The 288,358-nt window shown below is 41.2% G+C and overlaps 1 protein-coding gene across 5 annotated transcripts; it reads left to right on the top strand.

Moving 5' to 3' along the window:
* The first annotated feature begins 55,826 nt into the window (after positions 1-55,826).
* On the top strand, positions 55,827-221,883 carry PPP3CA (protein phosphatase 3 catalytic subunit alpha). Of its 5 annotated transcripts, none has more exons than XM_075285715.1 (15): positions 55,827-56,522; positions 138,552-138,752; positions 162,230-162,354; positions 172,344-172,455; positions 174,838-174,983; positions 181,908-182,047; positions 197,261-197,338; positions 198,861-198,955; positions 199,974-200,099; positions 201,969-202,040; positions 204,784-204,810; positions 209,113-209,197; positions 211,925-212,022; positions 216,623-216,652; positions 219,983-221,883. In XM_075285715.1, exons 1-15 carry the CDS (start codon positions 56,465-56,467, stop codon positions 220,177-220,179), a joined length of 1,590 nt encoding a protein of 529 aa, XP_075141816.1. In that variant the 5' UTR covers positions 55,827-56,464; the 3' UTR covers positions 220,180-221,883. The 5 variants fall into 5 exon arrangements, with proteins under 5 accessions (XP_075141816.1, XP_075141809.1, XP_075141833.1 ...); XM_075285708.1 differs by having other exon boundaries at positions 204,781-204,810; XM_075285732.1 differs by lacking the exon at positions 216,623-216,652 and having other exon boundaries at positions 55,828-56,522; positions 204,781-204,810.
* Positions 221,884-288,358: the final 66,475 nt, after the last annotated feature.

The raw sequence follows: 288,358 nt of genomic DNA, 5'->3' as shown, positions 1-288,358 counted from the left end.
GAATTGTTGTTCAAATTTTGTAGTATACGTGGTCACATGTACTCGTTGTGACAAGGACTATGTCGGCAGTACCACCAGGCCGGTTAAAATCAGGATAGGTGAACACATACATAGTATTACACATAACACTTCTACAAAATCAACTGGTGTCTCACAACATTTTTTACAGGAGCATGGAGGGGATCTATCTCATTTTTCGTTTAAAACTATAGAACAGATTAAGAGACCAATACGGGGAGGTGATAGGGAACATTTACTCAGGATTGCAGAAGCTAAATGGATCTTTAAACTACGCACAAGAAGACCATTGGGCCTCAATAAGAGGAATGATCTTGCTTACATCTTTTAGGTCGTAAGCATAAATAGTTTCCGTATGTTACAGTTAGAGTAATATCAAATTATGATTCCTTTTGAAACTTTGTAATATAGTAACTCACCTGGTCTTCGTAGGGTCACAACCCCGATCCATTGTTGGCGTATGCGGAGTCCCAATTGTCCTGCTTGGTGTAGCTATCTGTATTGCGGACATTGGGGATCCTTTTGTTTCTACACATGCGCAATTTAGTTCAGTTTTTTCGTAGAACAATGGTTGCTTCGCTTTTCACGAATGAGCAGTTTCATTTTTCTGTTCGGTTCGGCCATCTTTGTTGTGGGCATTGCGGATGTTTCATCTCTGTAGATGACGGGATATTTGCTCATGCGCAATATAGCCATCCTAAGAGGAGTGTGCGGCCATCTCTATTTAGGGTAATATAATTCTTAGTGAGACACAATACTGACTAAACTGGTAAAGATGTATTTCTGTGCGGCACTATACATCGGGATCCATGCTGTGTATTTACATGGTGGGATCTTTTCTATCTTACGGATCCACTATGTTTACACATCATGTGATCATATTCATTTGAGTTTATAAGGATTACATTTACATCTTGGTGATAGGTTTAGCTTCAGATGAATTTCCAAAGATAGAATCTTTTATAAGTTACGGCCAATGATATATTGTGAGTTGCGCTTTACTATGGATTGTGTAAGTATAATTCATTTGTATTTTTTGCAACAGTAAGTTATGAATAATAACCACATGAAAGTTAGGTTCTCTTTTATTAGTCTTTATTTACGCATTCTTTATAATGTATTATAATTTATCCGCTTGGTACTTTATATTTTACATGTGTGAATTGTATAAGGATACGTCTGTTTTAATTGTCATCATGTTGTTTTAAACAAAGTTTTGTATATTCAACATAATTAAGTAGGCACACGTGTGGTGGTGCTTTATAAGGGTAGACTCGCAATATGGTAGTCAGGCTATGACTAAGGAACACTAAATTCCGAAACGCGTCAGCCAGTACTGCTTATCCTTATATTGCTGGGGTATGGTTTGTTGTTTTGTTGGACACGAATAATTTTTAATTGGGAATTTTTGACGCCACTCTTGGCACTCTCCTGGAAGTGTATGGGGCTGCCAGCCCCACCAGATTTATGATCATTTACCCCAGTTTAGATTATAGTGCAGACACACAACCAATGCGGGGGGCACCTGATTTATCAGGAGGCATGCCCTCAGTCTTTATAAATCTCCCTCAGTGAGTGTAAAGCATATGATGCCTATGGCACAAGTTATACAGTAATTGCCAATAAATAAACTTGATGGAATAAGCACAATGAGACAGCCAATATCCTGCAAAATTGGAAGATTAGCGAAGACAACTGTGGTCACTGTCACATAAATTGATGTGCCCTTATATTTTAATGTGCAGAATGGCATCTTATATTGTACAATATTATAACACAATGACACGTATATTTTAACACATAACAGTAACATGTAATGATGTAATACAATAAAACATGAATACATTAACAACCCTGGAGACTTATTAATTGTTGAGGTAACACTAGGCTAATGGTATGTATATAACAAAGATAAATATAGATAGCACCAATAGGCAGAATGTATATTTTAGCATGCATCAAATGTTACCAACACTAGGGATGATAATGCTCAAAATCCAAAAAGGCTGTGAACTAAAGATATAAAGCAAATACCAAAAGCAGAAAGCCACAGCAAAAATATTGAAAATATAATACATCTTTATTAGATAAATACAAAAATTATGAATGGGAACAATATGCAATGGGAACATGAAGATCCAAATAAAAAACAATCCCCGATGGCTGTATAGGGTAAGTAATACACTTCATAAGTAAGAGGCTATAACCCTCCGACACACAAATGCATCCAATAAAAATGCAGCACCATTTGCTTGTCCACAATATATACTGCATAATTAAAACAAGTGTGAGTCCAGGAGCTAAATGCCTGTGTATGGCTGGAAATATTTTACTACAGCCAATATATGTTGTGATGTGGGATAATACGCAGTCAAGGACATTCGATTTCTGCAGGAATTATTAGGCATTTGTACATAGAGACTGTATATTACACACCTCCGGGAAATCCCAAGTGGGGACAATAGGACATATTGTACACATTCAATAATATGATCATATAGATGTAGTAGAGAATCCAAAAACTCAATAATGGAACAGTAAATCACATTTGTAATTAAGGCCCAGGGGATATCTAGTAGGAAACTACCTATACTAACTCTAACTGCAGTATCCAGTATGCTTCTCTATGTAATAAGTGTCTGTGTCAGCCCCCACCTGGGGATGCTATGGGTTTGTATATATATCTATCTTTGTTACATACCAGCCATTGACCTAGTGTTACCTCTGTGTGTGTATGCTGCCTTGCCAGCTCATGATATTGTGTGGCTTTGTTTCTTTTTGTTTATTCTATTACATTGTATTTCATTACCGCATGTTGCTGTTTTGTGCTTAAAGATACATGCTGCACAGTGACATATATTTTTACAATAGTTTTTATCGAAATTTTAAGCAAGTTTACAGTCACAGTGATCTTTATTTAGGAGAAAATTAGTAATAATAATATACATTTAACAAGTTAGAAAAAGAAAATTAGAGAATCTGAAAACATAAGGTTTGTACTATAGTTACACTCTAAAACATTAAAAATGCAATACTTAGGCCTGATTCACATCTGCGTTCGGTATTCCGTTCGGGGAGTCTGCTTGGGGACCCCATGAACGGAATACTGAACGCATTGACAAACAGTGAGCACTGAAAGCACATGGACACCATAGACTATAATGGGGTCCGTGTGTTTTCCATGCGGCATCCTCATGAGTCATGCAGAGAGGAAAGTAGTTCTTGAAGTACTTTTCCCTCAACATGACTTATGCGGACTCCGCGTTGAAAACACATGGACCCCATTATAGTCTAAGGTAGCCCAGGTTCTTTCATAAACTCACCGCTTGTTATTGCGTTCAGTATTCCCTTCGGGGGTTCCCCAAGCAGACTCCCTGAACGGAATACTGAACACAGATGTGAACCAGGCCTTAGAAGGGTGAGCCATAAGATTATGCAGATCAAGGAAATAGCAGTTGTTGCTGAAATTGATCACATTTTTAAGCACTGAGTTTCAGTCTGTGGCATCTGGGAGGAGCTTAAAAGCTAGATCGACAACAGTTTTTTAGCCACAAACAGATTGAGTGGTATAGGATAATGCATCTTCCTATTGATGCGCCAGTTATTACCATTTCGTGTAAATTGAGGGGGACAGAATCCTCAAAGTGAGAGACCTTGGTTTATCATTCTGTCACATGTGAAGTGTATATTACATTATAATCTATTCAATACAACTTTTTATTAGACTAAGAAGATATAAAAATAGTAATAGGATAATAAAAATGGTCCAAAGCATTAGACATAAATAACTAGGTGCTACATATTGCACAATAAAAGATGCCATTAAGTATACTTAGGACACATCAATTTATGTGCACAGCAGCTACAGATTCATTTACTCATCTTACTATGTTGCAGGAAATTGGTTATCTCACCATGCTTATTTCATGAAGTTTAATTAATGGCATCCTGTACTCCGGTTGTTGTTTTACACTTTTTGGGTGGAATTTATTAATATTGGTGTTTCTTTCCATCTGGTGTGATCTGTGCCTGAATCATCAAGATGTGCCACTTATGCACCAGTATAGAAATCTACACCAGTTAGGATCTGACCTGGATTTCCTATATAACTTGTGCCAGTTTTCTGACAAGTTATAATAAATATGTTGTGCCGAGGCGTACCCGGCCCACCCCACTCCACCCACATTAGCAGAAAGTAGCAAGCAAAGCACAGAATAGGGGATGATACTGGCATGGATGTGTCAATAAATTTCCTCCCTTGTTCCTATTATGCTCTTCCTGGTACATAATGTTGTTATTAATGAGAATTTATTCCCTACAGTATGAGGCCTGAACTGCTTTTGAATGATTTTAACATCTGTTTGTATTCAGTTTTGATTTAGAGCATTTATTGCTGGAGACTAGTCAGCTGCCAAACTACTGAACAGGAATATGCAAATAAGACCTCCTTGGTGGAAGAGAGGAACTTGCTGTAGCCCCACATTTTGAAAGCTAGCTCCCTATAGATCAATGCATGGTTTTTCATAAAACCTAATGGCATGATCTGGGAATATAGCCAAACCACATTAACTCCTCCATAAGGAGATGGATTTATCTGCAGATAGCTTTGTTGAGGTTGCTTCCTCTCAATGCAGAGTGGGGTAATGGCAGCGTCTGTGTGAGACGCTGGGTCAGAAGGGGCATTCTGTTACATTAAGGAGAGCAAGACATGCAGTTTCTAGAATAAGGAAATAAAGTGGATTTTAACAAACAGTTCTGGACTTTCAACTTGACATCTTTCTAAAATGAGACATCAGGTTTAGAAAACTAGGCATAAAGTCACAAAGCCCTAAACTGACTGTGACAACAAGTGATTAAGACTATTCTTCACATACCGTATATACTCGAGTATAAGCCGACTCGAATATAGGCCAACCCTCCTAATTTTACCACAAAAAACTGGGAAAACTTATTGACTCGAGTATAAGCCTAGGGGGGAAATGCAGCAGCTACTGGAAAATTTCAAAAATTAAAATGGCCGAGTTCTTGGGTGCAGTAAGTGCTGGGAAAGGGGATGTGATGTTTTGGTTGTCTATCTGCCCCTTCCCTGAGCCTGAGGACTAGGGTTTTTTACCCCCACTTGGAATTCAGCCTGGCTGAATATAGAGTATCTGCAGTGCTCCTATTAACCCCTTCCCGACGGAATAGAAGCACTGCAGGTACCCTATATTCAGTAGACCGGGCACTTTCAGACACAGGGATAACTAATGTGTATGTGTTTCACAGTAATTTTCACACCAGCGCCCAATCTCCGTTATGCAGGTTTCCGTTTCCTGCCCGAGAAACATTCATGGGTTTGAAAAGTGTCCGCCGGTGAGCGTCTTCTGCTCTCTGCAGCGAAACCGTTTAGTTTTTTTTTTAGCCGGACAAGCAGGACTTTGTGTCCAGTAAAAGAAAAAAACGGTTTCGCCATGGGCAGCAGAAGACGCTCACCAACAGACACTGGATGTCGGTTTCTGTCTTCTGCCGACAGAAAATGGAAACCTGCATAACTGAGCGGGTCCTGTGAACCCGCCTTTATATGTATTCTAGGGAAAGGAGTGATTTAGAACTTTTATTTATTATTATATTTTTTAAAACTTTTTTTTATTTTATTTTTTTTTTTACTATTTTATTAGCCCCCCGGGGGACTTGAACCTGCAGTTATTTGATTGCAAGTCCCATAGACGGCAATACAGCGATGACAGGCCTGGGAGCCTTCATTAGGCTCCCGGCTGTCGTCGGAACAGGTTGGCTCCTGCGAGCTCGCTGCGCAGGAAGGGGGGCTGAAGGGGGGGAGGACATCTCCGGAGGGCACCTCGGCTGTAACGCTTACAGTGGAGATGTCGAAGCTTATGCCTGCAATAAGAGATCGCAGGCATAAGCTTCAGCATCTCTGCTGTAAGCATTACAGCGGAGGTGCTGGTTTCTATGGCGACCGCTCTTCAGAGCGGTGCCATTACATTTAAAGACCCGGCATTCGGACCCGGCATCCAGACACTGGGGCGGGTGCCGGGGCCCACAGCATCGCCATGCTCTTGCCAGGAGCATGGCGATGCTGTACATTAAAATCTGCAGAAGTACTTACGGTACTTCTGCTAGCAGGCCAGGAAGCAGACACACGCAGGGTGCGGGCCTGAGTTTACGTGGCCCCGTCACCCGGCGTGTGATGGAGCGGTGTGTGTGTGTGGGGGGGGGGGGCAGTGTCTGCTATCCTGGCCTGCTACAAGAAAATTACCGTAATGACCCGAATATAAGCCGAGGAGCACTTTTTCAGCACAAAAACTGTGCTGAAAAACTCGGCTTATGCTCGAGTATATTACGGTAAATGGATCTGTATCCAGCTATAACTATCTACCAGTCTGCACAGTTAATGGACCCTGTCTCTGTTATCGCAACCAGATCCAAGATATCTCTGCATACGATGGCAATAAGCCCACTGAGCTTAATACATAATCTCTGAGAATCAAAACATTGTTTTTTTAATTTTTAACCCCTTCCCTTTATTTTTGACTTTACACCTTCCAAACCCTATAACTTTATTTTTCTGTTCACAGAGTCATGCAAGGGCTTAAAGGGATTCTGTCATTAGAAAATGACCTTTTGAAGTAATGGCACATTGGAATAGCCTTTAAAAACTCCTACTTCTCATTCTCATGTGCTCCCCGCCATTTCTGTAAAAAAGCGCTTTAATATTTGCGGGAAAAATTGGACTTGGTAATGGTACCATTTAATATTCCATACGACGTACTTGGAAGCTGTAAAAAAATGAGGTAGAATTGGAGAAAAACTTAATTTCTCTTATGGCTCTTGTTTTTGCTGTTTACCGGGCAGCCAAAACTACATGACACCTGTATTCTGTGGGCCGATACAACTCAGAGAATACCAGATTTATTTAAGTTTTTACATTTTAACCCCTTAAAAAAAAAATCCCAACATTTGCAAAAAAAAATTTCTTGGAGTCACAATATTCTGACACACACAACTTTTTTGTATTTCTGTGTCTTTTTTTGTGGGACAAGATATACTTTACAATTATACCATTTTAGGGAATGTCTGATGTTTTGATCATTTTTTATTAAAATTTTAATTGGAGGCAAAACAGCTAAAACACAACAGTTTGGCTTTTTTTTTTTTTTTTTTTTTCCTGGTACGGCTAATGCTGTATGGGAAAAATGTTTTATATTTGACAGTTTGACAGTTTAACATATTGAAGACTGTTTTTGGACACGGGGAAATATAATTTGTTTGTTTGTTTGTTTTCATTTATTTATTTTTTATTTCAAATCTATGGAAAGGGGAGGGGAGTAAATTTAAAAAAGTTTTTAACTATTTTATTAGCTCCCCTTGAGGGCTTGAACCTGCAAACTTTTGATTTATTGTCCCATAGACTGCAGTACAACTGCAGTTTGTGGGACTTTTGCTACAATAGACATATTCCTATGACAGGCCTGAGAGCCTTCAGAATGCCCCTGTTTGCAATAGGAACAGGATGGCTCTCACAATGTAAAAGGCACAGGGCCAGTGGAGACCAGTCTCGGGAGTAGAAATTTTACTTGGGGAGGGGGACTCACAAAAAACAAGGCAGATCACAATGAGTGGAAAGTGGAGGGGCTGGTCTCTTCACATAATGATTGCAGATGGGAGGGGATGATTCTCCTCACTCACAGCCTGCACACATAGGTCTCCAAACTGCTCTGTGCAAAGGACTGAAGATCCAGCACATCTCACAGCTTGCAATGTAAGAAAAGTTTTCTATGTACTTGTATCTACAGATGGGATATTCACACAGTAAACAGCTTTACTGGCTGTGCTCATAGATTTTTCTTTACCTGTGTCATGTCTACATGACAGATTCTAGAATGGAGTGGGTAACTGCATGCATCTGCTCTATATTTGCAGTTCAGTATTCCTGAATCGCCTATATGATGGTCATTTTGTCTTTTCTCAGCTATTTGTTTGTTCTTGTAAAGTTACTCCTGGCAGTATCACATGTAAAGAAACCAAACTACACAGTCCAGTCATATTAATGTGACCACTGCCTACTTTTGACGTAAACGTTAAATAATCAATCTCAGAAGGCATGTGTCGTCAGCCATCTGGGTGCACTCATCATTGTGGAAGGCACGATGGATCAACACAAGTATGCATCTATCCTTGCAGACCATGTTCACCCCTACAGGTGAATTGTTTTTCCTCAGGATGATGGCATCTATCAGCAGGACAATGTGACGTTTCATAAAGCTCGCAGTGTACGTGCGTGGTTCGAGGAGCACCAGGATCAGTTTACCATATTCCCTTGGCCAGCAAATTCCCCAGACTTGAACCCAATCGAGAATCTGTGGGACCACCTCGATCGGGTTGTTCACGCCATGGATGCTCAACCGCGTAACCTAGCGCAGCTGGACACGGCACTGTGAACATCATCACAACAATCCCTCTCTTCTCGCAGTGGTCCATTCTGCGAAAGGTGTTTATTCTGGATTTTGATAGGTGGTCACATTAATGTGACTGGACTGTGTAGTTATATTGGATAAGGCAGGGGGCTTTTTGTTCCTAGGTATATACCCACAACCTCAAAGACAAAGGCAAAATGTGCTGCTACCATAATGTGATTATTAGCATCAGAAAAACCTGATAGGACGTCATGTATGCAGGGTTATACAGTCACAGTACAAATTGCCCAGAAAGAGACTGCACATATTTCAACTTTTGATGAAAACTCAGGTTCCCTTTAAAGTCCAGTGTTTGACAAGACTTGATAAATCATGTTCAAAATGTGTCTTATATTTGTCTCTGTGCAGTGAACTTCACAGCTTAGAACTGCCATACTTCCTGTACTAGAGATATAGAACTGAATTCCTTCATTGTTACATTTTAGGTTTTCCTGAGAAACCAGCCTAAAAGTCTGCTGCAAGGTTGACAAATATTTAACTGCATACATTTCTATTTCGGAAGTTTGAAATGTAATGAATAAAGTAACTTGCTGCCTCACCTCTGTGTTATTAGTCTTTGATATAAAAGACAACGGGAATTACTGAAATAAATGAATTAAACTTAAGAGGTCGTCTACACAAACTCATCTTAACTGTGCCACAGCATGGCCGAGCAGCTCCGAAGCTACCACCCATTTAAGGAATATCTTCACCTACGCAGAGTGCTCTTAAATTGTTTAATTATACGGGGAACTCTGCAGCCATACAACAACAGCTGCACAGTGCTCTTTCTTCTTCTTGCACTCATCTTTCAGATAACGCTAAACACAAAATCTCTGGAGCTTGGTGAGATGATGCCCTAAATCACCTGGAATCCTTACATAAACCCCTTTACTGACGGTTACCTTTATGTCCATAGACCACCAAGGGTGATGTTAAAGCCCTTATTTCTGGGGACCCTTAGGATTGTGGAAAATAACCATCACTGTCTCAGATCTTAATACGTTTTCCTTGGTTGCTATATGACACTGTATATCTGGCTGCTTTATAGATAATAATTAGGACATTGTACATTTATTTCATGAGGTTCTGTATTGCCTTGCTTAGAGAACATAGTGGCTACCATCCTAGCTACCAAGGATTAGAGGGTATAATAATGGCCTATAATCTGCATGCTCTATTTGTTCTTTGAGAACTTGACTTATCCCTGTTGTACTAAGACAACATATTAATTTCAGTAAGTACAGATGTTAGCAGCATGATACACTTATTGTGTAGGGGCATTTTAAAGCCTATGTAGGACAAGCACACCGACACCATTAAAATACAGATAATTTATCGCAATCAGACCAGTGGCTGGATAAAGTCATACAATATCAGTGTGAAAATAGCCACTTGGTGTTTTTGTTTTGTTACAAAACAGTTCTTCAGGGGAATTGTGCATCTGCAAAAGTGTTATCTGTGTCTTTAAAATTGACAATGAAAAGACCATCAATTATAAATTCCTGGATAACCAATTTAAAAGTTTTATATCTTATAATGCATAAATTCAAATAAAAGCATCACCGACAAATTGGAAGAAACATATGTCATACAATGTAAATAAAGTCAAAACTGTGTCAACAATTCATCAGCAGCCTAATGCATGTCCAAAGTTAATAAATGTAAATCTATAACCATGCATGAAGCATATATCATAGAAGCATACATGTAACAATATAAAAAACCATCACACGGTCAGGTTTTCATCTCTCTTCAACACATGGGTACTTTATGCTAACTGTTATCCTTTACTTTCTTTCCAATTGAGGCCTTACTTCTCCTTCAGCAGAGACCTCTTAGTCTGCCTACTATATGGTTGTTCTATCTTTATACATATATACATTGATTTTCTGTGTGCATAATTACCACTAGTTCACACCTTATAGACTAGACGGCTTATTACCTTATCTTTGATGTTATACAGTGTATTTTGATTGGGCTAGCCTGCTATGCTATATGTGAATTTTATATGTACACTTTGGCTGTTCTAGTATCACACACCAGACGGGATTACTTATCATTAGAGATGAACGAACACTAAAATGTCCGAGGCTCGAAATCCGATTCGAACAGCCGCACACTATTCGACTGTTCGAACGGATTTCGAACCCCATTATAGTCTGTGGGGGGAAATGCTCGTTTCAGGGGTAGGCAAAATTCGATTAAATTATACTTACCAAGTCCACGAGTGACGATCGTGCTGGATTCTCCTTGAAGTCTTCTCCCGGCGCAGCGTCCCCTCATCTTCTTCCGGCTGGAATTCACTCTGCCTAGGCATTGGGGCCTATGCAGCGCCAACTGCGCATGCGTGGTCGGCTCTGCCCGCGCACCCGCCCACCTCCCCCTTTAACCTGTGCAATCGGCCTCCCTCCTACTCACCCTCAGCCCTCTGGTCCCAAACCCCCACCAAAAAACCCCTCCAGGCCCCCTCTCTAACTCCCAGCACCTCCCCTAAACCACCAACCCCACCCCCCCTTTCTCCTACCCAGCGCCTCTTCCCCCCCCTTCCCAGCCCCCTACACACCAACTCTTGTAAACCCCCCACCACCACCACTAAGGAAACTGGCGATCACAGAACCTCCAGCACTCACCTTGCATATGCTGGGGATGTCTGTGTGTAGTGACCGTGACATGAGAGTGAGTGCTGACTGTGCTGTCTGTTCCCGGCCACACAGTACGCGGGTACGGGCGGCTGTGGGCTTGAGGCCTGGTCGTGCTGCTGTATGTAATGTCAGCATTAGGCGATATGTGGCTGGCTGGCATGCGAGTGGCGTTGGGAACATGCAGGCAGCCGCCATGTTCAGGCAAGTGTCCTCGCGCAGATGTGGACAGAAAAGAAAAATTGACAAGAAATTTCAACGCAAGATTGTGTGGATGGTGGATAAAGAACCTCGACTAACATCCAAACAAGTTCAAGGTGCCCTGCAGTCCAAGGGTACAACAGTGTCAACCTGTACTATCCGTCAGCGTCTGAATGAAAAGGGACTGTATGGTAGGATACCCAGGAAGACCCCACTTCTTACCCAGAGACATAAAAAAGCCAGGCTGGAGTTTGCCAAAACTTACCTGAGAAAGCCAAAAATGTTTTGGAAGAATGTTCTCTGGGCAGATGAGACAAAAGTAGAGCTTTTTGGGAAAAGGCATCAACATAGAGTTTACAGGGAAAAAAAAAGAGGCCTTCAAAGAAAAGAACACACTCCCTACAGTCAAACATGGCGGAGGTTCCCTGATGTTTTGGGGTTGCTTTGCTGCCTCTGGCACTGGACTGCTTGACCGTGTGCATGGCATTATGAAGTCTGAAGACTACCAACAAATTTTGCAGCATAATGTAGGGCCCAGTGTGAGAAAGCTGGGTCTCCCTCAGAGGTCATGGGTCTTCCAGCAGGACAGTGACCCAAAACACACTTCAAAAAGCACTAGAAAATGGTTTGAGAGAAAGCACTGGAGACTTCTAAAGTGGCCAGCAATGAGTCCAGACCTGAATCCCATAGAACACCTGTGGAGAGATCTCAAAATGGCAGTTAAGAGAAGGCACCCTTCAGATCTCAGGGACCTGGAGCAATTTGCCAAAGAAGAATGGTCTAAAATTCCAGCAGAGCATTGTAAGAAACTCATTGATGGTTACCGGAAGCGGTTGTTCGCAGTTATTTTGTCTATAGGGTGTGCTACCAAAAATTAGGCTGAGGGTGCAAATACTTTTGTCCGGCCCATTTTTGGAGTTTTGTGTAAAATGATCAATGATTTGACTTTTTTTTCATTCTCTTTTGTGTTTTTTCATTGCAAGCAAAATAAATGAAGATATTAATACCAAAGAGTTTGTGCTTGCAATCATTTTCTGGAAGAAAATGAGTATTATCTGACAGAATTGCAGGGGTGCCAATACTTTTGGCCAACACTGTATGTGTGGTCCAGTGCGGGTCCTGAGTAGGCCTCAGCTCCAGGTGTGAGTCTGAGGCTCATTACTGGGCCAGAAAAAAGATGCAGATCCTGCACTTGAGTGCAGATCCAGAAGATGAGAGGAGGAGTCTGGGTCTGACTGTAACCCTGAGTCCGGTGAGACAACGTTGTGCTTGTTTTGTTTGTGTGGCTGGTAGTAAGCCAAACGTATAGTTAGGTTATCATTTTTGTTTAGTTAGTCACTCAGACGAGCAGGATTTTGTTTTGTTTTTGCCTGACGTTAAGGCTGTATTTAATTTTGCTCATTTTGTGCCTGAAGTCAAGGTTTATTTATATTCCTGTTTTTTTTTTTGTTTTTTTTTCTAAAGAAACCTATTTGCTGCATATAATGTGTCCCTGTCTTGACTGTTTGGGTCTATACCTATGCTGCTACTGAGCTACCTCCACCACAGGGGGTACACAGGGAAGTTATTAACCCCTTAGCGACCCTTGCTCACACGCTGAGCTCGCTCCATACACGGCAGATGCCGGCTGTATAATACAGCCAGGACCTGCCACTAACAGCAGCGGTCGGTGCCCGAGCCGATCGCTGCTGTTAACCCTTTACACACTGCGGTCAAACGTGACCGCAGTGTGTAAACGGCGCCGGCGGCATGGGCGCCGCCATGTTTCGCCGATCGCCGCCCTCCTGAACGTCACAAGAGGGCGGTGATCGGTTGCTATGACAGCCGGAAGCCTATTGAAGGCTTCCAGGCTTGTCTCTGCACTAGATCTATTAGACGAGGCCAGAGGCATCGTCTAATAGAAGTGCTGCGATTTTCCTATTCACTGCAGTACTGTAGTATTGCAGTGAATAGTATGAGCGATCAGACTCCCTAGGTTTCAAGGTACCTAAGGGGTCTGATCATAAATGTAACAGAAGAAAAAAAAAAGTTTTTAAAAGTATTAAAAAAATAAAAAAAATATAAAAGTTCAAATCACCCCCCTTTCCCTAGATCAGCTATAAAAGTAATTAAAGAACATTAAACATAAACATATTAGGTATCCCTGCGCTCCAAAATGCCTGAACTATTAGAATATTAAAACATTTATCCCGTACTGCGAACGGCGTAGCAGCAAAAAAAATAAAAACAGCCAAAAAGCGTTTTTTTTTCAACACTTTGCCTCCTATAAAAAATTGAATAAAAAGTGATCAAACCATCGGATCTTTCCCCAAATGGTATCAATAGAAACGTCATCTTGTCCCGCATAAAAAGACACCACAACCAGCTCCATACATGGAAATATGAAAAAGTTACAGGTGTTAGAACATGATGACACAAATTTTTTTTTCTATTTTGCAAAGTTTATCATTTTTTTTAAAAGTATCAAAAAATTTCAAATACTATATAAATTTGGTATCACCGCATTTGTACTGACACGTAGAACACAGGTAACATGTCATTTGTACCAAACAGTGAATGCTGTAAAAATTAAACCCATAAGAAAATGGTGCAAATGCATTTTTTCTCCAATTGCGCCTCATTCTGAATTTTTTTCCAGCTTCCCAGTACATTGCACAGCATATTGAATGGTGCCATTACAAAGTACAATTTGTCCCGCAAACAATAAGCTATCATGTGACTCTGTGAACTGAAAAATGAAAAAGTTATGGCTCTTGAAATGTGAGGAGGGAAAAACGAAAATGCGAAACCAAAAAATGGCCTGGTCCTTAAGGGGTTAATATAAAGATTCACTTGGAGGTATTATTCATAATGGGGTGTTATATTATATATTTTATAATTGGGGGTAAAAGCAGGATAGATGTGCAGGTAAGGGCAATGTGGGTTGGATGCCTCGAAAAGTGAGGAGCCAAAAGATATTTGTGCTGCAAACTACACAGACATTGAAAGAAGCGTCATGGTGGTCCAGATGGAAGAGATAGTTAATGTGAACAATTAGAGGCATCACCTGTAAGTCAGTAAATATTACTGCACTGTATTCACCTAAATGCTCTGCAAAGCACTGTATAGCGTAGATATATACCACTATACAGTCACTGTATAATGATAATATTGGTACACCTAAGTTGGGGGCCATTTGGACATGTTTGACCCCCCCTGTGCTGAACTCCTAGCTACACTTCTGGGGAGATGATGTTAAACAGTCATAGTAAGGCACAGTACATTCTGCATTATAAGGCTTGACAACATCTAAGATCTAATATTTAGTCTGATTCCTATAAAAAAAATAATATATATATATATATATATATATATATATATATATATATATATATATATATCATTTAAAGCTGTATATGTCCAATCTACAGTATGAGAGAAAAGATATAGCCTGGTATATATAGTTGTTACTATTTATATATGGCCATAGCCAGAGCCTGCATGAGGGGGGACAAACTTAGCAATTGCCCAGGGCCCCCGTGCCCAAAGGGGCCCCTGGGATCCATAGTCTTATGACTCCAGAGCCTGAAGTCAGCCCCGGCCAGATCAAAAACAGAAAGAGATCCAGCGCCATGTGCTGCAGGGCCCCTTCCCAAGGTGAGTAAAAATAAAAAACATTTTTACTCAACTGTCCTAGGCATCATCTTCTGGTAGCCTGCCCATTCACCGCTTGTGATTGGGCCTCAGCGATGACATCCAGAATGTGTTACGTCAGCCGCAGAAATGAAGTCGGTGGTGATGGGGACAGCTGAGCAGAACAAGGAGGCCCAGGAGAGGTGTGACGTCATCACATCGCGCCTACACATCCACTGGCCAGAGCGAAGCGGCTAGTGGATGTAGTCAACTCCAGTATGTAATCAACTCAGATCTGAATCCTCCAGACGCAAATCTGAATTGAAACCAGGACATACCTCCCGCCGACTGGGACTGTGGGACAGGATACCGAATCCGTGAATGTCCCGCGGAATCCGGGACGGTTGGGAGGTATGTATTACGAGGTGCCACTGTGGAGTATGATTCGGGGGTGGGGCACTAAGGAGCATTATACTAGGAGGTTCTCTGGGGAGCATAATATATAAAATTGCGTTGGGCCCCAGTGGAGAAATATACTGGGGGGAGCACTATGGAGAATTATACTAGGGGAACCCTTTTGGTGAGCATATTATACTATTGGCCACTGTGGAGCTTTATACTGGGGGAAAGGGGCAGTGTAGAAAGCTTGTTATACTGTGTGGGGCCATTGAAGACCATTATATTGGGGTGGCACTGTGGGGAGACTTCAGTGAAACAGCCGTGGTGGAGGTTATTAACAGGAAGCTGTTGAGTGGGCTCAGTGGTTAGCACTGCAGCTTTGCAGCACTGGAGTCCTGGGTTAGAATCCTGCCAAGAGCAAAAAAAACATCTGCAAGGTGTTTGTATGTTCTCCCTGTGCTTGGGTGGATTTCCATCCCACACTCAAAAGACATACTGATAGGTAAAAATGTACATTGTACATTTACATAAAAAAAGATTCTAAGGACAGAGTCTCAATAGCCAGAATGGCTGTGTGGGCTAATGGCTTGTATATAGGAAGCCAAAGACCCGCCCTAGGCTTGAATTGACAGGCTGTCAATCACACCGGCAAGACTAGAATTAACCATTTGATGATCATAGAGGAACAAAGTTCTGGAGATGGGTGTGGTGGAAATTCAATTACAGAGGAGAGGTAATAGAGCAGTATTCACACAGTGAAATGAAAAACTCTAAGCAAAGAATCAAAATGAGTCCACCTCCTGCGCCGGAGGGCAGCGCAGAGACCCGAACAAGCAGAGACATAACACACAAACTGCGCTGCCACTCACATTACTAATTTTATCATTTAAAATGCTCCAAAAATTATCCTTTTATTGGGGGAAAGTGCTTACCTTTCAAATGGCTTACAGATAGCAGTTATATTGATGACATGTGCTACAGATTTGTTGGAAATTGGGGGAGAAATTTGTAACGGTGAGCTTATTTGAAAATTAATAAAGAATTGGCAAAACACCAATAAATGATACCTTCATGATGGCAGTTATGAAATAAAAATGTTTGAAAATAACAAAAAAATGGGATTTGAAAAAATAAATAAAAATTATTAAATAAAAAAATATAAAATAAATAAAATTTTGCCAGGATGACAGATGTTAAATCAAAATGTTTTAATTTTTAATTTTTTTTTTTTAAAAAAACCCAACATCGTGACATAGTGGAATGTCATGGACCGACCAGGTTGCAGGACACATCTGACTGTGTGGTGGTAGCTGTGGCAATACGGCATGGAATGAAATGATGGATTAGACCAAAAGACATGTCAGGCTGAGGGGTAGCAGTTGTGATAGCTGTTTAAAAGTGCAAGCAACCTCAGCATTGCAATAAAAGGAACATTATACAGAGAGATGGTGGCATCAGCTGGAGGTGTGTGAAAATCCTCATTGCCTAATTCATTTTGACAAAATAACTCCATACTAACGGTTGGCACTTTCATCCTTCTAGGTGTTACAATGCAATGGCGGCACTGTACACACTCTTGACAATTAAGCTTGAGGCCAAACAAGATAAATCTCCCTTGGCAAACAGCTCACTAATCTTTTATACCAAAGTTCCCATGGAAGGTGTAATCAGGTTTTATTGAGATTTTTGCAATAAGGAATGAAACAAATACAAAACAACGGAATCAAGAAAAAAAAAAAAGGGGAGGGGGGGAAACAGAACTTATAAACTAATAAAGCGGCCACGCAGGGCCGAGCAATAAGGCAAGAGAAAACATGGGGAATACCCCATCACGATAAGCATGAACCAGAAAAGAAAGGACAGAGAAAGAAAAAAGAAAAAAAAAAAAAAAAACCTTTAGTCACAATATCGGAAACAAGAGAGACCAGGGGGGAGGGAAGGACAGGACGAGGACACCAGACACAGAAGGAAAATGGGACAGACAAACAGCACTACAGAAACATAAAGGGGGGTTGACCAAGAGGGATGGCAAGAATCGTGGCAAAAGTCTTCAAAAAAGGCTAGGACATCACGCGAAGTGAGCAGAGAAATCTGAGGACTCCTGAAACGCCACCCACGGCTGCCAGAGGGCGATAAATTTGGAAGTGACAGGTACATCTTCCACCACCAAGAACTCCATTCTGCGGATGAGGAGGAACTCCTGCAGCCACTCCAGAAGAGAAGGAGGGGTAGAGGTGCGCCAATGGTGGGGGATGACCGTCTTGGCAGCCGTGAGGAAGTGACGTAGAAGATCACCCTTAACTCTAGAGATCTTGCCAGGGATAAGGGAAAGGAGGGCCAGCTGCGGAGAAGGAGTAGGAGAACAGCCAGTAACCTTTTCATACAATGAGAACACAGCAGACCAAAAAGGCTTGATCTCCTCACATTCCCACCATATGTGCAGAAGAGAACCCTCCGCGGAACCACATCGCCAACATCGGTCAGAAACCGAGGGATAAAACTTATGGAGGAGGGTAGGGCAGCGATACCATCGGGACAGCAATTTAAAGTTCTTTTCCTGGGCACTACAAGGTAGAGGCAGCTTATGCGAGAAGAGAAAACAACGGTCCCAATCAGCAGCAGACAGGCTAGACCCCAGATCAGACTCCCATGAACTAACGAAGGGGGGGGCCCGGGGCAGCAGCTCTCAGAAGTACATCGTACAGAAGGGAGAGGGCGTGCGAGGGGGAGCTGGACCCATGCAACAAGGTCTCAACCTCCGAGAGGGGAGGAGAGAGGAAAGACTGTACAGAGTATTTGCGCCAAAAGGCGGACAATTGATGGTACTCCAACCAGGAGAGCGTGGCATCTGGGTGAGCAGATTGGAGGTGGGCAAAGGAGGGTAGGGAGGCGGAAGATTCGGAAACAGCGCCCAGTCTAGTGTCCCAGGGTGCATGCCAAACTAGGAAACGACGAGCAGCAACGCCCGGTGGGAACATAGGGTTCCTAAACAATGGAGTTAGGGGGCCAGGAACCCTAGCAAGAGCAGCAGATTTACACAAGCTGTCCCACATTGAGAGGAAGTGAGAGGCTAGCGGGGAAGAACGAACCGAAGCAGGGCGAAAGTGCGAAGGAACACAGGGGAGAGAAGGGAGGAAGGACAAAGTCAGTGCCGCCTCCAGGGAGACCCACTGTTTGTCACGGGACCTAAAGCGCCAATCAAGCAAGCGGAGGAGGACTGCCGCGTGATAGTAGAGAAGGGGATCCAGCAAACCAGCACCCCCGGCAGTTTTGCACCTAGTAAGGGTCCTAAAACGAAGTCTACTGCGGGAGGGGCACCAAACAAAGCAACCAAAGAGAGATTTGAGTGCAGAGAAAAAACGCCCAGGGACGGGTCAAAGTTCCCATGGAAAACTGGGCCAGCTACTTTCACTGCTCTGGCCTATTGGGCCAAAATACCATAAGTTCAAAGTTATCTGCTGAAATATAAGTGCAATTTAGGTAAAATATACCTGCTGTTGCAGCCCATGGGTGTCAGTTTCCTCTTGTGACTCCAATTGTTGTTGCAAGGTGAAAAACTGGTTCATCATGTTCCAGATAGTGTACTGGCTGCTGATGTTGCTGCTTTTACTCCTTCTTCTTGGAGCTGTGGAACTGGCAGAAGGGGTGAAGCACTGGAGTGAGGTGAAGCAGGCAGAGGCCACCTGGGTATGAGTGCCACTGGCAATTGCAGTGCTCTCACTAACTGCTGCAAAAAAAGCCTTAACAATTTTTTTTTTTCTAGTAGGTCAGTAAAAATTATGTGGAAACACAGTGCATACAGATGAAACTGCTCTATTGCACAAAAGACAGACACAATTAGTATATTGGCAACAAAAGGGTTAACTGTCCTGACAATTTGGTATTAGAGAAAGAATGAAGCAGACAGGCTCAAACAGTAAAGATAGACACCCTCACGCCATACTATGATTTCTATCACTATCTGTCTCTAATTGCTTAAATCTGACCAAATTCTACTAACTAGCATGATTCTCTAGCTCTATTACTTGCAGATTGGTAAACTTTTTATAACTGTGCCATGTATGATACAGTGAGACCAATGTGTAAAGGGTAAACGATTTTTATGATTTGTCTACTTCAGACTTAGCATACGGGGGCAAATTTAGAAACATTATAATGTCATGTTATTAGGCATGGTGGCAGTTTAAGAGAAACAATAGAGATGACAGGTTCTCTTTAAGACTCTTTTCAAATATTAATATTATTGTAGATAAATTTGTGCTATGAAAAACATTCAGTTGTAAAAGTGTTTCCCTTTAAGTTATTTACTAAACACTTTGGGTATACTTGTCTTATGTATCAATATCTTAGAGTAAAAGACATTTTAGGTAGTGATATCCACCAAGTGAAAAGTGATATCAAATCACTACTTAATGGTTGTTCCCAGGGCGCACTGAATCGGATTCTGAAAGCTTTTTAAAACCTTTTAAGTTTTTAATTTTTTTTTTAATTATAAGACTAGAAGATTTATGTTTGTTCTTACTGTTTCATATTGTTCTTTCAAAACTATATACAAATATATAAGGGAAGGCATACTCTTATCATTCTGTCTATATATTATTTTTTGTCATTAGCCAGATGGTACAATACAAGAGTAAAGAGATAAAACAATTAAATCTGTATTTCTGGTTTATTTTACAATAGACACAAGAATCGGCTACATTTGTGTCATTTAGTCTCAAAAAAGCATTAAAAATGACAAAATGAAATATAAGCACATACTCCATGTCCTGTCTTCCATAATACAGTACATACATATATTTATCAGTTCAACACTTTTTGAAATTTGATACACTTTTTAATTTAATAAAAAAAAATCTTCTTTTGATCAGCAAATAATCAATGCATAGAGGCTGACATTTCTGTTCTAGCCATTTTAAGTAGATTTGTGTGTGTAATGTAACTTGACTGAGAAGACAATGATAAGTGGTTAATTTTTGTCCTATCCCCGGTCTTTGGAGCCTCAGGGAGTTATGGGAGGGTAAGCAGGCAGTGTATAATAATCAATCACTGTTAAAGCAGATCTGGCTTTTATAAAGACTTGATGATATTACTGTACTAAGTACTCCTTTAACACCACTCAACTTACACTATATTATCACCACTAAATCGAATGTCTTTTTTTGAGCCATTGTATATGATGGATTACAATTATTGACTTACATAACAAGCAGTATCTCTAACACAATAGTGAATCAGAACTGAACAGTAGTTAATCTTGTTCAATGAAATAACTGAGCTCAAGTTAAAAGAAAAAAAAAAAAAAAAAAAAAGGGAATACTTTGCTCCATTGAGGACTCTTGAGTACACCGTAATGCATGGGATAGGTTGGGGAGTTTACTGTTGATAGCCAGTTGTTCATTGCAGTTCTAGAGTATAAATTATAAAGTGGAGTAGCTGTTTATTACCGACTACCTGACTTTTATTAAGTATTTGTTATATATACGCGTTTTCTTCAGCAGTGCTCTAGCTGTGCGGAATGTCTGTGGAGAGAATCACGTTCACCTGCAGATTTCCTCCACTTCAAATTTATGCTTAAAACCTATAGTTCTGCCCTTCACCTTGCCAAACAAGCCTATTTCACTGCTCTCATCTCTTCTCTTTCCTGTAACCCTAAAAGGCTCTTTGAAATTTTTCACTCTTTATTCGCACCCAAGGTGCAGCGCCATTCACAGACCTTAATGCAGATGACAAACAAAATTGATAACATCAGTAACTCAGCTACTTTCTTCGTCTTGCCCTACAACCTGCAGTAGTGGACCTGTATATGAGGGGGACCTGGGAGTTGTGCAGTGCTTTTAATTGTGACTGGTCAGTCACAGCGGGGTCAATTCTATGGAGAAAGTCAGGTCACCGGTACCACTGAGACAGAATCTTTCGATGTCTTCTCCACGCCGCCGTTCGCTTGAAATCCCGTTTTTTTTTGTTGGTATGCAAATGAGTTCTCTTGCAGCACTGGGGGCGGGCCCCAGCTCTCAAACAGCACTGGGGGCGTCCCCCATGCTGCGAAAGAACTCTCGCCAGCACTGCCTCCATCTTCTTCAGCAATGTCTTCTTCACGCGTCTTCTTCCGGCGCAGGCTTCAGACTTTTAGGGCTTGGGTTTAGGGAAAAGCCGACTGCGCATGCCCGCTGGTCACAAGAAAATGGCTGCTTACACTGTATTGTGTAAGCGGCCATTGTAGCCTGCACCAAAAGAAGAGGCGTGAAGAGGACATTCCTGAAGAAGATGGAGGTGGCGCTGGAGAGTTCTCTCGCAGCATTGGGGACTCATTTGCATACCGACAAAAACCAGGATTCCAAGCGAACGGCGGCGTGGAGAAGACAATGAAAGGTAGTAGAAGAATAGCCTTTCTTAGGGATATTCTGGCGTGTTAATGAGAAAAAAATGAGTTTGAATGATAGGATCCCTTTAAGCTTACACTGTATAACTATCATACAGGATATATAAACCCTTGTCGTATGTAATGATCTTCCCCTTTTAACCCTTTTGACACATGGCAGTTGGAGCTTTATCATGCTTGAATTTTCCATCCTCTCCAAAAACTACCTGCTATTTATTCAGAAATCCTGAATCAGTGATGTCTCATACCTGGTTAGCTCTGCTTACTTTTTTCCATCTAGTCTTGAGAAATTTCATGCTATATTGTAATTCCGTGTTGGAAACAAGTGTGGGATTAAAAGTTTTTTTGGATTTTGAAAAGGAAAGGATTGTACTGTACTACCTTTTTGTCTAGCAACGAGTGTGTTTTGTTCCACCTCCCCAGATGCATTGTATCATTATTCTCAAATGATTCACCACTAAAAGCACATTGCAAACACCCACAATTACAGCTTTAATGGATATTAGCAGATAGTTACAGTAGAATAATAACATGGTCTCGCCTATGTTATTGATAAATTTGTCACATTCCATAGGACTTTAACATAAGAATTTACAATGCTGCATGTAATTCATTCCCCAAGGGCAAAGTCATCAACACAGATGGAGAAATATTAACGTCAATGGCAATCTACCAATATCAGGCTGTGCCACCAGCTTAAACCAAAGCAAAGAAAAACACGCTTTGAAGTCCAACAGTGCTAGGTCAATGTCAGAATATTGAAGGTCTTTGTCACATTGGTGTGTTTAAAAGGAGGGTGGGGCTGGTAACTTGTATATTATGGGCACACAGACATTGTAAAGAAAAATAAAAGAAGAATTTGGTCTACAGTATTAACCCCTTCAGTCATGTTTCTAAACAAATTTTTCATCTTGACATTATGGGACAAATATTTTATTTATTTTTGCATTTTTTTTTTTTTTACACATAATGTGTATGTATAAGTTAATGGCAATCATATATAAAAGGCCTCCTTCCCCTATATAATACCACAGATGTCTTTGATTGTTTGAATTGGTACATGAGAAATTATACATTTGCCCCATTTTGCTAAACATGTTCAATCGGTTCCTCTTTCTTCAGCAACCTCATGCTTGGCTCACTTCATATATGAAAAATAATACATGCCCTTAGTAAATTTGATGCATTCAGTCATGTCTTATGTTCCAGACAGTTTTAAAACATGGTGAAGGTGAAAGGAAGTCTGTTAAACATGGAATATGTTTGCTGCATGCAATGAACTCTAATCTGAACTATCTGTGGACGTCACCAATATCTATGAACGGACAGTTAGCTCTGCTTATGGTTGGGGCAGTGCTGCCGATGCCCTGGGCAGCTCTTCTCAACAAACAGGAAAATGAATATTAATGCACATAAGACTCTTCTCAGAGCATAAATATGACTACACAAGCATCAGTACCACTTGTACAGGTGTTATTGTGACTTCTGCCCACATCAATAAAGCAATTAAGACGTATATTAAAGAAGGACATAAAACGGATGCATCACCCATAGGCGCTATACATATGTAGTCTATAATTTTTTTTACTGGATGCCACTGCATGGAATAGTGCAGTTGGTTACGCTATTCCATGCAGGGAAAAGAGCTGCCACTTTTGAACAGAAGCTCTTTTAAACCTATATCGGGTGTGACAATTAGGGGTAAATTAGCATCAAAGGTAGCGGTTTTCCTCGACTAAACAGAGGTGTTGGTGGCGCTGGGCGCCAAATAAACAGATCAGGTGGTACAATCCAAAATAAGTGGCTTTATTCAGCTTTAAACAGGAACAAAAACAACAAACAACCTATCCCCCACACGAGGCACTACCTCACTTCTTGAACCCTGACTAAGCTACTAAGGCAAAATACTTTTCTGAGGTTTCAGCTCACCAGTTCAGCTCACACTGAGCTTAACCAAGTCCTTTATGGAATCCAGTCCTCTTGGGACAGACCTCCTGTCTGTCTCTAACTGGTCCAAGATCCACCTGCTCCTGCAGGTCACAAGCAGCACTCTCCTGCTGTGTGCACTCCCTCCGGAGTTGAGCCCCTTTTTCAGGTATGAATGTGGTCCAGGTCCTTTTTAACCCTGTTTTGGGTCGCTCTAGAGCGCCCTCTAGCTTCACACCCTCACACGGGGGAAAGGGAATCTATGGGTTAGTTTAATGAAGGCACATACATTAATTAAGCATGAAAGGTAATATGAAACTAGACTTACATTTTTCCTTGACCAAATGTGGGGGTTTGATTATCAAACACAATTTCTCAGAATCCACGTAGCATTTACCCAGAAAACAGCCGTAAGAAATGTTACCTTTACATTAGGGTAAGTGACTGGAATGTAGCTAGCGAAACAGTAAACAAATCTCAGTTGTAATATAATATAATATATTTTATCTGCTCCTAGTATCAAGGATCTCCAAGTATTTTTAAGGTCGGAATGTGAATGTGGGTTTATTTGGAGGAGTTGGAAATCATTGCTTTATCAACTACAGTAGAAGGAAGATCCCAATTTTCTAATGACCCAGAACATAGAACCCATGTTTTCTCATTCAGGAAACAATGTCCATTTGAGCTTTAGCAACTTAACTTCCCTTATATTATCTTGTAGCATTTTAGCACATAGGGTAGAAAGAGTGACTACACAAGTGCACACAGGAAGTGGAGGTCAGCTAAAAACTGTGCAGCCACAATAGAAAGCAGGATGCTCTCGATAGTGTAGTGTGATTTCAGGCAGGATAGAAATGTCCATACCTGCTTTCATTATGTTTAGGCAGAGAATTGCTAAAGAATAATATCCACAGCATATGCACACATAAATTCCCAAGCAAAGAATAAAAGTCTGATCTGCTGTCCTAAAAGAGTGATAGAAGCTCAAAGGGAAGAAGTCATGGAACCCAAACATACAGGCATCCAACTAAATACCTAATTAGAATCACAGACCAAGGTCAAAGGCATTTTAATATAATAAAAATGGCAAAAAAAATCAGAACTAGGAGGATCACACCCAAGAAACAGCAAGTTGGCATCTGTAGCTGGGCAAGTCCCCAGGCAAACAATGATTCACTGAAAAAAACAGGTAGAAAGCATCTATTCATTCATCCAGAAAACAGTATGTAACATTCTTCTTAATCCTTTAATTCAGATAAAACCCTTGAATGAATCACTGACTTGTGCAATACTCTTATTTAGTGAATTGGTGTTCACTGTTTATTTGTGTAGCCCTTTACAAGGATTTGCTTCAGTGCTAGGACCCTCAAACTGTATTCTTGATCAGTGAAAACCCCAGTGGTCCAATGCAGTATAACTGCAGGATCAGACTATATAGGGTGTGTTGTCTGTTATCATGAAGACACACAAGTATAAATAGAAGTTGTATGCAACCAATATACAGTCATGGCCAAAAGTTTTGAGAATGATACAAATATTAATTTTTACAAAGTCTACTGCTTCATTTTTTCTAATGGAAATTTGCATATACTCCAGAATGTTATAAAGAGTGATCAGCTTAACAGCAATTACTTGCAAAGTCAATATTTGCCTAGAAAATGAACTTTATCCCCCAAAACACATTTCAACATCATTGCAGCCCTGCCTTAAAAGGACCAGTTAACATCGTTTCAGTGATTGCTCCATTAACACAGGTGTGGGTGTTGATGAGGACAGGGCTGGAGATCAATCTGTCATGATTAAGTAAGAATGACACCACTTGACACTTTAAAAGGAGGCTGGTGCTTGGCATCATTGTTTCTCTTCTGTTAACCATGGTTATCTCTAAAGAAACACGTGCAGTCATCATTGCACTGCACAAAAATGGCCTAACAGGGAAGAGTATCGCAGCTAGAAAGATTGCACCTCAGTCAACAATCTATCGCATCATCAAGAACTTCAAGGAGAGAGGTTCCATTGTTGGCAAAAAGGCTCCAGGGCGCCCAAGAAAGACCAGCAAGCGGCAGGACCGTCTCTTAAAAGTGTTTCAGCTGCGGGATCGGGCTACCAGCAGAGCAGAGCTTGCTCAGGAATGGCAGCAGGCAGGTGTGACTGCATCTGCACGCACTGTGAGGCGGAGAATCTTGGAGCAAGGCCTGGTCTCAAGGAGGGCAGCAAAGAAGCCACTTCTCTCCAGAAAAAACATCAGGGACAGACTGATATTCTACAAAAGGTACAGGGAGTGGACTGCTGAGGACTGGGGTAAAGTCATTTTCTCTGATGAATCCCCTTTTCGATTGTTTGGGACATCTGGAAAACAGCTTATTCGGAGAAGACGAGGTGAGCACTACCACCAGTCTTGTCTCATGCCAACTGTAAAGCATCCTGAAACCATTCATGTGTGGGGTTGCCAAGGGAATCGGCTCTCTCACAGTCTTGCCTAAAAACACAGCCATGAATAAAGAATGGTACCAGAATGTCCTTCAAGATCAACTTCTCCCAACCGTCCAAGAGCAGTTTGGCGATCAACAATGCCTTTTCCAGCATGATGGAGCACCTTGCCATAAAGCAAAGGTGATAACTAAATGGCTCAGGGAACAAAACAGAGATTTTGGGTCCATGGCCTGGAAACTCCCCAGATCTTAATCCCATTGAGAACTTGTGGTCAATCATCAAGAGACGGGTGGACAAACAAAAACCAACAAATTCTGACAAAATGCAAGCATTGATTGTGCAAGAATGGACTGCTATCAGTCAGGATTTGGTCCAGAAGTTAATTGAGAGCATGCCAGGGAGAATTGCAGAGGTCCTGAAGAAAAAGGGTCAACACTGCAAATATTGACTTGCTGCATTAACTCATTCTAACTGTCAATATAAGCTTTTGTTACTCATAATATGATTGCAATTATATTTCTGTATGTATTTCGATATAGGTATATGTAGAATGTTCCGATATAGATATATGTAGAATGTTCTTCAGTTAGGATCATTTGCAAAGTTTCCTCCTTTTGAATTGCTCTGGGGGGTTTTTTCTCTCACAAATAACTTTTATTGCCTATTCACAGCTATGAATGCTGGAGTCTCACTGTGGGGCCTATCATTACAATAGAGGACCCAAGTCCCCAGTTTCCCGGTACTACAAGATCACAATGAGGAGTTTGAATAGAGTGACAAACAAGTGTGGAGGATTGAGGAGTATATGGGGCTGTACTGGGCTGTGAAATTCCTCCTCTGTGTAGTTCTGGTGGTAAGTGGGGGTTCCAATGATGGAGCTTCCAGAAGTTCTTTAAAACCTATCCTGGTTTTGGGAAACCCCATAGCTACTGTGTACCAATCACAGTGTATTTATTCTTGATTGAAAAAGAAAATAGCAAAAATATAGGGTCCTTTCATACATAGTGGGATAGATTTACTATTATCCCTATGACTAGACACAGAGGAAATTGTGGTACAGCTTTGGCAAATCTGACACGTCAAAATTTCTTTGCCTTGTTACACATGTAGTTATGGCTTATCAGAAAAGGCACTTGGCTTACAATGAGCCAAAATTGGCATAAAATTCTGGCTTAAAGTAAGCCTACTGAACATTAGCATTGGGCTGTGTGTTGTTCTCATCTGTCAGAGGACCAAAACAATGGTCAGATGGACCAGCAATACAGTAGACAAATACGTTACCTGTCCTATTCAATTCACTATAACAGGAGTCGGCAACCCCTGGCACGCGTGCCGAGGCATATTTTGCTGGCACGGCAGCTGGCCTGCAACTTTCATACTCTAAATTGAGAGAGAGAGCGTCCTTTCAGTGCTCTGCTAGAGCTGATATGTAGGACACGCCCCCTTCTCTCACTGCCCACCAATCAGAGGTGAGCCTCTCACTGCACAGGATAAGGGCTCCCTGGACCAGCTGTTACACGTGAGGAGGAGATCCTGCCGTCTGCAGCCCTGAGGAGGAGAGGAAGCTCCGGGGAGCAAAGTGAAAGCAAACAACACCAGGTACGTGTGTGTTACTAACTATTCTTATTAATGTCAGGCATTTGGGGTTATTAATTTAGTATTTTTTAGTAATTTTTAGTAACTCCATGTGCCTCACATTAATAACAGTTAACCCCATCATGTCCCTCACATTAACCCCTGTGTGGCTCACATAAGGGTTACTGATATGTGAGACATATGGAGGTACTAATAAAAAATTTTAATTTTAATTTCTCTTTTGTGGTTTATGTATATGTTCATTTAATCAATGTTATTATGTTCATGTAATGTTGCACTATTTAAGGAGGGTTGGGCACTAGTGTACGTTCAGGCTATGACTAAGACACGTATGTGTTGAAACGCGTCAGCCGACGTCACTTGTTTCTTGGTGTGCAGGGGTAGGGAGCACCTCTAGTCGTATGGACTTATTTTTTTAAATTGAAAAATAAAGATTTTCTATTTTATTTAACGTGGATGCTGGATTCAAACATTTTGTACTAATAAAGGACCTATATAATGAAGATATTCACTTATTACCTCCTATGTCTCACATATCAGTGTCCCTTATGTAAAGCACACAGGGGGTTAATGTGAGGGACATGATGGGGTTAACTGCTATTAATTGGAGGCACATTGAGTTGTAACCTGCAATGCACATGACCAGACTCTTTATCTACAACTGTGGATAAAAGTACAGACCTATATATTTCAATTGACCCATATATACAGACATTCTTTTTGTGGCTGTGTATCTGGGCCAAATTGAAGAGCTGAAAACTATGGAGCAGGTCCTATACATGTCCTATACATCCCCTATATCTGTCTGCATTTGCAGCCCTGTCAATTCATTTTAACATATAGGTCAGTGAAAACCACATGCGTGCCACTTGTATGCAGGAGGCGTAAGGCTGAGGCCCCACGTTGCAGAAATGCAGCGTTTTTGTTGCAGATTTTCATGCGGTTTATTTCAACCAAAGCTAAAAAATGGCTACAGAAGGAATGGGAAATATATAGGAAGCTTCTTATACGTCTCCCTTCTGCTCAATCCACTCCTGTCTTAGGCTCAGAAAAACACAGCAAAATATGTAACAAAAAAAAGCTGTGTTCCCTGTGCCTCAGCCTTAAGCTAAAGCCCCACGTTGCAGAAACAGCTTTTTTTCGTTGCAGATTTTGCTGGGGTTTTTTTAGCCGAAGCCAGGAGTAGATTGAGCAGGAGGGAGACATATAAGAAGCTTCCTATATATTTCCCGTTCCTTTTCTAGCCATTCTTGGCTTTGACGGAAAAAAAAAAACGCAGCTAAATCTGCAATAAAAAAGCTGCATTTTTATAATGTGGGGCCTCAGCCTTAGTGTGATTCTATTGGGTGGTGACACTGTAACTAGATGCAATTATAGCCAAATCCAGTTCCTGGGCACCAGTGCGGCCACTTTGTTGTAAGTGTGACACCGATTAATTTCTGGCTGGGGTTTTGCTGTTACTTCACCGCCAGGAACTAAAAGTGACTGAAATTAATCTGCGTTTCACTTAGGTAGCATTCACACTACCGTCTGTGTCCAACAGCTAGTGTCCGCTGCTAATGTCTGTTCAAAATCTTGTGCGGACATTAGCAGCGGACACTAGCTGTCGGACACTGACGGTAGTGTGAACGCTCCCTTACAGAATACTGAAGTTACTAACAGCCGAGGACTGGATGGAGCATACAGGTACATTGTGTGTCAGCTCTTTACAGGTATGACCTCACTCTGCTCCCAGTCACATACATTACCACTAATTGTGAGTTACGCATGTACTTACATTGCTTCTAAAGGAAAAGAACATGTGTATTGAGGCAAATAGTGGTAAGCGCATGTGGCTTGGATCACAGTATGACAGCACCCCTGTGCTATATGACTTTAGTGTAGGTGTCGTCGGCTTTACAATTATTGCCCGGCACTCCGAGGACCTCATCTTTGATTTTTTTAATTTAAATCGGCACGCCGAACAAAAAAGGTTGCCTACCCCTGCACTATAATGTGGTTTGCTGCTTTCAGGCAGACACTGAGATAGAATCTCTTAATAGAACATGGCCTTAAAAATTGTATAAAAGACTAAACTGTGTAAAGATCTACCTGGTCTATCATCCAACATCAGCCGCTGCAATAAATCCTACAAAGTTTCAGACTACCTATCTAAGGGTGCCTTCACACGGAGTTACGCTCCGTGCATTTTGTCCATTTTACACGTGTAAAAATACATGTGTAAAATGTAGTAAGATTCGTCCGCAAGATTACACGCGCAAAAATACGCATGTAAGCCAATGACTTGAACTGAATTGAACTCAATGGCTTACTACATTTTTACATGTATAACAAACAGATAGTGTTAAGGACACATAAGCAGAGTCGGACAATAGTGGCCCCATGGACTACAAGGCAAGAGAGAGGACGTGGCTCTCTCAATTGGACGTCATGTTTAAAGATAATTGTATAGTGCAGGGTTTTACAGGCCAGAATAGTGTTCAGGAGATACAGGACAAAATCAAGGGTCTACTACATAAACGCACCAAAATATGGTGGAATAGAGCTTTTCTCCAAAATTACATCAAAAGAAAATTGATCCCTAGGGGGTTGAGGGTGCAAGTTTTCCCATCCTTCCCAATAACTAATGATGAGTTTATTAAGAAATGGGAATCAACATGTACAACATGTTCCCTTTCTTTTATGCATTTGCTGACAGAATACAATACTCTTTCCTTAGAATCACTGGATAAAGAAATCGAAGATTTCCAAAGCCAACTTAAAGCTATATCTACTAGTGAGACCCTATCAGTATTTAATCAACATCTAGATGAGGTATTTGTGGGATGGGAAAAATCTATTTGTGACATAAAAACAAAAAAATTTAATCGGGATAGCAATGATTTCCAGACCAATAAGGTATATAGAAGGCATCATACTAAATCTATTGCCATCAGGAAATCTGCATCCCAATTCTCCCTTTCCTCGCTTAGTGAATCCAATAGTTCAATGAACACAGAAATGCACTCCAGAACAAATGGCGGCAACAAATGTAAAAAGAATCAAGCAAAATGGCCATCTAAAAGACGCCCGGATACTAAGAGTGCACAGAGGCAAGATCAACTACAGGTGATTAATCTTTCACAACATCCACTTACCTCCTCTGAGATTTCGGTATTATCTAAGGGGCTTAACTTTGCACCATGTGCTGGTTTTGATAGGTTTATAGCAACAAAAGACTTGCATTTGTTTGGTCGGTCATTGGTGTTCAAAAAATTATTTCATAGATCTGAAGCAGCTGTGGAACATGCCTCCGGTAACTCTACATTGAGTCCGGAGGAACAAGTGGCTTTACATATTCTGGAAGACCTCTATGAGGAATCTAATCCAGTCCCTACATCTTCCACATCTGCTGCAGTGGCATCTGTACCAGCCTGTATCATCAAAAAAATTTCCATCTCTCTCGATTTGCCCAACTGTAGCTCTTTGTTAAATTGGTTTCACAAGAATTCCAAAAAATACCAGGGTATATTAAGAAGGACAACCTTTCCAGGGAGGAAAGGGATGGTCTTAAGTCACTTAGTCAGAAAAATGATATAGTTATAAAGGCGGAAATGTAGTGGTGTGGCCTATCTTTATGAATGAGGCTGAAGCCTTTAGGCAATTACGAGACACAAAATACTATAGGAAATTAACATTTAATCCTATGTCTACTTTCTGTAGGGAACTTGAAAATATTCTCCAATCGGCCCTGGAGAGAAACATCATCTCCAGAGAAGTTTTTAATAGTCTGAAGGTTGAAGAACCGTCAGTACCGACATTTTATCTTTTACCAAAAGTACATAAGAATCCAACTACACCTCCCAGTAGACCAATAATTTCCGGGATAAATGGTCCGTTTGAGCATGTATGTCGGTTCATCGACTTCTATTTGAAACGCTACCCTCGTTTCTGCGTGACACCAGTGACCTCCTTAAACAGATTGACGGCTTACCACTGGACGAAAATACATTATTAACAACTTGCGATGTAGAAGCTTTATACACAAACATCCGCCACGAAGACGGCCTACGGGCAACCAGATTTTTTCTTGATACAAGCAATTTTCCACCGGAGTTATGCGAGTTACTAATCACTTTATTGGAATACATCCTTACACATAATTTTTTCACTTTTAAAGGGTCCTTCTACCTGCAGCTCCAGGGAACAGCGATGGAGGCGGCATGTGCCCCCTCATATGCTAACTTGTTCCTGGGGCTGTGGGAGAGGGACCTTCTCCCAGATGATCGGGACTTGTCAATGTGCCGTGTCCAATCTTGGATGCGGTACATTGACGATATCCTGATCATCTGGGAGGGAACGGAACAAGAATTTGGTGACTTTATCGCCAAATTAAATAGCAATAATTTGAACATTTATTTAACTCATCACTATGACAAATCCAGAATTGAATTTCTGGATGTTTGGCTTTTCAGAGATACTGCACACAACTTACAAACTGAAATTTACCATAAAGAAACTGCTGTAAACTCTTTCTTATTGGCCTCCTCATCTCATCCCCCGCAGGTCATTAAAGCCATACCGATAGGACAGTTTCTTCGGATGCGACGGGTCTGCTCTACAGATCTAGGTTTTGAGAAATTTTCCCAGGACCTCAAACAACATTTTACTGACCGGGGTTACAGCCAGCGTTCTATAAAAAAGGCGTACAGTAGAGCTAAAAAATCTCCACGGTCGGATTTAATTCATTCTTCCAAACGAGAACAACATAATTCACAAACGGTACGTTTCATTACGCAGTATCACTCTCATTGGGATGAGATGTTTCGGATACTAAAAAAATTTTGGCCCATCTTACACGGTGATCCGGTTATAACTAAATATATTTCCCCTGTTCCGAATGTGGTTTCTCGTAGAGCACGGAATTTAAAAGACATGTTGGTACGGAGCCACTACGAGCCTGAAGAACCCAGGATTTTTGGGGTAGGTCCTCCAAAAAGTGGTTGTTTTCCCTGTGGCCGGTGTGTGGCTTGCACGAATATTGAAAAAGCCACAGAGTTTTGCAATAGCAAAGGTGACAAAATTTATCAGATTAGACATAGGATCAGTTGTGGCACGAAATGCGTAATATATTATGCTACGTGTCCATGTAAGAAAATATATATTGGCTTAACAACTCACGAATTGAAAGTACGAGTGCGCGAACACGTACGAGATATTACAGCCAGTGCAGACGGAGTGACAGATAGATCTAAACCAATCGCTAGATATTTCTCTTTATGTCATGACAGTGATCCTACATCGCTACGTGTCCGCGGCATTGACTGTGTAATAAACAACATTTGGGGTGGTAACCTCAAAAAAAGACTAGCACAAATGGAATCTAAATGGATATGGAGACTTGGCACCCTTACCCCCGATGGCCTCAAGGAGACCCTTGGTTTTGGTTCCTTTTTATAAACAACGCCTGAAAACTATCTGGTATTTCTTTTAAATAAATTTTGTATTAGGGTTTTTTCTTTTTGTTTTTGGGTTGGGTTTTTGTCTTTTGATATATGTTCTAATACTATTCTTTGTTAGTTTGTTATAGGTATACTTGAAAGTGCCGTTATTATGAGCGGTATGGGCTATGGACGTGGTCGCTGTTATCGTCAATGCCGCTGTTTTGCTTTATTCTATCACAGTGGATCGTTTTTTGTAATTTTTGATTTATTAGGGATGTATACACACCCGGTTCAGTTGTGGGGCATCCTTTTATAATATTTCTTACGCATTATTCTTTGTATATATTATGTGCACAGCACGGCATTCGTCGTGTTGTGAGTATTATATTATATCCTTTTATGTTCACCATAGTGCACTTTTATGATTGTGTATATTATTATTCACAATATTATATAGATAATGTAATATTTCTCTAATTTCGATACACTCCTTTAAGATGCGGTCTTATTTTTGATCGCTATCACAATCACAATAACCCTAATGCTATAATTGCACTTTAGGTATATATTACCTCTAATTCAGGATCTTATATAACACTTCAACTCTTGATTCTTTGTGGGTATTTATTATATTTGAACACATTCTATATGCACTTTCACTGCACTTCTCCTTTAAACGCCTCCTAGCCCAACCCTCCGTTCATTAGTAATCCGATGGATCCAATGTTGTGGGTTTTTCTATCATGGAACGCCGTATACTTAGTGCGCATGCCCTTCCCGACGTCATGAGTCACGTGACGCGGTCGATCGACAACGAGGTTTGGTATAGCTATGCGTGTCACTCCAGCCTCGTTTTCGGCCGTATGGTCACGTGACACTCTGGACGGAGGTTGGACTACATGCGCCATTACAAGCATCCGCCATTATAGTTCCTGCTTCATTAATTGATATCCCCACACGTTGGCTCTGATTGGCTCACCACTCCATATGCCGGCATATATACCAGCCCTTCATACCTCTTCCATACACACTCCCCTGACGAAGGCTGCGTGCCGAAACGCGTATCAGGCCATTGGAGAGTAGGGACTGGTCCCCTGGTTGTTTACACTACACTACCCACATGGGTAAGTTCTGAGTTCTTCTTATTCTGTGCTACTCGTGGTACTTTACTGAAACTGTTTTTTACGGCTACCTGTGGCTCAGGACATATTTCCCTGTTGCATTAGGGGTATTTTACTATCTATGTACTGACATACTATTGTGATTTATGTTGTGACCGCCCCATTGTTTGTGGGAAACGGTCTTAGATTACTATTAACTTGCCACTACATATCATCTTATATACCTCTCATTGGTGTTATGTAGCAATATATGGGGATCTTATTCCATCTTGGTACCCTATTTCTCCAATTTCATCTCCCTGTATTTGCATTTGTGTTTTGCATGTATGTCCAAATTTTTTGATATTTAATAAAATTTTGATATGTTATTATAACAGTCGCTTTATTGCTACTTATATATGATGGTGTCATACTTACCTTTTTGTTGGTTTTGAATTGTACATTTTACATGTAGTAAGATCATTTTCATGTAGCAAATAAAACATCTGCATCTCTGGCTGCTATGGTCATAAAAGAGGACAAACTTATGGTGTGGCCCCCATGCTCCCCTGACCTCAACCACATTGAGAACCTCTGGAGCATCATCAAAAGGAGTGTCTATGATGGCGGGAGGTAGTTCACATCTAAGCAACAGCTCTGGGAGGGTATTCAGTCCTCATGCAAAACAATTGAAGCAGAAAGCATCCAAAACCTGACAAAGAGAGTTCAGAAGCTCCTTTCCAACAAGGGGTCCTATGTGCAAATGTAACATCACCTAGAATAAAGTTTTGACTTGAAAACTGTTTGATTTCAGTTTGTAATAGTCTGCTAATGCTTATAATTTCACAAATAACCATTAATTTGTTCTTTATAAAAATAAAAAGGTTGAAAACTCTGCTGTGCATAATAATTTAGAACATGCATTTTGAGTGCATTTTGTGTTTTTATTAAAATATACTGTTATCATAGGCAGTTTGTTCAAAAACCTTTCAATTGTACTCTAATAGTTGAAGACTGGAAAATTACAATGACTGCAATTCATATATGTAATTTTTGAAAATATGAGAAAATATTATTTGCATAATAATTTGGAACAGTTGTACCGAGCCAATGGGCATTTGAGAGTGTGACCTATGCCCCATGAAGCCATGGATCCTATATGCCAACAGGGATGTGTGCAGGCGGAAGGTGGCTCTGTCATGGGCCATGTTCACATGGTTGCAATTGGACGCCATTGTCTGGATTCAGGGATCAGTGACTGGTGCTCGATACATGCAACTTATGGTAGACCATCTGCACTCCTTTCTGATGTTGGAGTTCCCTGATGGGGATGCTGTGTACCAACAGGACAATGCAACATGTCATCACTTGTTGGTGGCACGGGACTGGCTTAATGAACACACCAGTGACCTCACGACCCTCGATTGGCTTGCCCGCTCGCCCGAACTCAACCCCATTGAGCATTTATGGGATGCTGTGGATACCAGTGTCCACTCCATGGACCCATTGCCAACTACACAGGACCAATTGTGGGCTGCAGTGCAGACTGCCGTTACAGTTCTGTGTATTTTATTAAAAATAATATTTTTAAATGACAGAACCTAGTCTGCAAGGCACTGCAGCGAGGTCCACAAGCCCAATGATGGGCGGCTGAGTGTCTGAATACTGCCCTACCAGTTAACTGCACTGACAGACAAGTGACGCAATACTCAGTGTAAACAGGCTGCAGAAAAGCCCTGCCAGTTAACTTCACTGGACAGGTGCTCAGTACAGCTGAAACAGCAAACAAGGCTGCCAAGGGTTAACTCACCCCAGGTCAGCAACCACAGCAGCTCCTGCAACAGCTAGGAGGAACACAGGAAGTTTAGACAGTAAAGAGGCTAACTAAGAGACCAGGCCTGCTGCCAGTCCAGTCCGGCTGGTACAGAGTCCACTGCACCGAACCATAGTGTGGAGCTGCCAGTTCAGGAATTACTGGTTCTAAACTATAGAGCAGATAGAGGCAGAGGAAACCCCAACCAGAGGCCTAGTCTGAACACCTGCCTGGAAACTGGAGCCTTTCCCTGTACTACTGTCATGCACAACCTTCAGTAATTTGATTCAAAGTGTGAGCATCGGGCAGGCGTCGGCTCACACTTTTTAAAGGAAAGTCCCCGCCCAAGAGGGCGGTGGCCATGACCTCACTGCTCATGCTCAATAGGCAAGAAGTGGCACTTAGCCTGTGAGCGACTCCAATAGGTCTGAGCATGCTCAGTAGGCCGAAATCTGGACTTACACTCCAGACACCTCACTACATGAGGCCGTGGGCGAGGGTTAGATTGACCCGCAGGTGGCGCTATGCGCTGAGAGTGGACCCTGCGGGACCCAATCCTAACAACTGCGTGGATCAATATCCCTCCAGAACTCTTCCAACACCTTGTGGAGTCCATGCCTCGTCGTCTTGCTGCAGTTATCAGGGCTCGCGGAGGAGCAACTTGCTATTAACGGTGCATCCGGTACCTTCCCATGACTTTTAGCCACTCAGTGTACAATAATAGAATCATAGAATAATAAATAAAATAGGGATTAGATGATAGTAGGTGATTAGATGATAGTAGGTAAATTCCATTGCATAAAGCAACATAGAGGATAACTTTTGCATTTTTGGAGAATTATATGTATGCATATGCTGGAGGTTTCCATATAGGTATACAGTGTTGGCCAAAAGTATTGGCACCCCTGCAATTCTGTCAGATAATACTCATTTTCTTCCAGAAAATGATTGCAAGCACAAACTCTTTGATATTAATATCTTCATTTATTTTGCTTGCTATGAAAAAACACAAATGAGAATTAAAAAAAATCAAATCATTGACCATTTTACACAGAACTCCAAAAATGGGCCGGACAAAAGTATTGGCACCCTCAGCCTAATATTTGGTAGCACAACCTTTAGACAAAATAACTGCGAACAACCGCTTCCGGTAACCATCAATGAGTTTCTTACAATGCTCTGCTGGAATTTTAGACCATTCTTCTTTGGCAAACTGCTCCAGGTCCCTGAGATCTGAAGGGTGCCTTCTCTTAACTGCCATTTTGAGATCTCTCCACAGGTGTTCTATGGGATTCAGGTCTGGACTCATTGCTGGCCACTTTAGAAGTCTCCAGTGCTTTCTCTCAAACCATTTTCTAGTGCTTTTTGAAGTGTGTTTTGGGTCACTGTCCTGCTGGAAGACCCATGACCTCTGAGGGAGACCCAGCTTTCTCACACTGGGCCCTACATTATGCTGCAAAATTTGTTGGTAGTCTTCAGACTTCATAATGCCATGCACACGGTCAAGCAGTCCAGTGCCAGAGGCAGCAAAGCAACCCCAAAACATCAGGGAACCTCCGCCATGTTTGACTGTAGGGACCGTGTTCTTTTTTTGAAGGCCTCTTTTTTTTTCCCTGTAAACTGTATGTTGATGCCTTTTCCCAAAAAGCTCTACTTTTGTCTCATCTGACCAGAGAACATTCTTCCAAAACGTTTTTGGCTTTCTCAGGTAAGTTTTGGCAAACTCCAGCCTGGCTTTTTTATGTCTCTGGGTAAGAAGTGGGGTCTTCCTGGGTATCCTACCATACAGTCCCTTTTCATTCAGATGCCGACGGATAGTACGGGTTGACACTGTTGTACCCTCGGACTGCAGGGCAGCTTGAACTTTTTTGGATGTTAGTCGAGGTTCTTTATCCACCATCCGCACAATCTTGCGTTGAAATCTCTCGTCGATTTTTCTTTTCCGTCCACATCTAGGGAGGTTAGCCACAGTGTCATGGGCTTTAAACTTCTTGATGACACTGCGCACGGTAGACACAAGAACATTCAGGTCTTTGGCGATGCGCTTGTAGCCTTGAGATTGCTCATGCTTCCTCACAATTTTGCTTCTCAAGTCCTCAGACAGTTCTTTGGTCTTCTTTCTTTTCTCCATGCTCAATGTGGTACACGCAAGAACACAGGACAGAGGTTGAGTCAACTTTAATCCATTTCAACTGGCTGCAAGTGTGATTTAGTTATTGCCACCACCTGTTAGGTGCCTCAGGTAAGTAACAGGTGCTGTTAATTACACAAATTAGAGAAGCATCACATGATTTTTCAAACAGTGCCAATACTTTTGTACACCCCCTTTTTCATGTTTGGTGTGGAATTATATCTAATTTGGCTTTTTGACAATTCTTTTTGTGGTTTTCCATTGAAGACAAATTAAATGAAGATAATAATACCAAAGAATTTGTGATTGCAATCATTTTCTGGAAGAAAATGAGTATTATCTGACAGAATTGCAGCGGTACCAATACTTTTGGCCAACACTGTAACTGAAGCTGAAAATCTGCAGAGGAAAACAAAATGTTTCCGCAGCACTGCCTGGCTGCGGCCCACTATGTGGGGCCTTAGGGGGCATTCACACTTGCGATGAATGAATGGGTTTTAAAGCTGACCAACGGGAAGCAGTCCTCTGTCCAGTTTCTCAGGGATGAGGATGGAAACCCAGTAGAATGGTACAGGGTGGACACCGGGCACAGGTGTAAACATCCCCTTAGATGTTTTTTCTAAAAGTTTTTCTTTCTAGAAACTCAGACAATTTTAGCAATTGCTTGGAGGTGGCCATTTGGAGTTTTTCAGAACCCCCACTCATCAGTTATTTGAAGTGGTTGTAGTGCTTACCAATTTATTGATTTATCTGCTTGAATGCTGCCCACTTTGTAGCAATAGTACAAGGTATTGAAAATGTAGTAAGTGTTTCTCACAAAAAAGTAGAGTGTAGAGCTACACAGCCGAGCTAAGCAAACCTAATTTACTAATAAAAGTGATAGAAAACAAAATCTGGCATTATCCCTCTATACCAGATATATCAGAAGGGGTGCAGAAACTGGCACACCCTCTATACAGTGTGTCAGTAACAATAAATGCAGCCCTATGGATCTACCCAATTATTCAATTCATTTAAATCTTGGCTAGAAAATAGAGTTTAAAGATGAATATATTTTATCAATGAGAATAGCTGGCAGAAAGCTCAAATAATATTGTTCTTACTTGACATCTACATATTATACGTATCTTACAAAAATTCTCCATATTGCAGTCTCCTCTTAGTAAAGGACATTTGGAAAGACATCAAACTGAGTACTCAAGAGTGAAATATGGGGAGGATATCAGGGAACATAAGGTGAAGATAAAGGGCAAACAGAAGAAGAAGACCTGAATAAAATAAAAGCAATCTTTACGCTACAATAAATGCTGTACCAGGAGGAACATCTGAATGACAATATAGCTAAAAACCAAATCAATACAGCACAGCAAGTGGGACAGTAACACTCATGGTGGCTGTGCCTATGTAAAGAGTCATTAAATATTAATTATGTTGATAACAAAACAACTTAGAGGTGAGAGGTTAATTATCTATTTGCTTACACAGTCACCTTGTATACAGAATAATATGTTATTACACAGCATGTACATTTACAGATTTAGGCTGGGGCCCTACTTGACAGAAACGTAGTGAAAAAAAACCCAGCGCTTTAGAGTCACAGCAAAATGAATGGAATTCTAGTGAAACCTATCCCCACTTTGCGGAAAATAAGCGCAGCAGAAGGGGGGCGTGGCTAGCCGGCAAGGAGAGAGGACGCATCTGCTGGAGCTCCCGGCATCTGCGGCCTTCTCCTTTCCGCATCTCCTTTCTACTTACCTGCTCCTGGTCGGTGACGCCCAGCGGTGAGTCCCTTGATCCCGGCGGTGCCTTCTGGACCTTCATTTTCGGCCTCCATCCCGGTTCTGCTGGCCTCGGAGGCTTTGCGGCCTACCCGCCGGCCTGTCCTGCTGCGCCATCTCCACATCCGGTTCCCTCCTGTGGATCGCGGCGGCCGGCTCCAGTCTTCCATCCCTGCGCTGTGGCAGCGGCTGCTGTACGGAGATGAGCGGTACTTCTTCTGACCCCGTGTGCCACCTCCAGAGTCCGGTGTCTGCCCCTGGCCTGTGTGGAACCTGCTGTGCGGCCTTCATATTGCTTTATTGGGACTGGTAGTGGCGGCGGCCATCTTGTGAAGCGCCTGTGCTCTGCGGTTTCAGGGGGGTTGGGAGAGTGTTGAGCCCCTACACTACCATCAGGGGGGCTCCTCTCCTTCCCCCTGGACTTTTTTTGGTCATTGCCTCCTGCTCCCCTGCCTGAGTGATATTACTTTCAGTGAAGTGTTGAGCCCCTACACCACCATCAGGGGGGGCTCCTCACCTGCCACCTGGACTGGACTTTACATGTTATTTGGCCTGCTCCCTGCCTCACCTAGTTGAGCCCTTTGTGAGTGCAGAGCCCCTACTCCACCACCAGGGGGGGCTCCTCACACTGGGCTCCCGTGGATTTATAATTGCCTGTGTGTCCCCACCGCTGGCTCCTTATCTCACCATGTTGGATTAAATCGCTAACAGTGTCACCTCTGGCGGCTCTCAGCTGATTGTTAGGTTTCTTGTTATATGGCCCCTACCGCCCTGTTGGAATTTGCTGCTGTCTGACCTCCTGCACTGCTCCGCGAACTTTGTCCCTGTCGCATAAGTTTGCCCTCCGGCCTCACCGACTTCGGTTGCATCCCTGACCTTTCCTGCTGGCTTTACTATGCCTCGGAAGAAACCATCCTCCTCCAAAACCCCTAGGAAGCTATCTGACTACTTCTCGAGCACCATGTCGCGTTCGATGCCTTCTTCACCTTCAGGTTCCCGCTCTCCAGCGAAGTCGCCTCCACGGTCTGAATTAGCGGACTCTCTGCCTGAAGTGGGCTCTCTCTCAGCCGATCGTCTCCCCCTGTTGGCTGATGGTGGTAAGAGAAGTTTTGTTGTGTCTCCTCAGGGTTCTCCATCTGGCAAGGATCCGGTGTGTAAACGGGTCACTGATGTCCTGCCTGCTTCTGTTGCTACCTCTGATTTTGTTCATTCGGACATCTCTGATTTTCCGGCCTCCTCAGACCCTGTAACGTGTGATACCCTGAAAGGGATGCTTGTTCTTCTACAGGCGGGGATTAACAAGACTGTCTCCTCTGCGGTGGGCAAATTGCGACAGGATATTGATGCTTTGGGAGAGCGGACTGACCACCTTGAAAACAAAATGGAGGAATTTTCGACTGCTCATAATGACTTGGTTGATGCTCACAACACCCTGGAAGCGGAGGTCAGATGGCTGAAAATTAAAGCTGCTGACGCTGAGGATCGGTCTAGACGCAACAATATTAAGATCCGTGGTGTCCCCGAGGATGTGGCATCGGAGGACTTGGCGGCCTATGTTCAACGCCTCTTCAAGAAAATTCTCCCGCGACTTACTGAGCTGGAGCTCACCCTGGATCGAACCCATCGTATTCCAAAAGCGAACTCTGCTCCTGTGGATGTCCCGAGAGATGTGTTAACGAGGGTTCATTTCTACCAAGTCAAGAACTCGATTCTTGCAGAAGCCAGGAAATGTGGCACCTTCCCAGCTCCGTTTGCATCCATTTCCCTGTTTCCCGATTTATCCGCAGCTACTATGCAGGCCAGACGTGAGCTGGCTCCCATCACCAAGATCCTCAGAGACCGGGGCGTACGGTATCGTTGGGGCTTCCCTACCAAGCTGCTGATTCCCCGCAACGGGATTTTCCATTCTGTCCCTGATGTGGAGGCGGGCATGTCCCTCCTCCGTAAATGGAAGCTTGCCCCTGCTGACTCTCATTCATCTGTGCCTGAATCCTCGGTGCGGCCTTCTCATCTTGCTAAGGAATGGACTGTGGTGGGCGGTCGTAAGTGAATCCGTTAGCCGCCTCGGCGGACTGACTTGCCCTGCCTAATGTTATAATTTTATTCTTTGATTTAGGTGACCTGTGTGCCTTTCTAATACTCACTCTCGCTGAGTGTTACTGACCTGTTTTTCTCTCCCCCCCAGCTGATTACTTTTGGTTATTCGGTGTTTTTTGACACTATGTTATTTTGTTCGCATTCTTTGTTCTTGTTTCATACCTGGAATGTTGTATGCCTATTATGCCTGTTCATACATATTTTATGCATCCTTGTTTTTCTGTGTAGCCACCTGGGTCTTCCGCCATTGTTCTTTAGATTATCGCTATGGTACTCCGTATCTCTTCACTTAATGTTAGGGGTTTGAATAGCCCCTGTAAACGGAGTTCTGTCTGGAGGGAGGCCCGTCGCCTTCGCTGCGATGTACTCTTCCTCCAGGAGACTCATTTTTGTGTTGGCAAATGCCCTAAGTTCTCTAACCCCTCTTTCCCTCATATATATCAGGCTTCATGCAATGCTAAGCGTAAGGGGGTTCTTATTGCTGTGCGGGATTCAGTAGCCTTTTCCCTTGAATCCACTTTAGTTGATCCCGGGGGTCGGTTTTTGGGGCTTAATTGCCTTATTAACAATGTTAAGTATACTTTAGTCACTGTTTATCTCCAAGATCAAAGAAGGACCTAGCTTTTAAGCGTTTTCAATGTCAGGCCTATGTGCATAATAGTAGGGCTAGCGCCTTTTTAGCTAGAAAAATCAAACAGTCGCGTCCCAAAACCCGTATTGCTCACCTTGTGGATGACTCGGGTACTAAAGTAATTGACCCCCGCCTTATTGCAGAGCAGTTTCGCTTATATTACAAGTCGTTATACAATCTTAGGGATGACCCCCAGACGTACCAACCATCTAGGGAAGAAATCGATCGATTTTTAGATTCTGTGGCCCTGCCCCGCCTCTCCCCTGCGCAGTCTGCCTCCCTAGCCTCGCCCATCACTTTGTTTGAAGTTACGGAAGCTATAGCCTCACTGAAACCACTGAAATCCCCTGGCCCTGACGGCTTCTCAGGGATCTACTATAAGAAATATGCAGATATTTTGTCCCCTTATCTTCTAGCTGTGTTCAGGAAGGCAGCGGAGGAGCAATGCTTCCCGGAGGAAATGTTGTCGGCCACTATAGTGACCATCCCTAAACCCGGCAAATCTCCCACTGTCCCGGCTAATTTTAGACCTATTTCCCTCCTGAATACGGATATCAAACTGTACGCTAAAATCCTTGCTGAGCGGTTGCTCCTCCTTCTCCCCCAGTTGGTCAGTCCTGACCAGGTGGGTTTTGTATTCGGTAGACAGGCGCCAGACGGCACACGGAGGTTTATGGATCTTATTCAGAAAGCCGAAAAAGATGGTACGCCTTCTCTGCTTCTGGCTTTAGATGCTGAGAAGGCTTTTGATAGGGTCCACTGGGGTTACTTAGACAGCCTTTTGGATAAGTTTGGTATGGGGTCGGTCTTTAAATCTGCTATTCTGGCTCTGTACTCCCACCCGTCGGCTCGTGTACTCTCATCGGGCTTCCTGTCTGAGCCCTTTCGGATCTCGAATGGTACTCGCCAGGGCTGCCCTCTTTCCCCTATTATCTTTGCGCTTGTGATGGAGCCTCTGGCGGAGTCCATTCGGTCGGCGGGAAATATCGAGGGTATTACTGTGGGTCGCCAGCAACATAAAATCGGCTTATATGCTGATGATGTCATACTGGCCCTGACTTCTCCTGGTTCCTCCTTGAGTGCTGCTACGGAGGTCTTGGAGGGATTTGGTAAAGTCTCTTATTATAAGGTAAATTCCTCCAAATCACAGATATTGCCTGTTCTCATTTCTCCCTCACTGAGACGGGATCTCTGCTCTCAATTCCCCTACCAATGGAATGACTCCCGTATAGCTTACCTTGGCATCTCCCTGACGGTCCCTAGTTCTGATCTGTTTTCTGTCAATTACATCCCCCTTCTGACCAAAGTTACGTCTCTTCTTGCCTCTTTCTCACAGCCAATGTTGTCTTGGGCGAGCAGAATTGCTATTGTCAAGATGATGGTGTTACCCTTAATCTTGTATATGTTCCGTACAGTTGCTATCCCCCTCCCTGACTCCTATTTTACCAAACTTCAGTCCATTCTTTCCAACTACATTTGGGAGGGTAAGAGATCCAGGGTTCGACTTAAGGTGATGACACGTCCTTGGTCCCATGGGGGTGCGGGTGTCCCAGATGTTAAAAAATATTATATGGCGTCTGTCCTAGATCATCTTAGGGTCAGGTGGGATGAGACTTCTAAATGGCGCTGGGCTGAAATTGAGGAATGCCTTCTGGATGCCCCGCTTGTGAGTATTTTACGCCCTAAGGATTCAAGTCTGCCCGTCACTTCCCCTCCCTTACTGAGTATTAGGGCCACGGTGTCTGCTTGGCGTTATTTTTTGTCATATACTTCCAGAGAAGACCTGGTCCCTTTATCAAAGCTACCCATACTATATTTAACCTCCTTTCTTCCCCAGCTGCGACTCCGTGGTTGGGTCTCTAGGGGTCTCTATAGAGTGACACAGCTGTTTACGGACGACGGGTTTAAATCGTTCTCCATGTTACAGGAAGAGTTCCAGCTCCCTAAGACGGATTTTTTTAAATTTTTGCAGTTGCGTCATTTTTTTCAATCCTACGAACCCTCTAGATTGACCTTTCCCAGGCTAGCTTTAAAGCTGTGGAATAGGTCCACGCCTGTTAGAGGTGGGTTATCTGTGTTTTATGGCTTTTTCTCTGTCCCTCCGGGGCGGGTCAAGCCTCTTCACCTGCTCCGTTGGGAGGCGGATCTTGCCAGAACCATCCCTCTGTCTGACTGGTATACGGCAGCTGGGTTTGTTAAACGTGTATCTAAGGGGGCTGCACATTGGGAAACGGCTTTGAAAATTATGCTGAGGTGGTATAGGACTCCGACCCAGTTGGCGCATATTGATCCTTCTTGTTCTAGACTCTGCTGGAGGGGATGCGGTCAAGTAGGTTCCTTCTTGCATCTGTGGTGGGACTGCCCTCCGGTACGAACCTTCTGGATAGCGGTATTTCATTTCATGTCCGCCATAGCTGGTTTTGATATTTGTCCCTCTCCTGGTCTCGCCCTTTGTTTCCTAGATATTGGTAGTTTCCCCTCGGAGATGCAGGTCGTCCTGGGTCAGATCGTGCTCGCAGCTCGGGCCATGATCGCTCGCCAGTGGAAGTCCGCTCTGTGTTTGACCTTAGCTGACCTTGGCATGTACCTTGGAACGTTTGTTGTCTAACAAAAACCATACTTATGCCAAGTTTCGATCCCAGTGGTCTCTCTGGATTTCATATGTGGAGTCTAATAAGGATATTCTATCTCCTCGGCCTCAGGCCGTCCCCAGGGGTTCCCCTTGATTACTATTTACCTACTATGTTATTACCCCAGGTGGCTTTATTTTACTTTATTTTATTTTATCGTGTTCAATTTTTCGGATGTATTTTGTGTTTTTCTGGTATTGTATTCAGGTATGTGGTTATGTTGTTTATGTCATTGTTTGGTTTTCTTGTTCTTTTCTGTTCCTATTCCGTCTCCCTTGTTTCTCTTTTTCTTGTTTCTTTTCTGTTCCCTTCTGGTTGTGTTCCCCTTTTCATTCCTTTCTTGTCTTCTTGTAGAATTGGTGTCTTTGTAGCGTCTGTGTATCTGGTCCTTTGGTCTTTGTATGTTCGGTCATGTTTGTGTCATTCATGTATTTTACCTACAGTCCGGAGTTCCAGCTTGCGATTCCTATTCTACTGCTTGGACGTATGCCGATTCTTCTTATGTTTGTTATTGCTTTTTTTTATTGTATTGTAAAAGCTTTCTTCTTTTCAATAAAAATCATATTTAAAATAAAATAAGCGCAGCAGAAACACAGCAATTACTAAAACTGTTGAAGCAGAAAATTTTTGCAGACTTTCTGTGAAAAGCATTGCAGGAAAAATCGTGATGCATTGCCGCCAGGGTTTTTCATGCAGCACTTTTTTGCAGAGGGACATTAGCCTTAAAAGGTGAATGTTGAGCGATATGCTCAATATACCGTATTTTTCGGACTATAAGACGCACTTTTTTTCCCCAAAATTTTTGGGGAAAAGAAGGGTGCGTCTTATAGTCCGAATGTGGCGCCTGGCACCCGCCGTAATAGAGAGGCGGGTGCCGGCAAGGGATAGACGCCGGGGCCTGAGACATCGCTGCGCTCCTCTGCCCTGCATGAAGCCAGCAGCGGCGATGCTATTCCGCTCCTCCGTCCCCCCGCTGCGGGCTTCATGCAGGGCAGAGGAGCGCAGCGATGTCTCAGGCCCCGGCACCTGTGCCAGCGTCTATCCCTCGCCAGCATCCGCCTCTCTAGTACAGCGGATGCCGGGTCAGTATCGGTGGCCCCTTCTCCCCCGGGGCCGGTCCTCACCGGCCCCATACCTGTGAAGTTGCAGGCCGGCTCCTGCGCGGCGATATCGCAGGAGCCGACCTGTTCGGGTGACAGCCGGGAGCCTAATGAGGCTCCCAGGCCTGTCACTGCTATATATTATTATTGCGGCTGGGTCTATGACCAGCCGTAATACTAATATACAGAATGTCCCATAGACGGCAATACAGTATTGCCGTCTATGGGACTTGCAATCAAGTGACCGCAGGTTCAAGCCCCCGGGGGGGAATAAAATAGTAAAAAAAAAAAAAAAAAAGCTTTAAAAATATATAATAAAAATATGAAATAAATAAAAGTTCTAAATCACCTCCTGTCCCTAGAATATATATATAAAAGTAGAAAATCATATATCATAAACCACCGGGTTTTTTTTCAATACAAGGTGATCTAAGCAATAGATAGTCCCCAAAATGGTATAACTAAAAAGTACTTCTGGCCCCGCAAAAAAAAACACTCTATGCGTCCCCGTACAGCTGCAGGGTCATCTGTCAATGTGGCCTTGCAGCTGTTGCAAAACTACAACTCCCATATATTAAATATTTTACCATTTTTTGCTTCCAAATTTTTTTTCCCTATTTTCCTCCTCTAAAACCTAGGTGCGTCTTATAGTCCGAAAAATACGGTATATCCCTGGCTTTATGTATACATGGCATAGTACCCAAATAAACTTGAATATAAGAAAGGATCTGCTGGAACGTCCTTTTAATAAGTGCATGAGGGTGGGGCACCATGCAGAAAAATGCAGCTTAAAAACACTGAAAAAATAGTGGTAGCGGATTGCATTTTTTCTGCAGCGTTTTGCAGAGAATTTGTGCTGCTTTTTTTTTTTTTTTTTTTTTCCCCTGATAAATTTCTAAGGAAACATTTCAGAAATACATGTTTTTGTAAAAGCAGCTTTTCTGCAGGTCTTTTTTCCACAATGTATAAATGAGATTATCCAAAATCTCCTTCCTTTGCTGGTACTGTAAAGCGCCTTTTTTTTCACTATATTTCTGCTGCAGCCAAAAAAAGCTGCAGTTTCACACGGTGGGGGTTTTGGCTTGAAGTCGGGGCCTCATGTAGCATAAAACAAAGCAACTTTAATTCCTACAATTCTCAGTTGCACAACCTTCCCTCCCCAAGGTCTTTGGGCGCTTCTGATGGGCTCTCTCTTCTGTCTGATTATTTAGCCGATTGCCACCTTCTGCGTCTTCCCTCCGACACTTTGGCCTCCCTGAACTCCCCTATCACTGCTAAAGAACTAGAGGGTCCCCTGAAGGATCTCCATAATGGTAAGGCCCTGGGCCCAGACGGCTTTACTTATTATTATTATAAGTTTTCCAAGGGGAGTTGTCAAGTCATCTTTTAGGTCTCTTCAACTCCTTCCTCACTGGTTCTTCAATTTCCCTGTCCATGCTGCAATGCTTACACTGGTCCCTAAGCTGGGTAAAGATCTTCAGGACTGTGCTAACTATCATCCGATAAATTTGCTGAATGTGGACCTGAAGTTGTTTACAAAAATTTTGGCTAATAGGCTGAATGCTTGGCTCCTCCTCCTGGTTCAAAGGACCAAGTAGGCTTCTTTCCCTGTTGTCAGGGCTACAATAATACTAGGACTGTGGACTTGGTAGAGGTAGCCAACCATTACTCTATCCCAACTCTTCTTTTGAGCCTGAATGCTGAGAAGGACTTTGACTATCTGGACTGGTCATTTATGCAGGCTACTCTGGCGGCTTTTGGGTTCTCTGGACCCTTCCTTACAATGATTCGGGCTCTTTACCCCTAGCCCTCGGTGGTAGTTCATCTTCCACATTCCTCTTCGCCTTCATTTCCCATCCGTAATGGTACTTGATAGGGTTGCCCCCTTTCCCTTCTTATCTTCACTCTTTGTATTGAGCCCTCGGCGGCTAAGATTCGATGAGACCCTGATGTTAAGGGCATTAGAGTTAGGGACAGGGAATTTAAGGTTTCCCTTTTTGCCGATGACATCCTCCATACCCTCACCTCTCCCTACACCACTCTTCCTAATCTTCTGTGCTTGGTGGAGATTTATAGCAACTTCTCTGGATATAAGGTGAACCCCTCTAAAACTGAGGCGCTCCCCCTTAACATCCTGCATAATTTCCTCTCTATTCTTTGTAGCAATTATAATTTCCAATGGCGAACTAACTCTATTCTCTATTTGGGGATCCAGTTGTCCTTTTCTTATTCGTCCCTCTACTCTGGTGAATTACCCCCAGCTGTTCTGCGACTTGAGAGCCCTCTTGGACAAGTGGCAGCTCCTTCCCATCTCTTTGCTGGGGAGGATTGCTGTGATCAAGATATCTCTCCTGCCTAAATGGTTATATTTCTTCGAGACTCTCCCAGTTTCAGTCCCCCAGGCAGACCTGCGTAACCTACAGAAGGCACTCTTTTGCTTTATATGGTGGGCCAAGTATCACCATATTCCCCGTTCTGTCATGTTAGCGGGGAGTGGGTCGGGAGACTTGGTGGTCCCGTATCTTTTGCATTATTATTGGGCAACTCATCTACATTATATCCCGTTTTGGGTGGCTATCCCGGCTTATACCAAGTGGGTGGAGATTGAGAAGCTTTGGTCAGTTCCCATGCACCCTAATGGACTATCGATTCCCCCCATTCCCCCTCCCTCTTATTTGCTTGGCCCCATTCGTTTTACCAGGTCCATCTGGTCTGCTTGTGCATCTAAGTTCTCCTTGGAGTCTCTGCGGTCCTCATTGGTCTCCATATTATATAACCCCCTCCTTTGTGAGAGTTTGTTTTCTGCTATGGTCAAGGTGTGGTCTGCTGCGGGCCTCTTTCGAATTGCTGATATGGTTGATCCAGTGACGTTGGAGCTTAGGCCCTTCGGTTATCTTACTGCAACTTTAAATCTCCCGGCCACTGAGTGGCTCCACTACTCTCAGGTGGCTCATTTTGTTTGCTCCCTCTATGGTTTCCCTTCCCACCACCTTTAAGAAGGTTTGCTGCAGAGGAACGTCTACTAGAGGCCTTATTTCACAGCTTCTTTCCTCCCACAATGTGGGTTTCTCCCCTCTCACGTCCAGATGGGAGGAGGCGGTGGGTGGTACTATATCCCCAGGGCAGTGTCAAATTGTGTGGTCTCGTGCTCATAATTCATCCCAGTATATTACCTTCTGGAAGACCCAGTATAAATTATTGATGCACTGGTATCATACTCCCACTTTACTACACGGGCTTAATCCAGCAATCCCCTTGGGGTGTTGGCACTGTGGTGTGGCAGTAAGTACCTTGCATCACGTTTTTTTTTACATGTCCCCCTATGTTGGGCTTTTGGAGGTAGGTTGAGGCTTTGATGAATGCTCTCTTTTTGCAGGGGGTCCCTTTAGATCCTCTTATTTACCTCCTCAACCTCCACCCTAGGCATATGGGTAAAAAGACGTCCAGGTTATTTTTATATCTTTGCATTGCGGCAAAGACTCCGGTTGCTAAGCACTGGAAAAGTGTGGCTCCTCCGTCTGCCTCTAACATTTTGGCCAGGATGAAGGATGTACAGAGCCTGGAGTTCCTGACTACCAGCCTTAATAATACCCAGGAGGCTTTCCATTCTGTTTGGGCCCCCTGGGATGCAACTAGAATGTGGTATCTCTGTGGCAACAAAACCTATGTGCACATTGAGACACTTTCATGTTGGCCACCGGATTTATACCGCAACCTTTTAATCTAAAATGGTTGTAATAAGATTATGATCTGATACCCATTTGTTTGTATTGTTGTATGTATACATTTGTTTTCTTGGCATGCCCCTTTTAGCGCATTGTTTTAGTGCATATCTATTAAATGTTATATTTTAAAGGGATTCCACCATTAAAACATTTTTTTTTTTTTTGTGGATAAGACGTCGGAATAGCCTTTAGAAAGGCTATTCGTCTCTTACCTTTAGATGTGGTCTCTGCAGTGCCATTCCTTAGAAATACCGTTTTTTACAGGTATTCAAATGAGTTCTCTCGCAGCGATGGGGGCGAGCCCCAGCGTTCAAACAGCGATGAGGGCGTCCCCACCGCTGCCAGAGAATTGTTTCCAGCGCCGCCTCCTTCTTCGTCCACAGCGTCATCTTCAATGTCTTCTTCCGGCACAGGCTCGTACCTTCTAGGCGTCGGGCCTTGAGCAGAGCAGGCGTACAGGCCATGGGAAAATGGCCGCTTGCACTGTATTATTAGCGGCGATTTTCCCATGGCCTGTGCCCCTGCGCAGTCTGCTCTGCTCAAGGCCCGATGCCTAGAAGTTACTAGGACGAAGAAGGAGGCGGCGCTGGAGACAATTCTCTGGCAGCGGTGGGGATGCCCTCATCGCTGCGAGAAAACTCATTTGCATATCGGTAAAAAACGGTATTTCTAAGGAACAGCGCAGCGGAGACCACGTCTAAAGGTAAGAGACGAATAGCCTTTCTAAAGGCTATTCTGACGCCTTATCCACAAAAAAAAGGTTTTAATGGTAGAATTCCTTTAAATTTGCTCTCTTTATATGTCAGTGGGCATAGACATACCTATTTACAGTCGGAATGGTAAAACCCAAGTGTCATTTTATTCAAACATTTCCATGAGGAAAAACTGAAAATGGAGATTAAAAGTAAATGGATCATCAGACTTGCAAGAGCACTATTCACTCTATTCATAAGGAGGCTTTGGAAGACTCTTTTCCTTATCACTAGGGTACACATTGGTCGAACCCCCAGCGATTGGACACTTGTTCCCTATCCTGTAGATAGGGGTCAAGTGTCCTTAACAGAACAACCTCTTTAAGTCTGCTCTAAAAGCAGCAGAGGCCAACTCTATTATACAAAGTTTACCCAAGTGCAACTGTGATCTTCAACTGTGACCTCAAATATTGAAGAAAAAAAATCAATGCTGTTAGAAGACAAGAAAAAAAAAAAAGAATTAAAATTGTTTGCAGCAAGGTGTTAAGAATAGATGCTTCAGACCTAGTATTTCATGAGGAATAGAGGTACTATAAAACAGATAGGCCCTCTTAGGCAATTTTCCAACATGCACTATATGGAGAAAAGTATTGGGACAGTCTTATTACTGAATTCAGGTGTTTCCTAGTCATATAGACTGTCTTTACAAAAAGTTGTGAAACAACTGGTCACTGAATTCCAGCATGGTACTGGATTAGGATGCTCTACAACCCATCATATCTGCTGCTCAACATCAAATGATCCAGTATTGTCAAATAACAGATCCTTCTCTTCAGTTAATTAAGGCTTGGAAACAATTATCAGTTTATGATCCGGCACCAAGCTTCTACTACAACTCACTCTTCCATTTAATAAATTATACATTCTATTTATATAGTGAACAAAATGTGACATTACAGTCTAATAAATCAATTCACACAATAGGACGGAGGACCCGTGCTGTAGTAAAAAGCTGCAAAATATGGAGCACATCCTATAGCTCAGTTTATTCATGTATGTAATGGTTAGTGGAAAGCACGAATACCAATCTGTGTATCACCCTTATAGTTTTCATTGACCCGTATACTACACATAGTCGTGTGCAGTGTATGGGTCAGTAAAAATAACACAAATGACCCATGGATTGGTATCTGTGCTTTTCACTGATCCATACATTGAAAATTAATCGATTGGGCCTTAAGTACAGACAGGAATAGGACCTGCTCCATATTTTGCAGCTTTTCAATTTGCCATAGATACACAGCTGCAAAAAGTATGGCTGTCTGTATGGGCCTAGTTAAATGTAAGGGTCCATATTTTTATCTGCAATTGAGGATAACAAGTACAATTGTGTGAATGAGGCCTTAAGGCGGGCGGAGTGGAAGAACATGTCTGACTAGGTTCACACCTGCGCTTGGGTTTTCGTACCTGGGGTCTGCATGGGTTAATCAAAAAATGTTGTCGCACACACAGGTTTTGTTGCCAAAAAGGGAAATAAATTTATTTACAACACCATGTACATCATTTGTTGTGCCTTTGGACATAGGGGTCGCAGTAATATGAAAAAGACTAATAGATCACAATAGTTGACGTTTTGGTCGTGTAGACCTTCATCTGAACTGATCTATAGTGTGAATACAAGGCATGTAGGATGCGTCCCATGAAACTAGTCTTTTTCATATTACTGCGACCCCTATGTCCAAAGGCACAACAAATGATGTACATGGTGTTGTAAATAAATTTATTTCCCTTTTTGGCAACAAAACCTGTGTGTGCGACAACATTTTTTGATTAATCTGATTGTGGGGTCGAAGGACCCTTTGACGTCTGCACCACACTTTCTAAATTTGTGAGTGTGCGGCACCATTGCCTTTTTTTCATTTAGGGTCTGCATGGGGACCCGAAATACAGAAATCCGGTCTGATTAATGTAACACCCCTTCGGACCTCACTCTATAGGAAGGGTGTATGTATCTTTAAATTCGCTATGGCGCAGTGCCTCCACCCGAATCTTTCTCAGAGCTCTGTAGGAAGGCAGGAGGGTTGTCCTCTTCTGCCAGGGGTTGACTCGGGAAACCCCTGCCTAAGCCCAGTACACACTCACAGAAGTAGGGGTAAAACAACTGGGGAATATTTATTGGGATAGAATTAAATAGGAATGTGCTCAGGAGAGCAAATTGCAAAAGTAGAAAGGTAAGATAGCATATAACATATAAACAATCCAGTGGTTGCTACTTTGTAACCATGAGCTATAAATGCATGCCAGGCCTGGTAGATATAGTAGTATAAATGGATCCCCTAATACTCTAAACTCTGGGGAACACAGGATTAATGTACAATGACCCACACATAGTACATAATTCTCTCACACAGATACGTTGGCACACACACTCCACATAACTAGCTGCGTGTACCAAATCTCCCCTAATAAAGCTGCAGCAACATAAATAACTCCATCAGTTGGAGCCCTGTTGCCGCGGGCGTTGGTGCGCTTGCTGGAACCGTTGGTGCACTTAGGATTACTGTCCTCAGAAATAGTTCCCACAACAAGTCTATAACACAGTTCAGTAGTGGTTACTCACAACTCCCAGACACATAGGTGCATCCACTTCCAGAATTCTGCTTGGCTCTACAGCAATCAAGTCCTGGTGGAGTGGGGCAGGGTCCGCCTGTGTGATGAGACAAGGGGTCTTTCCAGAGCCAATTTGTAGAGCTGTCTAGCTGCAGGGTGACCTCCTCTGCTGGTCTTAGCTGCTGTGCTGGCAGGACTGTCCTTAGTGCTCTACCCTGTGTCTGCAGGTGCTGGACTCTCTGCTCTCCCGACCATGCGGTCCCCTCATCTCTTTCCTGTTTTCCCTTGACCCACAATCCTCTTCTCCCCCAATCCTCTGCAGCTCCTCCCCTAGGTGGCAGGGGCACAGAGAAGCAGGTGGGGCTGGGATAGGTAATCCAGGGTGCACATACAGTGTTGTCTATTGCTGTTACTTTACCCCTAGCAGGGGTTACATTAAAAAGTGGATACCCACGAGCCCCACAGACTATAATGGGGTCCACTGGGTTTCTGACCAAAAATGCAGAGAGAAAAGTCCTACTGACAGAACCAAGCACAGGTATGAACCCAGACTGACTGGCACAGAACCCTGAGCTGATCTTTGGGATGAGTTACAAAAGAGATTACCATCCAGGCCTTATGAACTACTTCAAGGACGCTATCTGGTTCGCCAGAAACAGGCTTGTTCTCAGGAGGGAACAGGTCACCTTTCAGGACTGCTACAGACTCATCCAGAGTCTTCTCCGGGACTCATACCTCCCAACCGTCCCGATTTCCGCGGGACATTCACGATTCAGGTGACGTGTCCCGTGCTCTCGGTTGGAGGGAGGTATGTCCCGATTTCAACTCAGATCTGCATCCAGAGGACGCAGATCTGAGTTGAACACATACGCGGCTAAAGCAAGGATCTGAACACAGTTCAGCTCCTTGCTTCGCCGCTGGCTACTGGCTTTGTAGACGCGATGTGATGACGTCTCATCGCATCTACAACTGTGTGCCAGTGAGAGAAAGAGGCGCGCAGAGAGCGCGGGAACTAGGAGAATGTAAGTGTAATGTTTACACTCAGGTGGAACGTGAAACTGGGGGCAGATGAAGGAGAGGACGGCATGACACTGGGGGCAGAGATGTGGAGACATGAATCTGGGGGCAGAGATGTAGAGACATGAATCTGGGGGCAGAGATGTAGAGACATGAATCTGGGGGCAGAGATGTGGAGACATGAATCTGGGGGCAGAGATGGAGGGACATGAATCTGGGGGCAGAGATGGAGGGGACATGAATCTGGGGGCAGAGATGTGGAGACATGAATCTGGGGACAGAGATGTGGAGACATGAATCTGGGGGCAGAGATGGAGGGACATGAATCTGGGGGCAGAGATGGAGGGGACATGAATCTGGGGGCAGAGATAGAGGGGACATGAATCTGGGGGCAGAGATGGAGGGGACATGAATCTGGGGGCAGAGATGTGGAGACATGAATCTGGGGGCAGAGATGTGGAGACATGAATCTGGGGGAAGAGATGTGGAGACATGAATCTGGGGACAGAGATGGAGGGGGGACATGAATCTGGGAGCAGAGATGGAGGTGCCATGAATCTGGGGACAGAGATGGAGGGGACATGAAACTGGGGGCAGAGATGGAGGGGGACATAAAACTGGGGGCAGATGAAAGGTGTATATGAAACTGGGGGAGAGCTAGAGGAGGGACATATAATTTACGGGTGACTGTAGGAGGATTATACTGTGTGCGGGCACATGCAAAATTAATGAGAATGGGCGGAGTCAACACAAAAGTGGGTGGAGCTACGCACGCCACACATTTTGTCCCTCTTTCGGTTCTTCAAAAGTTGGGAGGTATTCCGGGACTACTCCATCTTGGACAGCCTGAGAGGCGAAGAGGACTAAGGACTTTTTCTTCCACCTGTTTTCTCATGGACTCTATTTTACCTTAGTATCTAGCATGTTTTTGCTGCTGTCTTGGACAAAGCCCTAGGCCAGTGTCTCTTTCCCCCTTCCCTCCTCCACGCTGGCCCGGGTGCATTGTCTTTGACTTGTTTAGTTAGCTAATGGAATTTGCTTGCTTCCCTTGTGTGTGTGTGTATTTCAATAAAGCTTTGGGCACTGTGTACTCTCCCTCCCCCCTCCCACACATGTCAGGTAGCTAGGATTGATTGTATGCATATAGGGGAGGCTGGAAATGCTGGTATGGGGTAGGGAGAAGTGAGGTCTTGGGGGGGATTTCTCCTCTGACCCTCACTTAGCCCTGCTCCACGAAGTATGGGAAATGTAGATAACTTATTTATTTGTGAGTATTGTGAGTGGTGTATCTTATGCGCTGCGACGCAGTACTCTGTAATACTTTTGGGTTGATGACTGATTGTGAATAAAGCTATTTTCAATCAAAAAATGTGTGGTGAGAGCAGACTCGAATCCAGCCAATCAGTCGTTTCCACACATCGTCCAATCAGCGCGGCGCACCCTCATACACTCCAGCATCCTCCCTCACTCGACGTTTGCTGCACAGGAATCATTAGCGGGGCTTCTCCCTGCCAAGCTGCTCTCCGTGCTGTGGTTTCCTCCTCCCACTCTGCCTCCACTTCCTCGTCTGCAGCCAAAGTGACAGCAGAGAGAGCCATAGTAACACCAGTGAGCTTTAGGGAAGGGAAATACCTGGAAGGGTTCCTAGCCCTGATTGACGGCACGGCTGAGCCAATAGGAGCTGCGAGACAGGGAGCAGGGGGCGGGACTAGTGCTGTAACCCAAGCTGGGCTGAGGATAGGTTGAGCGCTGATGGTGTAGAGAGTGCTAGTGCCTTGGCTGTGTGTATGTGTGGTGTGTGTGTGAGAGTGAGTGTCAGGGAATACAGTGGAGCAGTGTCTCTGGCTGGAGACAGGCTGTTGCATTTCAGTGCTCACTGCAGCAATCTGTGGTATTTTGTTATGTTTGGGGGGGAGGGCTGCTGACAGACACATCTTCTTCTTGATGCTGGTGAATCATATCTGACAACCGCAGAAGGAAAGGGGAGAACACACTCAAGTTATCTCCGGGATATAAAGACATTGATCCATTGACAGCCTCCAAGTGCAGCTGGAAATGTCTGAGCACAGGGCCATTGATCCCAAGTTATCTACATTGGACAGGGCGGTGAAAGGTAAGAAATGTTCTCTGCTTCCATCCAGCATATGTTACCCTGCCAGCCCTGGCTCTGGGCTTACCATTTGCATTGCAGTATTTGGGGGTGGGGGACTGCACAGACCTGGCGCAGCCTTTACTTCCTCCTCCTCATACACCTCTCACATATCAAGTGATGACACAGGAGGGATTCCATGTCTGGATCTGCCCTGGGGCATCAAAGCAGCACAAGCTCAGGGGCTATTCTTCATTAGCCTGGCATTGGGTGGGGTAGTGTTAGGTTGTAAAGGGAGGGCTCTTAGGTGCTCAATCCTTAATCTACAAAATGGAAATGATCATTCTTCTATGTGGTGATAACCCCCTCCCCAGCTCCCATCACCGCATAGTATGCCATGCTGAAGGAATTGTGTGTGGGTGGCAGGCTGGATGGTGAATTATGCTGATTTGCCCCCTATGGTGTGGCCTTAATGAGTCGTTTTATCATTGCCACATTTGCCATCTCGATTATGATTCATGTTTTGGATATTTAGAAATATTATGTATCCAGATTTGTGTGTTGAGGATGCTGGTCCTTGTCGCTACAAGGTAGCAGTCTCTATCACATCATGGTAACATTCCACAGCTCGGGGATAGGATGGCAATATTAATCTGTTACCATGAAGCCCCCGCGCCTTCCTACTGTGTATTATTATCTATACCTTGGCTGTGGTGTCATAGGGATGATTACTTATTGCACTGTAGCGTTGAATGTTGCACCAGGGGATTGCCCGATGCCCTCGAGGAAGCTGTATTACTGGAGAAAAGCCTGCAGTCAATATGTCCTCACATTGGTGTCTCCTCCAGAGACAGGTTTCAGTATTACACTTACTGTACTCTTACCACATTTGCTTCAGTTTACTTATTAACCCCTTCAAACCAAATGATGGTTGCGGCCTGCAGCATAATATTGCATTTGCGTGTTATGGAAATGATGATAACTTCCATTATTGACACCATAGTCTTGTATATTATATAGGAGTTAGGAAATCCAGCCAGCAATTCTGAGATGGTAAATTCCAGAGTGTAGTACTAGGAGTGCTGCAAGTAGGAGCAGTGCCACATTCCAAGCACAGGTTAGGAAATTAACCCTTACCGTATGAGTTTGTATAGTTAGATTTGGGAATTGGCCTCTTAGGCTTGCAGTTTATGAACACCGATTAAAGGACGTTTTAACAAAGTTTCTTTATATGTGTAGTCACAAATGATCACTGTCGATCAAAGCATTGTACATGAATGCACCCTACTGCGGTAGAAGACTTTAGAAGGTTGCAGCTTGCTGAGCTTGAAACAAATCATTTTACGATATATAGATTATCATTTCCCGTTTTTTGGAGGTGGAAATGTAGATTTATTAACCTGTAGAAAAATCAGCACTGTGTGTGCATAACATAACTGAAGATTCTTGGCGATTGAGTAACATTGGTCTAAGATCAATAACCTATGCGCAAAGATTGATTTATGGATTTCCTTCAAGTTAGAAGCAGCTGAAGCATCCATATATAACCAATGCTTTATGCTGCTATCTCCTATATTATAAAGGACTATATAGGGTAAGCAACATGTATATTGGCATATGACTGGGATTCAGATTTTAGGTATCACTGCAGAAGCTAATTTGTCAAGACATCCAAATATTTATGCACCTGGCTCAGGATGTATGGTTTATATATGGTTTATGCCGTTCACCTTAATGCTTATTTCCTCCAACTCTAAGATCCTTTCTCCAAATCCATGGTGCATCTTCTACAGGTGGCTGAGTCTGCATTTTATGACCGTCTAGTTTTGCATTGTAACTACATCATAGGCATTTCTTGGCTGGTGTTGAAAAGAATCAGAGATTATGTAAGGACGCTGATGTCTTCTTGAAAGGGGAATGATACAGGTTTATCATAAGTGGAGGAGGTGAATGGTTAGAGTTGCTACATAACATATAATATATCACCTACATCTCAAGCAGAGTATAGGTTTATTCAACAGAGGATTGTTCTTTTACCTCTATGATATTGTCTGCATTGTGCTGCTGTATCTACCAGGGAGGCCACTGGTCAGTGGTCCACAAATCAAGCTGCATATAGGTCTTCTATTTTTGATGCTTTCACCCCACAGTCAGAAGCTGCTTTGTAGGTAATGTTTTGTCTGTCAGGCTGGATTCACACTAGCATTGGAATCTCCATAGGAGACTCTACTGCAGAATCCACTTAAAATTGGCAGAGAAAGTCTTACAAGGAGGAATTTTCCCTCTGCCGATTTCAGCGTAAAATCTTCAAAACCTGGCAGACAGCATTATAGCCTATGGGGTCAATCGGGTTTCCGTTTTTTACAGGATAGGGTTTCTGTCTTTGGGGTCCCCATGTGGACCTGAAAAACGGAAATCTGAACGCTAGTGTCAGCCAGTATACAGAAAAATATATTTGATGTTTCATTAGTACTTAAAGGGATTCTACCATTAAAAAAACTTTTTTTTCTAGGTAACACGTCAGAATAGCCTTTAGAAAGGCTATTCGTCTCCTACCTTTGGAAGTGATCCGCGCCGTTCGTTCGAAATCAGCTAATTAGTTCTCTCGCAGCGATGGGGGCAGGAAATGCGATGGGGGTGTCCCCATTACTGCTCGAAAACCGACTCCAGCGCCGCCTCTGTCTTCTTCTGTATCCTCCCCTTCCTTCTTCGGCTTGACGTCGAACGCCTGCGCAGTACGCTCTGTTCGGCGAACTTCATCGAACGTACTGCGCATGCCCACGGCCATAGTGCCGACACCGCAAGTTCGCCGAACAGAGCGTACTGCGCAGGTGTCCGACGTCAAGCCGAAGAACGAAGGGGAGGATGCAGAAGAAGACAGAGGCGGCGCTGGAGTCAGTTTTCGAGCAGCAATGGGGACGCCCCCATCGCATTTCCTGCGCTGGGGCCCGCCCCCATCGCTGCAAGAGAACTAATTAGCATACCGGTACAAACAGGTATTTTGAATGAACGGCGCAGCGGAGATCACTTCCAAAGGTAGGAGATGAATAGCCTTTCTAAAGGCTATTCCGATGTGTTACCTAGAAAAAAAAGTTTTTTTAATGGTAGAATCCCTTTAATTGAAATGGCTTTATAATCCAGTATGTTTTGCAGATGTGGATATGTAATGGGGATAAACATACACTACTATGCATCCCCATCTGGAGTTGCAGGTTTACCTGACAGTGGATCCCAAATATGTGCTAGATGTAAGCAATACTTTTCCAGGTGTCACAATACTTGTTTAGTTATAGTAGAACAATACTACTTACTCAGAGGATGCCTTTAGAAGGGGATGTTTTATTTAGGAAACCTATTTCCATATACCATATTAGGGTACCATATTATGAATTAATAGGATAGGATGATTCTCATTTCTTGGCCAGAGTGGAGAGCAAGTATAAAGAACATTTTAGTATTCATTCACACAACAGGATTCAATGGGCAGCCTACGGCCTCATATATACTAATGGATCAACTCGCACAACTCTTGATTTTACCAGATTCTGTGACTGGTCCGATAAAAAATCGAACATGCCATTTTCTGGGCCGATTTTTAAAATTTAAGTCTGTGAAGTATCAGTATCATTAGACAGACAACTAATTGATGTGCATAATATCGGTGTCATGATTAAATCCTCATGTGGTGGCACTGCAGGGAACAAGAATACTTTCTGTCAGGATCCCCCACAGATTATAACTGGGGTCAGGGATTTAGCAGGCGTTACTTGACTCCTGTGTCTTAAGTATCTTCTAAATCAATAGTCGCTAATATGTTATTCCAATTTCAGTATTTATAGCTATGTCCATAGAATATGTTATAAATACCTGACCGATGCAGACACCACCTATGGGAATTAAAAACTACGCTGAAAATTGCAAACTCAAGTAAATTGCAGAGGGGGCGTGCATGTGCATGTCTCTCCATTGACTTATACAGGAGTTGCAGACCTGGCCAAGGCTGTCTACTGCGCTATTTCCATAAACCCCATACAATTGAATGGAGAGGGCCATAAATGTACCTTGTTATGGAATTCTGAGTTAATGTGGGGGGACTCTCTGTTCTGAATCCTCATTACTTTGCTTTTCGCCCCATTGTCATTCATTCGGGCTAATCCTCTGCTATTCTGTGTAAAATTTTCCCAATAGAAGTAGAACTTTTTTTTTTTTTTTCATGGTAGCGCTGGCACGTAACTTTTCTGCTGCATATAAATGAGATCAGAATTTATTCCTAGGAATAGTATGCAGATATGTTCTGACTCCATGCCAAGTCTGACATGTGAGTGTGTCTTATTGTAGAAGAAATCTTCTAAAAAGTGAACCATTTGAATGAAACCATTGCTAACGCCCTCTCATCTTTTTTTTTTTTTTTTTTGTCTTCTTCAATGGTAACCTAGTGATATGTTCACATGAATATGGCATCCCTTTTAATGTTTTTGTTCCACACAACTGGCTTTCCTGTGAAATAGCATTTCCTGGCATGAATCCTACACTATGTTTACCAAGGTTTACAATATGACCACTTTTACTACTACATCTATACCTAATGAATGTGCGATCTAGTTCTATTATGCTGCCCTTAATATTGGTAATTGTTTGATTTCTCTTTTTTTGTGATATTCTTTTTGTTTGCTAACTTGTTCCTTCTCTAAACATTTCCTGATACCTCTAATGGCAGCAGATGGCTGTCTAAGGGCTCTTGATTGAAATGGAAAAAGTAATCTTCTCTTGCTGTATTCTGGCAAATGAAATCAATAACCTATCCATGCAGTATGTATGTGCTCACGACCTGCCCTCTGTATGACCTGTCCCACCCGCCACCCTACACAGCACCAAGCATGGTTACAGAACCTCACCTAACAATGCTTTAGGTTATTGATAAATCATATCATCACATGAGGTATATTGCTTCACTTCGGAGCCTGTTTGGAGCAGTGCTCGCAGTATGTCAAACACCCAAGCCCTTGGGGAATAAGGCAGTGTAATGATGGTTTACTTCTCAGCAGTTGCTTCAGGCTGTTTATCATGGTTCCTAAGAGAGGTCAACAAAACTTGTTTTCATGGTTTATTTAACTTTTGTTTTTATTAAATTTTTCTTGGCACCAGCAAAGTTTTCCCATTGTTGATAGGCGTAACTAACAGTAGCAGAATGACAAGGTGGTACATGAAATGATCACTTGCTGTAAATCCAAATGCTTGGTCTCAATTCCTAATACAAGGCTGTCTTCTTGTTCTTATACATTGGGTGTGAAGGACACCCCTGTTAGTCTAGTTTATGTTGAACTTGTGAAAATTCTTCTCAAATTTAGGCAGTTTATAAGGATGTCTTAGGGTCTGTTCACGTGATGTAACGCGCCGTTGATTCTGACACGTAAACTCGTGTCAGAGCTGCAAAACAGAATCCCATTGACTTCGATGGGTTCCATTTAGCGTGCGTAACACATTGAAATCAATAGGTTAAAAAGCCTTCCATTGATTTTAATGTGTTACGCGCGCTAAACGGAACCCATTGAAGTCAATGGGATTCTGTTTTTCGGAGCTGACCGACGAGTTTACGTGTCAGAATTAATGGCACATTACATCGTGTGAACGGACCCTTATATGGGGAGTGGTCTCTATAGGCATGGCTTATTTACTTCTAAGTATAGTTATTTCTATTGAGACCTATTTTTGTATAACAGACCATGCCAAGAGCACAGGTTGGTGGATACATAGGCCCATATTTACTAAGGCTAGCTTATCTTAGCATGTCTAACTAAAGAAGAAACTTAGAGATATTTGCACCACATTTATTAATAAATTTGGTGCTTGCTTTGAACTGTACTTTAAGAGGTAACACTTCAAGCTTTTGTCAGTGTGCTAGCTGTATTTTTCACAGCTAGCACACTGATCCGTTATTGTCTATGACTTCATACACATACCTGTATATTATCACAGGTCCGTGTATGGCGTCATGAGCCCAGGGCAAAACTCAGGATAGGTTCTGAACCGATCCATTTTGCAGCCTGGACTCACTGAACGAAATCAACGGGTCTATGGAAACATGGGTAGCTCTTTGCAGCCGCTGTAAATTGGACAACATCATCTTTTTCCTGCTTCATCCAGTTTATAGTTCCAGTTTTGGTGACTGCTTAGAAAAGCTGATCGATGGGCTTGACAGGTATCTGACCCTATCAATTTAATATTGATGACATATCCTAAGGTTGGGTCATCTATATAAAAAACTGGAAAAGGCATCTAAGAAGCCAGAATGCATGCATATCTGTTGACACAAATACTAATGAGGGTCACAGTCATTGTAAGCATACATATGCCAATTCAGGCTGGTGTAATGGGCCAGTATACACGAAATGTTCATTGCCACCTCTATATAGACTCCTGATGGCTATCCTTCTAGTATGCAATGAGTGTTGTTTTGGTATATATTTGGATAGAGCACTTTAGTATTGTAATCAACTACATGCTGTAAGAAGAGTGTAACACAGCTGACAGTTTAGGCAGATAGATGCAAATGTCTAGTTAAATCTTGGGGATAACGTCCATCCTTAGGGAGAGACCACCTTCTCAGGTGTGTGGAGACTTATACAGCCATAGTTGCTCCACTGCAAAGGAACATGGGAAGAATATGCAAATCTGTCTCCCAAGATGTAAACAGGGAGACAGTGCCTCTGTTATGCCGCCCTCTATTGGAAGCACCATGTTAAATCTTGTGCTCCAAATGTGATGTGAGCAGTGTCTAATGACTTTTTTTGGTTTACTGTTTATTGGTGGCTGTTTTGCCTGTTTTCCTTTAAAGAGGTTCATAAAGCCAAAGCTTGTAAAATTGTGTGAAGTGTTTATTTGATGTAAGATAAGAGAGAGTGATCAAAGACAACCTTCACTGTAGTCTGACAGGTTTTCCCACCCAAAACACCTGAAACCTCATGCAGTGATCAAAATTCTTCCAGGAGTGTGTATGGGTTGTTTTTTTTTATAGATTTTTTTATTTTTATTTAAGTGCATGCCTGTTTATCTTTTTCCGTGAGGTCTGGGTTTCTTTGGAAGGCATATTTGAATAAGCTGAGGCTTGTTCACTGGTAGTTTCAGGTTGAAGCAGGCATGGGGAAGTGCAGCATTGGTCCACGTGTGAAATTGTGTGTACAGTTTACACTCTACAGCCTTGAGTTCTGCTTTTTGTGTACAGTGTTTCTATAATTGTCTTAACATCCGGCCTTTAGGTTTTGTTTTTTTTTGTTCGTTTTTTTTTTTCTTTTTACAGTAGCGTCCTTCGAATTATTTTCTTTTTCTCATGTGTTTATGCTATGAATTGTACAAGCTTTTATTAGCGCACATGTTGAGACAATACCAGGAATAAGTCCATTCCAGTTTATTCTTATTAGCATGGCAGGCTTGGGTGTATCTGGCAAGGATATGCCGTTATGTCTTTTTAGTTTGGAGAATGGGGCTGTCATATGCATTATAATCACTAGTGCGAGCATATTTGTCCATAGATTTATATATAGATGTAATCTGCATTCTTCTATAAACACAGCATAGTGAAGGGAATTTATAGGATCTTTTCTCCTTAAAGTATATATGGGAAGGAAAGCAAGGTAAAGAACAAAAACGCACATATATAGGTTTAGTTTTTATTCTATTAATATCAATGAAACAATTTTACTGTGTGGTTCTGACATAATTCAAATGTAGCAAGTACTATACTTCCTTTTCCCATTTTTCAAGTGGAATGGCGAACGGAATCCATTTTTTTTTGTGTGTATTGTTGGAGGGTCTGACCCTCCATGTGAATGACCAGACTGGGCCACAGGTCATGCTACAGAGATATCTGCCAATGAAACTTATGATTATATTGTCTAAAAAAAACAAAAAAAACAACCTGTACAGATTAATACAAGTCATTCACCAAATGTATGACCGCAATTTCATATATGGCTAAATAGGGCCTCATTTATCAAGTCTGTTGGGAAAATTGGCCTTGTTGCCTATAGCAACCAATCAATGTACATGCTTCATTATATGACATCAGGTTTAATTAAAGCTAAGGTCTGTGTAGTTGGGCAAGGGTGACAGCCATTCCTTACATCACTCCTTGCACCCAGTATGCACACATACATACTTGGCGTGGACAAGTGTGCATGCTTTCTTAATAGGGAAAGAGGACTATAACCTGATAGAGGTGGTAGAGGTCCTAAAGGCTTAATAAGTCTCCACACACCTATATGGTGGTCTCTCCCTAAGGAGTGACAATATCCCCTTAATAGGGAGAAGGAGAAAACTACCACTGACTGGATTACACTTTTTTTTTTTTTTTTTTTTTTTTTTTTTTTTTTCCCCCCCTGTGCGACTGGGTGGGGTATGTTAAAATCCAACATGTCTGTCCTTCTCTAATTTAACCTCCTCTTTTGGGACATAACCCTGAGGCTCCCATACACATTAAATGGTTGGTTGTTCTCACATAAATTGATGTGTCCAGCTGATACATATTTGTATGGCCAAATTAAGAGGCTTTACATATTTGTATTTATTAATATCTGTTACTGTAGTTTTCCTATTTAATTTAGCTATTCTCCAACCCAATTATTGTACTTAATATATTAAATAATTCCTTGCACTTATCAGCTGATGTACAAGGTAGCTGGATGCCCTTTTGATCTTACTTTTTCTATAGAAAGTGGCCACTTGTTGTTCTGCACCACACCTTAAATAGTACAGAGTCATTCTTCTAGTGATAATGAGCCATCCCTGACAGGACACTATATAAACACACTATATAATACTGAAAACCTCAGTAGTCTAAGTAATAAAGGGTACATGCATGCTCATCTATTTGCCCAGAGCTAAATATTATTATAACAAGTCATCTTTATTACTCATCATAACATCTTAATAAATTGTCGGGGATGTTGGATGCCTATTAATGTCTAAGAATGCAGGCATGCCCTGAAGAACACAGCGGGGTATGGTATGGCCTATGATCTGGTCTGTGGAGGTTCTCTCAACTGGATTTGTATGACTAAAAGTGAACAAATTGTAACACACACTGTTTGGAATTTATCTTGAAACACAAAAGCTGGCCTTGTCTGAACAGGTATTTCCATAAATCTGCATTAGACATGCGTGCAGACATCTGGCATCTTGTCTAACAAGCTAGGGTTAAGACTCGGAAACTAAAGGGGGTTATCCAATTTTTTTTAAAATTGCTGGTTTGTTTTTAAGTTAGGCCATTGATAATCGAGTGAGTTCAAGCCCCCCCTTTCAGCTGTTTTGGAGGGGTCATGTCACTCTGGCACGGTTTGATATATTTAGTAGTGGCCTGGTAGTTTACTATAGCTTCATCCTATTGAGACAAATGGGGCAAGCCTATAAAACTAGGAACAGCCACTACAAAAAGAAATACCAAGGGTCCCTCGTAGAAGGGACGGAGCTAACTGGCAGAGGTGCTGAAAACCAGAGCTTCAATCTAATACTTCATGGGCTTTAATGCTTTTATCTATGTAATACATGTACTCTCCTTGGGTAAACAGATGTATTCTGCTGCTTCTATTGTATTGGCCTAGTCTCACTTCCACTACTGATCATGAAACTTTGGGACAGCAAGTGGCCATTTATGCAGTATCTATGGGAATGTGAACATGGTGGTATCACCTACCATTGGTTCCTCAGTAGGAGAGTCTAGTTAACCAGCGGTTCTGCTTTAGTGTTTCTGAGTATTCCTGTATGATGGATCTTATTATGTGCACCCTTCTCAGCACTTATCTGACTTGTTGAGGGTTATGCAGCATGTGGTGACTGATTCAGCCCTTTAGGGTCATCCATAAATATTCTTATTAAAATTGCCATTAAAATGTGATGACTGGATTTCATGCACATGTAGACATCTTTGGTGTCCCCAGTCGCATGTTGACTCTAATGTGCAGGTCATATTGATTTGTAGACAGTCACTGTGATAGCTTCTGTGTACAAAATGTGCAGGCCTTTATGCTGCTGACACCATCCGCAAAACAGTGGCGGGAATTTGGCTGCTTTGCTTCTGAAGGGTTGTTTCCTTCATTGTTTCAGCCCTTACATACAAGGATTATCCTAAGTGATATTTAGCGTATACAATATATTGAAGAGTGTTGCTAATAATACTTCTCTAATATGAAGAGATTTTTCATAAAATACCAGATATGAGCCTCTTCTATTTTGTATGTTTTTAAAATGTCTCCTGAACTTCTTTGTCCGCTTGCCCTTTCATCAGTAAGTCTCTAGCTCCAGTTACATGACTTATCAACCCATCAGTCACTGTATTACGTTACCTGAGCAGGCCAGTGATGCAATTTCTATCCTCAGCTTGCAAATGTGCAGTGGTTATTGTAGGAAAATAGTGTGTACCCCAGATGTAACACCATAGAAAAGGCTTATGCAGTTAAACAGATTATAGTCTTTTCCCGTACTTTATATATTATTTTTTTTTTTATACATTGCCCATTACACAAGGACAATCTATTATTATAGGTGTTTGTTTTATGTTGTCTTATATTGTACAGTGAAAGGCTGGGGCCACATGTGGCGTAAATGAATCCCATACACATATTGCAGAAAAATATGCACAGCGGAAATGCTGCAATTTTTAAAACCGTTGTGGTTTTGTAAATTGTAGCAGATCAATTATGAAATCTCGGACAATTTAATGGAAGCAGAAAGTCAGTAGAGGAAATCACTGTGGACTTTCTGTGAAAATTCCTGCAGGAAAAACAGTGATGTGCTTCCACTGCAGTTTTTCCCACAGTGCTTTTTGGCTGCAGCCCGCTATGTGGGGTCTTAGCCTAAAGGGGTTTTCCCATCTCCCTGTTTCAGCAGCTTTTTCTGCTGTCTCTTCTTCTCACTACCTGTTTTCTTCAGCAAGCTGGGAGGAGACAGCTTTGACTGTTTGATAGACAGGACACTATGAGGTATCACAATATAGACTTTTTCTTTACCGTGAAAGATTATTTATTATGATTATTAGAAATCTAATATAAATGCAAATCAATTATGCACAATAAATGTATATTACATTGCATGTGGTTTGTATATAACTTATGCTTCTAGAGAACGGACTCAGTGTTATCCCTGTAAAAGTCAACTGCACACAAAATATGATTCAAACTTCAATATAATTAGAAGAGTGTTAGTAGAAGTGGTTATAATAATAATTAGTAGAGTGTTTCAAATTTTTGCGCCCTGCGGGGCTTAAAATGTCAAACCCCAGTTACTCACTTCTCCATTGAGCCAGGGATCCCGCATAGAGACTCTGTTCAGGTCCACAGTGTTCCGGGTCTATGGCCCGCACATAAATGATGCAGTCCACTGGTTGTCGTGTGGGCAGACAATCCATGAAAACCAAGGCCCCAATGCTGGATCTGTGGCCATGTGAGAGGTGAGCATGTATATCTTGGCTCTACAAGCAATTATCATAGATTACTAATCTTTTTAGATGTGCCAATGCATTTTGCCTTTGGTGGCTACACTAATACTACTTTTTAGCTAAACTTGACCTCTGCTCTGCCTTTATACTTTGAATATAAGGTTTGTGCCATATGCAAAACATATGATATTCTTTGTAGCTTCATCTAAGTGTCTTGGCATTTCTGCTTACGCTCAGTAGTCTAGTCTGCCTATAATGTATTCTGCAGGCCATTGAGCAGTGTATCAGCGGTATGTAAGGTACGTATAGAATAGAACGTAGGAAAGCAATATCACTGAATATATAAATCCGCTGTTTATAATGTACTGTACACAATCATGCTAACAACATAGAAGTGTTTCCTTGTTGCTCACTGGCATGGAAGCCATTGGCAGCGGGTTTGCACTGCTTTTGTTTCCTGTGTGAATTGTGTGCCAGAAATGATTTATGCGTGAGTAATTTGAGTGTATTTTCATGTGCTAAGCTTCATTTTAGTTGGAGGTGGTAGTTTATAGCTGTATAGCTTTGTTTATTATTATTCAGTTTTTAATTGTTATCTATATCCATTTTATCCTATAACATTCTGAGTTTTGTTGTGTAAGCATACATTTCATGCCTATGAGAGAGTACTGTAAGAGTATATAGGTTGGCTTTAGCTAAACAAGATTATTTGCAGAGATTACTTGTAGGTAACATGTATTGTTTGGAGTTGCTTTGGATAAAAGTTTCAACCAGTAAATAATCCCTTAGGTGTAAAGTATCTTAATCATTCCCTAGAGCAGCTTTACCTCCTTACGGAGATAAATACTTGTAATGCATAATGTTAGAAAGATGAGATTTCCATGAAAATGTTCATAAAGTTTTATTTATTTTTTGTTTATCCTTAGGATAGCTGTTCAATTAAAGATCAGCAGGGGGTCGACATCCAGGCTCCTGGCTGATCAGCTGTTTGAAGAGGTTACAGCATTCAAGTGAGCTCTGCAACCTCTTCAATAATTGCCAAGCACAGCACCGTACATTTGTCAAAACATAATGTACGTATGACAAATGTTACTTCATGTGGTATGTGAGGCAGAAGCTGTGCTTGTGCGCCGCCACCGCTTGAAACAGCTGATTCGTTGGGTCCAAGGTATCAGATCCCCTTATGGCTTTTTAATTGTTGACCTATACTAGAGTCCAAGAAAACCCATTTAATGGACTGGTCTTTTACTGGGCTGGGGTTGCAAATCCTTTTGCAGCTTTTTATGAAGTTGCATTTCATAAGTCTCTTGTTCATCAGCACAACAGCCTTATACCCAGTTTTCCGCCCATTTTCCAAAAGTAGAGTGAAAGGCATATTAGACGTTCAATTACAGCTATTAAAGAGACCCTTTCACCGATTTGGGCACAGGCAGTTCTATATACTGCTGGAAAGCTGACAGTGCGCTGAATTCTGCTTTCCCAATCTGTGCCCCGGGTAAACAGCTTTCGGTCTCGGTACTGTAGCTCTTTACAGTCAGAAGGGCATTCCTGACAGTCTGTCAGGTACGTCCTTATTCACAGCAGCGCCTATCGCGCTGTACAGTGTGAGTGGAGAGGAACGCCCCCTCCCCTTCGGATAGTACTCATCTATGGACAAGCACTGTGAGCAGAGGGAGGGGGCGTTCCTCCCCGCTAACACAGTACAGCGCGATAGGCGCTGCTGTGGAGAAGGATGTATCTGACTGACTGTCAGGAATGCCCTTCTTACTGTAAAGAGCTACGGTACCGGGACTGATAGCTCTTTACCTGGGGCACAGATCGGGAAAGCTGAATTCAGCGCACTGTCAGCTTTCCAGCAGTATATAGAACTGCCTGTGCCCAAATCGATGAAAGGTCCTGTTTAAGTTGTGAAAACCTATTTTGAAGCTTTTTGATGCAACTATTCTGCTATGTAGGGTTTGATAAATTTGCCCCCAATGATTTTCAAGTGATATTTTATAAAGTACAGGGACCTGTCCACCATCTCAATGGATTTTAAAGGGCTTTTCAATGATTAGCAAAACATTTCTGTTTTCGGCCAAAAACTGTGCCAAATCTTTCCACAGTTTGTATGTGGCATTACAGCTCCACTCTATTCTAAAATTGGGCAAAGCCCTTGGCAGATCTGGCACAGTTTGTGGAAGAAGCCGTATGTTTCTAATGTTTAAAAATAATTTTGTATTGATGGCCTGTCCTTTGTATATGGCCCCAATACCCAGCACCTTCACCAATCAGCAGAGTTTGTTGCTGTGTACAGAGCTGTTAAATATACATTGAGGAGGCCACAGCACTCGCCCTTCAGCCAGATGCGGGGAACATCCCTTAATTTTAGTGTATTTAAAGAGGTTTTCCTAACCAGATATGCTATAAATGTCTTTAAAGAAATCTGCCCCACATCTCGATAACAGGGATGAAGAACTCCTATACGGAAGTCGTTGTATATGAGGAGGTGGTTGTGTCTGCCATTATCTCCTTTGTGTGGGATTTGCTTTCAGATTTCCCATAACTTACCTGTTTTGGAACAAAAATGCACAAAGAGCTTTGTATGCTCTGACACCAGGACAGGTAAGAAGGCCTTGACCCTGGTTATTGTACTAGTAGACATTTATGGCATATCCTGTGTATAACGATCTAAAAGCCTTAGATGGGAAAAAGTATTGTTTTAAAGAAGTGTTAGCTCTATGATCCATTATGTATATATTGTTGCTTCATTTACTGTGAATTGCATATAGGACACATTATTTGAGAAAGCATTGACAGCTGCTCACCGTCTGCTCTTTGCTTTACATCTTTCTTCCTTCTTGGACGGCTTGTTGCTTTCAGTATTAAGAGATTCCTTCTAAAGAGAGCGTTTTCTACATCCTGCATCACTTCCCCCAGTTCTGTTATGCTTCCATTGAGCTTGCATAAAACACTGCTGGAAAATGCGGCTGTCAAATGTGTGGGCTAACTCTAAAGCTGTACAGGCTAGGTGATCTTAGTTAATGGGCATCAGCTCGTGACAACACCCACAAACCTCCCTGGCACAAAGCTACCGTGAATCGCTTTCTTTTTCCGCTGGGCCAATAATAGCTGCGTGCGCTTGCTGATTACAATTTGGAAATGACATATTATTTTTTCTTTTTTGAGCTGTCACATTATGTCATTCAGCATGTACATGTAGTGTCACTTCTATGACAATTTGTACTATTTTTATTTGTCGTTTTTAATGCTTGTTTCTGTGATGTATTATAGAAAGGACAGCAAATTAAAACGATTTGGTTCTAGTTCTTCGGTGGAGTTGGGGGGTGGGGGTCATGTAAAACAATACAGCGAGATGGTAATAAGCAGCGCTCACACAGTAATCTTGGTAATTGTAATGTTCCCTGCTAATGCTGTGTGCAGGCTGCCGCTAACATGAGAAAACTGTAATTGTAAGATTACATAGCTGGAGATAAATCGTACCTAATGAAAGATCGGGGCATGATAGGAGGGGATGCGCTCCCTTTCACATGTCTCCATCAGCACACAGAGGTTGTCTACTTTGGTAATTGGAAGCTAAATTTTCAGAGCAAATTGGGCCTATTGTTATTTCCACTTGTTTATTGGCTTTCAAGTCTTAGTCTAGCCAATCTTCTTCTTATCAAGAAGTCTCGATCTATTTTTTACCAATGTATTAAAAATACTAGTCATTTTTTTTCTGATGAAAAAGATTGGTCTTCAGTTTTCTTCCCGTGTCCATGGAAACCAGCAGCATTGCATAAAATGAGAAAATCCCCTCAACCTTTCACCTTGTCTTGCCTCCTACACACATACAATATAGCTTAGAATTCATGAATATCAAATTGAATGAGAAAAATGTACAGATAGCACGGACTGCTACAAGTATCCCCCAAAATGTAGGAAAAGGGGAGAGTTCCTCATCCAACAGGTGGGTGGGATTTAATTTGCAAAACTGGGCAGCCAAAAAATTTGCCAAAATTCTGGACAATGTGACAAAATTTAGTTGGAAAGTAAGCCGAATAATAAGCGTTGTAAAGTTAGAGTAGACAGTCTAAGGGGCCATTCAGCAGTTAATGTATGGTACCGCACGGTTACGGTTATGTGATGCTAATGGTCTGGTTGTTAGCCAATTTCAATATAGAGCAGTAGCACAGCACTCTAGTAGGAGGAGATGCTTTTTACTAATTTATTGAGTCATCAAATTTCTGTACGCAATGTTGGAGGTAGAAGCGAATGGTTATTTTGAAAGTTTTGGCCTCCTAATGGCCTTTATCAAAGTCCTACAGAATGTTACTATTTACATCACAGTACTGTATATAGACACCCCTATGAGAAATACATATATGTAAATGTCCCACTAACGTACAGAATAATCGTTCTAGTAAAAGTAATCAAATTAAGAAACGCAAGATCATCCAAATGAAGTATACATGTATCATGTCAGAAGGGTCAGCATAAGCATGTGGGCAAAATATAATATCAAGTATAGTACCAATGGCTTCTCACGGCCATACATAACTCATGTCCTACTGGAATATAGAATGGGACTTAGCATAAAGCCTGGAAATGAAGAGAAATTTGCAAGGATCTGTTTCAATTCCTCTTCATTTTCAGGTCCCCTGGCTCCATAAAGCAGAGCTTCGGCTTTCCACCGCCGATAAAAGGCCCCGATATTTGGTAGAATCAAAATAGAAGTTACCGCTAATTTTGGCACAGAGTCTGCCATAAAGTCAGCACCAGATTTTGCTGTGTGAACATACACTAAAAGTACGCCAGTTTTTTCCAACAGTATTAAAAACTCTACAAAATCTGGTACAGTTTAAGACTGTCTAGCCTATGTGCCATATTGGCTGATAAAATCTACACCGTTTCTCAAGATTGACCTGATGACGGTTGTGGCTAGCCCCTGAAATGCATAGTCAGTACAAGTTCCCTTGAATTCATGTGGTACCCTTTCCTGGCTGTGCAATAAACTTCTCTTTGTGTTTTTTTTTTAAAATTTTTTTATTTTGATATATCCGTCTCCATTCTGGGTATTGGAGGACTCCTTAGTTGGCACAGTTTCTAAGATTCCTTTACAGCACTCTGCAGCATTGTGTTTCCTCAGATACAACCCCTATAGGGGAAGCAGAAGTGCCTGGCTATGGTGTAAGGTGGTTGTGAATATTTATTTATATAGATGTGGATTGATAGCTGAGCAACCCTTGAATAAATGATTATTTGCATCAGCAAAATGACTTCACAGGTGAGGCCGTACACATTGTAGTCCATATTGAGTGTTACAGTTGGTCAAGCTTGGCCATACATATTGTGACACTGGGCCGAACGATGAACGATCTTTGTAGCCATGTAATTTCACAGAAATGGCATTTGTGGCCGAAATAGCTTTCACAAGACTATCTGCTAAAACAGTCACACACTTCCATCTTCTTTTCATATAATAACTGTGTTACCAGTCAGCTGGAGAGAGTATTCATGGTTAATGTGTATGGGCTCCTTTTATACCTTGGCTTACAGCTTTTTTTTCTGTTTTTAGTTATGTGGGTGAAGTTTTATCTTCATTTACATACATTTTGCCAAATAATACGCAGTGGTTTTTTTTTTTTTATATACAGTATAACCTCTCTGAGGTGACAACTCGAATTATATACGAGGGCCAGCTATAGATTCACTTGCTATCATAATATAAGATATATGTACAAAATCACTTACGTGTTTCTATAATTTCATTTGAAGTGAAAACATTTTTTTCTTGGCTTCTGGTTGGACTGTGGAGTATGATGCACATCTCTTCAGAAGTCTGAAAGATTGACATTTTAGCCAGTCAAGCATGTCGTGCTGCTCAGGGAAGGAATTGTGTTCACTTTAGTAATATTTGTTTTTGACCAGATTGAAATGCTTCATGATGTTCGGATTTTCTCCAAATGAAAGACAATTCTACAGTTTCTGTCTCTACAGCGTGTTCTTGTAAGCAGTCAAAGGAAGTTCATAAAATATGGCGACTATTTTGGGGTTAAATAAGAGGAAAGATAGGTAGAGGTTCCTCCTAAACTGTAAGTTAAGTAACTGAGCTTAGTTTGTGGCTTTGTGATGAAATGAGTTGAATAATCCAAAAGTTTTAACATAATGGGTTAGTAGAGGAAAAAAAAAAAATTTCACATAAAATTGCTATAAAGGGCAATGGAAGTATGCAATGCTGTGAAGTAAATGTTACAGCGTGTATACAGGTATATATGAACATTTCCGTCTCACAGTAATACGTTGGCATTGTGACATTTCAAATACTATACCAATGTGTGACATTTCTTTTTTGGAAAACCCCCTTCTACCATGTACTGCAATCCTGGCTCATCCTAAGCTGGTGGACGATATTTCATCTAGTAAATATCAAAGGTGCCAGCCTCCGTCATTTTCAGACACACTTGAGCAGAGAAATGTTGACGAAGAGAATGAAAGTTGGATAAATCAGCATTACAATTCTTTTCTATATCTAGTGCACATTGTTTTTGTATTTTACTCTATTTTAGTAATTATTGGCTGTGGCATTTTATTGAAATAATGAGCGATGGTTATAGGACTCTCCGGTCCAGTTCCAGGGAATTCTATGGTAATATACAGTATATGGTATGGTAATGACTTTACTGGGCTGTTTAAGGGCATGTGCATAACGATTAGGATGGTTATTTGAGCCGATTATGGATTGTATGATGTCTTATTGGCACATTAATACCAACAATCCAAATATCAAAAGGTTAGTTGGGTGTAAATGGGTTTTTCCCCCTCTTTTTTGTGTATTACACATAACTCAGATCTAATTGATAAAACAAGGTTAATGCTGGCAGTTGCTTTAGGGAAAGAAGCTATATTCACAGGAAATCTAGGGAGAGACTGTTCCGTCTAGAAGTACTGAAGACATTAATAATGCAGGTCTATATCTTGAGAACTCTTAATACTGCACTTATAAACAATATAGGTACCTCCATTTAAAGGCACTATACCTACTATGTTACTGTCACCACCTTGATACAAATCTGTTGTCTGGTTTATTGTCTCTGACGTTAACTTTTGCTTCTACATCTTATTTCCCCTACCTCCTTCCTATGTATCTCTTCCTCAGTTTACTTTCTCATTATACGCATTTCATCCTGTTGTGCTTTCGCTTGCTTACTTTCTTATTTCTTAAAGGGGTGATCTGGTTTATTAAAATATTGTTCTTATAACAGGATTCCTCAATACAAAACTTACTAAAATACATCATGTTAAAAATCGGTGCAGTTTACCTGATTACATTCATGTCATATGACCTCATCTGTGACGTTTTGTTTACATGCTCAGTACTCCTCTAACGAAGCATCACAGCACCACATGACCTGTTGGAAGCCATCCACTCCCAGTCTCCAGTTACTGCCCCTGCCCTGTTTCAACTCATTGGGACCGTGGTTGGAGAGACAGTGTACCCCTACTGCTTCTAGCTCCAAACCCCATGCCTATCGTTGCAGCCACACGTACTGACATCATAGAGGCAGAGGCCTCTTACTCTCCATTGCTACAGCTCCAAAAAAGAAAGTAAAGAGTAATTTCTGAAAGACTTTGGAGGATATTGCAGAGCGGTACAGTGGGGATCAAAGTATGTGACACACTACTGCTCCTGCCAGTGTCATGCAGTCTGCAGTAGGAGAGAGTCCCAATGAACTCTGTCCCAATGCACTGAAATGGGGGACAAGGGAGTAGAGACAGAGGTCTGGTACCTTTCAACAGGTCACATAGTGCTGTGATGTTTTGTTCACATGACTCACTGCTTTCAGGGAGGGTTACTGAGATTGCAAATGAAATGTCACAGATGTAGTCACATGACCTGAATGGTAAATGGCACCAAATTTTCACATTATGTATATTTAATAAGTGTGTGTTAGTTTTTTTTATATATATATTGAGGAAACCCGTTATAGGAACAATGTTTGAATAAACTGGATAACTCCTTTAATCTGAAACACAAGACCTGCTAGAGGAATAGCTCTTGTTTGTTTGACTTGCACTTGAACTATATTGATAAGGTTTCTTTCTTTACTAATGCATACGGTGTTTGCCGAGAATACTTCTGACCTATTGCAGAATAAAGAGTCTGAAAAAGCTGCTGCTTCTCTAATTTATAAACATATTTATTACAAAGTGTATTTTTGTTGTTTTCTCTTATACGTGGTATACTGTAAAATGGTAGATAACTGGTATGCCCTATGCTTGCCATATGTTTTTATTGTTAGAAACCGGTTGGGCTAATTCTACAATAGAACAAAACTTTGACTTGAGGTTAAATATTGGTTTTTGTTTTACATGGGTGTTATCACCGAGATATTTACATGCCTGCTATTTGTAAAGTACAAGTGCAGAGCAGCTGGACATTTATTATAAGCTTGTAAGCAGCATTGAGAAGCCAAGACTGAATAGTGAGCCAGTGTTCGGGTTTGATAAAAGAAGCTGCTAAGCTCAAATTACCTTTGTGAGCATCATTATGGACAATCCGACTGTGTAGGCCGAAAATAAACTTCACATCTAAACGACTGTTTTTATTATGTTTAGATTCCATTATTCAGGAAACCAGAAACAATTTCCAGATTTACCTGATTTATGAAGCATGTATATTAGATAGGACACCCTATCTTTCTTTGTGTTGTGCCAGCGATAACAGTCTAAGCTTATTACCCAATTTTAAACACAAGCTCAACTGAATCCATCTTGTATAAATTGTTACATACTTCTTGTAGACTCTGTGGATATTCTCGTAACTAGCCATTATTGTATTATTCTAGTTGTTGTTTGACTTTTTGTTTGCGCTTATTTTAAAGGGAATCTGTCAGCAGTAAGTAACCTTGTAGATGTGATTCTACAGTTTCCAAATATACCTCTGTTGTTCAGCTTTGGAACATCATTTTTATACAAATTATCATATTTGTGGTAAAGAGCTTTGGGGCTGTGCCTTGGCTTGCCTGGGCTTTGGTCTTCATTCCATATGAAAGGTTTTTCTCCTTATTTTGAATTAAATGGCTACTTATGTGATGAAGGAGCTCCGAAACTGAATAACAAAGGCACATTTGGAAACTGTAGAGTCTCTTCTGAGGTGCCTGTACCAAGGACCTTTACACTTGTGTGCCAGGAAGTATGGCACAGAAAATAATATAGCAAAATAAGTGATGTCTACAAAAGGCACAGAGGTTATCAAAACCAGTAGTGAAGATATCAGTAAAAATCACGTCCTCCTATCGCCTGCTCTCAGTACAGTATATGGAGCAAAAAGAAGACTTCTCTGTGCACTGGGTAGTGACCATGAGTGTGTTATTGCAGCTCAACGCCCATTCACTTGACTGAAAGGTTATGCATGTAGTTGATAGCCCTGTGAACAAATGTCTTTTACAGAGGACCTTTCACCTATTTGGGCACAGGCAGTTCTATATACTGCTGGAAAGTTGACTGCGCTGAATTCAGCGCACTGTCGGCTTTCCCGAACTGAGCCCCGGGTTAAGAGCTATCGGTCCTGGTACTGTAGCTCTTTACAATCAGAACGGCGTTCCAGTCAGTCAGGTACGTCCTTCTTCACAGCAGCGCCTATCGCGCTGTACAGTGTGAGCGGAGAGGAACGCCCCCTCCCTCTGCTCACAGTGCTCGTCCATAGACGAGTATTATCAGGAGGGGAGGGGGTGTTCCTCCACGCTCCCCAGTACAGCGCGATAGGCGCTGCTGTGGAGAAGGATGTACCTGACTGACTGTCAGAAACGCCCTTCTGACTGTAAAGAGTCAAGAGTCTGATGAGTCCAGTTATAAGAAGTATTATGAAACCTACACGTTGCACCTACTGAAACTTTTATGACATTCCTTCATTCAGAAGAGCATTTGTGAGGTCACACACTTGGATTTTAGATGAGAGGGCTTGGCAGCAGTCTGGCCTCAGCATTCACACGAGTAGCAGTCTAGTTTCCGGTTTGGTGTAAGGGCATTTTCTTATTCTTTTATCAATATTTTAAAGTCTGACAAATTACGAGTGGCATAATTTGGTCTGGAAAAAAAATGCCTCCTAATTAGGCAGCATTTATTTAGAGCGTTTTCTGGAGCAGTTTTTTCGTAAAAACCGCTTCAGAAAACACCAGGCGGTTTTCCCCTCCCCTAAAGTGAATGGACTGTTAAAAAAAAAAAAAAAAAAAAAAAAAAAAAAAAAAAAATCATGTTTTTCGCCTCCCGTTCACTTCTAGTGCTTTCCTCAGGCGGAATCCCCCTGAAGAAAGGTCATGTCGCTTCTTTTTTCTGCTAGCAGCAAAAAACTGCTAGCGGAAAAACAAACACTAACGGTCTCCATAGACCACCATTGTCTGGAGGCTGATTTTGAGGCGAAATCCGCTGTCAAAATCTGCCTCATTGCCCCCGTGTGAACGAGCCCTTAGGCTGAAGCCCCACCTTGTGAAAAATTTTTGTTTTACAGTACCTGCAAAGTGGATGGACTTCTTCACTAATCTCTTTGCGCCTCTCCTTGCTTCTGGTGAATACGCCACTGCCTGGAACCGTTTTATTCATATTAGCTAGGAAATGTGTGACATGAGATTAATACATCTTTGGTTTGGTCTTAATTCTGCAGATTGCCACATCCTAGTGAATCATAAAGAATAGAGTTTAGTCACAGATGTTTCACATAAAGCTGAACATTTTCCTTGGTCCACAATATTCCCGCTATTTCTAAAATTTCTGTCTTAATTTTTTTTTTTCCTGCTGCTCACACTTGACACCTGTGGCCCAAAATACTGAAATTGGAAAGCAGTGATTCACACTTATGTGGAGAACACTTCTATCCCCCGAGGGAGCAGGTTTTCTTCTTTTCGAGCTCTTTACTTTCTTGCCTTGAGTCTGGCTTACAAGCTCCTGCTGATGGAATGGCTGGTGATTATCCCTGTGGATAGATGACAGGTTATCCTGTGGAAACTCGGGGTTTCTAAGTGACACAGATGTCTTCTCAGATCTCTGCTCATCACACACTGTGCAATGTCTGGATGGAATTACTAGCTAAATTGCACACAAATTAATTCATTACTTTTGCATACTAGAAGATTGTCTATTTGCTGTAAAACATTGCTCTCTGTGGAGAAGATTGTAGTGGGGTACATTTTATTGGAAGAAGTCTCGGTACATGATCTTTCTTCCTTCAATTCTGCATTCTGAAAAGTCAATAAAAATGTTTGTATCCATTCAGTCTGCTGCTTTAGGGCTAGTTCACATGTGAATACGGGGGTGGCGGAATTTGGTCCTGAAAAAAATAATAATTAGGAAACGGTTTTTGGACCTGAGGCGGTTTTTGGCGTGTTTTTTTTTTTTGCAAAAACCACCTCAAAAAACCGCCAGGCGTTTTTTTTTTTTTTCCCTCCAGCACAGTTAATGGACCTTGATAAAACGCCTGGCAGTTTTTGCCAAAAACCTCGTCGCTGTTTTAGCAAAAAAACCTCTAGTGGTTTTCCGCCTCCCATTCACTTGCCTTGATTTCCTGAGACGGAATCCGCCTCAAGAAAGGTCATGTCGCTTCTTTTTCCCACTAGCGGCAAAAAAACTCTTGTGGAAAAACAAACGCTAGCGGTCTACATAGATCATTATTGTATGGAGACGGATTTGGAGGTGGATTCCGCGTCCAAATTCCGCCCCACTGGCCCCGTGTGAACGAGCCCTTATACTTTACGTTATTAATCTGTTTAGGCTCTGGCTACTTGGCAATGCCTAAGGGCTCATTCACAAGGGGCAAGAGGGGGCGGATTTTGGTGCTGATTCCACATCAGAATCCGCCCCCTCACAATAGAAGTCTATGCAGACCGCTAGCTTCCTTTTTTCTGTGAGCGGTATGTTGTCGCTCATGGAAAAAAGAAGCGAGCTGCCCTTTCATCAGGCGGATTCCGCGCCTGCCTCACTCCAGCACCCTCCGGACTAGGCCCATTCATTTGGGCCTGCTGCTATGGTATTCTGTCATGATACAGACTCCACTTCTGCTGCAGGCATAGAGTACAGGTTAGTCAGTCCTGTGACAGTCAGGAGGAGAGGCAGGTCAGTGATATTTTAGGCCTCCTTTGCTGCAACTCTGCAAATCTAACCATGAGGGCTTTAGAGGAATAAATATTAGTAAGAAGGCTTATCTAGTACAAGGAATGCACTGTAAGCGTTATTTTTTTCCTTCATATTCCCTTTAAAGGGGTATTCCCAGGTCGCATACTCACCAGTCTTCGCTGCTGTAAAAACTTCTGTCTTCCTGCATTGTTGCGTCATTGGTGGGTGGGGCCCTGCGTGCGAGCTCATAGATGGGGAGACCAGTCAGTTCTCCAGCCTTCACAATGCCAATACAGACCCGGCATCCACTGTAATAGAGAGGCGGATGCCGGGGAGGGTTAGACGCCGGCACAGGTGCCTGCGACATCGCTATGCTCCTGCCCTGTATGAAGCCAGCAGCGGCAGGAGCGATGCTGCTATTACAGCGGATGCCGGGTCTGTATTGGCGGCCCCTTCCCCCGAAGTGTAAACTACCCCCCACCCCCACCCTCCAGGCTCGCTCCCGTGCACTTAGCCCCTCCTACCTCCCCCCTGGCAGCAGGTAGATACATCACTTGACTTTTGACCAGATAAGTCAAGGGATGTGTCAACAAAGAAATGGATAAAGTAAGATAGTGGACAGACAAAGCAGTTTTGCTGAAGCAGTGTATTTAGGAAAAGTCTTACATTCACATTAACAAGCAGTATAGATAGGATCCTTGTGATGGGACAACCCCTTTAAAGCCATCCACTGCACTGTTGCACTTTTACTGTAGGTTAGCCACCATCATCTTCAGTTTTAAAGTGATTGTCGTAGACCCCAAAGGTCTTCATCATGCAAAACAAATTGTGAGCATTTGATTGCTGGAGGGTTTGACACCTGGACCTTGCACCAATCATCTTATCCAGTTGTCAGAAGCTGTACATGGCTAAAAGGGCTTTACTATTCAAGTGAATTGGGTCAGAGCTACAGATCTCAGGCAACACCAATTGGGGAACTGCATCTCTGCACTTGTATACTATGTATACAGCTTCTGGCAGCTGGATCATCTGATCAGTGCAGGTTCTGGGTGTCAGACCCCCATCAATCCTGTGTGTAGGTCATTAGCAGCCAAAATAAATGGGGTCTTTGTCAACCCCTTTTAAAGTTAATGTAATCCTCTACAACTTGCTGGTATCTGGCAAGTTTAGAAGCCATGGTGCAAGTCTGAATCTGTGATCACTTTGCTGTGTACCTCACAAAAATAATTTCCACTTTTGTGCTTTTTAACAAAAAACACAACTGTGTGCCACTAATGTAATGTTCTGCCAATAGTTCTCATTAGCCTATAGTGCGGTGCATAGGACATTGATCCAGGTACTAGGAATCTTTAAGGAGTGTTTCCCCTACTGCCGTACACCTTAGATTTTTTTTTTTGTTGTCTTCCCTCGGATCAACGTATTAGGATTATAGGTTGGACTTCGTAAACCTGTGTTTTTGTTATCTCAACTCTATGAATTAGCTTAATATGTAATATACAGCTTTGTCATGTGTAGTGTGTGTGTATGTGTGTGTATATATATATATATATATATATTATATATATTAGTATCCATATATTTGGTATGCAGTTTATAATAAAGTATTGAGTACATAAGTTGAGTTTTTCTCTACCAGCCGCATAATATACCGCCTGTTTTCCAAGAAATAGATTGTGCAGTTGATGGATTTTTTATTTTTTTTCCAAGGGATTTGCACAATGACAACTCATGTGCTCTGTGCTATGTTGAAGCCTTAGACTATTGCAGGTACCCCACTCAAGTCTTTATACAATCTTCCATGTCTTGTAATGATCAGTAGTTAAAATGCTTTCCTGGCTGGTTGCCTAGCAACACGCTACAGAAGAGGGCAAAAACAATGGGAAATGAGGAATATGCTGGCTTTTGGAATATTAATGTCATGGTGTTTGAAGCTTGAAATCAGTCACAGTTCAGTAGTAAAGTAGAATCATTACCATTTAGATGAGGGGCTGCTTCTTCCATTGCCTCTTCAATCTGTTGGCTAAATATTGGATCTTTTCCTAAGGTATTTAACTAGAAATGTTTTGATGTGTTAACTAGCCAAATATACGGTATACGCTGGATTTCATTTGCGAATGAAGAGGAACACTAATGAATAAGCCAGCAGACTTGTATATCCCAATGCACTTTCCCCATTCATTATTGATTCCAAGGATTTATGGCCTTTCACCACCAAGCAGCCAAACATGCAATGAATGTGACAAATGTTATTCATTATATAATTATTTGCAAGTTAACTATTTATTTGTTAATTAACCCGTGCATATTTCAGAATGGAAGGTTTCTGTATATATTTAATTTACTCAACAAAGATGCATTAGTGTTGTGTCTGCAGATCCCTTGCTATACAGTATATGCTTCACATATAGGGCAGTGATTTCGGACTTGTGCATTGTCAGTGTGCTATCCATGTATTTCATGTCTAGCACATTGAAACATTAATTTCTGCACAACCATGTATATTTACCGTCCCGTGTATATGGCTGTAAGCAAAACTCAGGACAGGTCCTATTCCTGTCCGTTTTGTGGACTGTGCTCACCGACCTCAGTGAATGGGGCTGTGGAGGTAAGGGCGGCACGTGAATGTCATCGGCACGTGAATGTCATAGGCACATGCCGTCTAATCACTGCCCAGAGACACGCTGTGTGTATGTTGCCTAATATATCTTAAAGGGGTTGTCTTTTTACAACAAAATATCTCTACCTCTAGCTGTGGTCCCATTGAAATGAATAGCATGGCAGCGCACATTTCAGACCAGCCAATACATTCAAACTAGGGCGTGAAATACCCCCATTCTTATGATTGGTGATTTCAAAGACCAAAGTTCAAGGTATTCATCTAAGCACTGGTTTGTGGAACCTTACAGTGAAGAATTTCTGATTTAGAAGTATTGAGTTTGAGGCTGGACATTTGGGTGAAACGGGAAAGAATGGCAATCGGGTTTGGTAAGGAGACTAGAGGGTTTGTGATGGCTAATAGCATGTCATCTGCAAAGAGGCTACGTTTATATTCATGGTCTCCAGGCATCACACCTTCTATATCTGTGTGAGAGTGAATAGCAATCACTAAGGGCAAACAGGACAGGTGACCGAGGGCAGCCTTGCTGAGTTCCATGGTGGATGTGGATAGGGGTTGTGGGAATCTGTAAGGAGTTTGATATGTTATAGGGTCAAAGTAGAGTGCATGATGTACAGAAACTTTTGAAACCACATATGATCATCTTATCTTTCATAAGAGCTCTGTGTGAGCCTGTTTTTCTGCTCTAACTGTCCCTAGATGCAGTAATGGACCACTTTACAACCATGCATGCTTGAGTTGTCCGAGTGTGCATGTATTTTTGTTCCCCTCTCTTCCCCCTCCCCCTACCTTTTTACAGTGCTGGTCCATGACCTCTCTGTAAATAGCTACATTGAATATTGATATGGATTGAGTATGTCACACTATATTTTGTTACCAAACGGTATGCCTGCTGGTACATAGTTTGGAGAAAGACTGTCTTCTGTGGGGAAAGTTAGATACATTTGGGCCTTTGAAATCCCACCATCATGAGGCAATGATGCTGGAAATAAGTGTATCTAGAAGAGTTCCCTATGCCAGTATGGATCTCCAGCTCAGCCTGGCATTGGACAGAATACGCCCTGTACTTTGTACAGATACTCATTGTACAGCATAGCAACCAGGCTATGCATCTGTATAACATACTGGGATTACTTAAGAATCCACTTAAACTTTTTGTGTAGTCAGGCCAACCAGTACCTTTTCTTAATCTTCTCATTCGCACTGCATGGACCCCCCCCCCCCCCCCCCAAAGTGTAAAAGTAAAATAAAGTGTCTGAAATAAATGAATAAAGCCCCCAAATTCCCTTTTTCTATATTAAATGAGTTATATAATATTAAACCCTAAAACCCTAAAAATTAATAGAAACTATGCATGTTTGGTATCACCGCATCTGTAACAACCTGTACAATAAAATTAAAACATTATTTCACCTATACAGTAAACGTCGGAAAAAGAAACCTGCCAGAAATGATTTTTTTTTGCCATCTCATCTTACAAAATATGCTATAAAAAGTGATCAAAAAGTCATATGTACCCCAAAATAGTACCAATATAAAACACAGGTTGTCCCGGAAAAAACAAGCCCTCAACCAACTGTCAAACAAAAAATAAAAATGTTACGCATCTCAGAACAAGGCAATGCACAAATCATTGATTTATGTCCCCAAATGGGTTTTTGTTCTGCAAAATTACTAATGCATAAAAAAAATAATATAAATGAGGTATCGCCGTAATCGTACCAACCCGCAGAATAAAGGTAACATGTTACTTCTACTGTACGCCATGCGGAAAAACATTAAAAATGTAAATGCAATGCCATAATGTTTTTTTTTTTTTTTTTTTTTTTTTTTTTTTTATCCACCAACAAGAGTTAATAAAAAAATAGGCAATAAGTTATAGGCACCCAAAAATGGTGTCATTACAAAATGCAGCATATCCCGGAAAGAATATAAGCACTCATATGGCTACGTCAAAACAAGAATAAAAAAAATATAGCTTGAATAATGTGAAGACAAAAAAAAAAAAGAAAAATCGCCAAATCACTAGAACAAATCTGGTTGCGTCAGGAGGGGAATATATAAGCGGCGCGAGCGGGATATTTCTACAAACTGCAGAAACAGAGTAATAAATATTATGGCGTGTTTTGCTGTTAACACCTTCTTTGTTACAGAAAAATATGGTTTAAAATGGAAAATGTGCATAAAAAAGTGACATTTGGAAATTTCATCTTCATTTTTCATTAATTCCTGTGGAACACCTAAAGGGTTAATAAAGTTCCTATATACAATTTTGAATAGTTTGAAGACTACCGTTTGTAAAATTTTCTTGAAAATCGGTGACAATTTGCTACTAAAGTTATAAGCTGCCTAACTTCCTAGAAAAGTAAAAGGACATCGAAGAAACAATGCCAATATAAAGTAGACATATGGGAAATGTTAATCTTGGAATCACCTGGATAGATAAATGCATTATGAAGCTATCCTCACATAAAGTAAGACGTCATATTTTAAAAAAAAAAAAAAAAAAGTCAGCCTTAAGGCCCAAACTACCCTGCGTCCTCAAGGGGTTAAGTATATGTTTTATAGAAAAAAAAAAAAAAAACTGATAAAAGTGTAACTGCACCCATAGATGTCTGTCATTTTTCTGTCATGTGCGTGAGGTCTAACCATCTACGTCTACAACATAGCACTATGCCACTATGGCTGCCAGGCCATCCTCCAGCACTTGATCAGACTTGATGATGCAATGTGGATCAAAAGGTTGTACTTTTCCTATTGGTTTACCTTGTAAGTGTCTATCAGTTTTTCTGTATTTGAACATACTCTGCTCGACTCCCTGTACTGGTTGTGCTGGGCTTTTTTTTTTTTTTTCAATAGTGTCTGTCTGTGTTGGGGGCATTCTGTAAGTATGGGTGATATATTTTTAGGGGTTGGGCGTATGTCTGTGAAGCATTGAATTATGGCCGCAGCTTAGAGTGCCACCACATTCTTTTGAGTGAGATGACTTGTTTTTCAGGTCTGTATAGTGATTGTCAGCACTTTTCCTTCTTCTTGAGCTATTTCATTTCTGTGTGGCATTGTTCAGTACTTGTTGGAGCAGAGTCGGGTGGAAGATGATCTTCTTGTGATTTTGACACCTGTTCTCAGTTAACTTGAGAAAAGGGCACTGAGTACTCATCTGTCTGCTGCTAGCCCTGCTGTCCACAAGGAGTCTGGTTACTCTTCTATTAAAAGTTACGCTCACATAGTGCTTTCCAAGCAGATGCCTTCCTGTTTCCTCTATATATTTTATTTATTTTTTTAATATTTTACTTTAAGGGAAAGTTGTTGGGTTGTTGTTTTATACGATGTAACTTGTTTTTAGCATTTTAGGGTCTTTATTTTATTAAACACCCTGGATTTAGGCGGAGATACTGGACATTGACAAGAGTGTGATTAAAAAAAGAAAAAAAAATCAAGGCTTTTTTTAAATGTCAGAATAGCTCAACTTTATGTTTTACAAATGTATTGAGGCCTACCCATTTTTTTCTGGTTCTTCTATCTGCACCTAGGTCTCAGAAATATTTTTCATTCATGCCTTTGACTTGATTTATATATTTTCATAAGAAGGCAAGTAGTCACTGAAATTTAAAAAAAAGCCTTCCGCTGTATGTATACCCTTATATTGAAATACTATTTTTAGTCTGCATTCATATGGGCCTACAGTGCATTGTAGCACAGGGCTTATTATACTGTGCCTCAATTTTTTTTGTGTATGTTCACTTTCAAGCTATATTGTGCCATAGAGAGTTTTAGAGGAAGCCTGCTTATCTGTATTATGGAATCTATAGGGACTTGGCACAACTCCTTACAGCATCTAAGCATGACATTTTGCAGTATGCATTATTGTAAATCTGTGTATTGTCAGGCTTTGGGGGGAAAAACTGGCTCATAATGACTTAAAGTAAAATAAATGATATTACTGCTTACCAATTCACCACTGAGGCTGCATGGGTTTCTTTCTGGTGTGTATATATTGTAAGGAAGTTAGCTCAGTAGAAGCAGTGGTGTGGACCCAAACAGTCAAGACAGGGACACAAAATGCAGCAAACTGGTTTATTTAGAAAAAACACAGGAAATTAAATAAGCCTTGACTTCAGGCACAAAATAAACAAAACAAAATACAGCCTTAACTTCAGGCAAAAACAAAATTAAAACCTGCTTGTCTGAGCAACTAACTAAACAGAACTGATAACCTAACTATACGTGTGGCTTACTTCCAGCCACACGAACATAACAGGAGCAATATTGTCTCAGTGGACTCTGGGTTATAGGACAGAACCAGACGCCTCCTCTCACCTCATAGAACTGCACTGTAATGCAGGAACTGCAGCCTTTTCTGGCCCAGTAATGAGCCAAGGATCTACACCTGGGCTGAGGCCTACTCCAGATCTGCCCTGGACCACACATACTGTATGTCAGAAACCTGGAGCTAATATATCTGGACTCCAGCACCCTGCCCGTCACCTTCTCACAATATGTGTATGTATAGATAGATATGACCTGATGTATATACTAGCCTCACTGGTGTCCTATCTCAGGCATTGATTGAGAAGCTGCTTCCTCATGATACACAGGAAGTGGCAGGGGATTGGATAATACTGTTTCTTTTGCTTTTTAACCCATTAAGAACCTGTTGTCACAGTGATTTCCTGAATTGATATGTTGTACACAATGCTTTTCAAAATGTGGTCCTTCTGTGCACTGCTCAGGAAATGCTGTCTGTGTAACATCGGATGTGACACTTACACATTAGCTATAATTCTCATATGTTTTCATTAAATATCTTCGTAGTAGAAAGTACTGTATAGTTTAACTGTAAAATATCAAAGCAGTGACCAGGCTGAGATGGTAAATGGCATTTTCTAAGTGTAGTATACTATGTATCCATTGTAGGCTTCACACCGACTACCAAGTACCCAGAATCTTCTGAAGACGATGATTAGAGAATCTGATGAAAAGTTAGATTTTACTGAGAGAGTCACTTCTTTCATTATCCTCCATGTATTGTAGAGAATCTAACACTCTCTGACATAGCTCTGCAAGGGACAAAAGCAAATTAATAGTTTTATGAATGTCCCACAATGTTATCATGGATGAGAAATTACGGTGGTAATAACTGATATCAATGCAGAACTCCGTGCCAAGAGTAATGATTTCCTTTATTTGTAACAATGTCATTTTATACAGCTGAATGAAACAATGTCTGCTGATTTCTAATTGTGCGCTATTGTGTTGGAGATCAAGCATATGCATTGATCAGAAAATAACAGAAAAGTGAACATATAGGTGAATAGAAACTTGCCTTTTAGGGATTTTTTTTCTTGTCACTTACTATAATATACAGATATAAAAATATGCGCGTCTACTGTCCTGACATGTTTTTATGATAAAATGTTCTATTTTCTATACTCTAACATTTTTGGGGCCTCTTTTGATATTCCTCTCATTCTTCTTGAATATTTATGAATAAATAGGCGCTTCCCCCTCATCCCCTACACATTGTGACAATGTTGGCATCAGAGTATGCAAGGACCCATTACCAAGTGGTAACACTATAGTTTGCTCTTAATTCTCTAGGAAGAATAACAGAGGAACTGCACAACGCTCATCAAAAATTATGCTCCCGAATGATTGAGCCAGGAATACACAGATTTACTATAGACAGCTCTCTGATGGTACAACCACCCTATCTTTAGCCTTATAAAAAAAATTTTTTATATTATTCTCAGTATGAAGATTGACGAGGATCAGTTGTTTCTGGTACCATTCTTTATTCATGGCTGTGTTTTTAGGCAAGACTGTGAGAGAGCCGATTCCCTTGGCTGAGAAGCAACCCCACACATGAATGGTTTCAGGATGCTTTACAGTTGGCATGAGACAAGACTGTTGGTAGCGCTCACCTCGTCTTCTCTGAATAAGCTGTTTTCCAGATGTCCCAAACAATCGAAAAGGGGATTCATCAGAGAAAATGACTTTACCCCAGTCCTCAGCAGTCCACTCCCTGTACCTTTTGCAGAATATCAGTTTGTTCCTGATGTTTTTTCTGAAGAGAAGTGGATTCTTTGCTGCCCTCCTTGAGACCAGGCCTTGCTCAAAGAGTCTCCGCCTCACAGTCCGTGCAGATGCGCTCACACCTGCCTGCTACCATTCCTGAGCAAGCTCTGCACCGCTGGTAGAGACGGTCCTGGCACTTGCTGGTCTTTCTTGGGCACCCTGGAGCCTTTTTGCCAACAATGGAACCTTTCTCCTTGAAGTTCTTGATGATGCAATAGATTGTTGACTGAGGTGCAATCTTTCTAGCTGTGATACTCTTCCCTGTTAGACCATTTTTGTGCAGTGCAATGATGACTGCACGTGTTTCTTTAGAGACAACCATGGTTAACAGAAGAGAAACAATGATGCCAAGCATCAGCCTCCTTTTAAAGTGTCCAGTGGTGTCATTCTTACTAAATCATGACAGATTGATCTCCAGCCCTGTCCTCATCAACACCCACACCTGTGTTAATGGAGCAATCACTGAAACGATGTTAGCTTATCCTTTTAAGGCAGGGCTGCAATGATGTTGAAATGTGTTTTCAACACATTTCATCAGTATGTCTTTGGAGTATGGGAGGAAATCCACAAAAACACGGGGAGAACATACAAACTCCTTGCAGATGTTGTCCTTGGCAGGATTCAAACCCATTACTCCAGCGCTGCAAGGCTGCAGTGCTAACTACTGAGTCACCATGTATTTATCAATAACCCTGAGACGGTCCAGGGATATCTTCTGATTATCCGTTGACTATCTGTTTCTGCCCGCATGTGTGCAAAAGAGCTGGAGTCCCGACTTTGCGCTGAAGCTGACAATCCATCTCTGTTGTGTAAGCATGGAAGCCTGAAGTAGCTGCCCATGACTGCACAGTAGAGATGAAGTGAAGGCTACAGACTATTGCTGAGACTACTGTATGCTACTAGAGTCACAAAAGAGGAGAAGCCATTCTCCGCAGAAGGAAGCCTGGACAGGAAGAAGACAGGTGACTGTAATGGGGTAGGGGGGTGGTACGAGTTAGTTGGGAAGTGTTAGTAGTAGGCGGGATAGCTAGGGAGATGGGGGGGGGGGGGGGAGTGAGAGGCAGATAGTGTGGGAGCCTACAACTACCAGAATGCAATGCTTTAGGTAACACAGCAGGAAGCTACACCAGGTAAACAAATGCCGAAGCTGCTAGACACTCCCAGAGAAACCTAGAAATCACTCAAAACACTGCTAAAGGTATTTGGGTGCACTTATTAACTCATTAATAGGACTAACATACCTTTTTTTTTTTTATAAAGATTTTTTTTTTTTTTTTTTTTTAAAAATAAATTACTTTCACTCTGAAAATCACTGCTCTGTCTGTCTTAAGACAGACTACAGTTTACATGACTCAGACTACTTATCTTTGGAGGGGGAGTGAGCAGGAAATCCAGGAGATAGCACAAGAAAGGTTTGGATTGATGCTTCCTATCATAACAGAAGTGCTTTATTCGCATTAGTACAGGCCAGTACTACTTTGTATATGTATTTACTGTTGCGTATGTCTAGTCTATACCCACCCACCAATTCAGAGAGGAATGAAAATTCCAGATACAGCATGAAGAAAGAGAAGCACCTAAAAAATGCAGAATGCAATGGCCAAAAATAATGTTACTCCTCACGTACATGGTGAAATGACAGGTATATTTTAAGTGCTGCGCTATTAGTTGGTGGATAATGCAGAATATTCTGTATAAAATGTTGTTCAATCCTGTTTTCCAACTTATATATATTTAGTGTGTGTGTGGGGGTGTATATATATATATATATATATATATATATATATATATATATATATATATATATATATATATATATATATATATATATATATATATATTTTTTTTATTTTTTTTTTATTTTTTACATTGTTATAGCTAAAGTTGAGATTAGTTCCAAGAACATTTTTTATGTGGTATAGGGAGCCTGTAATCTTGTAGTCCGATGATGTTACTTTGTAAGATTTTCTCATGTAAGGTAAACTACCTGGATTGCTTACTATGCAGCTTTGCGATTTCAGATGCTGCACCTTGAAGTACTATCAAGATGATACCTTAGTGTTATGATGTTATGTTACTGGTTCTTCTATTCCCAGGATGCTCTGTAAGATGATTTCACAAGCCCTTATGGGGATAAGTAGCTTACTGGAACAATCAATAACAGTTTGTTGTGCTCCGTGTCTGGGCAATCTGTTTTTGCTACTTGCTACACTAATGGAGTTCACGGGGTTATACACTTATGGACATGTGTTATTCAGATATACAGTGATGAAACAATGAGTTTTCATTTTAGTACTGTGTGGGTATGTTTTTCTTTATCCCTATTCTTACTCCAGTATTGTAGCAGTTATGTATTTCATGCTTATGGAGGACCGTTCATGTCGTCAGGCACATGCAGGTTTATATACCACTAAAAAACCAACTGCGCTGAATTCAGTACATGTGCCCCATCTGACAGTACAAGGCTATGTTAGAGTACAGTCGGGGTAGAGGGTGTTTCTCCCAAACCAGCGATGATGCTAAGCTATGAGGAACGTTCTTTTGACAGTGGGCAAGTATTGGTGCCTAAATTAATGGCACCGATATCTCCACCACCGGGGCACATACTAGGAAATCCAAAAGTGCACAGAATTCAGCGCACACATCGCATCGGCTTTCTAGCGGTATATAAAACCACACGTTCACGAGGACATGAAAGGTCCTCTTTAAATTCTTGGTGTCCTAAGAATGATCGACATTCCAACATCTGCTCAATCCTGATGTTATTACAGACTGTTGAGGTCCCCACCATTCAACGTGAAGCACTATGACTACAACACAGTCATATTGACTTGAATGCAATAGTGTTGCTGTTGTTTGCACAGAAGATAGCTTTCATTACCTTTGTGGTGGGGAAAAAGCTGGATGCTACTGGGGTTATATCATAAATAGTAGTGTATGCATGTATATATATAAATACCAGTCAAAAGTTTGGACACACCTTTTCATTCCATGGCTTGTTAGTTTGTTTTATTGATTTTCAGTGCATGAAAATAATGAAGGAGCACATATGGGATTGAGCAGCAAAAAACCTGAATGTTTTATATCTTAGATTCTTCAAGGAAGTCCCATTTTGCTTTGATGACAAGTTTTGCACATTCCTTGCACCTAGTCACCTAAAATGGTTTTCCAACAGTTTTGAAGGAGTTCCCAGAGATGCTATATACCTGTTGGTTGGTTGGCTGGTTGGCTTTACTGTTCAGTCCAGCTCATCCCAAATCTAGGTCAGGTGATTGTGTAGGACGTGTCATTTGGTGACGCATTCCAGCACTCAGATAGTCCTTACATAGGCTGGAGTTGTTTGGTGTCCCAAATGTTGGCCCCACTAAGTGCAAGCCAGATGGGTTGGCATGTTGCTGTACAATGCTATGGTAGCAACGCTGGTTATGTATGGTTGAATTTTGAATGAATCCCCAACAGTCTCACAGAAGAGGACCACTGTAACACATAACCTTTAATGATAAGAATTTAAAAATCCTACTCAGATCCTACTAAGTTTCCATTTCTACTAGGCAAGTAAGTATATAAACCACAATATGAACTCTATATGACACTGGGAAACAGTAAAAAAACAAAAAAAAAAAAGTTTTGGATGGAGTGGTACCAACTTCCATCTGAGGGGATCCCCAGGACACAAATATGAAATCTCACAAAACAAATATAAAAAAGGTAGTGAAATAAATACTAACACACAACCACAAACCACATAAGTTTACAAAATATGTCCCAATGCGTTTCCCCAAACATATACTGTTCATCAGGGGACAATCATCCAAACTTGTGTGCCAAATTACATGAAAAGAGCTAACCACGCCAGATCACCAGACCAGTAACTAGTTCATAAAAAAATATGACAGGCCTACTAGTAGAACTCTTAGCTCCTGAAGGTTACCGTGGATAGTAAGCACATAGATATTGATGATGCTTGATAGTCCGAGAAGGTGCCAATACAGATATATTGTTGTATATCCATGCTGATGGCAATATATTCTTATGGTGTCTCATATGGTGAGTGCGCCCATCAGCAACTGTGTCACCATCAAAACATCACCTCTCCTCCATGCTTAACGGCAGGAACCACTAATGTAGTAGCCAACCACTAACCTTTTCAGCATCTCGCAAAGATGTGGTGGTTGGAACAGAAATCTGAAATTTTGATTAATCAGAAGAAAGTAGAGATTTCCAGTGGTTTAATGACCAATCCTTGTGTTTCTTAACCCAAGCTATTTTTCTTCTTTTTGTTCCTCCAGTAGTGGCTTCTTTGCTGTAATTTGACCATAAAGGCCTGATTCTCAAAGTCGTCTCTTTATGTTGAGATGTATCTGGCACTCTGTGAAGCATTTATATGGATTATAATCTGAGGTGCTGCTAGTTTGCAAGGTGGATAGGGCTAAACACTGCATAGAACTGTGTATCAATCCTGCCTCTGCATCATACAACTGATGGTTTTAGCAAAGCATACTTCTTATTCTACAAAGTAGATTAAAGGGATTCTACCATTAAAACCTTTTTTTTTGTGGATAAAACGTCAGAATAGCCTATAGAAAGGCTATTCGTCTCTTACCTTTAGACATGGTCTCCGCTGCGCCGTTCCTTTAGAAATACCGATTTTTACCGGTATGCAAATAAGTTCTCTCGCTGCGATGGGGTCTGAGCCCTAGCACTTAAACAGAGATAGGTGCGTCCCCACCACTGCCAGAGAATTGTCTCCAGCGCTGCCTCCTTCTTCGTCCGCTGCGTCATCTTCAATGTCTCTTTCCGGCGCAGGCTCGTAACTTCTAGCAGAGCAAAGTGGACTGCGCAGGCACAAAGGCCACGGTAAAATGGCCGCTAACAATACTGTGCAAGCGGCCATTTTCCCGTGACTTGTTCGCCTGCGCAGTATGCTCTGCCCGAGGTCTAGAAGTTACGAGCCTGCGCCAGACGAAGAAGAAGGCGGCACTTGGAGACACTTCTCTGGCAGCGGTGGGGACGCCCCCATCGCTGTTTGAGCACTGGAGCCCACCCCCATCGCTGCGAGAGAACTCATTTGCATACCGATAAAAACTGCTATTTCTAAGGAACGGCGCAGCGAAGACCACGTCTAAAGGTAAGAGACAAATAGCCTTTCTAAAGGCTATTCCGACGTCTTATCCACAAAACAAATGGTTTTAATGGTAGAATCCCTTTAAGTGCCCAAGCAGTTGATTGGTTCTGTATATATGTAGGTAGGTGGAGGAATAAAAGTAAACTGGATTTTATAGAATAGCATGTGCATGAAGATGGATGACCTAAGACTATTATTATTATTATTATTATTATTATTATTATTATTATTATTATTATTATTATTATATTTATTTATTTTTATTTATTTTTTTTATGTAGATTGTGAGCCCCACATAGAGCTCACATTGTACTTTTTTTTTCCCCCCCTATCAGTATGTCTTTTTTTTGGAATATGGGATGGAAATCCATGCAAACACAGGGCGAACATACAAACTCCTTGCAGATGTTTTTATGCCCTTGGCGAGATTTGAACACCAGGACTCCAGTGCTGCAAGGCTGCAGTGCTAACTACTGAGCCACCGTGTGGCCCCAACCTTAGACATTTTTATGAATTCCTACACATTTTCTCTCCCTGGGTTATATTCCTGTCTTGTCTTCTGACTATGTGCTTTCACAACGCACACACATTAAATTGTGTGAATGATATTGATACTGATATTACAAATATTGGCCCGTTCTCTGTATTTTTGATTCTGCCTGGCTAGCATTAGGGTGACTTGCATTCTACACAGGATTTAATGATTATTTTAGTGATGTAATTAAAACAAGGAAACCCTGGGTTGACAAATGTATCTGAGTGATGTTTGGTTGGGATCGACCCATGTAGATGAACAGATGGCACAAGAAATGATTGGGCTGTTAGAATTCCCGAGGGTGGCTTTGGCCTGGCAGCTGTTCATTTGAATTGATGTATGTAGATACTGCAGCTTCATTGCAGTGATTTCATGTGACAGTAAAGAATGGGAACTTTATAGCATTATTAATACTCAGGCAGAATGGACATTGAGAATTTTGCTGGTTCTAATGAATCACACAGAAGACAGCTGACAACTTTGCAATCTTCAGTGGGTGTGGGCTATTCAGCAATAGTATATCATAATTGTCAGCCGCCTTCTGTGAAATCACGTAGATTTACCTTTAGTGCTAAACAGAAAACGTGCATGTAAAGGCCTACCTCCAAGTCAGTGATTTGTATGCTACTTACTACAGGATACCTGTTTGGAGATTTAGCACCTTCAAATAAAAGCTAATCTAGAGACTTGCACAGCGTGGTAAAATGGATATGAATTGAGGATGATATATAGATAGTTTTTTTTGCTGTGCCCACGTTTTTATAGATGTCATGTAATTAAAAAAGTGTACATATTTGTTACTGGTCATTTTCAGTGGCAAAGGTACATTTTTAACTACCTGCAGTAAACTGTGTAGAGGCAAAGGACACCTGTAATATATTGTCAAAGAAAGTCCCGGAAGCAGCAACATAGACAATACATACTGTATAGTTAAAGAGGTCATGCTGTCTGGGTTATATGGATATCATGGAAAGGGTACAGCATTCAGGTGAGCACTGCCGCCTCTTCACTGCTTACCAAGAAGTGAAATGTGTAGTGGTTGTACTTGATATTGCAGTCTGATTTTGATGACTTATCTTAGACCCTATTCACATTTGTTTTTGGGTTTCCGTTCGGAGAGGCCGCTTGGGAACCCACAGAATGGAAACCTATACGGTTAATTAACGAAACCCTTGGACCCCATAGACTATAAATGGGTCCGTGTGGTTTCTGCTCGAAACATGAGCAAAGAAAAGTGCTGCTTGCGGGAGAATTTTAAAGTGGTTATCCAAGGCCAGGGGAGGTGAAAAAAAAAAATAAATAAAAAAAACTTACTCGCCTGTCCCTGTGCTCCAGTGTCGTCCTGCACAGACCGCTCCTTCTGCTTGGTTTTGTTCCCCGGCTTTAACGTCCCAGGTCTCTTACACTGATTGGTCTCAGCAGTCACGTGCAGTGGAGACTTCTGCTGGAAGAAAGCAACGGAGCTACAGGACCAGACTGCGTTTAAATTTTTTTTTTTTTTTTTTTAAAAGAGGACCCTTCACCACTTGGGGCACCTGTGGTTTTATATACCGGTAGAAAGACAGTTTTCATGCTCTGTGCCCCCGGTAAAGAGCTATCTGTGTTGGTACCGTAGCTCTTCACCGTCAGAAGGGCGTTTCTGACAGTCAGTCAGGAACACCTATCCTCACAGCAGCGCCTATAGCGCTGTACTATGAGAATGCCCCACTCTGTCGACTTTCTAGTGTTATATACATAAAACCGCATGTGCCCTAAGTGGTGAAAGGTCCTCTTTAATTTAAAAAAAAAATGAAACTTTAGCCTGGACAACCCCTTCAAGGCCATGTTTACCATTGATGGTGGTGATGATAGTAGTAGTATAAAAACCTAGCAGAATGTCTGAAATGTTTTTCGTCAATGTAGTAAGAATTTGCAGAAAACAAACAATAGAAGAACCATAGGACACTGTTGGCCTAATACAAGGAGTATGAGAAATACATGGACTGTCTCTCTTGCTATGTGCTGTGAAATTGTAGGCATGCCTATAAACTAATAGATAATTAGTTTTGCTGTGGTTGTATTTTATGCATTGCCTTAAAAATAATGTAATAGTGTAATAGCGTGTTGGTCAATAATGCTTCATAAAGACACAGTGACTTTCACAATTTTATCTTGCTGTAACACAAGCCATTGGTGCTATGTAATCTTTAAGGGAGTGTTCCTTTTTACTTAGAACATTTCCTCTTTTTACAAAAAATGTTAAGGCAATACATTTATATTATAGGAGAAAACTTCTTTTAAGTAAATAGTACTGTGGAGAAAATGTAATATATCAATGTGAAAAAAAAAATATATATATATATTGTATGGGGCTGCCATCTTGCCTCAGGTTCTTTTCTGCTCTGTTAACAACAATCTTTCCCTTTAACTCTACAATCTTGTGAGTTCCTCTTGCTATATAATATGCCGCCCGCGCAGAGAGCGGCATGTTCAATGTGACAGATTCCCTTTAAAATGAGATGGTTGAGGATTTATTTTTGTATGGTATGTGGTAATGATATACCATTTACTTGTGATTTTATATATGGATTTCTTGTCCTTCAATTTCACTGCATTGTAAGTCCATGTTTTAAGTTTTTATGGTAAAGTTGTGATGTGTAGGTCCCAGCAGTAGCAGATATGGATTCCCCCATCTTCTATATTGGAGCATTTAAAGTGGGTTTTGTAGACACGTACGTGCACATACTGCTCCTTACAGTGTTAATAGTGCCACTAAGGGCTAGTTCACACGTGAGTAGAAGGGGAGGTTTTTGACAGCGGATTTCGCGTCCAAAACCTCCCCTTATAATGGTGGTCTATGGAGACCGCCGGGCTTCTTTTCTCCGCTAGCGGTGGGCTGCTGCTAGCAGAGAAAAGAAGCGACATGCTCTTCTGCCCCCGGCAGCTCCCTCCTATGTCGGCTCATTCATTTGAGCCGACAGCGGAGGTGAAAGCCGCGACCGCGATGGTCGCGGCGGGCGGGTTTTGACAAGAGAGAGACGCGTCTCGCCGCGTCTCTCTCTGTGTCAAAACCCGCGCGGGCAGTTCACGTGTGAACTAGCCCTAAGGCTCCATTCAGATCATATTTTACTTTGCCGATCTGTTTAACAAATAGAAAAAATTGAATGTAAACAAATGGGTGTGAGCAAGAGGCCTTAGACTACGAGTAGAATACTAGATATACTAGAATATTTGTATATTCACCTGCATCCAGTTTATCTTCCTGTCTCCACTGCTGCTGTTTCTATTCACTGCTCCGATCGTGTGTGTGTGCGAAGCAGGAGCGGGCTTCTCCGGTGATCAGGGCTAGCCCCCTACTTCTCCTGGCTCTTTGGCAGTCAATAAAGTTGAAGCAAATGCTTCTGTAATTGGTAATGGCGGCATTTTCATGGTAGGTGTGGCTAACCATGTACACAATGGATGCCACATGGTCAGGATTAGCGAAGAGGTGATTGATTGTGTTGCTCAGCAATTCTGCAATATTAGAAAAAAATTATTTCAGCACCTAATTATTATTATTATTATTATTATTATTATTATTATTATTATTATTATTATTATTATTATTATTATAATTATATTATTTATTTATTTTTTAAATCAAAACGTCTTGGAAAACCCCTTTAAGACTTGTATAAGTAATATTGGCTATTTTGAACGTTTTTGCTTCCTTTTGAAATACAGTACATTTACAGTGCTCACTTTGTTCCTGGTGTTTTGAAGCATGAATTTGCTTTACAACAGTTTACTCTTGACACGTATAGAAGTAGGTCAGAAGTATCCACGTGGACAGTTGTGTTTTTTTTTTTTTTATTGGGCATAATCTTGCTCCTACAAAAGCTCCATGTGTAAAAAGGGAAACGTACCCAAGTAACTTGTCTTAGTGGGAAAATGCTCAGTTTGTAAGAAGGTGTAATTTAAATATATGGTTTTTAGATGCGCTAATGTGAATATCTATGATTTTTTTCTTTTTTAATTTTTTTTTTAAAGTGTATCTTTTTTTTTTTTTTTTTAAAGGGTATGATCACACAGTAGAAAATGAATAGAAATTTAATTTTCTGCTGCCTCATTCGGCCACAGGACTGTTGAAATGGAATGCAGATACCCATTCCCACGAAAATATTTTCCTTATTACACAAACAGATGAACAGGTTTATGCGGCAGGGGATAACATACCTGACCTTAAAGCATTATTACTACACCCTCAAATAAATTTCCCCTCCCCAACTTTTATTCCCCCATCAGTTAAAGCCTCACTGGAAGCTTGGAAAGCAGGATGCCTAGTCGCTGCACAAGACTTCACAATTCCTAAAATAAACTTAAACTTTCTATACAGACCTTATCACTTCATTATCCCAGTAATCCGATATCTGAATGGCCATCTTACGGAATCCAACACGTATTGGATATATTTTACAATCAATCTGTTCTAACGTTTGAACAAATCCAATCGAAATACAACCTTCCTTCTCAGGAATTACCTAGTTATCGTCAAACAAAACATTTCCTAGAAACATCTAAATTCCCGACTACTTCTTCCATCCCGACAATCCTAAACGACTTCCTACAAGCCTCATTGACTTCTAAAACTAAAGGAGTACAACCCCTATATCTTTTTTAAACTAAAGACCTTTTCTTTACAAAGACTCCCACCATTTTAAAGTGGGAATCTGACCTGGGACGTGAGTTTGATATAACAGAATGAAACAAGGCATTAACATGGACCCACAAAGCAACCTCATGCACTTCCCATTGGGAGCAATATCATAAAATCCTACTAAGATGGTACTACACTCCTCTAAAACTTTCCAAATTCTATCCAAACACCTGACCTCTCTGCTGGAGAGGATGTGGTCAAACTGGCTCATTATATCACATATTTTGGGGATGCCCGAAGATTGCTCCACTATGGCATGCCGCCTTTAGTTCACTTAGCTTTTATACTCAAAATACAATACCTTCTTCTGCCCCTCTGGCTTTACTCCTGTTGGGAATCCACAAATATCCCCCGCAATGCAGGACCCTCATATGCCACTTCCTTCACGCCACACGTCTATTAATCGCTAGTCATTGGAAATCCTCTCATATACCCTCACTAACCGAAATAATATCCATTACGACACATAATTGCATACAAGAACACGTTAGCCTGCCGTGAACGTAAAATTGGAACATTCTCTTCTCAATGGTCAATTTGGTTGGCACACCATCCCCTTCCTCATAACTAACCATTAACATTGTAATTTCTTCACTCAACATTATCTAATGTCTTTATACAATATTTGTGAGCATCGGATATCTCTAACATCAATATTCTTTTGTATTCAGCTGGTATGGACCTTCCTTATCCCCTTGTTTTTTCTTGTTCCCCACTTAACCCTCTCTCTACAGGTTCCCATATTCTTTCAACGACCGCGAAACACCACCACTTGATGATTAATGGACTTTAATTGTTCTTCCTTGTAAATTAACTAATATTATACTTCGATAGTATAATTTCTCCAAATGCGGTCTTATTTGCATGCTCCCGTTTTTGTAACCTATGTTATCCTTGTTTTGTCTGTTATTATGAAAATTAATAAAAATCATTAAAAAGAAATGGAATGCAGATGCAGGGCTGCGTAGGCCTAGATGAATAGACCTGATCAGCAGGGAGTCTCAAGCCAAGGAATCCGCAGCTAGTTAGCCGTGCGGCAAGATAGTTCAGGATACTGATTTTTCGGCATCCTGCTGTGATCTCTGACTCCCATTCAAAACAATGAGAGGTAGATTCGGGACGGAATCTCCCATGGATTCGGGGGCAGAATCTGCTCCCAAATCCGTGGCAGAGTCTTCTGTGTGAACCTGCCCTAACAGTATCACTTCAGTGACATCTGTTGCGTTTTGCTCTGCTATAGGTATAAAACCAAAAGAGAAGATATACAGGATGGCACTGCTGGGTATGTGAATATGAGTCCTGGTGGACTGGAGGTGACTGTGAGGATTACAACCTTATATATAAAGAGCCATGGGGGTGCTCAACGACCAGAGAGAAGCACTATGAAAGTAGAACAATTGTAGAAAAATTGGAAGGGCACTCACCCACACCGAGGCTCATCTTCGTAAAAGACTTCTTTTATTAAGGTAGTACATCTTTAAAAACAATTCGTGCAGGGAGGGAAAAACAGCATAGAATGGCAAGAAGGCTTCTTGCCATTCTATGCTGTTTTTCCCTCCCTGCACGAATTGTTTTTAAAGATGTACTACCTTAATAAAAGAAGTTTTTTACGAAGATGAGCCTCGGTGTGGGTGAGTGCCCTTCCAATTTTTCTACAATTGTTCTTCTATAGGTATGTTGCATATGTTCCATTGTGTTACAATGTATCTTTGAATTCAGGCTTTTTGTTCTTGTTAAAATATTAAATATGGTGTGTCCCACAGAAAACATTAATTTATACCAGCAGCCCTTCTAGATCTGACTGACATCAGTTTTAGGCAGCTCAGTCAGATGAAGGCAGCATGAGATGAGATGGGAGGGGAGGACTTTGAGCTCATGAATATACTGTATATAGTTTCTATGAGTTGATTTAGTATTTACATTTACAGATCTAGAAAGTAGTTTGATGCTCAGAGAAAACCAGTGAGTCCTGCTTTTCTTTTATACATAATGTAATATTGGGAGCTTTCTCTGTTTGACAGCTCTCCCTGCCTGCAACTCAATCACTCCATATTGGCGGACTTTTCTCTGTGTCCTGGCCGCATTTAGACACATAACCCCAAGCTCAGTTTCTCCCCTTCTATCCTTTGTAGCATGTGACAGATCCACTTTGGGCTACTTGACAACAACTTTAAAGATTATTATCAGATGATAAAATGCCACTTCCTATGAATAAAAAAAATGAGTCATGAAAAATGGCCAAAGTAGTCCCATGACCAAACTGAGTGCCAGTCACATGACTTGAAGTGAATTGTGAAGAGCAAGTTTTCAAGGAAGCCTTGGTCTTCCAAAGTCCTTAAACAATTGCTTTCTATGTTAATCACTTAGAACATGAATTTTTCATTATTACCAGTTATAATGGGAAAAAATGACAATAAATAATGCTTTAATGCGTGCACAAGGGTAAAAACCAACACAGTTTAAATGTGTACTGATGTGTATTTTTTTTCTTTATTTGTTGCCTTTCCTCGCAATAGTCATGGTGGAAAGTCTAAAATGAAAAACATGAATGTAAAAATATACAATAAAATTTTAAATGTAATTTAATGTATGGTAGTATTTACATTTTTCTATGCATTGTCATAAATATAAATATATATTTGTATTTTTTATAAGCATAGGTACATGATCTGCATTAATTCAAAGCATTGACATGTTTTCCCTTGAGCATTACTGTAGGAGGTGGAACTATGGCAGTAACATAGGGAAGGAGGGAAGAAATAAGTAAGAATCTGTGTAGAAATATATGCAGGCTGTAATATAAAAGGAATAAGGGTTTCTGAGCTTTTCAAAGTGCAGCTGTGGGACCAGGTACTTCTTATTTCATTCTGCTCTCCTGATGTTCCAACTCATGTGACTGGTCCTGCTCTACTCTGAATACAAGCAGCAGGAGTAGGGCAGGGTCGGTCATTTGAACAGTAAGGATAAGTTCACACTGGGTTTTTAGGTCTGGAACATGAGGCGAAGGCAGTGCACCAGCATCTAAGCACGCACTCCGCTTCGGATTAGGCCCCAATGAATGGACCTAGTGAGGAGGGAGTGTCTTCAGGCGAATGTCGCGAGGAAAATCCGCCTGAAAGGATGAGCATGCCACTTCTTTTTTTCCGGGAGCCAGAACAAACAGTTCCCGGAAAAAAGAACTGACCGGCTTGCATTGATTTCAATTGGAGCCATCTTTTTGGTCAGGATTTGGTCAGGCGGATACGGCCTCAAAATCCTGACCAAAATACCCAGCGTGAACTTAACCTAAGAGCAGAAGGAGAACAGTTTCAAATAGAATAGTCACCTTGGTAATGGAAAGGTTTGCAGTATGTTTTGTATGGCCCCTGGCCACATCTGCAAATTAAATTGGTGGCATATTAAAACATGTGAAATAAAGGAGACCTTTTTACTGTGTACTATGCCAATTGAATGCACCCATATACACTCACCGGCCACTTTATTAGGTACATCTGTCCAACTGCTCGTTAACACTTAATTTCTAATCAGCCAATCACATGGCGGCAACTCAGTGCATTTAAGCATGTAGACATGGTCAAGACAATCTCCTGCAGTTCAAACCGAGCATCAGTATGGGGAAGAAAGGTGATTTGAGTGCCTTTGAACGTGGCATGGTTGTTGGTGCCAGAAGGGCTGGTCTGAGTATTTCAGAAACTGCTGTTCTACTGGGATTTTCACGCACAACCATCTCTAGGGTTTACAGAGAATGGTCCGAAAAAGAAAAAACATCCAGTGAGCGGCAGTTCTGTGGGCGGAAATGCGTTGTTGATGCCAGAGGTCAGAGGAGAATGGCCAGACTGGTTTGAGCTGATAGAAAGGCAACAGTGACTCAAATAGCCACCCGTTACAACCAAGGTAGCCAGAAGAGCATCTCTGAACGCACAGTACGTCGAACTTTGAGGCAGATGGGCTACAGCAGCAGAAGACCACACCGGGTGCCACTCCTTTCAGCTAAGAACAGGAAACTGAGGCTACAATTTGCACAAGCTCATCGAAATTGGACAATTGAAGATTGGAAAAACGTTGCCTGGTCTGATGAGTCTCGATTTCTGCTGCGACATTCGGATGGTAGGGTCAGAATTTGGCGTCAACAACATGAAAGCATGGATCCATCCTGCCTTGTATCAACGGTTCAGGCTGGTGGTGGTGGTGTCATGGTGTGGGGAATATTTTCTTGGCACTCTTTGGGCCCCTTGGTACCAATTGAGCATCGTTGCAACGCCAAAGCCTACCTGAGTATTGTTGCTGACCATGTCCATCCCTTTATGACCACAATGTACCCAACATCTGATGGCTACTTTCAGCAGGATAATGCGCCATGTCATAAAGCTGGAATCATCTCAGACTGGTTTCTTGAACATGACAATGAGTTCACTGTACTCCAATGGCCTCCACAGTCACCAGATCTCAATCCAATAGAGCATCTTTGGGATGTGGTGGAACGGGAGATTCGCATCATGGATGTGCAGCCGACAAATCTGCGGCAACTGTGTGATGCCATCATGTCAATATGGACCAAAATCTCTGAGGAATGCTTCCAGCACCTTGTTGTATCTATGCCACGAAGAATTCAGGCAGTTCTGAAGGCAAAAGGGGGTCCAACCCGTTACTAGCATGGTGTACCTAATAAAGTGGCCGGTGAGTGTATATATGTATCCCAATGGCAGGTTATATGTGATTTGTTGGGCCAGTGGTCAGGGTTTTTACCATAGAGGACATGCCTACATGTAAGCTTTTAGGATATGGCCAGGCTCCTGTTTAGTAAAACATCACACAGATTTCACCTTCAGATGCTTTTTTAGAAAAATCTGTGTTCAGAGCATGGAAATATGTAACTATGGTAACGGTGGGTTTGCAGTATTTAATCATTGTATTTTGATACTGAGGTTTTTAAAAGCTCAAGGCTTCAACACATAAGTAACAGATCTCCAATTAAACCATTCTGTGCTTAAAACCTAGCGAACAATGACGGGGCGTAAATGTCTATTGCTAACATATAGAGTTTAAATGGTAAAATTAGTATGATAATAGTAATATTCTGGCAAGTAGACAAGTCTTCCCCTGAGAATTGGTGATCGATAAAATATCACTTCAAACCTGGTGGTGGAGGTGGTCCTCATAAGGCTGTCAGGTGCCAATTTGTGTTGGAATGTGATTGCCAATAATGGACCTGCCATGGCATGTTCTTCATGTAAGGGGGCATTCACACTACGTATACTGAAGCTTATTCTGAACGTAAAACACGTTCAGAATAAGCGGCGTATAAAGCAGCTCCATTCATTTCTATGGGAGCGGGGATACAAGCGCTCCCCATAGAAATGAATGGGCTGCTTCTTTCACTCCGTGCAGTCCCATTGAAGTGAATGGGGAGTGCCGGCGTGTACAGCAAGCTCTGCTCATTCCGAGCCATACACGCCGGCACTTCCCGTTCACTTCAATGGGACTGCTTTTAGTGAAAAAAGCAGCCCATTCATTTCTATGGGGAGCGCTCGTATGCCGGCTCCCATAGAAATGAATGGAGCTGTTTTATACGCCGCTTATTCTGAACGTGTTTTACGTTCAGAATAAGCTTCAGTATACGTAGTGTGAATGCCCCCTTAAAGATCATGGCTGCCCGCTCTGGTTGGAGAAGGCAAATATCTCTAATTAGAATAGTTGGAAGCATCTATAGTAATAACCATTGTAGGTATTAACTCTTATAGGAGTTTACATGGTATGGTAATGGGAAAACTAAAGCTTACTTTACTTTATGTCCTATAATATGACTAACAGCGGTTCAAGCTTCTTGGTATGCACATTTCTAGGATCTACAATTGTCTTCATATTCCTAGGATATTAGCAGACCTGAGGAAGACATATGGGTAACTGCCTATCCCCAGAGGCTACCACTGTGTGGGTTTATCATAAATACAAGTCCATAATGGAAAAAAAAACCTGCTAGCTTATGTAAATTCAATAGTTTTCCTAAATACATTGCTTATTACATCTTCGTTTGCCTGCTATGTGAGATTATTCCCCCCATTGTTTACACATTGTTTCCTTGGTACCCCACCTGTATCTCTACTTATGTAGAATTAAAGAACAGATGACGTGACTCTATGCTCTCATCCATAATGATGGGTGTCCTTGATCTTCTATAACGGAGTATCAATAGTTGCATCTAGTTACTCTATTCAGTGCCACGATTCTGTTCTGTCCTGGGATATTATGTATATGGCTTAATTTGTATATATGTCAATATTCTTGCAACAAAACACTTTAAAGGGACTTTTATGATCTTGACACCCAGGACCCCCATTGTTCAGTTGTTTGAAATGAAAGCGGTGCTCCTTCAGCACTGCTTACGATTCACAGGCCATGCAATGTCACGTTCATTCCTCACATGGTTCAGCCCCATTCAAGTGTACAGGGCTGAGCTACAACACCAGGTACATCTGCTATACAATTTATAGCACTGAGATTAGTTTTCAAGGAAAAGGCCGCTGCACACACCCGAGTGTTTCAGTATCAACAAACCACTTAATAACAGGCCAACTCAAAAGTTCAACCATTTATCAATGATATGAAGTGTTCTTCTCTCTTGTTGCTGTTATTGAATGAAATCTCATTGCATTCTGTAGCTTCCAGTTAAAGGGATTTTCCAGGCTTACAGATTGATAACATATACATAGAATGAGTTTTCCATCAAAGAATTAGGATTAATTCACTTGAATTAGGCCGAGATCCGGGCCATGCGTTCACAATGCCAATGGGGAAAGACCTTTGCAAACTATCTGGGATGGTCTATAAACAATTTTACAGTGAGAAGGTTTTTTTCACAAAAAGAAAGATTTCAAGACAACCGTTCTTCTCCTCTAGAGTGGATGTCTCAGCAGATTCACCCCAAATTAGAACCGTGTCATATATAGAGAAATAACCCAAGGACTTTGTCTCCAGTACAATTGGAAAACAACAGAACATGTGTGATTTGCTGGAAGAACATTTCCTCTTTCTGAAAAGAATATGGCCACACTGCTTAAGAAGAGGTTGTGCGGTTCCTATTTTTATTATTGAATACTGCCACTGCAAGGGATATAAACCTAATAAACCAGTACTCGCCTCTCTGTACCTCCATTTCCACCGCCAGCAGCTCTGTTTCTTTTTTTTACATGTCACTTACTGTTTGCGAAGAGGCAACCGTTGCCACCTGTAGTGGTCGTCTCACACAAACCGCACTGGACCAGTATACAAAAGTTTCTTACGTGTATATTCCTTGTAGCAGCATTATTCAATAATAAAAATAACTACTTCTGGAACATTCTCCTTTGCACCGAAAATACAGTTCCAAAAACCAAACACAACATGTCTTCACCAACGCCTCATACTAACTACTAAGCAGAGTAGTAGAAGAGTGATGACTCTGGCTTGTATTTGCAGATATGGGGCCTGTGAAACTTTTCAGTCATTGAGTTGACCATGAAATCTTCTGTTTCCAATGTGGGGCCATCTAGCCAACAGCTAAAGCTTTGCCAAACTTAAGTCATGCAACAGGACAATGAGCCAACACACCCCAACAAATCTACAACAGAATGGCTGAAAAAGAAAAGCCTCGAGGTGCTGCAATGGCACACTCAAAGTTCTGAACTCAACCCAAATGAAATACTGTGGCTGGACTTTTATGAAGATCTGTCACCAAGTCCGAAAACTCAGGGACATTCCTCATCTGATCCTGACACCCTGAGCATTTTGATCCTGTTACCCTGAGCATTTTGGCATTTTGTTTGTCCACATCCATTTAGCCATACCAAAGATATATAGCATTGCTGCACATTAGGATATACTAGACAAGCTGGCATTAACACATTGGATTCTCTAATAAAGTCATAGAAAACCAATATTTCAAGCTAGTGCTGTAACGTTTAAGAACATGCCATGAATCATGCAATGACTCAGTTTTTCAGACATGGTATATCCATTTTGGGTTAATGGTTGTCAACTAAATAATGATACAGTGAAATCTGTTGTGTTCTGTTTACCTAATTTTAAGATCTTCTTCTAAGGACTACGTTTTTTTTTTTTTCTTTGTCCTGGTATGTGAAACCATTGAAGTCAAAAGAGGGTGTACTTAGTTTTGTCTCAGAGTTGATCACAGAGTGGAGACTACTGTACTCTTGCGAAGTAAAGAAACTTCTTGCCTAATATAAAGTTAGGAATACCTGCCTGATGAATCACCTTCGGTAACCTTCTGTGAATTGAAGTATTGGCTCATTATTGCTCCTCATTCTGTCCACTGAGCATCATATGGTAACCCTGTAACCCCTATTGTGGAGCTGGCCTGTATTCAATCACCCTGTGCCAGCTTCGTTCATTCAGGGTAGAATTGCTCTCTGAATATTATAAGCCTTGGTAATTGGAAAATGTGTGCAATTCTCCCTTCAGAATTCCACACTTGTTACATTGTAAGCCTTAGACAGAGATTATGCTGCTTTCAGTTAACTGATAATGGGTTTTTGATTTATAGGATGTAAATCCCAATATAAATATAATCAAAAATAAATTGTAAATCTCTCATGTACAAATCTAGTTCTTCATTTTTGGTGTATATCCCGGCACTTTCCGTCAATTAGCAGTGACAATAACATGCATTACTTTGTCCCGGAACATCACAGTGTAACAAGCTTACTATGACAGATGGTTTTCCTCATTTAGGAGTTTTTTTGTGCAGGTGGAATTGAACTGTCCATCTGGCTGAATAAATATGTATTCCAGCCAATCGTTTCCTCAGCCTGTGGGCAGGCATGGGTGCCTTGTGAATTTCCTCCTTCGCCTTCTGTGCCATCTATTGTAGGTAGGCACGACTATGGATTTTACATGTAATCATAAAAAAAGCAAATGGCATTTATAAACATGTGCAAGGCTGCGGCCCCACGTGGAAGAAAAGCAGTTGTTTTTTTTTTTTGTTTTGTTTTTTTTTTGCAGATTTTACTTTGGTTTGTTTTTTGAGCCAAAGTCAGGAGTGGATTGAGCAGAAAGGAGAAGTATAAGAACTTCCTATATAGTTCGCATTCCTTCCGTAGCCATTCTTGGCTTTGGCTCAAAAAACGCAGCAAAATCTGCAACAAAACAAGCAGCTTTTCCGAAATATGGATGGCCTCAGCCTTAGTCACCGCTCTTACCTATTGTCTTCTTCTTTTTTAAGCTGGTAAAATATTAGCAAATGTTGCAAATAAAATCCTTAAAATTCAGCAGTACCAAGAAACTATAGAATAACAGTTCAAGTTAGCATGAAAGATATAGCAATGACTCACTGTATATATTAAAGTTTGCCTCCAGTTAGAAATAAAAAAAATAAAAAAAATCAAAGGCTAGCATACTTACTCTAAGCTTCAGCTGTGTAACTATGCAATGTACACAGTAATGCTAGGTTCACATCAGCACTTGGATTCCGTTCAGGGATTCCGTCCCCCGAATCCATATGAAAAAGCGGGTAACCACTTTTTAAATGGATTGAGTCTTCGTTTTTTTGGGAGTCCCCAAGCGGACCCAAAAAACAGAAACCCAAACGCAGGTGTGAACCTTGAGTAAAGTAGTCCTACTTTTATTTAGCTCCAGTCCTATATGCTGCACTCTCCTGTAGCAGACAGTATCCTGTCTTGTAACCAACAGGAAATCTCTGCTGTAAATTTCTTTTGGTGACAGTGGATGCAGCAGAGGGAGCCATCCTGCTGAATATGAACACCCAGAGGACAGGGCACAGGGTGCTGCATAGGTGTCTGTGCTGCTGGAGCTCAAGAAAAAAATACCAGTATCCTGCCCAAGGCACCCATTGTCAAATATATGTCCTCTTTCCCAGAAAGAAGACTGTATAGTCAGAAATATCCTTTTACCTAAAGCTAGTTACTAGCATGTTCTAATTTACCAGATTCTTGACTGGTCAGTCAGAATATACCTATTTTCTATGTATAGTGCCTTGGGATCTGGTAGGCTTTGCAAATTATGGGTTGAAGAAAAAAAGTACTAAGATAAAACTAATGTGCCATTGCAATAAACAGTGTTGCCAAATACATTTTGATAAAACAGCTGTAAACTATGCAGTTCTTCGGATGTGCTTTAGCTTTGGTTGTATTAAAGAGAGTCTGTCACCAGACCCTAGCATATCAACCCAGTCCTGCAGATGGATTACTTAGGGGCACCTGAATCAAATGGTATTTTCACTTGTGGATTGGTTACTGAGATATCAGCTTTTTGAGCAGAATTTTTGTTGGGTCCTCCTCTTGCACACCGAAGCTTCATACAGACTGTGTACAGGAGAAGATCCCACCCTCTGCATCTCTGTACTGTAAGTATAATGGAATTATATACTGGATATTATGTAGGTGAGGGGGACTATTAGGCCACTATTACTTTAATAGTGTCCCCCCTTACATGTAATAGCATTACGTGTGTGTGTTTGTGAACTATTTTCTGTGGGGTGGGGGGCGGCATCTATCTGCAATAATAGTGTCTCCCTGCAGGTAATAACATTACTTATGGGGGATGCACTATAAAGGTTGCCTTCAGTCTTATGGTTTCCTGCAATGGCTATAATTGTATCTACACCAACTACTACTACACCAACTGGCATAGCTACATTTATTCAGAATTACTACCGGCCTTTTGAAGACAATCCTAAGGCTGATCTAGCCTACGGTGAGAATGATTGACACCCTTGTTTCACGTGTTTCAGACATGCATGCCTTATGGCATGCAAGTGACCTCAAAGGAATGACTTAAAACAAGTGTCTGAACCAGTAATACAAATCACAGTCACATGGCATATTAACCAATATGGAAACTGTAAAGAAAACGTCCACATTGTTTTACAGCACGGTCATCTCCCAGCATGATCAATGCCTTGTACCTGAAGGGAAGATGTTTTAGGATTGGGGACCTGTGTGAACTATAAAGAGACGGCTGACAGATTTCTGAACCTATTTTTACCAACTTCTGATAGATGTCTTTCAACATATTGCAGTTCACAGCTGATACAGGTGACCAAATATAAGCCTTCTCTAAAAGAATACTTCCTTAAGATGACCACCATCGTATCTAGAACAGATTTTCCAATGACAGGTTTTCAGTTTCTCAGCATATTATGCATACCAGCCACCTTCCTCAGGTTTCATTGTATACAGCATGTGTTACAGCTGATGTGATGTTTGATATGATCAATATTACATTTTGTGCCAGATTGAACTTCCATGAAACCAGCAGGACATTGCCATGAGCATATTACTTATGGCATTTTGTACATGCCAGTGTGATGTAACCAGGGGCTCGTATTCTATGGTCAGTCTGTAAACAAACTATGTCCTGTAGACGTATTTAGATCGCTTTCCCATTACCCAGATCCTGAATCAGAATAGTAGATACTTGTGGATAATTCTGCGTAGAGATGCGTATTCCAAGCTATAGGGTGCTGACAGTATTATAAGATTCTTTTACCTCTGTTTTTCCCACTTTTTTTATATCGATACTATAAACGTGATTAAACATAATGTAACTGGTATAATAGCTTATTTTTAAGCAATGATTTGAGGTTGGCGTACGACTTCACATTTTGTTTTCATGTCATCCTCAATATTTGTCATTTTCAAGGATGAACTAATCTGTATTAGACTACAGCCTCTTAGTATTTCATGAGGTCCATGTGCTGATCTTGAGGAGGAAACTGTAGGATAGCACAGGGTCAGGGACATGCGCTGGGTCTTGATGCAGTTTTGCTTTTTATTAAACGTGTGCTGAATTTGGTTGCGTGTGAAGTAACATTCAACATGTTTGTCAAGGTTAGGTGGTTTATTCCATATTATCTGGATTCTACGTTGCAGCGTAAAAGAACAAGCACTGACAACCAGAAGGCTTCAGACATCTTTAATGTGTAAAAACAAGCAAAAAGAAAAGCAATCCTTCTATTTAATTCGTCCATCATTATGTAAATATGTAAATATATGAAAGGCAAATGTGACTGTTTTTTTTTTTGTTTTTTTTTAAAGCCTTTAGTCAAATTTCCTTTTGCGAAACCTGAATTATGTCATTACTTCAGTGCTCAATGTTTGATACTTTAAAGAACAAAAGGAGCCCCACTATAGAATCACTAGAAGTGTTATCAGCGCTCGCTTCTGAAAGGTTCTTGTATTAATAATCCTGATGGCTTTTTAACTTTCCGCTTCTCTTATAATTAAGCTTTTTTTTCTCAAAAGTACATCCATTATCTGGAGCAATCTCGTATTACTCATTCTGTCAGTTTGCCTTTTCTCTTGCGCTGTCCGGTAGCATGAGACGTCTTCATTTTATGTGACAAAGTCAAAACAATTCAAGATCTGCCAAATGTGATCATTCAGAAGGGAACACAACTGGACCCAAGAGTGGTTTCCTGTGCTTTGGAAACCTATACGCAAGCTTGTAATAATAAATTTGATGTATACTAACTGGATCCAGGATTGTTTTATGGTTGGTAAAAATGCTGCTCCAATTGCTATTTTCCAAGGCCCACAGTCAATGAGCGTCCTGGGATTCTTTATTATCCTTGTTGGCTAGTTAAAAAGAACAAATAAAACTACTTGGTACATGCACTGAGGCACCCTCACCACATTTAGTGATGTCCTTAACTGGATACACAGCCAGAGGCAGCAATAGTCTGGAGATGATTGATTGAGGTCTATGGGAGAGTTTTCTAGGAATGTTCTGTGCAGGAAGGGGATGTATATAAACTGTATTATTATGTATCTTCAGTAATGGATGCTATAACATATGCATATATATCCTCCCCGACCACAAGAACAGGGTACCCAACTTCCACTAGTTCAATAGAGTGGTCCATTCACTTCTTCTTTTCTTTGGCAGTTCTATAGAGGGAAATTGAGCAGCAGTGTACATACACTATGTGATCAAAAGTATCCGGACACCTGGCTGAAAATGGCTTACAAGTTCGTGGCGCCCTCCATCGGTAATGCTGGAATTCAATATGGTGTTGGCCCACCCTTAGTCTTGATGACAGCTTTCACTCTCGCAGGCATATGTTTAATCAGGTGCTGGAAGGTTTCTTGGGGAATGGCAGCCCATTCTTCATGGAGTGCTGCACTGAGGAGAGGTATCAATATAGGTCTGAGAGGCCTGGCACGAAGTCGGCGTTCCAAAACATCCCAAATGTGTTCTATAGGATTCAAGTCAGGACTCTATGCAGGCCAGTCCATTACAGAGATGTTATTGTCATGTAACCACTCCGCCACAGGCCGTGCAGTATGAACAGGTGCTCGATCGTGTTGAAAGATGCAATCGCCATCCCTGAATTGCTCTTCAACAGTGGGAAGCAAAAAGATGTTTAAAACATCAATGTAGGCCTGTGCTGTGATAGTGCCACGCAAAACAACAAGGGGTGCAAGCCCCCTCCATGAAAAACACCACCACACCATAACACCACCGCCTCCGAATTTTACTGTTGGCACTACACACGCTGGCAGATGACGCTCACCGGGAATTTGCCATACCTTCACCCTGCCATTGGTTCGCCACATTGTGTACCGTGATTCGTCACTCCACACAACGTTATTCCACTGTTCAATCGTCCAATGTTTACGCTCCTTACACCAAGCGAGGCGTCATTTGGCATTGACCTGTGTGATGTGTGGCACCCAATCACCTGACCACGTTCGAAGTCCGTGAGTTCCTCGGAGCACCCCATTCTGCTCTCTCACGATGTCTAATGTCTACTGAGGTCGCTGATATGGAGTACCTGGCAGTAGGTGGCAGCACAATGCACCTAATATGAAAAATGTATGTTTTTTGGGGGTGTCTGGATACGTTTGATCACATAGTGTACATCAAATGGGAAGGGGGACTCATGATCCCTGTTCTTGCGAGTGTGGGGATCTTAGCAGTTGGGCACTTATCCTTTGTTCACAGAATCCAGAATAAGTCTTCTTTGTGATACAACCCCTTTAACTTCAGGGACCTGCACCCAGAATAATGAACTGGTTTTTGTTGTCACCTGTTAATATACCTTTGAAGAAAGAGACCAAGCTTTACGTCTTCCTTCATTTCTAGATATTTTTTTGATGTTTTTTGTGTAATGCTGAAAAAGAAAGTGTCCCAAAAAAACCATATTGAGGAATAAAAGTGCAGCTATTTTAGCGTTATGCCTGTACTGTATAAATGTAATGGCTCCTTACAAGCTTAGATGTTTATGTGGAAGGGTCCCCTTAAACGAAATGTGCTGTAAGAAGTGTCTCCGTTCTGCTGTTTGACCTATTTTCATAGCGCACAACTTTTAAATAATGTAAGAATGTTCTTTTATTGTGGCTGAGACTACATGATCACATGTAAGCGAAAGAGAGTGGGATACAGAAAGACGAAGAAAGTTGGCAAGCATGAGGAAGGTCAAAATGGTGGATTTATATCACAAGCCAGATAAAATTAGTGTGAACTTGTTAGACATCCGGGAGGCTGTATGGTGGTTCTTTATAGGGAAGACACTTCCTATGCTACAGATAAACTCTGCCCCTTCAGTGGCTATGTACATTGGGTATTCAGGATATTAGAGAGATTCTTTTGAAATTGCTGAATTCAGTGATCCAGTATATACAGTTTCCAGATATAAAGTTACCGATACACCAGACCTTTGTGAAGTCAGTGAAGCGTTGTTCTTTTGCCTTTCATGGACTTTGTACTACTGCAGTATTTTCGAGTTTGTTCTTATTCTGGTCAGTGGTAAAAGACCTAGATCTAGATACTAACAGATTTGTGCACATCTATAATGTCTTGCAATGCATTTTAACATTCACATTACAGCAGCAGCACCAAAACCTAAATTTGGATCACCCTAAAGTTTTTTTTTGTTTTTTTTTAATACAGGTTCGTTTTATTTTAAAAGCATTGTCCTAGATTCATGTGCAATTGTTTCTTGGTGACGTATCCACAGAATGGGTAATCTGCATCAGATCGTGGAGTAGTGACGCCCAGACCCCATACTGATCAGCTATTTTTGTATACTGCTGAAAGCAGTATACACAATATATGGCCAGATGCAGCTCTGCTCCTATTGATGTGAATGTGAGCAGAGCTGCATGTCGCTGGTGCCAATGCTACACTGCTAGTCTTCATACACTTTATATAACGTCCAGCTCCATACATTGTAGTGGTGACACTAGCGAACTGCTGTATGGCCACCTTTATATGGCATCTGGCAGCTAGATCAGTTGATAGATGTGGGACTGGCACCCGACCCTGCATCATATATTGATGACTTCCCTTTGTGGATAGGTCACCAGTATCCATTTCCCAAGGGTCTTGGACAATCCTTTAAAGGATAAGTATTTTACCACTATGAACCTCTATCAATCACAACCACTTTGTGAATATTGCTGTAGCAACACTGCTACATTTATTTCTATGGAATTGTTCTCACATGCATACCTCTTCATTCACATAGGGCACTCTAGGAGTCCCAGCGACTGACTTTTCCTACCCCCCTCCCCTTCCCCAGTGATCATGCATTGGAGATAGTGGAAGTGATGAAAGGTCCTCTCTTAAGTGGACCTGTGATTTGACATTTTAGAAGGTTTTTAATGTGTAATGCCAGAGATTCTTTGTGTTTTACACCTGGGAACAACCATTGATTTGTTGCTTTTTTGAAGCCATGCTATTTGTTAGAGTGGTGTTGAGAAAAAAAAAATCGAAATTTCATTATAAAACCGGCTTGATTAATGAATTTTATTTCAGTTGTGGATGCTTTATGTCTCTCCTGTACCCACGGTAAGAAATGAATGCCACTGTTCTCTAGCTTGCTTTTGGCAGACTACTTTCAATCATCTTTCTTGGTATTTGGAAGTACCAATCTGATAGATTAATATTATGGCAGGGCTCATTTAGGACCAGTGGGATTCCACTCATAGAGGTGCTGAAAATAATGTTATTTAGCCCTTGCTATCTAGCGTGTAGTCTGATAATATTTAACATTGCTAGATGATGAAACAAAATGCTTTTTATCCGTTCTGAATGAAGAGCTGAGAATGAAAGGAAAACCTTAGGGGGGAATATTTTCATCTGGTCTGCTGGCAGCTTGAGGGCTGATGAACCCTTAATGAAAGATTCACCAAGGACAAACACTCCAACAACATAGACACTTTTCATTACCCTTAACGGTAATATAGTGTCAAATGTGATAAAACCCAGTAGGATACTCCCTTCCATCTTACTATAAATTGTTGTAAATATAAAAAAAACAAAAAAACTTGATAGTCTTCAGTAGTTGGTACCTTTTTAATGGCTAACTAATAATGATGATGACAGATTACAACGTTTCGGAACTCTCTGCTCCTTTCTCAAGTAAATTTAAAAAACATTTCTGAAGGATGCATATTTATGTACAAAAGGACACATAGGGATAGAATTCCAGGAGGAATGGGGGTAGAGGGTTATTAGTCATTGGTAGAAACAATGTAGACAATTCTGGGTTCTTATCAGTTCTCAGGGTCTCAGGTCAGTGATTTCTGTAAGATGTCCTAAACCCATGTGACAGATTTAACCCCTTCTCCAGTGTTTGAAGCAGGGTCATAAGTTCATACTCTTAAATCCATCGCTCTTTCCTTGATTTAGAATTACCTCTTAAAACCAAAATTTTCATGTGATCAGTGATATTATGATCCTCATTGCAGAAATGTTTTGGTACGGGAAGGTCCATTCTTCGTTCTCTAATTGTATGGCGATGAGCGACGATTTAGGAGTGTAAACTTATGACCCTGCTTCAAACACTGGAGAAGGGGTTAAATCTGTCACATGGGTTTATGGCATCTTACAGAAATCACTGACCTGAGAACTGATAAGAACCTGGAATTGTTTACATTGTTTCTACCAATTACTAATAACCCTCTAGAATTATTAATTCTCCTAGAATTCTATCCCTGTGTGTCCTTTTGTACATAAATATGCATCCTTCAGAAATGGTTTTTAAATTTACTTAAGAAAGGAGCCTAGAGTTCCGAAACATTGTAGTCTGTCATCATTATTAGTTAGCTATTAAAAAGGTATCAACTACAGAAGACTATCAAGTTTTTTTTTTTGTTTTTTTTTTAAATATTTCCTACCCACTGGCTAACACGGTATGAGAACAAACATTTTCCTTATATAAATTGTTGGAAATTCTAATGTGATTATTGAGATTCAACCTTTTATATCATTTCCATTATAAGTAAGCTCAACAACAATATCGCAGCTGACGTATATACATGTTTCTCATGACTGGCATGCATGTATATTGTAACAATGGGTAGACAATATGGCGCTGTCATATTGAAAGTGATCAGCTGTTATGACAGCTGAGAGCCCATCAAAGATTCTCAGGCTTGTTGTCATAGATCTTCTGTTACATCCTGTCGCAAATCAAAATGTGCAATTCAATTTTCTGTTGTCACTCAACCCCTATTGTCAGATGGTCCAAATTGGTACCATGATGGTACAATAGCGGCATCAGCTTGTCTCGCAAAATAAAAGCTTTTATGCAGCTTTGTAGACAGAAATTAAAGAAAAAAAAAGTTATGGGAGCTCAGAATATGATTTTGTTCTTGAAATTTTTTTTTTTAGCAATCAAAATATAACAAAAATTATATAAATGTGGTATCCCCATGATCATGCATATTTACATAATAGAGGTAACACACAGTGAACACTTATAGAAATAAGTGGAACAATTTCTTCTACAGGATAAAAAAAAGTAAAATAATTGCCATGCGATTGCGGTTAATAAATACCATTTTAGAAAGCTACTCAATTTTACATTCAGGCAGAAGTAAATGAACCAAAAAAAAAAGAAGAAAAAAAATAAATAGTGCAAAGGTATACAGATCCATTAAGTGAACATTTGTCAAATTCTTTTAATCCAATCCCCAAATCCAAGTACATGCTTAACTTAGACCAGGACTGGTAGCATCTTTTGCATCATCGAATCACCAAAAATAGCCCTCAACCATCAATACAACCATGAGTTTAGAGTATGAATATAAAGGCTGAACGGAGAGATACTCCAGACTGATATGGAGCTTAGAGTCAATCCAAAAATAGTAAAATATCCAGCATGTCAAAAAATTGAAATATAACTTTTGCTTCATTGATGATAAAACAATCTTATATGATGAATCCAGGATAGAAAAGAAAGACCGGAAAAGCTTACGCGTTTCGGGAATACACGGTTGATCCTGCATTCATTGTGTGAGATTGTTTTATCATCAATGAAGTAAAAATTATATTTTAATTTTTTGGCATGCTGAATATTTTACTATTTTTTGGATCTTTTGCATCAGGCGTGGGAGTCACAAGAATATGACTACAATAATGTTGTTTGATATTTTGATATGTTGTATCTAAGGCCTGGTTCACATTTGCGTTCGGTATTCCATTCAAGAAGTCCGCATGGGGACCCAACCGAACGGAACACTGAACGCATTGACTATTGATGAGCTTATGAAAGCACGCGGACCCCATAGACCAGGGGTCAGGAACCTTCTGTACTCTAGCTGCTGTGAAACTACAACTCCCAACAGTTCCAAGAACAGCAGAGCAAGTATGCATGCTGGGAGTTGTAGTTTTACAACAGCTGGAGTGTTGAAGGTTGCCTACCCCTGCCATAGCGTGGTGTCGACATGGAACGTGTGGAAAGAAAAGTACTTCATGAACTACTTTCCTCTCCTCATGACTCGTGCGAAAAACAGACGGACCCCGTTATAGTCTATGGGATCCGTGTGCTTTCATTGCTCACCACACGTCAGTGCATTTGATATTCCGTTCGGGGGGGGGGGGGTCCCCATTCAGACTCCCCGAACGGAATACTGAAGGCAGATGTGAACCAGGCCTAAATCACATGTTTTTATAACTTACTATGTTTCCAGAAATACAATGCAACTGGATTAGTGTACACTGTCTTTGCTAAGGGCTTATTTACTAGCCTGCTTCATTCTATTTGTGTTGGATACAGTCTAGTGGGGAGGTGGTCAGCCCTACACAGAACCTGCACCCATCCACCATCATCGCGTGTGCTGCCCAACCTGTACTATTATTTACAAAGGACCTGATGGGCTGTCAAGTCTGTTATTGCTTTCTCTTCATTTGTTTCAACACTGTTACAGTTGCTTGCAAGCAGACTTATTTTTTTAACTCTTTTCTGGCTGCTATTACACATCTGCGTTTTCGCACAGGTGTTTTTGATCAGGATTAGTCATGTTCATAGGGGCAGAGTGCTTGTTGTAACACAGGTAAAGAGCTGCAATGCCTCACCGTAGTTTATGCCGCTGTTTGTAGATCATCTTATCAGCAACAAGACGACTCCAGGGAAAACAAAGAAACATGAGTGTCCCTCCCCTTTCATTTCTAGAAAGTCATATTGGAACATGTTTGTTTTTTTGTTTTTACCCTGCATTGAAATCCCTGCAGGAGAGATAATTTTCTCAGGGATTAGAATGGAAAAGCATTGACCTCCAATCTGAGATTAGTCAGGGCCATTTCACCAAAATAAAGCACCTTTGTTATCTTGGCGTGCACTTATCCAATGTGTACAGTATAAATGTATTTCTAATATTTCACAGGATCATAGCCCAGCATGAAATTCATATTCCTATTATACCTTCATCAAATTACTTCATTTAGGAAAAGAAATGAAAAGCTTTATTAAAAAAAAAAATAAAAAAAATCTATGTGTAGAATAGTACAGTATTGGAGACGAAATGTTAAATGAAACTTTTATTTGAAGCATTTTCTTGCCATTTTGTCTGGTCTGACCAGTGATTAATAAATTCAGATGATAGCTCGACATGTGGATAAAAAAAAAGATCTAGTTGAAAATGTGATCTTTTCATTATACTGCTATGTGATTGAAGAGGGTATGGTACAACTCATGAGTTTCCTAGAGTGAGTTATATTTAATCTGCCGGTCTGGGGCAACTCTGCTGTGGCCCACCCAGATTCGCACCCGGCTCCAGCCACTGTCTAAAAAAAGTGGCAAGCAGAGATGAAATGCAACAGTGTGCCAAAGATGCGCTAACACATGTTACAAGAATTCTGGTGTAAACACAATAGTAAATGAGGGCCTATAACATGGATGCAGTAGACCAAGACTCATAAGCGACTGCCATTGGCATGGGAATACCTTTTTTTAAAATCTTAAAACCTGTTTTAATAATATCTTAGCTATATACAAAAGCTCTTAAATATTGATCAGAATAATTTATTTTACATTTGCATGTCAGAACAAGACTAGCATTGCTTCACGTCTATCTCAGTGACTTTCCCACACACTCCACAGATTAGCATTTTACAGCTGTAAGAATTTGGAAAGTGAATGTGCCAGATGTTCATGTCAGACATATTTTTGTAAAGCCTATTAATGTTTGGGCACTGGAAGAGCCTGGTGAGATTCTGTTATACTGTACTTTATTCTTCATAGACATATGGTTCTACTGCATTGAAGTATGTTCTCATATTTGTGGTGTGTTGGGCGTTGAGATGAATGACAGAAACGTAGAAATCACTAGTTACAAACAAATTGGAAATGTAATTTCTCACAGACAATAAAGTTCCGCCCATATGGTAACTAAGAGCTAATTTACATATAATCTTCCAGGGGCCATATCTTTTGAACCAGTGGAAATAAAAATGCTAAATTGATCAGGAGCACAGCGAGAGTCAAATGTAATATTTTATGTCCGATCCTCCCACAGTTCTGGTACAGGGATGTTAGTAAATATGGACAACTGTGTATCTTGCTTTTATTCACATGATTATACAAATCTCATCTTCACCATGGGTGACTCTCAGCAATCCCTTTTAGAGTATATCAGCCATGGGGGCCCCTGTAAATTATATCTTTTATATATATATTTTTTATCTTATTGTGTGGATCCCTTTAAATGTACACACAATTGTTGTGTGCCCCCCAGTGTAGCAGAGCTTCTACATGAGCTCTGCTAGTGACTCTTGTGACCAATGGAGACCCTTTTCACCTCCAAGTAGGGTCTTTATTGTGTGTTACAACTATCCTTAATAAACTAAAAAAAAAAAAAGGGCTGTTAAAACTTCACATGCACTAAGACTCTTAAAGTCTGATCTTTAAGGCCTTATCATTAAGGGTTAATAAATGTATCTTTTTGGCACACAAAGAAAAGGTAACGGTACATTCTCATTGTAACAGTCTTTTTAATTTTAAAGGAAACGATATACTTGCAATGTTTTCACCAGTAAAATAAAAAATATGCATCTAAGCCACATCAAAACTGAGAATGCACCCTAAATCCACCACTTTTCATTGAAAACCAAGTGATTTTTTTTTTTTTTTTTTTTCTGACCATTTTCAATCCATGCACTTTGTGAATATGCACTGCTTTCAGATGACGGACGATAACTTGATTTTTTTATGCTGCCCGAAAATCATTGTTGGTAGTTCATTCCCTGATGTAAAACCCTATCTGCCTGTCCTTTTGTGGTGCAACTGGTGTTAGAGAAGGAAACTCAAGCCATCTCAGTAATGGAAAAACACAACTTTTTAGAATGTGCAAGCCTAACTTGCCAAAAAGCCGATTGGCCCTTGTTTTTGGCACTGCTCTGCCCATGTAAGAACTTCTCATAATATGTAATAGAAGGACACAGTCTGCACGGAAGAGCAGGTTCTGGAAGAATAAACTTTGTTACAATGTAGTCGTTTTTTTCAAAGGAGCCAAGTGATTTGTCACATAGTGATATTTCTAGTGGTAGACTTGGTATATAGTCAAGCATAGTGGGGTACGATCATTTTTAGTGTTGCAGTGCCCCTCTCCAGCTCTCATATTTATTTCAAAGCTGTGATTTCCCAGAGGATAGAACAGAGACATTTCTCTTCTTCTCAATAGCTGCATACAATGGTCTGAGTTGTCACTTGTTTCCCTCATTAACATGGACGGTTTTTCATCTGTCATATACTTGTCAAAACTGGATTTAGTGGTTGATTTATTGATGTGTTTTGACAGTAAATAGCAAGTCTGATAAATCCGCTGGTAGAGCATTGCTGCTATGGGAAGACCTAGCATTGTAAATGGCCGAATACTAACCTCTGCTCAGTGTCATCCATTCTAGAGGTTGCTGAATATATACAATGGATTATGTGCTTGTGCCAGGTATTTCAGAGCACTTTGCTCTGTTCCATCTGATCATTTTCCAAAGGCCTTTTCTCCTCAGTAGCTTCAACCTATGGAATAACTCTTAAGGGGTATTTTATATGTAGCAGGCTGGAGGAAATTGGTATTGTGTAGTTCTGTTCTGCAGTGCGGATCTTGTGTTGGACATTTGATCTTAAAGGGAACTGTATCTCTTTAGCCTTGTTCTACTCTGATACTAAAGATAACATTTTACTCTTGGCACAAATGCACAGTATAAATTTACATGAATTACTTTCATATACCTTTTTACTTTGGCTTTGCTGTCGTAGATGACCAACTTGCTTGACTATAAACATATAAAAGTTATCTAGGCTCCCACAATGCACTGCACTTTATTAACTAAAAGCTGCTGATTTCTAAAGTGTAGCTTTTAGGTTTGCAAGTTCCAACTCTGTTGCCAACCTGGAACTATAAATTGCTCTGTTTATGATGGGGTTGGTGATTTAAAAAAAAAAAAAAAAAAAGTCTCGCTGGTCGAGTTCTGGTACCATTGAGCCAGCTCCTTGAAGAATTGTTCTGTTTAACTTGTCACGCTAAGTTCACACTAGCGTTCAGGTTTACGTTCTTCGGGTATGCTTTGGGACCTCAATAGCAGAAACCCTATCCACGTAGAAAGTGGTTTCCCGCGAAGTGAACCCCACAGACTATTATGGGATCTCGGGATTTCCGCCCAAATTTTAAGTGGAATGGGAGATGTAACCTTACAGTGCAGCGTACTGACACTAAAATGAGATATTAGGCCAAAAAATACAAACAAAACCCCCCAAAAAACAGGATACCTGCCTTGATACCTACCTGCATCCTTTTAGTGTGATTCAGAAGCTCACTTACTATACAGGTATGACTGTGAAAAAAATGGCTGCCGCTGCTATGCTCTGTGAAAAACCCATCCTGGACAGGTTCTCTGCTGTAGGAATGGAGAAGTCTGAGTCTGGGGCAGCACTTGGTGGAGTCAGAGCAGAGCTTAACGTCATTGTTTCTGTTCAGACTGTGTGTCAACCTGACCAGATCTGTGAGGTAGAGACCATGTCTCCACTAATAATCCCATAAAATTGTGGCGCAGCATGGCCTCACGGCTCTTCCGTCATCTGGCTTTAGTGCAGCCATTGTCACTGCCTCACAAATCTTGTGAGGCTGGTATAAAGAAACCGCAGACCCCACTCCACCACCCACTCCTAAAGTATCAGGGAACCATTATTTTATTTATTTTTTACACACTCCATACCTCTTGAGACAGAACAAACTCCTGTATCATACTAAGGGGCTGCAGGTAGATATCAGGACAGATATGCTGTTACTTTTAGGCCTATTCCTAGAGAACACCTTTAAGTCGTATCAGTTCTTTAAATGGAGTGTATGCCTTGTTATGACTGGAGGTGGAAGTCCTTGGGTAAGCTGCCATTTTCCTTCCCCTTTGTTCTATTCTATTGCTTGCTAATATACGTAGTATTTTGACAGAACTCTTTTTTTTTTTTTTTGCATTTTTCCACAAATAATTATGGGGCATGGATTAGATTTAATCTTATTGCTAATGTATTAATGTCATGCTGAGCCATCTGGTGGCTGTATAAATAAGGGTTGAGTTTCCCTGCCCCCTGTGGGGAACACATATCATCAAATTGTTACGTCCATTGTTTTCTTTAGTTCGGCTTTGTAGAGGAACAAGAAAATGACAGTAATAGCAGATTCAATCTGAAGTGTTTTCCTTTCCATTTGCATCCTGTGTAGAAACATGTATAGGATACCACATGGTGGTTAATGTTAGACGGCAAATATCACGGTTAGTACCAAACTAAGCAAGACTCCAGTCACAGAAAAGTCTCATATGTGGGGAAATCTCCAATTTTAGAAACTGCATGGGAGGCTGCTGGGCTCTGTATATTCATTCCTGAAGGGGTTGTCCCATCAATAATATTGATTTACACTTTGGATCATGAAAAGCATGTCAACATTTTTTTTTAATCTTCCGATATCTAGATATTGCTGTTAAGTGCTTGTTATAGAAGTCCCTGCTATTTCTTTTTTTGTCTTAGAATGTTCTTATATGTTTATACAAGTGCATCTCAATAAATTATAATATCATCAAAAAATTTTTTTTTTTTTTTAGTAATTCAATTGAAAAAGTGAAGCACATATATTATATAGAGTAATTAACCCAAAACGGCTGTAAAGGCCTCCTAAGCGTTTAAAAAGGTCCCTTAGCCTGGTTCAGTAGGTGACACAATCATGGAGAAGACTGCTGACTTGACAGATATCCAGAAGGCAGTCATTGACACACTCCACAAGGAGGGTAAGCCACAAAAGGTCATTGCTAAAGAAGCTGGCTGTACACACAGTGCTGTATCAAAGCATATTAATGGAAAGTTGAGTGGAAGGAAAAAATGTGGTAGAAAAAGGTGCACAAGCAAGAAAAGGCATGAGAGACACCAAACCCAAAAATGGCTGCTATCAAAACAACCTGGGCTTCCATAACACCTCTGCAGTGCCACAGGCTGATCACCACCATGCCACTTTGCCGCATTGATGCCGTCATTCATGCTAAAGGAGCCCTGACCAAGTTTTGAGGGCATTTACTGGACAGACTTTTCATTTGGCCAACATTTCTGTGTTAAATATATATATATATATATATATATATATATATATATATATATATATATATATAATTTTTTATTTTTTTTTTACAGGTGGTCTTATATAATATTCTAATTTTCTGAGACAATGACTTTTGGGTTTTCCTTGGTGTAAGCCATAATCATCAACATTAGCAGAAGTAAACACTTGAAAAAGTTCACTCTGTTTATAATGACTCAATATAATATATGGGTTTCACGTTTCAATAGAATTGCTAAAAAAAATCACTTTTTGATGATATTCTAATTTATTGAGACACATATGCCCAGTAGCTTATTCCCACAGTCCAGATGCTCTTGTACAGTGACCATGGAATAAATCCTGTTATTCTTCAGTCCGATTCAACCCACAAGATGAGACCTTTTCTCATCAGCCCTGGACACTTTTGGGGGGTTGTTATGGATATCAATGTTATGGAGTGTGAAGGAGTGGTAATATCTAGATAAAGATGCTTTTTTAAAATGATATTCCAGGAGTATATTGTTGATGACCTATCTTTTTGGACAGATCATGAATATCAGATAAGCAGAAGTCTGACTCGTGGCAGCCACCTGATCATCTGCATTCAGTGCAGTTCACCAGGAGTAGCGCAAGACTCATGCTGTGTAGTGTCTATTAGACCTTAGTGGGTCCAATCTTGTAGTAACCTCCCTGTCTGCTACACTGTGTTCAGGGCTGTATTTGTTCTGGTACACTGCGGCTGTTGCAAACAACTAATCATTGCGAGTTGCTGTCTCTGGATCATCATCGATCTGATATTGATGACCTGTCTTAAGGATTGATCTCTGTAATATACTCTGTGAATACCACTTTTGTGATTCCAATTGTGTTACTGAATTGAGAAATGTAATACTTAATTATAGATAACACTTTTAGGCCAAAATCACACCTTGCAGAAAAGCAGCAAATTTGGTTGTTGTGAAAAATATGCTGCATTTTAGTTCATTTTAGCAATGAATATGCTCTTTCCCTATTCTTTCCCCCTCAGTGGTTGCATGCATTTAGCTACGTATAGCCTAAACCTTGAAAAGTCTGTCCCAGAACCAAACATTTCAACCAAGCCCCTGAATTACAGTATTTACCCATTACAGCAGTGATACCTTGGCAATAGAGCTTTTGTCAATATGCAATATGTCAATATGCAAATTAGTTCTTTGGAGCAACGAGGGAATTGCTGTTGCCTCAAAGAGGTAAGCACCATTCCTCTCTTTGCTCATAAGAGCTCATTTGCATATTGATAAAATTGTCCAGCAATGGAGGATTCTCAAAGGGAAAATCCTTTTTATTCAGGTGACCCCAAGCTCTTTATCTGCAGGGCTGGGTTGATATGCTGAGTTGTGGTGACAGACTCCCTTCCCCTAGGTGAACCGGTCAGGGTTGGTTTTTACTTTGTGGACAATTCTGGATCTTACTTGAGCTTGTAATAAGAAATAGTAATGATGGATAACTTGCAATAACCAATAAAAGTTGTGGTGCTTGCTACTACCTTCTTAGCGCTTCATACCCCAGCTCCCTGCTGCTTTGAAATAAATTTCTTCCATTTGGCATTTGAGACCTGCTCAGTACAGCCTTGTTCCCTGAACAGGTGAGATTTCCTTCAGAGCAGGGGGGAACCATGAGAGAGGGGGCAGCGCTCTAGACAGCCAATACACGTACTTCGTGGTCCAAATGCCTCGCTTCAGCATTTTGAGACTGCAACCATCACTGTTGAAACTAAAGTTATTCCTCTGCTGCTTTAAATCTACTCTAAATGGCCATGTTTCAGGAGATGGCAGATTCCCCTTACTGAGAAGTACAAGCTGTATGAACACTATTTGGTTATACTATGGGGTTACTTTGCGGTGTCTAGGAAGCTCATTTTCCCTGAAGTCAACTCTCCGGAGAAGCCAGGCTCATGTTTCCATTAACACACAGTAAAGTTATAAACTATAAATCCTTGTAGGCTTTCAGGAACTGCCTTGCATTTTGCTCCATCTGTTGGCATGCCTCAGATTAGATGCCATATTGGTGAGTATTGCATATGTAAGCTGGTACCTTTTGTTGAGTCCTCTTAAGACAATGCTGGATTTGGTCATAAATTGCTGGTTTTGTTCATTGGCAGTACATACTTTATTTTGTCAGCTTTATCCATTGCTGCACACAGTAACTACCTTACAATAACAAAACCTTCTCTCTGGAAAATTTCATTAATAATGTAGGTGTATTTGTTTGCACTATGAACATATTCTTCCTCCGCTTTCAGAATGTGAAGTACCTGAGGCAGTCACATGTTTCACTGTCTGAACACATTCTTAGGCCAAAGAACATTGTGACGTTCTCTGGTAGAGCCAATCCAATGCACAAGACGACCGTCCTATACAGTAAAATATAGCAGTCATTATCAAGCAATATAAACTAGCTATAGGCATACTCTTCAGTGCGCTTACATACATTTTTACTATTCACAATCCTAAAAGTACAGTAGTCCCTCAAGTTACAATAGTAATTGGTTCCGGGACAGCCTTAATAAGGTTATGTTCACATCTCCGTTGGAGTCTTTGTACTGTATATAATCCTTGTTTTAGTAGTCTGCCTGTCCTTTGTTCGGGTCCTTCATGAACCTAACATTAGCTGAAGCCATTGTAACTTAACACCATGACTCTATGGAAAACTAGAAATTGGTTCAAAAGACCCCCAAAATGTGAAAAGTAAAGACTTATAGAAAAAACTGATCAGACAGTGATTAGATGACCATAAATGTGTAGGGGGTCATGACCCTGCCCCATGCACGAGCAAAACTTCAGAACTTTTTTTTTATTTGTCCTCTTAAATTTAGATTTAAGGTGAAGTGATGGAATTTCTTTTCAAGATTCCGCCAATGTATAGTGATATGTAAGGTATAGGTATGGGGTAGAGTGTATGACTGGGATGGCTTTACTATGAGCTAGCACTGCGTCTACAAATGTGGCAATGTTTTATTTGTTGACATTGGCAGATTTGCTACATGTGTACATGATCCTGGCAGTTTTCCTTTTTCACATGACTAACATTATTGTAGGACAGTTCTGCCTTTCTCTTTAAGACTGGTCTTACACGGCCGTAACGTAAGTCCGCAATTAAGGGTTTTCATTTGCGGACACATTATTTTCAATGCGGCCTCTTACACCACCGGATATTTTATCCGTGGTGTGGCCAGGCCGCAACCGTGGTTCAAAATTTATAGAACATGTCCGTAATGGCTGTGAATTGTGGCACTGCACAGACTCGCCCATAGAACTCTATCGGTGAGTGCGGCAGTTTACGGGAATCTGCTGTGTCTATATTGCTGATCAGCAACTTGCGGACCGTAAATTCATTACGGCAGTGTAAGACCAGCCTAAACATAAATAACTGGTGAACTTATGACATTACGTTGGTTTGTTGTGATATATACAGTGTTGTGTCAGCCAAGCACATCCTGCTTCAGACCCAGACCCAGACAAAGGCCACATTGCAGTCCATTTTAGTTCTGGCTTTGTATGAGACCGAGCTGCAAGTGAATTTTATTATTATGCAGCTACAAGGAGCCTACCACTCCTAAAGTTTCTTCTAAACCACTTGCATGGTTGTACGGGAGGTTAGTGACTTAGTGAAAATAGTGCAGTGCTTCTGTAGGTGTAACTGACATGCTGCGACTTGCATAAACGCGAGTGGTTTTGAAATCGCAGCATATCCATGGCAGATTTTTTTTTTTCTACAATGTTTGGAAGGGATTAGCCAGAATCCCATCTGCTTTGCAGAAGGATTGCACTTGTCGCACATGAAAGGTATAGTGATTATGTCATTAACAGCCCCTTTATAGTAATTACGTCATTAACAACCTCTATATAATGATTATCATTAACAACCTGTTTATAGTGATTATGTCACTAGCAGCCCCTTTTTCTGGCAGGAGATAAGTTACCCCCAGAAGTGTCACAGAGGCTAATCTTATTTATACTTAGGTTGGCTTTACAAGTGTTCAGCCATCAGCTATCAGCTATGTCATGTGTATTTTAGTGTACCCACTATGGGGGTTATTTTTCCAGACCTGCCAGCCTTGATAACCCCGGAACTGGCTAAGAATGTGGCCTATTTATGAGAATGCAGACCTAGTTATAAATTAGGTACATCCTCTGGAAGTCCATGTGTTAATACTGAAATATACGCAGACATGTAAGCGGCATAGATTTGCCATACTTCTGGCACATCATGCAACAAAAGTGTACAATTATAACCTGGTTATAATCCTTCCAGTCATTATGCCTTGGGTTGCTGGCTGAAAGTAATGGTAGTGAATGCTAAACAGCAGAAGACAAATAATGGTTTGGTGCTGTATTGTCTGGCTATTGTAAGCTGCTGAGTGTTTCAGAGTGATAAGATATTCGGGTTCTTTAGTGGGCCACTAATACAAAGCTTATAAAAGAGCAGCCTATAACAAGAGCTGCTGATACCCCACATGTGCCTGTAAAACAGTTCAGATTGTGCAGATCTATCAACTAAATATCCTTTACCATATGAGTAGCACAGATACAGCTGCACGTTATTTCAAGCTAAAGTGGTGCAATAATAAAAAAAGAAAAAAAAAAAAAACCCTATTCCATTTTGGCTTATAATAGCAATAACATTACTGAACTTGCTTCTCATCCATAAGCAGTAAACTCAGCAAAAATTGGCACAGCAATCCCCATACAAATAACATTGGCGTAGTATCATCTGTCAAGACCAAAGGGAGGTATCAGGGAATATTTACAAGCTAAACCCAGATCACTTTGGGATCACTTATTAGGACTGCCCTTGGACTTGTCAACCGAATAGTAGAAGGGATTAAATTATATTTATTTTTTTCTACATTAATAAATGTCTGAACAGCCATAAATGGAAACTGGAAGGTCAGAGAAACAGATACACTGCTGGTCAAGTGAGTTTACCCTTATACATTTGACTGATTTTGTATTTGGGTCTGGTTGTATGGCAATTGAATAGGTTACATTTTGATATACTGTGCTGAGTAAAAGTTGTAGGCTGGTTGGGGGAAACTGTTAAAGGGACTCTATCATTTGAAAATTGTGTTTTTATCCTTGATCCCAGCTCTTTTAAATCTCGGGCATGCGTAGTAACGCTCCCTTCTGACCGCTACTGCACATGTCTGGACGCTATTTTCTTGTGGACATTTGCAGAAAGCGCACAAAAAAATGGCACCCGGGTATGTGCAGTAGTGCTCACAAGGGAGCATTACTGCACATGCCTGAGATTTCAAAGCACAGGGATCTAGGCTACAGAGATTGGAGGAGGTTACACCTATGAAGGTGGAAGGCATCTTGGAGCACAAGCAAAAAAGAGGACGTTACCAAGGTATGACGCAGAGGGGGTGCACAATGGCTTGTGGAAAATCTATGGGCTTTTTAAAATCTACTAGCAGCACCTGAATAGCTTTTTTTAAAGGCTATTTAGGCATATCTGTATGTAAAAACAGGATTTCCAAATGATAGAGCCCCTTTAAAGAGGTTGTCCCATCTCAAGGATCCTATCTACACTGGTAGCTTATGTAAATTGAAGACTTTTCCTAAATGTATTGCTTTAGAAATTCTGCTTTCTTCTCTGCTATGTGAACTTATTCCTTCCATTGTTTACAATGTATTGCTATAACCACGGACCTGGGAGATAGAACAAGTGACGCCACTTAGTGTCAGCTGGACATCCCATTCAGCTAATTACAGTTTGCTGATAAAGCGGAGTATTATCCCTCTATGTAAACTCACAAATAACACGGAGTCAGTTCTGTACAAGCATCTGCATATTATCTGATCTGCAGAAGTGTTCTGTGTCCTGTTCAGAGTGGGGGGAGAGGGAGGAGAAATACAGGAAGTGAGATGCAGACATTGCAGGTAGCCTGGCTGAAAGACTGAGATGGGAGAACCCCTTTAAGGGTGCATGCACACTGAGTAACGCCGGGCGTGTATCACAGCCGTACACGCCGGCATTACAACAGACTGCCCAACACTTCCCATTCACTTCAATGGGAGCGCTCGTAACAGCGGCGTTTACGAGCGCTCCCATTGAAGTGAATGGGAAGTGTTCGGCAGCCCTGCTGTAACGCCGGCGTGTACGGCTCTCATACACGCCCGGCGTTACGTAGTGTGCATGCACCCTAATAGTGTATTTTTTGTAACTTAACAAAGGAGAAATTTAAATATTACAGATATTTTTATGACCATCCTTTGCCTTCAAAACAGCATTAATACTAGGTACACTTGCACAATGTGTTTGAAGGAACGCTGCAGGAAGCTTGTTTCAGACATCTTGGAGAACTAACCACAGATGTGGATGTAGTCTTCCTCCAGTCCTTCTGTGTTTTCATGTAGTCCCAGACAGACTCAGTGGTCAGGGCTTTGCGAGAGCAATATCATAACTCCAGGGCTCCTCCAAAGGATGGTCACACCAAATATTGATGTGATTTTAGATTTTTCTTTAATTTTGTTAATTGATAAAAATAAACTATTAACACTTCCAGTTTTTCTTACTTTGCAGCATTTTTTCCACACCTACTTAGGACATTTCCACAGTACTGTACATTTCATTTCAGATGTGAACCAGTTTTATTACTTTTTTTTTTTCTATACATGACAGTGTGTGTGTATAGGCATTGGGTCAGTAGTATGGGTTGATTTATTGATGTACAATATATACATGTGATATGTGGACTTATATGGAACAATAGCAATCGAGAATCCAGCCTCTGGCTCATGAGATGTGTGATGAAAAGTGCAATGAATTTTAATGGAGAAGCTTTGTATTCTGAATAATGCATTCAGTCCATTGAAGATGGGATATGAGCGAACATGGTTTGAAAGTGAAGAATGTAGCTTGTAGTTCTAGATGGTTGCAGCAGAATCCTACTTTTATAAAAATAAATAATAAGGAATACGCTTCTTAAACCTTAGCATTTATACTTAATAGAATTTTGGATACTTAGAGAATGGGAAATATTGTAGAAATCAGTCATTTTATTATTTATTTTTATAATTCATGAACACCTTTCTCTGTTGTTACATTTTGTATTGTAATCCTGCCAAAATAATTTTGTGGTGCCATTCCCACATGGCACTGGCTGATACCGAGACTGATAACAAGCACAGTATGAGTTGGAGATCACTCCTTACATGGCATTGAAATTGAAAAATGAACAATGCCAGGTAATATTAATGCTAAGGGCTATATGTATTATAAGAGAGAAGTGCCACACTGATAAATGGGTTTTATTGTTAATTAAATTAAGTGTCCAAATGTGACTGGTACAGAAACTATGTACAAAACTTTAGTTACAGTCAACACCAACTATGGTCAGTCTGAAGAGTTGTTTGCTATGAACTCCTTTTGCTTTTTAAGAGGTATTCCAAGTAGTTTTGTCTGCTGCAGAGGCCTAGAATAATACAATATGTATAAATGTCTCTATTCTGCGAGGGATCCAATGATTGACCGATGTACTCATGTTTGGACGACCCAAATGGAGACTTTCTGTTGGATCCCCAGCCGATTCAAATTAGAATGATTGTATAAAATGATCAATCATCAATAATGTAGGATTATTAGAAACATGGATTGGGGCATATTTGCTTTCAGAGGAATTCAATCACAGCTTTTTATTTTGTGAATTAGAAGAGCTTTCCTGCTTTTGCCTGATCATTACTGTCAGCCATTTATAAAGGGGTTGGACTAATGATGTGCAAAAATTGAGGAGTCCAAGTCTGTGATTTGAACTCCCATCTCCACAGTCTTGGAATGCAAGATAGTAATATGCAGATCAGAGGAGTGGTAATGGGGGCCGCAAAATAAACCAGACAAAATTTGTGTGAAATTGTTTTTAGGAGCTTTGCTACCCTTTGGTGTGCTGAGTTACTGAAGGTCAGGTCATTGTGTATGTGTGCATGTATACAATATATATATATATATATATATATATATATATATCCTGACCAGGCCAGCTTTAAGTTATGATGCCTCATTCTAGTTTACCCAACCTCTTAAACATGTCTGGATTGTTCACAATATAAAGATATGACCATAATATCGTAGGGAATTATGATAAGGTTGTGGTGGAGGTAAAATACTATAGGTTAAGTCTTTATATTTTTCAATTAAAATTGAATACTAAGAAAAAAAATAAAAGGACTTTTTATTATATATATATTTTGCAATACAGTTGCATGCATCATCAGTTTGTCTGCATTTGAGAAATTATTTAAAAAAAAAAATTCTACTCCTAAATTCATATTCTATAATACCGTCTGCATACACTTTACTACTATGTAGATTAATGCACTTCATGCATACTTCGAGATGGTGCATCCTTCAGATGATCAGAAGGATATAGATTACAAATGTATAAAATTATACTTTTGTTTTTTTTGTCTATGATTCTTAGCAGGTTAATGCAGTTGTTTTGCTTTTGCAGTAAGGTTATACTGTTTCTAGAGTCTTGCAGTAAAGTCCAGCTAAACAACATCTTATAAAGTGTGAATCTTTGAAGCAAGCAATGTATACTGTGGTTAGGAGTGATGCCAGGACTGCTACTTTTTAATTGTACGGCAAATGCTGACAGAGGATTCCCCAGTACAGCCTGCTGCACGTGTAATGAATAATGTATGAGTAGTAGCAGATTCATGCTGGTAAAACATGGAATTCAAGCAGCCATCACGACCAGAGCATCTAAATCAGGGATGCCGCAGTGCCTTTCAGTACAGTCTTCAGTGAAAACAGACAAGCGCCGATCTGCTTCCCAGTGTTCCCTTTTTAGATCATGACTACAGTATATCTTTTCAAGCTGCTACACTAGGAAATTTAGGGGCTAAGCAACCAAATTCAGCTAGATTAAAATTCGGGCCAGCAAATTAATCACAAAATAACTATAATTGAGAGTCAGTTCAATAAATTGAGGTGAACTTGCTGACATTGATTGTATTAGTTTGCATCCATGCCGTTCTGTCTCACACCAGTGTTGGTTAAAGGATATGTCACTAACTAGACACTGCCTAGTCACGGGGGCAGATATGTGAATAACCAAAACCAATAATTCAGTGGCATCGTATATGAATAGTGAGTGGGCTTGGTATGTCCTAAAATAATTCATTAATTGTACACCCAGCCCTAATTAAAATCTGACCTGCATTAGAAAATCTGATCTGATAATCTCTGGGGATTTTAGCAGTCCAATCTACAATCTGACTAATTGCCCTTTAAATTGGGGGTTTTTGGACTGTAAACTAATAGGTACTGTACTTGTTCCAGCACAAATTGAATTATTTTTCTCCCGCCCCCCATGAGCAATCCATGCAGTTACTTTCAGCAAATAATGTGTTAACTTTAGGTGGGTTGACTGAAAGAGACAGCCAAGTACCATCCACCTGACCCTAGGAAGCCTAAGTAGCATATTTAATTACTTCATCGCAGTGTCCCTCGGAAATTGCTGGATGGAAAATTCCTGTAAATTCAACTTTTTTTTTTTTTTTTTTATCAAGTGGACTCATTTTAAGAAGGGGGGTGGGACAAAACCCCTCACGGACCCCATTCTAGTGGATGGGGTACGTCGAGCTGGGTTTGTGCTAGTCATGTAAGGCGGGATTCACACCACTGTTAAGGGGTCTGTTTAAAAAAAATAAAATAAAAATAAACCTGAGCTAAGAGTCCTGGACTCCTGCACCAAAATGATGGACCTGTGATGGATAAGATGAAATTCGTAGTTAAGTTGTAGAAAAAAATCATATTAAAAACATGTATGAAAGACCATCATAGAGAAGACTCGTGAGCCCTAGAGACAGGGTTCTTAGTCGTAGCAGTCCTTACTGTGCCAGCTATTAATGCACATCAGTAATATGAGGCTGTTTTCTTATGAGTTAATGAATAATAGAGATGTAAGTCCAGAATAACTTTTCTGGCTTTATTTGCTCTGAGCAGAAATGTTTGCTCATGGCTTTTGAACAGTATACATTTGGGCACAATAGCTCCCAAGGATTTCATCTCATCATGGCCTGCGTACTGCTAGAGAGTTAGGATGTAAAATGGTAAGAAACGGCAGCTAGAACAAAGACAAGCAAACGGGAGTTTTTGTGAGCGTAGTAGTTATGAGTTGTCATTGTGAGCTCAATGGGTCACTTTTATCAATCCTGTCATATTCAGCGTGTCCCTAACACTTTCTTGGAGAAATGCAAAATGCCATAAGAAATGGTTTTAAAGTCCCATAGAGTGGCAGGAAGCTACACCATTTACATCCTGGAGTAGTATATCAAGTATTTTGGCCATAGGACTATTTGGAGCCGTGTAGAAATAACAATGACTATATGTAAAAGGCCTGTCATCTCCTGCCTTGTCTTCTATTATAATAAATAATTGTGATCCCCATAATACAAACAACACCTGGGTGTAAGGAATTGGGGTGTGTATACCTACACTTGCATATGCTGTCCTATCAGCCTGTATAGGGGCACACCCTTTTGCCATGGGCAGAAGTAACACCCAATGATCAATTTAGTCAGAAACTTCCATGAGGCCTAACACGAGTTGTATAACACAGAATTCTAATAAAGTTGATGCAGAATTGGCAAATTAGAATCGAATATGTGGAAAAAACATACAGCTGACCCGCTGCAGCCATTCACTGGTATGTTCAGTAGATGACCTCTGAGGCTGATGGTCATCTTCAGCAGTCATGTACGTTTACAGCACTTCGCCATTGTTCATGATAGAACAGTGAGTATAGGTTCTCTACTATTAGCCTAGTTTTTAATAACTGGAATTGCTAATAATTCTCTCAATGTGAGATCTGTCTTGTGGTGGTCTAAAGCATGATAACCAACAGGGGAAAAGAATGAGTCAACATGTAAAAGAAAGCTTGGGTGTGACAGCATGTGAGTCAAAAGGACTGGAAGGAAATCTGTTTTACACTAGTAGGGATAATGTATTGGAAATTTGTCAGACTTGTACTTTTCCAGAGCTGTTTTTCCTTTTGTTGCTTCACTTGCCAACACTTACCTTGCTTCCTTTCTGTAAAAATAGAGTACATTGCGGCTATATTTAAAGCAAAGGGCTTACCCAGGAAATGATCTGTAGGCGCTTCACTTAATGTTACTCGAAGACCTGAGGTCTGTATACAAAATTGGCAACATCTACTGAAAACCTCTGAATTTATGAGTGCACAAGATATATGTAACTAATGCTAGGTTTTACAACCGGTCTCTCTTTTTGTGATGTCCTGTTCTTTACAGTCAAAATAATGTATGCAGATTGCAGCCTGGCGGATATATCGGATATAGATACTTTTTGAATATGTCTGCCAATAGAACTCTATGGATACAGTATACACTTTTTTTTTATTTCGAATGTTTATTTTCTACTATATGTGAAATTCAGTCTTCCAATCAAGCCATAAGTGTTAGGTTATAAACAAATAATGTCTAAGGCAGTGGTTAGATCAAACCCTAGGCCCTATGCACAGTTCATTTTGTGTACCAGAAAAAAAACATATACCTATGTCTTGAATTTGGAAATAAATCATATTTGATTTATCACTAAAGAAGAGTTTGGTGAATGCGCATATGAAACTGGTGGGTTCGGTACCTCAAACAAGGTTAAGAACCACTGGTCTAAGGTAATTGGTTTTCCAAAAAATGATTTTCTAATAATTTGATACACTATAATAATTTTGATTACACTATAATAAACATACCACTACGATTTGTCATGGGTTTAACATAAAGTATTTTACAATGTAGTACAGCTACCCAGGGAAAGCCACCCAACTTTCTCAAACTGTATGGCGAATATATGTAATAAAACCAAATCATGTACCCAAAATAACACACATATGTCTCAAAAACCAATATATGAACCAAACTAAAAAGAAACTAAGAGACCAAATTATAATAAGAATAAAAAGTATCTTTAATTATTACCAAATCATTAAAAATATAAACACAGCACATAGAGAGACAAACAAAGGAAGGTCCACCGCATAGTAGCGGACAAATACCGCAAACCCTCCCACTTACAGATGAGCTGAGTGCCCCCCTCACAATCTCCATATAAAAAAACATAGAGTACCAAGAGGAAGTAGGATAGTAATAACAATGCATATATAGTCAATAATAATCTATGGGTAGCCCACTACAAATAATCAAAATAAACCAATAACAGGCATAAAGACACACATAAAATAACCTACATACCCACAGACATCTTTCAGAATCTCTATAGATCACCATAGAGGAGAGAAAAGGAAGTCTGTGCATCACCAGTAGGAATGAAAGGTCACATTCCCGACGCGCATGTAGAGATGGTAGAGATTTTTTTCTACAGTCCCTAATTTCTAAGCCACATTTTTCTTTCTTTTTTTTTTGTTTTTTGACACTTTAAACCTAAATCTTGTATGAAGCACATGAAAGTAGAGACCTACCTAATCCATGGTTGAGTAGGTTAGGTAACCTAGCGTTAAACAACAGTGTACCATTTTTTTTCTTCCTCCTATAAGATGTATATATTGTGATTTTCATGCATTGTGGGTAAACAGATCATTGTGACTATCATTTGGGGAATACATACTGAAATCCGTGTGGTGGAGTATGAGTAGTGTGTAGTATGTTGGAAATGGTTACCTGGAGGATAGAGAAATGACTAAAGGTGACATGATCTTTGACAGTCCAATTAAAGTGAAGGTCAGTTCTAAGCTCAGGTCTTATATTGATATGACATCAGCAACCACAAGTCAGTATTGTTTGGCCAGGCATTTAAAGTGGGAATTAGAAGGATTATCTTGTTGACCCATACTGTGATGTGTCCTCCGCTTCCTAGATCATTATTCCTCCTGTCCACTAACTCTGGAACCTTATTGACTGGGCTTTCCCTGAACACACATCCTCAATGAAGTGTTTACAGCAAAAATATTATGTAGATTAATTGGGCTTTACCATGATTTTCCCAGGCCATGTGGTCTTCTGTCGATTTTTACTGGTATATGTTTTACTCTGAATTACTAGGCCCTAGCACTTTCCACCTTACGTGGTTTATTTTTTATAGTAATAATCCTTGCCTTTTTCATGTATCTGTCAAGCTGTTTCCAAACAAGTTTCCAAACAACCATTGTTTCTCAACAAGGATCGTGTTTAAGTCATAGACCAGAGATCTGCTGTGTGACACTAGACCCACACCACTAGCCAAACATATTCAGTCATTGGTTACTGCTAGAAAACCTCATGAATCTATGTGCATAAACCATTTTCTGACAAGTATGTCACAATTTTAGATTAACTAGAAATGTATGTAATGTGGCTTGTATTTATCACAAACTAGCAGTACCCGCGACTTCGTTCGCAGCAGCGTTCCCGTTTTGCGTGACCCACCTGCAGCGTGGGCCTGGGCCCCCCCTTTCCAACCCCTTCCCAACCCCCTATCCACCACCCCCACAACCCGGACCCCCTTGCCACCACCCCCACAACCCGGACCCCTTTCCACCCCCCCATAACCTGACCCCCTTTCCCCCCCTCCCCTCGTGACCCCCTTTACAGGAAACCCCGCACGCCTGCGACCACGGACACCCCTCCCCACCCCCCAGCCTCAACCTCCTTCCCAAACCCCCCCCCCCCCCCCCCGCGCCTCGTGTCCTGGTGTGCTTAGGGTCTGCAGTCTGCAGGCCATGCATGGCGTGCTGGAGGAAGACGGTGGTTTGGGGACGTGTGTCCCAGTCACTCCTTCCTTTTCCCACCCCCGGGGCCCCAGCGGACTTATCTCTCCAGGCCGGGCGTCGGGCTCAACTGATAGCTGCCTGCTGTGTACTCCGCATATGCGATTCCGTGTTCTCCCTGTCGCTCGGAGGCCGGCTTGAGCCTCTATAGCTCCGCCCCCTCTCTAGCGCACATTGTCCGTCGCCCCGCCACGCACGTGATGCAAACCTATCGGAAGCCATCCAAAAGAGTCGGGCTGACGTAATCTCAGGTCCTGCAGCGGGCCCGGAGCAGACCTTCGCCGGTAACATTTGGTATTTCGGGGGCTGGAGCGGTATACAACATAGCCTATCTTTCTTTCCCGGTGGCCATCTAGGTATGTGTGAAATCTCACGCTAATCCGTTCTGCGGAAACACACAAACCCACAAACATCCAAACACAAATTTTCACATTTATAATATTAGTAGGATATTTCAGATGTGATAGAAGTTCATGGGAAATGGCTGAAGTCTAGTTGAATCTTTCTTCCTATTGGCTTTGGTGTATGCTTTGACATGTTCACAGCACGTTTTAGTCCACCTTTTGGGTTCTTTTTTTCAGGATCTCCCTGTTCTTGGAAGTTTTTCTCTTGCCAATATAGTTGATAAAACAAATATTCATATTTATAACACCTGAACATACGACCAAAGGGATTTTTAGTGTGCCTTTAAGTAGCTTACGAGATTTTTCCAGTGCATACTCAGTCTACAGGTGATATTTCGTAATTCTCCATTATTCGCTCGCAGGCTCTTGGCATTGATCTTTTCTTATTGACCAATAGTTGGTAGTCTGTATGCCTAAAATGGTTGTATATGTAAAAGAAACAAAAACTCTTTCTGATGATTACATTGTACAAGTTAGATTAACAACTTGTTATTCCTGTTTTTGCCTTCTAGCTGTACCGTTTCCGCCAAGTCATAGGCTTACAGCAAAAGAAGTATTTGATAATGATGGCAAGCCTCGGGTAGACATATTAAAAGCTCATTTAATGAAAGAAGGAAGACTTGAGGAAAGTGTTGCCCTTCGAATAATAACAGAAGGAGCTTCCATTCTTCGCTTGGAAAAAAATTTACTGGACATCGATGCACCAGTCACAGGTGAGTGACAACAAGTGTGTGGACATGAGTTTTGGGTTGTTTTTTTTGGGGGGGTTGGTATTGGTTGACAGTGACCTTAAGCCATTTTAATTTTCACATTTTTTATAACCTATGTTCTTCATATCACATTTCTTCATATTCTTCATAAAAATTATTGGGTTTTGTGTATATGCCATACTGTGAGGTGTATGTGCAACCCAGCTCCCATTTGTGACATAACATTACAGCAGCTTGCCTGTGTTATTACATGACACAGTCCCTTTAACCCCTTCCTGGTATCCACTACACAGCTCAGGCTGTATTGTACAGTGGAGACACAGCGGAAATAACCCCATCAGCGCTTTCTATTGCTAGCCAGCCTTCTATAAGAAGCCTTAGTATTTTCCAATACACTTAATTAGCATTGCAGTGTATTAAATTAGTGATCAGGCCTCCCTGGGGGTCCGGGTTCAAGACCCCAGGCGGGTCTAAAAATAAAATAGAAAAGAAAAAAAAAAAAGTTCCCTTGAACACTTATAAAAGTAAATAAAGTAAAGCTTAAACACATTCAGTATCCCTGTGCCCAAATATGTCCAGTCTGCAAGCCTATAAAAATATTATTATAAGTTTGTTTTTTTTGTTTTTTTTTCACTGTTTTGAATAATTTTAATAAAAGTGATCAAAACAGGAGACATTCCTCAAAATAGTATAAATAAAAAGTACATCTGGCCCTGGAAAAAAAAAAAAAAAAGTTGCCTTATGGATCCCTGTTTGCAGAAATATAAAAAAGTTACAGGTGATGACTTTTTTTTAATAAATTAGATATTGTCGTAATCGTACCAACCCACAGAATGCAACGTCATTTGAACATAATAGCTTAGTGAACACTGTAAAAACAAAGTCACCCAAATACAGGGATCACAATGTGCATTATTTTTTTCCCTATTAGTATGTCTTTGTAGAATGGGAGGAAATCCACGCAAACACGGGGAGAACATACAAAATCCTTGCAGATTGCAGATGTTGTTCCTGGCAGGATTTGAACCCTGAACTCCTGCACTGCAAGGCTGCAGTGCTAACCACTGAGCCACCGTGTTACACCCCCCCCCCATGCGTTTTTTTTTTTTGTTTGTTTTTTAATTCCACTCTATTCTGAATTTGTTTCCAACTTCCCAGTACAGCATATGGAATATTAAATGGTACCGTTATAAAGTACCATTTGTCCGGCAAAAATTAGGCTTCACATGGCTGTGCGAATGGAGAAATAAAAAATGTTGGCTTTTGGAAGGCGGAAAATAGAAAACGAAGATAAAAAAAAAAAAAAATCGCTGTGGTGGGAAGGGGCTAATAGACAAGTAGGGTTAAAATATGTATATGGATTGAGTTTTGCTGATCGGACTGCAAAATTTTAGAATTATGTTTGATCGGGGATGTTAACCCCTTAGATGCCTCAGAAAAATAAGACTGACATCTTAGGGGTTTCTGTGGTCATTTTGCCCCCTCGCTGATTAGTAACCCTGGGCTGCCAGAGCCACACACCTGGTTGATCCTGCCCATAAGTGAGGAAGTCCCTTTGGCAGACTTCCTGTATACAACTGCAATGCATGTATATTGCAGTGGATAGTACAGAATCAGCGATCATAACAATAAGCCCCAAAAATACCACTTTCCTACATAAAATAAGTTATGTAAAAAATAAATTTAATACAATTTAATAAAAATAATACATATTTGGTATCACTGTATCTATACCAACTCCTACAATAAAACTGAAACTTTATTTAATATGCATAGTGACACGCGTGAAAAAAAAAGGAAGTAATAATTTTTTTGCCATCTCCCCTCACAAAATATGGAGTGATCAAAAAGTCACACGTACCCCAAAACAGTGTTAATTAAAAGTGCAGCTTGTCCTGTAAAAAAATAAGCCCTCAAGCATCTCTGTCATCCGAACAATAAAAAGGTTATGCATCTCAGAAGATAATGTTGCAAAAACAATTGATTTCTCTCCAAATGAGTTTTTATTCAGCAAAATTCATAATAAATGTAATGTTGTAATGTTACTTATGCTGTACACTGCATGGCAAAAAAATGAAAAGGGTAAGGAGCAATGCTAGAATTTAAAATTTAGTCAAATTATTGGCACCCCAAAATGGGTACACCCCAGATTAGAGCTTATGAAGCAACCAGACACCAGAAGTGCCCACCGCCTTCCTCCCAACCATAGAGGCTAATGATTAAATAATAAGGAATCTTGGTATACCCAGTGTACTGCAGAGCTTACATATTCTCTTTTTACAGTTCCCTGTGCATTCACATCTGAGAAAACTAATGCTCACTACACCACTTTATAAATTCTTTGAGGGATACAGTTTTCTAAATACTCACTCTTTAGACAATTCCACTTTACTGGCACCATGGGTTCTCTGCATCCATGACATGACCAGATACCAAACATCTAAATCTGCTTTCCAAAAGCCACGTAGTGCTCCTTCACATCTGTGCCCTGCTGTGTGCCCATGTATGTTCACTGCTTTGTGCTCACATGTATGACACTGTTGTACCCAGAATAACGTACATAATATCATATATGTGGGTATAAAATGCTGTTTGGGCACATAAGGCAAGGATCGCTACTTGTTTGGAGCACAGATTTAGACAGTTTGGTTTTTGGACATCATGACACTTTTGCAGAGCCCCTGAGTTGTGAGTAAAGTGGAATCCACAGATACATGTCCCCATTTTGGAAACTAAACCAAAAACCAAACAGTGCTTCAACCCCCCTCCCCCCAACATAGTGCTTCTTCTCTTCTGTGTCTGGCTGTGTACCCAAACATCAGTTTATACCCACATATATGACCTTAAAATATTATCCTGGGTACAAGGAGCGCTATGTGGCTTTTAGAACACAGATTTAAATTGTTAGATTTTGGACACCATGTCACATTTTTAGAGTCCCTAAAATTGCCACAACAAAATAAGGTTGCTGCTTGGGGAATTCTTATTTACTAGCACCTTTGGCCCTCTGCAAAAACATGGCATTCACAAACTAGTCCCTCTGAATCTGTATTCTAAAAAGTGCAATGCTCTTTCCCTTCTGAGCTTTACTGTGTACTCCAGGGCTTCCCTACCTACGTACGGCTCTCCAGCTGTTGTAAAACAACTCCCAGCATGCATACTGGCTCTGCTGTTCTGGGATCAGTTAAAAAAAAAACGGACACATTAGTATCAGTTAGCATCAGTTAGTGTCCGTTTTTTCTTTTTTGCTGTTTATGCTTTCTGAGCATGTGCAGAAAATAAACGGACAGAAAATAACGGACTGTAACTGATGGCTATCAGTTACTGTCCGTTATATGTCCGTTGCCCATAGACCTCAATGTTAAAAAAAAAAAAAAAAAAAAAAAAAAAAAAAAAAAAAAAAACCCGGACACTTTCTGTCCGTTTTTTTCAAACGGACAAAAAAATCCTGCATGTGTGATTTCTCTGTCCGCTTGAAAAAACGGACATGGTTGTTAACGGGCCCTTAAGGACACAAACGGACAACAGAAGAAATTCCATTGAAATGAATGGAAATTGTAGCTAGTGTCCGTTGCTAAAATCTTGAACGGACAGTAGCAACGGACACTGCAATCGGACACCAACGGTAGTGTGAACGCCCCCTATACTTAAAAGCAAAGCCAAGCAGACCAACCATCTTATGTGTATGGACAATGCTAACCATTCACATGTAATAGATTTGGGAGAAAAGAAGAATTGGCATACTTGATTTCAGCATGGAATTATGGAAAACCGTAATATTGTGTTGTAGACACTTACATTGTGTTGTTTATATTGCACAAATGGCATGTCATCTCTTACCAAAGGTCATGTGTATGCCTGGTATCTTCTGCAACATTTCTTTTGTGGTTTTCCTATGGAAACCTGAAGAAGTCATTATGTGTCTCTGCTTTAAGTGGACTTTTTTTCTTTATGTTCTCCATTCAATATCCGCATGTCAGTGGATTATGATTTCATAGCCGTTAACCAAGAGCCTGAAAGAGAATACATGAAACTTTGATCTGTGGAGAAATCCTAGTATAAAGAGTTGCTATTTCATTGACTTTTAACAACTAATGCACATTTATAAATGTTATGCTTGTGATGTTTTTCCTGGTATTGTTGTAATTTAGTTCAAGTAGACCTATCAAAGAAAATTGATAAAAGACTTATATACATGTCTTCACTTTTCACTTTTAAAGGGATATTCCTATCAAAGCCCTTCATGGGTAAGGTGGTTGGAATTACTGTAATAGCTGAAATGGCTTTGCTATGCTATTTTCATAACTCTGCAGCTACAGGAACAAAACAAGTTGCTGTGCGGTTTCTGGAACTTCCATTCGCTTACACACTTGGACAAAATTGTTGGTACCCCTAATTTAATGAAAGAAAAACCCACAATGGTCTCAGAAATAACTTGAATCTGACAAACTGGAATTTGCCAAACTACATGTTGACATGCCACAAAGCTTCTGGGAGAATGTCCTATGGACAGACGAGACAAAAATCAAACTTTTTTGGCAAAGCACATCAGTGCTATGTGCACAGACTGAAAAATGAAGCATATCTTGAAAAGAACACTGTCCCTACTGTGAAACATGGAGGAGGCCCTGTTATGTTCTGGGGCTGCTTTACTGCATCTGGCACAGGGTGTCTTGAATCTGTGCAGGGTACAATGAAATCTCAAGCTATCAAGGGATTCTAGAGAGAAATGTGCTGCCCAGTGACAGAAAGGTTGGTCTCAGTCGCAGGTCATGGGTCTAGCAACAGGATAATGACCCAAAACACACAGCTAAAAATACCCAAGAATGGCTAAGAGGAAATCATTGGACTGTTCTGAAGTGGCCTTTTATGAGCCCTGACCTAAATCTTATTGAGCATCTTTGGAAGGAGCTGAAACATACAGTGTGGAAAAGGCCACCTTCATACCAGAGACAACTGGAGCAGTTTGCTCATGAGGAGTGGCTCAAAATACCTGATGAGAGGAGCAGAAGTCTCAGTGACACTTACAGGAATCGTTTGATTGCCTCAGAAGGCTGTGCAACAAAATATTAAGTTAAGGGAACCATCATTTCTGTCCAGGCCTATTTCATGAGGTTTATTAAGTGGAAAGCAATGTCTGACTTTCATTTGTTCATTTTCAAAGAATTTTTATCTATCATTACTTTTGTCAGATTCAAGTTATTTCTGTGGCCTTTGTGGGTTTTTCATTCATTAAATGAGGGGTACTAACAATTTTGTCCACGTGTGTATATGGGAAATAAGGGAACCAGCTAAGCATATGGCTAGGTATCTCTTAAAGAGGACCTTTCATCAGATTGCCCACAGGCAGTTCCATATACTGCTGGAAAGCTGACAGTGCGCTGAATTCAGCGCACTATCGGCTTTCCCGATCTGTGCCCTGGGTAAAGCGGTATCGGTCCCGGTACCGTAGCTCTTTAAAGTCAGAAGGGCGTTCCTGACAGTTAGCCAGGGACGCCCTTCTGCCCAGCAGGGCCTATAGCGCTGTACAGTGTGAGCAGGGAGGAACGCCCCCTCCCCTCCTGATAATACTCATCTATGGACGAGCACTGTGAGCAGAGGTAGGGGGCGTTCCTCCCCGCTCACACTGTACAGCGAGATGGGCGCTGCTTTGAAGAAGGATGTATCTGACTGACTGTCAGTAACGCCCTTCTGACTGTAAAGCGCTACGGTACCGGGACCGATAGCACTTTACCCAGGGCACCGAACGGGAAAGCGCACTGTCGGCGCACTGTCGGCTTTCCAGCAGTATATGGAACTGCCTGTGCCCAATCTGATGAAATTGTCCTCTTTAAGTGCAGAGGGCTGAGATGAAAATAATCTTTTAGGTGTCCCACATTTGAAATTGCCATGTGAAATTAAAAAAAAAAAAAAAAAAAAAGCCATTTTTCAGTGCTTTTGCCATGCCACTCCTTGCCTGTGCTACAGTAACAGAATGTAAAACTTTTCCAATTTAGAAATTTTTCATTTACATTTACAGACGTTGTTACGTTATGTTAAATCCCACAATCGTCTATCACACTGCAGTGAACTGAGTTTTATAATTAGTAACTAAATCTTCTGGATAATAAGTACTTAGTTATTACATTGAATACTGCGGGAAATACAGACTTTCACGACCGTTCTGAACACTACAGAATGATGGCTACTGATACCCATCTCAAGCTGACATGTAAGCCTGTATCTGACTGTGTACAAGACAGCGGTTGTCGATTTAGCTAGATAAGCAGTCAAAAAAAAGTCATATTTTTACAGTTTGTTGTTTTTACAGTTTATTTTTTGTGTGTTTTCAGCTTTATCTTCTTCTGTTTTGTGCTGTACACTCTGTATAATGGGAAGAGATCACTGCCTACTGAAAAAGTACAAAATAATGAGATGTGTTATTCTGATTTATTTATTGTGAGCACTTGAATTGCCGAAGGCAGATGATATGTTTTTGGGAAACAACAGGAACAAATGTATGATATATCTTTAAAGGGGAAAACCAGTGAAATTTTGTTGTGATATAGCATACGAAGAACTAGCCATTACACCTATAGGAGCTTATATGACATGTGCCATTCATAGGCATTATATGTCCTTGGCACCCCTTTTGCAGCTAAAACAGCTTACACTCTTCTAGGGTATGGGGGCACTCGTCCACATTTAGCAATTAAATCCACATTATGATTAAAAGACTTTATAACTGAGTCGTTCATGATGTTAAGGATGCTGCCCTCTATAGGGTGGTGTACAGAGTGCACCCTGTTCTCCTAATTCCATCCAGGAGACTAGATTTGCATATATTTTTTACACTCTTCTAAGAAGGGTTTCTACAGGATTTTGGAATGTGTCTGTTGGAATATATGTTCATACATAGAGAGGAACATTTGTGAAGTCAAGCAATGATGTTGGATGAGAGGGCCTGGTTCACAATTTGCATTCTAGTAGTTCATCCCAAATCTTTTTTATTTTTATTTTTTTTATTGATTTTCTTAGTTGTAGAACAGTATTTAAAGATATCAATACATTAATTGGTAAAACCATACAAATAAATCATGGCATATTCCAGTAAAACAACATCAATATTTACATTGTTCCATCAACTTTGAACATTGGTTACGGCAGGCTGGGGTCATTGTGGTATACATTTATTAACAGTGGAATGTATATACTATCCTCCTACTGAGGAAGGTTATCTGTCCAAACTTCAGTCTAGGTAAGCCTATAACTCTAAAAGAAAAAAAAAAAAAAAAAGTTACATATTGGGGTAACAAACATGCATTAAAAACTATCCATCAGGATGATTAGATAATTCCTAGGAATTGAGGGATGGAGTTGCAAGGAGAATGTTTGGTCGTCATGAAAATGTTCTCAATTCCTAATGTGTTTTATGGTACTATGTGTGTGACTATCAAGTTCAACAATAAACTCGCTCAACCATGCCTTTATGGACCTTGCTTTGCCACAGTTATGATGGAACAGAAAACTCCCTTAACTGTTCCCACAAAGATGGAAGTATACAATTGTCCAAAATGTCTTGGTATGCTAAAGCATGAAAGGGGTTGTCTGGCTCCCAATCGGATATGTTGGACCCTGACATCACATACTGTTGACCTATCTTGTGGATAAGTCATAGTATGAAAATTCAGTTTGGGGCTGGACAACAGTTTTAAGCTTTCCTTTCACCAGAACTAAGGGTAAGTTCATACGGAGGTTTTTGATCAGGATTATGAGGCCATATCCGCCTCAAAATCCTGACCAAAAAGACGGCTCCTATTGAAATCAATGGGAGCCGCTCAGGAGTTTTTTCTGGGAGCCGTTTCTTCCGTTTCCCGGAAAAAAGAAGCGAGGTGCTCATTCTTCAGGCTGAGTCGCCTTCTGATTCAGCCTGAAGACACTCCCTCCTCCCGACTAGGCCCATTCATTGGGCCTAATCCGGAGCGGGGTGCACAGCTGGTGTCGGTGCAGTGCACTGGCTGTCAGTCGCAGCTACCCAGCTTTTTGTGCAGAACCTGAGGCGGACGCTCCTCAGGTTCCAGACCTAAAATCGCCGTGTGAACTTACCCTAAGGGGCCTAGGCCAACACTTTTAAAACAAACCCATATCGTTGTCCTTCCTCCACCAATTCTAACACTTGGTATACTTGTCAGGCTGGTAATTTTGTCCAAACTCAGACTCTTCCATCAGACTATCACATAGAGATCAGTGGTGCACTGCTTTGCACTGACCAATCTGATATTTGGCATTGTTTTTGCTAATGAAAGACTTGCATGCCATGAAGCACCTGGTACAAAGGTTTTGTGCTGATGTGAATTCCAGAGATTATTGAGCCATTAGGTATTGGTGACGTATATGCTCTATGCACTGGGTATCTTAACACTTCATGACCTCTTTCTGTCACTTTGCAAGTTGCTGTGGTTTGTAAACTCTTCCACTTTTCAGCAATACAACTTATTTCACAAACTTCAATAGTGGCATCCTATTGCAGTACCATTTTGGAATTCAGTGAGCTGTACAGAATGTGCCATATTTTCACCATATGTTTATAAAGGCAGACTACATGGCTAGGTGCTATACATTTGTGGTGTGGGGATGAATGCAGCATCTGAATTCAGTAATACTAACAGATCTATCCAATTACAAGAAGTAGTACTCTTCCATTGTCCCATTCTCAGGAAATGGGACTGCTGCTGTGCAAGTTCCATATACTTGAAAAGAAAGATTCTAATACATACATAGCCAGCTTTTCGTGTTTCTACTCCTTTTGTGGCCACAGTTGGTCACCATGGACTGCAGCATCCATTTTTTAGACTCCCCAGCTAACAGATGTTGATGGCTTATCCTGCGAATTTGCCATAAATGTCTTTGGTCAAAACACCATTTTAAGCTCCAGCACATTTGCAAAATAAGACTCTGGTTCCATCTATGTTAGAGCCTCTCTTGCAGTCTATCAAAAATTCTTGGACATGAGTGCACCATATTACACGGTTTTGTCTGCTAAAACGCCTTACTACTTGGTGGAAACCTGACAGATCACTTTTGCAGGAAAAAGAGCCATTGAGTCTGTTTCCTTTATGAAATAGATCTCACAATTCCAATATTTTGATTGTTCTGCTGTTCTAACAGAACAAAGCAAATACTAGCACAACTGTGAACCCAACCGAACTAATGTTTTTTAGCTTTATTGTTGCCCGTAATATCATAAACCTGAATTGAATAACAATACAAATAAAAGGTTGTGTGGTTTCAGCTAATGCTTTCTTCTAGTTTGCTCTTTAGTCACAATGAATACTTGATAATTGTTTTTCTATAATCTGCATCTCCAGGTTTTCAGCTGTGCTAGCGGTATGGAGTTACTTGACCTAAACAACAAGTCATATCCCTTAAATGCACATAAATGCTGCTTTAACGGGATTCTCTCATTAGAATCCCTTTTTTAACTAACTACACGTCGGAATAGCCTTAAGAAAGGCTATTCTTCTCTTAACTTTCTTTTTCTGATCTGCGCCGCCGTTCCTGAGATTTTTTATTTCTTCCATATGTAAATGAGTTTTCAGATAGCACAGGGGATGTTCCCCTTTGCTCAAACAGCACTGTTCCCCTTTGCTGTCCGAAAACTCTCCATCAATACCTCTGTCTTCTCCCAACCGCCTCTTCACCGGCTGTGCATGTCCATCGACCATTTTCCTGTGGCAGAACGGGCACTTGTGTCTATATTATTGGCAAAGGGTCAATAATATAGGAATACTTCACAAACTTTGAACAATTTTTGCATCATACTTTGCTAAATAAGTCTGTATCTTTAAGTATTTCCTGTGTCTTTACTTCCTATTTGATTGACCTCAGTCCCTATTCTATGCACAGTTTCAGCTTAGGTGAGCTCTATGGAAGGGGAGAAAAAATAGGAGAGACAGAGACATGAGGCCATCTACAGCATTAAATGAGTCTTTTTTTCAAGAGACGTATGGATAAGAATTCTTGCTAACCCAGCTATGTTGTGAAATAAGAACGGTCTATATATATTGCTGATGGCTTTCTGTGTCCTTCATACATGGTGTTGTAATTTTTTTTTTCTGCTACTAATCGCCCCATTGTGACTACACACATTTTACATTTCTCTGAGAGAAAGGGGACGTGCATAATATAAGGCTATATATAATATATAAGGAGCAATCTGATCCCCTCCTTTATACATTACTAGTACTATTGACTTCCTAGCATGTAATTCTTCCACAAGTAACTAGAGATGAGCGAGTACTGTTCGGATCAGCCGATCCGAACAGCACGCACGCATTGAAATGAATGGACGTAGCCGGCGCGCGGGGGGTTAAGCGGCCGGCCGGCGTCAAAGCGGAAGTACCAGGTGTTTCCATTCATTTCAATGCGTGCGTGCTGTTCGGATCGGGTGATCCGAACAGTACTCTCTCATCTCTACAAGTAACTGTAAAAATGGAAATCTATGATCTATCAAATGAGAATTAAGTTCTCCGAAAAGTTAGTGACCTTTTAAGAAGAATGGCTTATCTCCTTCACAAATAAAACTTTTTATACATTTCTTCATTCTTAATCGCAAACAATAATATGATGTTTTTGGTATATCTTATTCTTGGGATATTTTAGTTCATTTTGGTAATTTACATGATGGAAATTCTACAGGCAAAATATATTGTGTGAAAATAAAAATATACACTCACCGGCCACTTTATTAGGTACACCTGTCCAACTGCTCGTTAACACTTAATTTCTAATCAGCCAATCACATGGCGGCAACTCAGTGCATTTAGGCATGTAGACATGGTCAAGACAATCTCCTGCAGTTCAAACCGAGCATCAGTATGGGGAAGAAAGGTGATTTGAGTGCCTTTGAACGTGGCATGGTTGTTGGCGCCAGAAGGGCTGGTCTGAGTATTTCAGAAACTGCTGATCTACTGGGATTTTCACGCACAACCATCTCTAGGGTTTACAGAGAATGGTCCGAAAAAGAAAAAACATCCAGTGAGCGGCAGTTCTGTGGGCGGAAATGTTGTTGATGCCAGAGGTCAGAGGAGAATGGCCAGACTGGTTCGAGCTGATAGAAAGGCAACAGTGACTCAAATAGCCACCCGTTACAACCAAGGTAGCCAGAAGAGCATCTCTGAACGCACAGTACGTCGAACTTTGAGGCAGATGGGCTACAGCAGCAGAAGACCACACCGGGTGCCACTACTTTCAGCTAAGAACAGGAAACTGAGGCTACAATTTGCACAAGCTCATCGAAATTGGACAATTGAAGATTGGAAAAACGTTGCCTGGTCTGATGAGTCTCGATTTCTGCTGCGACATTTGGATGGTAGGGTCAGAATTTGGCGTCAACAACATGAAAGCATGGATCCATCCTGCCTTGTATCAACGGTTCAGGCTGGTGGTGGTGGTGTCATGGTGTGGGGAATATTTTCTTGGCACTCTTTGGGCCCCTTGGTACCAATTGAGCATCGTTGCAATGCCAAAGCCTACCTGAGTATTGTTGCTGACCATGTCCATCCCTTTATGACCACAATGTACCCAACATCTGATGGCTACTTTCAGCAGGATAATGCAATGCCATGTCATAAAGCTGGAATCATCTCAGACTGGTTTCTTGAACATGACAATGAGTTCACTGTACTCCAGTGGCCTCCACAGTCACCAGATCTCAATCCAATCTTTGGGATGTGGTGGAACGGGAGATTCGCATCATGGATGTACAGCCGACAAATCTGCGGCAACTGTGTGATGCCATCATGTCAATATGGACCAAAATCTCTGAGGAATTCTTCCAGCACCTTGTTGAATCTATGCCACGAAGAATTGAGGCAGTTCTGAAGGCAAAAGGGGGTCCAACCCATTACTAGCATGGTGTACCTAATAAAGTGACCGGTGAGTGTATATAATCCATTTTTAGTGTAGTTTACACAAGTTACACTACCACATATACTATATTTGCTTTATACCAGTGACTGTAACTTTTTTAGATTGTGTACAGATTGGAGAGAGAATAGGTGCCTTGCTCCATCGGATCCTGTATGTACAGTAGCTTTGCTCCATTGTCAGTATCAAGGCTGTGGAGTCAGTAGGACAAATCACTACCTCCGACACTGACTCCTGTGTTTTCCAACCACCTGACTGACTACAGCCATGGTCAGTCAGTCAGGCAATGAGGCACACAACGTGACTAATAACACTGTATGGATATTATATCCTCTGGAGAAAGCCTATATGCCGTTGCAGCGCTGTTAATGGAGTTAAAGATCCTGGAGTTAAAGTTGTTTTTCTCAGCAGCAAGATTGCACTGTGGCACAACAAAGGTGTTTTCACTATTCCTCTAACCAGTCCTACAACTGAATATAATTGATTTAGTGACCGTTTTGTTGATGTAGACTCTCTTTAAGCGTAGGTGATATTGGCTTCTATATGCTTAAAGGGGTTTCCTGGGCAAACAAATTATTTTTTTTACAAATAGGTTAGGTAGTGCCATTAATAAGTTAATTAGTGCAACCAAATACCTCTTTAGCAGTGTCTTGAGTGCTTTCTAGGTTTCACAAGGAACTCCTGGCATACTCTGCATTTGTTTACATGGGTAGCTTTCTGTTCTTTTCTCCTACAATTACTATGATACATTTCACTTCAATCAGAGCTGACTCACACTAGCTCCCCTTCTCACTCACTCCCTTTCCTTCTCTCACTCACTCACACCCCTCCCTGTTTCCCTAGCTAGCCTGCCCACTACTAGTCCTTCCCAACTAATGACTCAACCCACCCCCTCACCTCATCATACTTGCCTGTCTTCCTGTCTGGATCTTCTGGGCACGGGAGATTACTTCCTTCTGTGGGGCCGGCTCATATGACCACCCTGGCAATCTAGGTAAATATACATATTTTGCATTTTTCCAGGGATACAGACTTTGTCCCAGTGTAGAAGCTAGGGTCCCACCCCGTATCAATAGGCAAAAGAAGAGCTTCACACAGATGTATGTGCCAACCAATTAAATGTATTTATTGGTAGAGCTTAGTGGAGCTCCACTAAGCTCTACCAATAAATACATTTAATTGGTTGGCACATACATCTGTGTGAAGCTCTTCTTTTGCCTATACATATTTTGCAAGTACGTTAGAAGTTAGGCGCGGGGAGGGATTCTTAGCTTGGTCTAGAAATTGAATTTTATCCCAGACAACCGCTTGAAACACTACATAGCTTTGCTATGTACAAAAGAGCTTCTGCTTGGTTCACAATTGCTCAGAATAGACACATTTTTAATGCTATTTATTTGAGCCGCTAGACCTGTGGCTAGGTTGCAGTAGTAATTCTCAAAAATGCTTCTATATAGCGCTACTGTGAAACTGGCCTCAATCTGTAAGCTTTCTTGTAGACATATGGAAACCCACACATAGTGACTGATGTGAATCTGCTATATCTATCTGTGTGCTATTCTCTCATCTCTGTTCAATGATAACACTCAGAAGACAGCAGGGAGAAGCCTCAATATCTCAACATAGTAGTATTTTGTGAAAAAGCAGATCCTTTCTGCAGGCAGAAACTGAATTCCGTTTTGCACATGATTTTGTCTATTCTGTGTGTCTATGGGAATCTGTTAATTGGATTGTAGGATCTCTGGAGGATTTATATGAATGTCGTTGAAACCTTTTCAATATAGGCAAAGCACAATAAAATCATTATAGATGTACTGTGCCATAGCAAGCTTGTCGCACAGTTCACTGCAATTTAACTGTAGGATTTTACATCTAGCGCTACTGAACTGCAGCTATGTCCTCATTTGACTCCACAATGCATCTGCAGAAAGCTAAACCATCCCTTTCCTTGTCCTGGTTTCCACCGTATAAGCTAGCATATGAAATAAGAATTTGGTTACAAGAAAAGAAATAAAGCAGAGATTGAACAGAGCTGGGAGAATAGAAGCTGAGAAAGCACACAGTGGAAATGAAATCGTATAATGTCTGGTGTGGTAAGGAGGTAGTATAAATGGCTTTCTTTTGTTAACAGCATGAGACATGAGTCTTCTGAATTCTCTGTAAAGGATAAGCATCCACCGATAATCATGCATGTCAATATGGCAAGCTGAAAACACATTTATTTGGCCAAGTCTTTATGTTCTCGAAAATCCAGTGTCAGCCATGTCCAGTTTTTCTCCTGCAGTTTCATCCTTTGCAGTCTGTTTCTTCATCAAAATCGAGGAAATAACTTGACCTCATCTGTATTTGCAATTATAAACACACCTATCGTGATGTATGAGATTGGTGACATAAATTAGGAGATACCTCTGAATAAATATCATAGTAGTTAAGAAATGTGGATGCAATGTCTTCTACGCATACAACACTGCATCTGCTGTATTCACCAAAGTTATTTTATATGTACTAGAACTATAGAAAATTCCATACCAGAGCCAAATTTTAGGCTCTAGGTTAAAAGGCTTTGGTATATGTACTACAGGGGGTCTTCATGTTGTGCTTATCATAAACAGCACAGTGTATGATCATATTTATGAGGAAGACACCAATTTATTTAGAAATTGTGACATTGTCATATGTAAGAGGGCTTTTGATCCCAACCACGAGTCAAGTACGTATGTATATGAGAGGATTTTAAGTAATGGCTTAGGGATTAGTCAACACCTATATAATGTGTATGGCCAGCCTTAGGAATATTTTGGTCCTGTCTGGACACCATCTGGTCTTCTTCACTCTAGTATAAACTCTGAAAGTCCGTTACCATTAGTTGATAGTTACTCTGTGTATGTCCACACTAGAGAATAAGTGGACTTGCGTAGAGCGGTTTGTATAGACTCTACTTTTCTGTTCAGCAATTTAGTTTCAACAATTCAGTATTAGTTTGAACATCTAAGCCATTCCAATAATATCTTTCTTCCAGGGGTATAACCGCTCTGGATAGGTGGTCAATGATAGATCTGTGGTGGTCAAGAAGGAGTATTTGTATGGCCTATGTCATTAACAATGCAGTAGAAATTATATAAAGTTTTTTGTGTTCATATGTTTGCATTTTTAGATCTTTAGAATAGAAAAAAATAACTTGCAGTACCTTTAACAGTTAACAACTATAGTAGATTGTCACACCCTCACATCTGCAGTAATTCTCAAGAATCCTTGAAGTCATTTGTGAGCTGGTAATATTATTATATGTACAGCTATGTGAACTTGTCAGGTTGGTTAAATATATTACCTGACAATATATAAAGATAAATATATATATATATATATATATATATATATATATATATATATATATATATACATACAGTGGGGCAAAAAAGTATTTAGTCAGTCACCAATAGTGCAAGTTCTACCACTTAAAAAGATGAGAGACGTCTGTAATTTACATCATAGGTAGACCTCAACTATGAGAGACAAAATGAGAAAACAAATCCTGAAAATCACATTGTCTGATTTTGTAAGAATTTATTTGCAAATTATGGTGGAAAATAAGTATTTGGTCAGTAACAAAATTTCATCTCAATACTTTGTTATATATCCTTTGTTGGCAATGACAGAGGTCAAACGTTTTCTGTAAGTCTTCACAAGGTTGGCACACACTGTTGTTGGTATGTTGGCCCATTCCTCCATGCAGATCTCCTCTAGAGCAGTGATGTTTTGGGGCTGTCGCTTGGCAATACGGACTTTCAACTCCCTCCAAAGGTTTTCTATAGGGTTGAGATCTGGAGACTGGCTAGGCCACTCCAGGACCTTGAAATGCTTCTTACAAATATATATATCACCACTATTAATCGCTCCACCCTGCTTAGGAGAGACTGTGAATCCTTGCCTTAGACATAATCTGCTCAGTAACATTTTTAGATTTTTTATTCTTTTTCTTTTCTATTTGCCCTATGGTATTCCCTACATCCAGTGTTAGTAAAGTCATCTTGACTACAGCTTGCTGGAAAATCCTGCTTCTCATCAGCAGTGGATTTATTAAAATGTGTGTTCATATTGGTTATCTTTCAGCTGGCTTCAGAAAGCCCTCAACTACTTTGTGAAATGCTTTTTGTGATGAGTCTGCAAGTATTCCAGCGAACGCAGTCCATCACATTAGTTCTCAGAGCGTTTTAAAATGTCATTATCCTCTCCTAATGATGATGTTCAGACACAAAAACTTCTTTCCCATTAAGGTTCGATGTGCATTTTCCATTAGAGCATTTCTCCTCTGCACCTAATAAACATCTCATTGCTGGTCATTAGAAGCTTTTCTCTTTGTTGTGATATCATTGCTGAATGCTTCATTGTTGTAAATGGTCCCACTTATGTGTTGTATCAAAATACAGTAAAGAGCAGAGAGAAATACCATCTTCGTGCCACTGTAAGACGATCGTGAAATCTTATACCAAATCAGCAGTAATAAATTTATGTCCTTAAAAGATTTCCTAACGCTTTTTCCAGAATAAATTGGGTATCTATCAGATATATTCTTTTGCGTTCTCAGGATTTTCATGCGTTTTTTTATTCATCTTTTTATATAGTGTTTTTAGTGAGCCGATAGATAGATAGATAGATAGATAGATAGATAATCTTTAGCCAAGACAATCAAATTCTGAAAGGAAAAAAAGCATATTGTCTTTGCAACAACAATAAATAAAAATCCTCTCCACTTAATTTTTTTTTTAATTTCAGAGTGGTCAAGCTGTTATTTTGGCCACATTTTTTATTTACTTGTATACATAGTTGAAGTTGGTCCCTGCGTTTGTTTTTTGTTAAAAGGCTCCAAATCCCCCTACGGAGAGTTAAGATTGTAAGTTGACTACTTGGCGCCACCACTAGAGGGAGCTATTGCAGTAAGTTCCTAAGCTCCCTCTAGTGGAAGCTGTAGGTAATCAACATATAGTATCTTTTAAAACTGTGCCTTATAAGGACATTTTTGAGATTTGTATGAAAAAGTGATATCCGACTGCTTGTATGTTGCACATTTTGAAAGGGTAATGTATTTCATTAGGGCGATGCATGCCCTGCTAAGAATTCTGGGTAAATAATATGCAAATAAGATGTCATTGGTGAGAAAGAGGAACTTGCTACCACTTCTTATACACAGCAAGACCTCTCACATAGCCAGCCAGCACCCTGCTTCGTACTGATGAGAGGTAACAATCTCAATGTGGATGGGACTGTCTTCCTTTTGGAGGAGTTATTCTGGCATGGCTATTATTTCTAGATTATACCCTTATGTTTCTTTAACACCATAAATTAATCTATAGGGAGCTACCTTCCAAAAGGTAGCACTTATGAGCAAGTTTTCACCTTTTCACTAATGAAGTCTTGTTTGCATATTCCTTACATACAGTTTTCATTACTCTAAATACAGCATGACTTTTTCTATTTAGTACCTTTGTAACAAAACGGTGATTATGAACACAAAAGTTAGGGGGCAGCATTATTTGCTAAACTGATTGCTGAATATGAACCAATTTGTGTCAGTGTTTGATATGTTAAATAATGACATGCTATGGAGAAGTTGTCTATTAACCATATGGCGCTTATATACTACAAGTACAGTAAGGCTCGTTCACACGGGGAAAGAGGGGGCAGATTTTGATGCTGAATCCACCTTAGAATCCACCCCCTCACAATAGAGTTCTTACATTTTTCAGCCGCTCACGGAAAAAAGAAGCGAGCTGTCGTTTCTTCAGGTGGATTCCGTGGCTGATTCAGCCCTGGTGTCCGCCTCGCAGGTCCTGTTAAGCCTCAACATCTGCCATAATGTCACAGGAAGGGTTAAATGTGGTAAAAAAAAACAAACAAACAAACAACAAAACAACTTTTCTATTGTTTCCAATTACAAAATCGACTTTTGATGTAATCCGATATGGCTCATTTTGTGCTGGTATTTACTATAGCTAGAATAAACCATATTGGGGTAAATATGACACTGGATCTAATAGATGGAATTTGGCCTCTACCAAGCAAGTTACTTGAAGCTGTATCCTGTGAGTATAACAGATATAAGAGTAGGTACTGTCTGCAAAAAACACCATAAAATCAAGTGCTAAATATAAAAGCATGTACAATAGCAGAAGCGCAATTTGCCTTTTAGAGCTTCTGTCTCCCTGTGCGAAGGCTTGTCTGCCATCTGCTGCTATGCTGAGCCCAGGACTTTGTGCTATGACAGTAGTTTATATGGTAATGTTGCATTAGAATGAAGCAGTCTGTTCATCATTTGCTCTAGTCTGATTAGCTGGAATTGCATTGTGTAAGATCTCCAGGTGTTTAGTGACGTACAAGAAACATACCTTGACTCTATCTTTTTAATTGTGCGTAGTTTTGCAGAGTTAGAAAGTCAAGCTCAATCGTGAGTTATAGTAATATGCAGCTGATAAAATACATTCATTTTGACTATATTGTAAACCATTCATAGGCACCCAAGACACTTTTACAGTATGTCAGCTCCACATTGAACTCTATTTGCATATGCATAGTTTTATAATGTCTTGCCTCATCACATGTAAAGGGGGTTATCTCACAGTCGTCATTTAGAACAAAAACCAATGGCTGGCTAAGATGGTCACTATGATCCAGCAGATTTATTATGAATTGTGTGCCAGTTTCTAGTGTACAAGCCATTAAAAATTGCAAATTTTAGTCTCTATTCTGTGCCACCCAGAAAAGGGGACATGGCAATGGAGCATAGAGCGCAGGGTAATCTGATCCAGCCCAAAACTCTGAACTTACATAGATGTTCATTGTAGGCACACATAACAGTGGAGCATGCCACATTTGTGAAGAGTCATGCAATTTGTCATAGATGAGGTGCATCCTCTTCCAGTTCAGGGGTTAGTAAGACTACAAGAGTGAAAGCTGTTCGTTGGGATATTACACCGTTTAATGTAATGACTTGAGTGTGACTTTTGACCATTGCTTAAGTTAAATGTGGCACACAAGGTACATTACAAAAAGTGTGGGGCAAAGTTGTTGTTAATAGGGCAAAGTTATCTCCTAGAGGTAACTTACTTACATAACTTATTGTTTGTTGGATTCAGAAATAAGTATGTCTCTTTTAAACCTAACTAGACATTTGGGTGACTTTACACGATAAGCTGTCTTGTGCGTTTAGAATAAGTCGTTTCTGTCCATTAGTTGACTTGTATCTGGCATTTATTTTAGCAATTTTTGCTCTTTTGTCAGCTGAGTTTAAGAGGGAGTAGAGACTAACTGATAGGATGTCTTCCATACCTTGCACACATAAGAAGAGATCCTGCTGTTCTAGACCATTCATACAGCAGCAGTTTAGAGGCCATTATACAGTTGTGCTGGACAGTGTAATTGTAAAGTCAGCACTTCAGTAAGGTAAAACACTTACTAGATGCTGCAGCCATTCCATGCATCTCCCTCCAGCAACTCTGTAAATTGAGAATGAGTGATTAGTGCAGGAGGTAAGAAGGAAGCAAAAAAAGGCACTAGAAAGTGAAAAGGAGCATTTTTCTGTAATAAAATATATTAACATATTTCTTGTTTTTGTCCTTAGCTCCCTCTGGTGGCTGTGGGTCATTTATTAAAATGCTGATTTTCAAATTGATGACCTATCCTAAGATCAAAATGTTCATAGATTTAAATGAGCAAAATTCAATTTGCCTTGAACATTTTCACATATAAAACGATTATATCGCCGTGTTCAGCTCCTCCTACAATGTGTCAAGTTGTTCCTATACTTTTCTTTACTGTGTGTATGTTTGTTATTGTAGATTAAGCTGCTGGTTTGTAGCTGCAGCCAAAGCAAGATAAGTAACATTCCACCTGCAGAAATCCTTGCACATAGTGGGGTGGTACATAGCACCTTTTAACCACATAACTTCCCACACTGAACAGGAACAACCTTGTATGACAGCGACTCATCTGGAAGTTTGAGGAGTTATGCCTTCATCATGCCTTTCTGTTTCTTGGTAGCTGTTCTATATCAAACAAGAGAGTCTGGACACGTTCTTAAAGCTCTTCTTGGGAAATACTTGCTTCCACATATACAGGCTGATGGAAGTTGATCATTTGAAGAACCTAAGCTGCTTATCACAAGGTTCATCAGTTATTTTGATTGTCAGCAAAAAACATGTTTAATCTCTCTTGACAAGCAGCGATAACCTGGTGCACTAGCTTTGGCATTTACTTTACTTGCAGTTGAGAGTCCACCTTAAAAGTTTTTCATGGTATGTTGTACATTTAAACTAGGCAGATGTACTGAAGAATGGGATATTGTATGTACGTTTGTAAGCACGCAAAGGGAATATATGTGTAATTATAACCTTAGAACTGCGGTCTGCAACTTGTGACTCTTAATATATACCCACACTGACCTTAGGAGATGTTTGAGATCACGTCCATACGGGCTTTATGTACTAGGGTTGAGCGATTATGACCTAAATTACAATCACATTTTACTGAGCAATTTTTTTTTTTTTTAATACGACACCATTGAACTTTGGCTTTGGTTATTCACAAATCAGCAATCGTGACTGTATGGTATACGGTTACATATCCTTTAGTCAATGTCCGTGTGAGACAGATTGGGATGTATACAAAATAATTTAAATTGACAGTGAGCAAGTTCATATCCATTAATTGAGCGGATTGCAATTAAGTGTCCAACCTCAATATACACACTTATTTTATCTCAGGTATGCCTAGGTAGGTTTTTCTGTATAGCTCCTAAGATATCATGCTAAAAACCGTACAATATCTTGATTTCATGACATTATTAAACTACAGCCCAAGAGATGCAGAGTAAGCCCTGTCTAAGAGGGAGAATAGGTCATGACAGTTCTCACCAGAATGCAGTTGTGTATTAAACATGAGATGGCTATGTTGAAAGCCCAGTAAATGTGCACATTTCTGCTGCTGTTCTGCCTAATATTCCCTGTGGCCTTTTAAGGGCTTTCAACTCACATAAGGCGGTTTATTGCAGTGTGCTTAGATTTTTGTCTGCATGCACTAATTGTTTTCAGGAGTCACTTGGGGTAGCTGTTATCAAAACACTGAAAGCTTCTTTCACTTACCTTCCGTTGTTGATGACCTAATCTGGTTAATGCGGCAGAGTAAGAAGACTGGTTAAAAAGAGGAAATTCTCTATTAGAATGCTGGAAATATTTGCTTGTGGTGTCTCAGATAGATAGCAATTCTTAGATATTAGACAAAAAGATAAATCATGATTGTCAATTTCTCCTAAACTTTCTGAAGGTGGGACCTACTTTTGGATGAGAATTTGCTGGGGAACCCCCTCCACCATAAGCTGCATTTGAAAAATAAATTCTGACTTCTATTCTATTGTAATCTTCCTCTTATTCTGTGTTTTAGCACCGTATTCTGCTTTTTATTCTATTCAGTGAACAGGAATTTTGTGGCCCCATGCTGACAAAATTTGTGGGCCACCCTCCCCAACATATCTTATCTTGTCTCTACACGGTATAATGCTCCACAGTGTCTCCACACTTTATAATGCTCCAGTGTGTATCCACATGATATAATGCTCTACAGTGTCTCCACACGATATAATGCTCCACAGTGTCTCCACACAATATAATGCTCCAGTGTGTATCCACATGATATAATGCTCTACAGTGTCTCCACACGATATAATGCTCCACAGTGTCTCCACACAATATAATGTTCCACAGTGTCTCCACACTTTATAATGCTCCACAGTGTCTCCACATGATATAATGCTCCACAGTGTTTCCACACGATTTAATGCTCCACAGTGTCTTCACACAATATAATGCTCCACAGTGTCTCCACACTTTATAATGCTGCAGTGTCTCTACACTTTATAATGTTCCACAGTATCTCCACACTTTATAATGCTCCACAGTATCTCCACACGATATAATGCTCCACAGTGTCTCCACACTTTATAATGCTCCACAGTGTCTCCACACTTTATAATGCTCCACAGTGTCTCCACACGATATAATGTTCCACAGTGTCTCCACACGATATAATGTTCCACAGTGTCTCCACACGATATAATGCTCCACAGTGTCTCCACACGATATAATGCTCCACAGTGTCTCCACACGATATAATGCTCCACAGTGTCTCCACAGGATATAATGCTCCACAGTGTCTCCACATGATATAATGCTCCACAGTGTCTCCACAGGATATAATGCTCCACAGTGTCTCCACACGATATAATGCTCCACAGTGTCTCCACACGATATAATGCTCCACAGTGTCTCCACACTTTATAATGCTTCATTGTCTCTACACAGTATAATGCTCCACAGTGTCTCCACACTTTATAATGCTCCACATTGTACCTACTCGGAATAATGCCCCACAGTGTCTCTACACTGTATAATGTTCCACACTGTCTCTACACAGTACAATGCTCCCCATTGTCTCTACACCGTATAATCCTCCACAGTGTCTCTACATGGTATAATGCTCCACAGAAACTTCTTTATCCCTCCTTCCCTACTCATAAACTAATATAGAATGTTAATAATAATAAAGACAGTAGCTCTGCCTGAAAAATGGAGAGAACCTATTTCTTTAGAGGGATTCTACCATTAAAAAAAAATTTTTTTCTAGATAACACGTCGAAATAGACTTTAGAAAGGCTATTCGTCTCCTACCTTTAGAAGTGATTGCCGCCGCGCCGTTCCTTAGAAATACCGTCTTTTACCGGTATGCTAATTAGTTCTCTGGCAGCGATGGGGGCGTCCCCCAGCGCTGGAAATGCGATGAGGGCGTCCCCACTGCTGCTCGAAAACCGGCTCCAGCAACTCCTCCATCTTCTGCTGGATCCTCCCCTTCCTTCTTCGTCTTTTTTCGGCATCACTTCGGACGCCTACGCAGTTGGCTCCTGCCAGTGGGACACTAGTAGAGCCGACTGCGCATGCGCAGCCATAGTTCCGAGGCCGCAATTGCTTGCATGCGCAGTTGGCTCTACTAGTTTCAGAGCCGACAGAAAGAAGGGGAGGATCCAGCAGAAGATAGAGGCGGCGCAGGATCCTGTTCTCGGGCAGCGGTGGGGACGCCCTATCGCATTTTCAGCGCTGAGGCCCGCCCCCATCGCTGCCAGAGAACTAATTTACATACCGGTAAAAACCGGTATTTCTAAGGAACGGCACGGCGGAGATCACATCTAAAGGTAAGAGACGAATAGCCTTTCTAAAGGCTATTCCGACATGTTATCCACAGAAAAAAAGGTTTTTAATGATAGAATCCCTTTAATAATATATATTACAAACATTTTTGTATTAATGTATACTTTTCATTTATACAAAGTTGTTTATAACTGGAAGTATGCATTAATAAAAAGTAATTAACAACGTTTTTTTTGTTTCTTTTTTATTCCTTATATACTATCTTTCCAGCATTCCACCAGTGTCACTGTTGTACATATGTTAGCCTCTTTGTTTTTATTGACTTCAATTGCAATTATACAGTAGCGTGTGCAATAATCAATATATTTTTCTTTTTTTTTCTAGTTTGTGGGGATATCCATGGACAGTTCTTCGACCTGATGAAGTTGTTTGAAGTGGGTGGATCACCTGCCAACACACGTTACCTCTTCTTGGGAGACTACGTTGACAGAGGATACTTTAGCATTGAAGTAATTACGTTATAGTAATAATTTAATATGTTTTGAACCACTTAAAACGAAAAAAACAAGCCAAATAATGCATGTATTTCAATACCTGCCTCTTATTATATGTAACCACAACCAGGTCTCAGAGAGTCACCTACACTCATGAGGAAAAACAAAAAGCTCCTTCTTCTAATTCTATGGTTTTTCGTATCAGGACATATTTAAAAGGATATCAACAGCCAATCAAAAAATGTATGGCAAAGAAAAATTATTATAAAAATATTTAACTTTATTAGTACAGAATAGCAATAAGTCTAATCACAATAAATGGTACACATAAGGTGAAAATACAGCCTAAGGTCACAGAAAACCTGACCAAACTACTTAAACCACACCCCAATGAGAAACTCTGCATGAACAGATGATGGAAAGATACAAATATATAGCACTAGCAGGAGGACCCGGCTTCGCACGGGTATAAAACATTTTATGTTTGTGTAGTGGCCTCTAATCCTACGGCGTGTGGAACTGTGTGTAGACACGCGTATCTAATCCTAAGGCATGTGGTACTGTGTGAAGACACGCGTATCTAATCCTATGGCGTGTACAACTGTGTGCAGACGCGCGTATCTAATCCTCTGGCATGTGGAACTGTAAGCAGATGCATGTATCTAATCCTACGGCATGTGGTACTGTGTGCAGTTGTGCTTATCTAATCCTCTGGTGTGTGGAACTGTGTGCAGATGTGCGTATCCAATCCTCTGGCATGTGATTCTGTGTGCAGACGCATGTATCCAATCCCCCGGCGTATGGTACTGTGTGCAGACGCGCATATCTAATCCTCCAGTATGTGATACTGTGTGAAGATGCGCGTATCTAATACTATGGCATGTGGCACTGTGTGCAGATGTGCGTTTCTAATCCTCTGGCGTGTGGAATCGTGTGCAGATGTACTTATCCAATCCTTTGGCATGTGGTACTGTGTGCAGATGTGTTTATCTAATCCTATGGTGTGTACAACTGTGTGCATACGCACATATTTAATCCTCTGGAGTGTGGAACTGTGTGTACACGCGTGTATCTAATCCTAGGGCATGTGGTACTGTGTGCAGACATGCTTATCTAATCCTCTGGTGTGTGGAACTGTGTACAGATGTGCGTATCCAATTCTTTGGCATGTGGTACTGTGTGCAGACACATGTATCCAATCCCCCGGCATATGGTACTGTGTGCAGACATGCATATCTAATCCTCCGGCGTGTGAAACTGTGCAGACGCGCGTATCTAATACTACGGCATGTGGTACTGTGTGCAGATGTGCGTTTCTAATCCTCTGGCGGTGGTACTGTGTGAAGACATGCGTATCTAATCCTCTGGCGTGTTGAACTGTGTGCAGATGTGTGTAGCTAATCCTCCCCTGTGTGGTATTTTGTGAAGAGGTGTGTATCTAATCCTCCCCCGTGTGGTACTTTGTGCAGACACACGTATCTAATCCTTCAGCGTGTGGAACTGTGTGCAGACGTGCATATCTAACCCTCGGTCATTTGGTACTGTGTGCAGACGCACATATCTAACCCTCGGTCGTGTGGTACTGTGTGCAGACGCACGTATCTAATCCTCCCCTGTATGGTATTGTGTGAAGAGGCACGTATCTAATCCTACGGCGTGTGGAACGATGAGTAGACACACATATCTAATCCTACGGCATGTGGTAATGTGTGCAGACGTGCGTATCTAATCCTCTGGCGTGTGATACTGTCTGCAGATGTGCGTATCTAATCCTCTCCTGTGTGGTACTGTGTGCTGAGACATGTATTTAATTCTCTGGCTTGTGGTACTATGTGCAGAGACATGTATCTAATCCTCCAAAGTGTGATACTGTGTGCAGACATGCGTATCTAATCCTCCCCTGTGTGGTATTGTGTGAAGAGGCACGTATCTAATCCTACAGCGTATGGAACTGTGTGTAGATGCGCGTATCTAATCCTATGGCATGTGGTACTGTGTGCAGACATGTGTATCTAATCCTATGGTGTGGACAACTGTGTGCAGACGCACGTATTTAATCCTCTGGATTGTGGAACTGTGTGTAGACGCGCGTATCTAATCCTACGGCATGTGGTACTGTGTGCAGACGTGCTTATCTTATGCTCTGGTGTGTGGAACTGTGTGCAGATGCGCGTATCCAATCCTTTGGCATGTGGAACCGTGCGCAGGCGCACGTATCTATTCCTTCAGTGTGTGGAACTGTGTGCAGAAGAGCGTATTTAATCCTCTGGTGTGTGGGACTGTGTGCAGACATGTGTATCTAATCCTCTGGCGTGTGATACTGTGTGCTGACGTGTGTATTTAATCCTTCGGCATGTGGAACCGTGCTCAGGCACACGTATTTAATCCTTCAGTGTGTGGAACTGTGTGCAGAAGCGCGTATTTAATCCTCTGGTGAAGGGATAGGGAACCTTCGGCTCTCCAGCTGCTGTAAAACTACAACTCCCAACATGCTCCATTTACTTTGATGGGAGTTCCAAGAACAGCAGAGCAAGTATGCATGCTGGGAGTTGTAGTTTTGCAACAGCTGGAGAGCCGTACGTTCCCTACCCCTGCTCTGGTGTGTGGGACTGTGTGCAGACGCGTGTATCTAATCCTCTGGCATGTGATACTGTGTGCTGATCTGTGTATCTAATGCTCTGATGCGTGTATCTCAGTTTGGATGTTAGTGTTGTATTGTGCTTGTGACCATGTGTATTGCAGTTGGAATATGAGTGAAAGACTTGCAGGTTTGTAATGTCTAGGGGGGGGGCATTGTGTTTGGAATGCTGTATCTCAGCAACGGTACGTCCGAGCGAGTTGGAGTCTTGTCTTAACCCTTCCTGGATACCTGAAGTATCTCTGTACCAAATTTGGTAAAGATTGGTAAAGTCGTTTGGTTTGCAATAGAGAACAGACAGACAGAAATTCATTTTTATAATATTTTTATAATCTAGAGAGATAAAGACATAAATAGGCCACATATAAAGGTAATGTCATAGTGATCCTGTAAATAAGTATATAAAGGCCTAGTAAATGTAATCAACTACAATAGAACAGTCTATGCATGAAGTGAATACCTGAATTCATGTTGTTCAATGAACCAAAGTAAAGCAAACATGCATAGAAGTCGCAAGAAATGGGGTGTAAAAAACGCAACCCCGACGTGCGTTTCACCACACACTGGATTTGTCAGGAAGCCATATTTAAAAGGATATCTGGCCTTTAGAAGGTCTTATAATTAATAAAACACAGCATCAGATGAACAACACATGACAAACTACACCAGATCATTAATTATTTAATAAAAACTATGCCTAAGCAGTGAATGAAAAAAATAGTACAGCCTTTCTGCTTCCAAAGGAAATAAGAGTCAGAATACTAACCAGCTGCCTTTGAGTAATTGATCATCAAAAAATGTGTCCTATAAAAAAAAGCAGAAGTTTTGGCAGTTTCCTGGTCTGAAACATTTAGGTGTATGCTAACACAGCGCCAATAAGGAAAAACATTAGCAATGATCTTAGAGAAACACTTATTTGTGCCCATCAATCTGGAAAGTATTATAAGTAGAGATGAGCGAACAGTGTTCTATCGAACACATGTTCGATCGGATATCAGGGTGTTCGCCATGTTCGAATCGAATCGAACACCGCGTGGTAAAGTGCGCCAAAATTCGATTCCCCTCCCACCTTCCCTGGCCCCTTTTTTGCACCAATAATAGCGCAGGGGAGGTGGGACAGGAACTACGACACTGGGGGCATTGAAAAAAATTGGAAAAAGTCATTGGCTGCCGAAATCAGGTGACCTCCATTTTAGACGAATAGTGGATTTCAAATCCGGGTCATATGAGAATGTGAACTTTGTGACTATGAGACAGGGATAGCTGTACAGTCAGGGATAGCTAGGGATAACCTTTATTTAGGGGGGAATGTTATTAAAAATAACTTTTTGGGGCTCTATCGGGTGTGTAATTGTGATTTTTGTGAGATAAACTTTTTCCCATAGGGATGCATTGGCCAGCGCTGATTGGCCGAATTCCGTACTCTGGCCAATCAGTGCTGGCCAATGCATTCTATTAGCTTGATGAAGCAGAGTGTGCACAAGGGTTCAAGCGCACCCTCGGCTCTGATGTAGCAGAGCTGAGGCTGCACAAGGGTTCAAGCGCACCCTCGGCTCTGATGTAGGAGAGCCGAGGGTGCACTTGAACCCTTGTGCACCCTCGGCTCTGCTACATCAGAGCCGAGGGTGCGCTTGAACCCTTGTGCACACTCTGCTTCATCAAGCTAATAGAATGCATTGGCCAGCGCTGATTGGCCAGAGTACGGAATTCGGCCAATCAGCGCTGGCTCTGCTGGAGGAGGCGGAGTCTAAGATCGCTCCACACCAGTCTCCATTCAGGTCCGACCTTAGACTCCGCCTCCTCCAGCAGAGCCAGCGCTGATTGGCCGAATTCCGTACTCTGGCCAATCAGCACTGGCTAATGCATTGTATTGGCGTGATGAAGCAGTGCTGAATGTGTGTGCTTAGCACACACATTCAGCTCTACTTCATCGGGCTAATAGAATGCATTGGCCAATCAGCGCTGGCCAATGCATTCTATTAGCGTGAACTGAGTTTGCACAGGGGTTCTAGTGCACCCTCGGCTCTGCTACATCAGATTGCTACATCTGATGTAGCAGTGCCGAGTGTGCATCAGATGTGTAGTTGAGCAAAACTGACTCAGCACTGCTAAGTCTCTGCATTCGCATAGGAATGCATTGGCCAGCCTTCGGCCAATCAGCGCTGGCTCTGCCGGAGGAGGCGGAGTCTAAGGTCGGACCTGAATGGAGACTGGTGTGGAGCGATCTTAGACTCCGCCTCCTCCAGCAGAGCCAGCGCTGATTGGTCGAGTTCCGTACTCTGGCCAATCAGCACTGGCCAATGCATTTCTATGGGGAAAAGTTAGCTTGCGAAAATCGCAAACTGACAGGGATTTCCATGAAATAAAGTGACTTTTATGCCCCCAGACATGCTTCCCCTGCTGTCCCAGTGTCATTCCAGGGTGTTGGTATCATTTCCTGGGGTGTCATAGTGGACTTGGTGACCCTCCAGACACGAATTTGGGTTTCCCCCTTAACGAGTTTATGTTCCCCATAGACTATAATGGGGTTCGAAACCCATTCGAACACTCGAACAGTGAGCGGCTGTTCGAATCGAATTTCGAACCTCGAACATTTTAGTGTTCGCTCATCTCTAATTATAAGGCCTTTTCTGTTGCTTTACAGTACAAAAGATTATTCACAAGTGTACAATATTCAAGACAGCTGACTTTTTATCTTTTTTTTATACTGAACCCGACAGGGTTTGGGGTTTCTGTACCCGAATCTGCTTGAAAAATGCAAAGTGAAAAGTCCTTCAAGCAGAGATTTTATCTCCAAATTTTCCACATTTTTTTGGGTGTAAACCCTGTTGACTCCATTATTGGTAACTGCTTTTTAAGCGGATTGAGTTTTCTGTTTTTCGAGTCCCCAAGCAGACCCAAGGAACGTAAACCAGAATGTTTTGGAGACCACAACTTAGATGTGAACCTAGCCTTTATACTTGTTTCCCTTTTTTATATATATATATTTTTTAATCAATTTATTGTATTTTTATCCAGTTTTTGAAAATTGTTCACCTATCAGTGTATACACTTTTGCATATATATATATATATATATATATATATATATATATATATACACACACACACACACACACACTCCTTCTCAGTGAATGTATGTGCAGCATGAATGTGCATTGTTCTTGCCATTGTATGATGAACATAAATGTACATTTTTGTACACACCTTCTATTATGCACTTGAACAAATAAAGATGATATTAAGATAAATAAGTAATGCTAGTGTTAATTAATAGAGATGAGCGAACAGTGTTCTATCGAACACATGTTCGATCGGATATCAGGGTGTTCGCCATGTTCGAATCGAATCGAACACCACGTGGTAAAGTGCGCCAAAATTCGATTCCCCTCCCACCTTCCCTGGCGCCTTTTTTGCACCAATAACAGCGCAGGGGAGGTGGGACAGGAACTACGACACTGGGGGCATTGAAAAAAATTGGAAAAAGTCATTGGCTGCCGAAATCAGGTGACCTCCATTTTAGACGAATAGTGGATTTCAAATCCGGGTCATATGAGAATGTGAACTTTGTGACTATGAGACAGGGATAGCTGTACAGGCAGGGATAGCTAGGGATAACCTTTATTTAGGGGGGAATGTTATTAAAAATAACTTTTTGGGGCTCTATCGGGTGTGTAATTATGATTTTTGTGAGATAAACTTTTTCCCATAGGGATGCATTGGCCAGCGCTGATTGGCCAGAGTACGGAATTCGGCCAATCAGCGCTGGCCAATGCACTCTATTAGCTTGATGAAGCAGAGTGTGCACAAGGGTTCAAGCGCACCCTCGGCTCTGATGTAGCAGAGCCGAGGCTGCACAAGGGTTCAAGCGCACCCTCGGCTCTGATGTAGGAGAGCCGAGGGTGCACTTGAACCCTTGTGCACCCTCAGCTCTGCTACATCAGAGCCGAGGGTGCGCTTGAACCCTTGTGCACACTCTGCTTCATCAAGCTAATAGAATGCATTGGCCAGCGCTGATTGGCCAATGTATTCTATTAGCCTGATGAAGTAGAGCTGAATGTGTGTGCTAAGCACACACATTCAGCTCTACTTCATCGGGCTAATAGAATGCATTGGCCAGCGCTGATTGGCCAGAGTACGGAACTCGACCAATCAGCGCTGGCTCTGCTGGAGGAGGCGGAGTCTAAGATCGCTCCACACCAGTCTCCATTCAGGTCCGACCTTAGACTCCGCCTCCTCCGGCAGAGCCAGCGCTGATTGGCCGAAGGCTGGCCAATGCATTCCTATGCGAATGCAGACTTAGCAGTGCTGAGTCAGTTTTGCTCAACTACACATCTGATGCACACTCGGCACTGCTACATCAGATGTAGCAATCTGATGTAGCAGAGCCGAGGGTGCACTAGAACCCCTGTGCAAACTCAGTTCACGCTAATAGAATGCATTGGCCAGCGCTGATTGACCAATGCATTCTATTAGACCGATGAAGTAGAGCTGAATGTGTGTGCTAAGCACACACATTCAGCACTGCTTCATCACGCCAATACAATGCATTAGCCAGTGCTGATTGGCCAGAGTACGGAATTCGGCCAATCAGCGCTGGCTCTGCTGGAGGAGGCGGAGTCTAAGGTCGGACCTGAATGGAGACTGGTGTGGAGCGATCTTAGACTCCGCCTCCTCCAGCAGAGCCAGCGCTGATTGGTCGAGTTCCGTACTCTGGCCAATCAGCGCTGGCCAATGCATTCTATTAGCCCGATGAAGTAGAGCTGAATGTGTGTGCTTAGCACACACATTCAGCTCTACTTCATCAGGCTAATAGAATACATTGGCCAATCAGCGCTGGCCAATGCATTCTATTAGCTTGATGAAGCATCAGAGCCGAGGGTGCGCTTGAACCCTTGTGCAGCCTCGGCTCTGCTACATCAGAGCCGAGGGTGCGCTTGAACCCTTGTGCACACTCTGCTTCATCAAGCTAATAGAATGCATTGGCCAGCACTGATTGGCCAGAGTACGGAATTCGGCCAATCAGCGCTGGCCAATGCATTCTATTAGCCCGATGAAGTAGAGCTGAATGTGTGTGCTAAGCACACACATTCAGCACTGCTTCATCACGCCAATACAATGCATTAGCCAGTGCTGATTGGCCAGAGTACGGAATTCGGCCAATCAGCGCTGGCTCTGCTGGAGGAGGCGGAGTCTAAGATCGCTCCACACCAGTCTCCATTCAGGTCCGACCTTAGACTCCGCCTCCTCCAGCAGAGCCAGCGCTGATTGGCCGAATTCCGTACTCTGGCCAATCAGCACTGGCTAATGCATTGTATTGGCGTGATGAAGCAGTGCTGAATGTGTGTGCGCTTAGCACACACATTCAGCTCTACTTCATCGGGCTAATAGAATGCATTGGCCAATCAGCGCTGGCCAATGCATTCTATTAGCGTGAACTGAGTTTGCACAGGGGTTCTAGTGCACCCTCGGCTCCGCTACATCAGATTGCTACATCTGATGTAGCAGTGCCGAGTGTGCATCAGATGTGTAGTTGAGCAAAACTGACTCAGCACTGCTAAGTCTGCATTCGCATAGGAATGCATTGGCCAGCCTTCGGCCAATCAGCGCTGGCTCTGCCGGAGGAGGCGGAGTCTAAGGTCGGACCTGAATGGAGACTGGTGTGGAGCGATCTTAGACTCCGCCTCCTCCAGCAGAGCCAGCGCTGATTGGCCGAATTCCGTACTCTGGCCAATCAGCACTGGCTAATGCATTGTATTGGCATGATGAAGCAGTGCTGAATGTGTGTGCTTAGCACACACATTCAGCTCTACTTCATCGGGCTAATAGAATGCATTGGCCAATCAGCGCTGGCCAATGCATTCTATTAGCGTGAACTGAGTTTGCACAGGGGTTCTAGTGCACCCTCGGCTCCGCTACATCAGATTGCTACATCTGATGTAGCAGTGCCGAGTGTGCATCAGATGTGTAGTTGAGCAAAACTGACTCAGCACTGCTAAGTCTGCATTCGCATAGGAATGCATTGGCCAGCCTTCGGCCAATCAGCGCTGGCTCTGCCAGAGGAGGCGGAGTCTAAGGTCGGACCTGAATGGAGACTGGTGTGGAGCGATCTTAGACTCCGCCTCCTCCAGCAGAGCCAGCGCTGATTGGCCGAATTCCGTACTCTGGCCAATCAGCACTGGCTAATGCATTGTATTGGCGTGATGAAGCAGTGCTGAATGTGTGTGCTTAGCACACACATTCAGCTCTACTTCATCGGGCTAATAGAATGCATTGGCCAGCGCTGATTGGCCGAATTCCGTACTCTGGCCAATCAGCACTGGCTAATGCATTGTATTGGCGTGATGAAGCAGTGCTGAATGTGTGTGCTTAGCACACACATTCAGCTCTACTTCATCGGGCTAATAGAATGCATTGGCCAATCAGCGCTGGCCAATGCATTCTATTAGCGTGAACTGAGTTTGCACAGGGGTTCTAGTGCACCCTCGGCTCTGCTACATCAGATTGCTACATCTGATGTAGCAGTGCCGAGTGTGCATCAGATGTGTAGTTGAGCAAAACTGACTCAGCACTGCTAAGTCTGCATTCGCATAGGAATGCATTGGCCAGCCTTCGGCCAATCAGCGCTGGCTCTGCCGGAGGAGGCGGAGTCTAAGGTCGGACCTGAATGGAGACTGGTGTGGAGCGATCTTAGACTCCGCCTCCTCCAGCAGAGCCAGCGCTGATTGGTCGAGTTCCGTACTCTGGCCAATCAGCACTGGCCAATGCATTTCTATGGGGAAAAGTTAGCTTGCGAAAATCGCAAACTGACAGGGATTTCCATGAAATAAAGTGACTTTTATGCCCCCAGACATGCTTCCCCTGCTGTCCCAGTGTCATTCCAGGGTGTTGGTATCATTTCCTGGGGTGTCATAGTGGACTTGGTGACCCTCCAGACACGAATTTGGGTTTCCCCCTTAACGAGTTTATGTTCCCCATAGACTATAATGGGGTTCGAAACCCATTCGAACACTCGAACAGTGAGCGGCTGTTCGAATCGAATTTCGAACCTCGAACATTTTAGTGTTCGCTCATCTCTATTAATTAACCTAGTGTACAAGTCTGAGTTGTGTGGGTTTTTTTTTTTTTTTTTTTTTTTTTTTTTAAAGCATTACTGATTTGTAGTAATTCTAAATACTGCATAAATAAAGTTTTTCCACTATGCACTATTTTATATATTTTGCTGGCTGCTCTCAGAAACAAACAGCAGTTTACCTCCACTTCTTTGTCAGATAAGTCACTTTATAGTGTAGCTGTAACTGAGCTGTCCACAGTTGCTTCTTCAGCTATTATTCACTGAATTTTTTATTTTTTTGTTTTTCTTTCAGTGTGTGTTGTACTTGTGGGCCTTGAAAATTCTATATCCCAAAACTCTGTTTTTACTCCGTGGGAATCATGAATGTAGACATCTAACAGAGTATTTTACCTTCAAGCAAGAATGTAAGTATACCGCATAGTAATAAGTTATCACTTGTTGACCCATTTCAATATTGGATAAAGGAGGAGTTACATTGCACATTGGAGTTATGTTTTCTTACTTTGTTGCTTGTCTGTTGAAGGCTATGTTCACATCACACACAGTCAGTATGGTGAACTTTCTGCCACAGTTAACTTCCATGTGTGTAATATGATCAGTTTAACAAATATTTATTTTTATTATTATGACATGGTATATCAGATATGACTTTTGCCCATAGGAAACTATTTTAGACACTTCTGCGATGTCATAGGTACATGTGAAAAGATCACATGTACCTGGTTTTTGTCCACATTCTGCTTCTAGGACCATTGAGCTCTGTAGAACACTTAAAGGGGCTCTATCATTGGGAAAAGCACATACCTGCATAGGCTTTAGAAAGGCTATTCCACGCCTACCTTTAGTATGTAAATTGCCTCAATGACTTTTGAATGAGCCTGTTTTTATTCATATGCTAATTAGCTTCCAGCCAGCACAGGAAGTTCCCAGCAGCACTCGTCTCTGCTATTATCTCTTATGTGTGTGCAAACAGTAAGCTGAGTTATCAGCAGCAGCACAGGCTACATAGGAAAGAATAGGCAGAGGGTGCATGATGAGACTTCCGGGGTGCACCGAGAGCCTAATTGACCTAAGCACATGAATAAAAACTGGCTTATTCAAAATCCACTGAGGTGATTTACATACAAAAGGTATGTGTGGAATAGCCTTTCTAAGGCTATGCAGGGATGTGCTTAGTTAAAAATGACTTTTCCCCCTCTGATTTCCTTCCGTTTAGCTCGTATTAAAGATGTTAGATGCTTGGAATTCCTCACGGCTTCTCTAAACAATACAGTTGAGAAGTTTTGAGCGGTTTGGGCACCCTGGGACTTGTATTGTGCTACCCGTGGTCTCTGATTCCCTTCCTTCCTCCTCCTTGTGTCTCCCTGTCTTTGTCTCTTGTCAATTTTTCCTTTTTGCATCGGTTCTTATTGCAACTTTGGTTTGGTTTTGTTGATCTAATATGTGTTTTATCCTCCATTTCCGGCTCTGGCAGTAATCTTTACCCTGGTTTGTTTGTTTACTGTTAATTTGAAAATTTCATTAAAAATCAGGGTTTTTAATGATAGAGCCCCCTTTAAACCACATTGACTAAGGGAGTCAGACTGTCCATCTGTACTTGACTTGAAAAGGTTGAGAATCCCTAATCTAGAGTATATGTCCTGGGTGTCTTTTTTGTTTAATCATATTTTATTGAGTTTTTACAATTTCAAATATACGAGAGATGAGCAACTAGAGGAGTTCACTGGAACACGAAAACAAGAACAGTATATGCAAGATACAGCAAGGATGTTGAATAGTGTATTTTGCTTGTTATAGGCATGGGCTAAGCAACGGATGACTTAACTAAGTTACGTATAGGACCGTCCAAACTATGTAGACACTTTGAAAACCAGCTGTCGAGTCCAATCTACATATAGAACCTAGATCAGCTTATATCAAGTCCTGGGTGTCTGATAGTTGTTGACTTTGATTCCAGGACACCCAGCTATCAGGAGAACGGTGTTCCCCTTCTCTCTCATTAATACTCCACCTTGTAGTTTGTGAGTTTCTGACCTTTTATGTAGTCTGTTTTGGAATAATTCACATAGGTCAAGTGACCACCATTCTGGTGATATGTCCTGATCCTAGTGATAATGTGCCTTGCCTTTTGTACTCATCTGCCCTGCTATCAGAAAATCCATAAACCTTAACAACTTAATCTATGAGCAGATGCTTGCGAGCGGCATAGACTGCCATTGCCTGGTTGTGCACCCCTGATCTATATGAAGTGATCATCCATGTTTGTCTCTTGGTGAATAGACTTGTCTTTCTTGAGCATTACATTTCTCTGTTGGACTTTGTATAGGACAGGCATGTAAAATGTGTTTAATATCAGATTGTTTTAGATAATATATTAGTGTGTTTTTTCTCCACTTAAAAACCAAAAAAAACTTACTGATTTTTGCAGTGGAGTTATTTTTGACACAAATGTATGACGTGTGATTTGATTGGTTGTCATAGGAGTCCAAATTTCTGTGGGATTGAACAGGCAAACACGATATATCTACCTAGATAGATTTTGCTTTTTTTTTTTTTTTTGATAAATGGATTGAAGGGAAAGTGACATGATATATCATTACACTACACTAATAAGTAAAGATTTACCAAATGTTAATTATAAGAACAGACACCAAGATATTATCAGTATATTTATTTTCTTTTTTACTACTTACATGATTTTTCCATAAATAGCCTTGTTTTTCACATAATTTTTGTGACTGTTTAATATTGGTTTTTAATATGTAGTTCCTTTCTATCATTAAAAGGTAAAATCAAGTATTCAGAAAGAGTGTATGATGCCTGCATGGATGCCTTTGATTGCCTTCCTCTGGCTGCTCTGATGAACCAACAGTTCCTATGTGTACATGGTGGCTTATCTCCAGAAATCAACACTTTAGATGACATTAGAAAAGTAAGTACCGATAAAGATGTCTTAAACCAGTGTATTTTACATGAAAATAAACAATGGCTTAAGAGCTTTCAGACAGGATTCATGATGGTCACTGGTTCTCAAACTGAGGGTTGTGATTGCTTAGGTGGTTATATAGAAACCTCTGAAGGAGTTGTGAGTGCATTCATCACTATTGATGGAGATGCTCAATGGCCTTATGGGCATCCCAAGGAGTGAGCAGTGAACTGGGTTCATTACTCACTGTACTGCTTCTCACCTGCAGGTGCTGAGTGTTGATGTTGCTGGCTCCCTGGACAATATACTATGGGTGAGGGCACTGAGGAGGCCATCATACTGTGTGTAATTTGGGTGAATAAGAGGGCAATAGCTAGAGAATTTTATTTTTTGAATACTCTAGAGCAGGGGCCATGGCAAATTTAGCTCCACCCACTTCTACGTTGACTCCGCCCATTCCCAATCATCTTTCCATGTGCCCCCACAAAGTATAATCCTCCTACAGTCACCCGTACATTATATGCCCCCACATTATAATGTTCCCTTCCAACTGCCCCACAGTATTAAGTCCCTCTCCTGGTGCCCCAGTTTATACTGGCGGAAACTAGAGGTGACATGAAGCTGGGACAGCTGGAGGGGGACATTAAACAGTGGGGGTAGTTGAAGGGGGGCAATAAATTGACAGCTGGAGCAGGACATGAAACTGGGGGCAACTAGAGGGGGACATTAAAATGGGAAGCTGGAAGCAGTCATTAAACCGTAGGGGTATCTGGAGGGTGACATTAAACTGGGGGCAACTAGAGGCAGACAGGTCCCCCTACAGCTTCCTCCACGGTTTAATGCCCCCTCCAGTTGTCCCCAGTTTAATGTTCCCCCAGTTTAAGTGCCCTCTTCATCTCCCCCCAGTTTCATGTCCCCCCCTCCATTTCTCCCTCAGTTTCATATCCCCCTTTATTTGCCCCATTTCATGTCCCTCTTCCATCTCTCCCCCAGTTTCATACCCCCCCCATCTGCCATCTCTGCCCTAGTATAACATTCCCTTTCCATCTCTGCCCCTAGGTTACTGAGACACACAGACAGACAGACACAGACAGACAGACAGACAGACAGATATAGACACACACATACAAACAGACAGACACCTATAGACAGACAGACACACACACACACACACACACACACACACACACACACACACACACACACACACACACACACACACACACACACACACACACACACACACACACACACACACACACACACACACACATATATATATATATATATATATAGACACAGATAGACACACACACACTCTCTCCACCCTGCATCTCACCTTACATCTCTCAGTACCTTATGACACACACCACATGTCTCCATCTTCTGCCGGCACTAAGACACACCCCCTAGACACGCCTCCCTAGTCAAGCTGTGCGGGTCGGTCTGAATCAGTCTGAGGGCCGGATATGGCCCGCGGCCGGACTTTGCCCAGGTCTGCTCTAGGGAGAGGGTCCGAAGTAAAGCCGGGGAACCACTCCTCTGTAGGGTCTTATTTCTTTTGGGATAAAAGTGCATGTTTCTACAAGAAAACCATCCTGTAATTATTTTACCTACTCATTGGGGAATTTACTAACCCAACTACACCAGTTTACTGACACTTTTTTTTTTAGCACACGGCCATTTATTTATTTTTTGTTGTTCCTGCACTATGCTTACCAATTTTTACAAAAGTGGGAGGAGACCAAAGTGGGCCTTAGCCCAACAAATTTACTATACCAGACGCCAAAAAGCTGGCATGAGTTATACCTGAAATCTACCATAGTTACTGTCTGGTATAATTTTCAATTTTAGCACATGAGTGCACATGAATTCGTCCTCTTAATATTTCAGGCACATCTCACGCCAGCTGGAGACTTTATTAAGACTTGTATATAGAACTCCAGTCTTAGGGCTCGTTCACACGTGAACAAAGGGGCGGATTTTGAGAGCGGATTTCGCTTCAAAATCTGCCCCTTTACAATGGTGGTCTATGCACACCGCCGGGCTTCTTTTCTCCACTAGCGGCGGGCTGCTGCTAGCGGAGAAAAGAAGCGACTTGTCCTTTCTTTCTTCGACATGTCCTAGCGGCAGCACCCTTCTGTGTCGGCTCATTCATTTGAGCCGACATAGGAGGGGAAAGCCGCGACCGCGATGGTCGTGGCAGACGGGTTTTGACCAGAGAGAGTCGCGGCTCGCCGCGTCTCTCTCTGTGTCAAAACTTGCGCGGGTGCCCCACGTCTGAACTAGCCCTTAATAAGAACTAGTTCACACAGGGGCAAAGAGGATGATTTTGACAGCGGATTTCGCTTCAAAATCAGCCCCTTTACAATGGAGCCCTATGTGAACAGCTAGCTTTTTTTTTCCTGCTAGCAGAAAAAGAGGCGACATGACCTTTCTTCAGGTGTTTTCCACCTGAAGAAAGCAATAGAAGTGAATGGGCTGAAAAAACAGCTATAGTTTTTTTTCTGCACGTTTTTTTGCAAAAATAAACAACACTTTTTTTTTGCAAAAAAACGCACAGAAAAAAACGCTACCTGTTTTTTCAGCCCATTCACTTTAAGGGAGGGGAAAACAGCCTGGCTTTTTTGGAAGCTGTTTTTACAATAAAAAGCTCAAAAAAAAGCCTGGCAGGGTAAAAAAAAAAAAAAGCTTCCTAATTCCTTTTTTTTCCGGTGCCAAAATAAGCCACACTTTATTTACGTCTGAACTAAATGTTCCCCCCCTTGTGCTCCAGATCTACTGCTTTGGCTGCCTCAAGTTTTTCATGTGGAATCCTTTACAATATCTGCTGTGTCTGGATATTGCTTTCACATACTTGTTACAGCTCCCCTTGGTGTTTTCTTAAACCCCCTCATAGAATGTCCACTTAATGTTGAATGCTAATGAGAAGTGACTTCTAATAGACTGGTTCTTGCTGACTGGCCTGTAAGATAGAAATAACTCCGCTAACCTGTGTACAAGAGGATCTGGGAAGATTTGACCACTGCCACAGGACACATTAGGTGGACTTTTCTCTCTGCCTAGCAGAGAGAAAATTAAAAAAATTAAAAAAAAATTTGGTTCACACGCCATATAAAATTCAGTTGTGTCTAGTGATACCTCCATTTTTCTTATAGCTACTACTGACACCTGACATCTGAGAACCTCCATTTTCATTTGATACCAAAACCATTTTTAGGTTTTATATTACCCAGAGATTCAGCCGTTTGAATTGACCTTTCTCCCTTTGGTAAATGTTACCTGCTGTATAGTATATACTCTCCCTGGCAATGTTTAGAGCATTTCCAGTGGAAACTTTACAGCCTGTTTTCTATTAAAAGTAAGTTAGATAGGTTAAGTTTATTACCAAAAAACACAATAGCAAAAAGAAATGGGAGTTGCACTTAAGTTTCATCAAACTACATGGCATGGCAGCAACACTGTTGAAATCATGAATTGTCTCCTAAAAAAAAAAAAAAAAAAAAAAAGGTATTTTCAGTTGTCCAAACTGACTGTTATCTGGTTATGTGAGAAATATCTGTCGCATATTGTTTCTTTAGCTCTTTGTTTCTTTTCCTGGGATTCCATGCTTAATTGCATATTTACTAGGAGTCATTAAGTTTTTGTATGGAATATGCATTTAGTAATAAGTCTGTCTGACTTTTTGAAACACAATCTGCATATTTATCAACACATTATTTCATTCTTGCGTATTTCAGTTACAAAACCATGAATAATTTACAAGCCTAAAATAAGTTTGGAATTCTAGCTCAGTATTGCATATTTTATGATACACATTTGAAGCTGAATCTCTGAATGCATCTTTCTAATGAAAGTTTTCTTCTTTTTAATTGAACGTCAAGGCGATGAAATATCACTTCATTCCCCTCAAATAATATTAAGCCCTGGGCTAAAATTTCACCGTTTCATCGCTGAATTATTTACGTTTTATTTTACTTCCTGACTGGATTAGCCAGTTTGATAGATGTATGAATCAATGTGACAAGTCAGCTGTAATGTAGTTTTATGAAAAGTTTTCCCAAGGTTTTTAGTATCCCCTCTGCACTAAATTAAAAACACTTCAGACAATGAAAATTAGTTCAAAGGATATATTACTGGAGACAATGACCACTGCCCATTCAATAGTCTCTATCAAGGCATATGTGTGTCACTTGAGATCAGACTTGAGATCCCCATGTATGTGACAGTAGAGAGTCAGTGCACAATGTCTCCCCCTTCCACAAATGTTAAAGGGGGTCTGTCAGCATGAAATTGCCTCATAAAATACAAACAGTACTTTACCTTGCCATTGTATGCAGTTTCCCAAGCTGTTTTGTTTTCCTTTGTCTGCAGGTCCATTACCATAAAAAATGAAGAAAAAAAAAACAACTTTTAAATATATGCAATTTAGCTGTAAGGCTATACAGGCCATGTAGGTCCTCCCAGCGCAAACCTCAAGCCCAGCCCTCTGTCTGATCTCCTGTTTTCACAAACTCTGTCAAGCACATCCGAGGAGTACTGTGATATCACACGCATGCGCAGTAAGGGCGCATTGTGCTTGCTGGAGTTTGCCGAAGCCCAGACAGAGGGCTGGGCTTGGGGATTGTACTGGGAGGAAATGAGCTGTCCCAAAAACAACATGGATCATATGCTGGGATAGCTTGATGTACCTTGATCAGAAGGGATTCTCCACTAGACAACATGCACAACTCCTGTATGATTGGACTTCTAGACTCATTTAACTGAAGTGACTCATGTTAGGCTGTGTTAGCAGCACATTTGTGATCTCTTCTAGTCTTTATGTAGGGAAAAGCTGATGCCATACATTACATGCCTGACCATATCCATAGACCTTCATTAGTCGGCTAGAGGTCTAAAGAGGATCCCCTTGGCTTCAGGATGACTCATGTCTCAGTATGGTATCTCTCACAGATCTCTGTTTGATGCATATATTTAAGAAGCTTTTCTGGTGTTTGGAAAAAATGCCATAAAATTCCAACATCATAAAAAATTAAAATATAACTTTTAATTCATATTTGTAAAAAAAGACAATAAAAATTCCAAATGACAAGGATCTAAGCAACAAGGATAAGATAGTACTGTAATTTAGCGTACATGCCTACCCTGAAACACGCAAGCTAATTTACTATCTTATCTTATCTTGGATCCTGGTCATTTGGAATTTTTATTGTCTTTTTTACAAATATGAATTAAAAGTTATATTTAAATTTTTTATGATGTTGGAATTTTATGCCATTTTTTTCCATATCCATTGCCTATTGGTCCAAGGTTTGTTCCGTGCATCATTTTTTTTCATGATTCATACTCCCTAATGTTTTGGTTGTAGCGGTGATTTATTTGCACTTTTTTTGGTGTTTACTGTGTGTTGAATTGGATGTAAACAGGGTTGTATTTTCCGCATATTATCAGAGAAAGTCATGTATGATGCACATATTCTAATCCATGTGCTATCTGTTCTGTTTTCACTGACTTGTACACTGTACACAGTCCTGTTCCTGGGGCCTAATTCTGTATAGGAACTGGCGGAAAGTTAGCTTGGTAGAAGCAGTGGTGCCGACGCAAACAGTCAAGACAGGGACACAAAATATGCAGCAAACTGGTTTATTTAGAAAAAATCAGGAAAATAAATAGACAATGATTTCAGGCACAAAATGAGCAAAACAAAATACAGCCTTAGGCTTAGTTCACAAGTAAATTACATGTGGCTTATTTTGGCACCGGAAAAAAACGCTTCCTAATTAGGAAGCTTTTTTTGGACCTTGCCACACTTTTTGTAGCTTTTTTTTTTTTTATGGAGCATTTTTTTGTAAAAACCACCTCAAAAAACACCAGGCTGTTTTCCCCTCCCGTAAAGTGAATGGGCTGAAAAAAACGTGTCACGTTTTTTTCCGCGCGGTTTTCTTAAAAAAAAAAAAAAAAAGTGCGTTTTTACCTCCCATTCACTTCTATTGCTTCCTTCAGGCGGAAAACGCCTGAAGAAAGGTCATGTCGCTTCTTTTTTTTCTGCTAGCAGAAAAAAAAAGCTAGCAGTCTACATAGACCACTGTTGTAAAGGGACGAATTTTGAAGCGAAATCCGCTGTCAAAATCCGCCTCTTTGCCCCCATGTGAACTAGCCCTTAACTTCAGGCAAAAACAAAGTAAAATCCTGCTCATATGAGCACCTAACTAAACAGAACTGATAACCTAACTATGTGTGGCTTGCTTCCAGCCACACGAACAAAGCAAGTGCAATATTGTCTCACCGGACTCAGGGTTACAGGACAGAACCACACACCTCCTTTCATTCCATGGAGCTGCACTGGAATGCAGGAGCTGCAGCCATTTCTGGCCCAGTAATGAGAAAAGGATCTACACCAGGGCTGAGGCCTACTCCAGATCTGCCCTGGACCTCACATATGTCAGAAACGTGGGGCTGATATATCTGGACTTCAGCACTCTCCCTGTCACCTCCTCACAGGACTTTAAGGGAGCCTTCACACGGAGTTACGCTGCGCTCATTCTGATCGTAAAAACACGTTCAGAATGAGCGCGTACAAAGCAGCTCCCATTGACTTGAATGGGAGCCGGCATAGTTGCACTCCCCATTGAAATCAATGGGAGGCTTCTTTCCCTATTGCTTTCAATGTATTTTGCGCGCAATACATTGAAAGCAATAGGGAAAGAAGCCTCCCATTGATTTCAATGGGGAGAGCACGTATGCTGGCTCCCATTCAAGTCAATGGGAGCTGCTTTTTACGCGCTCATTCTGAACGTGTTTTTTAACATTCAGAATGAGCACAGAGTAACTCCGTGTGAAAGCTCCCTAACTTCTATTTTGTTATATGTATATTAATTTCAGTTATTTGAGAAATGGCATTAAATATTGTTGTTGTTTTGCTTTACTCAGTTAGATCGCTTTAAAGAACCCCCTGCATACGGACCCATGTGTGATATTTTGTGGTCAGATCCCCTGGAAGACTTTGGTAATGAGAAAAGCCAAGAACATTTCACTCACAACACAGTTAGAGGGTGCTCTTATTTTTACAGGTAAGTAATTTGTAATGTCAGTCGAAATGAAAGATTTATGGATTTGTATCAGGTTTTACATTAAACACTATCACACATTATTCTTTCCATTGGACCATACTACCAATTAGCTCGGTTCAGGATGGTTGGCAGGGGACCTCTGGCAGCAGTCAGTCAATTATGGAACAATGCAGTTGCTTTCCAATCGGTTAGTTTTAGACTTATTATTCTCTAGTGAAGTTGACTGTAGCTCCGGTGCTACACCTTTTGTTAAATAAATATTACTACAGGCAGTAAAGCATGGTAAATGCCTAAATAATTAATCTTCCCCTGATGGTTTGAGGGCATTCTGTATAAGAATAGAGAGAGTGAAGAACTGTTATATCTAACTACGTCCAATTTATCGAGATGGGGAACGGGAACGCTTTATATGTGCACAATTAAAATTTAGGAATCCCATAAGAATAATTTGTCATTAAACAGTTCATTATGAATATCTTTCTTCCCAAACATTCATGTAACCTAATTCACAAACCAGAATTTACTGGATCCAACAAACAATTATTTAATTAGAATTTTGTAACTAAGGCTAGGTTCACATCTGCTTTGGAGTCTCTGCAGATTCTGTGTACGACCATTGCAGAGAAAAGTCCTGCACATAGGACTTTTTTCTCCATCAGCTTCAGATTACAACCAGCAGAAACACGACGAACCCCATTATAGTCTATGGTGACCGCGGATTTTAGTTGATGGTCTCTCGGTCTTTTGAGAAAGTGGAAACGAAAACTTATCAAATCTGCCTCATGCTACTTTCAATTGTAGTCTGAAGCTGATATTATATATTTTAATGTGCTGAATAATGAAGCCCTATCATGCCATGGGTTCAGTGCCAGAAACTGCACTGGCACTGCGATGGAAGACTGAGGAGGCGTTCCTTACCGCTCAGCCATGATGGCCCCCTCTGACTGTATAGAACTATGGATAGTACTGTCAGGAGGGACATTCCCAGCTAGATTGTCAAGAATATCATTCTGACTGTGAAGAGCTATTGGTAATTACTAGAGATGAACGAACACTGTTCGGATCAGCTGATCCGAACAGCACGCACCATTAGAAATGAATGGAAGCACCTGTGACGCTGACTTTGCCGGCGGGGTAACACATTACTATATACTTTGTTAGCAAGAGGAGCTTGTGTGCCCTGCAGTGGGAAGTGGGATGGTATAACTATAGTAAATTAAAATGGCCACCAATCTGTTTCAGAAACCCTTCCTAGAATTTAAATAGGATGAGTTACGTGAGACCTGTTTAGGGGCTAGGACTACATGGCAATTTTAGCTGCAACTCCTATTGTACGACCAAAGATGGCATTCAGGTTTAACTAAAACGAATTAAGCCTGGCCCCACATCCCCAGGCAGGTCTTTAATGTGTAACTGATCCTACCTACTTTCTCAAATGGGTTTCTCACTCCGGATGGGGCTATTTTAACGTGCACCCAAGGCAAAATGAGGTCCTGTATCTTACAGAAGATATTTAGTTTTTAGATGACACTTTTAACCCCTTACCGACAGCCACTATACCTGAGTTGGACGTGCTCTAGAGCAATATTGAACACGTTCAGGAGCCATATTGTGGTGACATTTGCAATAGATGCTGGCTGTAATTTTTGGTATGATAATTGTACCAAAAAGCCCTTACACAGTTCCATGATCAGAAATATAAAAAAAGTTTTTGTTTTTTTTAAAGGTATTAAAGCATAACAAAAACTATATGAATTTGATATGGCAGTACCTGTCCAGACCCACAAAATGAAATTAAATGCAATGAATGGCACAAAAACAAAACCCTTATGCGAATGCCACTTCATTCATAACCCATCTCTATTTATATGTCCCTTCTTGACCTACGAAATGTCCAGTGATATGCTTCAGAAAGTGGTAATGTTTAGTAATGTGTTATGGTTTTACATTGCTGCCAGTGTAAGGGAGAGAGGTCAGAGGGACAGGATACTGTATGTATTTTCCTTCCTAATAAAATACAATTGACACTTCAGTTATTGTCTGCCATCTATGTAAAGCAGCTGTTACTGTGGCAACATCTTATGTTCCAGTGTATTAACCTAAATGCAATTGGATAAATGTTTTGTGCACAAAGTCTAATGAGGTCAATGCCGGCTGTGACTACTGGTGTATATTCTCTTTAACTTTTCTGGAAACCTTTCTTTCTTTTGATCAGAGAAAATGCACTATTTCATTTCTCTTTGTTCCCGGCACTCATGAAAGAAGATGTCTTTCCTAATTTGCTTATTTGCTTTGAAGAAAACACTTTTCTTCTCTCAGGGTTTAACCTGATATGCAAAAATTTTCTTAGCTAAGTCACTTAACAAATATATTTTGTGTTTCTCTGAGCTGATCTTCTCACCAACCAGAATCTAGGAAAACTGGGTTAACAACTGTTGTTTCTCAGTTGAGCAGCCCTTGTATGGAATGGAGTGATATATTGTGGTTTGGTCAAACGTAGCATATCGAGTACAGGTCATATTTATTCTAATACTAGCTGGTACCCGCGACTTCGTCTGCGGTGATTGTAGAAGTGTGTAAATACAGTTGCGGGCAAGGTTTTAGTAGTGTGTAAAAGGTCTGGGATATGAAGAGCATGGGGTGTGCTGAGTAATGCAATGCGTTGGAATAGTAAAGTATTACAATGCATTGCATAATTGTGTCAGTGCGTGGAGGTGTAATATTGTTTCGCCGTTGTACAGTGGCTGATTTTGGAGTCGGGGCTAGGTAAGATGTGTGTGATTCACTTTTTTTTTTTCATTCTTTCTTAATTTTTGGATTGTGTGTTGCATTTATGAGACCTCAAATCACTGAATTCCAAAGATGCTGATACTTCTAGATACAAAACCAATTCACTGACAAATAATTTCTAGAAGAAAAAAAAAAAAAAAAACTTCACTTTTATTTTAATTTGTTAAAAACTCACAATAAGTGAAATAGTAAAATAATGGATCACTATATCGGTCACCATTTATAAGAAAAAAAAAAGGTATCATATGCCCAATGAGATGAAAGACACAGTGTTGACATATATAATGAATATAGTGGAGTAGCTATATCTACTGGGAATGTAGGACAAACCTTGTCAGTATAGGATAGATAAATATCCCTAATATACTAGTAACCTCACTCCCTTTCAGTTGTCATAAGTACATGTCAGATAAACTGATAGCCAGGTATGCATAATGCTCTGCTCAATATGGATAGTAATAAAGGCTCTCCAAAGCCTGCCTGCCTCCCCCGAGGTTACTGGCCTAATGCAACGCCAACGGGATCTGGCAAACTATGGAAGAACCTTATGAGCCGAGCTGACCTGTATGCTATCAGTATAGCTATGATGGACATGAAGCTAACTCCTATGTAAACACCCTATGCTGTCTGCCCAACGCTGCGTTTCTTCACATCAAGAATCATCAGGGGCAAATTTAGGACTGAATTTCTCTGTTGTGTTCCAGAGTGACCGCATGTGACCGCACTGATAACGCACTGATGAGACCTCCTAGGGGTCTTGAACCCCAGGGGGTCTAAGTAGCAATGTCATGTGTGACAATGCTAATACATTTAGATGGTGTGTTAAACAATGTGAATGAGTTTTGTAGGCTGCATGCAGCAGCTTGCAAAACAATAGGGTTGGAGAACAGCAGGGGGTGTGCTAAAGAATGCAATGCATTGCAATACTAATGTATTGCAATGCATTGCCTAATTGTGTCAGTGCTATTGCAGGCTATGTAGCATAGCCTGCAGCAGCCTGGACAGACTCAACTGAGTGTGAGGCGTGGGAGACCCGGCGGTTGCTATAGTAACCTGCCGGTGGCAGCGTAGCTCAGTGTAGGCGGCAGAGATCAGGAGGAAGATGCCTACGCGCAGCGGGGGACAGACCGGAGGCGCCGTACAGTTGAGAGAAGGCGGCGGAGGAGGGAATGTGGCCAACAATGGGGGACATGATGGGGGGACATGATGGGGGTTGAGCAGGGTATGTCGGGTGTACGGCTCGCCGCGGTACAGCTCAGAAAAGGCGGCGGAGTAGGGAATGTGAGCAGCAGTGGGGGACATCACGGGGGTTAAGCAGGCTATGTGGGTCGTGCGGCTCCCGGGCACCTGCTACAGCGAAAGCGCTGGCATGCGCCGTAATGGAATGGCATGTGCCGGAAACAGAGCCCAACCAGTAGAAATGAAGTCAGCGGTGCTATGCCAATAAGTGGCGGCTATGGCGGGCGGTTGGTATAGGAACATCAGCGGCATGGGCCATACTAAGAGGGTGAAGTGCGGTGCCAGTTAGTGTGAGGTGTGTTGAGGAGGCTAAGTAGATAGACAGGCTACGGAGGGAGATGGGGAAGATTATTATGGAGCGTAAGGTGTCGGTCCTGCGTAGTATACAGGCCAGAGGTCCTGGCAATGCAAGAATCGTACGTGTACTTACCAGCGTCGGGTGGGTGGATAGATCATCAACAGAAAACAGCAGGGAAGTGGCAGTGGCGTCGGGGAGTGTTGCGGCCTGGAGCCAGTGTGTCGGGTGTTGCTGTGTAAGGTGGATGTGAATGTGATTGTGTGTGGTTAGGGGCTAGGTTGTAGAGGCGAATGTGCAGTTTTGTGGCTTGCTATGGTCCAAAGTGTGTGAAATTGCAGAGATGGTGGTGTGAGTTGGATGTTTGTGTGGGTCTTGGGAAAAACGTATGTGCGTTATTGTAACGAAAAGTAGCCTATTGCGCAATCGGGTGTATTAGCTATGTTTGTGGAAAATTTGAGCCAAATCGGTGGAGCGGTTTTTCGGTGATTGAGCAACAAACATCCAAACACACAAACTCACAAACCCACAAACTCACAAACTTTCACGTTTATAACATTAATAGGATTGACCTGAATTTTAGAGAAACTGAGCAGTTTGCTAATAGCCCAAAAACACAACGAAAGGTTCTACAAGACCATAGACTGAACTCTTTAAATGAGCTTTATGTCCTTTATTAACAATTAATTTTCATGGCTTCTGTTTTTGCCTTTCACATATTTCCAATAGCCTGTGTATTTAGTTTGACTTTAATATTATGAACTGTAAGTGTATGTTTGGGCATGTGTATTTGCAGCAGGAATATTAAAACAACATGCCCACCATTCTGACCACTGCCCATAGCACCTACAGTGGGTGTTTGAGCATCAGAAATTAACTATGGAAGAAAAAGGCCTGGTCTGATAAATCAGTTTTTTTTTTTTGCTATGTGTGAAGTTCTGCATCGCATGTATGGAAAAAGAGATGGCACTAAGGTCTACTATGGGGGAAAAAAACAATCCATGTGTTGCTTTTGATAATCTGCCTACAGATCTTTGGTCACTCACCTGCACTGATGGCACCTATAATGGGTACAAGAGCATTAGAATTAACCTATAGATAAATAGAAGGAAGTGGCCTGGTTGATGAATTCGGTTTTCTTTTATGTTATTTAAGCATCTGCATTGCTTATCTAAGAAGCACCAAGATCAATTATATGAAGAGGGCAACCTGACTTGAGTCATTGTGATGCTCTGGACAATGTTCTCTTTTTGGAAGCCATGCGACATTCGTATAGATGTTAATTTGGCATGTAGTAACTACCTAAATGCAGCTTTATATTTTTTCCATAAGGGAAAATTGCCTCTTTCAATATTATAATGCGTCTCACCACACTGTAAATAATTGTTTTTAAATGGTTTTTAAAAGGAACATAAAGAGCACAATGTGATGGCTTGGCCTCCAAATTCCCTAGATTTCTATCCAGTAAAGAGACATACTTGAAGGACCTGTTGCCATCTTCTTGGTGCCCTATGATCCAGAACATGTTAAGAGGTCTATAAGTCCATGAATTGACAGTTCAGATCTATTTTGGTGACGCAAAGGGGTCTTACACTATATTAGGCAAGTGGTTTTAACCTGATAATGACCTCCCACTTTCTTTTTACATCACATGATGCAAGTCCAAAATATGCAGCAACATTTTTGGCTGCATTAAGGTTGGATACATGCATTGAGTTTTTGATGTTTCTGGTGCAGATTTTGCTGCTTTTTTATTTTAATCCATTCCTGACAGTTTTTTTTTTAAACAGCAGGGAGTATATGTCCTTCCCTTATATTCCCATTCATTTTGAATCTATTTCTGGCTTTTGTAGCACAATTTGCACTAAATATAGACACAAATTCTGTGGGAAAGATTTATGAAGATTAGCATTTTCATATCTCCTATGCTGGTGGAGGATATGCCTGATTTTTGATAAGCGCTTGCCTCCCCATTAATCAGGCACACCCTCAGCTGGGCCATGTGTCTGCACTGACAATTTTGGATATGGCGTAAATGATCATAAATCTGGTGGGGCAGGTGGCCTAACCCACTTCATATCCCTTGCCACACTTCCTTTTAGAAAATTGGTGAGGGTAGTGTAAATAAGAAAAAAGTTGCAATTTTTTTGGACAAACCCATATATGCTAAAAAAAAATTGACATACAAGACACAATAGAACAGAAGTAATACAGTTTTTTATTCAGCTTTTGTCATCTTCTTTTCAAATTACATAATTCTGAATTAGCGCTATATTGTGAGTAGGATACAACCATGCGAATCACTTCGGTTCCTAAAGCGAAGAGTTCTTCCCTGTTGTCAATTTATAAATTTGAAACAAATAAGCACTATAAATTAGAAACAAAAAAGTAAACTTTTCTTCTTTTTTTTTTTTTTTTTTTTTTTACAAAATAAAGACCTGTGAAAATATCAATTAGTAAATACAAAATCTTCAACAAGAATAGCTGCATTTCGGCAACGTGGGGCCTTGGCATTAAAGGGTTTTTGAAAACCAAAAACTAGAACCCAGCAGAATAGAACAAACTGGCCTCAAAACAAATACAGAATATAATTCAAACTACTTGAGACACAAAACATAAAAAATATATAATTTTATTAATAAATATCACATAAGACAATACAATACGTAAACAAACAGGGGAGACACATGGGGAAAAAGGGTAAATTTCCCCGTTAAATCGCAGAGGAGTACCATAACCCTCCCACCGGCAATCACACAGAGTATACCCCCAACTATAGAAGATAATAGAAGGATACTAAGAAAAAAGTCACAAGAATCACAAAAAGGGAATATATTCCCTAATATAGACTGAATACCTAATATTACACACCAAACATAGGTAAGAGGACTAGATATCACATGTCCACTAACCATATAGTACAATCAATAAAAATAGAAGGTGGTAAATAGGTAAAAAAGTGTACCCCAATAAGGTCACCCTTAATACATACCCGTAGGTACCGACATGTTTCCTATGATCCAAAGTAACAAATGAAGGTAGCAATAGGGGGAGCTCGGTCTGAGGCCGGTGGGACTGTAAGAAACGCCTGACGCGCGTTTCGCCCGCACTCGGCTTCGTCAGGAGGCTCCTCCTGACGAAGCCGAGTGCGGGCGAAACGCGCGTCAGGCGTTTCTTACAGTCCCACCGGCCTCAGACCGAGCTCCCCCTATTGCTACCTTCATTTGTTACTTTGGATCATAGGAAACATGTCGGTACCTACGGGTATGTATTAAGGGTGACCTTATTGGGGTACACTTTTTTACCTATTTACCACCTTCTATTTTTATTGATTGTACTATATGGTTAGTGGACATGTGATATCTAGTCCTCTTACCTATGTTTGGTGTGTAATATTAGGTATTCAGTCTATATTAGGGAATATATTCCCTTTTTGTGATTCTTGTGACTTTTTTCTTAGTATCCTTCTATTATCTTCTATAGTTGGGGGTATACTCTGTGTGATTGCCGGTGGGAGGGTTATGGTACTCCTCTGCGATTTAACGGGGAAATTTACCCTTTTTCCCCATGTGTCTCCCCTGTTTGTTTACGTATTGTATTGTCTTATGTGATATTTATTAATAAAATTATATATTTTTTATGTTTTGTGTCTCAAGTAGTTTGAATTATATTAAAGGGTTTTTCCCATAAACATAACCATATTTAAATTTTTAGGCAATTAAGTTACATTTTTTTATATAAATAATTAATCTGCATAGTTTTAAAGTTTTTTTTTCTAACCATCTTAGTGGTAACAGTCTTTTCTCTCGATAGGGTTGCCAATGGATACAACCATGAATGCAAGAGCACATGATTTCCCTATTGTTTTAGGGTTATCTTCTCATGCATGTGCCGTCTCTGCCTGTTTCTGTTTTCCTCTACAAAAAGACCAGACAATAATAAGGGAATTATTTATGAGCTTTTGACAAGTGCCAGACCATGGAAGGTTACTGCATTCATAGTAGTAACTTACCAAGACAAAAGTCTGTCAGTATATAAATAAAATGTTAAATATTTGTATTTGCAAACCGGTTTAATATGTTTAAATGTCTGCAAATAACATGGTTATTTTCACGAAAAGACCTTTTTCAGGCTTTTGCAGGCATGGTCATTAAGGGTTTAAAGGGGACCTTTCACCACCTATACCAACTCTAGTTTTTTGTATCCTTTAATGGGTGCTGTTCTATTAGGTTTTGCACAATTTATTATTTTTCTCTACCGCAGCGATAGCCCAAGAAGGATAGTTTCAGCACACAATATGCTGATTAGGCTCTCTACTATAGGCAAGTAGGAACATTTTTATGTTTAGGAAAGGCTATCATTTTTATTTTTGCTGGGATCTGGTTCCAATGTGGCCAAAGGCGGTTGTATAAAAAAAATCCCTGTGTATATGTATATGCATTTCCCTGGTCTGTTGATGAAGACTAGTGCTGTATTCAAACCCATCCATAATGTGGCAAATTAAGAATTTCAATGCTAGATAGACGGTTGCTATGTAAAATGTGCAATTTCTTTTGGGTGTCTAAAATTTACTTTTGAGATTGAGAATTCTCATTAATTCCCATTGTTTCTAGATTTGTGTTTCCATTTGTGTTTATTGGTACAATGACTGTTTGACCACGGATCACTGAATAGTGGTGAGTTTGTCATTATGAACAATTGCAGAAGACAAGAGAATAATTTAACTGAGACATAATGATAGGATTAGTCAACTCTGCCCTCTAGCACAAAATATTGTATTTCATCCACTATCTGCACATTTGGGTTAGAAAACTCAGATTATATTCAAAATGAGGATGGATTTTAATATTACCAATGATGATAGACACATTTGTGGTTTTGATGTTTTTGTCTTCACGGAAACATAGCTGATGGTTGTTGATAGTTTTGGCTTCTTTAAAATGCAGGTAGAAAGAGCTATACATTTCTCTGAAGGCCCCCCAAATAAAACCAAGCATATGGGATTTCAACCTGTGAAAAAGGCCCCCTGAAGTAGCCTATTAGAATGTTCTAGCATATCATTTTTATTAAGTCCACCTTATCCTTAATTGACAGTGAAAGAGATCCCCAGGCTTTAAACTCCTGGACAAACTATATATATATATATATATATATATATATATATATATATATATATATATATATATATACATCAAAACCACAAATGTGTCTATCATCATTGGTAATATTAAAATCCATCCTCATTTTGAATATAATCTGAGTTTTCTAACCCAAATATGCAGATAGTGTGTGTGTGTATGTGTATGTGTATATATATATATATATATATATATATATATATATATATATATATATATATATATATATATATATATATATATATATATACAGTCCTATGAAAAAGTTTGGGCACCCCTATTAATCTTAATCATTTTTAGTTCTAAATATTTTGGTGTTTGCAACAGCCATTTCAGTTTGATATATCTAATAACTGATGGACACAGTAATATTTCAGGATTGAAATGAGGTTTATTGTACTAACAGAAAATGCGCAATATGCATTAAACCAAAATTTGACCGGTGCAAAAATATGGGCACCTCAACAGAAAAGTGACATTAATATTTAGTACATCCTCCTTTTGCAAAGATAACAGCCTCTAGTTGCTTCCTGTAGCTTTTAATCAGTTCCTGGATCCTGGATGAAGGTATTTTGGACCATTTCTTTCTACAAAACAATTCAAGTTCAGTTAAGTTAGATGGTCGCCGAACATGGACAGCCCGCTCTCAAATGATCTGGAAACAAAGATTGTTCAACATAGTTGTTCAGGGGAAGGATACAAAACATTCTCAGAGATTTAACCTGTCAGTTTCCACTGTGAGGAACATAGTAAGGAAATGGAAGACCACAGGGACAGTTCTTGTTAAGCCCAGAAGTGGCAGGCCAAGAAAAATATCAGAAAGGCAGAGAAGAAGAATGGTGAGAACAGTCAAGGACAATCCACAGACCACCTCCAAAGAGCTGCAGCATCATCTTGCTGCAGATGGTGTCACTGTGCATCAGTCAGCAATACAGCGCACTTTGCACAAGGAGAAGCTGTATGGGAGAGTGATGAGAAAGAAGCCGTTTCTGCACGTACGCCACAAATAGAGTTGCCTGAGGTATGAAAAAGCACATTTGGAAAAGCCAACTTCATTTTGAAAACAAAGATTGAGTTGTTTGGTTATAAAAAAAAAGGCGTTATGCATGGCGTCCAAAAAGAAACAGCATTCCAAGAAAAACACTTGCTACCCACTGTAAAATTTGGTGGAGGTTCCATCATGCTTTGGGGCTGTGTGGCCAATGCCGGCACCGGGAATCTTGTTAAAGTTGAGGGTCGCATGGATTCCACTGAGTATCAGCAGATTCTTGAGAATAATGTTCAAGAATCAGTGACGAAATTGAAGTTACGCCGGGGATGGATATTTCAGCAAGACAATGATCCAAAACACTGCTCCAAATCAACTCAGGCATTCATGCAGAGGAACAATTACAATGTTCTGGAATGGCCATCCCAGTCCCCAGACCTGAATATCATTGAACATCTGTGGGATGATTTGAAGCGGGCTGTCCATGCTCGGCGACCATCTAACTTAACTGAACTTGAATTGTTTGTCCAAAATACCTTTATCCAGGATCCAGGAACTGATTAAAAGCTACAGGAAGCGACTAGAGGCTGTTATCTTTGCAAAAGGAGGATCTACTAAATATTAATGTCACTTTTCTGTTGAGGTGCCCATACTTTTGCACCGGTCAAATTTTGGTTTAATGCATATTGCACATTTTCTGTTAGTACAATAAACCTCATTTCAATCCTGAAATATTACTGTGTCCATCAGTTATTAGATATATCAAACTGAAATGGCTGTTATAAACACCAAAATATTTAGAACAAAAAATGATTAAGATTAATAGGGGTGCCCAAACTTTTTCATAGGACTGTATGTATGTATATATATATATATATATATATATATATATATATATATATATATATATTAGCCTCTGTCCGCGGCATCATCTGCGTGTTGTTGGCGTTGATGATCCGCCTATATTCAGCAATTTGCTGCCGTCATCAATCTGCCTGCTCTGGTGTTTTGACAGCTCTCAAGCTGGCCTGCCGTTGAACTTGTTCCTCACACCGTGCCTGTGTTTGTTCCACAATCTCAGCAGCTCACTGGGACACCATATAATGAGTGTGTTGTTGGGGTCAATGATCCCCCTGAGCTCTGCTTCAGGAGAAGTCTGTTGATTTCTGGCTACCTTCATAGCTCTTGTGGCTTTAGAATTTTGCGACAGATTACCGTATATACTCGTATATAAGCCGACCCGAATATAAGCCGAGGCCCCTAATTTTACCACAAAAAACTTTTTCCCATCATGTTTAAAATTGGCAAACTGCCAATTTGGATTAAAGAAGTTTTCCCATCCAGTGTGTCAGCACACTGCCTGGAGCAGATCAGATAATATGCAAATGCATGTACACCATGGACTCAGGGTTAGCTGTGTGTTTACATAGAGAGATAACACACCTGGCTTTATCAGCCTGCTGCCAAGAGCAGTTGAATATAGTATGTGAAGATAAATTCATGACAGTCATGAAGCCATGTCATTTACTAGGATAAAAGCCTATGCCTATTTGTTAATCGAGGTTACAAACTATGTGCCAGATTTCATCCAAATCCATTCAACCATTTTTGTGTGATCGAGTAACAAACATCCAAACTTTCACATTTATAATATTAGTAGGAGATATGTGTGTGTATGTAGAGGCCACCCCACATCCCATAGCAGAAGACTTGGACCAGTTGATATAAGGACCAAAATATTGACTAAATTGGTTAGTCAAAACAATGGCTGTAGGTAAATTGTTTTCCACCTTGCTCATAAACAAAACTGTATCATCTGCATATAGTCTAGCCTTGTTCATTGTTTCCCAGAGCGACTCCTTGATAGCTATGATACACAGGGCCAATGGATGGATGGCCAGTGCAAAGACAAGTGGAGAAAAGGAACACCTTTGACGAGTCCCCCTTCCTAGCTGAAATAAAGTATGTTCCTACACCATTAACCAGTACATTAGCTTTGAAAGCAATATATAAAATGGAGACCCACCTATAGAATCCAGGCCCAAACCCAAACCATGTCAAGACAACATACAAGTACTCTCACTCCACAGAATCAAATATCTTGGCTGCTTCAAGCGAGGCTATGGCCTACTCTCTGTTTGCTCACCCCAACCTCCACAACTGCTTGCAACCTTTGGATATTGTTTGATGTGGAGTTACCAGGCATAAAGCCGGCCTGCTTCTCGTGAACTATAGAGGAAGTATCTAGATTAAGTCTACGATCCTAGAATTAGTCAGGATTTTATAATCCAAATTTAGGATCCATCAGATCTTCCTAAGTCATATCCCTATCTAAAAGGCCATGGCTATTTTGATTCAACTGAAGGAATCATTACTATTTTGGTGCTGGACCAAATTCCCCAAGAGATACTGAGTCCGGGAAGTATATAGCTCACTATATAATCTACAGAAGCAGTTTGTAATCTCATCTGCCATCAGGATTTCAGACCCATCCTCAGCCACTATCTTAAGAATGATGGTATAAGCCAGCTAGTACGGGAGGCTCTCTGGTCTTTCAAATTTATCTCCACCACACCACAAGAGCGCATGATCCAAGATCCCCTGGGCAGAAATTAAATGTCTAGGATCATAGGCACAAGTGAGGGGGAACCAAACATATAATCTATTCTAGGCAAAACTCCTCTAGCAGGGGTAAAACAAGAGTACTCTATCCTATGAGGATGTTGCTCCCTCCACAGTTCCAAACATCTCAGCTCCTCAGTTAGTTTCCACAGGGGGGGTCCCTTCTCCACTCCCAGGAAGATGAGGCCTATATTTATCCAGCAAGGTATCAAGTAGCATATTGAAATCTCCCATGCAAACAAATTTTTGCTTTGGCCTTTTGCAGAAGGCTGCGGGCGAGGTTTTTGTCTGATAGCACACTGACCCATTTGTTTCTATGGGCTCATGCACATGGCCATGTATTACACGAATAAGTGTTCAGGCTGACTGTAACCTAACAAACTTGTAAAAGAAAAGAGGGCAACCATGATGTACCAGCTTTTCCAGGTTGGGCAATGATGTTGTTAGATAGGTTATCTAGCAAAAAAACATGGTGGAGTTGTGTTTCAGGTTACCTTCCTTATAAAAAAAAAAAAAAAATGTTTGAAGCCCAGGGTATATAGCAACTCCAAGCCAACACTCACAGCAAAAACTACTGAGTAGCTACAAATATTGTGTAAAAGAAAACAGTTCTGACAGACCGTCCTTCCAAATCTCTGGAATAGAGGCAGCAGGTACATGGAGGTCTTAATTGAACTTTTTATTCTCCAGTCACAAGAGTTGACCCATTTACGGGAAGGGCGAGAGGGAGGGGAGTGGAAAGGCAAAGTCTAGGAAGTTCATGGGACCAATGCAATCGGGGTGGAGAAACACGTACTTAATTTAACATGCAACTTTGGAGGCAGGGTCCTAGATGTAAGTGTGAGTCTTTTGGCCTGCATATAATCCAATATGCTGCCTCTCCAGAGTCAGTAAAGAAAACTGTGAGGTCATCGTTCATCACTCTGAGCTTTGCAGGATAGGCCATACTGTATGGAAGGTTGAGATCCCGAAGTCTCTGCTTCAAACTAAGCAATGTAGCCCTCTGGTGATGCAGGCCTGCCGAAAAGCCCGGGAAGTGTGAAATCTGTGCATTCTCATGTCTGATGTTGTGCTTAGAAGCCAATTATAGGATGAGATCCCTGTCTTTCCAGTTCAATATATGAGTAATTAATGTGTGTGGAGGTAGGCCTGGTCTTTTGGCGAATCCAATAATCTGAACTTTGTTTCTATGTGATCTATTTTCTAGGTCGCTGCATTTTTGCTACCATACCTCCACTTTCTTTTCTAGAGCAATCGTACAATCTGGTATAAGGCTTATAAGGTCTTCCAGAGTGGATATTCTCCTCTGTTTCATGCACCCTCTCCCACAGACTGTGCACATCTTGTCATAAGAGGCTGAGATCTACCCAAACTGCCTCTATTTTAGTGGTAAGAGAGGCTTGGGAGGAAGTAATAGTTGTAAGCAGATGCTGAGAGAGACTTAGGTGGCCCCATAATGTTTCTATTTCTTCAAATCGCTCTTTTGGCAAACGTTACCTAAGTTGTGACTACAGGATGTAAGTCAGGATCAGTATCACTGTGAGCGTGGCGCGGAAGCAATATTCACGTCATGGATTTTCTGATGCTTCTCATCACATACAAAATGAGAGATTAGCCAATGATTGGTTGCAGTGTCTCCCACATCAGCCAGTGATTGGCTGATCGACATTTCCCCTGGATTACTAGGGACCTTACATACAGGAAGCATCGGAATGGGAGCAGCAGCGGATTGGTCAGGGGGAGTCTTATTGCTTTGTTTTTTTGTTTATTGGATTCCGAAAAAAATTCCTCCATGTCACAGTCAGATTTATGCGAATTTATCAACTTGAAAATTAGAGAAATATCAATTCTGAAATGTATTTTTGAGCTTTTTGTACAGTTTGTCCTTGTAAAATATTGAAACTATTACTATGAGATAATGTAACAGTACTATACATCCTAAATAAACTGCTGCAGATACTATTTGGGACCATTAAATCACCTTGGGCACAAAATACTCAAGTGTTCAGTCATTAAGGGCCAAAATATTTGTTAAGGAGTTAAACTGTTGCCGCTAATAGAAAATGTTAGTGAAGTGAAATGTTGGCATTTCATTAAACTAATGTACCAATTCCTAATGGACTGTTATTTTCCTTTCATAGCTATCCAGCTGTCTGTGAATTCCTTCAGCACAATAACCTGTTATCTATACTTCGAGCTCATGAAGCCCAAGATGCTGGGTAAGATACTTTTTTTTTTTTTAAAGTTAGAAATATTAATTTACTGTATAACTCCCAAGTTATGACCGCTAACGTTAATTCTTGTATTACTGAGGCTTGGATTTCATTGAAACTTTACAGGGATCCTCTCAGGTAATTTTGCCCTATTAAACTATCGCTAAGATTTGCAAGAGACTTCCACACTAGTCCTCACATACCTTGTTTGCCTCTGTTTACCATATATATATATAGAGCTTGTCTAGTTTTGCAGAAGGAAATTGCAGCTGTTAGGGTGCATTCACATGATGTCTTTTGGCTCGTAATATGGCACGTAGACGTCGCGGGAGCTTTTGCGGGCCATATACGCTCCCATTGATTTCAATGGGAGCCGGGACCGTATACGCGGCGCTATTTTTCGGCTGCAAAATCACGGCCGCAAAATAGCGCTGCGTATACGGTCCCGGCTTGAAATCAATGGGAGCGTATACGGCCCACAAAAGCTCCCGCGGCGTCTACGTGCCAAATTACGAGCCAAAAGACATCGTGTGAATGCACCCTTAGGCCTCATGCACCCAACTCTTTTACAGCTCTGTGCAACTTCAGGTTGTATGAAACTTTAATATGGCACCTGTAAGGGGAGACTCAAGTACATCCATATACAAATTAACCTTCCATACTCCATCAGATGGTGTGTTGTGGAGTGATTCTTCCCTGGAAATATTGCTCTCACTGAAGAATATTCACATTAATGTATGTTGATGTCATAAGGTGACTGAAGCACAAAGCTGCAGGGATTGCACATGGTGCCTTCACAAGGCTCTGTGCACATGGCTCTGTTGTGTGCATGAGGACTTTAAAAATGATAGTTTTCATTAAAGGAGAATATTAAATTGAAAAATGTACTATTGTGTACCGTAATAATTCTGTCTTGGCAAAAAAGCAATAGTTCGTTTACATAGTGTATATATATAGAATGAAAAAAAATATATTAGAAACTGCTTACGCTGGGTTCACACCTGCGTTCATGTCTCCGTTCTATGGTTTCCGTCTTCTGCATGGCAGAAGACGGAAACCATAGACCGGGTCCGGCCGTGAGCGGCGGTGAGCGTTTTAGGCTCTCCGCCGCGAAACCGGATTTTTTTTATCCGGACACAGAGTACTGCATGTCCGACTCTGTGTCCGGATTATAAAACCCGGTTTCGCGGCGGAGAGCGCAAAACGCTCACTGCCGCGCACGGCCGGACAGCTTTCTCACCCATTCAAATGAATGGGTGAGAAAGTCTCCTGCAGGCTTCGGTCTCCTGCATCTGTTTTATGCAGGAAACGGAAACCTGCAATAAGGACAGATGAACGCAGATGTGAACGAGCCCTTAGGTTTTAGGATTCCTTTTTTTTTTTTTTTTTTTTTTGTAAAGTAAAGAAAAATAATAATGTTTGACGTTGGTATACTTCAAGACTATCCCCCGATGTATCTGACGTAACTCACTTTCTATTAACTTTTTGACACATTTTAAGTTGTTTTTCTATTTGTTTTTATTTTCAGGTATCGTATGTATAGGAAAAGTCAAACAACAGGCTTCCCTTCCTTAATCACAATATTTTCAGCACCAAATTACCTAGATGTATACAATAATAAAGGTAAGTCATCAGTTTAATATTTACCTTTCGTCGGACATCACATGGAAATGCATGAAACTGAATTGGCTTTGGTTCTGCCTTGTAAGGTGCATAAGGAGTTTGTATGAAGACTTGTTGCCCATTGAAGCTAGTTGTACAGTCATATTTAATCTGGAATATGAATTGCTTTAGACAAAATCTAAATATATATATATATATGTGTGTGTGTATATATATATATACATATATATATATATATATATATATATATATGAAGATTTTGTTGACTGTGCTACAATCAACTCCAGGCACACACACTAAATGTAACCTTTGACCCCCATTGCACTCAATAGAGGCCCAGAATAGTTTTGGCTGGTTGGATATGGACATCTTCAGGTGAATACCACTGTATATGTTTACTGTATGATTAATATTCATTGCATTGGAGCAAGTGGACATTGTGGCTGGTAAAATTTCCTGCATGGACATATGATGTGATACAGACTTGATATTCAGGAATTAGACAAAGCAGTGGAGTTTGCTGACCTTACTAAATTAGGAAGCTGCTGTTTCATAAACTTTTCACTAAGTAAAACGCAAGATTAAGTTTAATGATTTATTTTTAGCACTATAACTTGAAATTACCTTGGGACTGTAGAGGAGTGGTGAATTTTGCCAAGTAAGCATTTAGAGTGTGTTTAAAGTGTCATATTAATAATATTTTAGTCCAGTCGAGTGCCAGCAAACCTCTATACTCTGTAATGCATTTTACACTGGAGAAGTTTCTATCAAGGTCCTAGTTGAATTTTCACATTTCATCTGATTTGAGGCTGACTTCTATCTTTGCTGGTCAATTCAGTATGAAGCGCCAATTTTTAGGAGAATATTGGCCCTGCTTATGTGCTAGAGGTGACCTAAAACACACAATGGAGAAGCAAAGTCTGTGTGATTTTTCTAGCATTTCACAGGTTGTGGATAATAATCAGCATCTATGCCCTGGAGACCTGAGTGATTTTTCTGTTTGTCCATTTTGTTGCAGCTGCAGTATTGAAGTATGAGAACAACGTCATGAATATCAGGCAGTTCAACTGTTCTCCTCATCCATACTGGCTTCCAAATTTCATGGATGTCTTTACTTGGTCCTTACCATTCGTTGGAGAAAAAGGTATGTTTATATTAAGGTTAAGTATAACCAGGGGGCCATACAGTGGCTCAGTGGTTAGCACTGTAGCCTTGCAGCGCTGGAGTCCTGGTGTTCAAATCCCGCCAAGGGCAAAAAACCATCTGCAAGGAGTTTGTATGTTCTCCCCGTGTTTGCATGGATTTCCATCCCATATTCCAAAAAAGACATACTGATAGGGAAAAATGTACATTGTGAGCTCTCATTTAAAAAAAAAAAAAAAAAAAAAGTATAACCCCTTAACGGCCAAGGATGTAATATTACATTCTTGGTCGCATAGGGATGTATAATAGAGCTGGGACCCGCCGCTAACAGTTGCAATTGGTGTCGACATCGATCACAGCTGTTAACACTTTAGGTACTGTGGTTAAACGTGACCGCAGAATCTAAAGTGTGCAGGCGCCATGGCGGTGATTGGTTGCCACGACAGCCAGGAGCCTATTGAAGGCTCCTAGGCACTGTCATAGGCAGCATGTAATATAAGTGTATGTTTTTCACTATTCACTGCAATACATTAGTATTGCAGTGAATAGTATGAGTAATCAGGCCCCCTAGGGTTCAAGTATTAAAAAAAAAAAAACACAAAAAACCCCACAAACGTTCAAATCACACCTCTTTCCCTAGATCACATATAAAAATATAAACACTTTAGGTATCCCCAAGCTCAAAAATGCCCAAACTATTAAAATGTTAAAATCTTTATCCCATATGGTGAATGGCGTAGTGAGGGGAAAAAAATCTAAGCCAAATGGTGTTTTTTGTTTTCAACACTTTGCCTCCTAAAAAAATAAATAAATAAATAAATAAAAAATAATAATAATAATAATAATAATAAAAAGAGATCAAAGTATCAGACATTCCCTGAAATGGCATCAACAAAAATGTTGTCATCTTGTCCCACATAAAAAAGATGCCATACACAGCCCCATACTGGTAAATATGAAAAAGTTACAGGTACCATAACATGGTGAGAAAAATTATTTTTTCTGTTTTGCAAAGTTTTTCATTTTTTAAAGGTTATCAAAACATTACAAATACTCTAGAAATTTGATATCACCATGATCATAATGACCTACAGAATACAGGTAACAAGTGATTACCACCACACAATGAATGCTGTAAAAATTAAACCCATATGAAATTGGCACAAATGCATTTTTTTTTCTCCAATTCCACCTCATTCTGATTTTTTTTCCAGCTTCCAAACACATTGCACAGGATATTGAATGGTGCTATTACAAAGTATAATTTGTTTCACAAACAATAAGCCATCATGTGAATCTCTGAAATGAAGAAAAAAAAAAAAAAAAGTTGTTGTGTTAAAAAGTTATGGCTCTTAGAAAGTGGGGAGGGAAGAACGGAAATGCAAAAACAAAAATTGGCCAGCTCCATAAGGGGTTAAAGTTGCTTTTGCCTGATGAAATATTCTGCAAAATAAGACAATAGTTGACTCTTCAGCTTAATCAATCTATGTTAGACTATACATTCTACCAATATGCATGATTTTTCAAACAGCATCAAATATTTTGATAAATCTGGCACAGATTAGGACTGTTTAGTCTAATTTGCATTGCCTGATTTCGGCCCATGTGTCTCGATAATATAGTATAGTAAAGGCCTAAGACTTTGAAAGATGTATCTCAGCATAGTCCTAATCTCCACTTAAAAAATCCAATTTCCTCAATGCATGTGAAAATCTGGCTCTTTCAACAAAGCTGTAAATTGAAGTTGCAGAAGCCTGTGTCCCGTGCTTTACTGACCCCCACATGCTTTCTGCTTCTGTATACGTGAATACTTTTTTTGCATGTGCTAGAAAGTATCCATATTTAGAAAACCATGTCTCTTTTCCCACAGTGACAGAGATGCTTGTAAATGTACTTAGCATTTGCTCTGACGATGAACTCTGCTCAGATGAAGATGCTGATGGTAGGTTGGATTTTGCACTTTTCGATGCACTTTTTCTTATCTAAATCTGTGTCTATCTATTCTGAATGTAAGCATATAAATTCCAAGCTTAATGAGGTTGTCCAGGCAAAAAAATTAATGTTTTCATTAGAATGGGGGAGGTGGAAAAAAATCAAACTCCCCTGTCCCCGATGCTTCAGTGACCTTCTAGCGCGGACAACCCCTTTAAGTTACTTACTATGCCATGCATGGCGTTACTGTCAGAATAAGTAAAATGGATTTTTGATGTGTTTTTTTTTTTTCTCTCCTGGTATAACTTGTAAGAAATTGGTGTGGTGTTGTGCTAACTCTTGTGTCGTTTTCTTTTTAAAGAGATATTTCTCAAATTAGTGAGAAAGTAAGCCACAATAATCCTATATTACCATCATTTATTATATTGTGGTCTCCTCATTTAACCAACATGTGGTTTTGTACATTGAGACACTAACCAGTGCCCACTAAATTCTACTAACTCCCGTCCTAACATTATTAGGTTCTATTCAGATCAGGTCTATTTTACATCCATTTAACGGATGCAAAAACCAGATCGAAATGGATAGCCATCTGTTTACGTAGAATTCATTATTAAAACAAAAAACAAAACTGATGCATTGCTTTTTTTTTTCTTTTAAATGACACAAAAACATAATGTACAATAGGTTTGTGTCAGATCAAAAAAAAAAAAAAAACGGGCAGCAACAGCTGTTTTTTTTTTGTTTGTTTTTTTTACCATTGATGTCCATATAAACATATAACCATTTACATCCGTCTGTGTCTGTTTTTACATCTTTTAAACAGATGTAAAAAAAAGTGATATAAGTAGAACCTTAGTTGTATACCAGGGGTGGGGAACGTACGGCTCTCCAGCTGTTGCAAAACTACAACTCCCAGCATGCATACTTGCACTGCTGGTCTTGGAACTCCCATGGAAGTGAATGGAGCATGCTGGGAGTTGTAGTTTCACAGCAGCTGGAGAGCCGAAGGTTCCCTACCCCTGTTGTATACGGTAAAGGATGTCAAACCACCAGGAGTCACACCTTCAAGCCTCCTCCCATGTTTGTTCAGTGTGAAAGACCAAGCAAGTTCGAACTGTTGTGAATTGTTTCTTAGCTGTCTGTTACTTTCTCATGGTAGCAAATAGATCTGCAGCATATGTCCCTCTAACTCTTGACAAAAGAGTTACTACGGAAAGTGGATCTGCATCGTACTATGTTGACCTGTTTGTAGGCAATATATCATGGGAACAGGCTCTGCCCTTTGTATTAGCCAAAACAGCACAAAAAATTGTGGCATTTGACTAATAGCAGTTTTGAAAGAATACAGAAGATGGTAGTTATTTACAAGGAGTGCCCCCTCCATCTATGTAAGAACAAGAGAAAAAGTGACAGGGCACTCACTGCAGCGTCTTTTTAAAAAAACAATGTATATCTTTATTCCATCTTCAATAAAAAAAATAGTACATACGAGGAGGATGTGTAGAATATGGCATACAAAGCGACGACCGCTTGATGAAGTGTGTGTAACACGAAACAGTCGTCACTTTGTACGCCACATTCTACACATCCTCCTTGTATGTACTATTTTTTATTGAAAATGGAATAAAGATATACATTGTTTTTTAAAAAAGGCGCTGCGGTGAGTGCCCTGTCACTTTTTCTCTTGTTCCTACATTATGACAGTGTTTACACAGTGAGCACCACCTTATTCATTGAGAGCAGCGATCTTCATCCTATGGACTACCTCAACTCTTCTTTTACCCTCTGTAACTTATATAAGAAGCTTTATGTCTGAACAATAGTGCCACTTCATTTTTTCCTGTTTGCTATTCCTCCTCCATCTATACCAACTTTCTAGCCACTTTGCACTTCTTCCCATTTCTTTCAGTTCCTCCTTGGTGTCATATACTTTACAGGGCATTATAGAGGCATGAGAGTTACATCCAAACATGCATACTTACACATACATTGATGGGTTTCCCTCATGTTCACATTTGAAGCCAGCTCTTTACTAGTTTAAGAATTAGTTTGTTAAATGAAATGGCTTATAACATTTTTCAGAAGAGAAGTTTTGCAAATAGTTGAATAGGCAAACAGTCCTTACAGTATCTTGAAGATGGAAAAGTTTAGAAACAGTAAGCAGTCCAGTAGGCATCCTTGTCCAGTTTGCCCAGTTATACAGGTTAGACAGCTGAGTATTCCTTGTAGAGATCTGCGACAGGGATGTTGGAATATTATAACAGTTTGTTCTATATTTGGCCAGTTTGGGTGCATTGTATATTACTGGTCCCTCCTATATTCTATAGAAGTCTCCTTCAGCAAACAGTAAACTGGATGTTATCATCCCACTCTTTACATATTGCGGTTTGCTTTCTGACATGGGTAATGCAAGAATGCACAAGGTTGTGGATGTTCTAATGGCATCTACCAGATATTGAATGGCTCTTATTGACTTCAGACTGAAAAGAGCGTATTTTCCAGATTGTCATCACTTCTTCATCTGGCTAATGGCATGTAAAATGCTTTTCACCACCTAACCCTCTCACCATTTGTGTTTGTTCAGTCACTCCTCAGAGCTCCATTCTTTGTTTTGTTTTTTTTCTAATGTTTCTTTGCTTTATTTTACAGACACCTTTCACTTTAGTATTTGTTTCACACTCTCCCTTTTCTTTTTCATCCTTCACACTTTATTTGTTCTTATGTGTTTGCCTCTGGATTTTCATAAGAAGACCATCTTATTTATGCACAGAAAAAAGGTATTATGTGGCTGCAGAGTGGTCAGAGTGTGGACATATACTTCAGACTGCTGCTTTGTTACTTCTGTAACCTAGGCATGCCGGAAGTCAAATCCCAACCAGTGCCCTATATAGTCAGAAATGCTTTAGCTTCTATAGTTCAGACTTCAGTCTTTTGGCTTATATTACTGTATGTCGTTTTCAGACACCAAAGCATCTCCTACTTACGTGTACCAGCTAATCTACCAATGATATGCAACTATTGTTGTGCATTTGTTTGTTTTGCTTCTAATGTGTGCAGCCTTTTATAGGCAGCTAATATTTTGTGTTATTGAATTGTCTTATGTGCTTTTAATACATCTTTTAATCCTTTCAAATGCTTTTTTTCTTTGGGGGGGGGGGATTTCAGAACATGAAATATATTTTCATACTAGGTTCAGTCTTTAGCATCCCTTGTTTTGTGTTAATGTTTTATCTCTGTATTATATTAGGATTGTTTAAAGGTATATAAAAGGAGTTTTCCAGAGAAAACATATATCTTAAAAAAAAAAAAAAAAAAGTCTGGAAGTGCTATTAATGAATCAGAAATGCACCCATATACCTTTAGAAGTCTTTTGAGTGATTTCTGAGTGTTTCTGGAAACTCCTGGTATCTCCTGCATTTGTTTACCTGGTTCAACTTCCTTCTTTGTAACTTCCATGCTAACCCCTCTCACCTTACTCCCCCCTCCTTCCTCACTCTCCCCCTCCCATACATCCCCTCCTTGTCTCTCTAGCTATCCTGCCCTTCCCTACCTACTCAGCCCAACCCCATCATACTTACCTTCCAGGCTTCTTCCTGTGGGACGGCCCCTCCTACTTTACTGATTCTGTCTGTGCACGCTCATCTCCAGCATTGTTCTGTTCTCTGCAATGATGATCCACCGCTACTGTGCCTGCATGGAAACTAGGCAGTAGAGGTGGATTATTGGCAGCAGTGTGCAAAGCAGCGCTTGGAGAAGAGGGCACGTTTGCAGAATCAGTATAGAAGGAGGAGCCGTTTCACAGGGAGAAGCCTGGAGGGTAAGTATAATGGGATGGAGTAATAGTGACGTTCTGTTTCCGGAAATGAGGAAACTGATTGTCACCGGATAATCAGAAAATGTCTCTGGGGCGGTCACACGACCACCCCAGGGATATGGGTAACTATACATTTTTGATTAAGTGTATTATTTAGAACGTAGGAGGATGAGGAGGGTGTTTAGATTAGTGTAGGGATTTCCAGTTATCCCAGACAACCCCTTTAAGGCATGTTTAAAGGTATTTAACCTTGCCATGGTTGTAGTGTTATTCTGAATAACTTCAGTGTGGACATGTGTCAAACAATTCTTACAGTTTCACATTGTTAAAGATTAAGTGGTGGCTTCTTAGTGCTACTTTTGAGCAAAATTTGGTAGTACTGCTCTGTTGTAGGTATAATATTTTGAGATCCACTTAAAGGGATTCTATCATTAAAATGGTATTTTTTTCTCACTAACACGTAGGAATAGCCTTAAGAAAGGCTATTCTTCTCCTACCTTTAGATGTCTTCTCCGCACTGCCATTCGGTAGAAACCCTGGTTTTCTTCAGTATGCAAATGAGTTCTTTCGCAGCACTGGCAGCGTCCCCAATGCTGTGAGAGAAATCTCCAACCCCGCCTACATCTTCGTCTCGAACAGCCTTTCTCCGCGTCTTCTTCCGTTGCTCTGTTCAAATTTTTACGCATGCGCAGTTGGCTCAGGCAGAGCCGACTGCACATGTGCGCAGCCATTTTTTTTTTGGCTGCCCCAATGGCAGAGCTGACTTCGCATGCATAGAAGTTTGAACAAAGTGCCAGAAGAAGACGATACAATATTGTGACAGCAGTGTGCGTCTGATAAGGTGGGGGGAGGGGCAGCAGCGCAGTCCTGGCATTGTAAATACAGACAGAACTTTTTGCTGATTAATTTTGTAAAGTATTGTTATTGAAGTTAGAGCACAGATTTTTATCTTGCAGAACCCCAAATGCTCTACTTCTTATTACATGCCCATAGGATTTCATAATAAAAAAATTTCTGCCTGCAGTCACCACAAAGAATAGTTTACTGCATACATATTTATATGGCACTTATTGAAGCCAATAGAAAGTCTATAGAATATACTTAGCTATCCCTAATGGGCAATGCTGGTAGTCAGAAACTAATTTTATGCTGCTAGTTATAATCTGCTATTCAGTGTAGGACCCAGAATTTCTATCACTTTGTTTTTACGTTAAAGTTAATACAAATTTCTAGTACGTTACAAAAACTACATGACAGTATACCACTGTGAATAGGCTGTGGGTGTGATGAACAGATGCTCCAGAAACACATTCATACCCAATACATACATAAATTAATTTTATGTTGTCCTGATTTTTTGGATGTTTGCATGTTAAATGGGTTGTCCAACTTATTACAGAAGTTAAACAGAATCTGGGAATCATACAGTACTTAACTCACTCTTCATAATTTACACTTACCAAAGCTGGCAGTCATGACATTTGTGGTCCATGCTAGACTACACTAGAAGTGATGACATCCAGCATCACATGACCAGTGCACCCAATGGCTGGTCTCAGCAGTCAGATACCATTTATTTAAATGCCACTGCTGAGGACAGACCGGCTGCAGCTGTAACAATGTCAACTCCTCCAAAGACCACAGTGCCTGCACTGGTACTGGAGACATTTAGAGCTAGTTCACACGGAGTCAAATGGGCCGGATTTTGGAATGGAATTCACGTCAGAATCCGGCTCAAAAGACCGCCTCCCATTGAAATCAATGGGAACTGGTTATTTCCTTTTTCTGCAAACTGTTTGTTCCCGCTCACGGAAAAAAGAAGCGACCTGCCCTTTCTTCAGGAGGATTCCACAGCCGATTCAGCCACGGACATCCGCCTTGCGACACCTCCCTTCCGATTAGGCCCATTCATTTGCGGAATGCCGTGACTGGATGCCGGTGCTAGCCATTATTTGGTCCGAATCTGAGGCGGCCTCCGCGTCAAATTCCGGTCCAAAAAACTCACGTGTGAACTAGCTCTTAAAAAGTTTTTGTCTGTCTGTTTGTTTTAAATCTTGTACAATTTTCAGCCTCTGTTTAATTTTTGAAGTAAGTTGGATAACCCATTTAAAGGGAATCTGACACCAGAACTCAGCACATAAACCCCACAGATATAAAGGTTAGGGTCACCTGATTCATTGTTTTCCACTTTTGGATCAGTGCCTTTGTTGCTGAGATATCGCTGTTTTTGTCAATATGTAAATTAGTGTTTTTGAGAAATGAGGCCATTGTCATTGCTCCACAGAGGTAAGCAGTAACACCCTTCCTGGTTTTCAGTGACAGACTCTCTTTAATGATTTAGACTGACCTCGATATTGTTTCAGTCTAGTATAAGAAAATAATAAATTCACTAAGATATAATACCAGTCATATTATGAAATGGTGGACAGGAAGCCCTCGTTGCTCCAAGATGACTTGGATCTCTTATGGACGACTTGGATCTCTTATGGTATTTTGTAATGACTAGTGGATTTTATCTTTTCTGGGAGTCAGGAGTTACTTCTTCAGTAGAAGCTATTATTAAAGGTAATCTGTCACCAGAGCCCTGGATATCAACCCGGTGAGGGCTCTTTTGTTTACCTCTGTGGACCATTGGTAATGCTCTTGAGGCTCCAACTCTCTAATTTGGACAAAAACAGCAGTATCCTGACAATAGAGTGACCAGTTCACAAGGAGAAAACAGGTTTGATTCAGGTGACCCTAACCAATCTGCGATTCTGGTGACAGATCCCCTTTGAAGAAGACAAGTTTCTTGGAGGTGCTTTTTTTTTATTATTATTATTATTTTGGAACATTTTGATAATGGCATTACATTAAAGACTAAATGCATTTGAGATCATAATACTTTGAAGGTTACATTACTAGAAATGGGGAATATATCTACCATTTACATAATACTGTGTGCCAGCTTGATGATAACTGTCCCTTTCAAATGTGTCAGCTGTTCAACATATTTGATGGATGTGTCCCATTTTGTTTGCACTCCCCCTACAGTAGGTAGGGATCCATTATCAACCGCTAAATACATAATTTGCTCAAATGTCCCTTACAAAGTGTCTTAATAGTTGTGTGGAAAATGCTTTAATTTGTGTTTAGCTAGTCTTACATATACAGCCGTACCTGAGTGACTGTCCTCTTTCCTCTTGTACTTACAGCATCAGTATGTATGTAGAATGTGCATGTAAATTGGGATGATTGACATTTGTTTTAATTGTATTAATTACAGGAGCAACAGCTGCAGCTCGTAAGGAAGTAATTAGAAACAAGATTCGCGCTATTGGGAAAATGGCAAGAGTGTTCAGCGTACTGAGGTGGGAAATCATGTCTGTGTGCTTCCTTTATTTTGTTCCTTCAGAAATTTTACCAGTGCAGTACAGAGGAACTGCTAAGAATAGATGAAATTTTATTCACACTTTTTGGATCACTTCGTTTATGTAACTTTAGTTTTTATTTTTTTTTTAATAGAAAATTAAAAATTCCTTAAGGGGTTTTCCCTTATAGACACTTAACCCCTATACTGTGGATAGGGATTAAGTTTCTGATCACTGGTAGTCATAGACCTCTGCTGATCAGCAGAACAGGGACCTCACGTTCCCCTAAAACATTACAGGATAACCATTGAAATCAATGTTCTGGATCCTCCAGGTTACTCTCCGATCCCATTAACCAATAGAGGTCTGTACAGTGGAGACCCCCTCTATGAGCTCACTATGCACTAATTGTTTTAGGAAGCTCATTGTCAAATACCAGAGAAACCCTTAAAATGAAATATTCCTGCTATACGGATCAGCTTGATGTTTACGTATCTTTTTACAAACTCTACAAAGATAAGTAAAGCTACATTTGCTCTTTTGTGGCAAAATGTCCTTTTGGTATTTTACGAACCAGTTCACAACAGCACAAGTTGGTACATCATGGCAGTGGAGCAGGTGTCATGGTATTATGTGCCCTGTGAATTCCCAATCTGTTGCTTACTGCCATCGGTTGTGTCGCTGCTTGGAAACTTTGCTCCATATAGGTTGTTTTTGCAGCAAGCTGTGCAGGTTCCCTGAACACTGTAGATATCTTGTAAGCAATAACCTGTGCATTTTACTTTGAGGTCATGGTGAGATTATCTGTCACTTTCCTCCAAGCCTCCCTTACTGTGCTTTCAAGTAATTATTTTAGGTCCTTGGTCTCGCTTGGCATTATGTTCCAATTTATTCTGGGAGCAGAGCCAAGATCAGGGGTCCAGTCATCACAGGTGTAAACACTGCTTTCAACTGCTGCTTCTCGATGCTGTGTATCTGCACTTATAAATACAGCATAATATAGATGGGCTGCTGGTAAAACAACAGTTTGATAGTAATCATTTCACTCCTCACACCCACATTCCCGACTCGGTGTTAGCTTGTTCCAGCACATTGTAGGCAAAATGTTTAATTAGCGGTATTTGTAATTGATTTTAAAACTGTTCCGTGGTGGATTTTCTGACCTGTGGAACACACTGATCTTTTGGAGAATTATGAAACCAGACAGGGAAATTAAGTTTGCCATTAAAAACAAATGAGGTTATTTGAGGTTATATAGACGTTATGCAGATATTTATTAGCTTGCTCACAGTCTGAATTTACAGTGTTGGAAAATAAAGTAAGTACCTGCGCTCAAGTTAAAAAAAAAAAAAAAAAAAAAAAAAAAATAACCCATTGGAAAATAAAGTGAGTGTCTGTGCTCAACTCAAGTTAAAAAAAAAAAAAAAAAAAAAAAAAAAACCACTAATAGGGGCTCTATATTGTAAGCCATTGTAATCTAGAGGAGTTATAAGGTATGTATTTTTGTTTATGGAACCCTAAATATTAAAGGGGTTGTCCAATTTCAGCAAATATGTTATTTTCCTATATACTTTCTTTACTAATTCCTCACAGTTTTCTAGATCTCTGCTTGCTGTCATCCATTCTGCTTCCAGTGGATAAAAATCAGTCCCTGGTAATGTGATGGACACTGGTGCACAACTCATAAGTCACAGCACAGTAATCGGAGAGCTGCCTGAGATCTGCCTGATGCATTAATATTTAATTTTCAGGTGGCGCTATGTCAATAGATCACCATGTAGCTGTGCTAGTACTCTTCGATTATAAACTCTATGGTATTGTCACTCAGTCTGGTAACCTGAAAAAGTATATACAGTTTTTGTCTCTGTCTCTTCTCTTATCCATGTTTGTACATCGTGTATATGTGATGCCCACAGACATACCTATGTGTCTTCTATACTTTTTTGTAATTGTATATAAGGAAAGAGCCTTCCTGCACTGAGATCTTCATATAGAGTCCTTTTGAATAATGTATTCTAGCATTACAACTAGCATTACTACTTACACTTCGGGTTTCTATTCTTTCTAATGCTATCTATCACAGCTTGAGAACATAGGCTGCTTTGTAATTCTCAAATACAAAAATGACTCATCACTAGGAAATATTATATATCAATATAGAAGACAGTATATCTTTAGGTGCAAGACTATAGCTTATGTAACAATAAATATGCATGTTTTCTACTGTTAAGTATAACACTTATAAAGCATGAGTAAGCATTATGTACCCTTCAGAATCAACCACGTGTTGCCATTTTACCTTTCACATAATAGTGGTCATATAAAGCTAGGTTCACGACTGCCTTAAAGGCTCTGTTAGCAACCATGGTTGCAGATATCATAGAAAAAAATTACATGTAGCGATTGTGGTATGTTCTTGACAGCTTAATGGAAAATCAACAAACCGAGTTATTGTTGATGTGGTCGATTGCAACTGGTGGCATCTATTCCAATATATCCAACACTGCTATTGTTTTCATATAACTGTTCCTATTATGGAACAGACCAATGGAAATACCAGTGCAGATGTGAACTCGGGTTTAACATTCTTCTTGCTTATGACAGTATGTTTTGATGGTTGGTTGTTAAAGTTAATTCTGTTTACTTATAGGGTCAAAAGCAAATCCAATGAAAACCATTAGCTTTTAAAATGCATTAATATCTTTTTTATTTTTTCTCTTTGAACAGAGAAGAGAGTGAAAGTGTGCTGACTCTGAAAGGTTTGACACCCACCGGAATGCTGCCTAGTGGCGTTCTTTCTGGAGGCAAACCATCACTCCAAAGCGGTAAGAGAATTTTAATGTGTACCCTGATGAAGGCATCACTCATATTCTTTTTCTAGATAGAATTTATATAGTAGCTTCAATATAGATTACATATATCACTAAAACATGGATACTGTCTAGAACACCTTAAATCTAACCAACAGTTATAACAGGATAGAAATCAAGCTAAGGCGATTAGGGTATTCTTCATATCAAAACGTCATATTTACATTAAAATATTCTTTACTCGAACTCATTTTTACAAATTTGTCAGTAAGGGTTAGATATAAACCTGGATTCTTCACTGTCAAGCCTACTTGACATGCCTTTGGCATCATCTTTACTGCTAGTGCAACCATAAAGGCTCGTTCACACGTGAACAAAGGGGCGGATTTTGACAGTGTATTTCGCTTCAAAATCCGCCCCTTTACAATGGTTTTTCCACTAGCGGCGGGCTTCTGCTAGCAGAGAAAAGAAGCGACATGTCCTTTCTTCAGGCGGAAGCCACGGTGCGGTGGACTGCGGCTTCCGCATAGCGGCAGCACCCTCCTGTGTTGGCTCATTCATTTGCAGTCGCAGCAGGCGGGTTTTGACCAGAGAGAGACGCGGGCGGGCGCCCCACGTGTGAACTAGCCCTAAGATGAAGAACTTGTAAACGACCAAATACTTGAGTCGGACATTCTTCATGTAAGTGATAGTAGTTGTTAGGCTGCATATATTGCCCTCTTTCAGTGGGATATTATGTTAGGTCACCCTGGAAAAAATTGGTTAAAAAAGGTTAAAGGAATATAACAAAACTTCAAGGAGTTGATTTGGCCTCCAAATTTTCCAGATCTCAATCTAATTGAGCATCTGTGTTATTTGCTGGAAAATACCTAAATCCAATCCACTCTGGCTAATAACAGCTTGCTGCTATAGACCACAGAACATCAGTGGTCTTATGGAGATCATGGCTCAGAAATGTTTTTTGCACCACAATGGTGACCTACACAATCTAAAGCAGGTGGTTTCACCACATAAATCGAGGGTGAAAATGGCATATTTATTTGCCTAAACTTGGTTATACATGTCCTTTGATTAAGCCAATAAACAATATTCCCTGTTAGGTACAGAAATATTGTTCTACAAAAAACAGTCTTGTGTAAATTATGTTTTGCTTAGGTCTAGAAAACTATGGAAGTCCTTGTTAGGGGGCATTCACACTACCGTCGATGTCCGACAGGTAGTGTCCGCTCAAAATCTGTCACGGACATTAGGAGCGGACACTAGTGAAGATGTCCGACTTCTCAAGCGCATGCAGGGTTCCTCTGTCCGCTTGAGAAGTCTGACATCTTCACTTGCGGACAGGGAAGGACGGGCACGGAGTGCAAAAGAACGCACCCGATGCCCATTGAAATAAATGACAGGTGTCACGGACACAGCTAGTGTCCGCTCCTAATGTCCGTGACAGATTTTGAGCGGACACTAGGAGCGGACACTACCTGTCGGACACCGACGGTAGTGTGAACGCTCCCTTAGACATATACATTTAAACTTTGCAACATTTAAACTTTGCAACATTTTCCATTATACAATATACAACTCCACAACCGGGATTCCCTTCAAATTTCATCTTTCTATTCAGGGTTTATAACAAAATATCCTCGCTATTAGAACTACAAAGCTTGATACTGACAGCACTTTAATGACTGATATGTTTGCTGAATGAAGGTCTGTGCTTTTCTCAACACATCCTAGGCTATTGTTGGTCCAATCAGACCATAAACTTCAGTATTTGCTTCATGAGTTGATTTCATTTACAGGGGTTATTCGGTTTGGATCTGGGGATGGGTGTCCAACTCCACACAAATCACAAGTACTAAAGCAGTGCGGGGGAGCCACACTCCTTATTCGCCATACAAACTGTAGTAGTGAGTGTAGGTACTGCAGCATTGCCCCATAGACTTCAATGTGGCCTCCCAGAATATTTCATACTGATGATGTTTCTACAGATAAGTTCTCAATAAAAATGGGTGAATCAGTTCATACAGAGTGTTTGACCTGAATATTCCAAATTGTTCAGTGTTTTACGAAACAGAACAAATAGAGATTTGTCTCGAATGAACTAAAATGGTCACTGCATTATAGACTCTAGAGTGTAGTAGGTGGAGTTCCAAGAGAGGTTTAAAAAAAAAAAAAAACCATTCACACTTTCTTTCTGTTACCTCTTTTGGGCTTCTTCACAACGTCCAACACACTTCTGTGATGTCATCGGCCTGGACTTGGTGCTGAGGCCATTGACAGGCCTCAGTGCTGAGCTAAAGCCAATGACATCACAGAATAGTGCCAGATACTATGAGACCACCCAAAAGAGGTAACAGAAGGTGAGTATGAATATTTTTTCTTTTGTTTTTATTTGTTACACCTCAACCGGACCCCCACCTATAATATTCTGAAGAGACCCCAGAGAATACTTATGATACTTTCATATGGACTTAACTTTAGCTGTGGTTGTCTTAAAGAACTAGAAATTAGATAGATAGGTTCCTAGGAGAGCTAAGAGTGGTCTACACTATCTTTTAAGCCAATTTAAGATGTGGCTTATACTGAACTTGTTCAACCCGAAGGAAATCAGGGACCCAAGCTGTCGCCCCGAACTTGAATCAAATCTTGAGAGGTTCGGCCATCTTTAGTTATTAATATCTATTCAGTGTTAGTCAAATCTGCTGCTTCATTTGCATGATATCGGTGGCACCAGGGTAATCCGCTGTTAAAAGGGAGCCTTTCCACCACGGTTTACATCGCACAGTCTGTTTCATAGCAGCCAGCTAATATAAATACAGCTTCATGCCATTCACTTCTATGGGAGGAGGCTGTAAGTGCATCACCCATGGATCCCAAGGATAGGTTATCAATAAATACAAGTTAGTCCAACCTTTTAAGGCCCCAGTTTAAAAAATACAGTGAAAATGCATTGGTTTTGTTTTTGTTTTTTCTTCCCCTGCTGAATAAATGTAAATAAGTAAATGTAGAGAGAGATTAATGAAATGTATTGGTCATTTTATTTTGATTAACACAGTAAGTATTCATTTTACTGGTTTTGTTTGGTTTTCAACCTGCAAGGTCATAATTTATCAAGTCGGGATAGAAATTGCAATTTTTATACAACTCTCTTGTTAGCATCATGTCCGATCCCCAATGTTAGGTACCTGCCAAACTACACAGAACCGGGCTTCTTGAGTCTAGAGATAGTGTAATAGCGAAATTGTTGGAATACAAAACGTAGAAATGAATGATACAATATATAGTATAAGAAATACAATACATATATTTGTCCATACTATTTGCCAGTTTGCAGCAATTTCTTACACTATTTGTTTTGCTAGTAAACACAGTAAATGGAGCTAAACAGTCTATATGTTCTGTTACAGAGAAATGAGTGGAGACTCCTGTTGTAGACAATTATCTGGGGTGTAATAAGCATCTGACAGATGCGGCTCACACCTCTGGGATCCACACCTATCTATAAAGTGAGCATCCCTGGCCCCCTTTCCCCAAGAAGTGACTAGTTGCTCCAGAAACTGTGGAGAACAGTGAGCTATGTATTTCTTTCCGTAACCCAATAGGCGTTATTAAAACAGCATAGCTCAGTGCTAGCTCAGTGCACAGTGCTGCGTCCACAAGTCTGACCATAGCTCACAGCCTGTACAGCAAGGTCGTGATCAGGTAAGTAACGGGGCAAGGAGCCTGGAGGAGCTCATTGTACTGAGACGCAATAGAATAGAAGGAAATTTTTTTTTCCAGCTTCTCAGTGCATTGTATGGAATATTTAACGACACTATTACAAAACTACAATTTTTCACACAAACATTTTAGCCCTCATATGGGTCTGTGAACGGAACATTAAAAAAGTTATGGGGTTTAGAGTGAAAAAGTGTGGAGTCAAAAACAAAAATGGAAAATGCCTGCAGCAAGGAGGAGTTTATCACTAATTTCTTGGTAATATTGGTACATAAATGTCTTTAAGATTGTGCTTGTTTTCCTTGCCTTTGTATATGAACTCTCTGAACATCACTCTAAAAAAAAAAATAACATATGCAAATATTTATTGTTGCATATATTTTTTTCCAAGATAGAGAGCATGGACAGCAGTTCTGTTGGTTTGTATTGACGAATAAAATGTGTATTTTGTTTTTTTTTTTCCTTAAAAAAATTTCCTTGATTCATGATGTAGGTATGATGCTTTCTTTAGTTTCTTTTCATAAATGAACTTAACAGTGGTGCGGACATCGGCATTGCCCCAGATGTTAATAAGGAGAATTGTCTTTCTTCAGATGCTTTGAAGATGTTTTTTTTTTTTTTTTTTCTGTGCTGAATTTGAAACCTGTTTTCTTGATCTTGGGTATCTTGTTTTTATACATCTAACAGTTACCAAGTGGAAAAAGCTGCAAAATAATAATAAACAATTGCCAAGCTCAGCCTATTCTCTGTGTAGCATCTATGTCGTCTTCTGTGCAAAACAAGTCTAGCACTTACCGTAACATAGTTCACCTGCTCCTTTGCTACTCACTGACTTATTCGTAAGAGTTCAAATCCTCTGCTCATTTTTCTCATCCATTTTGCTACCCTTTCTTCTCTTTAGCTACTGTTGAGGCTATAGAGGCCGATGAAGGTAAATGGCAAGCCCCCTTTCTGTTGCATTTGCAGCAGATAAGGGACCTGCTGGGTGTATTCATTTTGCTGTAGCTTGTAAAAAGTGTGTGGGTGTTGGGCTAACGATTGTGGCTAAGTATTAACCAAATGTGCTTGCTTTAAAGGGGAATGTAAAGCTACAGTTTGCTATTGCCATTACTGTATCAATTATCACAGCTCGCACAAACTGCACATTTCATCAAGGCAATAGAAAGTGGAGCAGGTGTTAAAATTCACCTACCTAGAAACCTGATGTAATTGACATCTCTGTAAAGTGACTTTTCAACAACCTGTTATAAAACAGGACAGTTTTTTTCACTTTACACAATATGCAGATAATCCCCTTTTATATGCGCATTAGAATTTTGCTATAGCCTGGATTTATCTATAAATTATCTTATATCATCTATATTTATCTATATCTATTCAGGCAAATTTAATGTGTGCTTTCATAAAGCTACCCAATGGAAGCAATATTAAAATAACTACAACAATATTCAAATAAAAATAGTAAAATAACTATAATTAAATCTTGTTTTTATCCCGTTTGATTTTATTATTGATAATCAAAAACAATGGAATTTGAACAAAAAAAAAACCTTTTTCTCTGAATCTTCTTAGCCACAAATGTTCCCCTTTAAAACAATATTCTCAGTTGTATTTTGCTCTTGAACACGAGTTTCATGTCTGTGTTCTTCAAATTGGACGGCTTTCAATAATGTCTATTTCTTCAATAAGATTATCAATATGGTATCTCTTTACTTTTGAAACAAACTAGCAAGAGAAAATACAACTGTTTTCTAAATAGCAGCACTGTGAGCTGTTATTTATGTTGGAATTGTCTATTCCTATCAGCAAAATCTAATTTGCAGTGTGCATTGTGTTGCCCAGTTTGGCTGTTTTGTGTGATTTACGTGATTCTGTGTTGTGAGTAGTATAATATTGGTGCAAAACTGCTAACACTTACTGGGTCTCATTTACTAAACGGCAGTAAGTCAGTATTATAGGGAAAACATATAACTTGTCAAAACCTTTCCATCATTTATGCTTCTTCATGTCTGTCTTTATTAGTAACACATACAGTTTTGTGAGTTATTACACAGCCCTATACATGGAAATGTCTTTGTAAGATAAATATATCATATAAGGATGTAGAACTCAGTATTGACCAACTTAAATTAAAATTAAAACTGAACCTGATTTTGTAATTTTAACTACCAGACTTTTTTATAATGGAAAATCCAACCTAGCTTTCTTAAAGTTGAAATAAAACAATGGTTGTATGTATAATGTTGAGGATAGAATCGATTCAGATCTAAATCTGATAATTACTCCAAAGTATTATAATATAAAATTCTAATACAAAGTAAAATATCTTAAGAGTCCATCATTTAAATTTTGGGAGTGTTTGGATAAACTTAATAGAGCTGAGATTATTTCTAGAATTGCTTTCCATAGTAGTCACGTTCCATTGTGTGTACATTACAGCCGTATAGTCAATTGGTCCCCGTGTCTGATCAGCAAACCTAGCGGAGCACATTGTCAGCCAGTGAGGCGTCTGCTCTTATAAATCTATAGATTCACAGCCCAGTCTACTCCTCTCTGAAATCTCAAATTTGGGATTTTCAAATGCATGACCAACTACAAATTTTCTATTTTTAAATGTTTTGAAAATATTTAAACCTAAATTTTTGAGTCATTATTTCCAGCAACGGAACAATTTTTTTTTTTTACTGAAGTTAAATACTAACTAAACCTACGTTGGTCTTCATTTGCTTTACACGTATATAGCCATACAATATTTAAGAAAGTGAAAGGTAGTCTAAGGAGCTTTGATATGGCCTTTGCTTTTCCTCCATTCTTTCCCTTCCATGCTTTCTAACCTGATCTAATTGATGTGTGCTTTCACAATAACATAAGATGTATAAAACAATGGGATCATTCATCCATTTTGTTATTCATTTGCTTTCTTTTATTATTTTATTTTATTTTTGTAAATACACATAGGTTGTTTGGTAAATTGTCCATGGGAGTTCATCTCAAATAGTAATCTTTATATAGATTAATATTGCCTTATAGTAATCAGTCTGACTGCATATGAGCTTATATTTTGGAAAGGCAACACCTAATGTTAAAATTCTGGATATTAAGCAAGACTCTGATAGGTTACATAGTGTATGGATTATAGCCTTCGTACCGAAAAAATGTTCCACGTTTAATTGATGAAATAATGCGAAAATATATTTTATAAGGATTATAAATATACAATAATAAATTAGAGATGCAGGCGACCTAGAACAATGGTAAACTTAAGTGTAGGACGTTTTTTGGATTGTGTGTGTGCTGACAATACAGCATTGTAATTTGTTACAAGGAGTGCTATTATAGCCTACTTTTCTACCACATGTCCTAAGGTGATTGTATTTGTTTGTTACGAATGCCTCATTTACCCATTTATACCATTGTCAGATTTCATTGACAGTAGTGCTAGAATACAATAGCAGTTTGGTGTGTTTTTTTAGACTTTATTATTCAAATTCACTTTTCTAGATCTCATATTAATTGGTTCTTTAAGGTGACAACGTAGATTTATACTAAGAATATTTGCCAGTATGTAACAGTCTGTGGCTTGTTAAAATTATTAACTCACCTTTATTCCTTTTTTTTAGATATAGTTCAACTCTACCACAAGTTTATTGCACTTATATTTCCATTTCTTTCTTGGATTTGGAATTTTTGTTTTTAGATTTGTTTTACACAAAAATTTCCTAGAATATTTTCCATGGCATGCATTGATATTATTGTGATGTTAATTAACTGTTACACTGTTTTAGCGTCTAAAGATGAATGAGGTTCTAATAAATACCACCGGGCTATGGGTATTCTTTTTATCTTGTTGCTACATGTACGTCATCTGTAAGGTAGTATGGGCAACTTTTTTTTTTTTTATCAAAAAGTTTAGAAATTTTTATTTTTCACTTAAACCGATAAATATACAGTTCATTTTCTTACCGCATTGTTTAGGGGATATTTTGTTATTATTTTAAATCAGCAAATCTAGTATGAAGTCTTTCTAAATTGCATGAGGTGAAAAACTTCTGAGTTGAACTCAACTGGATAGTAAAATTTCATCTTATTTTGTTTGTGGCGTTATGTTTGTTTCAGTTTTCAATCCAAATTTTTTCTCTTTCCCACTCCATATCACATTTACTAAATTTCTCATTTGCTAGAACTTTATTACAAGATTAATTCTTGACTGTTGTTACATTTCTTTCTTTTTTTGCATTTTTTTTTCACATTTTCTATCCAGCAATCAAAGGATTCTCACCGCAGCATAAGATCACTAGCTTTGAGGAGGCCAAAGGCTTGGATCGCATTAACGAAAGGATGCCACCACGTCGAGATGCAATGCCTTCAGATGCCAATCTTAACTCTATCAACAAGGCAATTTCTACAGAGACCAATGGCACTGACAGCAATGGCAGTAACAGCAGCAATATCCAGTGACCACTTCCTGTCTATTAATATATTTTTTGTAGCTGCACAGCATGATGGGATTGCCGCTCATCAGCAGATGGGTGATCTTGATTTGGGTAAATGCTACTTACTCTTGGGATTGGTGTTGAATTCAGTTTACAGTGTCATCTAAAGATCTATTCTATTGGAGGCACAAGCCTCATCTGGATATGCCTATAAATGCTTGTAGAAAACATACACACAGATATTGCTTACCTATATAGAACATATTTTCCAATGATATTGGGAACCTGTAGTTATATTACAGAAAGGCCTTCTTTTAGTTACTGAACATACAGTACATATTTGTCTAATTTCTTACTAACTATATTGTACGTTTACATTTGCAACTCTAAACTACAACTAGACATTACAACATTTTTAACATAAAGTGCAAACAAGAATAAGGACTATTTATTGATCATGTTTTGTTACTCTTCTTAGATTGGCTCTTTCCTCACCTTCTCTCCGTAGGAGGTGTCTGCTCTGCATCACTGTTCAATCAGTTGCAAGCACCTCCAACAGTGTATGGGTTTCACACACCATTTTTATGGGTAGTCTTAATGCCACCGGTGCTGGGACACAGATTTTGGTTTATTGCCTCGGCAATGGAGGACAAATGGCAAAATAAAAAAAAAATCCAAAAAATTTTTAAAAAAATGTAAGAATGTTGAAAATTGTAAAAGATGCCAAAAAGGAAAGTTTAATTTTGTACAGATTATGCTTACCTCAGGTTACATTATTGTGCTTGAATGCCCTTCTTACTATAGAACACATAGCTTACTTACCTTTGGCAGTAAGTATCTTTTTTTTTTTTTCTTATTATTATTATTATAATTATTATTATTATTTTTCTTTATTTTTTTTTCTTTTAAAAGCAAAACTGGAATAATGATATCCATTCTATTTTTTGCTGTTCTATCTAAGGTTTTTTGGTAAATAAAGTATTGGTTGTGGCTTGCTGAATTTTAATATTTATGAGTGGTGCATTTTTAAGTATAGTGAACAAGACACCATATTAAGTGCAGTGAAAAGCATCTATATTCTGTAAAAATCCGCCTATGCATGTTTTTTAAGACAAAACGGCTGTATAGGCCTGTATGGGACTGTAATGCGCTTAGTGGTTGGACTTATACTGGAAATGTATGTATACTGGCATACTTTATATTCTCTTAAAACGCTTAATGCCTTTGAAATTTTGTAATCAAACAAAAAGAAAAAGCTTTGAAAAAATCTAAAGAGGAGAAAAGAATATTCTTAATGTTTTATAACATACGCTTGTCAGTGCACACATATATATGGATAGCATGTTTAGCAAAACTTGTGAAATTTAAAATAAGTTTGTGGTTACATGTGGAACTCTTTAAGTGCATGATAACTGTTAGTGTCATAATAGTTTGGTCATTCTGTTACGTTTTGTCATGTGCCACAAATGTGTAATTCTTTTCACTTATTCCCCCCTTTATAATATGAGTTATGAGTTACGAACTCTTATGGGAACCTAAAAATCAGATTGAATAAGATAAGTCCATTGATATTTTCTAACAATTGTTTAAGTGCCCAAGTAATTCACTACAGCCTAAAGCCTTGCCTTTGTAATTTGACTTCTGAAATGTTGGCAATCGAAGCATGCACGTGTAACAATGACAAAAAAGCATTTTATATTACTACTCAATAAAATGTGCATGAACTTAAGTAGCTGTTTGCTTCCTGGTCTTTCTCTCATAAATCATCATTTGTTATGTTACTAGGGGCTGTCTGGTATAGAAAACCCATTTTCAAATGTCCTGTTAGTTTATTCTGACTTGATAGACATGACACTCTCACACATAACCACAATCGACCAGTTAAGTAGGCCACTCTTAAAGGGGTATTCCAGTTACAATTCTAATGAGTAGCTTTATGTTAAAGGGCTTGTCCATACTGATGACCTAGCCACATTTCCTTCAGTCACCCACTAAGAGATTATTTCTCCCTAGTGTTTACAGCTGTTGTCTAGGACTTTCTTCCTTGCTTTCCACCTAGCATTGAGAGTGCCTGGACTGGTGAGGTTACTCCCTTCTTTATGATGGGGGATGGGTGGCCAGGATATAGAAAAATCATTGATGTAAAAGTAATCCAGAAAATAAGGGAATTTAGAGAAAACTGTATCCATTTGTCTTTGACTATGCAGTACCAACTCATAGGTATGACTTATGTGGAAGAAGACGACTATCCATTTTCCAGTACAGTGGTATATATCTCATACAGAGCATTGGAATCTGCTATCATTTCCGACATTCCTTGGAGTTGAAGAATTTGCTTAAACCAATCCGTCAGAGGGTTGATGAGCACTTTTCCATATGAAAGTTTTATAAAAGTATAACTGTTCAATAATGAGTTTAATAGTAGTGATGTCTGTAAAGGTTTTATGGGCTTTAACTGCATTGCATGCAGGCTCCGGGTGCTTGTAACATAACACCAAGCAAAGATGGTCATATTTCTGGCTACAAAGGAGTGGTTGTACAGGTTAAAGGTAAGTGACGGAAGCAATCTAGTTGAGCATAGAAATAACCTGTTATGGTGAATGTGTATAGTAACCATTATACAGCTTGGTCATGAGCAGCAATTGTATAGTATCAACATGTTCTTTAAAGCCACTTCAGTTTATCTGTGACTAAATGATATCATAGGAGCAGATTACCGTATATACTCAAATATAAGCCAAGTTTTTCAGCACAGTTTTTGAGCTGAAAAAGCCCACCTCGGCTTATACTCGAGTCAAGCAAAAAAAGAAGAAGCTTTAAAGAAATATAACAACAAAAATAAAATAAATAAAATCCCTCCTTTCCCTAGAATACATATAAAAGTAGAAAATGACTGAAACACATACACATTAGGTATCCCTGTGTCTGAAAGTGCCCGGTCTACTGAATATAGGGTATCTGCAGTGCTTCTGTTCCATCAGGAAGGGGTTAATAGGAGCACTGCAGATTCCCTATATTCAGCCAGGCTGAACTCCAAGTGGGGGAAAAAAATCCAGCCCTCAAGCTGGGAAGGGGCAGACAGACGACCAAAACACCCCCTTTCCTTTCCCAGCACCCAAAAACTCTGACCATTTTAATTTTTTTAAATTTTCCAGTAGCTGCTGCATTCCCCCCCCCCCCCTCAGCTTATACTCGAGTCAATAAGTTTTCCCAGTTTTTTGTGGTAAAATTAGCGGCCTCTGCTTATATTCGGGTCGGCTTATACTTGTGTATATACGGTAGATTCCATGTAGCTGCAAAAAGCAGCATGTAATACAAATGAATGTTTTATACTATTTGCTGCAATACATTAATATTAGAGATGAGCGAGTACTGTTCGGATCAGCCGATCTGAACAGCACGCTCGCATAGAAATGAATGGACGTAGCCGGCACGCGGGGGGTTAAGCGGCCGGCCGCCGTCAAAGCGGAAGTACCAGGTGCATCCATTCATTTCTATGGAGCGTGCTGTTCGGATTGGTTGATCCGAACAGTACTCGCTCATCTCTAATTAATATTGCAGTGAATAGTAAGAGTGATCAGACCCCCTAGGGTTAAAGGTCCGTAGGGAGGTCTGAATATGACAGTAAAAGAAGCGGAAATAAAACACAAAAGTTCAAATCTCCACCCTTTCTCTAGATCATATATAAAAATTAAAGAAACAAAAGTAAACCTGAACCCTTTAGGTATCCTTGTGCTTATAAATGCCTGAACCATTAAAATATATACCGTATGGTGAATAGTGTAGCAGGAAAAAGAATCAAAATAGCTAAATGGCGATTTTGCATAAACACTTTACTTCCCAGAAGAATTGAATAAGGAGTGATCAAACCATCAGACCTCCTCTTAATGGTATCAATAAAAAAGTAGTCTTATCCAGCTTAAAAGGACACAATACCCAGATCTACAGTATAACTCTAAATATGAAAAAGTTACATGTGTCAGAAGATTTTCTACTTTGCAAAGGTTCCTTTTTTAAAAAAAGAGATATAAAAAAAATTACAAATACTCTACAAATTTTGATATCACCGTGATTGTACTGACAACAGAATACAGGTAACATGTACATTTTAACATACAATTAATGTCGTAAAAATTAAACCCATATGAAATTGGTGCAATTGTGTTTTGCTTTTGTTTACTTTTTTTCCCTATTCCACTTTACTCTGTATTTTTGTCCAGCTTCCCAGTACATTGTTTAGGATATAGAATGGTGCCATTACAAAGTACAATGTTTCCCACAAACAATAAGCCATCATGTGACTCTGCGGACCTAAAAAAAAAAAAAAAAAAAAAATATGGCTCTTATTATGGGAATTATGAAATAGAACACAAATACAAAAAATGGCTCACTTTTTTAGATTTGAAAGGGAAAATGTCACAATGAAGATTCTGTGTAATTTGTAAGCATTATGTTATAGAATAAGAGCAGCTGAGCAAATTGATAAAATTTCAGACTAACTTGTCATCTATCAATTCGTTTCTGAGTTATTGAGGTCAGTGGGTGATCCTAATACTAATTGACAACTATCTGTATGCACAGTCATGGAGAGGAGCATATTGCCTGCAGTTTAGACTGAATTTTCATGGCAACAGATTCCCTTTAAGCAACTTTAGTGACTTTATTACAAAGTCAACATATTGTAACCTAAATACTCTGACATTTATTGTGAGTGAGACATACAAAGTGTGCGTGTTATCTGCTACTATTCTAACTGTAGTTGTTCAGGCACACAGAAATCAAACATGCCAAGAACTGTAAAGTTAGAGTTAAGTAACAAATCAAAATGTTTTCACATTTTTAAGTGCTTGCATGGTGCCAAGGAATGAGCTGAAATTCTCAAACAATAAGATTTTTTTTTTATTGTTTTTTTTTTTTTTTTTTTTTTAATGTGGCGTTTTTTGATTATATAGATAAATACAGGATTCTTCTGGGAGGCGAAGAGAAAGAGCTATGATCGGTGGATACAATAGCTAGGTATGTCAAACACAGTGGCACAATCCATAGTCCATGATAGATATTCATTTGCAGAAGAATTGTTGACAGGACAGAAATAAACATAACACAGAGAAACCTTAGATAAAATACATCACATGGATTATTGGTGGTTTTAAAGAAAAATAAGTGTCGTTTATAATAGGATTAATTTGGCTAGTGTTGGTATTTCATCTGAGCACGGTTGTAGTTAGAAGTTTGAAAGAATACTTTAATTAGCTAATTACTGTCAGACGATGAATTACATTAACTAGCCATATACAAATAATCACAGCAGTCACTAACTCTAAGTAATCCTCTCAAGGGTCATCAACATGTGACGTAAGACGCTGTATGGCTTTAATAGCTTAACAGTGTAATCTGTCATGAGCAGATAGATGTAGACGAAATTCATAGAATAAAAAACAGTGCTTGCTATATTTATGCTAGGTTCACACTAACATTTAAGTTTCTGTCCGCATGGGGACCCTGTATGCTTAAAAAGCGGTTACACACGGAAACCCACAGACCTCCTTAGGCTATAAAAAAAAAAAAAAAAAAAGACCTTCTTTGCAAGACTTTTTTTTTTTTCTCTCTAACAATTTTAGGCAGATTCTGCAGCAAAGACTCAGACACTAGTGTGATTCCGGCCTTATTGACCTACCAGTGAAAAGATCCAATCTGTGTATGCAGACTCAATAAGGCTGGCTTGATACAAGCCCAATTCCAATAAAGTTGGGATGCTGTGTAAAATGTAAAGAAAACAAGAATGCAATGATTTTGAACTCTCACGTATAACCTAGGGAATTGACATTACGTACAACCAACCACTGAAGAAATTAGCGTAATTAAAACTTTATTTTATTAGTATTCATTAAAAATAGAAAATCTCGGATATAATTGTATAAACAAAAGATAGAAAAATATATGTCTACACTGCCTAACTCAGGGAGATAAGTCCCTCTCTATATACACCCTGTAATACAGTGATACTCAATATCCAGGGAGCATATTCAATGTTGGTGCTCCAACTAGTATTAACTCAAACCAAACACCCTGATCCCTAATTACATTTTATGCAGCCAAATCACTGCAGGATCTGATGTGTATAAACAGGGTACGGAGTGTAGAAAATAAAGTAAAGCTTAATCCTACATGCCTCTAGATACCATAGCACTGGAGATCTTGGTAATTTCCCCTTTGATATTTATATTTACACACGTGGGGTATTAACTAGAGATGAGCGAGTAGTGTTCGATCGAGTAGGTGTTCGATCGAATGCTACGGTATTCAAAATACTCGTACTCAATCGAACACTACTAGCTGTTCGAAGTTTAAGGTTCGATGCAGAACCAGCATTAATTGGCAGAATACTATACATTCTGCCAATCAACGCTGGTTCTTCTCTTACCTTTCCGAAGTCTTCTCCGCGCTGCGTCCCCGCGTCTTCTTCCGGGTGGAATTCACTCTGCCTAGGCATCCGGCGCGCGCATGCGCAGTCTGCTCTGCCTAGGCCGGATGCCTAGACAGAGTAAATTCCACCCGGAAGAGGACGCTGGGATCCTGCGCCGGGAGAAGACTTCAAGCAGAATCAAGTCCGACCGTCACTCGTGGACTTGGTAAGTACGATTTTATCGAATGTTGCCTACCCCTGAAATGAGCATTTCCCCCCATAGACTATAATGGGGTTCGAAATCCGTTCAAACAGTCGAACAGTGTGCGGCTGTTCGAATCGGATTGCGAACCTCGGACACTTTAGTGTTCGCTCATCTCTAGTATTAACCATTTAAATAGCGCTCAATACAGTGCGGCAATACTTGCCGCTCTAAAGAGTAGAGTGATACTAGATATAGCCCATTTGTTGTAATCTGGTGATGGCTCACTTAGTCTCACTTAGTTTCAAGAGAGACTCTAAGTAATTAGCCTCTCTTCGGAGTATGTAGATGTAATCTGTCTCATGTATATAGATGTAATCTGTCTCATGTATATACATGTAATCTGTCTCTTACATCTAGTTACATGGGACAGAGACAGATTTCACCTAGATACATACTCCGAAGAGAGGCTAATTACTTAGTCTCTCTTGAAACTAAGTGAGACTAGAATTATCTGAATAGACTATTCGAAGGGAGGGTGATTTTCATGTATAAGCCTCTTTTTGAAATCGACTGTCATAGCAAGAGGTTGGCACCCACTCTCTAGCGTATGTTTGCTGAACCTCTGAGATCCATCTAGAGCTCCGTTTGAGAGTAGGTGTGTAGGGGACCCTTAGTTGTGCGCTACTATTGATGTTTCAAGCAGGGCCATCACCAGATTACAACAAATGGGCTGAAGTTGTAATCTGGTGATGGCCCTGAAGTTACTGTCTGGGAGTTACGCTGTGATAAGAGAAGCTTTTAGGACTTTTATAATCACTTTACACTACAAAACATAACCCTTTATAGTGATCTTTAAAATGAAAGAGACTTTCCATTCACATTTGTACTAGAAGAACTCGCTCTTCTTCCACCCCTTCCCATCACCTACTTCTTGGATGTTTGCTCAGTCTCAGCAGGGAACCTAGCTAGAGATAACACAAGCAGTCTACAGTCCTCTACTATACTAAACTACTGGGTAATTTACACATGGACTAGGGGTCCAGAAAATAAGCCATACTAAAACCTCTTAAAAAAAAAAAAAAAAACTACATAAATGTGTAGCCCCTGTGATCAGAAAAACTAGAAAAGCAAATTTTAATATATTTAGGTGCAATAGTATATACTGTATATAAAAACAATTAAAGGAAGCAAAATTTACAGTTTTTTTTTTTAAAAAATACCATTCTTCTACTTCTAGAAAAAAAAAATATTCAACTTATTTAACAAATAAGGCTAGTTATTTCAAGCCTTATGTGTCCTGAAAAAAAAAGGCAAATAGTTGTTATGCAATGCCATTAAAAAGATATTACTGAGTAAAGCAATGCATACAAAAGTTCTATATATGGCCTGAGCATTAAGGCATCAATGACGCTTGGTCCTGAAAGGATTAACCTTATACCTACAGAGATGCAGGATTTTAACTGTGCACTGATAACAAGGTGGATAGTCCCTGTCATCTTTAAGCTTACAAGACTCAGCATCCACAGTTACCATAAACAAATTCTAATTTTTAACATTTAAATAAGGTTTTGTGAAGACAGCAGCGTTTCTGGATTGTGTTGGTGTGTGCCTTCTAGTAGCATGATACAGCTTTAACTTGCATTTGTAGATTACACATCACACAGTGTTCATAGACCGTGATTTATGGAAGTACTAGCTTTTACCCGCGACTTCGTCTGCGGTGATTTGAGAATTGGGCGGACACAGACGTGTGAAACTGTAAAAGTGTGTATGTAGTAATACAGACAATTTGTTGTTATTTTTGGAGGCTTTTTATTTTTTTTACTTTCAGCTGGTATATGGTAAAGTAGACATGTACATACTGTACCTTTTTTATGCTCTCCGCTGCAAAACCTTTTTTTTTTTTTTTAAAACCAGACACAGAGTCGTACATGCAGTATTCTGTGTCTGATTTTTTTTTAAAAAAAAAAAGGGTTCTGCGGCGGTGAGCGTTTTATGCTCTCCGTCGTTCATGTCCGGACCCGGTCTGACAGGTTTCCGGCTTCTGCATGCAGAAGATGGAAACCTAATATGGAGTGCTGAACGGTAGTGTGAACCCAGCGTCAGCCGCGCTTAGGGGCGAACTGTGTGACAACAGAAGATGGAACCGCAAGAACGGAGAGCAGACGGTGGTGTGAACTGAGTGTATGGGAGCCTTGACACGGAGTGAACGCGTATTTGTGCAAAATACACGTGTAAAAATAAGATTGCTATTGACTTCAATGACATTTTACAGGAGTGTAAAAAAATATCATTGAAGTGAATGGGAGTCTTATTATGACACGTATATTTTTACATGTGTATTTTGGCAAAATACATGCGCGTTTACGCCGTGTGAAGGCTCCCTAAGGGTTCTTTTTTGCAAACACAATATGGCGGGGCCAGATTAACGGTAGGTATAGCATTCTGGGGAATGTGTATTGGTTAGATGAGCTTTTATTGAAATGATAGTCCAAGTGTATTGCCGTCAATGAGAGATTGTGTGCCTTACTATCGCGGCTGTCCATAGCCCAGCCACGATAGTAGTATTGTAAACACAGGCGTGGGAGCTTTCAGTCTGCTCCCGGCTGGCAGCGGCTCCTGTGAGGTCAGCAGGCAGGAGCTGGTCTGCAACATTGAAGGTACGGGGAAGGGGTGTTTGAGGGGGAGGGGGGTCAAGTGTTAATGCCTGCAATCCCAGTCCATTTTGATTGCAGGCAGGAGCAACAGGCCTCCGTGTGTAGTGGAAATCTATATGTAAATGTGAGTGAGTAGAGTGAGGGCTACCCGTGAGGCGACAGTAAGGAGTGTGCATGCAGTTTGTGGCAGGAAATGCGAGGTAGTGTGTGTGAGTCTATAGCTGGGGCTAGGAGTCCTGCTTTTGTGAGTCTCCTGCTAGGAAGCCATGTTGTTTAGTGGCACCAAAAGTAGCCTATGTTTCAATCCCAAGCGAAAACTATGTTTGTGGAAAATTTAACGCAAATCCGTCAAGGCGTTTTAGTGTGATTGAGGAACAAACATCCAAACTCACAAACATGCAAACATCCAAACACACAAACTTTCTTATAATATTAGTAGGATTCCTGAACCATATTCCTGAAAAACACTGTTACTTACCTTTCCTGGGCTACAGTCTTCGGTTCTTCTAACAGACGTCAAGAACTGCTGAGGCCTGTGATTGGTCCTCAGTGTCCAATGGCATCATGACGCATAGAGTCAAGTGTCACAAGCCATGAAGCCATATCAACTTTTTAAGAAGAGTTGCTAAAATCAATTTCTTAATTAAGCAATTTTTTTTCTATTGAAATAGAAAAATCTCTTTCAGTTTCTCTTTTGTGTTCTTTTGTGAATAAAATATGGTTATATGAGCCAGCTGCTTCACTTTTTCATTATTATTACTATTATTTACACTCACCGGCCACTTTATTAGGTACACCATGCTAGTAACGGGTTGGACCCCCTTTTGCCTTCAGAACTGCCTCAATTCTTCGTGGCATAGATTCAACAAGGTGCTGAAAGCATTCCTCAGAGATTTTGGTCCATATTGACATGATGGCATCACACAGTTGCCGCAGATTTGTCGGCTGCACATCCATGATGCGAATCTCCCGTTCCACCACATCCCAAAGATGCTCTATTGGATTGAGATCTGGTGACTGTGGAGGCCATTGGAATACAGTGAACTCATTGTCATGTTCAAGAAACCAGTCTGAGATGATTCCAGCTTTATGACATGGCGCATTATCCTGCTGAAAGTAGCCATCAGATGTTGGGTACATTGTGGTCATAAAGGGATGGACATGGTCAGCAACAATACTCAGGTAGGCTTTGGCGTTGCAACGATGCTCAATTGGTACCAAGGGGCCCAAAGAGTGCCAAGAAAATATTCCCCACACCATGACACCACCACCACCAGCCTGAACCGTTGATACAAGGCAGGATGGATCCATGCTTTCATGTTGTTGACGCCAAATTCTGACCCTACCATCCGAATGTCGCAGCAGGAATCGAGACTCATCAGACCAGGCAACATTTTTGCAATCTTCGATTGTCCAATTTCGATGAGCTTGTGCAAATTGTAGCCTCAGTTTCCTGTTCTTAGCTGAAAGGAGTGGCACCCGGTGTGGTCTTCTGCTGCTGTAGCCCATCTGCCTCAAAGTTCGACGTACTGTGCGTTCAGAGATGCTCTTCTGGCTACCTTGGTTGTAACGGGTGGCTATTTGAGTCACTGTTGCCTTTCTATCAGCTCGAACCAGTCTGGCCATTCTCCTCTGACCTCTGGCATCAACAACGCATTTCCGCCCACAGAACTGCCGCTCACTGGATGTTTTTTCTTTTTCGGACCATTCTCTGTAAACCCTAGAGATGGTTGTGCGTGAAAATCCCAGTAGATCAGCAGTTTCTGAAATACTCAGACCAGCCCTTCTGGCACCAACAACCATGCCACGTTCAAAGGCACTCAAATCACCTTTCTTCCCCATACTGATGCTCGGTTTGAACTGCAGGAGATTGTCTTGACCATGTCTACATGCCTAAATGCACTGAGTTGCCGCCATGTGATTGGCTGATTAGAAATTAAGTGTTAACGAGCAGTTGGACAGGTGTACCTAATAAAGTGGCCGGTGAGTGTATGTTGCTTATACTGTTATCAATTTATTTCATACTATTGTGCAGATTTATCCCTCCGATATTTCAAAGAACATAAACAGGTACTGGAAAATTTCTATACATAAAGCAATTCCTCTAACTGGGTCCAGTCCCTCCTAGTCCTGTTTCTGGCACCCACACAGTAATAGTGCCTCTTTGTGCGGCACATGTTGTTCGTGTACCAGCATAGTTATATTGGCATTATAGAGTCCACTCACAATAGTGCTCCCTCCCACACAAGTAGGATGTCTCCTTATGCTGGGTTCACACCAGCGTCTGGACTCCGTTGTCAGGTTTGCCGAGTCCAGCCGTGAGCGCCGGTGAGCTTTTTATGCTCTCTGCGGCGAAACAGTTTGTTTTTTTAAACCGGACATAGAGTACTGCATGTCCAACTCTGTGTCCGGTTTAAAAAACAAACTGTTTCGCCGCGGAGAGCATAAAATGCTCACCGGCGCTCACGGCCGGACACTTTTCAAACCCATTCAAATGAAAGGGTTTGAAAGATCCTGGCAGGATTCCGTCTCCTGCCCTGTTTTGTGCAGGAAACGGAAACCTGCAGAACGGAGTCTTGGGCGCAGATGTGAACAAGCTCTTAGTCACTCCCCACATAGTATGAAACCCACTTAGTGACACCCACACAGAAACTATGCTCCGTTAGTGCACCTCTACACATTATGCCTTCTCATTAAACTTTCTTCATGCCTCTTCACTTATACAATATGTTTATAAAATTTTAAAAACTTTGCTCACCTGTATTCAATCTTGTGAAACAAAGAAGAGATAAGTCAGAAGGTCTCCTCTCTCCTGTGATATCTGTGACCCAGCAGGCATAATGCTGTTACTGATTCACGTCAGCTTGTGTTAAAGAGGACCTATCATCAGATTGGGCACAGGCAGTTCTATATACTGCTGGAAAGCCAACAGTGCGCAGAATTCAGCGCACTATCGGCTTTCCCGATCTGTGCCTGGTGTAAAGCGCTATCGGTCCCGGTACCGTACCTCTTTACAGTCAGAAGGGCGTTTCTGACAGTCAGTCAGGTACGCCCTTCTCCACAGCAGCGCCTATCACGCTGTACAGTGTGAGGAGGGAGGAACGCCCCCTCCCTCTGCTTACAGTGCTTGTCCATAGACGAGTATTATCAGGAGGGGGAAGGGGTGTTCCTCCCCGCTTACACAGCGCAGCCCAATAGGTGCAGCTGTGGAGAAGGACGTCCCTGACTGACTGTCTGGAATTCCCTTCTGACTGTAAAGAGCTCCGGTAACAGCATCGATAGCTCTTTACCCGGGGCACAGATCGGGAAAGCCGATAGTGCACTGAATTCAGCGCACTGTTGGCTTTCCAGCAGAATATAGAACTGCCTGTGCCCAATCTGATGAAAGGTCCTCTTTAAGTCAGTGAATGGTGGACAAGATAGGTGTCCATTTCTTCTCCACAAGTATATTTTAACTGCGTCTGTGTCCTGATACATTTATAATACAGCATACAGATACCTAAGTCTATTCTGCTGGAGCTGAGATGGTTGGTTGCAGATTAACGCTATTCACATCATTCACTGTCTTCAACCGGGCTTGTCATATAATAATAATTTCTACTGTCAGACATGTACCAAACTTCATGTAGATTTATCTTTAGCTGTACTTGAACCTAGAACACCATTGTTGCAAGGCAACAGTGCTATCAAAAAATGTGATCAGTGTTGTGTGTAATGGTGCACTTGCCTAAATATTTTTCAGTTGGAGCCACGTTTTATGAGAGATTTCCCACAAAGGAATTGTAGACAGAAGTAGGCAAACATGTTGCTAGCTGAACAAATTAAACACAGGAAGAGGCATGATTCTTGGTGGTTACGGAAGAACTTCTTGCCATAAGACAGCTGGCGTATAATTAACTCATTAGGCACAGTCTTCAGCAGGATATATTTTTTATATCTATATATATAAAACTCAAATTCTGTAGTAGTCTGCTCTATACAAATCCACAGTTCTTGCCCGATTTGGGTGAAATTTGGCACGGCCCCTCTCCACGCACAGGAGCAGAGTACTGCGTTACATCTCTCTAGCATCCCCCTGTCATGAGATTACGGCCCCCAAAGTTAGGCCCTATGCATATAATGGGGAAAAGTGAAAGCAAAAGTGCTGAGGAGAAAACAGTTGTGACTGACAGGGACGGATTATAATGACGGCGCCAAAAAGTCACTGCTAAAAGGACCGCACCACCACACAAACACCATATACACATCACACAGACAGCACACATACACCAACCCACAAGCACAACGCCATACAAACGCCACAACACACCACACAAACACCAGACCACTCTAGACACACACAACACAAACACTACCCCACAAATACCACATGCACACCACACACACACGCACGCAAGGACCACATGTGGTATCCCAAGGGATGCAGGTGTTATAGTAGGACCTAATGGGGGTAGTAGTCCCTCTGATAGCTGAGCTGTTGTAATGGTCACAGTAGCTGTAGTGGTGGTCCTGACTGTGAGGCACCTCTCATAGGACACACAGCAAGTCAATTTTCAAAAGAAGGATAGCAAAAGACACAGTCCTTTGTTAACCAAAAGTTTCTTTACTGAGGACTCTGATGAAGTGCAGCAATACCTCCCAGTGATACAGTCTCATGTACAATACAGCGAGGGTATGTGCGGAGGACTACCATATAGTGCCGCCATACCTCATAGTGATATAGTCTCATGTACAATACAGCAGGTGCATGTGAGGAGGACTACCATATAGTGCAGCAATACCTCACAGTGATACAGTCTCAGGTACAATACAGCGGGTGCATGTGATGCAGGATTCCCTTGTAAGCTGACAGGTAATGGCTGATGCTGACACAATTCTCCTCAGATTTGGTATTTAGAGAATTGAGGAAACACAGTCCAGGTTATAGATACAGAAGAGGGATCTTCACCGGTTGGCTCCCGGTGGGTGACTGATTTGGGGTATATGTAGTTACTCACGGTTACTGGGCTGCGGTATCCGATAGCTGGACGCAGACCTAATACACGTGACCTGGAAACCACGGAGCACTGGACTTGAGCGGAGGCCTTCTTTAGGTCCAGGAATGCAGAAAGGCTCCTCTATAGCTGCTCCTTTCTGTCAGGTTCTCTCCTTCTTGGAGGCAGTAGCAGTATGGCTGTTATCCCCTCTGTATGGACTGGTGAATGGTCCTAGGAGAATCTGTATCTTACATGGGCTGTGAGATTCATCATGTAGCTCCTAGGTTTGGCAGGAGGAATCTGAAAATCCTCTCTGGAGTTGGAGTAGCAGCAGGTGCTGTTACCTCACACACTACACTCTCCACAACATGGCTGCTCTGCTTTCCTTTCCCCTTCTAAGAGGAAGGCGGGGCTAAAGTCTCCACCCACAGCTTGCTAGAAAGTTCTGCTCGTGCTGTGTATGAAGTGATTGGGTTCCTATATCACATGCACCTACATAGAGTGAAACATAGGTGGCAGCAGAATAAGTACATGGCAATAAACACAATGTAAGCACACAGGAAATACAGATAGATAGTGATACTCAGTATTAGTACATTGTGAGAGACATGACATTACATAACATACAACTATTATAATGGCAAGAAGGAGTGTACTGGGACACTACACCACACATGTACGCAAACACACTCAGATAAATGCAGACTACGCATACGGACGAACAGAGCACATGCATACAACTACCGCACGGTTGGACACTTGCACTGCACACGAGCAAACACATGGATCACATGCGCACATACACACATACATATACACAGACCATACACGTGAATGCACACACGCATAAATACACATGGATAACGCGTGCACACACACGCATACATATACACAGACCACACACGTACATGTGCGCACACACACGACACGCATTGACAAAACATGTCTGGTATCCTTAGTGGCTGTTCGTACACTACATCTATTTTTCACGGGCCTGTGGGCCATGGATTTGGCGGTTCCATAGATTTCTTTGCGCACAAAGCTGTGAATTTTGGCAATTATAGCTCAGATTTCCAGTGGAAATGGGGGACTATGTTTCCTAGATGCACCAGGAGGTTCTGGTAAAACATTAATTAAATTTGCTGCTTACAGAAATTGGCTTAAAAAATGACATTGCCTTGGCTGATGCATCATGTGGGATTGTGGCCACTCTTTTAGATGGAGGGCGCACGGCTCATTCAGCTTTAGGATTGCCCTTTAATCTAGCGCTGTCTGTAATATCTGTAATAGGCTGCTTTCAGACAAGGTTTTTTGGTCTGGATTATGACACGGAATCTGTGTCAAAATCTAGCTCAAAAAGCCACCTCCCATTGAATTCAATGGGTTCCTTTTTTCGCAAGCAGTTTGTTCCTGCTCACGGAAAAAAAGAAGCGACATGCCCTTTCTTGACACGAATTCCGCAGCTGAATCGCGGATGTCCGCAGCGCAATACTCCCTCCCAACTAGGCCAAATCATTTGGGCCTAATCCGGAGCAGAATGTCACAACTGGATGCCAGTGCACTGTATGCACTGCACCAACATCCAGTCGAGGCTACCTGTTTCTTGGACCGAACTCTAAGGGTAAGTTCACCCAGAGTTTTTTGAGGATATGGAAATGGCCTCAACATCCTGACCAAAAAGATGGCTCCCATTGAAATCAATGGGAGCTGGTTAGGTCTTTTTTCCAGGAGCCGTTTGTTCTGGCTCCCGAAAAAAGAAGTGAGCTGCTCATTCTTCATGCCGATTCACCTCACGATTCGGCCTGAAGACACTCCCTCCTCCCGACTAGGCCCATTCATTGGGCCTAATTCAGAGTGGAGTGCACGACTAGCATTCAGTCGCGGCTACCCATTTTATGGTCCAGAACCTGAGGCGGCCATGTGAACTTACCCTGTGGCGGTCTCTGCGTCAAAAATCCGGTCCAAAAAAAATCCCGTCTGAACCCAGCCTAACGGCTGTGGGAAAGCTAAGGTATTGCAAAATTGCAAAGTAATTGTTTGGGACAGGTGTGGGTCCGGTCCAGCAGGTTATATTTCTCCCATGGGTATGTTATATTTATTCTATCTGTCCTTTGTCTAAATGATTTATATCATGATTTCTCTTGTGACTTCTTTCAAGAGATACCCATATATACATCTATGGCTTTTGTGACTATTCTTTCCTATCAGGAGTTATGGTAAACACTTGTTTAATTACATCTTGCTTTCCAAGTACTTAGCCCACTGTTTATACTAGTCCAATGGACGAACTGAATTAATCTAATATAACTGGTGTACTATTTTTGGGCTAGCATTTGACTATTATTTACGTATGATACTATTGTGGTACTTGTTGTTCCTACTTACCCAGCATACTTTTGTGTACTTACATTTACCTATAACCTGATACTTCCCTATTGGTCCGGTTCCTTCACACCTACCTGATGGTGGTACTATGTCACCTTTTTAATTTTGTATGTTGCATGTCATTTATCTATTTTTGAATAAATTTCTTAGCATTTTTTCAACCATTTTCCTTGTCTATTTGTTCATTAGGTTGTATAAGTGCGTACACTTATGACCCTAATTAGGGGCACTTAATGCTTTTTTTTTGGATGTTGTTGTGCCCTTGATTCCATGTTTGTTTATAAAATTGCAAAGTAATTGTTTGGGATGAATGTACTATGGCGCACAAGAAAGCAGTCAATTCCCTTGATCGCACCTTGAAAGATCTGTAGGGAACCGATTGTTTAATGGGGGGAATTGTTTTAATTTTTGCAGGTGACTTCTGCCAGATGTTACCTGTTCTTAATGGAGCAACACCAGCGGATGAGCTGAATGCCTCTCTAAAATCTTATCTGTGGATACACGTTCAGAAGCAAGCTCTTACTGCTAATATGCAGGTTCATTTGATGGGAACTACAACTGCGGACAAATTTACAGCCCAGCTACTATGTCTTGGAAATGACAGATTCCCTACTGATTCCACTACTGGTCTCATTTCCTTTCCGGAAGATTTTTGTGAAATCACAACTTCAGTAATGGAGCTTATTACCAAGTTTTCCCCGATATTTTAACAACCATCAGTGGCTTTGTGAATCCTTGCACCTAAAAATGATAGTGTCAGCTCCATAAATCTACTAATTCAGAGAAGGCTGCCTGGTCTAGCAACCACATACATGTCCATTGATTCAGTCATGGAGAGTGAACAAGCCGTAATGTATCAATTGGAGTTCCTGAATTCTTTGGAGCCTCCTGGAATGCCACCGCATAAGCTCACTTTAAAAAGAGTCTCCTGCCCAATGTTATCAAATCCATAATTCTTATGGGAAACTCTAAGGGAGCAAATGTTTTTATTCTGCGTATTCCTTTGCTACCAAGCGACATTCCCTTCAATTTTAAGCGTCTGCAGTTCCCAATCTGACTTGCATTTGCTATGACTATAAACAAAACACAAGGTCAATCAATAAAGTAGCCGCCATTCATTTGTAGAGACCATGTTTTTCACATGGACAATTGTACGTTGCTTGCTCTAGAGTGGGTAACCCCAAAAATCTTTTTATATACAGGTATTCACCTGAAGGTAAAACCCAGAAACATTGTTTACCAAAAAGCAACTACAATAGATAGTTGTCTAACTGGAAACCAATTTTACTCTTTTGCCTGTGAACTACTTATACTGTAGATTACACTGGAGGGGGGAGGGGTCGCACTGTGTTGTTAATTGGGTGTAAATGTTTTTTATGTTTGTGTAAGGGGCAGAAATTTTAATTTTTATTAAAAAAAAGTTATAAATAGTTTTAATAGTTTATACTACATAATATGTATTGAATATATAAAATCAATAAAAATGTTCAAATTTTAAAAAAAAAGTTGTTCACATCAATATTACGACAAATTAGTAAAATGACAAAATAGTAAAAATTTAAAGTGGAAAAAAGATTTACTGAAAATGTCAATTTTAGTATGAAAATTTTACTTTAGCATAACCAACAATTTAACATATTTTCCGTGAGCGAAGCCACAGGGATTCTACTAGTATCTATATAAAAGGAATGTAAAAGCTGCAGTGCAACATTTTGAGGTAGAGTTCTTTTCAATGCTGCATTTTGCAGTACAAAACAAAGTGAATGCGATTATGGCTATACAATACACTGGTGGGGGGAATCACTGTGGGAAAAGTTGCATTTTGAAAAATGCAACGTGTTTTCCTTATAGATTTAATAAGGGAAGAAATATCACAGAGGAAAATGCAACAAAAATGTAATTAAAAACAGTGCGGAAGAAATGTGATACGCTTACATAGTAGATGAGGTTGGACGAGATCATTAGTCCATCAAGTCCAAACTATACCCCTACAATACTCTACAGTGTTGATCCAGAGAAAGGCAAAAACCCCTTGAGGCTTATACCAATTGCCCCATTTCAGAAAAAAAGTTCCTTCCCTACTCCAATCTGGCAGTCAGTATAAAAACCCTGGATCAATGTGTACTTAACAAAGTCTAAAACCCATAACACATAATATTGCTCTGTTTGAGAAAGGCATCCAGGCCCTCTGTGAACTTGTTCAGTGAATCCGCCATCACCACTTCCTGGGGCAGAGAGTTCCATAGCCTCGCTGTTCTTTCAGTAAAGAATCCCCTTCTATGTTGCTAGTGAAACCTTCTCTCCTCCAGACGTAGAGGATGTCCTCTTGTCACTGTCACTGGCCTAGGAGTAAAAACATCCTTAGAAAGTTCTTTGTATTGTCCCTTCATGTATTTGTACATTGTTATTAGATCTCCCCGTAGACGTCTTTTCTCTAAACTGAATAACCCCAAGTTTGTTAATCTATCGTTGTACTCCAGTCCACCCATTCCCCTAATCATCTTAGTTTCCCTTCTCTGCATTCTCTTTAGTTCCATTATGTCTTTCTTGTATACTGGGGCCCAAAATTGCACACAATAGTCTAAGTGTGGCCAGACCAGTGATTTGTATAGAGGCAGAACTATGTTCTTCTCATGAGAATCTAGACCTCTTTTGATGCATCCCATAATTTTATTTGCCTTGGCAGCAGCTGCCTGGCAAGTACGTAATCATACATTTTATTTCAGCGATCACAATGCATAACCTTATATTTATCTACATTATTTACATTAAACTTCATTTGCCAATTCTCCGCCCATGCTTCCAGCTTCCTTAGATCCCCTTGTAATATTCTACTATCCTCCTCATTTTTTATTACATTACAGAGTTTAGTTTCGTTTGCAAATATGGATGCAATAAACAGAAGACCCCATACTGACCCCTGTGGCACTCCACTGGTGACTGTGACCCAGTCTGAGTATTTACCATTAACAATGACCCTCTGTCTCCTATCATTAAGCCAGTGGTGAACCTAATTACTTATGTTTTCCCCCAGTCCCAACACTTTCATTTTGCATACCAACCTTTTATGTGGTATAGTATCAAAAGTCCAGATATTACATCTATGGCATTACCCATGTCCAGTCTTGAACTGAACTCTTCATAGAAGATAAGATTAGTCTGACAGGACCAATTCCTCATAAACCCATGCTGATTGGGTGTTAGAAGATTATTTACAGTGAGATACTCCAGGATAGCATCTCTTAGAAAGCTCTCAAATATCTTACCCTCCACAGAAGTCAAACTTACCAAAGAACTTGTAGTCCACAGCAAACTTGGTCCAGTTCTCCAGGAACCCAGACCTACACATGCTCTTGCACCACTTTTTTACCTCCCTAATGTCCCTTTGAATTTCCTGTGTAGTCTGCAGTAAAAGTAATATTTCTGAAAATACTACCTTGGAGGTCCTTGTCTTCAGCTTGCTCCCTAGATCCTTGAAAAAAAATTTCAGGACCTTCCACCTACCGCTAACTTTGTCATTTGTGCTAACAAGCACCATGTCAGCTGGATTCACACCAGCCCCACCCAGTAATATATCAACCCGATCTGCAATGTGTCAAACTCAAGCACCAGGAAGGCAACACACCGTACGACAATCCCGGTCTTTGTGACAGATTGCCCTATCTGTTCCTCAAAGGGCCCCTTCACACGGCGTAAGCGCGTAGCTCATTCTGAGCCGTACACGCGAGCGCTTCTAAACACTTCCCATTCACTTCAATGGGAGCGTGCGTAAAGCCGGCTTTACGAGCGATCCCATTGAAGTGAATGGGAAGTGTTTAGAAGCCCTCGCGTGTACAGCTTGGAATGAGCCGAGCGCTTACGCCGTGTGAAGGGGCCCTAATAATTGAATCTCCCACTACCAGCACCTGTCTAGTCTTCTCTGCACTCCTATCTTCCTTCTTACTGGAGCAGACATTCCCCTGGCTTTCAGAGGAAGTGTCATGCTGCAGCAGTGTTACCCCTGTACTAACATCCCCCTCATCTGCCAACTTTTAGCAAACTTGTTGGGGTGTGTCAGTTAAGGACTAGCCTCCTTGGTACTCTTCCCTCTACCCCACTGCTTTCTACCTGTCACCCAGCTAACTGCCTCATGTTCCTGCATCTCCATGCTACCATCCCCCACTGCACATACCGCAGTGAGTTCCTGATTGGTGAACAGCAAAGTCCTTTCCAAGTTATCAATAGATCTCAGCAGGGGCGGATCCAGAGCTGGGCAACCGCCCGGGGCCCCGCGGCGCGGCTGGGACCTAACAAAATGGTCCCGGTCGGCATGTCCCGATTCCAACTGAGCTCAGCGTTAAAGCAGGAGCTGACAGATCCTGCTTTAAACGCCTATGTATTCAGCTCATCGGCGTCCTGAGCTGAATACATAGGCGTTTAAAGCAGGAGCTGTCACAGCTCAGCTCCTGCTTTAACGCTGAGCTCCGGCATTTGTAGCCGCGATGTGATGACATCATCACATCGCGGCTACAATATATGTATGAGGGAGAGAGCTGCGGGGGAACGAGGAATGGTGAGTGAGTGTGTGTGTGAGAACGGCATGACACTGGGGCAGATGGAGGGGGAGAACGGCATGACACTGGGGCAGATGAAGGAGGGGGAGAGAACAGCATGACACTGGGGCAGATGAAGGTGGCGAGAACGGCATGACAGTGGGACAGATGAAGGGGGGAGAACGGCATGACACTGGGGCAGATGAAGGTGGCGAGAACGGCATGACAGTGGGACAGATGAAGGGGGGAGAACGGCATGACACTGGGGCAAATGAAGGGGGAGAGAACAGCATGACACTGGGGCAGATGAAGGGGGGAGAACAGCATGACACTGGGACAGATGAAGGGGGAGAACGGCATGGCACTGGGACAGATGGAGGGGGGAGAACGGCATGACACTGGGGCAGATGAAGGGGGGGAGAACGGCATGACACTGGGGCAGATGAAGGGGGGGAACGGCATGACACTGAGGCAGATGAAGGAGGGGGAGAGAACAGCATGGCACTGGGGCAGATAGAGGGGGAGAGAACAGCATGACTGTCAGGATATGGAGTCGCCGCGGTCTCCTTGCTGCGCGGCGTCTCCCTGGGAGACGTGTTAGGAGTTCTATTGGGTGTGCTTAGGTCATTAAGGGTTAATCTTTTCCTTGCTCTCAGTCTCCATGTCATTAGCCATCAGGTGTGTTCTCTGCTGCTATTTAAACCACACCCAGGCATGGATCCTTGCCAGCCATTCACTTTAGGTTTCCTGGTTCCCCTGCTCAGTCTGTTTCCCTGTCTGTTTGTATTCGGTCTGTTCCTTGGTTGTTACCCGGCTTGTATTTTTGACGATCCCTTGTCTTTTGATTCGCTACCTTTATTATATCTCCTGGCTCGACCTCTTGCTCGTCTGACCTCGCCTTCTCTTCTGTGTCTTGCTGGGACTTGTGGTCCTCCCTGGTTCCATGCTGTTTAGTCTTTTGTTTTGCATTGCAGTTACACTGTGCTTTCTGTTTAGGTGTGACCCCGTGACTCCAGTCCCTAGGACTTTCAGGGCCTCCACTTCCCTTATCCTAGCCGCCGGGATAGAAGCGTAAGGAGTCGTGGTAGGCACACTTCAATTAGGAAGTGCATTGGTCTGCCTCATCTCAGATATTACAGCATAGTTATAGCTGCAGGGCCTACGACCCCTTTTGTCATTAGTTGCACAGTGTTGCTTTCCCAGCTGTGTCACTTTGCACTGCCTGACCTTGACTCCAATCCTTACAATGACACTGGGGCAGATGAAGGTGGGGAGAACGGCATGACACTGGGACAGATGAAGGAGGGGGAGAGAACAGCATGGCACTGGGGCAGATAGAGGGGGAGAGAACAGCATGACACTGGGGCAGATGAAGGTGGGGAGAATGGCATGACACTGGGACAGATGAAGGGGGGGAGAACAGCATGGCACTGGGACAGATGAAGAGGGAGAGAACAGCATGACACTGGGACAGATGAAGGGGGAGAACGGCATGACACGGACAGATGAAGGGGGGGAGAACGGCATGGCACTGGGGCAGATGGGAGGGAGAACAGCATGACACTGGGGCAGATGGGGGGGAGAACGGCATGACACTGGGGCAGATGAAGGGGGGAGAATGGCATGACACTGGGGCAGATGGGGGGAGAATGGCATGACACTGGGGCAGATGAAGGGGGGAGAATGGCATGGCACTGGGACAGATGAAGGGGGGGAGAACAGCATGACACTGGGGCAGATGGGGGGAGAACGGCATGACACTGGGGCAGATGAAGGGGGGGAAACAGCATGACACTGGGACAGATGGAGGGGGGAGAACGGCATGACACTGGGGCAGATAGAGGGGGAGAACGGCATGGCACTGGGACAGATGGAAGGGGGAGAACGGCATGACACTGGGGCAGATGAAGGGGGGAGAACAGCATGACACTGGGGCAGATGAAGGGGGGAGAATGGCATGACACTGGGGAAGATGAAGGGGGGAGAATGGCATGACACTGGGGCAGATGAAGGGGGAGAACAGCATGACACTGGGGCAAATGAAGGGGGAGTGAACAGCATGACACTGGGGCAGATGAAAGGGGAGAATGGCATGACACTGGGGCAGATGAAGGGGGGAGAACGGCATGACACTGGGGCAAATGAAGGGGGGAGAACGGCATGACACTGGGGCAAATGAAGGGGGGGTGGCATGACACTGAGGCAGATGAAGGGGGGAGAATGGCATGACATTGGAGCAGATGAAGGGGGGAGAATGGCATGAAACTGGGGACAGAGATAGAGGGGGGGACATGAAACTAGGGGTAGATGAAGGGTGTATATGAAAATGGGGAGAGATGGAGGGGGGACATATAATTTACGGGTGACTGTAGGAGGATTATACTGTGTGGAATCACATGAAAATTGAATGAGAATGGGTGGAGTCAACATAAAAGTGGGCGGGGCCTAATTTGCTGCGGTGTGCTGTGCACGCCGCACGTTTTGTTCCCTCTTTCTAGTCTTCAACAGTTGGGAAGTACAAGTTAGAAGTGCGAGACCCCCCCCCAGTAAGTAGGGCCCCGCCAAAGTCAATTGCCCAGGGCCCCGCAAACCCTGGATCCGCCACTGGATCTCAGTATTGCAATTTACTCATTTAGATCCATGATCGGGGCTTCCAAATGTGCAGTGTTCTTACATTTTGCAAAGCAGTATGTCCTCTCAAGCAGCTGCTCAAGCAGAGCATACATGCTGCAAGATGCAGCTGAACAGCATTGGTAAGTATGGAGCTCATCTTACCTGATGGGGAATATTACAGCAAGACAAAATAGAAGTAAATGTGCACAATTCAAATAAAAAGTGAATACATTCTCTTTGTGTGGTGTCTTTTCTAAAGTCACTTTTTCTTAAACCACACTTAGCAGCAGAACACACTCAGAAGCTCACACACTCACCTTATAACTTTGCTTTTAAAGCTGCTTCAAGTTGCATAGAAAGCTGTAACTGATTCCTCTTGTCGCAAAGGAACTGCACACAGCAAACAGCAGTAATTTATTCCCTCTTAATTGGAGACTTTCCCCTAAACCAAAATGAAAAATGTGTGTGATTATAAAAGTAACAGTATCCCTCTATACACCCCTCAACACAGTATAATTAACCCTAAGAGAAATATATATACAGCAGTTTCAATGTATAAGCTGTAGTACTGCTATCACTTGTTATGCAATGTACAATGAAAGTTATTCAGACATGGACTCAGCATTGCACACACTATTCACGTGTATTTGTCACTTACTCTTAAGTCACACTTAAACCAAAACCACAATTACAATCAAAACACACTCGCAAGCTCACTCACTCGCTTTATATCTTAGTTCTTAAAGCTGCTCCAAGTTGCACAGAAAGCTGCAACTGATTCCTCTGCTACATTTTTTTTTTTTAGGTGCGGTTTGCTATATGGAGCATTTGCCTTAGTCAGAGTTTGTCGGCAGTACATTGGTTATTAATCTAATTCCAGTATCTTGTAGAACTGATTCTACAGTTTCCAAATATGACTTTGTTATTCAGCTTGGGTGCACCATTTTCATGTAAAGATAAAAGAGGGGGGCCATCACTTTTCCCCTCATTTGAATGAATAAAACAGCATTTACATGAAAATGGAATTGCAAAGCTGAATAACAGAGTCATATTTGGAATCTGAGGAATCACCTTTACAAGGTACTGTGATTAGGTTTAGAGATGAGCGAGTAGTACTCGATCGAGTAGGTATTCGATCGAATACTACAGTATTCAAAATACTCGTACTCGATCAAGTACCACTCGCTGTTCGAATGTAAAAGTTCGTGCAGAACCAGCATTGATTGGCTGAATGCTATACAGTCGGCAAATCAACGCTGGTTCTTCTCCTACCTTTAGAAGTCTTCTCCGTGCAGCTTCCCCGCGGCGTCTTCCGGCTCTTCATTCACTCTGCCAGGCATCGGGCCTGGGCAGAGCCGACTGCGCATGTCCGCTTGTAGTGCAGGCATGCGCAGTCGGCTCTGCCCAGGCCCGATGCTTGGCAGAGTGAATGAAGAGCCAGAAGACACGGCGGGGACGCTGCAAGGAGAAGACTTCTTGGAGGATCCAGCCCGACCCTCACTCATGGACTTAGTAAGTATAATTTGATCAAACGTTGCCAACCCCTGAAACGAGCATTTTCCCCCCATAGACTATAATAGGGTTCGATATTCGATTCGAGTAGTCGAAAATTGAGGGGCTACTCGAAACGAATATCGAACCTCGAACAGTTTACTGTTCGCTCATCTCTAATTAGGTTTATAATGAATTTATTATTGATAAAGTGCTTTTGAAGGCTGGGTTCACACTACCGAGTAGTGAATGTGAGACTTTGTAGTGTGCCAGAATTACCAGCCTGTATGTTATTCTGTGTCAGGGACTCCTAGCATTATAGTTATCTGTGATCCTAGGAGTCCCATAATAATTACAGAATGGGACAGTATGTAGCAGAGCGGCAGGGACTTCTAGCATCACAGATAACTTTACTGCTAGGAGTCTCCCGACAGTGTACTTGCCTAAAAGCAAACCAGTCCCACTTCTCCTCTTGGCATCTCCTGTTCTCTGGTAAACCACAAGGACAAGAGAGAAGAGGCAATGTATAAGAAAGACATTTACAAAGGGAATCCCAGCAGAAAAACTGAAGAGAGTCATTACACAAAGCCTGTAATGTAATTAAAACTCATTCGCAAAATATTTTGGTTTTTCTGGGAGAGGGTCTTCTCAAAGGGTGGTCTTTTAGGGATGTTTCTCTGTACATGTAAAAAATATCATTAAAACATTGTGTATTCTGGAGCTTATATATATTTTTACAGCTGAATGAAAGATATTTTTCATAGGAAAAAAATTATGAAATACTGTAGTTTTTAGACAAACTGCTGGATATGGGCAAAAAAGTCTCCTAAAGATAATGTTCTTGCTTCATAACTTGCTGTAAAACTGAAATACATATTATTATCTGTAGTAGTCAGAGGGCAAGTGACAGTTCACCTGAAAATCCTCCAACAGAAATAATGGCTAATAACAATGTAGTGTGTATTGATGTAAAAATACAATATGTCCACAGCGAGCAATCAAATGGTAATATACAAGATCCCAACAGTGACTAAGGGGCAATCGCCTTGAAATGCGTCAGGGGTTCATTGCACCATGCCAGTCTATTTCTGTCGTCTTGGTATGTTTTTTTGAATTGTATCCCATTTTTTTTCACACCTGGTATCTTGTGATGCATTTTATGGACTATGTATTTTTCCATGAATAAAAGCTAAGTTTAATTTACATTGGATCGCATCGTTGGGCTTGATACAAAATTTTCTTGTGTACTTTAGTATGTATTGATAGCTTGGAATTTGACAAACAGAGAATCAGAGCTATACACTTTCTAGCTATGGTTGTAACCAAAAATCTCTGATGACAAAATGAGCTTAACCACCCTATGACAAGTTATTGTAGGACTTAGCGTTTATTCAAGTGAAGGGATTTAGGCAGCAAAAAATCTTGAAGCAGCTTTTGAAAACAGATTTTTCTCTGAAAATCTGCTTTAAAAAATGTTTCAATGGGAATTTCAGGAAGAATCCGCTCAAAGAACAAACATGACACTTCTCTCTATGCCTCCCAATAAAGAGAATGAGAGGCAGGAAGATTCAGGTTGAATTTGGAGCTGATTTTGAAACAGAATCTGCCTCAATTCAGCTCCAAATTCCTCTGTGTGAACATATCCTTAAAGGTAAAATCAAGCAAAAATGATCTCATCTTTACATAGTAGAATTCTGTTAAATGGAACAGCCAAATGTTGCCAAAAGGCTTTACAAACAACCTTGGTGCCAAATAAACTACGGATTGTGGCAGTAGACTATCTTATAAAGAAGTTCAAACATTTTTTTCAATTATATTGGTGATAGTGACCCTTTTAAACACAACAATGTCCTGTAAAACATGGCTAGCCCCGTTTTCTCTTCTGCTTCTTGAGCCATGAGTCTACCTTTGCATACTGTTAAGGATGTAGCCAGACGAAGGATCAATAACCGTAACGTTGCATTATTCTGATCCTAATCTACAGTTTCCCTTTCTCCTGTATATCTTTACATGGCGTATACCTTGTTATGGAGGTATAAATAACAGAATACTCGTTTTCACTTCAAAGTTGTGTGTGTGGCTAAATCATTATTCCTTAGCTTTTTTATGCTGCATTATTTTATTTTCTAAATATACATTTCCTAGAACTAAAAGTTTACAACTAATTAAGTTAGGAAAATTATGACTAAATTGATAAACTCTTACATTGGACTAATTGCTTATTTAATTTGGAAAGTCAAGTACAATTAATCCATTGCAATTAGTCTTAGTATGTCACATCAAAATTAATATCTTTTATTAAAATTTCACCAAACTAATTTATTTAAATTACATCCCACTGATCTTCATATATAAACACTGTTGACCACAGAATAATTAGTCCTACATCAGTTTAACGAGCGTTCTTTCATTTGCAGTTGTGAAAATATTATGTCATGTTCAATATTAAATGTCAGGCATCCAAGGCTGACGTTATATCATTTAATATATAGCTCTTACCAAATTGTGAAGAACAACAGGGAGACTAGAAACTGAGACAAGCTTCTTGGATCTTACAATACATCATCTTAGATTTCCAGTATTTTATCTGGAATACATTATTTTAGTTTTAGCCTGCATTTATCACCAACTAGAGATGCGCAAACCTCTCAAGATTCTTTTCATGTTCGACGACTTGGATCCCCATTTCGTTTTGGGAGGAACAAGTTTGGTATAAACCACTGTATTAAATTGGCTTAAACCATGTTGTAGACCACTCTTAGAACTCCTAGGAACCTATATATCCAATTTCTAGCTCTCTAAGGCAAACAGAGCCAAAGTAATGTCAGCGTGAACGAGACATGTATGTCTCCCCTAATAGATGCCTTATATATAATGGTTTTCCCCTTTTTATAGGCCTCTGATAAATAGTTCCTCCCTTGTTAATAATAGTTCACCCTAATAATAACCCCCATATATATTTTCTCTTTATAATAGCCCCCTTATATATAATAGTTTGTCCCTTCTAAATAAGAACCCCATCATATATAATAGTTCTCCCTTATATAATAGACCCCTTATATAAATTCCCCCTTATACAGTGTTGGACTGAAGGGCCTAGGGCCCACCAGAGGAAATTGTTCTGGGGACTCACCCAACAGCTTCCTGCTAATTGCCTATACCACGGCTCCTTCAATTTTGCATATGTGATGACTATACGGAATTACTGAATATGTTCCCTGCATTATCATCCCCTATAGTACTGTGCATGCCCCAGTAGCTCGATGGCTGGTTCACGCACAGAACTCTATGGGGGATGACAAATCCGTGGAGCACTACACGTATTTGCAAGATTATAGTGAGAGAGCTCACTATAGCACATAGGGCTGCAAGCAGGAATTTTGAACCCCCACAGTATAATGCTCCAAATGGTGTATATTGCTCCACAGTTCCTTCCACACTATAAAATGCTCACATCCCACCACAGTATAATTCTCCACAGTTGCTCCCATACAGTATCCATTCCAGTATAATATGCTCCCGAGAAGCCCCACACAATATAATATGTGACCCCACACAGTGCAGAACAATGACTCTCACAGTACAATGGGCTCCCCAAACTTCCCCACCCCATTACAATGCTCAACAGTGGCCTCACACAATATAATATGCTCCCCAGAGGGACCCCCTATTATAATGCTCCACAGTTGTTCCACACAATATAATATGTTTGCCAGAGGTCTCCTTTCCCAGTATAATGCTCCACAGTGGTCCCACACAGTATAATATACTCTCTGCTTCAGGTAAACCCCTCGAAATTCATTTTGATGATTTTTTGTGAGGCTTGCCGTCTGTTTCAGTGCTATTATTATAGTCTCTTCATATCCTCGAGTATAATAAATGGAGACCTAAGGGAGGTGAGGGAAAATAACAAATAGGTATACTCACCTAGTCTTATCTCTCCTGGGCATCCTCATGCTGCTCTGTTTGCCCCGACGGCTTCTTCAGGTATGCAGCTGACTCGTGTTCCACCAGTGTGCCCCACTTAACTCCTGAAGCCCAATCACAGGTGGGAACAGGTTAGAAATGCTCAGAAGATGACGACAGGGAAGGTGAGTAAAAATATTAATTTTTACAAACCTCCTCTGAGTAGGCTTCTATTGAAAGGACCCCTTGCAGCACATGACGCTGGGATCCTTTCCTTTATTAATGTGGCTGGGCCTGACTCTGGGATCCAGGGTCATTAGGCTCTGGATCCCAGAGAATCACTTTGTAGATCAGAGGGCCCTAGGCAATTGCGCAGTAAGCCCCCTCACCACCACTCTGGCCACTCTGGCATATGTGAAATCAAAATTATGTTTTTTTTATATCAACACTGTGGTAGTGGCACCAACGTGGGTTATAGTGGAATGTGACGTTGTGCTAGGCTGCAGAACATATCTGCTAGAGTGGGGTAGCTGTGGCAACTTGTGTGGCAGTGTATCAGGAACTAATATGATGGACCAGACCACAGGGTATGTCTGCCTCACGGGTGGAAGTGGTAGCAAGCACTAGATATCTGTGTTAACATCTTTGCCAGGGTATAATATGATGACCTAAGCTACAGGACATGTCTGTCACAGTGGTGGCAGACATGTCCGACTCCAGCTACCCCCACAGCTTAATGTCCTCCTCCAGTTGCCCCAGTTTAATGTCACCCTCCATCTGCCCCCCAGTTTAATGTCCACTCCTCCATCTGTCCCCAGCTTAATGTCCCCATTCATATGCCACCAATTTAATGTCCCTCCTTCATCTGCCCCCAGTTTAATTGCCCTCATCAACTGCAACCAGTTTTATGTTCCCCTCCCTCTGCCACCAATTTAATGTTCCTTTTCCATCTGCTACCAGCTTAATGCTCCCCTTCAACTGCCACCAATGTAATTCCCCCTTAATCTGCCACCAGTTTAATTGCCCCCTAGTTTAATTGCCACTTTTATCTCTCCCCAGTGTAATGTGTTCCCCCCCCCAAAGTTTAATATCACTGACATTCACCTCTCCTCACTCCTCTGCTGCTTTGTCTCTTCTCTTGGACAGTTCAGGGACCTGCAGGCATGATGTGAGTGACGTCATCACATTTAGCCTACAGCTCCCAGTCCTGGGAGCATTGGTAGGGGAAACGTGGTGACGCAAGAGATATCTGGATGGTTCCTGCTTCACCACTGTATTCAACTCATCTGCGTTGAATTTGGGACATGCCAACCGGATCCATGGGACAGGACCCACAATCTAGCACTGTCCTGCAGAATCCGGGATGGTTGGGAGGTATGAATTTGATGGACCAAGCCACAGGACGCATCTGCCTGAATGGTGACAGTACAGTAAATGGAAGATGATGATAAAGGGAGATGATGATATCAGCTGAAGGAGTTTGAAATTTCTCATAGACCCATGCCTGATTCATTCTGCTAAACATAATTTTTTTTTCACACAACCTGTGAACAGTTTTATCCTTTTAGGTGTTACAACACCACCAACACCCTCTCGGCTATAACACTTGGGGCCAAGATAAAGTTCTCATGGTAAACTTGTTGTGGCTCTGGATGGCATTGCAAGCTGGAAAATTTTTAGTTCATCAACTTCCAGATATTGTACTAAGCCTGGCTTCTGCTGCTATTATTCATCCTAACATTTGTGGTACTGATGGAGGCAGTGGAACACTGGCTGATTGAGGAGGACTGGGAGCAGAGAGAAGCCACCTGGGTACGCGTGTGATTGGCATTGTCAGGCCCAGGTCTGGCCCACCGGGGATCTGGTGAATTCCCTGATGTGCAACTATTATTTCTCATATTTTCTAATGCAAATGCATTGATCAGGGGCCGGAGCAGGAGACTCAGGCGATATTATAATAATAAAGATGGTGGCAAGTGGTGTAGTGCAGCCGTCGGAGATCCTCCATACCTTCCTGTGGGCCCTCCCCCTGTAACTAGCACTGATCTGTTGAGATAGCAAACAGTGAGAAGAAGCACCAGAGAATGTTACAATAAATAAAGAGAAAGATGGGAAAAATATCAAAGAGGGAGAAATATCCTTGAAGTCAATAGAGTGCAGCATTCTGAAAACAAGTTGGAAGAAGTGGCTGAGAGATCCAGAACCATGAGAAGAAAATAGGTGCTTTTATATTTATCTGTCAGGAGATCATTGCAGACTTCTGTAGGGGCTATTTCTATAGTGTGTAATACAGGAGTCAGCAACTTTCGGCACTCCAGCTGCTGTGAAACTAAAACTCCCAACATACTCCATTCACTTCCATGGGAGTTCCAAGAACAGCAGAGCAAGTATGCATGCTGGGAGTTGTAGTTTTACAACAGCTGGAGTTCCAAAGGTTGCCTACCCATGGTGTAATACAGATTGTAAGATGTCAAGTAGATAGTTAACAGAGAAATGGCAGATGAGGTTAGGAGACTAAGCATTCCAAGAGTTTAAAGAAGGAAAGGAGGTTAGAGACAGATCAGTAGTTAAAAGCACAGGACAGATCAAGAGAGGGTTTTGTTTTTCAGTAGTTGGGTATTCACAGTAGGTTTAAGAGGAGGAAAAGATTCCAGAAGTAAGAGGTTAATCATTTTAGTAAGGCTAGACATTAGAATGTCGCGCTCAGCCTGGAGAGACATGCATTGCTGGGTTCCCTCCCCAGACCTACTAAAAAAAGGTACCATAAGACACCCATCAGTTCTATAGCTGGCCATGCACTGGGCATAACCAAACCATGCAGGAAGACCTTGGTTACACAGGAATCCCACTCTATAGCTGAATTGCTCTCATCACACAGAACTCTCTTGGACCTGCAATAATGCCACCAACAAACTCATACTCTTCCGAGTTCTCATCAGTGCCAGTTTTCTCCAACTTTACTGGAGACCTAGAGAGGTCTCAGCAGGCTTTAAGAGACTTCTAGACACTTTTAGACCTAGCTTTCAACCAAAGTGGAGAGGTTCAGTAGTGTAACTAGGAATGGCGGGGCCCCAAGGCAAACATTTGACATGACTTACCGATCCTGGCACCTGCTCATGGCCGCCTGTGCTTCCCCTTCAATTATAATGATCGGAGGGCTAGGAGAGGTGAGGAAACATAAAAAACACTATTACCTCTACTGGGCTCCAGTGCACTCCCTGCTGATGTCAGCCATCGTCAATGATGTAACAGACGGCACTTGAGCCGGGCTTGCATTGTGACCATAAGGACGCAAGCCCATCCCAAGTGACATCTGTGAGGTCACCAAGTAGGCGCGAAGCTTGCCAGTGCCCAGGAGAGGTAAGTAACAGTGTTTTTTATGTATCCTCACCTCACTAAAACCTCTCCCCATGCCTAACTTCTAATTCACTTCATTAAAAAAAATTATATTTTCCTATATACCAGGGGCGGTCAAGTGACTGACTCAGGCACATTTTCTGATGATTGGTTCTGTTTCCCAATTTCTGCCTTTTTGCCCCCCATCCCTCTAATACTTGCCCATCTTCAGTCTTCTGGCACGAAGCGGCAATTCCTCCACTTCTGCTGGTGTCTCCGCAATAGAGCTTTATGGTAGAGTCGCTGGCTGAACCAAATAGCGCATACCAGGAATGTGCAAGAAGTCCACAGAAGAAGATGCTACCAGGACCAAACAAAATCATCTCTAGGACACAGAAGACAGGTAAGTATGACATGTGTGTGTGTGTGTGTGTAGGTAGATAGATAGGGCTAGTAGTCCACGGGCTAGCTAGGCAAACAGGGAGGGTTTGTGAGAGAAGGAGTCATGAGAGAGCGGGATCATGGGAGTTGTAGGCTAAGGAAGCATGTAAACAAATGCAAAGTATGCCAGGAGCTTACAGAGAAAGCCAGAAATCACTCACAACACTGCCAAAGGTATTTTGGTGCAATTATTAACCCATTAATAACGCTAAAATACCTTTTAAAAAATTTTTTAAAAAATTTGCCCAGAAAACCCCTTTAAGGATTAGTTCTGCTTTGGGGTAGCACATAATTATATCTGGTTGGTGCTTTATTTCTGTTGCAGCTTTACAGAAAATTCCTCAGCCTCAAAAAATCCCATTCACTTGTGTTTCCCCAATAAATATACCAATAACACGACATGTTGACAGATTGTACCTGCACAGTTTATTTCCTTTTTTTAATCAGACTTTTTATTATTATGCTGTGGTATAACTCTGACCTTGAAAAAATAATTATTGGAAAATATATTTCTGACAGCTTAGATACTTTATATGTTGTTTGGCTGTACATACAATTGGTACATGAAATCAATGGTACTGTGATGAAAGACAAACCTTGGACAATGTTCTGTCCCAGGTGTATTGGTGTATAATGAAGAAGACAATCCACATAGAGATGCTAAAGAGCGAGAATATGCAGAACATTTACAAAGTAGGCAGCTTGGCCACAAAAGTCTTACTGTGTATGGGGTACCAAAGAAATATGCTGTTTTGGGATTCCAGTTAAGTTCAGTCAATGTAGTAATTATCAGAACCATCTTGTTTTGTCCTTTCCAATGTGTAGAAATGACTCACCATTTTCAGTTTACCCTCAAACATATGAATCATGGCACCTTTATGATAAGACAATTTTGCATGTAGCACCATGGACAATGCACAGAAGGTACATATAGTGACTGTCCGAGTCAGTTATTACTCTAATTCATGTACAGGTGATGGCGCTATGGACTAGCAATGTAGCATCTCATGTGTCACTAGAGCATGTAGAGTGGTACTGATGGCCAACCCCAAATCCGGGTACATGGACATCTTCCTGCTTTGAATCATCATCTTGGGCTGGCGTTACAGAGGATAATGTATGCATCCTTAACATGCAGTAGCTTTATGAGGATGGGCAAGGAGGTGGCCCAGCTAGTAATGGTCAGGTCAGTACATTTGAGAACAAAAATGGACAAAAATGAAAAGTTTGCCAGTCTTCTACCCTTCAATTTTTTGGGCATTTCAGCCAAACTAATGTTGTTTATATGAAGCCTGTTTCTCAAGTAATATGTCTTGTTTATAACCCGGTTGAATATTATGCACTGTCTTTTTCATAATCCTTTCTGTAGGGGAAATCTGACCCTCTACCATATTCACTCTGTTCGCAACTTCTTTAAAGGGGTAGGCCACTTTCAGACCAATATTGATAAACAAATGTTCAATAAAAAGATATACAATTTTCCTATATACTTTCTGTATCAATTCCTCACGGTTTTCTAGATCTCTGCTTGCTGTCATTCATTCTCTGTTACTTCTATGAGATAAGTCTGACCATGGTCATGTGATTTACGGTCCATGGTCATGTGATTTACTGTCCATGGTCATGTGATGAGCACACAGGTGCACAGCTGATTACCAAGCAGATGTCTGATTACTGTGCAGTGACTATAACAAGCGGCACCTGTGTGCTCATCACATGACCATGGACCGGAAATCACATGACCATGGAACCGTAAATCACATGACCAAGGAACCGTAAATCACATGAATATGGACCGTAAATCACATGACCATGGAACCGTAAATCACATGACCATGGAACCGTAAATCACATGACCATGGACCGTAAATCACATGACCATGGACCGTAAATCACATGACCATGGTCAGAGTTTTATCCTCTAGAAGTAACAGAATGAATGACAGCAAGCCGAAATCTAGAAAACCAATGATATGTATAGTTGGATTTAATGTAGATCTTTCCTGTTTTTCCCCAAAAGAATTATCACATAAAATAAAGGTGAGTACCGCTTCATAAGAAACTCCACTCTGTACACAACATTGTTTTAACTTTTCCTACGTATTCGGCAATATCTTATGTGATAAAGTATTAAAGTCTCCTTTTTGTTCTTTCTGCTGCCGTGTAATGCTTCAGAGGTAACGTTGCTATAAAGCTGTCAGATTTATTTTATTTTTTTAACTTTTTAAAATAGAGAAAAGGCTTCAATAAAACTGCAAGAACATTTACTACCTTCTTCCTATGCTCAGGCCAAGAAAGTTCACATCCAAGATGTAGCATAGGATTTTTTCTTGTCACTTAAAAAAATTATACAGTTTCACTTCCATCCACCTATTGTCAAGTCTCAGCAAGTACAAATTGTCACTGTGTTCTTTTAAGGAAAACACTACACTTATGGAGATTCCTATTGAAGGAGTTTTCTGGTTTCAACAATAAAAGTTGTGCTGTATATACTTTATTTATCAATAACTTCTTATGGCAGATAAATTATTTATATTTATATATATTATATATGTATATATATATATATATTAAAAGGCAGAATTCTGGTATAAATACTGTACACCTCACTTTGTATGTATTTTAGACAGTGAGAATTTCTGTGCCTTGCTTTGACAAATTTGCAGGGCTTGTTGATAAAGTCCATGGTTTAATATTTGCCAAAAATGTGCCCAAGCTTTGGGAAATGCAAAAATTGTTGTAAATATTTTTTATTGGAAACAAAGCCAATTACTAAGTGTAAAGTTATACTAGACAGCTAAAAATGACTCCAGATTTAGACATTAGGCATTCGAAACAATAGAAAATTTGTCGCAGTTTAAGACTGCCTAGTCTAAGTTTGTGCTGTCTTAGACTTAGATAGTATTAATTTATCTGTGACATTGTTTTCGAAATTTCTTCTTTCACTTATGGATTGAACCTGTGTTCTCTGTTCACTCAATGACCTAACACTTACATCCTCTATTATCAGAACCTCCCAAGCTCGTATACAAGACTTCTTCCGAGATGCACCACTTCTCTGGAATGCTCTACCCCGTACAATCAGATTAACTCCCAATTTCTACAGTTTCAAATGCAAACTAAGGACACATCTTTTCAGACAGGCCTATCACAATTTCTAATGTAAACCCTTCCATACTATAATTAGAATCCCCAAAATTTAACCCTCCTCTGTCCCCGCTCCCACATTACCCCACATGATATGATACCATCTCAGGTTAACTTTATTTGTCCAAGCTCCAGCCACATGTTAAAGGACACCACTAGTGATGGCTCATAAAGTTTTAAGTTTGTGTAATGACAGTAACCTCTATTACAAAAGTGTCTGACCTCTGTATATGCAATGCTGCCCCTGCTACCTCTTGTGTCACCCCCTCTACCTCATAGATTGTAAGCTCTTGTGAGCAGGGCCCTCAGTCCCATTGTGTGAAATGACTTTCTTTGTAATATATATTTCTGTCTGTATTTGAACCCTACAAATTGTACAGCGCTGCGGAATATGTTGGCACTATATAAATAAAATTTATTATTATTATTATTATTATGGATTGAACAGGTGCTCACAGTTGTATAGTAACAGAATTCAGAGCTGTCACTTGTAATAAAACATAAACTTGTGTGACAATTATATGACAAGGACAATTTTCTTCAAGTTGCACACTAGATGTCATCACCCTTACCTCTGCTCAAATTTGCTTAAGTATAGAGTTTGGCTATATCTAGAAATCCTATAAATAATGGGTGCATGTTCTGTTTTGTGCCCATTTAGTATCCCACAATTGGTCCCACATTTTCAGGATTGGAGAGAGTCGTAATGGTTAACCCCGCACTGATCATGCAGTTATCCCCCTATCGAAACTTGTTACAACTGCTTTAAGTGTGGGAGGATGAGGTGCAATATGTATAAATGTACTATCAATTTCTTCTCCTCTCCTCTCCTCTCTGTCTGGAAAAAGTATACATTATGTAATGCAAACATGTCCATGTGCTGGCACAGGTCCTGTTGGGCTAGGGCATGAGTATAGCATGACGACTGTGAGCACTATGCTATGATCAGTGTTTGTGTACCTAAGAATTTTACTATTGTAAAAGCAGATGTACTGTACATTCTATTGGCTGTATACTAGTTGTCTGCTTTCAAATACTATACATACAATATACCTGTTTTTTGGAAGCAACATAACGTTTGCTCTACGAGTTCACCCCACTGATAGGGAGGCGCTATGTATTATGTGGGGTTTGTGTTGCACAGTTTGAGTGCTGGATGGGGCAGATTCAAATTTAGATAGACATTTGTGATATAATAGGAACATGAGTGTAGTAAGTGAAGGTCACCTCACATGGTAAGTAACATATATAATACAGCCAATGTACAGTAAATGCAACAACAGAAAACAATGTATAGAGAGACTATAGATAAACATTTGGTAACAGCTACGTCTATTGTCATAAATGTGAAATGCAGTCAATCCAGAAAATATAGATGAAGCTGGGCTGTTGTATATCCAACATTTTGAGGGGCTAGAAAATATTTTATCTGCTATATATTCCAAGCTCTAAGAAAGCACCTATAAGGTTCAAAATGTGTCAGTGGACGTGTCTGTGGATGTGTCTGTGGACGTGTCTGTGGAACCTGCCACCCCAATATTTGTTAACCTTGTTAATATGTTTTATAAAAATATGGACATGTGTTTGGCTTTAAATAAGCAGTACAGGACTCCTTATTTGCTTCATGCTCTATATATATCCTTACAAGCCAATGAGAGGATCTGTGCACGGGATTATTTTAGGAACATAGCTAAACTTAGGATATGGTGGAGGTTCAGTTAAGTGTTGCTTATAATTGATCTAGGGGTGTAACTTGAGGGGGTGCAGAGGCTGCAGTCACACCAGGGCTCAGGAGCCTTAGGGGACCCATAAGCACTGGCATCAGTATTGAGAATGCAGCTTCTATCTGACCATAAACCAAGGAGACCCACAGATTACCCTAACCATACTAAGGTTGATTGGACTCCTTAGCACCCATAATCATCACTATTAAGAATTCGCTGTAGGGATGAGGTAGGGGGCCCCAGACAAAAGATTGCGCCAGGACCCACACAGATATTTATCATCTATCCACAAAGTTGATGATATGTCTGATTGTTCCACCCCTCATTAAAACAGAGGTCCCAAGTAGAGATGAGCGAACACTAAAATGTTCGAGGTTCAAAATTCGATTTGAACAGCCGCTCACTGTAAGAGTGTTCGAACGGGTTTTGAACCCCATTATAGTCTATGAGGAACATATACTCGTTACTCGTTAAGGGGGAAACCCAAATCCGTCTCTGGAGGGTCACCAAGTCCACTATGACACCCCAGGAAATGATGCCAACACCTCTGGAATACAACTGGGACAGCAGGCGAAGCATGTCTGGGGGCAGCTAACACACCAAAGACCCTCTATTACCCCAACATCACAGCCTAACAACTACACACTTTACACATTCAAAAAAACCTCTATCAAAGTGGGAAAATACCTGAAAACCTTCTTTACTCCCTAAATGGATGGACACAAACCCCAATTTAAGCTCAACAAACAGTAACAACCACCCCTTTAAACCATGACAACCACAGATGGAATAGGCAATGGGAAATCCTTTAGTCCTCACCCACAACTGTCATTGTGTGTGTGTGTGTGTGTGTGTGTGTGTGTGTGTGTGTGTGATGTGGTAAGACCTTCCAAAATTGACTTTTCTAGCCCTTAACATGAGCCCTTCCAAACAAAGTTACAGGACCTTAAGCTGAGCTACCAGTAGAGATTGAGGCCCTTGGCATGAGTAGAGCCTTGTACCAGCAGTGTTTTTGGCCCTTAGGGTGAGTTGAGCCTTGTACCAGCGTGTGTCCCTTAACATCAGGCGGGCCCTAAGTTCTGCGCTTTGCACAAAAGTTCAACATTAACTAGGCTGAATGGTACAAACCTTAGTAGGCCCGAGAACCAGGAACAGGTCTTGCAATGGCTGTCGGATAATGCTTAAAGCACATTGTCCACCAGCCAGTCAGCCTCTACCTCCTCTCCTCCTCTTACCCAACAGTCTTGTCCTCCTTCCACCCAAAATTCCCAATCTTCCCAGAACAATAACCCCAACTGTCCCTACTCCCCAGAGCTGTTCTCCCTTCCTTTGACTGTACCGCAACCTGCCCCTCCATTTCGCGATTCCACGGACCTAACAGACGAGTATCTGTGTCCAGATGCTCAAACACTAGAGTCTCCTCCATCTCCGGTCGATTTGGTGGCGGATGACCAGCAACCCACCCTCATCGACGCCGATGAGACGCAGTTGCTGCCAGGGCAGCCAGTTGACATGCGCATTGTGCAGGAGGAGGAGGCGAGACAGGAGTTGGAAGAGGAGGTGGTGGACGACGAGGACACCGACCCCACCTGGACAAGGGATAAAAGGGGGGGCACCGAGCTGATCTGTTTGGTTGGATCTTAGGATTGATTCGAAAAAACAGGTTTTTTAGGAGCTGCAGTTTGGACTAGTTCACCAATAGGGAACCGTATACTGGAAAATAAAAAGCAACCTATATGATCATCCAATTTATGGAAGATCAATAAAAACTGCGCTTAACCTGAGATAGCATAAAATGTCCTTTATTCAAAACACACTATAACACACGACGCTAAGTTTGTAGCGTTTCGGGGTGACTCCCCTTTCTCAAGTGATAAAAATCAGAGCAAAGTTGAACCTTGAAATAAAACATACAAAAAAGCAAATCACTCAAAATGATAGATATAAAATCCAAAAAAACACGAACATATACAAAGAAACAGGTCACTCAAAGTGATAATTATAAAATTTCAAAGAGCACACACTGTATGGTAAAAAATTCAATACAGATTCCTGGTTAAAATAAATAAATGAAAAATAAAAATGTATACATATTGAAGCCATTCAAATCAGACATGTACATATATATATGCATGTAAAAGGAATAAAGTATACCTGTAGTTCGAAGGTGACCACGTCTGCAATGCTCAGAAATGTGTCTAAGTTTGCTAGCGTCCGCATGGTCTATATGTATACCTAAAAAGACCGCGAATCACCATGCACATGCGCATCTAGCCTAAACAGTTTGTAGGGGACAACGTTTTCCTAATTTATTTTTGTAAAATGAATCCCATAGTTTTATTTGTATATTATACTTATTCAATCGATGTTTTACAAACTGGAATATGTTAGCGTATCGTTCTTATTCCATAACGAGGCTTGAGATATTGTTGAAGCGCAAGGAGGCTCGCGCATGCGCCAACATTTTTTTACAGTCCTATGAAAAAGTTTGGGCACCCCTATTAATCTTAATCATTTTTAGTTCTAAATATTTTGGTATTTGCAACAGCCATTTCAGTTTGATATATCTAATAACTGATGGACACAGTAATATTTCAGGATTGAAATGAGGTTTATTGTACTAACAGAAAATGTGCAATATGCATTAAACCAAAATTTGACCAGTGCAAAAGTATGGGCACCTCAACAGAAAAGTGACATTAATATTTAGTAGATCCTCCTTTTGCAAAGATAACAGCCTCTAGTCGCTTCCTGTAGCTTTTAATCAGTTCCTGGATCCTGGATAAAGGTATTTTGGACAAACAATTCAAGTTCAGTTAAGTTAGATGGTCGCCGAGCATGGACAGCCCGCTTCAAATCATCCCACAGATGTTCAATGATATTCAGGTCTGGGGACTGGGATGGCCATTCCAGAACATTGTAATTGTTCCTCTGCATGAATGCCTGAGGATTTGGAGCGGTGTTTTGGATCATTGTCTTGCTGAAATATCCATCCCCGGCGTAACTTCAACTTCGTCACTGATTCTTGAACATTATTCTCAAGAATCTGCTGATACTGAGTGGAATCCATGCGACTCTCAACTTTAACAAGATTCCCGATGCCGGCATTGGCCACACAGCCCCAAAGCATGATGGAACCTCCACCAAATTTTACAGTGGGTAGCATGTGTTTTTCTTGGAATGCTGTTTCTTTTTGGACGCCATGCATAACGCCTTTTTTTATAACCAAACAACTCAATTTTTGTTTCCAAAATGAAGCTGCCTTGTCCAAATGTGCTTTTTCATACCTCAGGCAACTCTATTTGTGGCGTACGTGCAGAAACGGCTTCTTTCTCATCACTCTCCCATACAGCTTCTATTTGTGCAAAGTGCGCTGTATAGTTGACCGATGCACAGTGACACCATCTGCAGCAAGATGATGCTGCAGCTCTTTGGAGGTGGTCTGTGGATTGTCCTTGACTGTTCTCACCATTCTTCTTCTCTGCCTTTCTGATATTTTTCTTGGCCTGCCACTTCTGGGCTTAACAAGAACTGTCCCTGTGGTCTTCCATTTCCTTACTATGTTCCTCACAGTGGAAACTGACAGGTTAAATCTCTGAGACAACGTTTTGTATCCTTCCCCTGAACAACTATGTTGAACAATCTTTGTTTTCAGATCATTTGAGAGCGGGCTGTCCATGTTCGGCGACCATCAAACTTAACTGAACTTGAATTGTTTTGTAGAAAGAAATGGTCCAAAATACCTTCATCCAGGATCCAGGAACTGATTAAAAGCTACAGGAAGCGACTAGAGGCTGTTATCTTTGCAAAAGGAGGATGTACTAAATATTAATGTCACTTTTCTGTTGAGGTGCCCATATTTTTGCACCGGTCAAATTTTGGTTTAATGCATACTGCACATTTTCTGTTAGTACAATAAACCTCATTTCAATCCTGAAATATTACTGTGTCCATCAGTTATTAGATATATCAAACTGAAATGGCTGTTGCAAACACCAAAATATTTAGAACAAAAAATGATTAAGATTAATAGGGGTGCCCAAACTTTTTCATAGGACTGTATATCGAGGCTTGGAACTAATTGAATCGCACCTCCGGAATAATGCAGGCTCCAGCCGCGCTGCTCCGAGATGCGTCCAAGGTGAGTATCTGTGTTTTCAATTGTCGTAATGATCCTAATTGATCCCCTAATGTTGTCAACTGCTCTATTAACTACTTATATATTAAAAACTATATGAAACTTCTCAAAGAATTCTTCATTGAATAAATGTTGTTGGCCCATATACACTTTTTATATATATCATTACGGTCCAAAAGACTGAAAGAAGAGGAATCTATCTCTCTAGACCCATATCAAATGGTCTGTGTATTTATATTGGTCAATAATTAAGTCCTAATAGACCAATCGATGCTGGTTTCCGCCTACACCCATACCTATATCTATGCTTTTGTACCTAAAAAAGGGGGGGATTAATTTATACAAAATAAAATATATAAAATATATAGTAATGAAATATATGATAAAATATACAGTAACCCATAATAGGTACATGAGGATATGGATTAATAAGAAATATCCTCAAGTGCCTCATTTAGACCATCAGGCGTAAGTGTTTGTAATTTAAAAATCCAATACATTTAAACTTTTATTTCCCACCTGGACAAGGCAGATGTCAAGCTGGGAAAGTAGTGTGGATGTTGAGGCAGGTGCAGCACCAAAAAGGGTAGCTAGAGGCAGAGGTCAGCAGCTTCGCCGAAGCCAGGCCAGACCTGGAATGTCCGAAGATGTTCCCTTTTGTACCCAGCCCAGAAAAACTCCCCCATCGAAGGCACGTTTCTCGAAGGTGTAGAGTTTTTTCAAGGAATGCGCCGAGGACAGATATAGTGTTGTCTACACAATTTGCCTCTCGAAATCGAGTAGGGGCCCTGAGAAGAGCAACCTGTCCACCACTTCAATGCACCGTCATTTGGAATCCAAGCACTGGAATCAGTGGCAGGCAGCAACGGCAGGACAAACGTCGCCCGCCGTTCATGCCACTGCCTCTGCTCACAGTGCTGGCGATGCACTCCAGAGGACGAGCCAGGACATCATTCATCTGCCTCCGCCACTTTGTTGACTTCTCCCTCATCCTCCCCTGTTTCTGTCTTATCTCCTTCTCCTGCACCATCAAAGGCACTATCAGGCGCTTCTTTACAACAACCCACCATCTCTCAGACATTGGAGCGCCGGCAGAAATACACCGCTAACCACCCACCCACGCAAGCCTTGAACGCCAACATCGCTAAACTGCTAGCCCAGGAGATCTTGGCGTTTCGGCTTGTTGAAACTCCGGCCTTCCCGGACCTGATGGCAACTGTGGCACCTCGCTATGCCGTCCCTAGCTGTCACAACTTCTCCCGGTGGGGCATCCCCGCCTTGCACCAGCACGTGTCACTCAACATCAGGTGGGCCCTTGGTTCCGCGCTTTGCTGCAAGGTCCACTTGACCACCGACACTTGGACAAGCGCTTGTGGTCAGGAATGCTGCTTATCTTTAAGGACAGGCAGGGTGAATGTGGTGGAGTCTGGTCCCGGGGTGCAAACTGAGGTACCCTATCTCCTCTCCCAGGCCAAAATTCATGGCAGGAGTAGACTGAAACCCTACAACGCTGCAACCTCCACCCCAGCTACTAGCGGCAAACGCTAAAACACTGGCGTGGGGAGACGTCAGCAGGCGGTGCTGAAGCTCATCAGCTTGGGGGACAGACAGCACAGTGCCTCCGAGGTCAGGGATGCCATCCTGGCTGAGATGGCATTTTTTTTTCCCTGCTACACCTGGGGCCTGGCATTTTTACGCCTGTGATAATGGCTGGAACCTGGTAGCGGCTCCATGTTTGGCCCACGTCTAACTTAGTGGTGCAACGTTTTTTTAAAACATACCCAAATGTACCGAAGCTACTGTTGAAAATGCGGCGCTTGTGCGCCCACTTTTGCAAGTGTACAGGAGTCGCTGTTAGCCTCAAAACACTCCAGCAAGGCCTAGATCTGCCTGATGTCCACACACGCTGAAACGCTACATACCATATCTTGACCAGAGTGTGTGAGCAGCACAGACTTTTGATGGAGTTCCATCTACAAAACCCAAGGGTTCCTCAAAGTCAGCTCCCAAAGTTTCTGCACCATGAGTTTCCAGGGGTGGCAGACTTATGGCTAGGGGCAGAGGCATGGATAGGGATGATGTATAGGGGCAAAAGCAGTGTGGATGTGGAGGCAAGCTAAGCAGAAAAAACTGGGGGTACAAGCAGAGGCATGGACTGGGGTGATATCTAGGGGCAAAAGCAGTGTGGATGTGGAGACAAGCTAAGCAGAAAAAACTGGGGGTACAAGCTAAGTCATGGACTGGGGTGATGTCTAGGGGCAAAAGCAGTGTGGATGTGGAGGCAAGCTAAGCAGGGAAAAAGGTGGCTAGAGGCAAAGGGATGTCCAGAGGCAGAAGACACCTGCATGACAGAAGCTAGACCTGAGCCAGCAAGGCCCAAGATGCCCTCTTTTCTAGCTTCCTTAGAAAAATTCCCCCATCGAGGCCACGTTCCTCGCTGGGGGAGATAATTTCTAAACAGGGGCGGATCCAGGGCCGGGCGAGCCGGGCAACCGCCCGGGGCCCCGCGGCCCGGCCCTAACAACATGGTCCCGGTCAGCCTCGGCATAGTCGGGCAAGTGCCGGGGCCCACAGAGCCTCTGGGGGCCCCCCGGCACTTGCCTGTCACAATTTCAGCTCATCGGCATCCGTCCGCCGATGAGCTGAATACATACGCGATTAAAGCAGGAGCTGTCAGCTCAGCTCCTGTTTTAAAGCTCTGGCCCGGCTTGCGTGTGTAGGCACGATGATGTCATCACATCACGCTTACACACGCAAGCCAGGCCGCAGCTAAGCAGGAGCTGAGGTCACAGCTCCTGCATCGCATATGTGACTGGAGAGAGGAGCGTCAGGGGAACGATGGAAGGTGAGTGATAGAAGGTGAGTGTAAGTGTTTGTTTTGTATTAAATATTAAGGTGGAACATAATGAAGGGGGCCCATGAAACTGGGGGGCAAATGAAGGGGAGGGGGGAACGGCATGACACTGGGGAAGATGAAGGGGGTGGGGAGAGAACGACATGAAACTGGGGACAAAGATGGAGGGGGCCCAAAGAAACTGGGGGGCAAATGAAGGGGAGGGGGGAACAGCATGACACTGGGGCAGATGGAGGGGGGGAGAACGGCATGACACTGGGGCAGATGGAGGGGGGGGAGAACGGCATGACACTGGGGCAGATGGAGGGGGGGAGAACGGCATGACACTGGGGCAGATGGAGGGGGGGAGAACGGCATGACACTGGGGCAGATGGAGGGGGGGAGAACGGCATGACACTGGGGCAGATGAAGGGGGGAGAACGGCATGACACTGGGGCAGATGGAGGGGGGAGAACAGCATGACACTGGGGCAGATGAAGGGGGGAGAACGGCATGACACTGGGGCAGATGGAGGGGGAGAACAGCATGACACTGGGGCAGATGAAGGGGGGGAGAACGGCATGACACTGAGGCAGATGAAGGGGGAAGAATAGCATGACACGGGTGGATGGAGGGGGGAGAACAGCATGACACTGGGGCAGATGAAGGGGCGAGAACGGCATGACACTGGGGCAAATGAAGGGGGAGAGAATGGCATGACACTGGGGCAAATGAAGGGGGGAGAACGGCATGACACTGAGGCAGATGAAGGGGGGAGAATGGCATGATACTGGGGCAGATGAAGGGGGGGATGGCATGACACTGGGGCAGATGAAGGGGGGAGAATGGCATGACATTGGGGCAGATGAAGGGGGGAGAACGGCATGACACTGGGGCAGAGACGGGGGGGACATGAAACTGTGGGCAGATAAAGGGGGGAGAATGGCATGAAACTGGGGATAGAGATACAGGGGGGGACATGAAACTAGGGGTAGATGAAGGGTGTATGTGAAAATGGGGAGAGATGGAGGGGGTACATATAATTTACGGGTGACTGTAGGAGGATTATATTGTGTGGAATCAAATAAAAAATTAATGAGAATGGGCAGAGTCAACATAAAAGTGGGCGGTGCCTAATTTGCTGCGGTGCGCTGCACGTAGGGCCCCGTCAAAGTCAATTGCCCAGGGCCCCGCAAACCCTGGTTCCGCCACTGTTTCTAAATGTATAGGTCGAGGACAAACTGAGTGTGGTTTACACACTTTGCAATGCGACTCCCCATCTCCCAGGCCTTTCATTCCAGGCTAAAGTACAGCACAACCCACCCACATGCCCAAGGCTTCAACGGCCTCATCTCAAAAATTCTGGCCCAGGAGATGTTGGGGTCCCGGCTTGTGGACACTCTGCCCTTTTTGGGCCTGCTGGCTACTGCGCCACCTCACTGTGCCGTCCACACCAGCACTTTTCCCCAAACATGAGGCGGTCCCTAAGTTCAGTGCTTTGCCCAAAAGTTCCACGTGACCAGCTACGAATGGACAAGTGCATGCGGACAGGGACGCTACCTTTCAATCTTGGCACAGTGGTTGAATGTACTTGAGGCATGGACCGGGTCGCAAAATGTGGTGGACTGACTTGTCTCCCCACACTTGTCTCCTGGATGAGATGGCAATTTGTTTATCCCCGCTGCCCCTGGGGCCAGGCTTTTTTGTCTTGTTGGAGGGCTCTGGAGCTTGCCAGCCTCCAACACGTTCCATGCCTGGCCCACGTGTTCAATGTAGTGGTGCAATGATTTTTAAAAACATACCCCAAATTAGCTGAGCTAAGGGTGAAAGTGCGGCACTTGGACACCCACTTTCCCAAGTCTACAGTACCTGGAGCTAGCCGCAATACACTCCAGCAAGGCCTACATCTGCCTGAAGCACCTACTGTTGTGCGAGGTCACCACACGCTCTAACCCTAGATACCGTATGTTGAGCAGGGTGTGTGAGCAGCAGAGACCTTTGATGGAGTACCAGCTACAAAACCCAAGGGTTCCTCAGAGTCAGCTCCCTCACTTTCTGCACCATGAGTTTCCATGGGTGGCAGACTTATGGCTAGAGGCACAGGCATGGATAAGGGTGATATGTAGGAGCAAAAGCAGTGTGGATGTGGAGGCAAGATAAGCAGCAAAAACTGGGGGTACAAGCAGCCGGTGGCATCATCACTGACAAGCACAGCTGTCTGTCAACTGACAGGCTGACTTTCACCAAAATGAACAGACAATGGATAGACTCATCATATGCATGTCAGTTACATGACAAATTTAGTGCAATTTACAAGTCCAAGATGGGTTGGAGATCTGCAGAGAGGAATCTCACCACCTCTTGCGGGTGCCATCATTTGGAAGGCAAGCCCTGGGCTCAGTGGGTGAGAGCAAGCGCAGGATAATCGTCGTTTGGCCTTGCGGCCACTGCCTCTCCCACTGTTGACAGGGCTGGCGCTGCAGTCCAGACCAGCAGCCAGGACACCTCCACATCTGCCTCTGACACTTTGGGGAGTTCATCCTCATCCACACTTTTTCCTGCCACTTCTCCTTTTGCCCGCGCCATCATGCGCCTCTTCCCAGCAACTCCCCATCTCCCAGGCCTTTCATTTCATGCTAAAGTACAGCGCAACCCACCCACATGCCCAAGGCTTCAACGGCCTCATCTCAAAAAATCTGGTCCAGGAGATGTTGGAGTCCCGGCTGGGGGACACACTGCCCTTTTTGAACAGAGTGTCTACTGCGCCACCTCACTGTGCCGTCCACACCAGCACTTTCCCCCAAACATGAGGTGGTCCCTAAATTCAGCGCTTAGCCCAAAAGTTCCACGTGACCAGCTACGAATGGACAAGTGCATGCGGACAGGGATGCTACCTTTCAATTTTGGCACAGTGGTTGAATGTACCGTATTTTTCGGACTATAAGACGCACTGGACTATAAGACGCTAGGGATAGGTTTTAGAGGAGGAAAATAGGGAAAAAAAATTTTGAAGCAAAAACTGGTAAAATATTTAATATATGGGAGTTGTAGTTTTGCAACAGCTGCAAGGCCACATTGACAGGTGACCCTGCAGCTGTACGGGGATGCATAGAGCGTTTTTTTTTGCGGGGCCAGCTGTACTTTTTAGTTATACCATTTTGGGGGATATCTATTGCTTAGATCACCTTGTATTGAAAAAAAAACAGGAGGTGATTTAGAACTTTTATTTATTTCATATTTTTAAAGCTTTTTTTTTTTTAACTATTTTATTCCCCCCCGGGGGCTTGAACCTGCGGTCACTTGATCGCAAGTCCCATAGACGGCAATACAACTGTATTGCCGTCTATGGGACATTCTGTCTATTAGTATTACGGCTGGTCATAGAGACCAGCCGCAATACTAATATATAGCAGTGACAGACCCGGGAGCCTCATTAGGCTCCCGGCTGTCACCCGGACAGGTCGGCTCCTGCGATATCGCCGCGCAGGAGCCGGCCTGCATCTTTACAGGTACGGGGCCGGTGGGGACCGGCCCCGGGGGAGAAGGGGCCACGGATACTGACCCGGCATCCGCTGTACTGGAGAGGCGGATGCCGGGGAGGGATAGACGCCGGGGCCTGAGATATCGCTACGATCCTCTGCCCTTCATGAAGCCAGCAGCGGGGGGACGGAGGAGCCCCTGCCGCTGCTGGCTTCATGCAGGGCAGAGGAGCGCAGCGATGTCTCAGGCCCCGGCACCTGTAATGGCGTCTATCACTTGCCGGCTTCCGCCTCTCTATTACAGCGGATGCCAGGCGCCACCTTCAGACTATAAGACGCACCCTTCTTTTCCCCAAAAATTTTTGGGAAAAAAAGTGCGTCTTATAGTCCGAAAAATACGGTAGTTGAGGCGTGGACCGGGTCGCAAAATGTGGTGGCCTGACTTGTCTCCCCACACAACATTCCTGGGAGGAGGGCTGAAACACCACCCTCCTCCGCTGTTAGATTGACCCCAGCTACGAGCTGGAAACGCTGTAACACTGGTGTGGGGAGACGTCAGCAGGCTGTGCTGAAGCTCATCAGCTTGGGGGACGGACAGCACGCTGCCTCTGAGGTCAGGGATGCCATCCTGGATGTGATGGCAATTTTTTTTTATCCCCGCTGCCCCTGGGGCCAGGCTTTTTTTGTCTTTTTGGAGGGCTCTGGAGCTTGCCAGCCTCCAACACGTTCCATGCCTGGCCCACGTGTTCAATGTCGTGGTGCAACGATTTTTCAAATCATACCCCAAATTAGCTGAGCTAAGGGTGAAAGTGCGGCGCTTGGACACCCACTTTCACAAGTCTACAGTAGTCGCTGCTAGCCTAAAAACACTCCAGCAAGGCCTACATCTGTCCAAACACAGGCTGTTGTCAGTCATTCACACACGCTGAAACCCTACAATACCATATCTTGAGCAGGGTGTGTGAGCTGCACAGACCTTTCATGGAATACCATCTACAAAACCCAAAGGTTGCTCAAAGTCAGCTCCCTCACTTTCTGCACCATGAGTTTCCATGGGTGGCAGAGTTATGGCTAGAGGCACAGGCATGGATAGGGGTAATGTGTAGGGGCAAAAGCAGTGTGGATGTGGAGGCAAGCTAAGCATAAAAAACTGGGGGTAAAAGCAGAGGCATGGACTGGGGTGATGTCTAGGGGCAAAAGCAGTGTGCATGTGGAGGGAAGCTAAATCAACAAAAAAAGCTGGGGAAAGGCACAGGCAGAAACTGGGGTGATGTTTAGGGGCGCAAGCATTGTTGATGTGGAGGGAAGCTAAGCATAAAAAACTGGGGGTAAAAGCAGAGGCATGGACTGGGGTGATGTCTAGGGGCAAAAGCAGTGTGGATGTGGAGGCAAGTAAAGCAGGGAAAATGGTGGCTAGAGGCAAAGGGATGTTCATAGGCAGCAAGGGCAAAGATGCAAAACTCTCCCCTGTTTCAAGAATTTTCCTGATTTGTCTCCCCACACAACATTCCTGGGAGGAGGGCTGAAACACCACCCTCCTCCTCCGCTGTTAGATTGACCCCAGCTACGAGCTGGAAACACTGCAACACTGGTGTGGGGAGACGTCAGCAGGCTGGGCTGAAGCTCATCAGCTTGGGGGCCAGACAGCACACTGCCTACAAAGTGAGTCATGCCATCCTCGATGACACGGCAATGTGGTTTTTGCCACTGCACCTGGACCCAGGCATGTTGTCATGTGTGATAATGGCCGTAACCTGGGATCGGCTCTGTAGCTTGGCAGCCTGCAACATATTCCATGCCTGGGCCACGTTTTTAACTCATTGCTGCTAATCTTTTTAAAAAGGTACCCCAATGTTCCTGAGCTACTGGTGAAAGTGTGGCGCTTGTGCGGATAGTTTTTAAAGTCTATAGTTGCCACTGCTAGCCTCTATGCACTCCTACAACGCCTGTACCTACTCGAACAACGGCTGTTGTGCGACGTCTCCACACTGCTGGCACTAAACATATCATTTGTTGAGCAGAGTGTGTGAGCAGCACAGACCTTTGATGTAGTTCCAACTCCAAAACCCTCGGGTTCGTCAAAGTCAACTCCCTCAGTTGCTCAACCATGAGTGGCCATGGGTGGCAGACTTATGTGAAATCCCATCCCATCCATTGCACTGGACACAAAACATTAGCATGCGCTCATCACAACTCCGGATATGGCAGCTGCGTTAAGCAGGGTGCAGGGTACAACACAGACCAGGCCCGAGCACCAGGAACAGGTGTTAGAAATACTGCAGCATCTACCATTTCCTTCCAATTTTGGGGTTTTGGACCCGCCACCGACTTGTCTGGACCTCAGTGGGGATCATGAGACACAGTTGCCATCAGGGCAAGCTGTGGTCATGTGCGGTTTGCAGTAAGGGGGCAGTGCGCAATTGGAAGAGGAGTTGGTGGATGACGAGGCCACTGACCCCACATGGACAGGGGTGATGTCTAGGGGCTAAAGCAGTGTAGATGTAGAGGGAAGCTAAATCAACAAAAAACCTGGGTAGAAGCAAAGGCATAAACTGGGGTGATGTTTAGGGGCTAAAGCAGTGTAGATGTGGAGGGAAGCTAATTCAACAAAAAAACAGGGTAGAAGCAAAGGCATAAACTGGGGTGATGTTTAGGGGCGAAAGCAGTGTAGATGTGGAGGGAAGCTAATTCAACAAAAAAACAGGGTAGAAGCAGATGCATAAACTGGGGTGATGTTTAGGGGCGAAAGCAGTGTAGATGTGGAGGGAAGCTAAGCAGCAAAAACAGTGGGTAGAAGCAAAGGCATGCAAAACTCTACCCTGTTGGAAGACTTATTTCTAGGTCTGGAACATGTTAATGGCCCCCCTGGACAATTTACTGCCACTCAGGGGCCTAGTGTCACCAGGAGGGACAAGTATAGGCGCATGTTGTGGGAATACCTGGCCGGCACCAGCTCTGTCCTCTCCGATCCCTCTGTGCTCTACAGCCTACACTTATTTTCTCATCTTTTTTTCTGCACTGCACATCTCTTGCCTACTTCCTTTGGGATCTTAGAAGTGGTGGTCCACTTCCACAGATCGTAACTTCAGTGCTGGAGTTGTCAATAGACAGTGTAACGGGAGTAGCTGAGGGATCGCTGTCTTAACCACTTTTTTGGCACAAAATTAAATTCCAAAGCCAAGTATGGTGCAAGTATATGATGCAAGGACACCTACACACCTATCTCTGACACATTGGGGAGTTCACCCTCATGCGCCCTTTTGGCCTGCACCATCATGCGCCTCTTCCCAGCCACTCCACATCTCCCAAGCTTTTCATTGCAGGCAGAAGTACAACACAACCCACCCCCATACCCAAGCCTTTAACAGCCTCATCGATAAACTGCTGGCCCTGGAGATGTTGGTGTTTGTTTATGCTTCTGGATACCCAGGCCTTCCATCAGCAGATGGCAGCTGGGGCACCTCCCTATGCTGGGCCTAGCCGTTACTACTTCTCTTGGTGTGCTGTCCCTGCCTTGCGCCTGCATGTGTCCCATAACATCAGTCGGGTCCAGAGCTCTACGCTTTGCTGCAAGGTCCACTTGACCACCGACACATGGACAAGCGCCTGTGGTCAGGGATGCTGCGGTGCTTATCTTTAATGACAGGCAGGGTGAATGTGGTGGAGTCTGGTCCCCGGGTGCAAACTGGGGTGGCCTATCTCCTCTCCCAGGCCAAAATTCATGGCAGGAGTAGACTGAAACCCTACGACGCTGCAACCTCCACCCCAGCTACTAGCGGCAAACGCTGTAACACTGGCATGGGGAGATGTCAGCAGGCCGTGCTGAAGCTGATCAGCTTGGGGGACAGACAGCACAGTGCCTCCGAGGTCAGGGATGCCATCCTGGATGAGATGGCATTTTTTTTTCCCTGCTACACCTGGGGCCTGGCATTATTGCGCCTGTGATAATGGCTGGAACCTGGTAGCAGATCTGGAGCTTGCCAGACTCAAACACGGTCCACACATGACCCACGTTTTCAACTTGTTGGTGCCATGTTTCTTTGAAACCTACACCATTGTGCCTGATATACAGGTCAAAGTGGGGCCATTTTCGTAAGTGAGAACTAGCCTCTGCTAGGCAGAAAACATTCAGAGCACACTCCTCTCATCTTCGCACCGTTGGCTGGTGGAGGAAGACGAGGGGGTTGGAGTGGCATCTGATGTCCCTGTCCCACACGAGGCTAGAGGGTGCACTTCAGTGCATCCCATTGCTTCACCACAAATGGTGTGAAGGGGAGTGGAAAATGGAGGAAATGGAGAGTGACCCTTACAGTTGGGGCCAGCAAAGGCATGCCAAGTAACACACTGGCACACATGGCTGACTTCATCTTGGGTTGCTTTTCAAGAGTCTAACGCATATTTCACATCATGGAGAACAAATAATACTGGATTTTTACAAGCCTCGAACCACGGTCTAGGTCTAATGTCTGTTCCTTTCTTATATTAGGGGAGAGGGAAAAAAAATTACTTCAGTGATGCGTTTAGCGTACATAGACTGACTATTAATGTGTATCCCACTTAGTATTGTTAGGGTTACACACCGTCACAACCTGGCTAAAGCTTCCAAAGCTGTTAATAAAGTCAACATAACTTTACAGTATCCAAAAAGACAGCTGGTACCGACAGAGAGCAAGACAAATGTCAACCAAAGCTGTGAGCTCTGAACACCCACAGTGACTTTGGCGTCATCATTATAAGGGAGCGGGTGGTAATAAATAACTTGTCAGTGCCTAAAACCCAACAAGCTTATACAACTATATTTACATTAAGATACACAAATGACACTTCTTAGTAGCATGTCATGAGACAAGCTGATAAGATCTTCCTTTGTGCAGTGCTATTTGAAAGTTCATAGCTGCCTTCATTTTATTTCAGGAGAAATTGCAGACAGATTAGATTTAGAACATGTTGTGTTCATTGTCAAAATCCTCTATATAGGTAATGTGTTTTTCGGGCCGAGCTGTCTGGGAACGAGCTGGTGCTGCACTGACAACCTGGGTGAATATGGCAAGAGCCTGAGATGTAGGGTGAATGAATCCCCAAATTATTTGGGGAATTTCCACTCAGAAACTGGCACTATATGGCAGTGGCAGGACTTGAGTGTATTTGTAACCCCAATATATTCTTTGAATTCCCAGTCAGAAACTGGTACTATATGTCAGTGGCAGGACTTGAAGGTATTTGTAACACCAATATATTCTTTGAATTCCCAGTCAGAAACTGGCACTATATGTCAGTAGCAAGAAATGAGGGTATTTGTAACCACAATATATTCTTTGAATTCCCAGTCAGAAACTGGCACTATATGTCAGTGGCAGGACTTGAAGGTATTTGTAACCCCAATATATTCTTTGAATTCCCAGTCAGAAAATGGCACTATATGGCAGTGGCAGGACTTGAAGGTATTTGTAACCCCAATATATTCTTTGAATTCCCAGTCAGACAATGGCACTATATGGCAGTGGCAGGACTTGAAGGTATTTGTAACCCCAATATATTCTTTGAATTCCCAGTCAGACAATGGCACTATATGGCAGTGGCAGGATTTGAAGGTATTTGTAACCCCAATATATTCTTTGAATTCCCAGTCAGAAACTGGCACTATATGGCAGTGGCAGGACTTGAAGGTATTTGTAAGCCCAATATATTCTTTGAATTCCCAGTCAGAAACTGGCACTATATGGCAGTGGCAGGACTTGAAGGTATTTGTAACCCCAATATATTCTTTGAATTCCCAGTCAGACAATGGCACTATATGGCAGTGGCAGGACTTGAGTGTATTTGTAACCCCAATATATTCTTTGAATTCCCAGTCAGACAATGGCACTATATGGCAGTGGCAGGACTTGAAGGTATTTGTAACCCCAATATATTCTTTGAATTCCCAGTCAGACAATGGCACTATATGGCAGTGGCAGGACTTGAAGGTATTTGTAACCCCAATATATTCTTTGAATTCCCAGTCAGAAACTGGCACTATATGTCAGTGGCAGGACTTGAAGGTATTTGTAACCCCAATATATTCTTTGAATTCCCAGTCAGACAATGGCACTATATGGCAGTGGCAGGACTTGAAGGTATTTGTAACCCCAATATATTCTTTGAATTCCCAGTCAGAAACTGGTACTATATGTCAGTGGCAGGACTTGAAGGTATTTGTAACACCAATATATTCTTTGAATTCCCAGTCAGAAACTGGCACTATATGTCAGTAGCAAGAAATGAGGGTATTTGTAACCACAATATATTCTTTGAATTCCCAGTCAGAAACTGGCACTATATGTCAGTGGCAGGACTTGAAGGTATTTGTAACCCCAATATATTCTTTGAATTCCCAGTCAGAAACTGGCACTATATGTCAGTGGCAGGACTTGAAGGTATTTGTAACCCCAATATATTCTTTGAATTTCCAGTCAGAAACTGGCACTATATGGAAGTGGCAGGACTTGAAGGTATTTGTAACCCCAATATATTCTTTGAATTCCCAGTCAGAAACTGGCACTATATGGCAGTGGCAGGACTTGAAGGTATTTGTAACCCCAATATATTCTTTGAATTCCCAGTCAGACAATGGCACTATATGGCAGTGGCAGGACTTGAAGGTATTTGTAACCCCAATATATTCTTTGAATTCCCAGTCAGACAATGGCACTATATGGCAGTGGCAGGATTTGAAGGTATTTGTAACCCCAATATATTCTTTGAATTCCCAGTCAGAAACTGGCACTATATGGCAGTGGCAGGACTTGAAGGTATTTGTAAGCCCAATATATTCTTTGAATTCCCAGTCAGAAACTGGCACTATATGGCAGTGGCAGGATTTGAAGGTATTTGTAACCCCAATATATTCTTTGAATTCCCAGTCAGACAATGGCACTATATGGCAGTAGCAGGACTTGAAGGTATTTGTAACACCAATATATTCTTTGAATTCCCAGTCAGAAACTGGCACTATATGTCAGTAGCAAGAAATGAGGGTATTTGTAACCACAATATATTCTTTGAATTCCCAGTCAGAAACTGGCACTATATGTCAGTAGCAAGAAATGAGGGTATTTGTAACCCCAATATATTCTTTGAATTCCCAGTCAGAAACTGGCACTATATGTCAGTGGCAGGACTTGAAGGTATTTGTAACACCAATATATTCTTTGAATTTCCAGTCAGAAACTGGCACTATATGGCAGTGGCAGGACTTGAAGGTATTTGTAACCCCAATATATTCTTTGAATTCCCAGTCAGAAACTGGCACTATATGTCAGTGGCAGGACTTGAAGGTATTTGTAACCCCAATATATTCTTTGAATTCCCAGTCAGACAATGGCACTATATGGCAGTGGCAGGACTTGAAGGTTTTTGTAACCCCAATATATTCTTTGAATTCCCAGTCAGACAATGGCACTATATGGCAGTGGCAGGACTTGAAGGTATTTGTAACCCCAATATATTCTTTGAATTCCCAGTCAGACAATGGCACTATATGGCAGTGGCAGGACTTGAAGGTATTTGTAACCCCAAGATATTCTTTGAATTCCCAGTCAGACAATGACACTATATGGCAGTGGCAGGATTTGAAGGTATTTGTAACCCCAATATATTCTTTGAATTCCCAGTCAGAAACTGGCACTATATGGCAGTGGCAGGACTTGAAGGTATTTGTAACCCCAATATATTCTTTGAATTCCCAGTCAGAAACTGGCACTATATGGCAGAGGCAGGACTTGAAGGTATTTGTAACCCCAATATATTCTTTGAATTCCCAGTCAGACAATGGCACTATATGGCAGTGGCAGGACTTGAGTGTATTTGTAACCCCAATATATTCTTTGAATTCCCAGTCAGACAATGGCACTATATGGCAGTGGCAGGACTTGAAGGTATTTGTAACCCCAATATATTCTTTGAATTCCCAGTCAGACAATGGCACTATATGGCAGTGGCAGGACTTGAAGGTATTTGTAACACCAATATATTCTTTGAATTCCCAGTCAGAAACTGGCACTATATGGCAGTAGCAAGACTTGAGTGTATTTGTAACCCCAATATATTCTTTGAATTCCCAGTCAGACAATGGCACTATATGGCAGTGGCAGGACTTGAGTGTATTTGTAACCCCAATATATTCTTTGAATTCCCAGTCAGACAATGGCACTATATGGCAGTGGCAGGACTTGAAGGTATTTGTAACCCCAATATATTCTTTGAATTCCCAGTCAGACAATGGCACTATATGGCAGTGGCAGGACTTGAAGGTATTTGTAACCCCAATATATTCTTTGAATTCCCAGTCAGACAATGGCACTATATGGCAGTGGCAGGACTTGAAGGTATTTGTAACCCCAATATATTCTTTGAATTCCCAGTCAGACAATGGCACTATATGGCAGTGGCAGGACTTGAAGGTATTTGTAACACCAATATATTCTTTGAATTACCAGTCAGAAACTGGCACTATATGGCAGTAGCAAGAAATGAGGGTATTTGCAACCCCAATATATTCTTTGAATTCTCAGTCAGAAACTGGCACTATATGTCAGTGGCAAGAAATGAGGGTATTTGTAACCCCAATATATTCTTTGAATTCCCAGTCAGAAACTGGCACTATATGGCAGTGGCAGGACTTGAAGGTATTTGTAACCCCAATATATTCTTTGAATTCCCAGTCAGACAATGGCACTATATGGCAGTGGCAGGACTTGAAGGTATTTGTAACCCCAATATATTCTTTGAATTCCCAGTCAGACAATGGCACTATATGGCAGTAGCAGGACTTGAAGGTATTTGTAACCCCAATATATTCTTTGAATTCCCAGTCAGACAATGGCACTATATGGCAGTGGCAGGATTTGAAGGTATTTGTGACCCCAATATATTCTTTGAATTCCCAGTCAGAAACTGGCACTATATGGCAGTGGCAGGACTTGAAGGTATTTGTAAGCCCAATATATTCTTTGAATTCCCAGTCAGAAACTGGCACTATATGTCAGTGGCAGGACTTGAAGGTATTTGTAACCCCAATATATTCTTTGAATTCCCAGTCAGACAATGGCACTATATGGCAGTGGCAGGACTTGAGTGTATTTGAAACCCCAATATATTCTTTGAATTCCCAGTCAGACAATGGCACTATATGGCAGTGGCAGGACTTGAAGGTATTTGTAACCCCAATATATTCTTTGAATTCCCAGTCAGACAATGGCACTATATGGCAGTGGCAGGACTTGAAGGTATTTGTAACCCCAATATATTCTTTGAATTCCAGTCAGAAACTGGCACTATATGTCAGTGGCAGGACTTGAAGGTATTTGTAACCCCAATATATTCTTTGAATTCCCAGTCAGACAATGGCACTATATGGCAGTGGCAGGACTTGAAGGTATTTGTAACCCCAATATATTCTTTGAATTCCCAGTCAGAAACTGGTACTATATGTCAGTGGCAGGACTTGAAGGTATTTGTAACACCAATATATTCTTTGAATTCCCAGTCAGAAACTGACACTATATGTCAGTAGCAAGAAATGAGGGTATTTGTAACCACAATATATTCTTTGAATTCCCAGTCAGAAACTGGCACTATATGTCAGTGGCAGGACTTGAAGGTATTTGTAACCCCAATATATTCTTTGAATTCCCAGTCAGAAACTGGCACTATATGTCAGTGGCAGGACTTGAAGGTATTTGTAACCCCAATATATTCTTTGAATTTCCAGTCAGAAACTGGCACTATATGGCAGTGGCAGGACTTGAAGGTATTTGTAACCCCAATATATTCTTTGAATTCCCAGTCAGAAACTGGCACTATATGGCAGTGGCAGGACTTGAAGGTATTTGTAACCCCAATATATTCTTTGAATTCCCAGTCAGACAATGGCACTATATGGCAGTGGCAGGACTTGAAGGTATTTGTAACCCCAATATATTCTTTGAATTCCCAGTCAGACAATGGCACTATATGGCAGTGGCAGGATTTGAAGGTATTTGTAACCCCAATATATTCTTTGAATTCCCAGTCAGAAACTGGCACTATATGGCAGTGGCAGGACTTGAAGGTATTTGTAAGCCCAATATATTCTTTGAATTCCCAGTCAGAAACTGGCACTATATGGCAGTGGCAGGACTTGAAGGTATTTGTAACCCCAATATATTCTTTGAATTCCCAGTCAGACAATGGCACTATATGGCAGTGGCAGGACTTGAGTGTATTTGTAACCCCAATATATTCTTTGAATTCCCAGTCAGACAATGGCACTATATGGCAGTGGCAGGACTTGAAGGTATTTGTAACCCCAAGATATTCTTTGAATTCCCAGTCAGACAATGGCACTATATGGCAGTGGCAGGACTTGAAGGTATTTGTAACCCCAAGATATTCTTTGAATTCCCAGTCAGACAATGACACTATATGGCAGTGGCAGGATTTGAAGGTATTTGTAACCCCAATATATTCTTTGAATTCCCAGTCAGAAACTGGCACTATATGGCAGTGGCAGGACTTGAAGGTATTTGTAACCCCAATATATTCTTTGAATTCCAAGTCAGAAACTGGCACTATATGGCAGAGGCAGGACTTGAAGGTATTTGTAACCCCAATATATTCTTTGAATTCCCAGTCAGACAATGGCACTATATGGCAGTGGCAGGACTTGAGTGTATTTGTAACCCCAATATATTCTTTGAATTCCCAGTCAGACAATGGCACTATATGGCAGTAGCAGGACTTGAAGGTATTTGTAACCCCAATATATTCTTTGAATTCCCAGTCAGACAATGGCACTATATGGCAGTGGCAGGACTTGAAGGTATTTGTAACCCCAATATATTCTTTGAATTCCCAGTCAGACAATGGCACTATATGGCAGTGGCAGGACTTGAAGGTATTTGTAACACCAATATATTCTTTGAATTCCCAGTCAGAAACTGGCACTATATGGCAGTAGCAAGACTTGAGTGTATTTGTAACCCCAATATATTCTTTGAATTCCCAGTCAGACAATGGCACTATATGGCAGTGGCAGGACTTGAAGGTATTTGTAACCCCAATATATTCTTTGAATTCCCAGTCAGACAATGGCACTATATGGCAGTGGCAGGACTTAAAGGTATTTGTAACCCCAATATATTCTTTGAATTCCCAGTCAGACAATGGCACTATATGGCAGTGGCAGGACTTGAAGGTATTTGTAACACCAATATATTCTTTGAATTCCCAGTCAGAAACTGGCACTATATGTCAGTAGCAAGAAATGAGGGTATTTGTAACCACAATATATTCTTTGAATTCCCAGTCAGAAACTGGCACTATATGTCAGTAGCAAGAAATGAGGGTATTTGTAACCACAATATATTCTTTGAATTCCCAGTCAGAAACTGGCACTATATGTCAGTGGCAGGACTTGAAGGTATTTGTAACCCCAATATATTCTTTGAATTCCCAGTCAGAAACTGGCACTATATGTCAGTGGCAGGACTTGAAGGTATTTGTAACACCAATATATTCTTTGAATTTCCAGTCAGAAACTGGCACTATATGGCAGTGGCAGGACTTGAAGGTATTTGTAACCCCAATATATTCTTTGAATTCCCAGTCAGAAACTGGCACTATATGTCAGTGGCAGGACTTGAAGGTATTTGTAACCCCAATATATTCTTTGAATTCCCAGTCAGACAATGGCACTATATGGCAGTGGCAGGACTTGAAGGTTTTTGTAACCCCAATATATTCTTTGAATTCCCAGTCAGACAATGGCACTATATGGCAGTGGCAGGACTTGAAGGTATTTGTAACCCCAAGATATTCTTTGAATTCCCAGTCAGACAATGGCACTATATGGCAGTGGCAGGACTTGAAGGTATTTGTAACCCCAAGATATTCTTTGAATTCCCAGTCAGACAATGACACTATATGGCAGTGGCAGGATTTGAAGGTATTTGTAACCCCAATATATTCTTTGAATTCCCAGTCAGAAACTGGCACTATATGGCAGTGGCAGGACTTGAAGGTATTTGTAACCCCAATATATTCTTTGAATTCCCAGTCAGAAACTGGCACTATATGGCAGAGGCAGGACTTGAAGGTATTTGTAACCCCAATATATTCTTTGAATTCCCAGTCAGACAATGGCACTATATGGCAGTGGCAGGACTTGAAGGTATTTGTAACCCCAATATATTCTTTGAATTCCCAGTCAGACAATGGCACTATATGGCAGTGGCAGGACTTGAAGGTATTTGTAACACCAATATATTCTTTGAATTCCCAGTCAGAAACTGGCACTATATGGCAGTAGCAAGACTTGAGTGTATTTGTAACCCCAATATATTCTTTGAATTCCCAGTCAGACAATGGCACTATATGGCAGTGGCAGGACTTGAAGGTATTTGTAACCCCAATATATTCTTTGAATTCCCAGTCAGACAATGGCACTATATGGCAGTGGCAGGACTTGAAGGTATTTGTAACCCCAATATATTCTTTGAATTCCCAGTCAGACAATGGCACTATATGGCAGTGGCAGGACTTGAAGGTATTTGTAACACCAATATATTCTTTGAATTACCAGTCAGAAACTGGCACTATATGGCAGTAGCAAGAAATGAGGGTATTTGCAACCACAATATATTCTTTGAATTCCCAGTCAGAAACTGGCACTATATGTCAGTAGCAAGAAATGAGGGTATTTGTAACCCCAATATATTCTTTGAATTCCCAATCAGAAACTGGCACTATATGTCAGTGACGGGACTTGAAGGTATTTGCAACCCCAATATATTCTTTGAATTCTCAGTCAGAAACTGGCACTATATGTCAGTGGCAAGAAATGAGGGTATTTGTAACCCCAATATATTCTTTGAATTCCCAGTCAGAAACTGGCACTATATGGCAGTGGCAGGACTTGAAGGTATTTGTAACCCCAATATATTCTTTGAATTCCCAGTCAGACAATGGCACTATATGGCAGTGGCAGGACTTGAAGGTATTTGTAACCCCAATATATTCTTTGAATTCCCAGTCAGAAACTGGTACTATATGTCAGTGGCAGGACTTGAAGGTATTTGTAACACCAATATATTCTTTGAATTCCCAGTCAGAAACTGGCACTATATGTCAGTAGCAAAAAATGAGGGTATTTGTAACCACAATATATTCTTTGAATTCCCAGTCAGAAACTGGCACTATATGTCAGTGGCAGGACTTGAAGGTATTTGTAACCCCAATATATTCTTTGAATTTCCAGTCAGAAACTGGCACTATATGGCAGTGGCAGGACTTGAAGGTATTTGTAACCCCAATATATTCTTTGAATTCCCAGTCAGAAACTGGCACTATATGGCAGTGGCAGGACTTGAAGGTATTTGTAACCCCAATATATTCTTTGAATTCCCAGTCAGACAATGGCACTATATGGCAGTGGCAGGATTTGAAGGTATTTGTAACCCCAATATATTCTTTGAATTCCCAGTCAGAAACTGGCACTATATGGCAGTGGCAGGACTTGAAGGTATTTGTAAGCCCAATATATTCTTTGAATTCCCAGTCAGACAATGGCACTATATGGCCGTGGCAGGACTTGAAGGTATTTGTAACACCAATATATTCTTTGAATTCCCAGTCAGAAACTGGCACTATATGGCAGTAGCAAGACTTGATTGTATTTGTAACCCCAATATATTCTTTGAATTCCCAGTCAGACAATGGCACTATATGGCAGTGGCAGGACTTGAGTGTATTTGTAACCCCAATATATTCTTTGAATTCCCAGTCAGACAATGGCACTATATGGCAGTGGCAGGACTTGAAGGTATTTGTAACCCCAATATATTCTTTGAATTCCCAGTCAGACAATGGCACTATATGGCAGTGGCAGGACTTGAAGGTATTTGTAACCCCAATATATTCTTTGAATTCCTAGTCAGACAATGGCACTATATGGCAGTGGCAGGACTTGAAGGTATTTGTAACCCCAATATATTCTTTGAATTCCCAGTCAGACAATGGCACTATATGGCAGTGGCAGGACTTGAAGGTATTTGTAACACCAATATATTCTTTGAATTACCAGTCAGAAACTGGCACTATATGGCAGTAGCAAGAAATGAGGGTATTTGCAACCACAATATATTCTTTGAATTCCCAGTCAGAAACTGGCACTATATGTCAGTAGCAAGAAATGATGGTATTTGTAACCCCAATATATTCTTTGAATTCCCAATCAGAAACTGGCACTATATGTCAGTGACGGGACTTGAAGGTATTTGCAACCCCAATATATTCTTTGAATTCTCAGTCAGAAACTGGCACTATATGTCAGTGGCAAGAAATGAGGGTATTTGTAACCCCAATATATTCTTTGAATTCCCAGTCAGAAACTGGCACTATATGGCAGTGGCAGGACTTGAAGGTATTTGTAACCCCAATATATTCTTTGAATTCCCAGTCAGACAATGGCACTATATGGCAGTGGCAGGACTTGAAGGTATTTGTAACCCCAATATATTCTTTGAATTCCCAGTCAGAAACTGGTACTATATGTCAGTGGCAGGACTTGAAGGTATTTGTAACACCAATATATTCTTTGAATTCCCAGTCAGAAACTGGCACTATATGTCAGTAGCAAGAAATGAGGGTATTTGTAACCACAATATATTCTTTGAATTCCCAGTCAGAAACTGGCACTATATGTCAGTGGCAGGACTTGAAGGTATTTGTAACCCCAATATATTCTTTGAATTTCCAGTCAGAAACTGGCACTATATGGCAGTGGCAGGACTTGAAAGTATTTGTAACCCCAATATATTCTTTGAATTCCCAGTCAGAAACTGGCACTATATGGCAGTGGCAGGACTTGAAGGTATTTGTAACCCCAATATATTCTTTGAATTCCCAGTCAGACAATGGCACTATATGGCAGTGGCAGGACTTGAAGGTATTTGTAACCCCAATATATTCTTTGAATTCCCAGTCAGAAACTGGTACTATATGTCAGTGGCAGGACTTGAAGGTATTTGTAACACCAATATATTCTTTGAATTCCCAGTCAGAAACTGGCACTATATGTCAGTAGCAAGAAATGAGGGTATTTGTAACCCCAATATATTCTTTGAATTCCCAGTCAGAAACTGGCACTATATGGCAGTGGCAGGACTTGAAAGTATTTGTAACCCCAATATATTCTTTGAATTCCCAGTCAGAAACTGGCACTATATGGCAGTGGCAGGACTTGAAGGTATTTGTAACCCCAATATATTCTTTGAATTCCCAGTCAGACAATGGCACTATATGGCAGTGGCAGGACTTGAAGGTATTTGTAACCCCAATATATTCTTTGAATTCCCAGTCAGACAATGGCACTATATGGCAGTGGCAGGATTTGAAGGTATTTGTAACCCCAATATATTCTTTGAATTCCCAGTCAGAAACTGGCACTATATGGCAGTGGCAGGACTTGAAGGTATTTGTAAGCCCAATATATTCTTTGAATTCCCAGTCAGAAACTGGCACTATATGGCAGTGGCAGGACTTGAAGATATTTGTAACCCCAATATATTCTTTGAATTCCCAGTCAGACAATGGCACTATATGGCAGTGGCAGGACTTGAGTGTATTTGTAACCCCAATATATTCTTTGAATTCCCAGTCAGACAATGGCACTATATGGCAGTGGCAGGACTTGAAGGTATTTGTAACCCCAATATATTCTTTGAATTCCCAGTCAGACAATGGCACTATATGGCAGTGGCAGGACTTGAAGGTATTTGTAACCCCAATATATTCTTTGAATTCCCAGTCAGACAATGGCACTATATGGCAGTGGCAGGACTTGAAGGTATTTGTAACACCAATATATTCTTTGAATTCCCAGTCAGAAACTGGCACTATATGTCAGTAGCAAGAAATGAGGGTATTTGTAACCACAATATATTCTTTGAATTCCCAGTCAGAAACTGGCACTATATGTCAGTAGCAAGAAATGAGGGTATTTGTAACCACAATATATTCTTTGAATTCCCAGTCAGAAACTGGCACTATATGTCAGTGGCAGGACTTGAAGGTATTTGTAACACCAATATATTCTTTGAATTTCCAGTCAGAAACTGGCACTATATGGCAGTGGCAGGACTTGAAGGTATTTGTAACCCCAATATATTCTTTGAATTCCCAGTCAGACAATGGCACTATATGGCAGTAGCAGGACTTGAAGGTATTTGTAACCCCAATATATTCTTTGAATTCCCAGTCAGACAATGGCACTATATGGCAGTGGCAGGACTTGAAGGTATTTGTAACCCCAATATATTCTTTGAATTCCCAGTCAGACAATGGCACTATATGGCAGTGGCAGGACTTGAAGGTATTTGTAACACCAATATATTCTTTGAATTCCCAGTCAGAAACTGGCACTATATGGCAGTGGCAAGACTTGAGTGTATTTGTAACCCCAATATATTCTTTAAATTCCCAGTCAGACAATGGCACTATATGGCAGTGGCAGGACTTGAGTGTATTTGTAACCCCAATATATTCTTTGAATTCCCAGTCAGACAATGGCACTATATGGCAGTGGCAGGACTTGAAGGTATTTGTAACCCCAATATATTCTTTGAATTCCCAGTCAGACAATGGCACTATATGGCAGTGGCAGGACTTGAAGGTATTTGTAACCCCAATATATTCTTTGAATTCCCAGTCAGACAATGGCACTATATGGCAGTCCAGGACTTGAAGGTATTTGTAACCCCAATATATTCTTTGAATTCCCAGTCAGACAATGGCACTATATGGCAGTGGCAGGACTTGACGGTATTTGTAACACCAATATATTCTTTGAATTACCAGTCAGAAACTGGCACTATATGGCAGTAGCAAGAAATGAGGGTATTTGCAACCACAATATATTCTTTGAATTCCCAGTCAGAAACTGGCACTATATGTCAGTAGCAAGAAATGAGGGTATTTGTAACCCCAATATATTCTTTGAATTCCCAATCAGAAACTGGCACTATATGTCAGTGACGGGACTTGAAGGTATTTGCAACCCCAATATATTCTTTGAATTCTCAGTCAGAAACTGGCACTATATGTCAGTGGCAAGAAATGAGGGTATTTGTAACCCCAATATATTCTTTGAATTCCCAGTCAGAAACTGGCACTATATGGCAGTGGCAGGACTTGAAGGTATTTGTAACCCCAATATATTCTTTGAATTCCCAGTCAGACAATGGCACTATATGGCAGTGGCAGGACTTGAAGGTATTTGTAACCCCAATATATTCTTTGAATTCCCAGTCAGAAACTGGTACTATATGTCAGTGGCAGGACTTGAAGGCATTTGTAACACCAATATATTCTTTGAATTCCCAGTCAGAAACTGGCACTATATGTCAGTAGCAAGAAATGAGGGTATTTGTAACCACAATATATTCTTTGAATTCCCAGTCAGAAACTGGCACTATATGTCAGTGGCAGGACTTGAAGGTATTTGTAACCCCAATATATTCTTTGAATTTCCAGTCAGAAACTGGCACTATATGGCAGTGGCAGGACTTGAAGGTATTTGTAACCCCAATATATTCTTTGAATTCCCAGTCAGAAACTGGCACTATATGTCAGTGGCAGGACTTGAAGGTATTTGTAAGCCCAATATATTCTTTGAATTCCCAGTCAGAAACTGGCACTATATGGCAGTGGCAGGACTTGAAGGTATTTGTAACCCCAATATATTCTTTGAATTCCCAGTCAGACAATGGCACTATATGGCAGTGGCAGGACTTGAGTGTATTTGTAACCCCAATATATTCTTTGAATTCCCAGTCAGACAATGGCACTATATGGCAGTGGCAGGACTTGAAGGTATTTGTAACCCCAATATATTCTTTGAATTCCCAGTCAGACAATGGCACTATATGGCAGTGGCAGGACTTGAAGGTATTTGTAACCCCAATATATTCTTTGAATTCCCAGTCAGACAATGGCACTATATGGCAGTGGCAGGACTTGAAGGTATTTGTAACACCAATATATTCTTTGAATTCCCAGTCAGAAACTGGCACTATATGTCAGTAGCAAGAAATGAGGGTATTTGTAACCACAATATATTCTTTGAATTCCCAGTCAGAAACTGGCACTATATGTCAGTAGCAAGAAATGAGGGTATTTGTAACCACAATATATTCTTTGAATTCCCAGTCAGAAACTGGCACTATATGTCAGTGGCAGGACTTGAAGGTATTTGTAACACCAATATATTCTTTGAATTTCCAGTCAGAAACTGGCACTATATGTCAGTGGCAGGACTTGAAGGTATTTGTAACCCCAATATATTCTTTGAATTCCCAGTCAGACAATGGCACTATATGGCAGTGGCAGGACTTGAAGGTTTTTGTAACCCCAATATATTCTTTGAATTCCCAGTCAGACAATGGCACTATATGGCAGTGGCAGGACTTGAAGGTATTTGTAACCCCAATATATTCTTTGAATTCCCAGTCAGACAATGGCACTATATGGCAGTGGCAGGACTTGAAGGTATTTGTAACCCCAAGATATTCTTTGAATTCCCAGTCAGACAATGACACTATATGGCAGTGGCAGGATTTGAAGGTATTTGTAACCCCAATATATTCTTTGAATTCCCAGTCAGAAACTGGCACTATATGGCAGTGGCAGGACTTGAAGGTATTTGTAACCCCAATATATTCTTTGAATTCCCAGTCAGAAACTGGCACTATATGGCAGTGGCAGGACTTGAAGGTATTTGTAACCCCAATATATTCTTTGAATTCCCAGTCAGACAATGGCACTATATGGCAGTGGCAGGACTTGAGTGTATTTGTAACCCCAATATATTCTTTGAATTCCCAGTCAGACAATGGCACTATATGGCAGTAGCAGGACTTGAAGGTATTTGTAACCCCAATATATTCTTTGAATTCCCAGTCAGACAATGGCACTATATGGCAGTGGCAGGACTTGAAGGTATTTGTAACCCCAATATATTCTTTGAATTCCCAGTCAGACAATGGCACTATATGGCAGTGGCAGGACTTGAAGGTATTTGTAACACCAATATATTCTTTTAATTCCTAGTCAGAAACTGGCACTATATGTCAGTAGCAAGACTTGAGTGTATTTGTAACCCCAATATATTCTTTGAATTCCCAGTCGGACAATGGCACTATATGGCAGTGGCAGGACTTGAGTGTATTTGTAACCCCAATATATTCTTTGAATTCCCAGTCAGACAATGGCACTATATGGCAGTAGCAGGACTTGAAGGTATTTGTAACCCCAATATATTCTTTGAATTCCCAGTCAGACAATGGCACTATATGGCAGTGGCAGGACTTGAAGGTATTTGTAACCCCAATATATTCTTTGAATTCCCAGTCAGACAATGGCACTATATGGCAGTGGCAGGACTTGAAGGTATTTGTAACCCCAATATATTCTTTGAATTCCCAGTCAGACAATGGCACTATATGGCAGTGGCAGGACTTGAAGGTATTTGTAACACCAATATATTCTTTGAATTACCAGTCAGAAACTGGCACTATATGGCAGTAGCAAGAAATGAGGGTATTTGTAACCACAATATATTCTTTGAATTCCCAGTCAGAAACTGGCACTATATGTCAGTAGCAAGAAATGAGGGTATTTGTAACCCCAATATATTCTTTGAATTCCCAATCAGAAACTGGCACTATATGTCAGTGACGGGACTTGAAGGTATTTGTAACCCCAATATATTCTTTGAATTCTCAGTCAGAAACTGGCACTATATGTCAGTGGCAAGAAATGAGGGTATTTGTAACCCCAATATATTCTTTGAATTCCCAGTCAGAAACTGGCACTATATGGCAGTGGCAGGACTTGAAGGTATTTGTAACCCCAATATAT

The sequence above is a fragment of the Leptodactylus fuscus genome, chromosome 1, assembly GCF_031893055.1.
Source record: "Leptodactylus fuscus isolate aLepFus1 chromosome 1, aLepFus1.hap2, whole genome shotgun sequence".
Classification (NCBI taxonomy): domain Eukaryota; kingdom Metazoa; phylum Chordata; class Amphibia; order Anura; family Leptodactylidae; genus Leptodactylus; species Leptodactylus fuscus.
This window is presented reverse-complemented; position numbering and strand designations above follow the sequence as displayed.

Coding starts and splice junctions, on each gene's coding strand:
- PPP3CA (XM_075285708.1), top strand. CDS start 56,465: ATGTCTGAGCACAGGGCCATTGATCCCAAGTTATCTACATTGGACAGG. Junction 172,456..174,837: donor TTTTACCTTCAAGCAAGAAT/GTAAGTATACCG, acceptor TATCATTAAAAG/GTAAAATCAAGTATTCAGAA. Junction 174,984..181,907: donor CTTTAGATGACATTAGAAAA/GTAAGTACCGAT, acceptor TGCTTTACTCAG/TTAGATCGCTTTAAAGAACC.